Source organism: Eulemur rufifrons, chromosome 7, assembly GCF_041146395.1.
Source record: "Eulemur rufifrons isolate Redbay chromosome 7, OSU_ERuf_1, whole genome shotgun sequence".
In the NCBI taxonomy this organism is placed as follows: domain Eukaryota; kingdom Metazoa; phylum Chordata; class Mammalia; order Primates; family Lemuridae; genus Eulemur; species Eulemur rufifrons.
The window spans coordinates 255,942,069-256,191,015 of record NC_090989.1 but is presented as its reverse complement, the minus strand read 5'-3'; the positions used below and the strand labels follow the sequence as shown (position 1 = coordinate 256,191,015).

General features: G+C 48.4%; 2 protein-coding genes across 2 annotated transcripts; both read right to left on the bottom strand.

Annotated features, from left to right (window-relative positions):
• Positions 1-22,797: 22,797 nt before the first annotated feature.
• COL15A1 (collagen type XV alpha 1 chain) lies at positions 22,798-197,006 on the bottom strand. The gene is made up of 47 exons (XM_069472141.1): positions 196,988-197,006; positions 196,756-196,809; positions 196,125-196,218; positions 195,285-195,353; positions 127,830-128,015; positions 127,615-127,731; positions 127,448-127,533; positions 91,556-92,103; positions 90,297-90,371; positions 88,836-88,916; positions 82,939-83,086; positions 79,275-79,393; positions 76,759-76,893; positions 75,440-75,592; positions 73,304-73,453; positions 72,747-72,890; positions 68,940-68,993; positions 67,805-67,864; positions 66,557-66,649; positions 65,322-65,447; positions 64,083-64,145; positions 56,392-56,427; positions 55,834-55,974; positions 55,571-55,639; positions 55,001-55,036; positions 54,812-54,895; positions 53,867-53,932; positions 52,019-52,054; positions 50,024-50,086; positions 47,507-47,575; positions 47,364-47,399; positions 44,706-44,759; positions 44,549-44,608; positions 43,070-43,138; positions 42,920-42,961; positions 40,409-40,454; positions 38,147-38,227; positions 37,666-37,715; positions 37,448-37,549; positions 36,474-36,618; positions 32,605-32,669; positions 31,134-31,262; positions 30,930-30,989; positions 30,106-30,165; positions 25,835-26,020; positions 24,440-24,555; positions 22,798-23,530 (listed from the first exon to the last, which is right to left on the bottom strand). Exons 1-47 carry the CDS (start codon positions 197,004-197,006, stop codon positions 23,317-23,319), a joined length of 4,689 nt encoding a protein of 1,562 aa, XP_069328242.1. The 3' UTR covers positions 22,798-23,316.
• A 15,361-nt stretch (positions 197,007-212,367) lies between these two features.
• Positions 212,368-247,422, bottom strand: GALNT12 (polypeptide N-acetylgalactosaminyltransferase 12). Its single transcript, XM_069474474.1, has 10 exons — positions 247,058-247,422; positions 234,185-234,354; positions 230,748-230,937; positions 227,278-227,463; positions 224,190-224,307; positions 222,654-222,830; positions 219,670-219,801; positions 217,418-217,531; positions 215,495-215,641; positions 212,368-212,775 (listed from the first exon to the last, which is right to left on the bottom strand). Exons 1-10 carry the CDS (start codon positions 247,420-247,422, stop codon positions 212,638-212,640), a joined length of 1,737 nt encoding a protein of 578 aa, XP_069330575.1. The 3' UTR covers positions 212,368-212,637.
• Between the last annotated feature and the right edge of the window lie 1,525 nt (positions 247,423-248,947).

Genomic DNA, 248,947 nt, shown 5'->3' with positions numbered 1-248,947 from the left:
CGTTCTCAGCACCAGTTCTGCCCTCAGACACATGGACATCAAGTATTCTCAGCCTCCCTCACTTGGACACAGCCTCCACTAGGCTTCTGCTTGTGTTTACATCTAGGCTGCTGCTTTGGTCCCTTGTGTTGTCCACAATTCCTCCAAGTTTGGCCCAACCTCACTCTTACCGTTCCCACTTCCAAGACTGGAATCTCAGACCCAAACTGTGCCCCTTTGGTGAGTTTTTGCTCCATACAGACTGACCTCCCTAATTTAGTTGTCTCTACTTTTCAAGTTCCTGGTGCTGCTCTCTCTCTGTCTGTTGACACATCTTGCTTTCTGGTTGAAGTCTCCAGGGATGACTGCCTACATGTCATATGTTCCTCTGACTTTGTTTGCTGCCTGCCTGACCGGACACATTGCCTCACTATTGTCCTATATTCTTCCTCCCTGTTGGTCTGCCCTATCCAGTTGCATTGTCTCTGGGAGAGCCTGGCTTTTCCCCTGGTCAATCAGGAAGATTCCCTTGTGGTCAAGACAAATTGAGGGTTTTTAATAGGTTGTCACTACCCCTTCCTCTTGGCTCAAATTTCCTTTTAATCACATGTTTTGAAGAGGTACAAAGAAAGAAAGAAAGAAAGCTATAAGACATGTAGTGCATGACCACGTGGCCTCTTTGTAGGAGACCTGCACAAGTTTAATTTTACAAACATACACACACACAAATGTACTTGTACATTTAGAACTATACATCCAAACAACAGTGTTCCCAAGTGATGAGAGAATTCAACAGAAGCACAACAGTACTGCAGAGAGCTTAATGCAACTAGCTGGCAACTCAAGCAGTCAAAAAATAAACAAGGATAACTACCAAGGTTAAATAGGCACACACATACGCACACTCTCACACACAAATTCACATACACAAAAAGCAGAATCCCCTTCTGTTTTCTAGCATCCATGAGACACTTACAAAATTGATCATAAATTAAGAAACCTCAAGAAATCCCTCTGATGCAGAGACAGTAGAGAACAATCCTTTGTCCCCAGTGTATGTAAAGTTGGACATCCATAACAAAAGTTCAAGTGAAAACAAAACAAAATATTCAAAAACACTGAAAAATTTCCCACAGTAATCCAGCCATTTGGAGAAATCAACTTGAAAGAGGGAGGAGGAGAGAGAGCCTATGAGCATGTTCTCAAATTTCAAGAAGTGGAGATAACATCAGAAGCTGAATTTCTCTTGTACTGTATTGCCAAATAGCTTTTGTTTGAATACCTATAACGGTTCCTACTGTATTTGCTGCAACAAAAACCTGACAGCCTTACGGGGGGTGGGGTGGGGGGGGAACCTGACAGTGACTTCCCAGCAGTTCAGTATCAGGAGAGCACTTAGAAGTGAGCAGGTTCCCCACCTTCCCCAGTGCAGCCTCCACTATCTGAGTCAGGCAAGCACCAGGCTTGCATAAATCCTTCCTACCTAACTGTAAGGGAAGAGGATCCCATCTTCATCTAATTATAGCATCCACGAGGAGCCTCTGAGAACGCTCTGGGCCAAAGAGGGATGCCAACTGTCTCTTGATGTTCTTCCTCAGAGGAAACAGGAGATCCCAGAGAGCAGTTACCATGACTCACCTGGAAATCCCAGGATGAACCTCACCAAGCTTGAACTCTCCACCATGTAGTTTGTGTGCCCTGGGTTCCCAGTTCCATCTGAGTAGCCCACTTTTTACACCAAATCAACAGAATTTTTGCAGTGATGGGGGCCCCAGCCAGCTTGAAAGTTCTCAGTGGACATGGACAAAGTTCTTTGTGCATCTCAGCATTCCCCTGAGTGCCAAGTGGGGTATTAAGGACATAGTCGAACCCCACCCCAATGACAGGAGCTTAAATTTGATTTTATTAAACAAGAGTAAGCAGCTTGTTCCAAGCTCTGCAGCAAGAGACCTAACTTCTAGTGTGGTCTCTGCCACTAACTTGCTGTGTGACTATTCTCTGGACCTGTTTCCTATGTGTAGAAAGTATGCAGGGAGGTTTGGGGACAATAGAGAGAGTTAAAACTGCTTTCTAAAATCTGTATTTCCTACATCAGTCACCATGGAGGAGGAACTTTGCTTCCTGAATCCTCAGAATGCCTAGGATTCTTTGAGTTACAAGAGAAAGGAATCTGACTCAAAAGAGCGAAAGCGTAAAAAAAAAAAAAAAAAAAATAGATTTTGGCTGTGATAACAGACAAGAGCAAGGGCAGATGATGTCATGGCTCTCTCAGACTGTCACCTCCACCCCTCAGCTCAGCCCCTCTCTGTGCTGGCTTGCTCTCTCCTCCACACAGCTTCTTGCCTACTTTATGACAGGAAGAAATGGCCAAGGTGCTTCAGGCTTACCCCAGCTGGGGAATCCCAAGAAAGAGACCTTCTCTGGCCAGACATTCTTAGACAAAACCCCAGGGATGGACTCTGATTGGCCCAGCTGGGGAGCAGGTGCCCATCCTTTGGGCCAGGTTTTCTCAACAGAGAAGTTATTGACCTTTTGAGTAGGACCATTCTTTGTTATAGGGCACCCTCCGGGCATTGCTGATGTTTGGCACCCCTGGCCACTAGATGCCAGATGTGCTCCCCAATCATTGTGACAACAACAAAATTAAAACTGCCCCCACATTTCCAACCCCAGGAGTGTGGGGTGCAGGGCCACCTTAGGTTGAGAACCACTGCCTTGTATTGGTCTCTGAAGCCAGGGTCTCGGGGCACCGTGATTGGCCACACCTCGATCATCTGCCCTCTCCTGTGGGGAGATGTCAGGACTGACGTGACACTGTGTTTGGCAGCCCTGCCAGACCCATATGGCACAGGCGGTTGAGGAGAGTTATTTCCCAAAGCAACTATCATCACCAGGTTCCTATTCCCAAGAGGATGCTGCGCAGACAAGGACCAGCAGCTACTGACTGCCTCATCCTGAGGGGAAAGGATTCCCACCCTCCCCACCAGCCGTCCTCCTCTCCCCAGCCACTTGCATCCTAAATCCCAAGACTCCAGCTCAAACAGCCCGTACTGTGGCATTCGAGGCCTCCTGATCTCTTTGTTTTTGATCCCTCCACGTGTTCCCCGACTATCCTCTCCAAGAGGGCGGAGGCCCCCAGGGCCCTGGTGCTTGGTGCTCGGAGTCAGCTCAGAAATTGCCAGACTGGACAAGAGCCCAAAGGGAGGTTCTGCGGACTCATCCTATCCAGGGCAAACGCCGTTTCCACACGTGAGCCCATCAGAACGAGGCCACGTGGCATTTCCAGGAAAGTGCAGAGTCCCAGAGTCCCAGCCATCTTCAGATTCTGAGAAAAAGCTTAGGCGGGTTGTTTCTTGAAGAGCTCCAGCGTCTGTGAGGCGCTGCGGCTGAGCTGAGCTGGACTCTGGGAAGCATCTCACGTGAGCCAAAAGCAAAGGCCAGGACGCATTTTTAGGAGAGATCTCCGAGAGCCTGAGCGCTGACTGGCCAAGCACGGCTGGGCTGGACGGACCACACCAGCATCCCTGACTCTCCCTGAGTCATCACAGCCAGCCCCAGTGACAGCTCTTGACTCCTCCCCCAGGCCCCCGGAACGTAACCCAAACCCCTTCCTCATTTCCAGTGAGAAAGTTGAGATGATTCGGTACTTTCCAAAGAAATTTAACTATGAAGCTAAGGGAAATGAAAGAAGAAAATGCTAGAAACCCACCAACCTCATAGAACATGTGTCTGAGCTTCTGGAAAGTTCTGCAGCACACCCTATTTTAAAGTTCTGTTTACAAAGGACTCCATATTATTTCTGAGATGGGTTCCTTCCTCCCAATTCCAACAGAAAGCCAGTGTAGGGTCGGGCTCCCTGGCCCGCCTAGGGTTGGGCAGGGAAGGACAGGTGCCCCTGGAGGGAGCAGACTCCATAAAGCAAGAGATCCTTCCACTCACCCTTTCTTCCTTCCTCCCTCAAACATTCCTAGATCACCTGTTCTCGGGCCAACTCTTTTTTTCCCCCTAGGAGCTCACAGTTCATGAGGGAGATGGCTACAGACAATTAATTACTTGCCCTGGACTATTGAAACTCCAGGACGGCTGACCACCTCCTAGTCCTTTCATCACATTTCATCCAAAGAAACAACAATCTGACTCTTCGCTCACATCACCAAAAGAGTCATTTAAGTCTTTATTGAAAAGAAAAAGTTTAATGATGCTAGAGAGTTTACGTTTAAATCTTCTCTCAAAACGTCTATGCCACCCCATCCTCTTTCCTGGATGTCTTCTTCCCCTCAGAGAGGCCCTCGGCCCATTCTAAAGTGCATCCAGCCAGCCTTCTCCCTCTACTTCTCCGGGGGCCCAGAGCTCCTGTCACAGCAGCCTGGGAGTCTGGCCTGCAAATGTAGGCCAGGCCTTGGCAGACTGCCACGGGGAAGCAGAAGGGAAGAGTTGCTGTTTGTGTCCACCACGATGCAACAGGACAAGTGCAGTAGCATCTGCCTTCTCTCTGACCACTCTTTCTTCTGTCCATCGTAAGCACTGTTGCCCCCCAGGGTCTGCCCCAGGTCTTCTCCCCCTTGGCTTGTGCTTCTCCCTGGGTGGCCTCAAATGTACCCCTGGTTTCCCCTGGCACGGATGTGCTGGTGACTCCCAAATATGTTTCCCTAGAAATTCAGCCTCCTAAGTGCCCAAGTTTCTTCCATATGTAAACTACTCCTTGGGGGAACCCAGAGTTTGAGAGAGACCTGTGGTCACCTACAAAGCTCTCTTTAGGGCAGCAAAACCATGACTTTTATAAGTTGGTTATTGATGATGTCACTTAGAAATTATCGTGTGTCTTATTTGTTTGTTTGGTTGGTTTGGGGTTTTTTTTTTGGTCTCCTCTTCTCCCTCCCAGCAAGTTCTGGTCTGGGGTAGGGTCAGGATGGACAATGAATAGGCTTTTTGTGTTTCAGACCAGATTGGGCCTCTCCAAAGCATGTCTTTGTAAGATTTCCAGGCCCATCAAAGGATCTGGTTGGATTCCTGGAAAATGGATCCCTGAATTAATTGGGTCATGTGTCCCTTCCACTGTGGCCAGGGAATGATATGTCCTGGTTGGTCTGGGCCTAGGATTACTGCCCCTCCCTGAACCGATTATGGTAGCAACTGAGTTGAAATTATGGTATTAGTTTACGCCATTCATGGCCACTCCTAGGGCCTGTCCAAACCACAAGACTATCCTCCTGTAGGGGAGAGATGGAATAAGTGGAGGTGAGTAAGCAACTAATGTCCCTGGCAAGGTTCCTCTTGAGCAGTGGCTTGAAAACATTTTTTGAGCATGATTTATGGTTAATAAATACATTTTTTTTTTGTTTTTTGAGACAGAGTCTCACTCTGTCACCTTGGGTAGAGTGCAGTGGCATCATAGTCATGGTAGCTCACTACAACCTCAAACTCCTGGGCTTAAGTGATCCTCCTGCCTCAGCCTCCCGAGTAACTGGGACTACAGGTGTGCACCACCATGCCCGGCTAACTTTTTCTATTTTTGGTAGAGACGGGGTCTCACTCTAGCTCAGGCTGGTCTCGAACTCCTGAGCTCAAACAATCCTCCCGCCTTGGCCTCCCAGAGTGCCAGGATTACAGGCGCGAGCCACTGGCCTGGCAGTAAGAAATACATTTTACACTGTGGCCCAGGACAAACACACACACACACACACACCCCCCTAAGATTTTCACAAAATAACACTTACCCCTTGCTACATTGCTACTGGGAACACATTCCGATATTTTTGTAATCCTGGCTGCTTAATGAGGTAATGCCCAACTCTCTTTCATTTTTTAAAAACCCTGCTCTGAACCTACTAAATTGACTTTACAACTCATTAATGGGTCATGACCCATGGTTTTAAAAATGCCATTCTTATGGTTTCATAAACTGCTTGCACCGCTGAAATGGTTGTTAAGCTGTGGCATACATTCTCCAGGAATTTGAGAGGGAAGTGTGTAAGGAAATGAAAATTAGGTTAATGGAGGGTCACTAAGCCTATTGGGGGCAGGGGAGGGCATTGGGGAGGTAAGGGGCAGGGGCTGCTTGTCACTAGTGACTCAGAAGGAAGTCCTTGGGGGAAGAGAGTTTTGAGCTCCAAAATGGGACTCCAGGTACAAGCAAGGCAGTCACTAACACTTTCCCCGTGGATAGATCAGATCTGTGGCTACAGAGGACGCCACTGGAGTGGCAGCGTGGGCCTGGAGTCCAGTTGGGTGCCCCAAGATATCGTGTTTCCATGATTTTTGTTCCCTAGAACCCAACTGACCAGACTTCTTCAAGCCCTTGGCAATGATGGTGAGCAGGCAGATCCTTTTTGGTCATGCTAGAGCCGGGCTAGCCCAAGGACCTACTGTGTGTAGGACACTGTGTATGTTGCAGGTGGTGGTGAAGATAAGCCATTTACCCATTTATTTAAAGTAATAAGTAAATATTTTTTTAGAGAGACATTGCTATGATAAAGAGAAAATTCGAATAGTGGTCAGGGGTTTGAGTGAGAGAAAAACACAGGAAAGAGCCACAAAGGCACCTTGGACAGTAACGGTGACATTCTACTTTCTAATCTAAGTGGCAGACACAAAGCTGGTTGTTTAGTATTCATTACACATGAAAGATGCATTGTATACACACATTTACACATGTACACATCTATCGGTATGTAGGGCAAAAAATATAATAAGCCATGGACCATACGCTAATGAGCTCACAGACTCAAGCGGAAGGCAGATTTAATCACAACTAATATAGTGAGATCATAAGATATTTAAAGAGGCAATTCATTCTGACTTGTTATATGACCTTGATTAAGTCATTTTATTTCTTGAAGCCTTGTACTTCTGATACATTATATATAGAGATACAAATATAAAAATTGTATATATGCTATATAGGTATATTTTATAATATATAATATGCATGCACATGCATGTACATATATATAATAGTACGGTTATTGTGAGAACCAAATGATATGTAATCCATGAGAAAATGTCTGGCAAACTGTGAAACACTGCAAAAAATGTGAGATAATATTCTCACGTTGGGCATCTTTGCAACTGCCTATTTCTTTGGTGAAACTGCCATCCCACACAGTTTTGTGCTCAAGTGGCAGTCTGAAGCAAGCAGGTTGGAAGTGACTGTAAACTCTTCTTAATCTAACATATTTTGTGTCTAGCACAATGGGGGATAGAAAGAAAGAAGACACTGCCTATTATGGAATAGCTTGTGATTGTCAGAACAGGAGCGTGGAGCGTAAGAGCCCACGGGATAGCTAGGGGGTCTAGGAGTTTGCACCAGTGGGCTATGTGGGGAGGGTAGTGCTGAGAAGAGAGTCCTAGGCTTCTCCTCCCCCAGGGGCTCTTTCGGTCCAGTTAGCAGACCTGCACCACCACCTCCATGCAGGGCCCCGGCAGGCGCTGTTCCTTCTAGTGCTCTGGCCTAAGCCCAGACACAGATCTCTTCCCCTCTGGTTCTTGTCAGCCCAAGTGTAAGAAGCAGAGGAACATTCTGGTTTCCGACGCTGCCAGAGTAGGTTCTCTTTCAAGATCACCAGATCCTGTCCTTGCCCTTCTGCTACATGAGACACCTATGACAGCCCTGACAGCCAGCACAGCTTTGCAACCTCCTTGCTCAGGGTCCTGATTTCCTGGCTTCTGGCCGTCTGCACGTGAGAGGTTCTGCCTTAAGTTCTCAGAGGCTTGTTCTCAGGAATAAGATGAGAATTTGCTATTAAGACTTGGGAGTCCAGGTTCAAGGACCTTGCAGACACACTGGCTCCTGAGAGTGGGCTGCAAAGCTTCTCCCTCCTGGGACAGGGGTATGTTACAGTGACTGGTGGAGACTGAGGCTCAGGTTGGAGTCAGGTGGCTTACCAGTCGGAATCCCAGAGGAACAGGTGGCACACCTAAACAGGGTAATTCAAAGTGAGTTTAGTAAAAGGATTGTTTTCAAAAGGGATGGAGTGTATGGAGAAACCACAGAGGAGAATACAGAACCCCAAAGGGCTCATCAAAGCACCAGCAGCAGCAGGGCTGTTGCCTGCCCAGGCCTGGACAGAGGAGGGGAGGAAGCGCTACTGTACCTGTGGAGAGAGTCCTGTGAAGGGAGGAGCTGAGGTTTGTAGTGGCGGGATGCAGCCGGCCCTTGGAGACCCCAGGGAGAGGGAACTGGGTGATAGTACCCGACCTCACTCTCCTCCCTCCCACCTCGAGCCAGTTGGCTGAAGCCAGCTGGAAGCTGAGGGCAAGGGAATCCACCGTTACATTCCAGATGGGTCAGGTTACAGGGCACAGAGCAAGCGGGATGTGGGAACAAGTGACCCACACAGCCTTGCTGTGACGAGGGGGTCTACAGGGGCCACACTTGAGTGGCACAGTCCGACTGTCACATGGGGAACCCAGAGTATACCGGAGATGACAAGAACATCATCAAGCAGTCTCCTTGGTGAGACCAACTTCAGAGCACAGGAATTCAGAGGCCCGAGAAGGCCACAGGAAGGCAAGGGCATTATGGGATAGAATATGTTCCAGAGACCAGGGGAGGCGGAGTCCCAGTTTGGGGTCAGATCGTTTTATCGGTCAGAATCCCAGATGGCATTGACCTTGATGGCTGAATTCAAGTGCCCAGTGTTTAAACCAGGACGAAGTCACATCTTTGCGGAGATATTTTTGGCATGCAAGAATCGAATTCATTTAGCAATTTTACTTACAGCACCACGTTGAAATTTCCCATCAACTGTTTTCAAGGACATTGAGAAGCACATTTGTAGCAGACACTCCACTATTTACTTTATTAAGCATCCTTGTATGACTTAATGGAAAGATCCTTGTGCAGTGATTTAAAAGACCTCAGCGTTAGAATTCACTCTGCCTCTAACTCACTGGGTCCTTTAAGTCACTCCATTCTCCTCTCTGGGCCTCAGTTTCCTTCTCTGTAGTGTGAGAGGGTTGGCTGTGGTCTCAAGCTTCCCTCTGATTCTGGCATGCTAAGATGCTAATAAACACTATGGTCAGAACAAGTCATGACATTTTAGCACAGCCAACTTGGCGGTCACTATGTGATCTCATTTTGTAAACCACAATATTGTTTCTTTGAAATCTCTCTTTAAAGTTGCTCCATTTCTCTGATGCAGCAAAGAAGCAAGAGAAAATAATTGCTTTCCAGTGGACTCATGCCCGTGAAAACAAACCCAAGTGTACTGCTACTAAAAAGAATCCGTCTGCCACACTTCCTATTTGTTTGGCTTTGGAGGATTGGACAGAGCAGAACTGAGGAAGGCATGATACACCACACTGAGTCATCACCTGGAATGGCTTCCTTCTCCGAGAGCCTCCCAGGGCCCAGCGGGCAAAGGTGGGGCCTGCTCTCCTCACTTCCCCCTTAGTACACCTCTCCACGAAGGAAGACGTTCTGCTCACTTCCTCATTACAGTTCCTGCCCACCAAGTTCATTGCTTAAGTTAGGAAAGAAAACAAAAACAAGCCTCTGAATGCTCATTCTTTCCTTGGGCCCTGGCATTAAATCTGACTCACTGGAAGAGGATCTGTTGTCTTTGCCGGCTTGGCTTCTCTCTCCTTTCTTCTCAGGGACAATGCTCCTCACCTCCTTCCCTTAGAGATCTGCTCCTCCCCTGCTCGAACCACGTGGTTGATTCCGGTGGGGCTGCCAATCGCAGATCCTTGTCCCCTGGTCACAAAGATGATGCTGTGACCTAGGCCTGACCATCCCCCAGCTGCCGAGGTCCAATGAAGAAACTGATAAAAGCACGTTCGCTCAGCCGAGACTTATGTCCAGTAAAGCAGGGGAGGAGAGAAAAGACTTCTTGCTTTGGCAGAGCTGAGCTAAATAAGACAAGCCAGGAGCTTCTGGTGGCCATGCCTCCTGTGCCCTCCCTTGCCAGGATGCAGCCTTCTGAAGTCCAGCACACAGAACCAGTGATGGAGGGAAAGGGTTGGGAGGAGGGAGGAGAAAGACTTGACAATATTATTTGTTCTTCTGGACACAGTGATCCTGACGCCAGACCCACCCTTTGTGCAAGAGCCAATAACCCTCCTGTTTTAGTTATGCTCGTCTTACTTGGGCTTCTGTACCACAACTAAGGAAGCCTGAATGATACAGAAACTGATACCTGCAAATGGACCTTAAAATGTGGAACTGGCTGAAGCAAGGTAGGGGGATCTTCAGGGGATCTGAGGGGATCCGAGGTCAAAGGTGTCAGGAGGTTGGAATGGGTTGGCTATTTCTCATGCCCTTTAATGAGGCACTGCCAAAAAGGATGTTTCTGTCAAAACGGGGCTGCTTGAAAGCAGAAGGAAACAGCAGGCAGATAAAAGAGCGCCTCCTTCTCCTTGCAGCAGGGTTCCAAGAGTGCAGAGAGTTCAGTGGTCTCTTTCCCTAAAGAATTGCGGAAGCAAATTCTGTGACTGGGTAGGGGAGTCCTGGGGGAGCTGGAGTAAAGAGGGAGCCCCTCATCTTGAATCAACAGGCTCAGAGCCTGTGTAGACCTTCCCCATCACTCAGAGCTTCGAGGCAGTTGAGGCCAGGAAGCTGCACCCCTGGAGAATGGACACTCCTCTAGGCCTGGGGTGAAGAGCAGAGATCCTTCCAAAAAGGAGCCAGTTTACTGGTGCTCAGAGGAGCCCACTCAAGGCCCCCAAGGGGTAGAACCCACATGAGGACAGAAAGAACTTGCTCCTCTGCTGGCAAGGTGAGTCTTTGCTGTCCCTACCCAGAAGGATGGGGTATGCTTTCTTAGCTGATGACAACTGGAATTGCATCCCCTTTCTCCTTTTCTAGATAGAAATTTGGCAAGCATATACAGGTAGTCGTCATGATGGAGTCCTTTTCCAATAAAGCCATCATAAGATGAAAATATCTTAAGTTGCAAATGCATTTGATACACTTAACCTGCTGAACATCCTAGCTCAGCCTCGCCCACCTTAAACATGCTCAGAACACTTACATTAGCCTACAGTTTGGGCAAAGGCATCCAACACAAAGCCTATTTTATAATAAAGTGCTGAATATCTCCTGTAATTTATTCAACACAGTGCATCATAGAGTGTTGGGTGTGTGCCCTGGTGATGCACTGGTCACTGCCGCTGCCCAGCAGCATGAGAGAGTATCATATGACATATCGCCAGCCTGGGCAAAGACCAAAATTCAAAATACAATTTCTACTGAATGCGCATCACTTTCACACCATCATAAAGTCTAAAAATCTTAAGTTGAACCATGGTCCAGTGGGGGACTGTCTGCACAGTGTGGTTAAATGCGTCATTCAGTCCTAGGTGGCAGGAGCATGGTATGTCCCATAGGCTTCTCAACTATATCCTTGTCAAACTACTGCTTTTTGTTTGTTCAACACGTATTTATTGAGCACCTACAAAGTGGCAGATACTTTTCTAGGTCCCGGGGACACAGTAATGAAGAAAACAAACAAAACAACCATAAACAAATCTCACCCTTATGGAGTCATCCCCATTCCAGGAAGTAGCATCATCACCCAGGCAGTTGGCCAGGCCCAAATCCTAGAATCATTCTTTCATAACTGCAAGGCTCCCCCCCCAAATCCATCCCAAATCTGTGTACTTCTCACCACCTCCCCGGCTTCCACCAGAGCCCAGGCCACCATCCTCTCCCAGCTAAGTCACTGCAACAGTTTATTAACTGGTGCACTTGTCCCCACAGTCCACTCAGCACACAGTGGTCTTTCAAAAACAATAATCAGTTCGTATACTGTTAAACCTCATAGATCTGTGGACAGCAAAAATCTAAAGAGTTGCATCTACTTCAACAATAAATGAGTGCTAGCCATAGGAGATGAATATGTGTTTGTGAGACTCTCTTTGTGTAAATAGTATTGGTTTTGTTTTTTATGACAGTAGAAAGTGTCATAATGATACATTCAGTTATAGAATTTGTTGTCTCAAGAAAATAAAATCAGTTCAAATATATAAACTACATCCAGTAGCTTCTCAGAACAAGCAGACATAAAATCCAAACCCCTTACATTAGTTTGTAAGAACCTAGGTATCCGCAGCTGCCTACTTATCCTCCCTCATCGCCTTCTGTCTCCTCCCATGTGTGCTGTTGCTCAGCTCCTCCCAGCCTCCTTCTGCTCCTTAGACACACCATGCTGCTCTGCATCTCAAGACCCTCTTGTTGCTGTTCCTCCTTGGAACATTCTTCCCCCTGATCTTTGCAAGCCTGCCTCCTTTCCATTGTTCAAATGCAACAGGATGTTTGATGGGACTTTTCCTGTTGGGGAATTCCAGCTAAATCCCAGAGGTGAGGACAAAGGGGCTCTGAGCATGCCACCCTCTCAAAAGAGCTGCCACCATGGCACCAGAGTCCCCCTCCCAGGGCTTACTAAAAGATGTCGGATCTATCCCTACCAGGCTTCCCTCATCCCTCCTTCCCAATCTTCATGATGACCCGTGGGAGGGGGAGAGAGCAGGAGTCAGGGCCAGAATCATCTGCCCTGTGGGGAGTGCAGTGTTTGTGATGAGAGGTGACCCTCCCTGCTAAGCCAACTACTGGGGAGAGTCCAGAGAATCAGCTATCGGGGGTGGGAGGGGTCCTTAAAAAAGGGGAAATTGGCATGCTGAATATTGTTTTCTAATTTGAATATTGTTTTCTAATTTGCCTTGGACTTAGCCCAGTAAGGTGAGAGATAATTGGCATTATTTCAAGGTAAGAATAGGGGCAGAAGAGAAGTTGCCTGTACCCCTACAGTTGCCCTGGCAAGAACGGGAGAATTTCTGGCTGGGCTCAGTGGACATTGCAGAAGGAAATTGGGCTCGGGGCCATGGATCCTCCAGAGGACTGGTCAGAATTGAAATGCCACAGTGAGGGTATCAATGGCCAGCATTAGCCAGAGAAGGAGTGCCAGCCAACCCAGGAAGGACTGTAGCTGTGGCCAGTTGAGGAGAGACTCCTGTCCAGTTTCTTCTCCTCCTGCACCTCAAATACACAGGAAGAGCAGGGCCTCGAAGAAGAAAAGGGACGGATATCTCAGACCCCTCACACATTCCTTTCCTGTCTTCGTTTCTGGAAGTCAGGATCCCAGCTCAAGAGTGCTCTGTGTAAGGGCAAGGGAAGGGAGATGCGATTTAAATGGAGTCTGAGATTGAAGTCTTAAAGCAGACTGGAATTTCAATGACCAGGAAGTCATGGAATCCGTGCCAGTCCCCGGTCTGTTTGCCCTCATCCTTCTTCACCGACACCCTTTACTGGGGCTGGCACCTGATCCCTGCAGGCTGTGCTTCTCGAGCTGCTGGGTCAACTGACTCCTGGCTGTGTGGTCAAAGGCAGGCACCGGGCCTGGGAACCAGGAGGAAGGGAAGAATCAAGGTATTCATTGTCCACTCTCTGTCTCCAGTGAGGTTTCTGACTGTGGCTCTTCCTCCTTCATGACTCCAGGCCTTACATGGTCCAACTTTTGCTCTTTGATCCTAGCCTCTAGGCTCTGCTCACACATCCTCCTCTGTTTGTCTTTCTGATAATATCTGGATAGTCTTACTGTCTTCTGTTCAGTTGCTCTGCTTTTCCATAGCCCATGTAACTAATTATCTGCATCCAATTCCTTCTGTTTCAAATACTTCAAGTGCTGTTTGTCTTTTGGATGGACCTTAACTAATACATTTCCCCAGAGGCCTATTAGGGTCTATGTCATTAAGGACTGTGCTGCAGAGATGGCATAGGTGGGGGAGCGATTGCAAGAAATCAAATAGTTTCGTATATATACTTTCATCCAGACATCTTAATAAGCCAATGACAAACATCTCAACCCAAATGTCATCTCTCCAGAAGGGTCTCTCCACACCAGCGAAGGCAGCACACACCTCTCCCAGCCACATACAACCCCGTTACCTTTGTTTGTCTTCTTTTGGCAATTTTCAATACCTGAATTCATCTTATCTATTTATTTGTTTGCATGTTTATTATCTATCTTTCCCCACTGGAATATAAGATCCTTGAGGGCATTTTACTCTTTCTTTTTCTGTACTCCTACGTGCTCAGTAAATCATTAATAATTGACTGCCCAGCATCAGGACCTGATTGAGTGGAATGTGTATCCCCCAGAGACCCTTGACTTGCAGCTGGATGTGACAGCTGATGCCACTTTGGTTGCCAACATTTAAGGAGGAGGTGAGTGCATTTTTTGCGTGTGTAAGTGAGAACGTTCTCAGAATTGTATACATGGAAGAGTGTATGTTTAACACCCGAGGGGTGGGATGTGATGGGCATCTTTTGTTTTCACTTGCCTGTTATTTTTTTCTTTCTTGTGTAGCATCCTCCTTTCTTTGAGGAACTGCTCCTAATCCACCCATTAAACTGTCCATCTAAGAATGTAGAATTTGTGGAAGTAAGTCCTTTTTGATACTCTTTTAAATTTCACTTGTGATTAGTAGAATATTCAGATATTTTAATTTTTTTGCATCAGTTTAGATCATTAGATTTTCAAAGCACATTATCCATTACATCTATATTTTAAAATTCATATTGATAAATTGTATATAGAATCTTTTAATTTTTAAAATGGCTTCTGCATCAGTGGTTTATAGCTTTTTCATCATAGTTTTGCATATATGTGTTTTTCTTTCTTTTGCCAGTCTGCTTGTCAGACCTGCTTGTCAGACCTGTCTGCTTGTCAGACCTGTCAGAGGTGTCCTTATTTTTTGTTGGTTTTCAAATAATCAGCTCTTTTTTAAAAAAATGTATCAATTTTACCATGTTTTGTAAACTTTGGTTAATTCATTTTTGCTTTTTATCTTCATTAATATTTTTCCTGCTGATGGAAGATTAAAGATGTTAAGATATGTCATATTTACTGTTGCTGCTGTGATTGAAGCCAAAAGCAATATGGAACCACGTGGAGGATGGGGCCTGATTGGAAACTGACCATAAGGATGGGGAGAGGCTGGACGCCGAGGGGGAATGTAGTCCGTGCCTCTTGTGTCTGCTTCACACACGTTAGGCCATCTCTGATTTCAGCTGTGGCTGTGAGGGACAGTCTGACTCACTTCCTGCTGTTGGTGCTCCACCCCAAGACACCTCTTTTCTTTCTCCATTCTGTGCTAGGGCCTTCTCCCAGTGCCAGACAGCTTTCCGGGCTAGCCCAGCTCAGAACTGCCTCTGGGCAGCCCCAACCAATGCACAACGGTCGCCAATGAACAAATGCCCCCGCCTCCTGTCCATCAGGTAGACACTTTGGGTGAATATTCTACACACTTCTCAGGGGTCCTGGGAGAATTGAGCTCCCATTGCTGACAGCAGGGACCTCCATAATATGTCCATTGATGGGATTTTCTTCTTTCTACACTTTTCTCTCCCTATTTCCTACTCTGGTTTTTTGTAGTCACTCTGCATCAAGTCCTCGTCTCAGGCTCTGTTTTGTGCGACACCAGAACACCCATCACTGCAGCCTGGGAAATGTTTGAGGCGAATGCAGAGTAGGATAAATGGTAAAACTTCTAAGTCAGCTTCTCTCCTGTTTGTGGGGCTGCCTTGAAGAAAGCCGCAGTGCACGGATGAACAGAAACTGCCAAGCTATGCAAGAGCTGTGACACTGGAGGCCAGGCAGTTTTGCTGTAGGTGTCTTAATAAGCATAACGCTATGAGAAGAAGCAACCTTTCTTGAACTATGAGAAACTACTGTGTCATTGATTGGCAGAGACCTGATCAGTGGCAGCTGGGGTGGTCTGGGTGACAGGACCACCAGAACGTCTCTTCAAGATCACCCTGACTTCGGCAGAGCTCTCAGAAAAACCAGCTCGCCACTTACTGCCAATGGAGCACTGACACCAGGGAAGTAAATCTGGCCACAGTGGACATCCCTGAATTCCCTTCTCCCAAAAGGATCCCACAGATAAACAATGACTCAAACTAATTCCTGGGCAAATTTGAAGGAAGAATTGTTGAAGAATATTTGAGAAAGAAAAAGACAACTTTGTGATAATTTTATACCTAGGGAATCTGACTTGTAATTTAGGTTTTAAAAGAAACAGGAACCTGTTTTATCATCACAATTGGGTAAAGTCTGGAACATATTTTACAACCACATTATCAACAGTTATTCAGTTCAACATTTCCCAAAATTCAGTCATTTGCCTATCATCTTGACAATATACCATTTATACTATTAGTTACCTAATATTTTTCTTTCAACTAACACACTTTTTAAAACTCAAAATATCCACTTCATATTAAATAAAAATAAATGTGGAATTATGGATTTAGTGTCTACCTATATTTTTCTAATGCATATTAAAATAAATATATAACTATTAAAGTAAAAACCACCTCCATCTATATGTGGCACACATACTATACACATTGGGAAACATGGATTTGGACATAACTATAAATTATTTTGACTTTTCTTCTCATTAGATTTCTTATGTGTTATAATTTCCTTTACTTTGTGAGCTCTTAATTCTCCATTAATTTCCATTTGGTTATAATTCTTCCACAAAGTTTGTTTCTCAGAAAGGGTACCTGCATGCTATAATTTTGAGTCTTGACATTTCCGAAAGTGTCTTGCTTTTGTTCTCATACATGAAAATTTGGCTGGCTGTGGAATTTTAATATCCTAATTCTTAATCCACAGGATTATTTACACATTGTTCCATTGTCTTCTAATTTTTAATATTGCAAATGAGAAATCCAATGCCAGCCTGAATTTCTTTCTGTGTAGAAGTTTATAGGATTTTTTTTTTTAGGATTTTATAGGATTACCATTGAAATGCAGAAATCTTACCAGATATGTACTTGGGTGGATTTTTTTTTTTTTTGCAACAATTCTGCCCAGGACTCAGTGAACCATTTCAATCTGCAAATAAAGCTCCTTCTTCAGCTCAGAAAACTTTCTTTCATTATTTTGCTAATTGATACTTCTCTTCCATCCATTCTTCTTTCGTATTCTGACTCATATAAATATTGAAACATTATATCTATCTCCCTCTCCCTTATCTTTCATCTCACAAATTTATCTTTTAGTCTGTGTTCTGAGAGGATCATATTCATTATTTTGATTTTATCTAATAATTCACTAAATCAAGTTTCAGTAGTGTATATGCTATAGTTCTATCTTATTTTGGTGAGCATACAGTCATCATTTTATTTTCAAAGACTGTTTCATGTTCTTCTCGTATTCCATTTCATGCTTCTTTTGTTCTCTGAAATTTCACTAAAAATATACATTTGAAGTTTTTAAAGTTACTCTTGTTTTCTGTAATAATACTTTTTAAATAGAAGCCATTGGCTTTGATTGACCTGCTGGTTCCCTTTTTGAGGCCACTGAATCCCCACAGGTGACTAATTGGTGCCTGTTGTTACATACTGATGCTCATAAATAAGAAAAGTGTACACTGAAAAGGATGGAGAGCTCTTCTGGGTGCCGTCAGCAAGTGCACAGGTCTCTATGAGCAACCCCAGCTCTTCCCGCTCCCCTTTGCCTGCAGCCCCTGCTGGCACCATCCCTTGGGGTGGTGCCCAGACAGGTTGCGGGGTAGCCAATCATACCAGGCCCGTATCTTCCAGAAAGTCCTCAAGGTTTCGCCTGGTTGATGTAGTTCTTCCTTTTTTTAACAGTGGTGCTGCCGGTAGTTTTTTTCTTTTTCTTTTAATTGTTTTTATCATTTCAATAAGGTATAGGAAGTTACCGTGAGTTCAAATTGTTATCTTGAAATCAAATCTGAGTGGCTTCCTGCTAGATTAAACCTGATATGGCAGGCTGGGGCGCCCCGCCTGTGCATTTTCACATTCTGATTGCCAGGGTCCAGATCTCTTTGCTCGAGAACTTTCTCTGGCGACCTGCATGCACTCTGCCTGTGCCGCAGGCCAGAAGTACTGGGTTGCAAGGCAGCCGCCCTTCCTCCCCCACTTTTCAAGACCGATGATGGGGATTGGTGTTTAAATACCACAGCACCCTCGTCCCTTAGGTTGGAAACTTTGACGTGCCAGGCTGCACTGGCTCCCAGAGCTCCTAAGAGGAGAGGACAATCTAGATCTAGTCACCCACAGTGTCTAGATGTGCCCTTTTATATCCGCCTTATCTTCGCCATCTCATTTCCCTGTTCCCCTATTGGTGATTACTGGGACCGCCTTGCAAGTAAACTCTGCAAATGAGTGTTCATCTAAAGCGGAACCCAAATCGAAACCCTGAGTGTGGCAGGCTTTTTATAAAGTTCTCTCTTCTGGTGTGGCGAGTGAACTGGGGGAGGAGGCACCGTGGAGGGCGGGAGACCAGGATGGGGGTGTGAGTTGCAGGCCCTCGGAGGGGAGAGAGGGGCCAGCACCCCATACAACCCAAGATATTTTAAAAATATTTTGACATTTAAAAAATTGAAGTAGTCATCATAGAAATATCCTGACTTTGCTGAACTTCCTAGCACTTATGTTACGGCTTATTGTTGGTGGTGGTGTTACTATTACTGCTACTATGAAGGCACTCAGTCAATGTTTGTTGAATAAATGAGTAAATAAATGACTCCTGGGTTATTGTCTTGATGGTAGTGCCACTAACTGCGAGGAGGGCCAGAGGAAAAGGTGCAAGTGTGGAAGGAGAGGAGGGGTAGCAATTTGCTCCTACCCACATAGCAGATAACAGGGTATTCTGGATCCTTCTTGGAACTCAGGGTCTGGGACAGGCTCTACACAGGGGGATAATAAGTCTATTTAACGGTCAGCGAGGCACGTGTTCCTGTCAATAAGAAAGAATCCAGCCCTCATGTCAGGGCTGAGTCCTGGATCCCCTGCTGGGCTGGATGATAACATTTTAGTCGTCGGATTATGGAAAGCAGGAGCAGGGTAGCCAGGACACTTGGGGGCTTGGGACCATGGATACTCACCAACAGCAGACAGAGTTGTACCAGTGTATACGTGCTGAGTCACAGCCCTGGGCTTGGAGATGGCAGAGCAACTAGGCGCATTGGAAGACACCATCTAGCAAGGCTGGAGGAAGGACTCCCCCCCACTCCAGCCCAGGCCCTGCTGAGAGACACCTGGGGCAGACCAAGGATGGTGAACCCTGAAAGGATGGCCAGGATGCTGTTCTCAATGCTTCCAGTAAATGACCTCCATGGAGGGTAGCTTCCATTGCTATCCCTCTTTTAAAGACACAGAAACTGAGCTGCAGGGAAGGGTTGAGTGTACGGGATTACTTTCAGTCACTTGGTGATTTTCCGTAACGTGCCTACAATTACATGGCTAGTAGGTGGCAGAGCCAAAATTCAAACCTGTCTACACTCAACTGCCCTATAAATTGGAGTACAGGGTGGAAGGCAAAAGGGAGAAATCAGCCAGTGACTATCGAAGAGTTTCAAGGAGGCTCGGTGGTGTCTTGGTGGCCCAAGAGCTCAAGGGGTAACCAGAAAAGTACATCCCCAGCTGCCAGGTTAGGCAAAGATGACATACATATGCTTGTCCCAGCTGGTGGAGTTTCTCAGGAGTAGGGCGTAGAGGAGATATAAAAAGATTTGAAACAGTATGTGGTGTTAGAATGGGCTTGGTACATTTCAAAAGTGAGGACATTATGTATCTTTGTACCTCCAAATCCGAACATGATCCTGGGTACAAAATTATTACTCAAGAAATATTTGTGAATGGAAGAATGAATAAACAAAAATTCTGCTTGATCTTTCTCAAACGTAGATCTGACCCCCATCTCTACCTGCTTAAAATCTTCCCGAGGTGCTGCACAGTTGCAGGATAAGGTCGAAGAATTCAAGGTCAGCATCATCTCACCTCTGCCTATCATTCCCCCACAACATCCCCTACACTCAGCCTTCCCTGCTGCTGTATGCTGTGTAGGGTAGAGTCTATTTTCTTCGGTCCTACCAACCTGCTGTGCCCCCCTTTTCTGGGCATTAAAAACCCCCATTCATTTTGGATGACGGAATTTTTCCTTCTGCACAACTCATCTTTTGGGGGCAGGAGGCCGCCAATCACAGTCATGGGCACATGACACAAGTAGGACCAGTCAGAGTCCATTCCGGGAATTAATGCAATCCCAGAGGGAAAAGGAAGTACTTCTGTTTCCTCTGTGGCCACTCTCTGGGGTGATGGAATAATACAAGCCCAGAGCTGTCTGCAAATCCCCTGCCACATGAAGGAATCTTTTCCTTGGTTGGAGGAAGAAAAGCCACACACAGAGAAAAGGAGAAGCCGGCCGGCCACACACACACACACACACACACACACACGTGCATGTGCACACATGAAGAGAGAAGAGGCAGACTAAGTTTCCATGTTGCCATGTCCACATTGCTTGAGTTTCTACGTCCCCCGTGCTTCCCAGGTTCATGAGACAATACATTCCTTTCTTTTTTTTTTCTGGCTTGTTAATTTGAGTTGTGTTTCCTTTATTGACTAATGGTCAGCTGCACTGGATTGCTGACAGTTGTCTCCTACTTACACCCCTTACAGGCCCAAGTGACACAGTGCAAGCCATATGAAGTCCAAAGGACACAGGAAATTTGAGGGCAGCTCCTATGGTCCATTCTCCTGTTCCCTCAGTTTTTCTTCCAGCTACACTATGTGACCACATCCAGGTTGCTGGGGGGAATCTCCAGGACCTTCTCCTTCATGCTCTCTGTTCCTCCCTCCATCCCTTCTCGATCCTTTGCTCCTTTGCACCCTACAAAGTCTGCCTCCTCATGGGGTCTGGGTTGGCAGCTGTTTCTGACCCTCTGGTTCTGTTGTAGACAGGGGACTTTGGATGCTGTAGGCTTCAGACCTTGAGGGTCTGCAATATGGACTCAGACCGAGTCCCCAAAAGATCTCTAGCACTCTAAAGATTGCCCACTTGTGGCAAATCTTCCCTCCCTTATCATGCTGAGACTGTTAGTTGGCTTCCCAGCCTTCAGGTACATTAAAGACTTCCAGGCGTGGGGTAGAATGAAGGCTTGCAGACACTTCAGCATTTGTGTCTCAATTGTGTGCAAAGTTCAGACGTTAAACACATCAGGTGCTCAGAGGAGGAAGCGTGAGAAAGGGCAGGCAGGGCCAGGGGGATGGGGAGTGGCCACTGGCAGAAGGGCCAGGCCAGCCCTGGAGTGGTGAAGGCTTTCCCGTGGACTCGCCCACCCACCAAGGGTCTGCAACATGGACCTGCAAGATGGTGCAACGCACGGACAGCACAGCCTGGCAGAGTAGCCTGTGTGGCTTGCCTAAGTGACATGAGGACACCAGGCTGATGGTCTCTGGCATGTGACAGGAAAGCTCGGTGAAGGCTCTTGAACACCAGGCCCAAGATTCCGACGGTCACTCTCAGAGTCTGAAAGGAGCTAGGGGGTGGGAGATTCAGGGGCTCCTTTTGGGGCGGCCGGTCATACCTCCTCCAGTGCATGAGAGGCCTGGGCAGCCAGGCCTTTCCTGGGGTTAGTCTGCCCCCCAGGTCCCCATCCCAGGCTGCCCCTTCCATGGCCCTGGGCCGTTTGGGCTCTAACTGAACCGGGCAGCTGCACCACATGGCCTCAGGAGCCCTCTGTCCCCTTCCCCTGCAGCTCCGATCCATGCCAGTCACCCCCCACCCTGTCACTCAGTGGGTGGGCAAGTCCTCAACAACCCACCTCTGGAGCTTTCCAACCTATAACTGTCTTCATTCCATGACCCAGCAGAACAATTCTCACTGCTCTTCCATTTATGAAGCCCCTAAGTGGAGGTTCTGGGCTGCCTTTTTTTTTTTTGTCTCTCTTGGATTTCCTTCCTACTTCAAGGACTATGAGGGTGAATTCAGTTTGCTGAGTTTCTGGCCAGCCCAGCTGAATGGGAGGAAATATCCCAGCATGCCTCTTGCCTGGCGATTATGCTTCTCCTACAGGGTCAGAGCAGGAGCCAGAGAGACACAGGCGTGGAGCTGGGAGGGAGCAGAGGCAGCCTTGCACGGTGGCTCCTTGGGCAGATCTGGAGTGACACAGACCCTGAGCCTGAAGCCAGCCCCGCCACTCGCCAGCTGTGTGACCTGGGACAAGTAACTTCCTGAGCCTCAACTGTTGTTTTTTGTTTGTTTGTTTCTCATTTGTAAAGTGGGTAAAAATGCCTACCTTGCAGAGTTACTATGAAAACAAGATGGGGTATATAATAAGTCTGATGTTTCATAACCGGGAGCTGATATTATGCTTGTCTTATCTCAACCTCCATGAGAGAGAGAGGCAGACTTGCCCAGAGGCATGCACTGAGACGGTGGCAGACTCAAGTTCATCCTGTTTCCCAGTCTGGGGCTCCTCTGCCCGCCACACACTGTCCCCACCAGGTGGGAGACAATAGGCAAGAGCAGATGGGCATGATGGGAAAATCTTTCAGTTCTCTGCTCATCGCCTGAGGAGAAGCACAAGTGGCAGTGACAGGATTAGCAGCCCCACCCCAGGTCGGCTTCCACATCAGCGAGGGAGAATAAAGGAGTGAGGGGGACAAAGTCAAACAGAAGAAAGTGCCCGGAAAAGATGTTTTTATGTACACTTACATGGAAAAAAAATCAAAGTATACAGCATGAAGATATATGTTTCTCAGAAAATTCATCTCTGTGAACCTGTTTGTTTCGGTTGCAGTTCTGGTTCAAGACTTGCCAAATGGAAGGCGTAAAATCGCGGGGTGGGGGTGGGGAGGAGAGCCACCAAGGGAAAGTAGCAATTATGTGCTATTTCTTTTCTAGTTCCAGATAATTCGGAGTTTCAACTTTTCCGGCAAGTCAGAGTTATATAAACAGATGCCACACTAAAATATGATTGTGTAAAAATATAAAACTCCTAAAGCATGATCGCAATAATATTTTAGGGAAGAAAACACATTAAAGTCTGGTAATATCAGATAGTACAAACAGGATCATTTGAGCAGTTCTGTGTCTCTGTGAGAACACCAGTTGCAAATGATGGACGTGTGGGAAAGAAAGCATTCGGTCTGCACATAACTTAGAAAGGGGTAACATTTCTAAACACTGACTTTGTAAGAAAACATGAAGGACATCTTAACACTCAACAACAATGGTTAAAAGGAGGAAGTAACTTTCTGAAGGATGCAGTGGGCAGAATGCTACGGCCTTGGTTTTCAACTTGCTCTTAACCTGTGCTGGGGTGTGTTCACACTGCACGGCGTTTCCTGCGGAATCTAGCACCGAGAGATGGATCAGACTTTGTCTTTGATCTGAGTCCTTTATGTCTTCAGTTTTGAGTGTATTGAGGTATGTTTTCTTTGGTTGCCCTTATAACAAATGTGTAATAAAAAACTGTAATATTTACAACATTTAAACATTTTAGATTTCAGTGTCAGCTCTTCACATAAGAAAAATCTAAAACCTCTCTTTAAGAAGCATTGGAAGATTATTACTTCCTAGCATCTGTCATGAAACTGTTTTCGATGCACAGGACAATGAGCCTATTAGCACAGCTATATGTTTTCTGGTCCAGAATCTTCCCCGAGCTCAGCGGGGAGGCAAGTCCCGTGACAGCCATGTCCGCGGTTCGCCACGCTTCACAGTACTTATCCACGAGGCGGACCCCGTGGGGGCTGGAGCCATGCCAGATGACCTTCTGGGGCCTAGAAAGTAATTTTGTCGCGTTACTTTTTGAAATGACACTTCTCTGTGTTATATCTTGATAAGCAAAATTGGCGTAAGTCCAGTGAATCAAGTCAAACTCCTTAACCCTCCACGGTCTGATGCCAGATCACCTCTCTGTCCTCACTGCTCTTGCCAACTTTCTGAACACACGATATTCCAGCCATACCCAGCAGTAATTTTAAAATCATATCCTCTGCTTTTGTGAATCTAAACCTCTGCTTATGAGGTCCCATAGTCTGGAGTGGCCTCTCTTTCATTTTTAAACTAGTGAGTGACTCCTTTGCGTTTTTCAAAGGCCAATAAATGCCTCCTCTTGCAGGAAGCCTTCTCTGATTCTTGTCCCTAAATGAACATTTCCTCTACACTCCTATCATATCTGTTTCTGCACTTAATGACGATAACATTCTGTCTAGAATCATCGTTAGCCTGTGTCTCTGTAGACTGTGAGTCCTGGAAGGGTTGTTCTGAGTTGTTCTATTCTGAAAAGCACACATAATTTTCAAAGATTTAGAATGCAACTCACAGTAGAGAGTTACAGGATCACCACAAGTTGCAGAGCTTACCACTCATTAAGTGCCCACTGCATGCTGTACGTTTTCACACATATCATTTTATTCGTAGAACAATCCTATGGTATAGGTATGATTATCTTGCCCATTTGACAGGTAAGGCAGCTGAGGCTCAAAGAGTGGAAATGCCTTCCCCAAGGTCCCATATGGAGCTACTGGACCTGGGTCTCCTGGCTCCAAGGACAGGGCTTTCCCCATGGCCCTGTGGCTTTATGTTGGCAACATCCCAGAGGGGCAGCTGATAAAGGTATGCGATTATTAGGAAGCCTCCTAAAACTGTCCATCATATCACACCTGAGTATTTCCACCCTTACTTACCAAGAAGGATCTGTCATCACGTCTCGGCCATCAAAGGAGTAGATTGGAATGTGCATGTTGAACTGACCTCCATGGCCAGCAAAAATCGAGTCCCAATTATTAAAAAGTACTTGGCCCTATAGAGACAAAATGCCACATTAGAATCATTGTATCATCAGCCTACAAATGGACTATATATTTTTACCCATTCTGCAAAGCCCAGATGACACCTCATATTGAAGTCCCCAGCCTCAACCCCAGAGCCTGGACAGAGTGGAAACTCAAGCAATGTCTATGGTTTGATTTTATAATCCATCCTCGAACCCTTTCGATTTTACTGTCTTATTTCTTCACGCAATGCCTCTTATCATATGTGTATACAATGCTCCTCCCCATCAAAAGCATATTTTAGGTCTTTCTTTATTATCAATATTTTAAAATTTTTGTGTATATGTGCTGAGCTTCTAATTTGTGCCTGGTCTTGTGCCAATCTACACTCTGGGTGATAACGGAGATGAATCTCTTAGTCCTTTCCTGAAAGAGCCTGGTCTCTTGTGGAGAGATCCAAGAACAAAAACAATTCCAGCTGGGAGAGGGGACGGAAAGTGCTGGGGACAGGGTCAGGAGGGAACTTGCCAGCCTCAGGGTTCCAAATTGGAGCACTGGGGTTGCAGGACCGAAGGCGCTTCAAGTGCCCTTGAGAGCTAGTTAGTGATCAGGAGCCAGGATGTGTGTGAGTAGCAACAGAGCTCTCCCTCTGCAGCCTTGAAGGAGTTTGCTATTTCCACGGCATATCTGAGGGACCTAACAGGCCCTGGCTTACCAGAAGATGGGGCACAGAAATATTTGCCCGGCTTTGGAAGCTTACACGCTAAGAAAACACCAAACCGTGTTCAGGACAAAGTGCCTCTGCCCTGGGACAAGTGTCCCCCAGCTGTTCTGTGGTGCCACTCAGCTACCCCCCAGAAGACATCCTCAGGTGGGACCAAGAGCCCCAGACACAGGAGTCAAGGAAACTAATGCTCGTTTGCAGTGACTTTGAGCACACTGCTTTCTTCCTCTGAGCCTCAGTTTCCTTATCTGACAAACTAAGAAAAAAATAACTCCTGTTTTTATTGGAAGTATCTATTAGGAGTATAGATATAAAGTGCTTTGTAAACAAGCAAAAAGCCCTACATAAGCTAAAGAAGTTAATATTATTATTTCTTCTGTGTGCTCCAAGAGTCATAGACCATCCAAGCAGGAAGGGAACAGGCCCAGAGAGGGAAAATGACCTGCACAAAGTGGCACAATCAGTCAGGGGACAGCTGGCCCAGAGCCAGCAGTCTTCTGTTGACTTCATGGAACAGCAGCTGCCCCCAGGCCCTGCGGAGGCCTGTGCCTCCAGAAGGCTGTGGGCACCGTACTTGTTTTTACCTTGAGGTTCACTATTGGAAGGCTGTGTCTCTCTGCTTTCCGCACAACTGTGGAGAGATCTTGCAAATGGGAGGATAAGAACGCTCGGTAGGTGGACAAGAGTCCCGCAGCCCGGGCCTGCTGGAAGCACTGAAAATCAGCTCGAATGTCCCCAGAAAATGGCATGTTCAGAGCAACCAAGTGCAGCTGAAAAAAGTGAGAGAAAACAGAATGCAGTTAGACTCACAGGCAAACTCCAATCCCCGTAAACATCTCACGTCCCTAAGAAGATCCTAGACTTTGTAGGCTGGGAGCCACATGGAGGTCGTCTTATTCAACCTCTCCTTGACACTGGGATCGCAGTCTCTGCTTGACCACCTCCAGGGAGAGCTACGGTCTCCCAGAGCAGCTTGCTTCAGCTCTCCAAGCAGTTCTAAGTGGTAGAAATTTCTCCCTTAGTTGAGAAAAACAAAACAAAACACTGCTTGGACCAAGTAAAGCACTTCAGAGATCGGAACAGATCTGAATCCAGCCCGTAGGCTGTATGGTTGAGACTTCTGGGTCCCCCCAGCTCAGCTTCCAGCAGGGTCCTGGATCCCAGAGCTTCCCCGAGCCATCTGCCTGCTGCCCTTTCTTCCATCTCCTGCGTGGGTCTGTGGCTGGTCATGTGAGGGGCCCAGGGACAAGGCATCAAAAGGAGAAGGACGTGACACTTATGATGAAGACTACTGGGATAGACCCTTCTGGGAGCTAGGGCTCTAATAGTAATTCTAGCCTCACGTCCCTGCCATCTTGGTCAGCAGCCCAAACCAAAGCCATCCCATAGCCTGTTTCTCCGCATATGCTCTCCCCAGGCCCAGCTCCCTCGACTGCCCTCTCCCCCAGCGCTTTCTGCCACACCCTCGGGAACGCATTCTATAATCAAGGGACACGCATCCCCTCCTCTCCAGTCTTGTCTCAGGGGTAGTTTTTATCTCATCCACTTAGAGCTGGGGAGGGCTGCTGTGGGACCTCGGCCCATCCTGCCAAAAAAGGAAACTATTTTTAAATATTTTAAGCCAAAGGACATGAAAGGAGCCTTATGTGGTGAGACAGGAGGTGGCCAGACCCGAAGGAAGCGTCTGTGTGCTGGCGCAGGCCTGCCATGGTGGCCTTCTCCTTCTCAAGCTTCCAGCCGGATGGCCACAGCTGCCCATGCACTAGTGTCCAGGCTGCCCCACACAGTGCTTGCGTGTCTCTGGGCATTGTTCTCATGCACCACCCCTCTCCTTCCCTGTCTCCTGCACAGGACAGATGCCTAGCCTGCTGCCTTCCCCACTCTGTCTCTCTTTATTCATCCCAGGTTCTGCCTTGGTCACCGCCCAGACAGAGGTCCAGGTCAAGCAGCACCACCCCCACCCCCCACCTGCCCCATGCCTCCCCAGACTGAAGCCTCCCCAACAGGCCTTGCAGGGGCTGGCGTTTTAGGCTCCACATTCCCTCCATTAGGATGGGAGGGGGCTTCAGCATGCTGCCCACTCACCACCACCACCTGTAGGCCACCAGACTTCTACCTATACTAGATACACACACACAGCCTGGCCTTCTGATGCCCCTGCCATTGGCTACACTGCCCCTACCTGGTCTTCCTCCTTCTCATGCATCTGGAGACTCTGACACCTGAGGGAAGAAGCCTGTGGTCTCATCACCCTGCAATCAGTGCACTTCTGGGGCTACATCAAAGGGCATTCACCAGGGGCCTTCATAGAACGAGGCTTCCCCAATGTCAGTGGCCACCTAAGAAAGGTATGGGGCATGGCCAGGCGTGGTGGCTCACGCCTGTAATCCTAGGACTGGGGGGCTGAGGCAGGATGATCACTTGAGATCAGGAGTTTAAGACCAGCCGAGCAAGAGCGAGACCCTGTCTCTATAAAAAACAGAAGAATTAGCTGGGCATGGTGGCGTGCACCTGTAGTCCCAGCTACTCAGGAGGCTGAAGCAAGAGGATCACTTGAGCCCAGGAGTTTGAGGTCGCAGTGAGCTGTGATGACACTACAGCACTCTAGCCTGGGTGACAGAGAGAGACCCTGTCTCAAATAAATAAATAAATAAATAAAAGGTATGGAGCAAGTGCAGGGCGTCCCCGCCAAGCTTCTAATCCCACCCCGCTCCGCTGCTCCTTTAAGGAGATACAGAGAAATGTCTGGAATTATGGTTGTTTCTGAATGGAGAGAAACAACCGGGGGCTTTTGTGCTCTCACGTTTGTAGTTCTCTAATTGCTGGAGCATTTCTATAATGAATGAGTATCACTTTTAGGAAGACAATAATGTTTTAAGCATCAAAATGTTAAAATGAAAAAAAAAAATTTTAAAATGGCTGTTTTTGTGGGTGGTTGTAATTTTGGTAAAATTATAGGTAAGTGACTATTTTCTTCTCCATTCTTTTTATGCATTGTCAAACTTTTCTGTAATGAATATGTACTACTATTGAATTTACAAAATACTACAAAAAAATTCTTTACCTGCTGCTCTAACTTCTTTGGGGGCTTTTGAAGGGTTACCTGCACTCACTTCTCCCTTCCCTCACCTCCCATTTACTCCTCAACCAACTAGAATCTTCTTGGCGATTGAAATGTCGTGCTCTAGTTTCTAAATTTGAAGGATACCTTTTAGTTCTTTTTATGGATTTCCTGGCAGCCTTGGACACTGCTGGCTACTACCTTGCTTGGCACCTTTCTTCCTCTCTGGCTATGGCTTCCTTGTTTCCTTCTCATATTTCTCTATCAGTTCCTTTCTGTTTTTGCTCCATATAGTCCCATCCCCTTTCACTGCATAGATTCACTTTCAGGGTTCCTGCCACCCCTGTGGCAACTACATGGCTCATCTCCAGACCCGATCCCACTGAATTCTCACGCCTTCCTATCCTATCCCTTCCTGGTAGTCCCCACGCAGGTATCCTCCGGGCACCTCGGACTCATCATGCTCCAAATGAGTTCCCCCTTGGTGACCAGTGGCAGTGCAGGACACATGTTTCTGATGTCTGCCACGCCCATGTCTGGTTCTTTGAAAGTGCCCCCACAGTCCTTGCTACAAGGAGTGGCCTTAGGCCTTCAACCTCATTCTCCTGGCTACCCTCGATTGGACAGAGCGTGGGCAACTGACCCTAGAGATGCCAGATTAGACTATCTCTCCCAGGACTCTGAACTGAGCTGGGTAGTACTGGGCTCGGCAGCTGTCAGATCATAGAGCTGGGGCCAGAACCAGTGCCAGGGCAACCCAAAGCTGTGTGCAAGCTCGCACAAGCTATTATGTGTGTCGGGTGGGAAGAAAGACCCTTGCAAGAAGGTGGTCTGCAGAAATAGTAAAGCAGACTGATGGCATCTTTCTCGCCATTCAGCTGAGTTCCATGAGGTTCCTGCAATGATTTGAACAAGATCTTTACTTAAGCTAGCAAAGGAATAGAGTGAGAGTTTCTAATCTCTACAATGAGATGATCTCTGGAAAGGAAACTGTCACCACTCTATCACCACTGCAGAAGCCCAGGCATCCTTTCTGACCACTCTCATCCTCGCTGCCCTGTATCCAGCCAACGATCCAATTGGTCACTCCTGCCACCTTTGCGTCTCTCCAGTCTGCCTACTTTTCTACACGCTCACTGCTGTGAAAGCACAGGAGCCACCTCACTGGCCTTCGGACCTCTGCTCATGTCCCCTCTGATCCATTTGACACTATAAGGAAGGGAATTTCTGAAATGCCGATCTTATCATACCTTCTGCTGCTTTATATACAGTCTCCAGTAGCTCCCCAGTGCCCAGAGGAAAAGGTCAAAGTACTCAGCTTGGCTTGCAGGCTCTTGTTGACTGGCGCTTGCCCTTGCCCTTGCTGACTTCTGCAAACTAAACTTCTTCCTCTTCTGCCTTAAGCTTTACTCCTTTGGCCAGACTGAAACACTTGCAGTTATAGGACTGCACAGTGCTTCCCCTTGCCTGCTTCTGTTCCATCTTCCCTCTGCCTGGGATCTCACCCTCTTTCTCCAACCTGGCTCACTCCTGCACCCAACTATCCTTTAGGTCTTATTTAGAGGTCACCTCCTCCAGGTAGACTTCTTTGGCCTTCCTTGTACCCCCAGCACCCTGTGTTTGCCTCACCCAAACAACTCGGCACACAATGCATTCTAAGTCTCTATCTTTTGTTTGCCTCTCTTGCTAGCCCACAAGCACCTTGATGGTAGGGACTGTGTACTAAGCACGGGGCCCAGCACATAATAGACACACGCTCAGTATTTGCAGAGTCAATGCATAAACCATACTTACAGCAGGCTTCTCATAATTGGCACTTGAAATAGGGTTCAATGGAGGCTGAGGGTGATGTGGCTGTTATGTAAAAGAGGAAAAGAAAGAGTTCTGAATATGCATTCAATCTATTCCTCAAAGGATGCTGAGGTGCAAGTGCAAAGTTTCTTTCTTTCTGTTTTTTTTTTTTTCCTAGAACTGCTACATGGTGGGCAGCAAGTGCAATGTTTCTCAAAAAGATACTTCAAATAGTTTGTCATTGTCTCTGACTGTGACTCTGAACTGTGAAGAGATTCAGGCTCGAATGAAAAAGTCATCCTCAGAAAGGGAGGGGATGTCCTCAAGACTTTGCAAAAGAGCATTGAACCCAGAAAGCAGAAGACCCGTGTTTAAAAATCAACTCTCGCTTAACAGACATAGCCACCTCTTCAAAGCCTCAGTTTCATCATCTATAAAATGGGTACCTGCCTCAAAGGGCTGCCTGGAGGGCTAAAAGAGGGATGTCAGTTGGCCATGTTCTCATAAGGCCGAGAGTGTTAAAAATTAAAGGAATCTTGTCGATTGCTTACGCCAAACAATGATTTCACAGATGAATGAACTGAGGCCAAGAGAGGAGAAGCCACCTGCCCGGGAGGATTCAGCTACTATGGGAACAGCAGGTCACCAGCCACTGGATCCAGTTCTCCCTCCACTTCTGCTGGCACCTAGTAACGTCTGGGTTTCCACCAGACACTAAACCTTGCAGAGCTGGGTGTCCCATTGGAGAGCAGGTGCTGGAGACCAAGGGGGACTCTGGAAACCCTGATGAAGGAAGGAATGAGCCACGGAGCAGGGAAACTACTCACGTTGCTGGAAAGTGCTGGCGGTGGAAGGCTGTCGGCAGGAATGGGGATCAGTTCTCCCAGCTTTAAGGAAAACAGTACATGCAAATGAAACATCAACTAGAAACTTCGTCTATTTTCAAAGCAGAAAAATGGTATTTACAGGAGTAGACGATTATTTTTAGAGGGTCTTTGGAGGCAGTTTGTTAAAGGAAGTTTAGGAATTACCTGTAATTTTTTCCAGCCATCTCTCACACGAATGAAAAACTCAGTGCTGTCCCTAAGGTAGATGAATGTTCCTTCTATAACCAAATGTGCTTTCTGCAGCATGTCGTCCATGTCGCTGAAGGTCGTGACCTGTCAGATCATTCAAATCCCAAACACCGCTGTTATCCTCAGAGCAAGGGGACAATTTGACAAACTGGCCTCTTTGTACAGTCAACTATGAACCACCCCTCATGTTCGATGACAAGGCTTATGGTGCCATATAGAGATTTAGATATTCACCAATAAATAAAGGGTATCCTTTCTGATAAAACAAAAACATGTATTACTTCGAAACACAAATCTAAATTATAATAAATGAATTAAAACAAAAAAGCTAATATTCTGTGGGTACAAAAACATTTAAGAATCGTCAACAGAGTTGTGTTTGTCGGGTCTGGCATTAGCAAACTCCCTGGGAAGTGCTGCCTCTTCCAGTTTTTGAAGCTGCGTGTGGTCACGACATTGTTAAGTGGTGCCACTTTGTGCTACTCTTTGAGGAATTTCAAATTTATTTCCATTTGCAGTTAGAAATGCAAGCAAGGGAGCAACTATACTTAGGTACTAAATCTTTTTGTCTAGCTGGGTAGTAACAATATTAAATGAACGATAGAAAATGAGGGTCTGTGATTTCTCTGTCTAGAAAGCGGCCAAAGATTAGACAGTCACTTAGCATATCTACGAGCAGATACAGATGCTGCAAAAATCTATTGAGTAGCATCAAATCTCAAAGAAACATCAGCTAAGAGAGTTCTTATTTTTCATTTTCACTGAGAAAGATGATAAAAAATTAATTTTCACTTAGCCTTGAAGATAATGGCTTCGTGCATCAAAATGGCTTAGCAGTCCTCCCAAAGGACCAAATACCAAAATTCTATCACTGGCTGGACAGTTCTCTCTTTTGGCAGCCAAATTTTCTGACTAAAATCCAGCAAAGATTGAAGAGCATTCTACTCCTGACGTCCTTGTGAGGTATTTGTCTGTCTTTTGTGCATTCTAATGACCCTGGTGGGCCATACCTTGTTCCCAAGTGCTGCAGAGTAACAAATGTACAAGAGACATCCTTTGGCAGAAGAGAGAGGGCTGAACTACCCAGGGCCAATATGACCAGCACAAAGACCTGTTGTGATACTGTTTATACTCTTGGGCTTAAAGTTTTTGATATAATATTATGTGACTGGTTTTTGTTATAGCTTAGTCAGCTAAGGATTTGAAGGGTGGAACTTAAATAACAAATGATTTTGTTTCTCGTATAACAGGTGACACGTTTTAAGTCATCTGACATCTATAATAAATTCCCTCTACTCTTTGTGGAATTGCACCAATTCTACTGTCATGAAGGCTAATCCCAAAAAGGTGCCAGGTGCTATAGCCAGAGTTTTAAGTAAATCCATCCAAAATGGAATGATGAATACACATTGATAATGACACTGACCAAGTTTCTGGATCCGGGAAGCCCTGGCTGTCCTGGAGGGCCAGGTGGGCCTGGAAGAGCCACAGCTAAGACAAAGCAGAAAAGAAATGTTACAAAGAACTGCCCTCTCTGAAAAAATGCCTCAAGTGTCAGCTGGTCACCCCAGCAAAGTGTTTACAACCCCACTCACAGTGCCACAAAGCATCCCGACTTGCGGCTGCATCTCGGGGGGGTCTGGACCCAGCATGTGCCTTAGGCCACACTGACTGGTTTGAGGAAGAGCTGGGATTCTTTGATGGTCACCCTGCATCAAGCCATGCCTAAGACTTTTCAGCATTATAAGTGAATAATTCCTTTTGTTGTGGTGGTTTGTGAAAGCCAGTTTGAGTTTTTTGTCACTTACATCTAAAAATATCCTGACTCATACAACTTACTTCACCCAAGAGACAAGCATGTGACTACCAAACAGAGGAAGCAAGCCCAGAAAGAGGAAGGGAAGGCGCTAGGCAGTGGGAGGGGGCCAGAGTGGTGCAGGGACAGCAGCCCTGGCCCTGGGGCCAGAGACATGGACTCAAGGCCCCGGCTTGTCAATTATGTGGTCTTGAGGAAACAGCAGGCCCTCTGAACCTGTTTCCTCATCTGCAAAATGCAAATAGGCATTCTTCCTCACTGGGCTGTGGTGAGAACTTACTGCTTTGTAAATTGTACAGCATTCGACCAGTAGCTCTTAACTTTTGAAGTGTCACAGTGCCCTTAAAAATCAGAAAAAGGCTATTGCCCTCTTCCCTTGACAAATGCACACACTCCATTCTATAAAAAATGTTAGTGGGCTGGCAGATCCCTGAGGTACATGCTTGCACCGTTTAGCGGTCTACGATTCCCTAATCGAAAAGCCCTTACTCTAGGCAAACATAAAGAAGGATATTACAACCATTCCTTTGTTCTTCTTCTATCTCTCTAATCCCTGGTCCCCTGCCCTCAAATCTGCAAAGCTCTTGGCAGAGTTAACGATGCTCTTACAAGTTCCAGTAAAATTATACAATTCTTTAGGTTGCAAGTCTTCAGTTCCAACATAGGACTTGACACATACGTGTCAAATAAACATCTAGTGGATAGAGGGTCGGAGGACTTGGACTTAGATCCCAACCATGCCTCCTATGAGCATCAGTGACCTTGGGAAAGTCTCTTAACCTCTGTGAGCTTCAGTGTCTTCATCCATGAGACAGATTTTATAATGATACCCATTTCCTCTCCCTCCCAGGGTTGCTGTGAAGATGACATGGGCTAACAGCTATGAACGTGTTTTGTGAACTGTGACTTGCTGCCATACATTATGCGAGGGACGATGCTTGTTCAATGCAGCAAGGCATCCTGGGCCCCCTCGTGCAGTGCTGCCATGGACGACAGATTCTCCGCATCCTGCGCTCACCCTGTATCGTGCCTCCACCTCCTGCCACCCTACTCCTCCCTCAAGGCCGCGGGGCCCCTCTGATTTTATCCACCCAGCCCCTTCTTCCTTTGCAGGACCAGTATCCTCCTCATCTTCTTCTCCTAGGATCTTCCCCTTCACCTCTGCAACCATTTGGTTCCAGAAAGATCTACCATGTTCTCATGTGATCCTACCTCCTGGCCACAAGTGATCCATCCAAGGCTGAGAACCTGGCCCAACACAGGCCAGTTAGAATCCTTCCCAGGGACTTGCCCCAACCCAGGACTTTTCAGACTACAACTGAGAAAGAACTTCAAGATTTTGAGCTGACAGTAGAAACTATAAGTTTTCACTAACCATATTTCCCACCATGCAGAAGATGTGGTCTGTGGTGAGGAAGCATGAAACTGGCATATAGAGAGAAGCTGAGAAAGAGATGGCCAGGGAGTCTTGGCAGGGGTGAGTCCTTAGTTCTGGCTGTTCCTGAGGTCCAGCTGCATGTCCCTCCTTCCCGTGAGTTGACTGTCCACTCCCTCCTTCACGTCCAGTGAATTTCCCTTTGAGCTACTTTGAGTTATGTTCTTGTCACTTGCAGCCAAAGATTCAAGGCTAAGCCAGGTGCTGTGGCTCATGCCTGTCATCCCAGCACTTTGGGACGCCAAGGTGGCAAGATCACTTGAGGCCAAGAGTTAGAGACCAGCGTGGGCAACAAGGTGAGACCCCATCTCCACAATAAATTTTAAAAATTATCCAGGCGTGGCTAACAGCTTTAGCTGTAGTCCTAGCTACCTGGGAGGCTGAGGCACAAGGATCGCTTGAGCCCAGGAGATCAAGGCTACAGTGAGCTATGATTGTGTCACTGTGCTCCAGCCTGGGTGAAGAGCGAGACTCAATTTCTTAAAAAAAAAAAAAAAAAAAAAAAAAAGAGAGAGAGAGAAAAGAAAAGAAAGAGGTCCAAGCCTAAGTTAAAGCCCCAGTCCCAAAGTCACTTCCCTTGTAAAGCTCTCCCTGAGCCCCAGAGACTGTAGGTCTCTTCCCAGGTGTGCTTCCACCATACCTGGCTCATGCCAATCCGAACAGCAAAAAAGCACACAGTTACGCCATCATTGCTACTATCACTATTACTGTCTTCCACCATCGGCATAGTGGAAATAACGCAGGCTTTGGAGCTATACTGATCTAGGTCCTAATCTTGTTGGTGTCACTCATTAGCTGTGTGAGCTTGGAAAGGTTCCTAATGTGTCTGGGTCTCACTTTCTTCGCCTGTAAAACGGAGATGCTGATACTTTTCTTGAAGGGTTGTTGTGAGAATTCAATAAAATACTGTAGTAAAATAATTAGCAAAATGCCTGGCACTTGATAAATGCTCAATAAATGAAGGTTTTTAAAATTTCAGCCATTTTGCATTTGAGGAAGTGAGGCTCCAAGGGGTGAACAGATTTTTGCATAGAGAGTTATAATCAATGTTGGTCCTTAAAAGAGGTTCTTAAGTCCCTAAGGCACTGACAAAGCAGCAAGGAAGTTTCCACCCACACAAGAAAAGATGCACAGCACCATTAGTCATCAGGGAAATGCAAACCCAAACCACAATGAGATACCACTTCACATGAACCCATTAGGATGGCTAAAAAAAAAGATATAATAAAGATAATAATCTTGGTGAAGATGAAGAGAAACTGGAACCCTCATACACCACTGGTAGGAATGCACAATTCTTTGGCTCCTTTGGAAAACAGTTTGTCAGTTCCTCAAAAAGTTAAACACAGAGTTACCATACGAGGTAACTGTATGTTTCGCTCCCAAGTATATACCCAAGAGAGCTAAAAACATACGTTCATGAGAAAACTTGAACACGAATGTTCATAACAGTATTATTCATATAGTCAAAAAGTAGAAACAACCCAATGTTCATGAACAGATTAATGCATAGACAAAATGTACATCCGTACAATGAAACATTATTCGGCCATAAATAAAAAGAAGTACATGCTATGACATGATGCACCTTGGAAACGCTATGCCAAGTGACAGAGGCCAGCAACAAAGGGCCAGATATTATATGATTTCATTTACATGAAACGTCCAGAATAGGCAAATCCAGGGGCAGAAAGTAGATTAGCGGTTGCTAAGATCTGGGGGAGGACTGGGGAAGAGTGGAAAGGGGGTGACTGCTAATGGGACAAAATTTTTGGTGTGATGAAAATGTTCTAGAATTAGACAGTGGTGATGGCTGCATGACCTTGTGAATATACTAAAAACTACTGAATTGTATACTTTAAATGGGTGAATTTTATGATGCATAAATTATATCTCAATTAAAAAAAAAAAGAAAAGAAATAAAGCTCCATCCCGGCAGCAGCCCTCTGTTAGACAGCGTGGCTGTGACGCATCGCCCAGATGCGGTGACCCCGGGTGTACTAGTAGGGGCAGTGGGAATGAGGGCACTGCTCACAGAACTCACCTGCTCCCAGGATAGCTGGAGGTCCTGGTGGCCCTGGGGGTCCTGGTGGCCCAGGGGCACCAGGTCTTCCAAAGCCAGGTGGCCCAGGCAGGCCAGGTGCACCTGGGGGTCCTTGGGGCCCAATGACAGTCTCCCCTTTCTGGCCCTGTCAAGGCAAGCACGCAGTAAGAGTAGAGAAAGCACCATTCATCACCAGAAGTCCCATCTATTCTTTTCATGGGGACATCTGTAAGAAGGCAATAAATGCCAGCTATTGGTATTACTATCCTCAATCTTGGCACAATTCAAGGGGGAGTAAGGCCTCAAGGGCAGCAGTCCCATCATTACATTGAATGATGCTACAGAGAACCCCAGCGAGCCCTGGAGTCAGGAGGGACCTTGAGGATCATCTAGTCTAGACTTTGTACTTTACAGATGAAGAAACTAAGGCCTAGAGAGGGAAAGGACCTGCCCAAGATGACAAAGCAAAAGAGAGGCCCAGCGAGAAGTAGAGCCCTGATCCTGCCTTTGCTGGTTCTACCTTCGTGGTGAGCTCAGGAACCAAAGGTCAATGATCCAGCCATATTCTCATTGGGTCTCATCCTGGGAAGACCAAGCCTATTTAGGGGTGTCTTCTTTGGTAAAATTTCAGAAGAATCAAATAGCTCCTCTAAAAATATCTCCCTCACCTTCCATTCTGCCTCCATTATCTGATGTGCTTACCATTAATGACACTCTGTGCTGAGCGAATTTTCCACCATTTACGTGAATAAGGCACTGTGCTTAGTGGCCAGGAAGCTACCTAACTGCATGTAGCCTTGTCCACCTCACTCCCTCCCCGTCGATCATGGGGAGAGCTAGCCAATCCTCAAGTTCTGCCTCCAGCTCAGAGTACAATGACTAACCTTCAGCTCCTCAACTGCCTAGTCCTTCTGGGGGCTTCAGGGACAGCCACAAGCCCGCAGGGAAGATGGCTTGGAGGGGCTACTACTCACGGCCAGGCCTGGGTTTCCGGGCAGGCCTGGAGGCCCAGACACAAAGAAGTTGTCGTTAGCGTCTCCTTTTTCTCCTTTGAAGCCCCTGTCTCCATTCTCCCCCTGGAAGCAGAGAACGTGGGAATATTTCAGTAGGAGTGGGATGAACTTGGTCTCTGACATAAAGCCAAGGCATTGGAAACACAGGCCACATGTTTAGTAGAGAAATAAATACTCACCTTCAAGCTATTCAGAAAATGTCTCAGGTAAGCTGGATCAACTGGAGGACCTGAAAAAGAAATACTTCTTAAAATTCACGATCATAGTTTCAGAAATTTAAAAACACAAGTCTCCAAGTTGGCAACCATGGTTATTTCCTAGTGGACATGACCTTGCCCTGGGTTAGCTCACGGGGTCAGCACTGGGCTCAGAGGCAGAAACCGGTCCTGGTCTGGGCCCAGCAACCCAGACTCTGTGGTGTCCTGGGTGAGTCCCCAGCCCTCTTTGGGCCTCGTTTTGCACATGAAATAAGAATGATTGGAAGCTCCGGTCGCTCTTGCCAATGCTCCATCTTGGACACGCCGGGCGTGTGACTGGGTCTCGCCAGACCTCGGTGGAGCCTCGCTCAGGGTGGTAATGTGATTAGTCTCACTCTCTGCCTCAGCTGCGCTTCTCAGGAGCAAAAGTCAAAGTCGAGATCTAGCACAAGGGCTGGCGTACCTGGTGGTCCCTGGGCCCCCTGATCGCCTTTTTCTCCTTTTGTGCCGGGAAGACCCCAGGATCCTTTTTCTCCTTTAACACCTGCCACCAAATACATACATTAAACAAAAACAAACAAACAACAACAACAACAAAAAAAAAAAACCCAGTGAAAAATGACCTTCATTTTACATAAAACCTTTCTGAGACAAGTTTTCAAACTGACCTCCTTTAGCAAAGTCTACTCAAACAAACAAAGGTTTATTGAGAATTCAGCGGGTATAATAAAATCCTTTGCTAAATGATGAAGAGGGCAGAGGCAGATGCATTAGATACATTCCCGACCTTGAAAAGCTCGGTTTGTCGGGGAGACAGACAGCTCACAGCACGCAAGGAATGAAATACGTGCTGTCGTTGAGGTGCTGGCAGAGCACCAGGGGGGCCCAGCAGGGGCTACGACGGACTTTCACTCGGGCGTTGCCACGCATGCGGACTGAGGCTCCGCACCAGCTCAATCTCCCTGTCTCATCTCTCCGAGGCCTGTGCAGCACGGTGGCATGTGGGGAGGAGAGGGACCTCCCAGGAGTGCCTGCACAGACAGGACAACTGAGGGTGCTAAGTGCCCCACCTGCAACGTGGGGAGAACGCCCACTGTGGGGTGACGCACCTCCCCGCAGGACTGGTGGGATCACCGTCTTGTCTCTGCGGGACTGGCCTCCAGCCAGTCTTTATACAGCAGGCGGCCCGGAAGGGAGCGCTTTAGGAGATCAGTGTTTGGGAAGGGAAGCGGTTCCCTTTCCCCACCTCCATGGTTGGGATGGACACGAGGCCTTTGAGTTCCTGGTTCCTGAGAGGTGTGGCAGATCAACCCACCAATGACCTCGAGCCCAGAGTCAGTTCACAAAGTGCAGATGAGGTTTGGGGGCTCCGGCTTCCCCAGTGTGGGGGAAGGACTGTGAGCATCCGAGGTGTGATGGCGCCAGCTGGGGGTCAGCAGGGAGATGCAGCCACATCTCACCAGTGTTGGGGGAGCGGCTTGGGACCGAGGACCTGGGGAGTGGACCCACACCAAGACCACAGGCAGCGGTGCTCAGAGAGGAAGATGATGAGCTCCCCACCACCGGCGAGAGCGGTAGTGACGACCCACAAGCAAGTAGGAGGAAGATCAGCTCACCAACAGCCGGCAATTCCGAAAGGTCTGTTCTCTCCCCCTCCTTCCAGAGGAGCCCCTCAGGGCAGGGGAGCAAGTGGGACACTTAGCAATCAAATCCTCCCCTCGGGCCACCTTGCACTGGGATAAGGAGAGTCTTGAACTGAATCTGAGCACGGGGTGTAGAAACAGCCTGGACTTGGTAACCAGAAGTGACGGAAAAACCACAGGGCCAGACACCATCAGGGAGACCATCCCCTGGCAGGTGGGGTGGCACAGTGAGCTGGAGGTGAGTATAGGGAGAAGAAGCCCTGCCCCCATGTAAGCCCCAAGTGTCTGGACTCCTCGATCGAAAGGGGGATACGTGGTGTGGCACAGGGTGTGGGGACGGAGGGACCAGAGGGCCTGCTCACCTGCAGGCCCCTGTCTCCTGGCCTGTCGCTCTCTCATGTGCCTAGAAAAGCTCCTGCATGTGGCCATGAACATGCTGGTGTTTCCTAATCAAACACTCGGAGCCAGCGCTTCTCACACTTACTGTGCACACAGCTCACCTGCAAGACTGTTAAAATGCAGGTTCTGATGCAGCAGGACTAGGGAGGAGGGTGGGGCCCGAAGTTCTGCATTTCTAATGGGATCCCAGGAGAGGCTGATGCTGACTGGTCCAGGGACACTTTGAGGCAAGAGTCTTTTAAGCTCCCACAGCCCTTCCCTGGATTAGCTCTTGGCATACTACACTATTATTGTTTTTTAAATAGTTAGTTTCACTTAACAGATTCCAAGGGCTGGGAGGCAGGAACTGCAGGATTCAACCGCCTCAGCCCAGTGCATGGGATCATATCAGGCAAGGCATAGGCATCAGCGAATGTTTTTTGAACAAATAAACACATGAATGAACAAGAGGCGTGCTTCCTGCTACCCGGAGGCTCAGCCCAGATGGGCAGGACAGACAGACGTGTGCTGCCCCAACCAAAGAGGTGCCCAGCCCCACAGCCACGTCTCCCACCACACACAGTCAAACCTTCCTGACCACCTAGTCTGTGCCCAGCACTGGGCAAATGAAAAACACCTTCCTCAGAGCTACTAGGGTGAGGCGACGTCCCAGAGAAACACCCAGAGGAGGAGGGAGTGTGTACCGTGAAAGGTGATGAGCTCTGGATTCCCGGGATGGGTGGTGCCAACCTGGAAAGAGAGGAAGGCGTGTCAGACACTGCCAACCCTGCCCTGGCGTTTGTAGGCACAGACAGCCACTGTGTCTCGGGCATGTGGCAGAAGAGGTGGTGCCACGGGGTCAGGCCTTCCTTTGGCTCTGCAACCCCCAAAACCCTGAGCCCCCTAGTAGCCCCGATGGCACAGACATCCCAGGCGTTCAACTGGGAGGCCCATCACATAGCGGGGCGGGGGGAGACAGAACTGAGACCTACAGGCCGACATACTCAGCAGAGGGGAAGCCCAAAGTTTTAAGACAACAAATCATGGCAGTGTTGGTTTGGCCAAGTATGAGCATTCCTGGCATTCTTTCTTATCTCTGAGGACGGATTCATGCGAGAGGTCAGGCATCCCAGCCAGCGGCGTGCCCAGCCACGGAGTTGGCCCCGCCGTCAGCTTTGCTGTGTCCAAAGGTGAGTGTAATGAACAGGAACTAACAGCAGGGGTAATCAGTAAAGGGGGCTGTCATTAGGTTTGGGGGGGGGCTATTCCAGACTCCCCATTAAGTGCCAGGGGTCTGGAGGTCCAAGCTATTGTATATAATATTCCTTCCAAGTTCTTTCCCAGATAGCTGCACTTCCTTATCTATTAAGACAAAGCCACCTGCAACCCGGCTTTTTCCCAGTTGATAGGTGGAATCCGAGTGGTCCACCTGGCGCTAGGATCCTTCCATGCTTACAGTGGAGGGTTGCAAGCTGCTCAGGGGTCACTAAGAGGAGATGGGAGGTGGGGTGGGAATCTTCCAGGAAAAACACTTCTAAGTTAAGGATGAAGGCTGCAGCGCCAAGCCGCCATCTTTTAGTTATGCTGATAAAGTTCCCCCATGGCAGGCTCGAGCTGTAAATTGTTTGGGTGCTGGGAAGGGCTGAAACTAGAGGAGGCTTATGGAATGCTGGATGTGAGAGGAAGGATTTCTGTTTCAAAATGTCCATTTTGAGAGCAAGTCAGGAAATGCCCAAGGCCCAGCTCCCACGGTGTCCAGCCAGGCAACACGAAGTCATAACTCACCAAAAATGCTCTGAGCCCACCTTTGGCTTCTTTTATGCAACTCCATGGCCCCCACAGGCCCTGGTTACTGCAAGGGTCCTAGCACGGGTCATAGTAACTGCACTAGCATTTTTACAGCCCTTTAAAGCCCTTGAGTGCTGTCCCATGGTTGGCCCATTTGAAGCCTGAAATCATGTTAGTTGGGGGAGACTTCTGGCACTAGCCCACGGTGGCACCTGGAGCCAGCCCTTTCCCTGTCTGGGCTGTGGTCTCTCCTGCGCCATAAGGAGGAGGGATGCAGCAACCACTCAGGAGGGCCCTCCAGCCAGCTCTGGCAGTCCATGTTTCTCTCCAGGCCACATCCAGCAGGCTCCTTAGTGACCTTACAGAGTTGGGTCCTGCCCTCTGCCTTCCAGGCCGGAGCTCCCAGGCTCTGGGCTGCAGGCTTGGATGCCTCAGAGTTTAGACATGGACAGATGTCTGGGAAAACACGCAGCCAAACTGCATCACTTTGAAGCCTCTGACCCAAGCCTCATCATCACCTCCAACAGCCATCAATTACGGACCCACTTCAGGGAAGATTTCTAAATTGTAATGTACGAGCTCCCGAGAGCAGAGACCACGCCTGTCTAGCTCACCCCTGTGTCTCCGGGGCCCAGCAGAGAGTTGGCACTCGGAGAGTGTTCAGTAAATATTTGTTGAAGGAATGAGGCAATGATTATGCACGGTTTTGTGACTAACGCCTGTGCACGGGGCTCACCCTCCTCGGGTTTCCCGACAGAAACAAGAGTCTTGTAACATGGGTGAAACCCCAGGGACGGTGCTGCTGACTGGCGGGAGGACCAGGCCAGTGCCTGACCCCTCGGAATCGCAGTCTGCCCTGCTGCCTAGTGGTCAGGAGACGTGAGCTATGGTTCTAGTTCGGGCATGTCCCGCGACCTTGGACAAGCAAGTGAGCTTCCCTGAGTCACAGTTTGTTTCCCTATTATAAAGTGGCAGAGAGAATCCCTGCCTGTCAGAGTTGCGTGCTGTGCAGTAATATTATCATTGGGAAAGGACAGAACATAGCTACAGATTTTAGCCCAAAGTTCCCGATGCAAAGACCACGGGTTGGCATTGCTTTTGTTCCATCTATATTTTTTAAGGAGTCTATTTTTGCTAATTTTTTTCTGCTCCAAACATGAAGCTCATATGGTCACAAAAGACAGTGATTTTTTATTATCTTAAAAGAAGAACCCTGCCAGTGTGAGCACCCTTACAAGATCCAGTATATTTCATTGCCATGATCTGTTATCTAGAAGCTTCTAGTCACTTAAGGGTCTAGATGCAGGTGACAGAGACAAGAGAGAGGACATTCACTGATAGAAGTGGCCCAAGACAGAGGCTGATCTTTTTCTCTGAGGTGCTATCGATGCCAAAGCCTGCTCTTTAAGGCAGTGACTGCTACTTACTGGAGTTTTGCAGTGTGGCCGGACAGGAATTGGGAAAACGGCCTGTGGGCGGTGAAAAGAAGAGAGGTGAGGCCATCAGGACCCCAACTCCAGCTTAGGCCAGCCCCTGCCTGACCCCCCACGCAGGTCTCCCCACCCATCCCAGCTTACTCCTTTGATGTTAATCACTGCCCCAGGTGGTCCAGGGGGGCCTGGAGGACCAGGTAAGCCAGGTGGGCCCTGAAGAGAGAAAAGAAAGGCCATGCCTGAGTTCAGGTTGTCGTGAGTGCAGGGGCAGCTGCAGGACACTTTCCCCGGGGTCTGGGAACACAGCAAGGAAGGGAGGGTCCTCTGAAGCCACTTCTCCTTCGGGTGGGCCCGGCCCTTCCACAGGGCACGTCTACATTCCTGACCTCACTGCATCTTCACAACAAACCACAGAGGAGACAGCAGAGCAACAGGTATTGTGTCTGGTCAACACATACAGATAACGAGGCCCAGAGAGAGGAATTGACTTGCTCAAGGCCACACAGCAACTTAGGGCAGAACTGAGATTGTAACCCAGATTCAGACTCCCAGAGCAGTGCTTAGTTGATATGGAGCCTACAGCCTGTCTATCAGCAAATCTCTAGTGCAAAGGCGGTTTAGGTGGGGGACGTCCCCCCACTCATGATAGGGTGCCCAGGGGAGTGCCACAGAAATGCAAAATTAAATGCAAAACTCTTGTTAGATAGCAGAGTCATTTTCAAAACCAAGTCAGCCTGGCCTTAACACCATGCACCATTCTCTCTTTCAAGCCCAGAGGCCTCACAGCAGGAGACAGGAGGCTCTGAGGGGCAGGCGTGAGGCGTTGAGCCTGTGCAGAAGCCGTGCTGACCACTCTCAATGACAGCATCGGTGTCTGGCTTACCTACCAGGTGCAGTGGGCTTGGTGAGTGGGAGACCCCTAATGCTTCGGTAAAATTGTATTTCTGGATTTCTGGGCACACAAAGCAGAGACAGGGTGGCACAAACAGAAGCAGCAATGGGCTTAGAACTGTGTTTGCATCTTGCTTTGGTGATTATTAGCTAGGGGACCTTCAGTGGGTGTCTTGACTTCAACAGGCACCAGTTTCCTCTTATGTCTCGTGTGACAGTTATCACAAAGACTAAGTGAAATATTGTCCTTAAAAGCACTTTGCGTAGTGTCTAGTATGCAGCAATTGCTCAATAAACACGGGCTTCCTTCTCCTGGACCTGCTGATGCTCCAGTGTTTGCCACCTTGTGAGGGCCTACTTAAGCAGCTGAGCTGCCCTTGATATTGACTCACAGCACGGACTGAGACTGAGCCCCTAGTGATGTGAGCAATCTCTGGGACTTCATAAAGGAGGGGAGAGTCAGAAGCCCTGGGATATGGAAGCACATTTTGTGAGCACGCCCAGGACACTTTCTCCCTGTCTCCCCTGGGATCCGCATGAGGAAGCCTATGCTCCACTAAGGTGCTATAGGTGACAGGGACCCTCCTGAGAGTGAGCCAGAGGACAGGGCTGGGTGGGAGGACCAGTAGAGGAAGAACAACATTCCCGAGCAGTCTGCAAGTTCACCGGACCTGGCACTCTCTCACCCACCACCTGAACACCAGCCTCCAGCTGCATCCCCGGGAGACTCACCGGCATCATGACCCCTCGATCTCCTTTGGCACCTTTGGGGCCATTCAGTCCTGGTCGACCCTGGAACCCACAGGAGACACCTTAGTAAACCCACCACCCACAAGGCAGCCTGGCCCACATGTCCTCTCCTTCCATCCTAAGGAACACTGATACCTACAGGTCGTCCGGGGAGACCAAGTTCTCCTTTGTGTCCCGGTGGTCCTTTGGGTCCCTAGAGGCAAAACAAACACCAGATCAGAAACTCTGGGTTCAGGGAGATGGTGGGTGTCAGCCTGCTTCTGTGGGCACTGGTGACAGTGAACTACCAACAGAAGGAAGGGGGCAAGGAGCAATGACAGTACTCACCTACCTGGCTCCTTGTCTCCAGCCTCTGTGCTCTCAGTCAGAAGCACCTGCTCAGCCCCGCACCACGCCCTGCTTTCCTGCAGGCTCCAGCCCACCCCGGACTCTGGACCCAGCCCCTCAAAGTCAGGGCTCACCAAGGAGCAAGAGATCAGAAGCCCAGGGCCTCGGCTCCCCGGTAGCTGGGTGCTGGCTGGCCCAGAACGTGGACCTCTGCCCTAGGTGCCAGGTCTCAGGGCTCACGACACCCTGCATTGTAAATAATGCAGCCCTGGCTCACCCTTCAGGCGAGCCCTTCCTACCTTGCTCTAATCTGTCCCTAGGGACCCTATCTCAGTGCTGGCTTTCTGGCTTCACATGCTTCTAGAGCCACTGTTCTGTTCCAACCTCCTTCAGCAACCCTCCTGCCCTCCAGCTCTGGGATGCAGACCACTTGGCTGACAATGCCACGGACGATGTATCTCTTCCTAGAACATGTGCTGCTCCTGGCCTGCACCCTCCCACTCCTGTAGCTAGTCTGCCCTGTCTCCTGGAGGAATGAATAGTTTAAGCCTGGGGCCCTCCAAGGTGCTTCTTCCAGTTACCATTATTTGCCCTGAAAGATGGCAAATAAAAACTGAGCTGAAACAGGTTTGGTGTGTAAAGCACCCAGTCCATATTGCTCTTAGGGAAAGAGAAGCAAAGGTAGAAGGAGCTAACAGGGCATAAGCCACTTGGTCATTATGTTCCAGTGCAACACGTCCCAAACGTCAATGCGTGACAATCACCTGGATCTTGTTCAAATGGAGACCCAGTGTGTCTGAGGTGGGGCCGGAGGTTCTGCATTTCTAAGAAGCTCCCAAGTGAGGTCAGTGATGCTGGTCCATGGACCATACTTTGAGTAACAAGACTCCAGTGCATCTGAAAAGGAGTTGTAATCTACACTAGTCACCAGGGCCACAGGTAGCCCATATGGCACCTGTATGCAAATTAGAAGAAGGTGCCCCTCACTGCCTGTGTTTGACAAGCTGTGCACAAGCTGGGCCTCGCTGGGAACAACCACTATGGCATCTGCAGCAGCCTGCCGGCCACCACTGCTAGCTACTTGCATTTTCCTCAGTATTGGAAGTTAGTAAGTAGTTAACCAGCAGTTAACACAAGACTCTCCCAATCTGTCTTAGACCCCAGCTACCCCACTCCAGGTGTCCGTTCTGTGGTCCCTTAAATCCATCCTGACTTAAGGTACCCTAAGTCCATCCTGACTTAAAGGACCAAAGGCCTCAGAAGGTCTTCTGAAGGACACACATTGGCAGTTATGGGCCATTCATCAAGTACGCGTGTCTGTTACAGAAACGTGAGGTCCTTTCTCCCCAGGCCTGAGATCCGGTGTACCCACACAAACCCCATGTACAATTCTATCAAGGGCATTTCGTCCACTGGAGGCAGCGGGGTGTGGGGGAAAGAGCCCAGACCTAGAGTCTGACAGGCTGGCCTCAAGTCCCCAGTCTGCCACTTAAGCTGTGTGACAGCAGGCAGGCTATTTAACCTGTTTGAGCCTTGGTTTCCTCATCTGCAAAACAGGGGTTCTGATATTTACCTCTTAGGATTGTGAGGATGAAATGAGATGAAATCTGTGAAGTTTCAGAAGTGTCTGATCCTTAGTAGAGCTTCTACCCCTGAATTTGCTTTGTTCTTCGAGGGCAGTGGGGGGAAATATACGACAGGGAAGTTTAGAGTTTGCCCTTGAGAGAAATGGGCTATTCAAAAGCCCAAGTTGGTTATAGATTACTAGAACTATAAGGCCAGAAGGGCCATGTTACCATCTAGTACTAATCCAGTCCCTTCAATGCACAGATGGGAACACTGAAGCCCAGAGAGAGAAGAGAGCTTGCTCAAGGTCTCATAGCCAATGAGTGGCAGATTCAGGACTAGAATCCAAAAGGTCTAGAGAGATTTTGTGGGGTTCCTCTGAGGGGCTCCCTGGGCAGCTGGCAATCTTTAGCTGACAAGGACTGCAGGGTAACTGTGAGTGCTCACCGCCACCCGGCTCTCCCCTCCTTCCTGGACACACAGAGTAACTACATTCTGGGGCCCCAGGCATCTGAGTTCTGGCCAATGGAAGGTGCCAGAAGTGATGTTCATCATCTTCCACAAGTCTCTTTCCCCTCCCCAACCTCAGCCTGCCATCTGGAAGACCCCAGCATGACCTTGAATCCACAAGACGGCAGAGTCTTGGAAGCGTCCTGAGTCCCTGAGGCACTGCTTGCAGGAGATGCCCAGTGGGAACAACCACGGTGGCCTTTGCAAGGGTGAGAAATAAGCTGCTATTGTGTTAAACCATGAGATCTTAACTTAATTACAGCTAGCCTACCCTAATACATTTTGCCACATCCTTTGAATTTTCACAACTGGGATAACTAAATGTAACGGAACCAAAGTATGGTAAATACTTCAAACCCCAGGCCAGACCCAGCTGAGACATGTCCCGGCTTACCATTGGTCCGGGGGCACCGTGCACTCCAGGTTCACCCTGAAACAGGAAGACACGTACTTGTCACTCAGAGGAACACGGTGTAAGGCAGAAACCGTGGGAAGCCCAAGCAGATATATACCTCCAGGGTCTGGGGACATAATTACCTTTTTCCCCATCAGCCTTTCCAGAGGAACGTCCCCCGTCAGGATGGCACCCGGTTCTCCTTTCTCGCCCTACAATTCAGAGGAGCTTTCAGTGAAGTTGGGCCTCCTCCTTGCCACCTTGTCCAGAGGTTCACAAAGACCCCTCAGTCCTACCACCATGATTTATTTCTCTTGCCTCCATCCCATCCCTGACCCCACCGCTACCACGTTACCTCACTACAGTATTGCGACAGCCCCTGAATGAATGAATGCTCCCTGAGCCAGCCCAGCCCCTACGTGCGCCGCCAGAGTTACCGTCCTAGCGCACAGGCTGTGGTCTTCCGTGCCCCTGCAGGGCTCCCCCTGATGGCAGCTCTCCATCCTCGCCCTCAGCCCCCCAGGATCCAGCCCCAGCACGGTCCTGTCTACCTCTCCCCGCGTGGTGCCCTCAAGGCACCGCTGGCTCCTAATACACGTGGTAGCTTGTTTCCTAGCAACTTGACTCGAGATCTGTTCCCACCAAGAATATTTATTCTTGTCAAAACACCTGAAATTAGGAAAGAGACGAAGGTATAAACATTAGAGGCCTCTCTCAACACAGAGGCATGATGTCTCCATGTGCAACTTTGTCTCCAAACTCCAAGCTCCTGTGCAAACACTTACATGGTTGGGCAAACCTACCCTAGATGTTGGGAAATAGGAGATGGGTAGACCGGTGGCAAGGACACAGGATCTTGCTCCCAATCATGTCCTCCCAATCAGAGCCATCTATGATTTCAGGAGGCTTCTGAGAAGATACATGTCCAGAGAACAAAGCCAAGTAGAGAAACCTTCTATATGACTCTGAGGCTTTGGCCCCAAACTTCAGTGCTGGCCCCTGGGGACTGGGCTGAGTGGCACAGAAGCCTCCTTTCTACAGGGCTGGAAGTGGCCAGGGCAGTGAGACCAAAGCAAGCAGAGAAGCCTCTTCCCTCCATCCCCCTAAGTCCACACCTGGTATTTGGGTCTTACCACTCCGCTGGTGAGGAAAGGCAGGCCCGAGCACGCCAGCAGCGAGAAGAAGCAAGCACAAGAGCATCAGAGGCACATAGAGAGAAAGCGAGTTTGCTGCGATGACCGGAGCAGAGCTGCTGGGCGCCCATCCCAGTCATTCAGGGTGGCAGGGGCTGGGGATAGGGTGTCATGTTGGTCCTTCTAGATCCACCTGACCTCACTACACAGGAAACAGAGTCTTTAAAGCAAGAGCTGCTCTTGCTTGACCGGGCCTCCTACCAAGCCACAGCTGCCCCAGCCCCATTCCATCTCTGCAGGAGATGTGGCAGCAAAAGCATCCCAAGACGTCACCTCCTTACGGTGCCAAACCTTTGCCCACACACTGAGCCCTCCACACCCTAGAACAATAGTCCCTGGAACAGTGGTCCACTGGATATTGGAACCTTTCTTCTCCTCCTTGCAGGCCATTGTAGAACGGTGGGGAGAGGGAGGAAGGAGAGACGCCTAAGCTCCCTCCTCCCCCAGAGCACACTCAGCCTCCTGACTCCCCAGGCAGGCTCAGGGGGTGGCACAGTTTTCCCACTGGCTCTGTACCGACCTCCCTTCCAGCAGTGAGCATGCGCTGTCAGCTCTGTGCACGTCTTCCTCACATCTATGTCTGTACCCCGAGTGCCTAGTACTGGCTGGCACACCTTAAGGCATCTGTGGCTGAAAGATGGATGAATACACAAAGGGATGGGGGATAAATGAATCCCTTCTAGAGTCTTTGCAACCTGTTTATGGATGTCACTCTCCCCTTACCTATAAAAACCAGCTTGGAAGTTAACTCTAAGAGGCAAACACAGAAGGGCACAAGGATCAGTTTGATAGCCTGGGAGTTCTCAAAAAGTTCTGTGGATGCTAAATATTGACTCCAAAGATTTTGGACCAAGACTGTCATCCAACTGAAGAATGCCCCAACTTATAATTTACAAATATTAACATCCATTCTATTCATTAATTATACATTCTTTCATCCAATGAGCATTTTGAGTACTATTTGCCTACCCTGTGCTAGTAGGGGAGCTGTGGAAAAGAAGCTGGCACGATGCTTGTCCTCAGGGAGTGCACACTCCAATGGGGACACCCGACAGGAGGTTGGACAAAGCACACAACACGTGCTAACAGCATTCAAGGGAGTGTCAAGTTGAGTTCTCTTCCTCAATTATGGTGAAAATCAATTTCACCACCTATGGTACACCTTTTCATCTCATGGAGGAACCTTGACATTGTGTTAATAAAAGTTGACAGCTGGAGAATGTCTGCTAATAGGTATGGTGCTTCTTTTCGGCATGATGAAAATGTCCTAGAATTAGATAGTGGTGATGGTTGCACAACCTTGTGAATCTACTAAAAATCACTGCATTGTACAATTTAAAGGGGTGAGTTTACAGTATGTGGATTGTATCTCAAAGAAGAAAACTGTTAACAGCTACTTTCAGCCAATTTGAAATGGTTAGCAAATTCCAGACCCCAGTCCCACCCACACACCTGGGCCCGTCTCACCTGTTCTCCTTTCAGTCCTGGAAATCCAGGCACGCCAGTGTCACCTTTTGGTCCTCTAGGGCCCTGGAAGGAATAGTTGTAGGGTATTTTGTTGTTTAGGATTAAAATGCTTTAACTAATTGGAAAAAAAAATTGTTTTCAAAAAGTAGAATAGAGTGCACCATTCCCCAGGCAGGTGGAAATCATGATGAGCCATGCTGTTGTTTTAACTTTAAGTGGCCCAGAAATCGCGGTCTGGTGGAAGGGAGACAGCGCTGAGTGTGCGGAGGCCCGGAGGCCCCACGCCTCTTTGAACTTGGTTTCCTCCAAGTGGGTACTACTGACACAGCCTGTTATCTGGTCCTGCTGCCTCCGCCTACCTCACAGCTCCCCCAGCCCACCCTGCAGCCTGCCCCCCGCACCATTCCCTGTCCAGGACTCCTACCCCTTGCTGGTCCCCCTTGCCTACGAGATGGGACCCAGGCACCCTTGTCTGACACCCCAGCCCGCCCCAGCCAGGCCTCACACCTCATCTTCTGCACCACCACGGCTGCCTCCTTCCCCTCGGCCTCTCTGCACTGCCCCCCTCTGCCCCAGAGCAATGCCCGGCAGGAAAGCCCATCCACCCCTCTGCAGAGCTGGCCAGAGGCAACCTCTTCTCAACTCCAACACAGACATGAAAGTCTGTGACAATGACTCACACGGCCACAGCGTCTGTCCCAAAAAAACATTTCAACACTTTGTTGCTATTTAACTTTCCACAAGTCCCTGTCTTGTCTTCTGGGTAAAAGGGTGAGTTACCCATTATAGCAGTGGCTTTCAAATATTTGTTATAATTATTTTATTATGAAACTCTTGTCTTTCCTTTCCCCCCCCCTCCTCAAATAAAGTCTTAAATGAAAGCCTGATATATAAAACATGGCAAACGGAGCTCCCCGATTGGAGGTCGGTGGCCTGGATCCTGCCTATGTGGCCCCCTCCTTACTCTCTGCAGTGGTCCTGGAGGGTCCCTGTGGAGCCTGGGACTCCCTCAGGAACACAGAACCACTCATTTAAAGGAGAATGTGTTCTAGAACATGTCCCAGGGCTTGGAGCAGCCAAGCCAGGGCTGGATCTCAGAGGTCTTGCCCTTTCTGCTAACCAACATGTCTTCTCACCGCCACATTCTTCTGTTTTTTAATGTCTTGTTAACATGTACTTGTAGTGTCATCATAGGATACGCTCCTTTAGAAAATGTAAAAAGTTCAGCAAATTATAAAGAAATAGAAAAAGAGACCACTCAGAATTTTCCGCCATCAAGAACAAATGTTTCTTACATTTTTGACAAGTTTCCTTCACTTATCCGGAAGCAGTGCATCGTGGCACCATCTGGCATTTCAGAGGTGCAGTGGCTTGGAGAAATTGTGCAGGTCCCACCCTGAAGGCAGGCCCTAGGCTTCAGCACAGGCCCAAAGTTTTAGCCAAAATGAATCACTTTCTACGCAGAAACGCGTTTTCACTTTCCAAGGCGAAAGCCCCATCAAGGTGCACACAGGCTATTAATTATCAACTTCTGTTCCACGGTGCCCCTCCCTTCCCACTCTCCATTGCCACCATCCTATCTCTTTAGGCACTTTATCCACTGGGACTTTATGTACTTGAAATGCTTGACTCATGCGCTCGAATTCAGAGCAAGCCGACTGCTGGCTCAGGCTTTGGTTAGTCTGGGTGAGGAGATGTGAGTGAGACCCAATTCTCCACCATTGTTCATAGAACAGGTGAGGGGAAAAAAAAGATAAGGCCAGAAACTACTATTATTTAAGGCAGAAAAGAGCTACAGGAATGGTGACAATAAAGGTCTACAGGACCCAAAGAAGGGGTCACTTCCAGGAATCCCCCAGAAGCAATGAGAAAGCTGATCAACAAGATGATGCTAGAGCATGGTCACAGAGACAGAGAAAACACCGTTCCAGGTGGAAGGAACAGAATGAGCGCAGCCACAGGGCACAGATGCAAGACGGCTACGGTGGTACTTACTGGAAATCCTGGCAGCCCAGGCATACCATCTGGCCCCTGTGACACACCAAACAAAGCAGGCGGGATTAGGGTCAGCATTTCCCAAGTCAGCAAGAAACTGTGGCTGGGGGCCCACCCCCTCCCAGCACCTTCCAAAGGCCTGAGCAGTTCCCACGTGGCAGCGCTCCAGGGCTCAGAGAGGATGTGAGGCCTGGGAGGGGGAGGAGCCCTGCAGGATCACACAGCTAGTTAGTGCCAGAGGTAGAAGCTGCGCCCAGGTACCGGGAGCCACCCCACCTCCCTGGAGCCAGAACTCAGTGCTTTGTCACAGCCTCTTCCCCCAGGAAACTGCTCAAGGTTTGAAATCTCTGGGGGTGACGAATACAGCCTCAGGCCCCTGATAAATAAACTCGGAGGAGGAGGGTGGGGGTGGGCTGGGATATTTGGGGTGGAAGAAAAGAACTACAGGAGCAGTTCTTTTAGTTTAGGCTATGTTGGAGGGACTCAGTTCTTTTCCCCTACTAGGAGTGAGAATTTTAAAGGACCAGCCAGTTTAAAGTACCCAGGACACAGAGAGTCTGTGCTTCACGCCACAGGGGCCAGGACCCTGCTTCCTGACAACCCAAGACAATTGCAGCTATTAAGGCATAAAAGTTTGGCAGAATCCATCTATCTATATCTATATCTATCTATATCTATATCTATATAGAGAGAGAACACTAGACAGCGACAAGTCTCTCCACGCACTGTACACATCACGGGCTGGAAAAGCATAAAGGTGACGTCCAGGACTTGAGTCCTCTCGGAGACGGAGCTGCCACTGAGTAGGATAAAGCTTGATCCAGTTGTGTTTTCAAGGGGCACCCTGAGAGTCTGACTTGCCCAGGGGGAGGACAGCGATGGGAAGGAGGTGAGGAAGACAGCAGGGTGTGGTAATGCAGGGACTATTACAACAGACACCCCATCTCTGGTTTTACGCTATCAGCATGTTGCGTTAGTACCAACCCACCTAATACCCTAAACCTCCCATAGTTTGGGGAAAACAAAGACCCTCTGTGAACAGACTTTTGTTTGTTAGTGGGTTTGCTCTAGGCTTTGATTATGGGGGTGCTTTGGATTATCTGTTTCAGTAGAAATCAAGGAAAGGGAGCCCTCCAACCCCTTTGGCACCCTTGAAGCCACGCCATCCTGGGCGACCCTGGCACCCACAGGAGACTCCTTAGTAAGCCCACCGCCCACAGGCCAGCCTGGCCCGCGTGTCCTTCCCTCACAGCTAGTCCGAGGAACACTGTGTCCCCTGCTGGCCAGCAGGTGCCGGGAGACGCAACGGGGATCTACACATAGGCTGCAGTGGGAAGCTCCCTTCCTCTTAGCTTCTGTTGTGCCGTGGACCCACTCTATGGACTTGCAGAAATAATGCCACTTCTTTGTGTGTTACTTTCCTGATCTTAAAATGGGGCTAGAAAAACTGAAACAAGTCACATTCCCTCCTCATGCTCCAGTTTCCCAAGAGCACAATGGTAGGTCTTTCTGGGCTCTTTCTGTTCTGTGAAATAATATAATGTGCATAAAAGTAGGCAAAAGTATTGCACAGGTATCAGTTTGTTTTTTACCAAGGACCCTCTGATTCCCATTGCACATAATTCTGATGTATAGGACCAAAAGCTTCCACTGCATTGGACAAGACTCTTTGCATGATCAAATTAAAGTGATAGCAGCTTTTCAAAAATACAAAGTTCTCTTTCCATTCTCCTTTGATATACTCTAGTTCTATGCTTCAGGAGCTACAGGATTCCAAACCAGCCCAACTTTGCTGAAACAGGGACATCTGGGTAGAAACTTCACTCTAGGGCAGCTATGGATACAAACCGGAGGCCCCACAAGCTCAGGAATGCCCGAGAAATTCATGGATCCGTGGGTGATATTGATGAAAGACTGAAAAGAGAAAAATCAGACAATGAGGACTAAAGATGGCATGTGTCCCGCCTTGTTCCTGGCAGCGAGGCTTTAATTGAAGTCGCCCAGCACGGCAGAACACGGCAGGCACTCAGAACACTCCCAGCCCACTGCCAAACACACCCTCCCTCCCACTTCCTAGAAAACAGCCCCGAGCTGCCTTAGCACTTGCCTCTTTTAATTCATTCTAAAATTACACAATACATGAACGTCTTCTCTCATTTAAGATTTAAAATATATATATATATATATATGTATATGTATAGCCATAGAAAGCACGTAGTGTTGGGATGTGTGTGTGTGTGTGTTTGTCCATGTGGTTATTTTACATAAATGGCACCAGGCTGTATGTATTATTCTTCAACTTGTGTTTTTCACTCAACCATATTGTGTAGAGATCGTTCCATGTGGAGTTTCAGAGTATGGATATTTTTAGCGTTAAGAGCCTGCCAAGGAGCCGTCCAAAGGGGCCATACAGCTTACACTTCCACCAGAAGCACACGAGATTACATTTTCCCCACACCCTTACCCACACTCGATATTTTTTAATCATACTTTTTTTCCTCTTTAACTTTAGCCATCCTTCTTCCAGTTATTTGGAGCTTTTTTTCTTTCTGTTGTCTATCAGCATAATGCGATTTCTCCAGAAGGGCCACCGTTTTTCACAAATGTGATGTCTCAGTACTGGGTGGACCATACTGATCTGGTCCCAACCCACATTCCAGCCCTCTCAGCAGCGGACGCTGGCTGGGTGCCCCTTGCGTAAGCAGAAGCCCTGATGTTCGTTCGGACAGCCTTTTTGCCCCTTTAGCAAAGGCAGGGAAGGTGCAGGCAAGCTCCGGCCTGGACAGTACTCACACTCGACAAGAACTCGACGCGCCCAGGTGGCCCCCTGGGCCCGGGGGGTCCCACAATGCTGGCTCCATCCATCCCCCTGTCACCCTGGTTACAGCAGCAAGAAGTGAAAACAAAAATCACTGAATATGGACGATGTACCTAGAACCAGGCTGGAAAGTCCTCCCACCCCCACCTCAGGGGTGACCTCACCTTGGGTCCCCGCTCTCCTTTCTCCCCTTTGGGACCCTGGCAAAACAAACAGATACATCATGATTCTTCCAACGGCTTTTCTCACTCTCCATCTCTCCTCTCTCTTGCCATCTCACTCTCATGCTGATTCCCCCCCAGGCAACGGGAAGAAAGGATGAGGGGCAAATTCCCTGCCCAGAGTCAGAGAGCGACAGGGTCAGAGCTATTAACAGATGTGGCCAGGAGCAGCGTCTGCCAGGAGCATTGGGTGTTGAAATGGGGCAACAGGAGGGAGGCAATGAAGAGATCCTTGGTGGTAAGGGACTGGGGAGGGAGAGGGGGACAGAGAAAAACAGATGAAGAAGGACAAGGTGAGTTTCAAGTTTTCTTCCCACATGATGCTTTGTGCAAAACTCCTGGGCTGCTTCTCAGAGAAACAAGCTGCAAATGGCACCTAGTTTCCCTGCTGCACAGCTGCCCGCTGCAGGCACTGAGAAGGTGAGTAATTGAAAGAGGTAGAGCCAGGATGCACCCACAGTCCCCTGCTCTAGTGTGACAATCCTCATACTGAAGGTTCCAAAGTCAACCTACACTTGGAGCCACGGGTCCGGAGATTCTGGGTTCATGCAGCAGACTGATACTTCCAGAGCCTTCGGTATCCTGGGGAAGGAGGAAGAATGAGAATTTCAGATCCAATTCCTGAGTGCCCACTTGTGCCAGGTGTGCTGTTGGGAGCTGGGGACTCCGAGGGGAGCTGGCACAGCTTCTGCCCTCGGGCCAGCGTTCAGCCAGCTGGTCTTGCCAGCAGCCCTTAGTGCACACCGTTCTTTAACCACAGAAGGGGAGGAAAGTACCTCAAATCCAAGTCCCATTGCACATCCAGGGCCTGGGGGGCCAGGGGGACCAGGAGGCCCTGGGGGCCCCATGACCCCAGGAGTGCCAACTTGTCCGTTTTTCCCTGGGGGCCCTGGTAAGCCTCTGTTGCCGGGGTCACCCTGTAAGGAAGAGGACAGGCTGATTACCCAGCCCTGGGTTCACTCATGGAAGGAACAACATCAGGAAATCACTCTTGGAAGTTAATTAGGTTGATGAATTCTCTGATCGCTACTGCTTAATGGTACAGAAACAGCTGTCTTGCTAATTGACATTTACTTAGAGATGGGCTGATGCGCTCGTCTGAATGCATTTGTAGGGAGGGGTGGGGAAGGAGGAAACGGCGAAGGGCGTTTAATCCCCACCATCCCAGCTGTTCTGCCTTCCCGAGCCATTCCTTTGAGACGTGCTTCTGCTCCGTGACATTTATACATTCAATACTCCAGCCCAACAGTCCAATTAGAGTAAACCCAAAGAAAGGGGAGTCAGGAGGGAGGAGAAAGCTTATTTCTTCTTTTTTTTTTTTTTTTTTTTTTTACCTTTTCACCAACTGAACCATTAGGCCCTCTTGCTCCCTGAAAAAAATAAAAACAAGGGCCAATTAATGTATATCTCATTAGGTAGGTTTAGAAGAAAATGCAGAATTATGGACTCTTAAGTAATAGGATATTAAAATGGGACTCTTTCTGTCTCGGTTTTGGCCTATGTCTCCAAGCTGAGCACATTACAACAGAGGCCAGTCTGCTAGGCAAGTCCTGCTGGAAGCTTGTGAAACCCACTTTTCAGCCATCAGCTCGTCACCTTCCTCAAGAGTAAAGGAGAGGAGCTGAAGATTAACCAGAAAGAGGTCACAGAATCCCCTTGCAGAGTCGTCAGTGCACCGGGGCGGTCCCCGCCCGCATCCCTCCGTGACACAAGTAAAGGGATGTTTTCTGGCTCTAAACCAAGGGAGGGGCTTCAAGAACCGCGATGTATCCCCCAGACTTTGGGAGATGTGGGGGATGATGACGACTCTCTTCTGGAAAGATCTAAAGACCAAACGTTGGCTAGAGTAGCCCCCAGGGGACAGAATAGGGGAGGAGTTACGTGTCCACCCCCAGTGGGGACCACACTAAAGTCTCCTGGGGGTTAGATGTGGATCCCACAGAAAGGAGCCAGCTGTGAGCTCCAAGCAGAGGGGAGGAGCAACAGGGGCGGGAGGGGTCAGCTGCAGGTCACTGCCCTACATCAGAGGACTGCATGGGGTCCCTAGATGGAGACTCTCTGAGGAAACCACAGACGCACCTGCGAGAGAAGAAGCCAGCAGTCGACGGCCACACAGAAGGTCCTGACACTATGATGTACCAGCCATCTGAGACTGCGCCCTTCCCCCAGTCCCTGTTGTCCCTGGGCTAGAGTTCCCTCCCCGCATCAAATCCATAGGAATGACAGAATGGGTGGTTCTAAAACAGCCACGCTCAAAAATAAGACGGGGATTCACGCTGGACCTGAAACAGGAATGCCAACGGGAAACAGACGGGAAGCTGAAGACAGAGGCTAGGCCACAGAGAAAAAGCGCAGGAAGAAAGAACCCTGCACAGCAGTGGTGGGAGCCAGGCGCAGGGTGTGGCCATGGGCCTCAGGAAGGGGGACAGCCTGAAATTCTGCAGCATTAGCCAGCAGGGTGGCGCATACTTGTAGTCCATGCTACTCAGGAGGCTGAGGTGGGACGATCACTAGAGGCCAGGAGTTGGATATTACAGTGAGCTATGATCTCACCACTGCACTCCAGCCTGGGCAACAGAGCAAGACACGGTCTCTTAAAAAAAAAAAAAAAACTATAGAAATTCCGCAGTAGGCCAACCATCCAGCCTGCCTTCTCCTCTCCTCTCCCACCCGCTCCTGCTAAGGGGCAACTATGGGTGCCTTAATTTTAGAAGAACAATAAGAGTTGTTTGTTGGGGCAAAGAGATAGGGCAGAGCCCCAGGTGACTCTGGGAAGTCCAGGGGCACCCCAAACTCAGAAGATCAGCTGCCAAGGTGCCTGGCTGATGGCACAGCCCACTCCTCCCACTCCCTTCCTGAAATTGCAAGTCTCAGAAATAGCCACTCTCCACCTCCCCAAAGTCTGCACAGAGGCAGAAAACAGACTAAAGCAGACCCCGGTTTTAAAAGCAAACACAAGCAAGAAACACCAAAGATCCAAGGAAAAGCAACAGTATGAGAGACAACAAAGTCAACCACAGAATACACACCTGAGGAAATAGAGTTAACAAAACAATGCAGTCAGGACTTTAAGTAAACAATGTGTGCTCTCAGAGAGAAAAGGGAGGATATTACACCCGTGAAACAAGTATAAGCTATTATGAAATAAGAACAGTGGTTATGAAAGAGAACCAGTTAGAAATCTTGGAAATAAAAACATAAAACTGTAGAAGAACTCCATAGAAGGACTGAATAACAACAGACACACTTGAGGGGAGAATTAACACAGAGACCAGGCAACAGAACTCTCTCAGAAAGCAACACAAGAAGATAAAGCCCTAGAAAAAATGACTAAATAGTTAAGAGACACAGAGGACAGAACCAGAAGTTCCAACATCTGTTCAATTTCAGTGGCAGAAGGAATGAATATAGAGGACAAAGAGAAAGCAATATTTTAAGAAAAAATAGTTTAAAATTTCTGAAAAAAACGCACAGAAATCTCCAGATTAAAGAGAACCCTCTCTCCCTACCCCTAAAAAGGCCCATAGAGTACCAAGAAGGATAAATGGAAGATAAATTTTGAAAAGAATCCACATATAGTTACCATGCAGGAGAATTTCACAATACCAAGAATAAACAAAAATAAATCTCCAAATCTGCCAAAGAAAAAAGTCCGATGACCTTCAACACACAGGGTGAGAATCAGAGCAAAATCTGACTTGCGTTTGGCAACACTGGGTGCTAGAAGACGATGGAAATCATCTCCAAATCACCAAGGGAAAATGACTCGAAACATAGAGTGTTATAACCAGGCAAATGAGAACAAAATAAAGACATTTAAAAATTTTTAAATATCCAAGGTCTCAGAAAGATCTATGCCATCTATAGACCTCTGAAAATATGACTAGAGGATCTACTCCCACAAGAATAATTAAAGAGGAAACGGGCACAGGAGGCCTATTTCCTCTATAAAAATGTATTCATATATTATATTTATAATTAAAATTTAATTAGAAAAAATGCCTAGAATTGCTCTGTCCTGCAATCTAATAGCCCCAAAGCACCTCCCCAGAGTCCCAAGCTTCTGCCAGGACACAGCCAGGGAACAGAGGGCTAACTCGGCTTGCAGGTGCCTTCCAGCTCTGACCCTCTGGAACCCCAGCTGAGGATGAGCCTAAACCCAGCCCTTAGGGTAAAGGAGAAAAGAGAAAGATGAGGCCATGGCTGCCCAGCAAAAAGACCTACACACAATGGGCAATTGACACACAACAATCTCCCTGGCTCCTTCGCAGACTGGGAGCCCATGCTCTTTGCTTGGAGGCTGTGATACCCTTCCTCAGGGACCTGGCTGCCCTCCTGGGTGAGGTTCGTGGATCTTCCAGGTGAGGGCTGCCGCATGATGCTGGAAGAAGACAAATGCCTCACATATGGAGGCCTGCATGGGACGTGGGAAAGGTTCTGTCTCTTGCAATGACAACTCCTTTGTTTTCCTGTTGGGAGACCCTACCCAATCCTTGGCCTTAGGAGTGGGGACAGCAGGAGATGAGGGTGGGGTAGGCCCTGGGCCTCTAGGAGGAGGCACCTGGCTCTGCAGGCAGGAAGGGTGATGCTGGAGTGGTGTGGAATTTCTGCAATCAAAGCCCTCTGTAGGGGCCCCTGAGGCAGCCTCATGGCGCCTTGGCAACTCCCTGGAACAGGAGCCATGGGGGACACCTGGCCATTCTGAGATGGGAGGTGGGAGGAGCCGAAGTGCTCAGTGAAGGAAGTAGCAGCCCCTGGTCCCTGTCACCTTCCTGCCCCGCCAGGGAGAAATTAAGCATGACCTTTCCACTTGGGGTGAAAACATGACTCAAATAATTGGGTTTTGAGTCATGTTTTCATGTTATTGCCCATGTTATTGCCTAAACCGGAGGCTACAGTTTCTGTGTCTGCTTCTCTTGGGTGTGACTGGCCACACTGTCGCCTGCTGCCTATTGCAATCTGCCCTTGATGGAAGTGCCAACCTTATGCGTCTTTCCAGTAACAAGTGAAACCACCATCGGGGCTATTGTGAAATAGAATCTAAAGTAGCCTCATCTCTGAAAACCTTATTGTTGTGTTGCCAGTTGACCCTGTTAAAGAAAATTATGTCTATAAAGTAAAAAAACTGTATTTTTTCACTTGCCTTCTCTGTTCCTTTCAAATCAAGAGTGCATCTGTAGGAGTCTCAAAAGAAATTCTGGAAGATACTTTGGACTTTGATTTATCAGTCTTAGATGATTTTCTCCAGCTTGTACATGGTAAAAATGATAGTATTTGGATCTATTCTGTTGGCTCACATATACAGTGGCCATCAGTTTGTAACATGAGCAGATCAGCTTGGGGGTAGAAGAGCCCACCCACCTTACTAGAATTCCTGTGAACAGGCAGGGTAGAAAATGGGAGCTCCAATGGACAGACTCAGACTCCCCAAAGGATGGTGGGGGAGTTGTGCATCTTTTCTTAATGAGAGAATTTTTGTGCAGTGAGGCCATGCACTTTCTTGGAATTCCAACTAGTAGAGCTGCAGGTGTGGTTGTAAGTGGTAAAATATGGGGAGACCAGTTCCACAATGGAAACATTGCAATAAATGAGGTATAGTAGTGCTGCATGTTGCAAAATCATGGTTTAGAACTCATTAAATGTTGGCTCATTATGGTGAATTGGATTTTCTAAGGACATTACCAGGTTTCAGCATAGAAGAACATCAAAGAACCTAATGGACACATGGATTTTTTTTTCCTATTGTGGCATTTGAGATAGCACCACTTACTGCCTTGTGGATGTCTGCTGGTTTCACACCTGGTGTTTGTAATACTGATAACAGTCTGTTATCCATTACAATTGACTATAGTCTATTTGATTTTATGGAGGCCTATTATCCAGATGTTGTACCGAACACTTCTGATGATGAAAAAGATATAAAGTAGGAACATGTTTCATTTAAACATGTCGTTACAAGCTCTAAACCCATTACTGAATCCCAGGCAAAAGCTGCTTGCGGCTCTGTTCTTTATTATACAAGATTTAAAGAATTGTGCACAGACAAATTGGGACTACTTGGAGAAAGGGAAGATGATAGCAATATAATCGCACTCCTCATACATCTTATGGGAAAGACAGAAGCTGATTTGACAATGACATTTCGGGAGCTCAGTGAAATTACTCAAAGGTAGTTACCGGGAACTCAATGTTCCTCGGCAAATCTGGGCACTGAAGAAAATTTCCAAACATAAATTCTTTCCTGCCCGAGTGTCCTAGTACCTTTTGAAACTGCAGAATAACATGGATGGTTTAGATCCTGAAAGAAGAACAACAGTGACCGCTGTCACTCCTAGATATGTTCTGAAGAACTGCGGGCAGAATCTGCAGTGCAGGAAGCAGAAAGGAATGGTTTCTGCCATCTTCTCTAACAAATCCTTCAGCATTCTTTCCAGAACCATTCTCCAGCTGAGAAAGCAGGTGACTCCTCACCTATTCCTTCTCGGGCTAAAGGCGTTAGCGTTAGCTGCTACTCTTAATTTTGGAAAAATAAACTAAGGAATACTTCTATCGCTCAACTCAGCATAGAATAATCTATTTGATAAATTCTTAATGACCATCTACATTTTGATCATAATCCAACATTTGATAATAATGATTATATATAAATTAAAAATTTTTCCACCCAAATAAGCTAAGCCTTATTCTTAGGAGCCAGTAACTCACATTAGATAACTGCCTAGACTGGTCTCTGTGCCCTGCTCATGAGAAGGGAGGCTGACTTCATGGAAGCGTGAGGAAAGACTTCCCTCCAAGTGTCTCTATCCAACCATGGAAGGCACTGCCTAGACAGGGAGTGAGTTCCTTGTCACTGGAGGTGTGCAAGCTGAAGGGCAGATATTATGGTGGGGAATTAAGGGTCAAACAGATCATTGGATCTTACATTCTGTTACATCCCCGAGATTGTTCATTTTCTTTAGCACATTTTTGTTATTTTACATCTAGAATATGCTCCTTGTTTGATTTCTTTTTTTTTTTTTTTTTGAGACAGAGTCTCGCTCTGTTGCCCAGGCTAGAGTGAGTGCCGTGGCGTTAGCCTAGCTCACAGCAACCTCAAACTCCTGGGCTTAAGCAATCCTTCTGCTTTAGCCTCCCAAGTAGCTGGGACTACAGGCATGCGCCACCATGCCCAGCTAATTTTTTTTTCTATATATATTTTTAGTTGGCCAGATAATTTCTTTCTATTTTTAGTAGAGACAGGGTCTCGCTCTTGCTCAGGCTGGTCTCAAACTCCTGATCTCAAGCGATCCACCTGCCTTGGCCTCCCAAAGTGCTAGGATTACAGGCGTGAGCCACCGCGCCCGGCCTGATTTCTTTTCTTTTTTTTTTTTTTTTTACGGTAATGTCATGTGCAAGGTTTCCCTTTAGCAGATGCAAATTTCTAAGTCCTTCTACAGTCAGCTTTTACTTGGCCAGAAAGCATCATATACACACAGTTCAACAAACTGAGACTTGGTAAATTTCAGGAAAAAACAGGTAAGCAAACAAGTGAGGGATGCCAGCACCCATCCTGGACAAGCTTGCGGCTCTGTGCACGGCCGGTTCTGGGAGCAGCCGCAGAGTGCGCCTGCGCGGAGGTCCTGCGCAGCTGAGGGGATCTTTCCGTGCAAGACCGAGTGTGGGGGGAGGGCCTGGGGGCGGAGGGAGGGAGGCTGTAAGAAATCAGGTAAGATGAGTGCAGGTCTGCGGTGTTTCCTGCAAAACCTAATTTCTCATGAAGCAGTTGGTACATGTAAAATGAGTTTTTCAAAGCTCGGCAATTGTTTCTTTTTCTGAGAAATAAGCTTTCCACGAAAATTGAGTTACTGCTTCAACTAAAATAAACACACTCGAGAGCCGATGGAAACTACAAATGCAGTTCCGTGACGGGGGTGTCTAGTCAGTCAGCATTTTCCATGCCTTCATCCGTGAGGGGGCCACGGAGGGTCCCCACACCCCATCCCAGCTGGGCGGGCCGCTGCCTCCTCTGACACCGGGAAAACCCACTGACCGCGTCCCTGGCACGAGGCTCACCTTGTCTGCACTGTCTCCCTTTGCCAGACACGGTCTGTCTCACCCAGCAGGCTGGGGGCACTGCAGGGGCGGGACTCACCGTCCCCTGTCCCCAGCAGCACCAGCTCGGGCCGACAGATGGGGAAGGAAGGGGATGAAGGCAGGCCAGACTCTGGGAACAGCAGAGGAATGGTGTCTGAGCAAGTTTCATTCATTCATCAAATGCTCAGAGGCCGGGTGGAGGCTCTAAGAGTACAGAGCAGTTCTGCGGCTCTGTGTCAGGGTGAGGGTGAGGAGCAGACTGGTAAGCGAAGGCCTGTGGTGTCATTGGCTAAGAAGGCTCTTGGCAGCATGAATACTGTGCTGATAGAAAGTGGAGGAAGGAGACTTTCTGCTCACAAAGCACTGGGGACAGCTTCCCAGAAGATGTATCTGAACTGGACCTTGGGGGACAAGGAAAAGGACGCCCCAGACAGAGAGACGACCATGTGCAAAGGCCAAGAGGCTGGCGGGAAAGAGAGACAGCCAGTGTGGGATGGGAAGGGAGGTCTGCACAGAGTGAGGGTGTGTCCTGCAGCAGCGCAGCCCTCGGCGTTTTCTCAGTGGCCAGGGCAGTGACCAACGAAAGCTGCTACAGGAGGTGGGCGGGGCAGGAGGCCGAGGGTGGAATGTGGGTGGACAGAACTGGGCAGCGATGAGGCCAGCTCCGGGGGAGAGAAAGGTGAGAGATGTGGACAGCAGCTGGGCAGCGCCGGCAACTAAGCCATCGCGGCAGGAAGGGAGAGGAGGGAGGGGCCAGAGAAGACTGTTCGCTGAAGCTGGGGACACACAGGAGTGGGTGGAATGAGTCCCGTGACAGGGACATCCAGCAGAGATGCCCAGTAGGGACTTCAGGGAGTCAGGCACATGAGAGGCAAGGTCTGGCAGAGGGGTCACAGAGAGAGGAGGGGGCCTGGTGGCTCCCATGTGCTGGAACCTCCCGTGTGCCCCATACCTTCTCCCCTTTCATCCCGGGAAGGCCGGTGACTCCATCAACTCCAGGCTGTCCTTTGGGGCCCTGGGGAACAATAGTGACAATCAATACACAACATCTCTGCTAAGAATCACCTACAAACCCTTCCTAGGAAAGGAGGACAAGCTTGGGAGTGGGTGAGGCTGGTGGGCCCAGGGCCTGGCGTCAGTCTCTATCCCCAGCTGGGCCACTGCTGACTGTGCACCTGTGGCCAGGTGTCCTTTGCTCTCTGGGTCACATTTCCTCCTCTGTGGGCAGGGTTGGACTAGATGGTCTCCAAGGGTCTCCCACTCCAAGCCCAGCTCCGATGTCTTATGATTCCTGCATTTCCTTACACAGACACTCTGCAACTTAGGATGGGGTTACCTTCAATAAAGCCGTAGAAGTCTAAAAATATCTTAAGTTGAAAATGCATTTTTTTGTTTTTGGAGACAGTGTCTCACTCTGTCACCCAGGCTGGAGTGTCATGGCATGATCATAAGTCACTGAAGCCTTTCATTCCCAGGCTCAGGTGATCCTCCTGCCTCAGCCTCCCCAGTAGCTAGGACTACAGGTGTGCACTGCCATGCCCAGATAATTTTTAAATTTTTTGTAGAGATGGGGGTCTCACTATGTTTCCCAGGCTGGTCTCAAACTCCTGGCCTCAAGTGATCCTCCTACCTTGGCCTCCCAAAGTGCTGGAATTACAGGTGTGAACCAACGTGCCTGGCCAAAAATACATTTAATACATCTAACCTACTGAACATCATAGCTTAGCCTAGCCTGCCTTAAACACACTCAGAACACTCCAAAGTCATCTAACACAAAGCTTATTTTATAATAAAGTGTTAAATATATTATGTAATTTATTGAATGCTCTACTGAAAGTGAAAACAGAATGGATGCTCGGGCACTCAAAGCATGGTTTCTACTGAATGCATATGGCTTTCCCACCGTCATAAAGTTGGAAAATCATTAAGTGGAACCCCCATAAGTCGGGGATCGCCTGTACCGACCATGATGAAGCAGCAAAGCGGTGTGTAGGGGGAGGTTATTCTTGGCTGCTGCTCCTTACAAGTCTTGGCAGTGACTCAGATGAGGAGGATTTTTGTTTACAAACTGTTAGCTGCTCCCTGCCCACCGTGAGCCTTAGACAGCGCTGGGGTCTGCAATCTGCACGCCCTTTCGTGGCTAACACAAGCCCTACAGCCACAGAGAGGGGAGGGGACTTCAGTTGCTCACCGGGGGCCCGGGTTCACCAGCCGCTCCATCCTCGCCAGGAGATCCAGGGGGTCCCGTGAAAACATCAGTTCCTGGTTTTCCTGGAATCCCAGGTGAGCCAGGTGGGCCCGGGGGACCTGGAGGACCCTGAAACACAGACACTCTGTTAGAGAGGGTGAGCAAGGGTAAGTACACACTGAGCATATGTGTTCCATACATTCTCTCCATTTCTTACAACAGCCCTACATGTAGGGATTGCTGTTCCCACTTAGCAAATGGGGAAACTGAGGCTCAGCGAGATGATGTGACCCAAGGCTCATACGTACCCAGTTAATTAGCAGCAGAGGCAGGATTTGAATCTAGGTATTTCTGGGCCCATTATATCATGTTTTCTCCCAAACGGGTATATACAGTAAAGATCCAATTAGTGGGAATCCTCAGATGCGCTCTGGGAAATTTAGTTTTCTGGTTAGCTATGAGGTCAAACACTGCCTGTTGTGCAGCCTGGTTATTAAAGTCCCCCTGGAGTGTCCTGGTCTCTTTAGCCTCTGAGCTGCCTGATCCCACCAGCCTGGGAGGTCCACGCGCTCCATCCACCAAGTCAGACCTTTCCAGGCCCGGCCACCAGGGGTGGGCAGAGGAACAGCCCAGTGGAGCTTCTAACTGGGGCTTCAGCGCAGGGGTACCCATGGGAGGGGGGAAGGTGAGGTTGGGGTCCCTGGGACAGACACACCAGATACAGCTGGAGGGGGGCTCCCCAGGGACAATTTAGAAAGGGACTGGGGGAGCTCCAGCGGTGGGAAGGCGGCCAGGGGAGCAAGAGGCCCCAAGGAGGGAGAAAGAGGAGTCTGGAGACATCAGGGAGGGGATTGCCTAAGGGTAGGGAGGATTTTGAGACGGTTCTGGAAGCCAAAGTATGAAATGCTACCCAGAGAAGCCAGAAGGTCTCTGTCATGAATAGGGTGAGAGTAGGGAGGTGAGGACTTGCAGCAGCTTGCTGTGGAGCAGCCCACTCCAGGCTGCCGGGGGAGGCAGCAACGTGGAGAAAGGAGGGCCTGAGTGTAAACGTAGGCTCACACCCACGTGAAACAACATGAAACTCATCAAAGGGGAAAAGTTCGAACATATACAAAAGTCAAGGGAAAATGAACCCATGGACTTGCCACCAACAGTCCATCGCCCACCCCCGTGTCCCTCCCTCCCAGGTGATTCCAGAGCAGCCCCGGACACCAGGCCATGTCATCCTTCACACTCACCCTCAACAGCTCCTCGCTGCCCGGCTGGTCACCGGAGCCAGAGCCGACATCCAACCCCCAGACCGGGCCAGAACCCTCCGGCTCCGCTCCCACCTGAGAGAGAAGAAATCCCCCAAATTTTCATGCAACTGCCAGTCTCCAAGGACAGCCATGTCACCAAAAATCTTCCCATATTCTGCAGCCTTATAACTTCTGCTCCCGACTTTCCTTCTGGCCTTTTCTCCCACTCCCACTACAGCTACCTTCCTCTCTTGCAACTCCCAGCTGTGCAGCCAACATGTGGCCAGTCCTCAGCCTCCTTTCTGCCTTCCAAGTCCCTACTCATCCTTCAAGACCCAGTTCCGCAGTCACCTCCTCCGTGAAGCCCTCCCACCCCATTTTCAGGCAGAATTCCTCTCTCCCTCCTGAGTGCTCCCCCAGTCTCTGTCAAGGTCCCAATGTGGTGCTGGGACCACCTGACCTGAAGCTTAGTCGTGTGTGTGTGTGTGTGTGTGTGTGTCTGTCTGTCTGTCTGTCTGTCTGTCGGCCCCTCCAGACTAGAGCTGAGACACGCTGGGCATGCAGACTCCAGCAGGAGGCCTGGCACCCGGAGTGTCCTCAGGCATACTTGTTGAAGGGCACCAAAAGCATCCAAAGAACAAAAAGGAATTTTCCATAACACCTTTCTGGTACTTAATTACTCAGGGCAGGAACCAGTGAGGCCTGATTCAGTCATTGAATAAATGTGTACTTGAGCACCCCTGAGGGGACCCAAGGGGCAGCTGGGTTGAGGGCTGAGAGCTGGGTTCAGGAAGGTCACGGTGGTGGCCGTGTTGGGTGGGAGAAGGGAGGTGGCCACACGGAGGCAGGAGGACCAGTTTGGAGGCTGTCACTATCATCTGAGAGAAGAGGAAGCCCTGCGTGGCTGGACTCAGGAGAACTTGGGGATGGGAGGAAGAGGAGCACTGGAGGACGTTTCCTGGTGACCAGGTAGACAGGATGCCATCCCAGGGGCTCTGGGTGACAAGTCCAATTTGGGGTGTGTCGAGTCTGAGGAACCTCTGGGCCATTCGGGGTGTGGAACATAAAGTGGATATGAATAAACCGCCCTGAGCACGCTGCAGAGTTCTAGCAGAAGCGGAAAGCCCTGAGGTCTCGCTGCAAGGTACTCCGGGGGCCAATAAGAAGAACCCCCAGCCTGTGGCTATTTGGGCTACATGCCTGGTCCCTGCATACTATGCATGTGACGAGCCCCGGTGGGAATCTCACCGTGGGTCCGGCAGGCCCGGAAGGTTCAGGGGAGCCAGGAAGCTCCTCCCCAGCATCACCCTAAAGAGAACAAAATGGTCAGTGAAGCGCTGGTGCCCTCTGCCATGCCCTCCCCTTTCTGTAGAAATCGTGCTCATCTCTAAGACCAGGATTATGCAGGAGTGAAGAAAGGCATTGTCCTTTACAGAGACAGCCCAAGGGGGTACCGTGTCCCCCCGTTTGTTTCTGTACCACAGGGCGGGGAGATGGTGGTGGGAAGAGCTGACCAGTGTGGACACGCACTGCACACACATAACCCCCTTGTCACCCAGGATTCCCCCACCCTGGTCTCAACCCTGCTGAAGCACCGGTGTCCAGCCTCGACCCAGCCTCCCTCCGAAGCCTGTCCTGCCCACCCGCTCCTCCCGCCAGCCCCCCGTAACCTTCCCAGGACCTTTACTGCTCACAGGTCTGCCTCCCCCGGGACCATGGAGGGCAGGCCCGTGCCTGTATCACCTCCAGGTCCCAGCGCCCGGCACAGGGCTGGTGCCCAGGAAATGCTTTCAGAATGACAGAAGCACCCATTGGGAAAGGAGAGACAAAAGCAAAGGAGACACAGTGGCCTCCAGGAGGTTCTGGCTGTCCAAAAGGGTCCAGAGATATGGCTGCCCTGACAAATAAGGTGACAGAATGGCCTGAGCCACCAAAAGGAGAGTGGAAATGTTGACGACAAAATCCCAAAATATGTGTATTGTGATGCCCCCTCCCAGAGCCTCTTGCTGCACCCCGGAGCCCTGCTGGCATCTGAAGTCCACTGAGGTGGCCAGAGGCAGAGCGAAGTGAGGACACTGCCCTCCCCAGCCCAGCCCTCCCTTCCCAGCACCCCCTGGGCAGACGCAGGAGGACCTCCTGCCTCAGGGGACTGCCTCCCTGCAGCCCAGGGAGGTCAGGAGAGGCAGGGGACCAGGGGACCAGGGCCAGAGTGAGGGGTGAAGAGTCCCTGCTGTTCTCATGACTCTCCCAGGCCCTCGAGTCAGTCTCTCCTGGGCTCCGCCCTCTCGCTGCTTCTACTACCACCTTGACCAGAATTGATTAAATTAACCCCAAATAACAGGCTTAGGACACTTGTGTTCTCTAGAATGGTCACAGCACGTACCTTTTCTCCTTTGGGCACAGCCTGTCCTTTCATTCCCACATGTAGTGTTTGAGCCTAAAACAAGAAGATTTGGTTAAAACATGGTCACAATGTCTTTGGGACATGGAGCTGCTGAGCTCTGAGGACATTCGCTGGTCCTGGCCAGTGAGCCGGGGCTTGGCCTGGGCCGGAATCGGCGAGCCCCGTGACGAGAGAGGCCACCTGGTCACTGCAGTGTCCCCTGCAGCACCAGATGGCAGGCTCCATGGAGACCCAGGCATTTGGAGTCACCCGGACCTGACATTCAGTCTTACCCCTCACTAGTGCTCCACAACACAGATTTTTAAAATACATTACTTCATTTTAAGATCAATGTTCTCCCTATAGTCTCTACAAGACTCTAACAGATGAATCAGTCCTGAGAAATGTAATGATTTCATTTCAGCCACTGTGGGCTTTCCTAACCAACTTCTGGCTCACATCTGAAGATGGTGGTTGTGAGCAGTACAAAAAACCAAAGCAGAAAGTCCAGAGACCAAAGCTCTCAGCCCTACTTGATCCCTGAGGGCTGTGTGACCTTGAGCAAAGCCCTAACCCTCTCTGAGCCTCATGTGCAAAATAATTCTCTATAACTAATTTATCGAGCATGTACTATGTGCTAGGCAGAGTTTTCCATGTATTAATTGCTTTAATCCTCACAACAAATCAAGAGGTAGGTGCTATGATTACGATACCCACCTTATGTATGAGTAAACTGAGACAGAGGGAGGTGAAGAAATCGGTCACAGATATGTGGCAGAGCCAGGCTTGATGCGGCCTCTAACCCACTAAGTTACACTGCAGTGGGTGACTCTGAGATTCAAACTGGCCCTGAAGATATTCCAGAGTGGGTGCTCTCTTGACAGTCCCTACTGTGCTTTTAAACTACCTGCTCAGACTCGGGGCGTGTGTTCCAGTCCGCCGCAGGTCCCTGCACAGGCACGTAGTGGCAGTCTATGCTCACCAGCATGTGCCAGTAAGAAACACACGTCCATGTCTCCTCTCTCTCGCTCTCCCCACCTTCTTAGATTTTTTAAAAAACCTATTGTAAAAATCATAAGCCCCTATAGCAGAAATCACCAAAATGTATTAAGAAGCTAACAACATCCCAGAGTTCCACCACTTTGAGGCAACAACTGCTAACACTTATGGAGGGCATTTCCGTCCAATGTTTCAGCATGTGTATAATTTTAACTAGTCAAGACCACACGATACACTCAAGTTTATAACCAGCTTCTTTCACTTAACATTACCTGGTAAGCATTTCCTTCATCATTACATACTCCTAATAAGTATAATTTCAATAGCTGCATAATGTTCCATTATTTGAATATACTTTATTCAATTAATCCCCTATTGTTGGCTAACTAAATCATGCCCAATTTTTCTCTATTATGGACAACACTGAGACTAACATCCTTGTTCCTTGTTAACAGATCTTTGCTTTTTTATTTATTTATTTTTTTTATCTCTGTTACGATCAATTCCTAGAACAGAAGTTTCTGGGTCAACCAGAAGCAGCGTTACGGTTGTTAATACATGTGGACAAAGAGTCTCCCGGCAGCAGTAAACCCTCAGCACTTGCACCAGCAGCGCTGGCCTCACCAGCAGAAAACACAAAGGGTCTAAGGAAGAAACTGACCCAGTTTCTGCAACAAATCAATTGCAAAAGAAAAAAAAAAAAAAAAGGTGGGAAACAATCAAAACTTAAAAGAAACTTAAGAGACATGTCAACCAGATGCAATGTGTAGACCTTGTTTGGGTTCAAATTCAAACAAACTGTAAAGAGGCATTTTTTAAAAAAACAACCAGGGTATTAGATAATATGACAGAATCATTTTTGACTTTGTTACATAGATAATGACATAATAGCTATGATCAAAAGGAAAAAGAAAAAGGTCCCAGATCAATCTATTAACAATACTCATCGAATTAGTTACAAGTGAAATGTCAGGATGTTTGGGATTTGTTTTGAAATATTCTAGCCTTCCCCTTCCCTCCAAACTAGATGGTGACAGGAGGTGGAACAGATGAAGCAAGATTGGCGAAGTGCTGATAACTGTTCAAACCAAGTGATGGGTATGTGGGGGGTTAATTGCACTATTCTAAGCCCTTCTGTACATTTTTTAGATTTTCAGTAATAAAAAGGTTAAAAAAAGAACAAAAAAGGAGAACTGGCTCTATCTGCACCTGAGGCGGCATCGCTCGGGAGAGCTGGCCTTGGTGTTTTGCATGTACCTCGGGGTGAGGCGCAGAAGGGCAGGGACTTTGTTTAGGAAGCCCCAGGGCCACATAGCCAGCTGGCTGATCCCAGAGCCGGCCACCCTCTGGGATGCCCCGGAGCCCAAAGCCCAGCCCTCGTGTCTGTCTGTCTTAGTCCAGCACTGGACTCGCTGTTTTAAGCTTCCCAGGTGTCTCTAATGTGCAACTAGGATTAAATCCCAGAGTTCTGATCATCTTCCTCCTTTTATAGATGATGACAGGACACACCACGAGTTGGCAGCACCCCCGGGAGTGGAACTTCGGCTTCCTGGCTTCCCGCCCAGGGTCTTCCCCCTACACCACACTCTCTCAGATGAGAACCACCATAGGGTGAAGCTCAGGAGCGTGAGCTCTGCAGGCCAGCATGCCCAGGTTCAAATCCCCGCTCTGCCTCCTGGAGGCATGCAGCAACGGGCTGGTGACCGCACCTCTCCAAGTCTCACTACCCTCACCTGAAATGGAGATCATTCGCCTCACACCAGAGTGCTGGGTGACAGGAATCAGACACGCTTGGAACACAAGGTGCTTCATCAGTGTCAGTTCAGACGGCTTACTTCCTGCCCCTTGACTGCAAGTCTCTTGGGGACAGGAGCGAGGGCATATTCATGCCTATCTGCAAGTGTCTGGACTGAGGGTCCAGCGCTGCTGTGTGTCCGGTCCCTGAGTGAACCCACGATTGCATGGAGGACAGCTCCCCATAGAGAGACGGCAGGCAGAGTGACGGCCGCTGGAAGAGGCCTCGGAGCAGGGGGCATTCTGGACTCCCCGGGGGCTCCCCTGGCCACCTGGCCCACAGCCCCTGGCCTCACAGGTCAGTCCTGCAGCACCCTGGCCGACGGACCACCCTGTGGCTTGAGTGACGGCTTTCCAAGTGCGCATGACTGAGTGTTGCTCGGGGAACTGACGAGCCCTGCTGGTCACCAGTGGGGTGTCTGGCTGCACAAACATGTTTCCATTCGAAGAGCACTTTCATTCCTTGCTTCACGCAAGCCCAAGCTGAGGGCCGGCTCTGGGTTTCCTATTTCTAAACGACAAAGTGACAGCCCTGAAGTGGTGCCAACCCCAAGTGTGTGTACCTTCTCTGACCAGACCTCACAGCTGCCCTCTCCTACAGACGAGGAAACTGAGGCCCAGAGAAATTCAAGGATTTGCTTAAGGTCACACAGTCGCAGCCCAGAATCACAGAAAACGGGCATTGGCAGGGACGTCCACCCCTTTTCCTGCAAGACTCTGCCACACCTTAAATCCAGCTTTTACGCCTTGGAACAGCACTGCCTGTTAGAAAGGTCTCGCTTCAATCCACAGGGCAGTTTGGGACACAAAGCTCCATTTTTACCTTTTTCCTCTATGAACCTCACTTTCCTCCATCATTGCCCAGGTTGGAGGCCCTCAAATGCCCAAATTTACAAACCAAAATGCAAACCCACCTCTGAGAAACCCAGGGTCGGCCCCTCCCACAACTCCAGCCTTTGTTTCTCTCCCCTGTGAGATCTGCCCAGCCAAATCTTCGTGCCTCCACCCTCTCACCAGAGTGACCACTCTTTCGGGAGCCGCCGTGGGGACGGGGAGTGGTGGCCCGTCGGGGAGAGCGCTGCTGGACTCCTCGGCCCCCACCATGGTAAGGGGCTCCTCTGTTGTGGCTGCGGCCAAGCCATCTTCATCGCCAGGGGCCTGAACACAAACCAACAGGAGGAATCACCCCACCTTGCCCGAGACTTGTGGTAGCTCCCATTTCTGTGATGCTGGCCAAGCTCAAAGCACGTTCTAGCCACAACCGCTGTCCCTACAACCGCCATCCCCCCGCAGAAGCAGACTCGCACCTCCCCTTCTGAAGTGCACGTCTCCTCTGAGGCCTCAGCTCCTCCCAGCTCTGAGAAAGTCCCTCTTGGACAAAGCTAGGACGGAGCCAGGCTGGGACAAAACCCAATGCCTGCCCCGGCATACCCCTGCCTCCGCATCCTGCCCTGCCGTTGGCGCCCACGCAGACTGAGTGTGTACCCGCCTCCGCGAAGGCCAGAGATGGCTTCGGTCTCCCCGACCTGCCTCTGCCCTGTGACCCAGGGAGGATGCCAGACGACACTTACAGAAGTGACCGCTTGCCCAGGGGCCGCTGTGGGTGTGAGGGGGCCCAGGCCATCTGTGGGGACCCCGCTGGCTTCCTCGTCCTCAGAAGTGCTGAGGAGAACTTCCGTCACAGCTGCCGCTGTTGTTAAATTTTCTTCACCGTTTGGACCCTGAAAAAAAACTGGCATGAGGTATTGTGCCCCTTCACCCACGTCCCTGGCTTGTTGGAGGTATGTGGCCACAGGCAGGAAGCCACCGGGCCCTCAGGTGACGGGTGACTCCATTGACTTTGCTCATCAGGACCAGACCTCAGCCCACAGACCCCTGAGCTCCAGGCTTAGAGTGCACCTCTCAAGGCGTCCCCCCAGCTCAGCTCTGCCAAGCTTCTCTGGCCTTAACTTACATTACCCACCTCCAGTAACTGGGGGCTCACCACCTCTACAGGTAGTCTTTCTCTTTCCAGACAGTCCTGCTGGGCAAGTTCTAGTTTCTACTGAGCTAAGACTTGGTAGAACTGGAACCTGATCCCTGGCCTTCCCACCCTGTGATAAGTGCTTTGCCTTTAAAGAAAGGGGAAGAGAGGGAGGGAGAAGGAGAGAAGGGGGGAGGGATGGAGAAGGGAGAAAGATGGGGAAGAGGAGGAGGAAGAGGGGGAGGAATGGAGAGGAGAGAGGGAGGGGGAGGAGAAGGAAGAGAAGGAGGAGAAGAAGGAGAAAAAGAAAGGGAAGAGGAAGGAGAAGGAGAAGCCCACTCCATTCACTGACAGAAGCCATACTAATGCCCAGCAGCCAGTGCATGTCCTCCCCGCTGTGACATTTCCCTGCACGGAAGCTAGACCGGAGCCAGAGGCTGCCTGACCAGCCAGACAGACTGGGGGAACAGTGTGTGCAGTGACCTCGAAGGCCAGGGTTGTTGATCTGTGACATGATGTCCCCGGCCACGCACTCCCTCAGCAGCTACTCGTTCAGTGCCTACCACTTGTCAGGAATGACGTCCGTCAGTGAACAAGATACCGTGTGTGTAATCCCTGTCCTCGCAGAGCTCACGTGCTGGTAGGGAGGCAGACATGAACTATTTACCAAGCTCATTATCAATTACAGTTATGACGAGGCCCACCAAGGACGAGGGCGGAGAAACCTCGCAATCTGGGGCAGCATCTTCCAAGGAAGTGGTGTTTGTGCTGAACTCTGAAGGATGAGCGGGGATGAAAAGCAGGAGAGGGTATCGTGGGTGAGGGGGAGGGACATGACGGAGAAGCTGGAAGGACGGCAGTGAGGCTGCAGCACCAGGAGCCGGGGAGGAAGGGGCCCGGCCAGGAGCTGGGTCTGCAGGCGGGGCCGGTGGGAAGCTTCCAAGCACGGGGCTGACCACCGCAGAGGAGTCATGAGAGAGGGTGGAGGGGCCAAGCAAGGCCCTCAGCAATGGCTGGGGCTGGGGACGCCAGGGCTGGGGACGCTGGGGCTGGGCACGCGGTGGCTCAGTGCAGGGGCCAGCGCTGGATAAGGACAGAGCAGGCGGCTCACGACATGTTTAGGCAGAAAAATCAACAGGAAGACACTTGATGGGATGTGAGACTTAAGGAAGAGGGAAGAGAATTCTGGATTAGGCAACTGGGGGGATAATGGCCCCATTCATGGGAAATGGGAACACAGGAGAAGAGGGAATGAGGCGTTCAGGCTTGACACTGTTGAGGTGGAAGGACTCAAGGGTGTCCATAATAGGGACACCAAAGGGACAGACTTGCCAAGTGCCTTGGAATGCTGGTGTCCCCTGCAGGAGCTGGGTGCAGGGTCTCTGCACCACTTGAGGAGAGGGCTGGGAAGGCCTGGCCATGCCCTCTGACCCCTGCTGGGGCCTCCCTGCCCGCACCCTGACCCCGCCACCTGCTGACAGCCCACCACAGCCTCCAGCCCCTCTTCTACCCACAGCCAGCCCCTGCAGGAGCTCTGACTCCCCCAGCCCCCTGGGCCCAGCTCCCCACTGGCCTTGGGGGCTTCTTCACACCCCACCCAGGCCTGGGCACACTCCACCCACCCCCGAGTGAGCTTTTGGTCACAGAGGTCCCCGCCGGCTGCTCTGGGTTTGCAGAGCAGAATGGAGCCCACACTCTGAGAAAGCCAGTAGCTGATCCCGCCCATGATCTTGACGCCACTTACCAGAGTGACCTCTTCCCTGGGGGGCTGGGTGGCCGTGGAGAGGGCCAGGCCCCCAGTGGGCACACCGCTGGCCTCTGCTTCCCCAGCAGTGCTGGTGGGCACCTCGGCCTCCTCTGTTGCTGTTGCTGCGGATCCTTCTACATCATCCAGGCCCTGGATAGAAAGATGGCAGAGACGACATCAGGGGACAGGACCCTGATCCACTGCACCACGGCTGGAGGAGCAGACGACCAGGGCCCTCCCACACTGGATCCTGCTGTCCCTTACCTTCAAACACCGGCACATCCAGGACCTGACTTCAGGTCGCAGCCCTCAGAGGGGCACCCTGCGAGCCCAAGCCAGCACCCCCCACCCTTGGGGTGGCTGCACCCAGCTCCCCCCACCAGCCTCTGTCCACCACTGCAGAGAGTGCAGCTTCTACTGTGCTTAAGTCGCTGTGTTGGGACAGAAACCCAGGTCCTCAGACTGCATAGCTCTCCTGTTGAAGGAGCTTTCTACATTCATTGGCCACTTCTTGGTCACTCACGGTCATGTTTACAAATTCAGTGGATGCTTTGCAGTCCCTTGCTCACCAGGACTTTGGGCAGGATCCGACACTGCTGAGCACACCCCAGAGCAGGCTACCGCCACCACTCAGCTGCGCCCCCACGCGGCCCCCAACACATCCACTCATCAGTCAGAGGGGTCGTTCTGGAATTCTCATCTGACTACATCATGTCCTCAATCCAGACCCTTCAGTGACCCCCCACACCTGCTGAGCCACCTCTCAAGCCCTCCATGTCCTGAGAAGCCTCTCCAGTCACATGTCCCCTCCCCTGCACACACCTAGACGCAGGAGACTGCACGTCCACAGGCTCCAGGCCTTTGCTCCTGCCAGCCCACCTCGCAGGGACACCTGTGTCCCTCCCATCTGCTGGGCTAGTCCTGCCCATCCTCCTGGGCTCACCTTGGCCTCCTTTCCCCAGGGGGGCTTCCTTGAACCCCCAGTCTGGGTTCTAGGCCCCTTTTCTGTGCTGCCAGAGCACCCGTGCTTCACCACCACTTACCGCTGAGCCTCCTAGCACCCTGGCCCCAGGAACTGGGTCATTCCTATTCACCATCCATCCCTGCAGCTAGGCCTAGTGCCCAGCACCACGCCATGCTCTGCAAACAACCGCCGACTGGGTCAGTATGTGCCTTGGCCTGCTCAGACTCGGCCCCACAAGACTGTCACTCTGCATTTTGCAGACAGATGAGGAAGGTCAGCGACTGCTCCCACCCAAGCTGACCCCCGTGCCCTGGACACAGGTGAAGGGGAGCATGCACTCTGAGCTCCTTACTGGAGTGACCCCTTCCCTGGGGTGCTGGGTGGCCATGGAGACGGTCGGTCCCCCGGTGGGCACACTGTCAGCCTCTGCTTCCCCGGCAGTGCTGATGGGCACCTCAGCTGGCCCTGCTGCTGTTGTTGCTAAACCCTGCGAACAAAGACATCATGAGAGACTGTGTCACTGGGCCCTCGGCCTGATCCATGTGCCCGTGGCTGGAGAGAACAGACTGCTTGGGCTCTTCCAGCAACCTGCATTTCTGTAGCTTCTCTACCCAAGGACTTTCATGTCTACAACTTCATGAATGCAGGGACAGGAGAGACTGCCCAGGCACCCATGCCTTGTGCTTGATTCCAGGCATCTGTTTGCACCTCCAGTGGCAGGGAGATCAATGCTCCTAAGTCAGCCTGCTCCAGCTCCAGATACTTCTACTGAGACCCATCACCCCCTGCGACCTCCCCACGTGCCCATTCCAAAGCCATCAGAGCAGTGTCTTTGCCCATGGCGATGCTTCCAGGATAGGCAGGCAGCCTCTCCATCCTCCTCAGCCTTCTGCAGACCAGACCCTCTGCGTCCCCTCTTTCCCTGCAACTCAGTTTCCTCTGGGAAATGCACAGGCAGATTCTCTGACAGTTACACAGCAAACGGGAAAAATGGAAAGAAACAGCGGCTTTGTCTGTTGCTGTCACCAAACTATGTTTTATCTCCATTTTCCAAAATTTGGGGGATTTGGTTTTGTTTTCGCAAAAAAGTAGTTCTTTTTGTACACTGAAATAACTAGGCTGATCAAAATTAGACAGATTTCCTTGTAGGATTTTTCAGAGCCTACAAAAAGGGGACTGTAGGGTGGAGCATTTCCCAAACTTATTTGACCACAGAGCCCTTTTTCCATAAAACATATGAAGTCCTTGCAGAATTATTGTCTCAAAAACAGTTGGAAGGAAGAGGGTGTCACAGGATGTTAAAATGAGACTTTCTGATTTAACATTATTAGCTAAAGCCCCAAAGTCAAGTACAATTTCACAGGTAACCTCCACATGCTAAAAGACAATTAAATGATACCAGTTCTACCTGCATCAGCCCATCCCCTACCTCCAGGCTGCACAAGAAAAGGTACAGGATTCATTGTGGAGTTGAGTGCTTGAAGAGTAAGAATGCCCATGGAGAGAATTTTTAGCATGTGATGGCTCTTCCCCTCCCCTCTCCCTACTCGAAACCATTTGGTGAGCTAGATATGTACTCCTTGGAATTTGGGAGACATGGGGACTGTGTCTGATTTTCTCCGGGGAAAGACAAAAAGTGAGAATAGGGAGCCATCTAGACCCAGAGTGGGAAGGGAGGGAGAGGGAGAGAGAGGAGGAAAGGGGGAGGGAGAGAGGGAGAGGAAGAGGGGAGGAGGAGGCAGAGAGAGGAGAGGAGGGGAGGAGTGGGGAGGAGGAAGGGGAGAGGATCTGTCTCGCAGTTTTACTAGAGATAGACAAGACATAATCCCTCCAAAGGGAGCTGGCTAAAGCCTTCTTGAAATGGACTGTACCCTAAGCACCATCCAAGGGTCAGGGCACCCAACAGGGGTGGAAGCCCAGGCAGAAGTTACAAGGCCAACCATGGAACGTCAGTCCTAGATCCCCTGCAGGGGGACCTCTGAGGAATCACAAAAGCCCTGTGAGGGAAACATCCAGCAATCAGGCATCTTCCACACGGAAAGCCTGGATCACAATTTAACTAGCCATGTACAACTGTGCCCTTTTCTCCAGGTGGGCCAGCCCCTGCCAATGCTACAAACAGCTCTAGGGGAGGGGAGGTCATGGGGAGTGGGGAGGAGAAAGAAGAAAAGAGAGAGGAAACCCCTAGCCATGCTTCTCTTTCCCTGCAGTTCCTGGTCTACAGCAGGCCTGCATATGGAAGGAGAGAAACCGTATTTTTTGTTGAATTTTTGATATTCTGCTGGGCTGAACTTTTAAAGTATTGGGAAAATAGACTCTCACCAGCTAGTGACTGAGAGAATTATGAGAACTGTCTGAGTTTTCATCCCAGGGTAGGGGAAGGAATGAGCTGGCATTGTGGGTTTTCAGCAGGGGCCTTTGTGAGAAAACTACTTATGCTTTAATTTTGCATCCAGCATTTCAAAAACTGGCTTTGCGGGTGTAAAAGCCAATCACCAAACAATAGTGTGGACACACCTGCAGTTAATCCGATCCTGTCTTGAAGGGGGCTCTAAGGGCCGGTGAAGCTGTGCACCTTCACAACTGAGCAGGGGGGAGGGGGGACCGTGGGGAGGGGGGCACTCATCACTGGGCAGGTGTGAGCACAAGCTTGCACTGCATCTCACCCGCTGGTCCTGGAGCACCCCTGGAGAGCCCTGGAGCCCTGGGACTCTTGCCTTCTCTGCACCACGAGGACCATGGCAGTCTTGACACTCAACTAAAACCCTCGCGGTTCTCTACAGCGCTTAGTAAGAGTCACCACCAAGTTTGAAATAAGAGAACAAGTTTACAACTGTCTTAACAAAATGAAATTTACCATTCACTCACCTTTTCTTCAATGACGTCAAGGGAGGCTCCATCCCCTGAGCCTGAGCCAGTGTCAGTAATGGGGGCACCATCCACAGCATGAACCCTCTCCAGTGTGTCATTCAGCATCTGGCCAGACCCTACAGGAAGCAGGAATTCTGTAATCAATAACTACATTTTGCAGTCTTGGAAAATAACGAGGTATTTCTTCACCTATTAACTGGCAGGGATGTGCATAACACGGTAACGCAGGATTAGAGGAAAGGCGCTAGCACGCAGGACAATAGTGTACGGTGGTTTCCACTGGAGGCTCTGGCGCCCCCTGCTGGCCTGGAATCCCGCTTAGCCTGTGCCTCAAATTCCTCATCTATAAATGGGGGATTGTAATAATTCCTACCTCCTAGGGTTGTTTTGAGGATGATGTGTCACAAGGATTAAATAAATTAATGCAAGAAAAGCAGCGAAGGAAGCCCCTGGCATATAGTAAACAACAGATAAATGTTCGTTGTCCATGTGGTTCTATATTTGTAAAGCAGAAAAAAAACTAAGAGTTTACATGCTTTATCATTGTTATATATAATTATTATATAACATATTCATGTTATGTAATGATTATATAACATACATAATATATACATACGTATACATGGATATGTGTGTCTATGTATTCATATTTACATACATACTTTGCTAAACCACATTGCTTAGTGTTGGTTTCTTCCAGAGGACATGAGTGGAAGAAAAGAAAACTACTATTTTTCTGGTTCATATAACTGTGCATTAATTGACTTATTACTACATGTACATATTTCTTTTGCAATTTAAAAAGCAAGTGGAGTCCTGAGCAAAGAAAAAGAAGTTATACTCCCATGCATGTATGTCTCCCAGGGGCTAGGCCGACGTCCTCCCTCAGGTAACCCTCCTGCTGGCCCACCTGGCCAGCCCTCCGGGACCCATCCCACCCCCTCACTGCCCCTGGGCAGAGCCTGGGTGGGGATCCAACGTTTTGAGTCCCCACTATCACCACAAGGCATGTGTGTCCTGCCTGATCCGCACATTAACAGGTTATTATTAACCCCACTGTGCAGAGGAGGAACAAGGTCCCAAAGAGAGCAAGTGGCTAGGAAGGGCCGGGAAGACAGGTCGGCCTGTCCCAGGGCCAGGCCCTTCCCGCACGCACATGCCGCCGCCTTGCTCTCGCTGGTCCCGTGGTCCCAACAATGCTGGGAGACGTGCTGACTCTCCAAAGGCCACCGACCCGCTGAACGCCCGGGGAGCGCCCCACCCCGCCCCGCACCTGTCGCAGGCTCGCGTCCTCCCTGCTCTGACCACCAGGGGGTGCTGTGGGAGCAGCCGGCGGGCCCTGGGCCTTTGAGGCCTGACCCCGTGGGGGGCGGAGAGGAGGAGGCCCCTTGCACGGGCTGTCCGGGAAGCGTGGGATACAAATATCTGGGGTGTTCCCTAGCCAGGGGTGCAGGCTCCTGTCTCCCACCATCTGGGCTGTGTGCCCCCCGCCCCCAGGAAGAAAAGGAACCTTTCAGCCAGCTCCGTTGTTTCCCTGTGGCCTTTTGTCCGCCAGATGAGGAGTGTGGCTAACCCCGGAGCAGGCCGAGCTGCGCTCAGATCTCAGTCCCGGCCCCCACGTGGATCTGACCTCCTCAGTCTAGGAAAGCCCCAGCCCCTCCGCCTCTGCCCGCCCCTCGCCCGCGCTCAGAGATCCTGAGTCCACCCGTGCGAACCGCATTCGCCACCATAAACCACTGCCACAACCGCAGCCAGATTCAGCCCTCGCATCCACCAGGGAGGCAGGGATTTTAACACTCTCAGAGGACAGTTGAGGAATCTGAAGCTGGGACACGTTCAGCAAAGAGGTGGCTGAGCAGGGCTTCCAGCCAGACCGTCTGACTCTTCCCGGAGGCAGCCTGTCCCGGCCGCACCCTGCCCTTCTATCACGCCTTTACTAAATCATCCTACGGTCTTTTCTCTCTAGTGCTCTAAACCTTCTCTTACCCACAGACTTCCCAAGTTTAGTTGTTAAAGTAACATTCATTAACTGATGGCAGAAGCAAAAAGAACAAGGATAAATATTATTGTAGAATACTTGTAAAATACAGAAGTACAATAAAAAAATTAAAAACACCCATAATCCTACCACCCAGAGATAACAGCTCATATCATTTTGATGTCTATTATATCTAATATGTAATATATCTAATACACACATTGCTCTACTTAGCTATATGCAAATAGCTAAAAATAACATATATTCAAAATTAGGGTCATAGCACACATAGTTTTTTTTTTTTTGAGACAGAGTCTCACTTTGTTGCCCAGGCTAGAGTGAGTGCCGTGGCATCAGCCTAGCTCACAGCAACCTCAAACTCCTGGGCTCAAGCGATCCTCCTGTCTCAGCCTCCCGAGTAGTTGGGACTACAGGCATGCGCCACTATGCCCGGCTAATTTTTTTGTATATATATATATTTTAGTTGTCCATATAATTTCTTTCTATTTTTAGTAGAGACGGGGTCTCACTCTTGCTCAGGCTGGTCTCGAACTCCTGACCTCGAGCGATCCACCCGCCTCGGCCTCCCAGAGTGCTAGGATTACAGGCGTGAGCCACCGCGCCCGGCCATCACACATAGTTTTGAAGTCTGCTTTCTTGGTGGGATATACCATGAGCATGTCCCTGGGTCATTAAATCTTCCTCATCAGCAATGTCAAGGCCGTACACATGGATGAAGTAGAATTTGCCCAGCCAATCCCTACTTTGGGCAGTTTGGGTTGTTTTTGCTACTAAGAACGGTGCTGGTAGGAATGATCTTGTACGATAGGTGCTCTGGCCTTGGCTGTAACTTTGGTCTGAAATGACTGCCCCTCTGAGAAAGGACAGAAAACGCTGGGGATCTCAGACCCTGGGCACACGTCAAGCTGCTGCCTGGGGGATCTCATCGATGTTTGGGCTTTTGCTGGTCTCTCTGCACGGGCAGAGGAACAACAGGCAGGGGCCACAGCCCGGACGGGGAGCCAGGCGGCCAGCTCTCCCCCCAGGGCCTGGCACTGACCTTCTGGGTGACCAGAGCGGTCCCTGCCCCTCGATGGCCATCAGTTTCTCACGTGTGCCACACAGGAGTTTAGCTGACCCAATCATCTGAGTGTCAGGGGTTTGTGGCAAATGTCAGAAAGGGTGGGGATGCTGGAGTCAGGCCTGGGCTCTGGGCTGTGTGACTGTGGGCACGTCCACCAGTTAGCTGTTCCAAGTGTCAGTTTTTCCACCTACGAAGTTGTGGCTAGTGGCAGTAATATTGACTAGGAGGTATGTTGTCAGGATTGTAGACGAGGAGTGTAAACACTTGGCACACAGTAGGTGTTCAATCAACGGTAATGATTATTACAAGCTTTTCTGTTAAACCCCAGAAGGGGTAGAGTCTGGGTGTTAAAAGCTCAGGCATCTGAGATCAAATGCCAGCTCTGCCATTCGTAAGCCACACAGTCCTGGCTGGGTTACTTAACTTGTCTGTGACTCAATTTCCTCATCTTGTCTATAAAATGAGGATGATATCATCCAGCCCTTTAGGGCTGAGGGGAAAGTTAAATGAGATGCTGTATGTCACATACACGGCCCAGCTGGACACATAGTAATCACTCCGTAAAAGGTCACTGTGCACGAACGTGCATCAGGACTTGCCTTGTTCGGGGCTGCCGTGCTGGACGACACTCACGTTGGTGGCTTCCGGGGTCCCCTCAGGTATAGGCTCACCAGAAAGCTCCGTGTCCTCAGAGGGGGAGGGCAGAGTTGGAGGTGTGTTTATGGGTTCAACTTTTACTTCCTGAGGCTAAAGGGAGAAAAAAATGAGACATAAAATGATTTACTTAGCAATAAAGCCGAAAAATGACAATGAGTATCACTGGCGAAAATAATGTATCTACAAAGTGCTAAATAAACCCAGAAGAAAGCCTAGACCTGCTTGTTGTGTACCTGGGCAATCACTACACCTCCTGGGGTCTGAAGGAGGTGCAAGTAGAGGTCATTAAATTCTGTTCAGTTTACAGTGAGGCTCTGCTCGTCTCAGCCAAGCTCTTTGAGCGTGGGGACCATATTTCTGCAACCCCTGAATCACAGGCCAGCACAGAGAAGGTGCTCAGTAAAGACCTGTTAGATGAGGGAAGGATCGAACAAATGAATGAACTAGGTCGCCCTCGGTAAACACCACATAACTTTGATCCCCAATGTGCACGGTCATGAACACCTATGACAAGGAAAATTGGGTAGGGATTCCTTCCAAGGAAACTTCAGCATCTGTATAGCTTTTCCAAAGCCAGTCAGTGTCTTAACCAACTTTACCAACTAGGGAAAAACAAACAAATGAAAACCCAACAGTTGGAAACACAGAGCAGTTGAGAGTTCCAGGCAGAAATCCTGATGTGGGCCCCCCCCCAAAGTCATGACATTGGTCCCCAGACCCAGGTAGCAGCTCACAAGACCCAGGGCTTGCCAGCGTTCAAATGGTCTCATCGCTCCATAAGCTCGAGGGGCCAGGGGGGGTAAATGGAAAAGTCCTACTGACCAGTGTTGGGTTTACGATGTGAACAGAAACAAATCTGTGTTTTGATGCTAAGATTTCAGGGTTTATTTGTTACCATAGCATCACTTCCCCGTCCTGACTAATAACAGAAGGTTATTTCCTTAATGTCAGAATCTAGTGCATCAACAATGACTCTCTGGTCCACCAGGACAAGGAGGGTTTGTAGGAGCCCCATAAGGTAGGGTTTAATGGTTCGGTTTCTACAGTCAGGCTCGGATCAAACCGCAGCTCTCCACTTACTAAGTTATGTTAGGCGAGTCATGTAACCCCACTGAGCCGCAGCGTCCCCCTCTGTAAAAATGGGGACAATAATGACTTCTCAAAGGTAGAAAATGCACAGAAAGGCTAAGCTCACCTTTATTTTTCATATACAAATATTCCATATTCATTACTGAAAAAACTCCAAATGGAAATGAGAAGAAAGAGAAAACAATCACCTTGAATATCAACACCTAGAGAAAAATCACTATCGATTTTATTGTGTTGTAAAGTCTTCAGGGTGGAGGTGGGAAGAGAGGTTTCAAGGAGTTGGGCCTTGAAGAATGCGCAGAGTTACAGAAAATAGGGGTGGAGGGTGGGGTTGGTGGAGGTCAAGGCCCAACGGCTTGAGCTTCGAAAGATCCCAGGGCTGGAGGAAAAAAGCCGCAGAACAGAGCCCAGGAGGCAGGGCAGGGAGGGCTTGTCCTTTGGTGGGAAGGATGGGCTTGGACACAAGGGCAAGGACAGCCACTGTGGGGTATTAGGTGAGGGAGTGGCGGGGGCAGCTGTGGCCTTTGCAGAGTCCACCCTGGTAGCAGTGTGAGCATGGATTACGGGGTCGAGGTTAGGACTGGGAGACAGGGGTGGCACTAAGGAAGCCCCAGGAGGCAGGAGCTGAGGCGGCGATGGGAGCAGAGAGCAGGCAGCTCCCCAGGAGAGGGTGAGCAGACCAGGCTGGATGTTCGTCTAGCAGGTGAGTAAGGACCCCTGCCCCAGGAGGTGCCTCCCCTCTCCCTGTGAGGTGTCCAGGCAGGAGCCACTTTGCTATGGTTTCCTGATGGTGCCAAGAAAAGGCCCCTGAGAGCTCATCTTTAGCCTGGAGTGAGGCTGCTGGTGGCTAAAGCAACGTTGCTTTTTAAGGCATCTGGGCTTTGCGATAAGGCTGGCAGGGCAGGCGAGGGTTCAGGAAACACAGGAGGAAACGGCATCATCGGTGGGCTGAGCTGGTAACCCAAGGGGGCCAAAGTGGGGTCTGTGTGAGATCACTGGCCCCAGTCCCTTGGTCAAGCACTTCCTTTGGCAAAGTCCCCACAAGGCAGCCACAGCCTCAGGGCAGAACAGGACTCTGGTGAGTTGACCCTCGGTAGTGAGGGTGAGGTGTCCTGCCTCAAACAGGGGGTTGTTTATTTTGGGGGGGTCAACGTGGATGGGGAACCAGTGTGGCCTGTGACAAAATAGGAATCTCAAGTCTTCATAAGAGTTCTGTTGTTGAGAGTGCTGCAATTTGCTGAGCCCACACTCACGTGCACACAAGCAGATTTACTCATTCAACACATATTTTCTGAGGCCCTAGTGTGTGCCAGGTCTTTGGCTGAACCCTGGGGACACAGAAATGAATAAATAGGATGGTGTGTCTGCCCTCAAACCGTCAGACTTTGGAGGAGGCACAGACCCAGACCCAGACCAGACACAACTAACTGTGATTTGTTATGACACACAGGGTAGTGGAAGTGACAGCCAAGTGTGGGGAGGGGGTTGGCAACGATGGCCTCCCAGGAGGGGACGTGGACAGACCTGAAGCCTAAGTAGGAACCTACCAGGCAGAAAGGGCGGTGGGGAAGGGCCCCCCAGGCAAACAGAAGCATGAACTAAGGCAGGGTCGGGGGAGAAAGTGCTCAGCGTGTGGGGACTGAGCACTTGGGAGCGGTTGGAAGGGAGGCCCCGGCTGTGGACCGAGTCACCTGCAGGGCTCTTTGTCAGTGCAGATTCTTGGACCTCACTTCCCACCTACGAATCTGAATGTGCAGGTACGTAGCCCGGGCAAGGATCTTTCTCTAAAGACCTCCCCACAACTGCCCCCACCCTACCCTGACACACAGGTGGCTTTGATGTGCAGCCAGCGCTGAGAGCCGCAGGGATGTTAACTGTAACTCAGCATAAGACAGACCTTTCCGGAAATGCAAAGAATTGGACAGCAAGGCCCCTGACCCTGTGGCGAAGAGGGCGAGGAGGGGCAGACTTTGTAGTCCCTGACCATCAGACAGTCCGAGATTCAGGCCGCTGGCGACAGCTCGGCTCGTGTCTCAGAGGGTGGCAGGCTGGAAAGGCTGAGCGCGGGGAAGTGAGAGTCATTCCAAGAACGAAGCCAGACAGAGAAGGGAGGGGACTGTCTGAGCCGAAGAGGGAAATTCCCCGTCCTGGAGGGTGGCTGCAAAGAGAGCCATGGGCCCTTCCAGGAGCTGATAAAAGTGGGGAGTCCCCAGCTCAGAGGTGGCATGACTGGAAGCCACCCGGGCCCAGAGCCAAAAACCTGGCTCTGCCACCTTCAGGCTGGACCACTCGGGCAACGCTGTCTACTGCTGCACGCCTTGGTGCCCTCTGGGCAGAACAGATCCACAAGGCATCCCTGCAGTGGAGACTGAAGGGAAGGTGACCACCTGGAAGAGCATGACTCATGGCCCAGACGGAAGGGCGCACGCAGAAGGGATTCTGATGGCCGCCAGCCCCAGAGCCACAGCCGGGCAGTGCTCTCAAGGACTGAGGGCAGCCTCAGGGGTTTGGCACACTGACCAGCCCCAGCCACCAGCCACCAGGAGGCAGCTGGCAGAGAGGGGACCCCAAGAGGAAGGAGGTGTCTACACTGTGCCCGGCACAGGGTCACCCCTGAACTGGGCACTCTAACACATCTCCTCCCTTCATCCCCGCAACAAACCCATCGGTCAGTAGTAAGAAGCACCCACCAGGCCCTGCCGCGGGCCAAGCCCCATCCGGGGTTTCACACGGGGCATTTGGTCTAATTCTCACACTAACCCTATTGTAACAGAAGGAACCTGAGCCTTGGAGAGGTTAAGTTCCTTGTTCGAAGTCAACAGCTAGGAAGTGGCAGGGCTGGGACTCACACCAGGTGGGACACCAGTCTGCACCAGTTCTCTTAAACCACTGGGAAAAGTGGGGCTGGAGAATCCGGGAAAGAAAATGCTTGGGTGCCCCAGATGCCCCCGCGTCAAATCACAAACAGCTTTTTCTTTTTCACTTCTCCAGATACTCCTGTTCGTAGCCCCCCTCGGCCGGTGCGCGTTCCACACCTGCCCCTCACCCGCGGTGCCGTGGCCCTGGGCAGAGGCCCAGGAGGGGAGCCAGTCGGGCCCAGCCTGAGTCCTGACTCCGCCATTGTGTGACGCCGGCAAAGCCACCCCTGAACTCCTGAGTGTCCATTTCCGCATCTGCACAAGGAGCTGATGCCACCCCCCTTGTGGGGTGGTGGCAAGGAATAAATAAAATCTCGGACACAAAAGCACCAGGCACACGGTGGGCATCTGGAAAAGCCAGTTCTCTTCCCTCCCATCCTGCTTCCTTACCCCTGGTCCAAAGCTGCCTGGCTCCAGTGCCCCCCACCAAGCTTCCCCGCCCCACTGGGGCCATGTGATCATCTCAGGCTCTCAAACCCCACTCTCCTCTCCTGTCCCTCTCTCAGGGCCACTTTGGGCTACTGTCACCTCTGCCTGAGTTGGCCTCATGGTGAGTTGTGAACTGGTGCATGGGAGGCAGCCTCGGGGTCAAGGGCTCAAGGGACCCCCACTCTGTGCCTTGTGCCTCGTGCCCTGGACATGCCCCTGGGCTGGCCAAGGGCTGATGGGCACACAGGATTGCAGCACTGCCCAGAGCAGGCGCCCTCCCCACTCAGCAGGTGGGTGGGCACCTTGGACTTGACTTCTGCCGTGCCAGCTGCCCAAGAGTTGGCTGCGGTTCTGAGGATGGGCTTCTGCAGCACCACTCGGGCCATGACCCCACAGATGGGCATCAGGAGACTCATGCTCTAGCCCCAGCTCTGCCCACGCACCCTTGGGCCAATCTCTTCCCCTTTCCGGGCCTCAGTCTGCCCATCTTTACAAAGGGCAGTTTTCTGTACCCCCCTGTACAGAAAGAGATGACCTTTAAGTCCTTCCAGTGCTGAAAGACTGTGGTCCCACTCTGCTGCACCCACACCCCTGTCGCCCGAGGTCTACCATTTCTGGCCTCCACCTGATTTCTATCTCCTGCTTTCTTCCAGCCGCGACGAGTTTGCAGAGTGAGCCAGACCAGTCAAGGAGATTGCCGAAGCTTTTCTGTGTTCGGTGACTCAGACGCTGCTTGCCATTTTCATTAAAAATGGGCTCCTTGGTGTCCCCACAGTCTGACTCAGTGCTTTCGAAACCACTTCCGCGTCTCGGCCACAGGGTACATTACCAGGAGGGAGGAGGCCCGAGCCCCTGGCTGCCTCTCCCGTGGGCTCAGCAGTGAGCTCCCAGGAGGACCGTGTCACCTGAAGGAGTGGGGGCCCAACTTTGCTTTCACAGCCGGAGCCCTGAGCAAGTGTAGCAACAGCATCATTCCGGGCCATTTCCCTTGTGCCAGCCACGGGGCTGTGACTTGTCCCTGCACTGCCTCATCTAACCCTCGCAACAACCCTGTGGGATGGGACCATTACTGTCACCATTCCGTGGAAGAGGCGTTGAGGTTCAGAGAGGCTGAGTAAGCTGCCCAAGGCCACAGAGCTGGGAAGCAATGGAGCACAAATTTTGCCCTTGGACTGCCCTCTCGTGGCCACAGCCCAGGGTGACACCTAGGTGTCCCAGTTCACCTAAGGATTTTGCAAAATGCCCACTGGCCAGCACTTTCCTGACTTCCCTAGATGAGTCAACAATTAAACTCACAGATCTAAAAACAGAGGCGTCAGACCCGGGGCTCTGGGCACTCTCCGGTAATTTTCAGCCCCCTAAAAGCTGACCAAGACCACATGGCACAGCACCCCAGTACTCACCGGGGCTTGAGTGTAGGTGACGGCTTCGACGGTCTCAGCTACTCCAGCTGTCTCCTGAAGCCCACTGGTCTCTCCTGAGGCCTGTGTAGAGACAAACCACGCTGCACACCGGGCAGAGGGGCGGCAGGTTCCACAAGAGCCCAGCAAGGGGGAAATCAGAGAAGCCAGCAAGCCCGCTCCTGCCGGGGAACCGTGTGTGTGACAGAGCCAGAGCGGGCCAAGGGGACAGCAGGTGTGCAGTGTGCATGGCTGATTACTCTTTTGTCCAGGTTCCCTTCACTCTCCCAATCATTGTGAGGTTGTCACTGGAATCTTACACTGGGAACCATGACAGCTGAGGGATGACTTCCTATTGTCCCCTCATCATCATTAGCCTCCTAACGGCAGCCAATGAGCCCACACGCCATGATTTTGTTACCAGTCCCTCGTCCTGGACTCCTGGGCTGTTTCTACTTTTTCAATATTAATGGCGATGCAGAGATGGACGAATAATGACACATCAGGTGTCCCTATTCTTCGCTTCATGTGAATGTCAGGCCAGGACCACGTGCTCAAGGAGGACAAATGTTCTTACAGAGCCAAATTGCACCTCCGAAGGGCTTTCCAACTGAATGGACAGCATTCTGGTTTTTACTACGTCAGTGGAATCAACGTTGTTTAATAGTGGGCTGACACCGTGCAAAGAGCAACAGGAATTCTAGCAATATGTCCCCTTCTGCCTGCCTCTGACTTTCCGTGTCATGTCCTCCCTTCTCTCGGGAAGGCCTTTTCTTCCTCATCTGCCGAACACCTGCTTGTCACTGGTCAGGCAGCGACTTCGCCCTCACCTGCTCCGAGCTCCTCCTCCTCCTGCTCCCACCTGACCCGCTGAGTTTGGGTTTGAGGACCTCCCTGTGTTTCCGTCACACTCAGCTCTGTCACTGCCTTTGGGTGTGCAGCTGGAGGGCGGGGGCCGCGCCCTGTTCATCCCTTCACCTCCAGCCTCTGCCCAGGGCTGTCACCTTGCAGGTGCTCAGCAAATCCAGGAGGAAAGGGAGGGAGGGAAGGAGAAGGAGCCAGCTTTATCTCCCCACCCGCCACCCCATCCCCAGCTTCGGAGCTGAGTCACTTGCCAAGCACAAAAGCTAAATTTAGGTTACTTTTCATAGGAATTTATACCCAAAATATCTTAGAGTTTTAATTTTGATTTTAGAATCCTGACACCGTTTCTTGGCGAGAAGGCTGGAAACCAGGCCACTGACTGCCGCAGCCGTGGACGAATCCAACACCCTGTGAGGAACACAGCCCCCCGCAGCAAAGAGATGGCTGAAGCTCTTTAAAGGTGAAATAAAGCCAAAAGCCTAGAATAGGACTCAAGGCAGCACTTGCCAGGATGAGAGGTTTCAGAGCCTCTCTGCCGTTGGGGAGGGAGAGCCACCCGGCTGTGGGGCTGCGGGGCCCGCCGGGGTGCGAGGGGCTCACCGAGAACTCTTCGGCTTCACACAGCTCCTCGGGCTTCCTGGGGTCAGGGTGGACGGTGAGCTGCTGTATGGAGCCCTGGGGAAAGAAAGGGGTCAGAACCACGGTTTGCATGTCCACAGCGTGGCTGCCAGTGAAAACATGATTGTTTTTGTAACGGAGAAGAACAAGAGAAAGCACGAGTGTGAGAATGTGCTGCCTGTGGCCGTGACCAGGAAGCCAAGTCACCTCTTGGCCCACTCTCCGCTGGTGGGGAGGGACTGTCCCTGGGCCAATATAGCACTGAGCCCCTGAGCCAGAGAGGTCCTCGGGGAGCAGTGAGTTTCAAGTGTGGACCCCACGGCAGCCTCCTGTCTCCGAGCCCCCAGGTTGGCAGCTGTGGGCCCTGATGCATGTCTCCCTGTCCCAGGAAGTGTCCTTCCCCCGGGGCTCAGAGCTTCTGGGCTCCAAGGCCTTGTCCCAGGAAAGGCTACCCAGGCAGCCTCCCTGCCTCTGCTCTCACCGGTTCTCCCATACCTGTCAGCGCCTTCTCCACGAGGCCCTCAAAGTGGGCATTTTAAAAATTATCCATCACACTTGAACTTCTTAGCATTCTCCACCGTCTTCCACTGTACTATCAAATAAACCCCAACTCCACCCCACAGGGCTCTTGTTCACCAATGAGGTAGGAGTAAACGCACGTGCTGATTAGATGAATAACTACAATAATTTAGCAATTTTCTTTAGAATGGCCTATTCGTAAAAGCCCATTTCTACAGCAAAGTTAGCTTTCCGATTTTTTTTTTTAGTGCACATTGTCCAAAAGGAGAGAGAGAAGCTACCTCACTGTGGTATTCTAGTGTATTCCACCGTTGTGGAAATAATACTCAAGTGTAGCTGCTGCCTGTATGCAAAGATAAAATCATTTGAAGATGTAACAAACCTTAATCTTTTTTTATAATGCCTTAAAATGTGCACAGTGCTTTCACACAGGTTATCTCATTTGACTGCACAGGACTTCTGGTAGGTTTTCTTATCTCCTCTTCCGGATAAGAAAACCGAAAGGATCAGGGAACCCAGGGACTGTCTAACATCAGCAGACTAAGTTGAAAACTGAAGACTGGAATCTTGGTTTTTGGGTCCCTAGTGTTCTTCCCACCATAGCTCGCATGCCTCTTCGAGGACATAAGAATAGAATAATGACAATAGCTGCTTGTAGTTACTGCATGGTGGGTGTCTGTCCATTGGCCTCCCTGATCTGCCGGGAGCGGGATTTGACTCACGGTGAATCTCTCCAGCCCCGTGGCTCCCGCGTTGCCCACGAAGATTCCTGCGCTGGGCTCGAAAGCCAAAGCCCGGGGGGACCGCTGGAAGGCGATGTGGCTGTGCTCCTCGCAGTCCACGAGGAGGGTCACTTCCTCGTCCTGGACGATCACGGCAAAGCGGTTCCACCTGTTGGTCATCACGGGCACCGAGAAGGCAGCAGCCTCGTGGGACACGTGGGAGCCAGGCTCCGTGTAGTAGAGAATGACCCGCTGGTGGCCGTCCTCCACACCCGAGAGCCGCAGGCCCAGGTAGATGACCTTCTGGAAGGCATCAGTGATAGCAAACAGCACGCCGCCGTGGGCACTGCTGGGCTTCACCGTGACACTGATGGCGAAGTCCCTGAAGAAGGTGGACGGGATGAGGGTCCTGACCGGCCGGCCGACGTTGGCACCAGGCCCGAAGCTGTAGGCTGGGGAGCCACGATAGCCCGTGACAAAGGACACGGACGAGGGCAGCGGCACACCGATGAGCGCTGTGAGGTCCAGGGGGCCCTGGGAAGCGGGCTCTGCAGGGAGGGAGAGAGAGGCCGTGTTCACAGGCATATTCCACTGTGCTCGGAAGCCAGGAAGAAACATGGTCACGAATGAATCAGGACCCCTCAGCTACCCCCTGAAACTGCAGTTTCTAAATTGTTTTTCAAACCTTTTTGACAACGACCCACAATAAGAAATGCATTTACATTGCAACCTGATATGCACATGTGTAGATAAATATTTATCTGTAACACTGAAACAAACATTTCATAAAACATTATCGGCTTTTAATACTCACCAGGCACTCGAATATTTTCCTTTCCATTTAATTATTCTTTTTCTCTTTTATGAAAAACATGCTGGAAATGACCTCCAAAATTGATTCCATTACCCATTAATGGGTTATAGACTTTCCGGTTCAGAAAGGAGTCTCAGAGGTCGCCTGATACAACTCTCTAAGATGCGTTAGCCCCGCCCCGTGCAGTATGGTAGCCGCCTGCTGCGTGTGGCCACTGAGCACTTGAAGTGTGTCGTAAGTGTAAAATGCAAACCGAATTCCAAAGACTTAGTTTGGAAAAAGGAATGTAAAATATCTCATTAAGAATTTTTATATTACTTGGCCGGGCGCGGTGGCTCACGCCTGTAATCCTAGCACTCTGGGAGGCCGAGGCGGGTGGATCGCTCAAGGTCAGGAGTTCGAGACCAGCCTGAGTGAGACCCCGTCTCTACTAAAAATAGAAAGACATTATATGGACAACTAAAAATCTATATAGAAAAAATTAGCCGGGCATGGTGGCGCATGCCTGTAGTCCCAGCTACTCGGGAGGCTGAGACAGGAGGATCGCTTGAGCCCAGGAGTTTGAGGTTGCTGTGAGCTAGGCTGACGCCATGGCACTCACTCTAGCCCGGGCAACAGAGTGAGACTCTGTCTCAAAAAAAAAAAAAAAAAAAAAAAAAGAATTTTTATATTACTATATACTGCAATAACAATTTTGGAAAATATTAGATTAGAATGTATTATTAAACATTTTTAAAAGAATAGTATGAGGAATAAGTATGTGTCCACTACTCCACTTAAGAAAGAAAATATCAATTAAGCTGAAGCTCTCATGAACTCTCTCCAATCCTGTCCTTCTGCCCATGCACCCGAGGCAGCCACGCTTGTGGATCTGGTGCTTATCACTGCCGTGCGTTTGTTTGTATGTTTGCCCCACGAGTATGTGTCTCTAACAGAATGCAGAATCGCTGTCCGTATTCTAAACCTCAGATAAATGCTGGCGTGCTGCATGTGGTCTTCTGGCACTTGCTTTTCTATTTTTCACTCAACATTGCATTTTTGAGATTTATCCTTGTTGATACCTGTGGCTCTGGTCTTAAACTTTCATGACAGTACTCTAGAGCGTAAATAATCTGCAATGGATTTATTCACTTTATTCACTGCTGCTGGAAAGTGACGTTTCCATCACTATTCAAACAATACTGCTAGGGACTCCCTTATGCACGTCTCCTCGCGCCCACCTGTGCAGGTAATTCCACCACCTGGGGATAGAATTATTGGATGATCTGGGTATGTGCACCTGCAACGTTACTGAATGTTGCTACACTGTTCTCTGAAGCAACTGTGCCATTTTGCACGCTCCCCAGCAACGTGTTCTTGCCAACATTTAGGGGAGGCAGAGAGAGGCGATTTGGGAGAGGCCCATGGGGCTTTTCACCTATAGTGGTAATACTTATTGTTTACACTAAGTGATACTGAATGGAAGTATTCATTGTATTATCCTTTATAACCAATTTCTCGGAAAACATTTCCCAACAAGTTTTATGAAAATGATCACCCTCTTCTCCACAAAAGAGCAAATCTGCTGGTGGCCTGCTTAGAAGCCTCCTAGGGCTATCCAAGGCCTCAGGGCAGGGCTGACCAGGCTGCTGCCACCTGGCTTGAGAGGCCCTTTGTGGTCTGGACCCAGCTGTGCTCCCTACTCCCCAACAAGCCCTGGCACAGTCCCCCTCCCCAGGAATGCATTCTTTTCTGCCATCCACCCCACCCCACCCCAGGGATTCTGCCTGAATAACTCCTGCTCACCATTCAAGACTCAGCCCAGGCCTCGCCTCCCTGAAATCCCTTGTTTCACCTCCCACACCCACACCCTCCCCTCCTGGGGCTGCATTAGAAGCCCCCTCCCCACGGACTGGGGCCCTCTGTCATAGCCCCCCACACACTGGATGTCATCGTAGGGTCACTTTTCTCTCTCCCCATTGGGCCATGAAAGCGAGGGCCACACCATTCATCTGTGTTCCCAGTAACCAGCCAGTGCTGATGAATGAATAAATGAATGAAGGTGTGAACGAACACAGTTCAATCCTGTCGTTTTACAGAAGACTAAACTAAGGTTAGTAGAGGGAAAGCGCTCACTGGCCATGAACTCAGATTTGATTCTCAGTTGAAGGCTTGTCCTCTCCAGTTTGCAACTTGCTTTAAAACAGAAATTCGTTTTAAGTCATTTGGGTTTAAGAGTCAAACCCCAGAAGGCATAAGCTAAAAGATTGACAAATTTGGTTACATTTGTCTACATAGAAACAAAAAAGTTCTTCATAGCAAAAAATAATAATAATGATAATCCTTGCAAAGTCAAATAAAACTCCCAAACTGGGAAACAATATTCGCAATTATCTATCACAGACAACAAACTCATTTCCCTAATATGCAAAGCAAATCAATACTCCAAAGAAAAATAGGAAAAGAATAGAAAATTCTATCCACAGTTAAAGAAATAAAAATGGATCTTAAACACATGAAAAATATTCAGCTTCATTCATAATGAAAGAAATACGAGTCAAGATTCAAAGAGATATCATTTTCCGTATCAGATTGGCAAAGATCGGGATGTTGGATGACATGCTCTGTTGGCAAGGGTGTGAGGCAGCAGGCCCTGTCCCGCACTGCTGGCGGGAGCATGACCTGGCACACCGCATGGGAGGCAGCTGGATGACATTCATCAGAATTGCAAACACACGTAGGTGCCCTTTGACCCGGCAGTTATACTTCCATGAATTTTCTAACAGATAAAGTTACATATGTGAAATGTAAAGCATGTACAAGAATATCCACTGTAGTATTGTTTAAAATTTACTTGAATGTCTATCTTTGGGGATGTTAAGTAAATAATAAATTATGATAAATCCATGCAATGAAATACAAGGCAGCTTTTCAAAAGACGTGATTCCTTAGGTACTAGGATGAAAGAATCAACAAGATATAGTAAGTAAAAATAAACAGACCAAAAAATGACAAGGTGCAGAATCGAAATGCTATCATTTAGAAATATATATTAATACATTTTAAATATATAAAACACATATATATATATATATATATATACACACACACACACACAGGATTACAGTACCTCTAGAAGGATACATAAGAAACTAGGGCCAGAGGTTATCCCCAGGGAAGGAAGTTGCTGGCTGGGGCATAGGAGACTTTGTTTTCACTGGACACCCTTTCATACTGTCTCAATTTTACACCATGTACATGGTATGAAAAGTAAAAATATTTACATATTTTTAAAGAGATTAACTCCTTGCATCCACTTTTAGAAATTATAAAACCTATTCTTGCTTTTCTTCACTCAGATACAGCTTATATATGCACAGAGAGAAAGAAAAAAAGAGGGGAAAGAAACAGAAAGAAAACATTCCACTGACATTTCTTTTCTCCCCTCGGCAGTTTAAAGATCAGAACAAAACAAAACTAGGAGCACCCTCCTGATAGCTCCACTGTCCTCCTCATCCACCTAACCCGGCAAAAAGCTCTTCCCCCAGTTCCTCTCTCTCTCCTACCGAGAACAGGAGGTGGCAGCCTCTTTCTGCTGGGACACTCCAGGTTTGGGAGAATTACTGGTTTCACAGGGAGTAACGGGCCTGAGTTCTCCATCCAGTGGCATGTTTCCACGCGGTGACCCTGGGGGTCCCAGGGTCAGGCGGGGGTTCAGGGAACACAGGAGGAAGGGGCTGGGAAGTTCCCACTCAGAAGGCTGCTTACACTAGCCCAGTGCTTCCCGTAGCTGGTACATCCAGGCTTGCATGTGGCAACGCTGGGAATTCCTATGCCCAGGAGTCTGCTTACAAAAACATTCATGAATCTATCCAACTTTGTTGTTTCATGGACAGGGAAACTGATGGTCAGGGAGAGAGCATGACCAGGAGACACAGCCAGGAAGCGGCAGATGCAGCAGCAAAGCGGGGGTGAACAGACTTGAAATCACAGGTCCCCAAAGCTGGAGTCCTCCCACGACCCCCGACCCTTCCAGGCCCTGGCTGTCGGTTGGTCAGCTGGAGAGTGGGCAAAGGAGGCAGCCTGCAAGGAGAACTCCCTCAGCTTTGGACAGAGCGGGTTTCCGATCCAGCCTTTGCCCTTTACCAAATGTGCAGCCTTTGGGTGGATGACTTACTGGTGAAGTGGGGAGGTTTCTGCCACTTCCCACGTGGGGTTCCAATGAGATGACAGATGAGAGCGCAAGTGCTTAATGAATTTTAGTGATTAGCTTTCAGTTCTTCATAAAGGCTGCAGCAAAAAGTCTGCAAAGAGAGCCCTTCCTAACCCTCCTGCCCCCCTGCTGCCCAGGCCTCAGCCGTTGCAGGAGGACACGTGTGCAGGCGCTGGCCCACAGGCCTTGTTTCCACTGGGTCGGTCCCAGAGGGAGCCAAGCCCCAAAACTAGAGCAAGCCCAAGTCAGTCCAGCCCTGCTCTCAGCACCCCCCACCCTCCCCATGCACTATCCCACAGCGTGGCGTGGTGGGGGACGACCCCTGGCCTGGAGTGACCCGTGCTCAGGGCTGCGCCTGAGCCTGCTGGCTCATTTCCCCTTGGCCTCCAGCAGGAGGGCCACCTGCTCAGGCAGCCACCAGGGAGGGGAGGAGAAGCCAAGAGCCAAGACAAACAGGCCCAGCAGCTTGGTCCATGGGCTTGTCCTGGGATGGCTCTGTGCTGGGCAGGAAGGGAGGAGGGTGGAGAGCACAGCTGGTGGGAAGACATCCCACCATCCCAGAGGGGCAAAACCTGGGGGTTGGGGGGGTGCTGCTGATGGGGCCAACATGGAACTCTCCAGCCTCAGCATCCTCAGAGATAATAACACCTGTCTTGTAAGACAGTTGCGTGACTTGAGTATAGTAATATACCTGAAATGTTTAGCACACTGCTTAGCACACAGAGCATTTAATAAATGGTAGCCACCATTTCCATCCCTATGATTATCCTGGTAGCCCATGAAATTGTCATACTGGGAAACTCAAAGTCTCCTGAATGGGTCCTATCATTTCACACCTGCAAGCCGTTGTATATGCTGTTCCCTCCACCTGGGGAACTGTTCCACACTTCTCAAGGCCAGCTTCGATGTCATCACCTCCTCCATGAATTCTTCCTGGATTCCCCCACCAGGTGGTCTGGGCATCCCCACGCCTACACGTGGCCCTGATTCTATGTAGCACGCATCACATCATATCATAGAGGACCCTGCCATCTTGGGAACTCCTTTGGTGTAGGAAATACATTCCACCCCTCCCTGCCTCCCCCACACCCAGACTCTGGCCCTGAGCAGGTGCTCAGGAAGTGTTTGCTGGCTGCACTGGATTCTATGCATTCCAGAATCGGAAGTGCCAGGCTCCGAGTCTGAGGCCCTGGTGAGGGCTGTTGAGGTCAGTCTCCAGTCCCTAATCCAACAATGACCTCACTGCAAGCTCATTCGTCACCTGGAAGTCCATTCCCCCTCCTATCTCCATGATGCTGGGTCCACTGGCCCAGGGGGCCCATCTGGGAGCCACACGGCCACGGGGCAATGAGAGAGGCCCAGGCAGGGGAGGCGGGGCTCAGGTTCAAGTCCTGGCTCTGCCACTGACTCTGTCTGTGCTCCAGGGCCAGCTGCTCCCCTTCCCTGAGCTCCCCATGTGCACGTCAGGGAGTTAGACAAGACGGTCTCTCAGAGCCATATCCACTGTGACTTATTCCAAGTATCTTCACTGCCTTCAAACCTCAGTCTTACTCTCTTACTTCATTAATGCTTAGGGACAGCTTCATTTCCAATGAAGGATTTTCAACTTACTTTTCCAGTTCATGAATTTGATAATATTTATAAAACTCCCCCTCATTGTGCCTTGTGTAGTGCTGGAAATGTGGAGCTACACCTCGAATGTGTGCTCTCCAGAAGCTCACTATCCAGGTCACTGTAAGCAGTCATCTGCTCATGTTACTTACAAGCTCCAAAGCCTTCAATGGCTCCCCAGTGCCTTCAGCATCAAGTCAAAATTCCACTCAAGACACCCTCTGCTGCTTCTCCTCATTCTCCCTCTTTTTCTACCTTTGTCTTCACTGTGCCGTTCCTTCCATTGCTATCACTTTCCCCATCTTCTCGCAGCTTCTTTCCAGGCTCTCTCAGCTGCACCCCAACACACGGGAGCCCCACTCCCACCCTACAAACAGAGCAGCAGGCAGCACCCCTCCTCTAAACACCCACATAAGGGCTCGGCACAGAGCAGACACGCAGCAGCGTGGACCCAGGGAAAGGCAACAGACAGACACAGCCTGGGCCTCACTCCCCTCAAATCTTTGGTTCAGACTCCAGAGCCCAGTTCCCTGGGCGGCCCCTCTCCAGGGCACAGGGAGGAGAAATCAGACGGCTTTAGAGATGGCCCAGGCAGAGGAAAATCTGAGCAGTCACCACAGGGTGCAACTTTCCTCCCAAGGGTCCAAAGCCAGTTTCCATGGAAACCAGGGTAGAATCCTAGCGGTGAAGAAACAAACAGGACAGGGTTCAAGTTTTCCTTCCATAGAGATGACTGTGACCTGGCTGGAGGTGGAGAACAGGAATCCTCACCCCTCCTCCTCCTCTCTGCCACAGTCTCAGGGACATCTGGTGCCTTCCCTGCCCCGCTGGGCCTCGGTTTCCCCTTCTGTGCAATGGGCTGGGTCTCGAGGCAGTGCCGGGCTAGCCTGGGCTTTGGAGCCCGCCTCCCTCTTGAGCTGTATCTGGTTTTGCAAAGCTCCATCTCACAGATGATCATCTGGGAACTGAGCCCAGCGCTGGCCCTTGTCAGCATTTAAGGCCTGAAGAGGCTAAGGAGCGTTCCTCTGGCTCTGGGTCAAGGACGGCTGCAGAGATGTCCCAACCGAGGCACGAGGGAGGCTGAGGACGCCCCCGCCCGAGCGCGGCAGCGGCCCCTAGCGGCCTCTCACGGAACTGCGCCTCCACCCACCAGTCACAGCCGGAGCTCTGGAAGGGGCCCAGGGGAGCAGGTCTCAGGTTGGGCAGCAAATGCAGCCAGACCAGGCCTAGAACCCACACGCCTCGCTGCCATCCTCTGCTCTTTCCCTACACTGGCTGCCTGGGATGGCCCACGTGCCCCTCCAGCATCTCTTCCACTGCCACCCGTGTTTCTGAACACCAACGGAACACTCACTCAGTTTCAATAGGGACACAGCGACTCCTTCAAGCTGGTCAGTGTATTCCCACTGGGGCCCAGGGCTCCAGGGGTCCAGACGACCCCATGGTGGCTCTGCCTGGGACTGGAGCCAGCAAGCTGAGGATGTGCAGGGTAAGGTGGGGGCACTGCCCTGGGGACGCTAGCAGGGCTCCTCTGGCATGAATTTCCTGGCACTCAGCCCCTGGGGAGGGAGGAGGTCCCCAGTACATCTCCTCTGCTGCCTGCAGCGTGAGCAGGGAGCCTCAGAGAAGTAAAGTGTGCCTCCTCCGAGCCCCATGCCAGGTTGCCCTGCCCGGGAGGGGGAAATTCCTGCATCTTCTCAGAATTGCTCTTGCCCTTCCCTTTGGACACCCCTACAGAGAGGTGGCCCATGAGGACTCTGGGTATGTCTAAGCCAGACCACAGGGCATGTGGCGTCCTCTCTTCTCACATCCCTGAAGAGATAGGGAGCTCAGCAAGCCACAGACTGTGCAGAAAGAACGCAGCTCACCATCGGGGAAGGTGTCCTCCCAGGCACAGCCCCCTGAGGGCCATGTGGTCTCTGCTTGCACATCTCCACTACTGGGGAGCTCACTGCCCCCAATCCCCACAGCAACCCTGGTCATTGCGGGACAATTCTAAGTCTTCAGAAGTTCTTTCTCATGTTGAATCTCCCTGTAGCTTACACCCACCTGGCTGGGCCTAGCTCTGCCCTCTGGGACCACACACAGTTGACCCTGATTTCCACAGCACGACCTCTCAGATGCTGCATGGGGTGGTGGAATTTGCCCCAGCCTGCAAGGCAGACTCTGCCACCAACTTGGCACGTGACCTTGAGCTGTCCCTTCTCTTCTCTGAGCCTTAGATTCAATATCTGCAAAACTAGAGCTTGGACTTAATGTTTTCCAAAGGCCCCTGCCAGGTCTGAGAGCCTCAAATTCTGCCTCCTCCTTGTCTCCCGCCTGTGTTCCAGTTTTTCTAACCACCCTTAACTGCCGGTTCCTTCAGCCCACAGCCTTCAGGCCTGGAAGGAATGACTCCAGCATGGATCAGAACAAACCCAGCCCTCCCCACAGACTTCCTCGTCTTTGGGCAGCACGGCCTGCCTGGCCAGAGGCAAGGAGCACTGTGCCCAGGAAAATGTCACAGCTCTCTGCCTGTGAGAAAACTCAGCCCCACCCAGGCTGGAGTCTCCAGGGGCTCCTGGCTCTACCTGACTCCCTTTCGGAGGAAAATGAACACAACACAGTCCTGCTGCACAGGAATCCGTCTGCACCCAGCAGAGATGCAAGAGGTTCTTAGAAAAACCTACCACCCAATGCATTTCTTAGAAGAAGAACTGTTTCCCTGCCAGGGGAAAAAATCCTGGAGCAACTTAGAAAGGAGACCTGGCTTGGCCACAATCAAAGACCCCATTTTTCTGAATTACAGAAGAGCATTTTTCTACATGTAAACTTAGAACGCCTCCTTCCCTTTTCCGGTTTTCATATATAGCATAGGAATTTTCCTGCTCAATGAACTTACTGTGTGAGCATGCTCTCTCTCTCTCTCTCTCTCTCTCTGTCTTTCTCGCCTCTGTCCTAAACCAAGCAGAGGACAGTTTTGACGAGGCCTGGAGTTGGGTCCAGGGATGCAGCTTGGTTTCCCTGGCCAGCAGCAGGAAGACACTCTGCCCAGTTGAGAGCTCCAAGTGGTCCTCACCTGTCCAGCACCCTCTACTGTTTCCCAAGCATCATCCTCTTATCTAGTCCCTCTTCCAGGAGGGAGGCAGGCAGGCAGAGGAGGGATCCAAGCCCCAGAGAGGGGAAGTAACTCACTCACAGCTCCCAATGCCAGAGCCAGCACCAAAGACCCCAAGCTGGGCCTTGCCTGTTCCCGCCCACTGCCTCCCGAGCTCTGCTTGTGGCTCTCCCAGGCACAGCTGCACATGTCTGTGTCCCCATAGTCCCTGCCCATCCCTCCTCCTGGACACCCTCATCCATCTGCTCTCTAGAGGTCAGTCCCCTGTCCTCTCGTATGGTTAGACATGGGCCCCTGCGCATGGACCACGCCAACTCCTCTCTCGTTCCTCAGCACCAGCACAGGGCCTGGCCAATGGGAACCTGTGAATGAGCTGAATGACAAGAAATCATAGCATCAGCAGCTAACATCTGCTGTGGGCTTGCTTCATCCCAACACTGTTCAAGGAGTTTTCCAGAGATCAGCTCATCTTCACACTTGATTCTCTATAAGGAAGATGATATTATTATTCCATTTTACAGGTTAGAAAACAGGCCTGGAGAAGTTAAATTACTGTTCCAAGGCCATGAGGTTAATAAGTGATTGCAGTTGAGATTCCAATGGGCATAGGTAGGATAGCATGGTGTGAAGGCTCCAGACCTAGCCTGGCCCTATGGAATCAGTCTTCTAGGGTCTGGCCTGCGTCAGTCTGGTGCCCACACCCATGTGACAGCCAGAGGTTAGGGCTAACTACCTGGCTTTGGCATCAGACAGATCTAGACTTGAGTCCTGGGTCTGCCACTAGCTGGCTGTGTGGCACTGGGCGAGCCCCCTCACTCCTCTGCGCAGACTCCTGATCTGGGCAGGGGATCAAACCCCCTCTCTCCTCTGCGCAGACTCCTGATCTGGGCAGGGTATCAAGCCCCCTCTCTCCTCTGCGCAGACTCCTGATCTGGGCAGGGGATCAAGCCCCCTCTCTCCTCTGCGCAGACTCGGAGCCGGCTCGCGGAGCCATTGTGAGAACAGACAGCACGGGCAGGACCCTGCTTAGCACAGGGCCCAGCACACAGTGAGCACTCGGCAAGCACTGGGAGTCCCAGCCAGCCTGATGGTGCTGACCAGGGCCGGGCACTCTCAAGCTCTCACCCTGTCATCTCCGTTCAACCTCACAACCACCCTCCGCCTGTTAGCCATTAAAGTGGTAGTATCAGTACTAAGTAAAGTATATAACAAAGGCTCTTTGAGTGCGTTATGGATAAACAGGCCTGTGACTAATGAACTGAGGAGAGTAGCCTAGAGAGAGCGTGGTGTGACTCCCCTGTTCGACCACCTGGGTCTGGTCACCATGTCCCCTCACACACGCGTATGCACACACACACACTCACACACAAGCACACATCTCAGTCCTGGCAGCAGCCAGCCCCAGTGCAAGAGCCACATCCGACCTCGGGAAGCAGGAGTGGGTCCTGCTGTCTCGCTGTGGTAAAGGCCTTTAGATCCCGTCCTTCACCCCCTCCCCAGACCTCTGTTCTGGGAATCTGGGTAAGAGCCACTCCAAGGGCCATGGGGACCAGGTGGCACGGTGATGGTCAGCAGGTGTGGGCAGGTGTGAGCGGCCATGGGCATCTGGGAAGAGTTTGCAGTCAACTTCTCCCAGCTCATGGACTTTCCTTTTCCATTTGGGGAACAAAGAGTCTTTGAGTGCCTTGGGGGCCTTGCGGCCGAGGATGACATCAACCGCAATGAGTCATCGCCCCCACCCGGCAGGCAGCCCTGAGGACCCGGCTCTGGGCTCTGGAGGAGAAGGGGCCTGTCGGGGGAGTGTGAGGGGCACCAGATGGGAACACATGGGGACCTGCTGCAAGTGGTCACCCTACAGCCCTGGGCTCCTGAAAACCTCAGGCTCCGCATTCCAAAGGGACACAGAACCACTGGCTTGCAGGGCAGGCAGGGCCAGTGTAGACCTTGGGACCACAGGGTTTCAAGGAGCATTTCCCAGGGCTGGGGATGGGGGAGGGAGGGGCACAGAGAAGGCCCCCAGCAGGAGAAGCCCTGCCCCTCGGCTCCCCAACACACACATTCACATGTGCACCCTCTCACACATACTCACACAGATTCACACTCATACTCTCAAATGTTCACACCACACCCACTAACACACACATTCACACACAGATACATACACTCATGCACACGTTCACACACTCCACATGCACACAGACTCACGTGCCTCACCCACACTCATCCCATACTCAGACATGCCCCCACACACTGACACACATTTGCACACTCACCTACACTCATATACACACTCACACCCAAGCAACTCAGACTTAATTTGTTTAACACATTGGGTTATATTACAGTCTCGCTTGAAGACAGGGTTCCGCAGCTAGAAACACAGAAGCAAACCAGTCACTGAAAACCCTTCCACCTTACAGATGGGAATTCGGGGCATTGCAAGGGCAGATATGTTTGGAGGGGCCCGCAGAAAGTCTGCAGCCCACCCTGTCCTCTCTTGTGACCTCCTCAAGGGCCTGGAGATCTTTGATCGCCCCTCCCACACACAGGGCTTTGGTCTCTCCGACATGAGTGCATGTCTGTATTCTCCTCCTTTCCCCCTTGTCAGCAAAACCATCTCGCCCCAATATCAGACTTGGGATCACGTCTTCACAAAGCATTGAACCCCATTAACCCGTTCTATCAGAAGCAATGCTAGAAATAGTACATAAATAAATCCAAACAGCTGCCACCTGGCACTTGGTCCAGTGCCTGGCACAGGTAGGTGCTGTGCTCAGTGAATGTTTCATGCAGGTACGAGTGATGTGCAACAATGGCTCGTGTGTGCTGAGCCCTGTATCCTGAGCGCCAAGTGCTTTACCTGCATCGCAGCGTTCTCAACCCTGCCTCTATGATAGAATGATCTGGGGAGATTTTTTTCAACACCAACACCTGGGCCCTACTCCCAGCGATGTTGATTCAGTTGGTTCAGGTGTGGCCTGGGCACAGGGGAGTTGGGCAAGCTCTCCAGGTGATGCAAATCACAGCCCCCAAATTCTGCACAACCACCCCACTCTTATTATTCCCAGTGTACAGATGAGAGAACTGAAGCACAGAGAAGTTAATTTGCCCCAGGTCACACAACTATCAAGTCCCAGAACTGGAGATTTTAAACCCTCACCTGTCTGACGCAAGATGTTGAGTCTCCCTCTGCTCCTCTCTGGGGATGTCACTTCAACCTGAGGCCGACCCACTCCAGGAAGCATGGTCCTAGCCCTCCGTGACTGTGGAGCCCTGTGCCTCTCTCTTCCCGTTACCCTGACATCCCTCCCCACTGCTCTTAGCATCAACACTCAGCACCTCCCTCCCAGCTACCAGGAGCCAGGCTCTGCTGACAGTGAGAGACAGTCTCTCCTGGGCTTCGTCTTCTGACTGGTTCTGCGAAGGCAGGAGGCTCTAGACTTGCTGGCCACTGGGCAGCTGCCGTTCTCAGCTTGGCTGACCTGGCATTTTTTCAGAGCTGGGAGAAGGATCTCTGAGCAACCTAGTACTAGGGAGACTCAGCCAGCTCTGACTTCAAACCCCGGCTCTGCATTTAAATGTGTGCAACTTTGGACAATACACGGCACCCCTCAGAGCCCCAGTTTCTACATCTGTAACAGAGGGATAATGCCACTAGCTTCAGGGGGGAGTTTTGAGAGTTATCTGAGATAACAGACAGAAAGCACTGAGCAGAGGGCCTAGCAAAGGCATATGTTTAATAAAGCACAGTGGTTGTTGCTATTGCTATTATTAATATCATCAGTGATAATAGCCTGCTTTTCTCTCCCGTGAATTATTGTCTCGAATTGCCATGAAAGGTAGCTTTGTGAAATTTTCCTTCTGGGCCTCAGTTTTCTCATCTGCAAAATGCAGTGATACAACCTCCCTCACTAGATTGTAGTGAGGGTCAAATATGGTTGTGAATGTGAAAATGCAGTTTGCTTGGGTATAAGGAACAATTAACACGGACCAAGGGCTCCAGACAAGGCTCTGGGGGCTGGGAATGGTGTTTTTCTCAGAATTTTTTTTGAGACAGAGTCTCACTCTGTTGCCCAGGCTAGAGTGCCATGGCGTCAGCCTAGCTCACAGCAACCTCAAACTCCTGGGCTCGAGCAATCCTCCTGCCTCAGCTTCCCAAGTAGCTGGGACTACAGGTGGGTGCCACCACTCCCAGCTAATTTTTTCTATTTTTAGTAGAGATGGAGTCCCACTCTTGCTCAGGCTGGTCTTGAACTCCTGAGCTCAAGTGACCCTCCTGCCTCGACCTCCCAGTGTGCTAGGATTACAGGCGTGAGCCACTGTACCTAGCCTTTCTCAGATTAGTGAAATCTGAATGTGCTGACATGCTATAACGTGGCCAGTGGAGCTTAGTAAGTAGAATGTTCCACCCCAGCCTGAAAATGGGTTGTCTTGAGTAAGATGGAGCTGGAACCTGGGAATCAACTCTCTCCTCCTCCCCACAGCAGAGGAAGCTCTGAGCCAGGCCCCACTGACCCTGCTGGGAGAAACAACAACTCAATGATGATAATAATAGCCCGTGTTCCCTACAATGGGCTGAATGGTGAACTCCTCCTCAAAAAAAGATATGTCCATGTCCTACTCCTGGGAACCTATAAGTGTTCATCATATTTAGAGTCTTTGAGATGTAATAAAGTTAAGGATCTTGATTGAGATAAGGAGATCATCCTTGATTATCTGGCTGGGCCCTAGATCCAATGACAAGTGTCCTTATAAGACACACACAGGGGGATTTGACAGACAGAAGAGGAAGAAGCAATGTGGTCACAGAGGCACAAGTTAAAGTGACGCAGCCACGAGTCAAGGATTGCTGGCAGCCACCGGAAGCTGGAGGTGGTGAGGAATGGATTCTCTCCTAGAGCCTTTGGAGGGGGTGTGACCCTGCTGACATTTGGATTTCAGACTTCTGGCCCCCAGAACTGGACACAGATAAATCACTATTGTTTTAAGCCACCCAGTTTATGGTGATTTGTTCCAGTAGCCCCAGGAAACTAATGTTAATACATCCACTGAATGTTTACTGTGTGCTGTGCCAAGCGCTACCTGTTAGTAAGTTACCTGGATTGGGTCATTCAGCACCCTCAATGACCCAAGGAGGAAGGTGTCCTTAATTCCTGCATGTAATAGGTGAGAAGGCTGAGGTGCAGAGGGGTCAGGCCATACAGCTGGTAAGTGGCAGAGCCAGGACCTGGACCCAGACAAACTAGGTTCAAACTCTGCTCAACCATGACAACAGTGGTTCTCAAAGTGTGGGGCCTGGACCAAGCAGCAGCAGCAGCATCTGGGAACTTATCAGAGCCACAGGTTCCTGGGATCTACTCCAGTCCTACGAAATCAGAGACTCTGGGGTGGTGCTCAGCATGCTGTTTTTTCACCAGCCTCCCAGGTGTCTCTGCTGCACACTCAGCCCGAGGCTCGCTATACTGCTGAGGCTAAGGTGGCATCCTCCTACCTGCATGGGGCATCATGGGGCAGGAGAAAGCGCAGGAAGCCAGCAGCAGAGAAGGCACCAGAGACCCAGAGACAGGGCTCAGGGGCAGGACTCTAGCTGCTACCACCAGCGGACAGACCCAGTCAGGCTTCCTTCTGATATTAGCATGGCAATCGAGCACCCTCCCAGCAAGGCTGATGGGATGCTGAGTCCCCTGGTAAATAGATCCCACTGAGGGAAAACAGGAATGTCTTGGGGCCTGGGGCAAGACAGCCAAGTGGCCCAAGCTGAGGGGGAAAGAGGCTGGCCGGCAGGAAGCCTGCCCAAGGCAGTCCCTGGAGGCAAGTGGAGGTAAGTGGACATGGAGAGCTCCAGCCTGCTGGGACTGTGTGTCTCAGGAGGAAGCTGGTGGTCTCCAACAGAGCTGATCCCCAGGGAAAGTCTGTCTAGAGCATGGTGGGCTCACACCTGCCAGGAGGGGCCTGTGGCGGCCACTTCCCTGGCCTCACCCCAACTTCCCTTTGCCCCACATTGTGTTCAGGGGTCTGAAAACATCCAGAGAAGGCCACTCTGGCTACACTGAGAAGCTGGGCCTGGTGGACTCCCCTTCTCCACGGGACTCCTTCTACATGCCTACAAATGAGTCACACCATCTCCCCAGGAACCCAGCTCCCACCCCTGGGTGAGTTTCCCAGAAAGCTCCAATTTCTCACAACTTTGTTATTATCTATTCATTTGCCTGTGTTCCCCACCAGCCTGTGAACCCTTCATTATATCTGTATATTTCCCAGCTTCACCCCCTCCTCCCTACCACGTGGCCTTGCCTGGGTAGGCAAACACATTGAGCATTCGATGAAGGCATGCATGCACGAACCAGTAATACACACGTGAGTGAATGAATGAGCTTAGTGCATTCTGGACAAGAGTGATGTTTGCCCACCTTAATCCAATGCATTTATTACCATTAATCACAAAGAACTCTAATGAATGCCAATAGTTGCCCTAGTAATCCCACCAGCACCATTTAGCTTAATATGCACTTACTAGCCTAGCTCTCATCTGATCCCCACTGTTGAGATGTAATATAACATTAATAGCCACAAATTCTTGATCTTAATTTTTCCGAGGGCTGGAATCTTCCATCCTTTGGGCTGACCCTTAAGCAGGAGGGCTTTGAATGACCTGCTCTCTGCAAAATGGCGGTCTGTGGCTGTCACTCGCCAACTGAGTTGGGAGTGCCTCTCTTAAGCACACTGACTTCTCAGATTTGAGACTAAATTCCAGCCACCTCCATCTTCCCCCTCCCTGAAACACGGGTCTGGGTGGGGAATGTGAACAACAGATGCTTCCCCTCTTTGTTATACACTGCTAGGGTCCTTGAGGTTTGGCTGGAGGCCCCAGGGAGGCTGCCTAGAGCCTATGTGGGTGTCAGAGCATGAGCTGGGGCCACTGGGCAAGGTGGGACAAGATAGGCCAGCCCTCCAGGTCCCAGGAGCAGAGCAGTAAGATTCCTGGTCCTCCTGCATGGAGGAGGCCCCACCTCCCTGGAAGGGCAGCATTGGGTTGGGAGGGGCATGGAGTGGTGGGAGGAGCCTGAAAGAGTATTTTAATTCTGAACTTTCCAAGTCTCTCTCTAAGTGAAGCATGTCCTGGGTGTTTCTTGAATTCTTAGACATGGTTGATCCTATGCAGTCAATAAAATCTCTTAAGAGTTGCTATCCACAGGCCTCAAGGCAGTCATAAATTATATCACCCAGCCTCAAGGGACACAGCCACAAGTGGAGGATGGATCCCAAAAGAGGAGGCAGGAGGGACGTCCTTATCATTCACTCTATCTTGCTATGACCAGCATCCACTGCCCAACCTTGTCCGGACTTGGCCCTGGGCTGGGCTCTGGGGGTTGAGAGGATGAGGAATTTGGTCCCCAACTAGTTCTCAGCCTGGTAGACCAGACACCAACACCCAGATCGCTGATACAGGTGGCCTGAGCTTGGGGCCACCAACAAAGGACAGACAAAGGTCTAAAGGGGCCGTTAGGGAGAGCTCCCTGCCTGCTGGAGGGTCTGGGAAGGGGACCTGCAGGAGGGGGCATTCGAGATAGGCCTGGAAGGATTTGCACAGGTGAACGCAAGGGAGTGAGCAGAGCACAAGCAAACCCACAGAATCAGGAAAACTAAGGGTATGTAAGCAATTCTGGAGACAGGACAATTGGGACCCCGAGATAAGCTCCAGGATTAAAGCAGAAAGGAGAGAATTATGGATACAGATAGATACAGACTTAGAAATGTTAATCTAACAACAGGCCAAGCTCTAAGCTAAGTTTTGATGCATTAGTTCATTCAATCTCGGGGCAGTCTGGTAAGTTGGGGCTGTGGCTATCCCATTCTGCAGATGAGTGGACTGAGGCTGAGAGATCAAGGCCATGTGTTGGTAACTGGGATGGCTGTTACCTTCTATGCTTCCCAGTTCCTTCTACTCTTAATCTCCTCTTCTCTCAGGTGATTGGAGTCAGATAGTCAACAGCCTCGAATATCAAGCCAAGGAGACTAAAATTTATGCAACAGGCAGTGGGGCACCTTGGTGGCTTTCTGGGGAAGGCTCCAGCTGACCATTTTAGGAGGAATCCCCACTTCACCCCGAGCTGCTGCCCTGGGCAGTCAGCCCCCTTCCTTTTCCTTGCCAAGGAGAGGGTGGAATTGGTGATCTGGAATGTGGCGCGAAGGCGGTAGTTTGGCACCAGCAGGAGACATACTTTCCTGCAGTCTTTCAGCACTTGGCATTTATGCCCTGGGCAAAATCGAGCTGCCCTGGGAATGGCCTGGGGCGTCCCAACAGATGAGCTTGTGTGAATTCAGCCAGGGCAGACTGGCCGGTCAGAATGAGCTCATGGCTTCAGCAGGCAGCAGGAAATCCTGTCTATGCTGACCAGGGCTGATGAAGAATCAAGGGAACCTGCAGGGCTGGAAAGGATCTCAGAAAAAACCCAGTCCAGTATCCCCAAGATGAGGAAACTGAGATCCAGACCAATGACGTGACTGGCCCAAGCACCTATGGCATGTTGTATTCCCACTGCTATATATTCTCGCCCATGACCCTGAAAAAGGCCAGGGATGGGAAAGCCCAAGCTTGGTACACACTAGGTGCCTAATATAGGGATGAATGCATTTGCATCTGTAGGGGATCTGTGGTACACACGTAAGGACTTTGATGCTGTTGATTAGGAAGAAAGAAACAACCTAAGAAATTTATCCTGCAGTTGTTACCAAACACACCGTATCTACAGCCTTTGCTACTCAATCGTGCAAAGAGCCACTCTCTGCAGGATGCTGGAACCCCATTTGGCTCTGAAATGGGATTTGAGTTTGAGGGAACAGCCAGAACAGATGGTGACCCTGAAGTCATATTTTGAAACTGACTGACTCTTGTTTAATTTAGATGAAAGTACAGCTTGACCATCTCCAAATGTTTGCTGGAGGAAGAGCCTGTGGACCTCCAGGGTAATGTGAGAGGGAGTCAGTCCTTCCAAGATGAGAACCAGGAGACGCCTCCTAACTGGAGCCCAGAAACTGATGGGGGTGGGAGGTGTGACCTCAGGGGGACCCGAGGAGGACCGGGCTCACCCAGCATGGTGCAGGGGAAAAGACACAGAATTCAGAGACAGAGAGACCAGCATTAAGTTCCTGCTCAACTACTTACTAGCCAGGTGACCGTGGGCACATTCTTTTTCTCTGAGCCTTAGTTTCCTTGTCCGGATGTAGAGACAGCAATAGCTAGTTCTCGGGGTGGTGTACAGGGTGAATGTCAGGTGCTGAGCACGTCCTGTTCATTTGCTCATTCATCCCTTCGTTTATTCACAAGTGATTATCAAGCACCAACCACCACATGCCTGGGACTCACTGCGAGTGCTGGAGATTTGGGGTGAATGGCATGGATGCTCTATACTCAGCTCTTCATCCCTATATGGACAGCAGTGTCACCTGGGGGCTTTAGGATACTGGGGCCTGGCCCCAGCCAATCAGAATCCCTGGGGATGAGGCCCAGGCCTCAGTACGTTTTACAGGCTCCCCGGTGATGCTGTTGTGCAGTAGGGTGAGGTCCACAGTCCAGGGACAATGCTCGCTGACTGAACACGGCCACCCCAGGCTCTGCCCCAAGCCCTCCTCAGCACTGCCCGGGGAGTAGCTCACACAGCCTGACTACCTCTGTCCACGTGAGGAGACCAAGGCTCTTCCTGAGCACTGTGCCCAAGCACATAGCGAATAAGGGGCAGAACTGGGGTTTGAATTGCATCTGATGATTCCAAAGCTCAGCTGTAGCCACGCACAGCCGGGCACGTCCTTGTGAATGGTACAGATATGGTCAAACAGAGCTTGGGAATTTCCAGGTGGTGTGACGCTACCCACCTGGAGTTTGGCAGACCCAGTTCTAGATCCAGACCCACACAGCTTAGCTATGTGACTCCCAACAAGTTCCTTTTCTCTCTGAACCTCCATCTTCCCATCTGTAGTTTGAAAAAGCAAAAATAGATGATCCCCAAAGTCCAGCATTTCCTGGGCCCTCAGGAAAGAACTCGTGAGTTCTGACGGAAGCAAGGTATTGGCGAGCAGGGGGGGGGCGGGGAACACGGGACTTGTGGGCCCTGTGAGAAGCGAGGCCTGGGGGCCCCAGCTGCCCAAGGTGCACGAATGGTGAACTCCGCTTTCTCCACAAGGAGCCACTGTGCAGCGGGACCACGCTGGGTAGGAGGCTGCCTCCAAAGGGTGATTCTTAGAAATCCTGAACCTCAGCAGGACTGGCCAGCGTCCCGCATGCATATGCATGAGCCGCATTTTTCACATTCCACCCAAGCTTCCCATGCTAGGGCAGCCCCACACTCTGATTCCTGGAAAGGTACATGCAGATTGAGAAATGATAGATTCTCGCAGGCATCAACACACACAATTCCATTCATCTGACAGGCATGTATTGAGCACCTGCTTTATAGCAGGAGCTGTTCTAGCTGCTGGGATCCAGCAGCTACAGGGACAAGTTCTTTCCCTCTTGGAGTCGACAGTTCCAGTACAAGAGCTTTGCAGAACAGTGATCTCCATCTTGTCAATGTCAAAACATGAATATCCCCTCTACACACAAATGTGTTAGGTATCTGTTAACGGAGAAAATATTTATGCCAGAATGGGTTTTAACACCCTTTGAAATAATTCTAAGCCTCCCCCACAAGTTGGGGACCTCAAATAGATATATGACATCATCTCCACTATCCCATCCTATCAGAGAGAGGAGACCCCACACCTGAGGGCCTGAGTCTAGCCAAAGAGCCCCGCAGGAGCTTGGAAATTTAATTAAGTCTCCCACTTTATCTTTAAAGCACTAAAGTTTTGCACTCCACTCCGTAATGTATGTGTGTTTGTTTCTTTTAATAATATAAAAATGTTCCAAATTATTCCCCAGTTGTTACTGGCCTCCTTACCACGACTGAGCAACCACTGAGTACAATAATGCCCCAGGAAATAAACAAGGTGGCTCTGTGCAGGCCATTGCCACACAGCCAAGGACGGTGAGACACCTCAGTTTGAGAAGCAGGCCTCTAGAGGAATGGCTTGGGCAGGAGAGGGTAACGCGCCCCCACATCCCACAGGTGCAACCGTTTCCGAAGGAATTGCTGCCCTAAGTAAAAAAACTTCCCACCCAAGACCTTGTTTCTCTTCCCTAGCAAGAGAATTCTGCCTTGTGTTCATGGACACACATTCTCAATACAGAGATACAGAGGAAGATAAGACATAAAAAGAAATCATGTCAGACCTGGGGGAGCCTTAGCGCCAGCCCGACCCCTTTACTGCACAGATGGGAAGAAGCTTCTCAAAGCCAGGACCGACTAGAGTCTGACCTCAGAGGGCAAACCTATCCTCACTTGCCCCTCCCCACCTGTTGGCCAGGCAGCTTCTAAGGCCTGCGAGGCCCCAGGGGCTGAGATATGACCAGGACTAGGAGCGATCTGCACTAATCCAGGGCTTTCAGTTAGGCCCTGCTTGTCTAACATTGTGCTGCAAATCTCTTAAAGTCTCTACAACTCTTGTTTTATGTAAAGGCGGAAACCTTTTGCCCCACCCTGAAGCAATTCACTGTCTGGTGAGCAGAGGCAGGAGCAGGGCAGGTGGTAGAATCCAGAGCCCAACTCTGTACTCTGCCCAGACCACAGGCTTCAGCCCTGGGCTGCGTGTGCTGTGGGGCCCCGGGGACCACGGGAAGCCAAGATGCTCCCTCCGGGCCAGGCTGGGGAAGTCGGCTACTGGGCTGAAGTTCTGCTGTCATCCCAGCGACTCCCATCTGCCTCCCTCCCTCACCATGCTCTGTCTCGCGCACGCTGCCTCTCCTTGTTCTGTTTCCCTCTATCTGGAACATTCCACTCCTCTTTCAACCTACTAGCCCCACTCCCTCTCCTGGCTAAATCTGTTCACCCCAGATCACATCTCAAATCTCACTCCTTATAGAAACAGTCAGTGTGTTCTTTCTTAGTTCTCATACTTCTTCGTAACACTTTCTACCTTTTATAAATATTAGAAGCCTTTTTGCACAATCTTTTACTCAGTGTCGATGTCCCCCATTGGATTGTAGACTCAGCATCTTCTGCCCAGTACATCACACATTGCCTTGTACCCTGTAGGCAGTCAATAAATAGTAAGTAAAAGTGAGTGAACAAATGGATGAATGAAAAACCCACCAGGCTAGGACAGGCAGAATCACCGTTTCTCCCAAGACCAGAAACTTTGGAATCGATCCTATCGCACCCATCCACACTTGTAAAGTCCTTGGTTAGCTATGCGTCACCTTTCCCACCCAAGTTATGGTTGTTTATCTCCCTCCACTGGAAGGTCAATGATTCTAACCTCCAAAGATGAATGACATTGTCCTGGCCCTCCCTGTCCTCGGTGAGATGGACTCACAAATGAATTCTGACCCTTGATGGAATGAACTGGGTATAAGCAACGCTAAGAGAGGCCATAGGAGGGTTTAGGGAGGACATCAGTTAGCACTGACATGGAACCTTGTGACTGGCCACCACTCGTTATTGAAGGCTTACCATGCACCAGGCACTGTGCCAAGAACTTGAGGGCATTCTCTCATTTACTCATCACAAGAAGTCTGAGATAGGTACCATTATTATTCCCACTCTACAGATGAGAAAACAGAGGTTTCAAGAGGAGTATTACAGTAAATAGTCCAAAGTCACCAGTGAGTATGTGCAGAGCCTGGAACCAGACCAGCTCCACCTGACTCCACAGCCCCAGCACTGCCCCACCAGGCTACAGTGCACTTCAGCGCCACGCACATCACTGGGGCCTGGTGAAAGTGCAGATTCTGCTGCTGCAAGTCTGGGGCGGAACCTGGGACCTTGCATTTCTGATGGTGAAACATGCATGCTGCCAGCCCAGGGAGCACAGTGGCAAGGGTGAGGGGCAAGTTTACAAAGGAGGAAGGGGAAGGGGGATTTCACTAGGGCAGGGAGAGCATTTCAATAGACAGCACAAGCAGAGGTGGAGATGGGAACATGCATCATAAACTCAGAGACCAGCGAGCAGTTCGGCATAGTGGAGCCGGGGCACAGGCATAGCTATGAGAGGAGAAGAGGCCTTGAACTCCAGCCCAAGGAGTGTGGAATTTAATGGGAAGCATGGGGGGATGTGCCATGATGTGACCTGTGTTTTAGATGAGCCACTTGATTGCAGTGAGAAGCTGTGCTAGGGGACAGGGAGATGGCCAGGGAGCTGCTGCAGCAGTCCATCAGAGAGACATGACACAGGCCTGAACGCAGTGGGGCAAGGGGACAGAGGGAGACATTGCACACAACAGACATTACAGGGTCAGAATTAATTGCCTTAAAACAAAGCTACAGTACTCTTTCCAGGTGCTAAAAAATTCTCAGCCATCCCAACTAGAGCAACAGTGCAGGGATTACAAAAGCCAATGGCAGATATAAACTTAGATGCATATGATTCCAACACCATCACAAACAGAACCACTCTTAGAAATGAACCCCAGCAGCCACTTCTTCCAATCCAGCCACATCGTCTCCGTGGTGAGCCAGCCTTTTCCTCACTTTGCAGATTAACTGTCTGAGTCCGGAGAATGGGAGTGACTTGGCCAAGCTCCCATGGCCAGGCCTGGAACCGAGACATCCTAACCACGAAACCAATGTTGTGCATCTTAGAGAACTTCCCCAGCAGAGAAAATGAAGACATTCAGATGCAATCTGATATCAGCCTGCACTTGCAAATATTAAACAAACAAAACCATTCCATTCCTTAAACTGGAAGCTCATATCCTAAAAGGGGAGGGGAAAGCTCTGAAATGGAGCCATCTACTGTAGACAGTTAAACCTGAAATAAAATTAGAAAATGTGTCACATGGAAAAACTCTGCAGTGAGAAATGGTTTCTTCCCTCCGCCTTCCCTTTCTCCTTCTGTGGGAGAGTGAGTAATTTGGCATTTTAACCAGACAGGGGAAGCAAGCAGCTGTAGTCCCTGTTTTGTACCAAATACACACAGTTGTTGGGTAGTTTTGTGTCCCGACTCATGAATGGGATGTCAGTGAAGAATGTGCTCAGCCGTGAGATGAACAGGGCTGAGTTGAATCACTGCCCTCAACTGCCACAAAGTTTGGCCAAACTGAACTCAAATATCCTGGAATGTTCATACTAACAGTGCTTTTAGGGTTTGCCTGGTCCAACCCCTTCATTTCCAAGATGGGGAAACTGAGGCCCAGAGAGGTACAGAGATTTTCCCAGGATGGAAGAAAAGCAAGAGCTTGTCAAATCTGAGCTCTGGGGGAGGCTCCACCGTGCCCCTCTCTGCCGCCACAGTTGCCTCCAGCATATTGGGGACCCCTCTGTGGCTGGTGGTGACCTGAATGCAGCAGGGTTCCACTGGGTTATTTCTTCAGCAGGCATTGCCCAAGTACATGCCAGGGGCCAGGCACAGGGCTGGGTGCTGGCGGTACAGGGAATGGCCCCAGTCTGGGCCCTCAGAGTGTCCCCCCACACTCCAGCCACTCTGGAGGCTCTGTTAGTCTGAGATCAGGGTGTGGGGCGCGATATTCTGGGAGATAAGGCCAAGACAGCACTTGGTGGGACTTCAGAGGGCCTCAAATGCCACACTAAGGAGCAGAGTGCTGTATTCGTCTTCTATTGCTGCTGCAACAAATCACCACAAACTCAGTGGCTCACATCAACACAAATTTACTACCTTACAGTTCTGGAGGTTAAAAGGCCAACACAGCTCTTACTGGGATAAAAAATAGCATATCAATAGACTGCATTATTTTTCTGGAAGCTTTAAGGGAAATTTTCCAGCTTCCAGAGGTTGCCTGCATTCCCTGGCTTGTGGCCCCTTCCTCCATCCTCAAAGCCAGCAGAGAAGGCTGGCCAAGTCCTTCTCATGTCGCATCACCCTGACCTCTTCTGCCTCCCTCTGTCACTTTTAAGGATCCTTGTGATTACATTGGGGCCAAGCAGATAATCTGGAATACTCTCCCTCTTTTAAGGTCAGCTGATTATCATCCTTAATTCATCTTCAACTTCATTAACTTCCCTTTGCCATGTAACCTATTGGAGTCACAGAAACAAGGGCTAGAATGTGGGCTCTTTGGAGGGCCCTTACTCTGCCTACCACAGATGGTTATCGTGGGAAGACAAGAAAGGGTTCCAAGCAGGTTCCAAGCGACCCAATCAGAGGTGGTTTTAGAATGCTGCTCAAATGTTCCTGTACATGCAAATCACCAGGGACCTTGTTAAAATGCAGATTCTGATTTACTGGGTCTGGGGGTGAGGCCAGACATTCTGCATTTCTACGAAGTTCCTGGGAGATGCTGATGCTGCTGGCCCATGGACCACGTCTGAGTAGCAAGAAGCTAGAAGATTACTATGGTTGCAATGTGGGGAATGGGTTGTAGGGTGGAGAGGATGGGAGCCAGAGACAGACCTGTGTGCTGCTTTCAAATTGTATTTGGACTTCTTCATTTCACAGGGCTGTTGTGAGAATTTAATATATTAAATACACACACATATATAAACATATAAAATTTACATATAGAAAACTTATACGTGTGTATATGTGTGCGTGTATATATACATATATTAAGAAAACTTAAAACCATGTCTGGCACATAGAAAGCACTGTATAATTAGCACAGGTCATATTCTTGGTGTTTTCTCGGGTCCATGTGAAGCACCAGGGCACTGGCCGGGGAATCAGGATACCTGGCTGTAGACCTGGCTCTCCTGCCAACTTGCACTGTGACCTTGGGTCAGTCACTTTCCCTCTCTGAGCTGAAAAATAAAGTGAGGACCAGCCAGCCCCTCAGCCTGTGTGGCTGGAGGGGAGATGCAGCTGGATGAGCCAATTTCAGAAGTTCTGTATGTGACACTGGCGAAACTGCATGAACTTAGGTTCAGTTTGTCATCAGCTGGGCTCTCTCACCTCTGTTCTACTGGATGGAATGGTTATAACTTTCCAGCGCCAGAAAAACATACGTTAATTTTTCTTTCACGAAACATATTCTATCCTCGACGTATCTGCTATAGGCAGCGCCCGCTCTCACCCCTGCTCCGGCCCCACCACCCTGTGCGGTGGGTGGTTGCAGGGTGGTCTTCCCGGGGGCTAGAGGCACACATAGACTTTGCTCTGGTCGAGTGTTCATAATGCTGGGTTTTCACTAAGATCCCCACAGTCCCAGGCTTTGAATGATTCATTCATTAACGTATTCAAATGCTCATTGTGTCCGTTTGGTGCCATGTCAGACGCTGGGGAAACATGGATAAATAAAGCAGGGTTCCTGCCCTCAAGGAACCCACAGTGATGTGGGAGCGGGGAAGTAATGAGACTCTGAACTGGTCACCAGTGACAGGCCCAATGTTGATCTCATGAATCCGTACAGAAGGCATTATTTTCCCAATTCACAGACAAGGAGGACAAGGATAAGAGAGGTAACTACCCAGGTCGCTCAGGGGGAAGCAGCAGAGCTGAGATCTGAACCAGGGCCCCGGGTCCCAGAGGTCACAGGTGTACCTCCTAAACCTCTCTCTGGGGTGCCAGCCCTGCCGCCTGTGTTTCCACCGTGGACAGGCTCTTTCCCTCCTTGGGACTCAGGATCACCACCTTTGAGAGGGGGGCGTTGGATTGCACTGGTTGCTCTCAGTCCTGGCTGCACTTAGAATCCAGCCAGGAGCGTTTAAAACCCACTGTTGCCTCAGGTGAATGAAGAATCCCTGAAGAGCCAGAGGACTGCGCATCGGGCTGCCCTGGAGTCCCCAGCGTGATTCTAAGGTGCCCCAGGGCTGAGAACCACCAAGGCCCTGTGACCTGAACTCTCACATTCTAATCTCCTGAAAAACCCTCTTCTCTTCTCGCCCTTACCACAGGCACGTGGGAAACAGATGGATGGAGGAGAGGGAGGGATGCAGGAACCCCCAGCTCATTCGACTGAGGCCACAACATGGAGAAGGAATGCGGGCACTGTCCCTTTACCTGTTGCTGTTTTCTCCTTTCGGATTAGAGACACAGCAGCAGTGGACAAAGGCAGGGTGAGCTTGGCATTCTCACACACTGTGGGGAGTATACATGACTACTGCCTTTCTGAAGAACGCAATAAAGCCTTAAAAATGGGTATGCACTAGGCCCAACAATTGGTTTTAGGAAATTGTTTTGTGCTGGGAAACAATTGCAGAAATAGTCAAATACAGAGCTCAAGACTATGGTCATCACAATAGTGTTTATAACAGTGAACACTCAGAAACAGCCTAAAGGCCTAGAAGGGGACTGGGTTAATTATGGGACAGCCATATCATGAAATACTATTGGAATTACAAAGAGTATTAGAGAAGAATAATTAGTGGTCCACAGAAAGAATCTAGATGATTATTAAGAGGGAAAAAAAGCAATCAACAAAATACAATGTACAGAATGATCTATTCACAGGTCATTGTGCACATTTAGGGTGGAAAATCAACTTGAAACATACCCGCTCAAATGTTAGCAGGCTTTATCTCTGAGTCATGAGACAATATGCAATCCTTCTAAAATTTTTTGCCCTAGATTTTTATTAATATGCATTATTTTTATTACCAAAATTTTTAAATGTTATTAAAAAAATAAATCTCTTTCCAAGTCTGCTTATATCCCTCTGCCTCCCCCATCTCCTGGTGGAAATGGATGTCCCTGCTTTGGTAGCACAGATGCTTGCTTGCACCATGTCAGGACACTCAAGACAAGCTCCTGAGCACTCAAGCCAGCTGCTGCATTCCCGTCTCTCCTACTAGACTATGGGTCCCTCTAGGGAGGGCACTGTGTCCAGCGCAGCTCTTTAGCTACCCTGCCACCCACTCCAGAGAGCCTCAGAGAGAGCAGGCAGCCAGGAAATGTGGGAGGAAGGCAGACATCTGTAAGAGTAGCCCTAACACAGAACAGGCAGACTGTTCTGGAGACTTCAACAGAAGTTCTCTTTGGAAGAAAGCTAGTCACAAAACACCTCCTAGGTGGGGGGAGGTGACTTTTAAGCTGGGCCCCATATGAGTCCTACAGTAATGGGAAGGGCAACTCCTACAGAGGCCTAAGGTCAGGCTGCTCCCTGCAAGCCGGACGTCAGCCAAGCTCCCCAAACCCAGGAAGGGGCTTCCTAATACCTGATGTTAGGGGTTCTGGTTGCTTGAAAGAGACACCAAGGCCCTCAGAACAGTTTTCTGCCATGTCCAATCCTTTAAGTCACCGATGACATATAATAAATGTGAACTGGATTGGATTGGATTAGGTTGGTTTGGGTTGGGTTGGGTTAAATTGTGTTGGATTGGATTAGGTTGGGTGGAGTTGAATGGGGTTGGGTTGGGTTGAATTGAGTTGAGTTGAGTTGAGTTGAGCTGAGTTGAGTTGAGTTCTGATGGCCATGAGGAGTGGACACTGATTAGGTGACCTGGGTCCCATGTCTCCCTCATTAAGTGTTGCCCAGGAAGAGGTCTGATCCTCTCCCGGGTTCTTCTTTTTCTCTTTGTAGTTGGGGTGGAGCAGAGGAAGCTGATCAGTCAGCAAACCTGGTTCCTTCCAACCCCTCTGACACCATGTCAGCTCCCCTGGCTGTGTTGGTGGCAGAAACTCAGGCCACACAATCTGATGCTCTGAGTTTAAAACGTGAATTGCATATCCATTCTCCTCACTGGACATTGATGGCTTAAACTGAGTCTTATGGTAACATTATCTCCTTTTCATAACCCTCACCTACCCACCACCACTAGTATTCTCCTAATATCCAGTCATCTGAATTTGTGGCTTCATGAAGGAGGCAGAGGCGACTTATCTCACCAGACTTCAAAACATATCACGAAGCAACAATCACCAAAACTATGTAGATTTAAAACAACACACACACACACACAAGCACAAGAAAGTGACCAGCGGTATAGAGATTTCATAAATAAATTTATATCATTAAAAGAAAAAATTATATGTGATAACATATCATATAACAATGATGGGCAACACGACAACAGAGCAATAGCTCACATTTTATTAGTTCTTTGGGCAATCCTGGGTGCCATTTTGGGAAAGAACTGACTGTAGATTATACCTTAATCTATGGCCCATTTTAAATGGAACAAGCTATAGACATTAAAAGAAAACTGGAAAATAAATTCATATATTTAGCTAGAAGAGAAAAGATAAATGCACAGCTTTTGACAAAATGAGGCTATCAGAAATTAGTAGAGATAGGCTAGAAGATAAATTGTTTATATAGTTATGTAATAAAAAAGACAAAGAGTAAAGTAACATTAGTATAAATTCCAGCCTAGTTATTAAGTTATTAAAGAAAACTGAAAGCCCCATAATGTTCCCTAGTTACTCAGTCACGGTCACCTACAGTTGGCAGAGCCGTGGAAGAATCCGGATGACTTACACACCACAGAGGACATGGTAAATTGGCGCATTAGACCACAGGCTACACCAAACCATTCATTACTTCTTTGATTCATTGAAAAAGTTTGCTGAGTGCCCGCTTTGTGCCAGGCCCCATGCCTGGGATCCCTGTTCTGGGATTCAGAGTTGGACATCCCTGCCTCACAGAACGTCCCCCATAGAGTAGGGGAGGCAGCTGAGTAATCAGTGGTCACGGCACAGTCTTAGAAACTCTGTGGCTGAGAGACACCCAGTGTACCTGGGAGGGGAGAGATTCCCAGAGCAGAATCTTAAAGGATGAATGGGGGGTTGCCCGGGAGACTAGGGGAAAGGCATTTTTAAAATAGGACTGATCTGTGCAAAGACACAGATGTGGGACATTACATGTCTCATTCAGAAACCTTCCAGGGGTTCAGTGTAAGCCCAAGTCAACATGGACTCAGTGTAGCTGAAGGGGAGGCAGGGTCCTCCACAACAAGGAGGGTAACTCCATCCCAGGTACACTAGGAACCCAGCTAGGGCAATTAAACTAGGAAGTATCATGATTCAATCTGTTGCTAAGAAAGATCCATCTAAATACATAAGAACTATCTGACTAGTTCTGTTCTTTGGCAGATGAGTCCATTTAGGAGAATAAAGCCAAAGGAAATAATAAAAATTAAAAAAACCCACAAAAAACAAAGGGCATTTGTCTAAAGATGTTCCCAGAAGCATTGCTTATAACAATGACAAAATTTAGCCAAAGTTCAAGTGGCCAACTCCAGACAATTGTCCTTTGGGAAATGGAGACCAAAGGCCAATGGTGCAAAACCTCAGGTGTGACCCTTACCCACGTCTCTCTCACTCAGAAAAGCATGTTAGACAGCCAGGGAGCAGGAGTGACATGACTGGAGGAAAATCCTGAACTTCTCTGATTTATATGTTTTCAATTAATCAGGATTTCTTCAAAGATGATATGCAAGTGGCCAACTAGCACTTGAAAAGGTGCTCAATGTCATTAGTCATTAGAGAAATGCAAATCAAAACCACAATGAGATACCACTTCATACTCATTAAGATGGCTATAATCAAAAAGACTGAAAATAACAAGTGTTGGCAATGATGTGGAAAAATTAGAACCCTCATACATTGCTGGTGGGGATGTAAAATGGGGCAGCCACTGTGGAAAACAGGTTAGGGCTTCCTCATAACTAAAACATAGAATTACCATATGACCCAGAAATTGTACTCTTAGGTATACATATATCCAAAAGAAGCGAAAACAAGTACCCAAACTTGTACACCACTGTTCATAGCAGCGTTATTCACAATAACCAAAAGGTACAAACAACTCAAATGTCCATCAACAGATGACTGGAAAAACACAATGTGGTATACATGTACAATGGAATCTTATTCAGTCATAAAAAGGAATGAAGTGCTAATTCATAATATAACATGGAAGAACCTTAAAAACTTTAAGCTAAGTGAAAGAAGACAGACACAAGAGGTCACATATTGTGTGATTCCATTTACATGAAATATCCAGAATAGGCAAGTCTGTAGAGACAGAGGTAGTTTAGTGGTTGTCTGGGGCTGGGAAAAGGGGGACACAGGGAGTGACTGTCTAATGAGTATGGAGTTTTCTTTTGGGGTAATGAAAATGTTTTGGAACTTGATAGAGGTGTTGATTGCATTTAGTATATTGTGAATATACTAAATGCCACTGAATTATACACTTTAAAATGGCTAATGTTATGTGAATTTCACCTCAACAAAAAGTAAATACAGATATCTAAATGGTCAATAAACATATAAAAAGGTGATTAACTTAATTAATAATCAGAAAAATGTAAATTAGGGCTACAGTATGATTCTAATATATACCCATTAGAAATGCTGAAATTAAGCTCAGTGACAAGACCAAGTGCTTATGAGGAAGTGAAGAAACAGGGACTCTCTTTTCATGGTGGCCATGTGTATCCCGACAACCCTTTGGAAGACATGCTGGCATTGTCTACTTAATTGGCGGGTATGCACACTCTGTGATTCAGCACTCCACACCCAGGTAGAGAACCAGTAGAAATTCATGCACATGGGCATTGAGAGGCATGTACAAGAATGTTCAAAGCCATGTTATTATAATAACCAAAAATGGAAATGACCCAAATGTTGTCAGGAAAAAAATGGATAAATAATACATGGTATAGTAACACAATGGAACATTATACAGCAATGGAAATGAACTACAACCACATACAACGGCATGAATAAATCTCAAAAATGTAATATTCAGTGAAAAAAATCCGACACCAAAGAATGTTTGCTGCATGTAAAAAATTCAAAATAAAGTAAAACAGAACTTCAGAACTTGGGGACATACCCTGAGAAAGAAGAGATATTTTTAAAAAGCAAGAAAGTGATGACTATTAATGTCAAGGTAATGGCTACCTCTGAGAGGAAGAAGAGAAAATCACAGCCAAAGGGCACAGGAGAGCTTCTATCCAATTTTCTTACCTTAATGACCTTACATGGATGTTTATTCTGTGATAAATCTTTGGGCTGTCACTTTAGAATGTACTTTTCTGAATGGATGTTATATTTCACAATAAAACAGTATAAAGAAAAGTAAATAATTTGCACCTATCAGCACTGTATTAGCAAGAACAAATTACTTGTGACACCACCATCCGTGCCCTGACAATAGCCCCCTTACCTTCTAAAGTGTTGGGTATCCAATGACACGGGAACTTTACAGGGAAAGGAAGAGTTGATCCTGTCCTCCCGCTCAGCCCTGACCCATTAGGGGCACAAGAAGCCACGTGGGTGACAACCTACTGACAATGATCTCTTTAAACAGGACAGTGTAGGAGGATGGGGTTGGCTACACACGAGACATGCTGGACGTTAGATGAGAAGAGCTCCAGGAAAAACTGCGTTACATTTGTCTCTGACGCTGTCTTTCTGCCTGTGGACTACGAGCCCCTCAGGGCAGGCCTATGCCCAAACCCTTCCTGCACCCTGCCAGCATGAGGGCCGGTACAGAGTCAGTACTCAGCCTGTATCTGTTGCACTAAACTATGTAGAACAATTAAAACTCAAACTAGATAAATGATGTTTTGTTTCCCAGCATTTTAAATTAGAAGGACTTAGAGAGATGAGTGTATCTTACCACCACCCCATTTTAAGATGGGGATAAATGAGACTCAGAGTGGGAAAAGTAGCTCATCTAAGTTCACAGAGGAAGTCAGTGATGGAACCCAGGTTTCCCAGGGCTTGAAATTTTTTTTTTTTTTTTTTTTTTTGGTGGCGGGAGTAGGATACCAGAAAGCTTACAAAGATGCACTTTTTAACAGATCCACTATCTGCAAACTACCATACACCTATGTTCTTCCCATGCCTGGGGAGCCTCACCCTGGGCCCACAATGGCATTCAGGGGTGGTAGGGAGAATAGAGCTGGAGGCCTGGAGGTGGAGGTGGAACTCAGGACCTATTTTCCCAGAGAAACAGTGCACTATGAGGCCAGCAGCTTGTGAGTCATGAGCTGTGTGTCAGCTCTATACCTGGTTGGCTGGGAACCCCACCTGGAAGCCTCACCAGACCTGGAGCCTAGACGCTCTGGGAAAAATGCATTTTTGTGTTTTTATAAACAGCTTTATTGAGGTATAGTTTGCATTCTGTAAAATTCACCCATTCTAAATGTACAGTTACATGAGTTTCAGTAAATTTATAGAGCTGTACAACCACCACCACAATCCAGTTTTAGGACATTCTCCAGAAAGTTCCCTCATGCGTATTTGCAGTCAATCCCTGCTTCTATTCCTGGCCCAGGCAACTCCCAATCTGTTTTGTCTCTGTTGTTTTGCCTTTTTAGAAATTTAATATAAATGGACTCTTACAATATGTGGTTTTTATGTCTGGCTTCTTTCACTTAGTTTAATAGTTTTAAGGTTTATTCATGTTGTTGTAGCATTTATCAGCAGTTCATTCCTTTTCATGGCTGAGTAGTATTCCATTGAATGGATATACCACATTTTCTTTGTCTATTCATCAGCTGATGGACCAGTTTGTTACCATTTGGGGCCATTATGGAATAATGCTGCTATGAACATTCGTATATGAATTTGGGGGTGGACATATGCTTTCCTTTTGCTTAAGTAGACATCTGGGAATTGCTAGGTTGTAGGGTAAGTGTATGTTTCACTTTTTAAGAAACTGCCAAACTGTTGAAAAAATGCATTTTAAGCTCATAATATTCCACTTGCATACATGCTTTCAGAAGCCACCCTAACTGAACATATAGCATCGCGGTTAAGAGCACAGATTCTGGAGTCAGACCCTCTGTGTTCATATTTTGCTTCTGTCACTGAAAGCTGCACACCCTTGGGCAAATGACTACACCTCAGTATCCTCATCTGTAAAAGGGAGTAAAAAATGGGTTTGCCGTGAAGATTGAATGAGTTCCTTCACACAAAGCACTTAGAACACTGCTGGTTCATATTAGTGCTATAAAGTTTTGGCAATTGTTTTTGACAGCCAGTTGAGCAGTGGCCGCATAGGAGAAACTGTGCCAGTCTTGGGGTTCACAGACGTGGGAGGGCTATCTTAGATCTATCCAGTTGCAACTGTGTGGCCTTGAGAAAGAATCTTTCCTTCTGTAAGATGGAGCCCAACTTACTTTCTAGCACTGCTGGTTGGTGGATCCAGTGACTTGGTGGAGAGTAAGTACTTTGTAGACTGCACAATGGACTCATGATTGTGACATTCAGATTATGGGGCTCATTGGAGACTGGGGCCCATAAAGCCTCCTCTACCTTTGAAGCTCCTCTAACTGCATACTAGAGTGGCTAAGAGTAAGGACTCTGGAGTCAGACTATCTGGTTCAAATCCTACCCTAGCCACTTAGAAGGCTTATGACTTCTGTTTCCTCATCTGAAAAACAGAGACAGTAACAGTCCTCAGTCCCCACCTCCTAGAGTGATTGTAAGGACTGGATGAATGAAAGTGAACACATTCACACTCCACCTAAACATATGGAACGTTTTATAAGTACTAGCCATATTAAACTGCACTAAAAATTTGGTTTGCAGAAGAATAGTTCACATTTCTAAGAATTCTCTTCCTATTCCCAAAGGGGCACCGAATACCCATCAGGTGCAAACGACCCTCCCTGGGCCCTTCTCAGCTCCTCAGGGCCTCCTGGCCCTCCCTTTTCATGTTATGGACGACAACAGGACTTCCCCTGTGTGAGAACACAGCCCTGACCTGACATCGAGGGATCCAGGCTACATATGCATGAGGAGAAAGAAAACCAGTTTCTTTCCCCAGACCTCCTTTCTTTTTAGGAAATTGGAAGTTTCAGCAAAGTTCACAAAAGGCCACGGAACCCAAAGCTGCCCTCTGCGGCTGAGTTAGCAGTGTCCTATATCACATGCAAAATTGCAATGTTCTGACATGGGCCATGGTGCTGAGAGGCCAAAACTATGCTCCAGCTGCCCTTTGATCTGCAAGAAATGTCAGGCCGGACACTCTGGCAGGAAAAACTATCATGACATTTGGGTCTTGCTCCCAAGGATACAATGGTCTGGGTGGTTCTGGGCTTCTTCAGGCAAACAAAGAGTTAACCAAGGCCACCTTCTGAATCCCTGCTTAGGGGTAGGAATACCAAAGGGTATTTCCTAGTCCTCCCACTCCCTTATTAAATTGAAGCCATGTACTGATCCCCTAAATCCAAAACGGGTCAGAAGCTACTGTCTGGAAAGCACAGTTCTGCAAAGCTGCTTGAGAAAAGAAGCTGAGCAGGGACGGGAACCTAGAGGCTTGGGTTCAAGTCCTGGCTTTTGCACTGGCCACTCCCTAAGCCTCTCTCAACCTCAGTGTTCTAAAAATGCCTGCATTCCTTTCCAACACAGTTATTATTGCAAGAATCGAGCAGTAACTTCTATCACTTACTTTGTGCCTAATATGTGCCAGGAGTGTGGGAAGCACATTATTTCTAATCTCTTCTTTCATCTTCACAGCATCCCTAGGAGGGAAGTTGGTCTAATTATTCCCCTTTTCAGGTAAGGAAACTGAGGCACGGAGAGCTGAAATTCATCACCCAGCCAAGCCGCAATTCAAACCCAGACAGCCTGACCTTAACAGAGACCTGTTTTAACTCAGACTTCACTATTCATCCAATCTCCTGAGTCCTGCTGGAGAAACTGAGGTCCAGGGAACAGAAAGGACCAGATCCCCTGGCTCCCAGCCCACAGCTCTTTCCATCGCCCATGAGCCAGTGCCCATGATAGAAGCGGTAACTCAGAGCTAAGTTACGCATCAGAGCAATTCTGTTCCGTTATTTCGTGCGCGGCAAGAGCGCCAGGTGTGACTGCTGGTGGTCATGCTTCGCACCTGTGTGCGGAGAGGGTTCCAGATCTGCCTTTAACAGAAGCTAGCCAGCGCGCACGACCTGAGCGCGGACCCAAGGTGCGCTGAGGCAGTTGTCGCTGGCGCTGTCACTGTGCTTCCAAAGTCCCTCTCTGCCCAAGTTTGGAGGGACCGAGCCCAGTTCAAACACCTCCGGTGCCTAGACAGCGCTCCACCCGCCCCGGCTGCCCAGGGATCCCATTCACGGCTATAGCCTCTGCACTGCCCGGAGGAAGCTGCCAGCAGGACCGCCAGTGCGCACGAAGTGGCGAGGACTCCCTTTTATGTCCAGGAATGAGGCGCGCACCGCAGTCGCGCCCGGAGCCAAAACCAACTTCCCCAAGGCGCGGAGGGAGCCGGTGCCACTCTCCGGACCGGTCTCTTACCTGTCGCGGCGCGAATCTGGGTGACGACGGAGAAGATCGCGGAGACCGAGAGCAGCAACATCAGGCACCAGTGCTGCCCGTTCGTCCTGCAAGAAGTGGCCGAGGGAGAGAAGGTGAGGCGGGCGGGAGGGTCGGAGGGGCCCGGGGCGCGGGGAAGAGGGTCCTACCTTGGCGCCATCTCGCGGGTCTGCGGAGCCCCAGAAGGCGCGCGGCGAGCGCAGCAGAGCGGTCGAGCTCCGCAGAGGACGAGGGGTGCGGATCGCTGGCCGCCGCGCTCGCCCTTCCTGCAGGGAACAAAGGCGGCCCTCGACAGCGGAGAGGGCAGGCAGGATCCCGGCTCCTGGCTCCCGGCTCCCGGCTCCCAGCCGGCGCCCTGAGTCACCGGCGCTCTGAAACCCGACTCCGCCGCGCCCTGCGCTCCCCCGCGCGCTGCGCCCCACCTCGGGCAGCGGCGGCGCACTCACGCCCCGGGAATCCCGGCCGCGCCGGCGGCGTCCCCACGCCCCTTTCTCCCTCGACGGACGTGCGCTCGCCGCAGCTGCCTCCACCCAGGCCGGCCTTATATAACCTGCGAAGAAAGCCCCGCGCCCGTGCCGGCCTGGGCAAGCGGGACACGGCTCCCTCCCGCCCTCAAAGTCTGTCCCTGTCGGGGCTGCCCTGCAGACAAAGCACTCTCCTTTCACAGGCGGCCGATGGAATCCTCGCCACAGCCCAGCGAGGCTGGAGTCGCTGTGATTTCCTTATATGACAGACGAGGAGACCGAGGCTCAGAGAGGTGGAGCGGTCACACAGCGGGACTGAGCGGTGCTGTGCACCACCCAGCACGCCTGACACACAAACCCACTTGAATGCCCAGGAGCGGCCCTGGTTGGGGGCGTATGTGATACATGCAGCAAAGATGGTCCTAATAAATTTTTTGTGTGTGTATCTGGTATTTCAGCGCTTTCCTCTCTTCACCTCGTCTGCTCCCTTCACCAGAAGGTAAGCTCCAGGGTGTAACAGTTTATCTTCCTGTTGTTCTCTGCCTAAAACAGCTTAGGTAGTAGGAGATGCCAGTAAACATTGAGTGAGACACCACACCAGGCCCTGTGATGAGATGTGGGGGACATGACCCAGTCTCAGCCTCCAGAAGCCCTCAGTGGGGGTGATGGGGTGCAGGGCAGACTGTCCCACCTGTACAGAGCTTAGCACAGGGCACTGGTAGACGCTCAAATGGTAACTTTTTGTTATTGAGATTACCACCATGCACAATAGCTGAGATCTGTGGGTGAGAGGAGGCACCACCAAAGCTGGCTGAGACCTGGACAGCTCTGAAGCCCGGACAATGCCAGGTGCCTCTCTGCCTGACACACCAAGTAGCCCATGGCCCCTTGTCAGTGCCAGGGTTTCATTCCGTACCACTCTCTAGAGCTGCGGTTACCAAATCCCGCCCCACCCCACAGCCAGTACCAGTCTGTGGCCTGTTAGGAAACCGCTGCGCCTCACTGCCTGAGCTCCAAACCATCCCCTCAACCCACAACCCCCCACCCTTGGTCCGTGGAAAAATTGTCTTCCATGAAACCGGTCCCTAGTGCCAAAAAGTTTGGAGAATGCTGCTCTAGAGGACAGGTCACCCCCTGACAAGCGAGTTAGCCTTGTAGAGGAGGTGGCATGGGGATGGAGATGGCAGCTAACATTTACTGGATGTAGATTAGGTCCCAGGTCCTGTGCTAAATGCTTTACCTATGTTATCTCATTTAATCCCATAACAGCCCTGGAAAGTTGGTACTGCCGTGATCCCCATTTCATAGATGAGGAAACTGAAGTTCAAAATGTACTCGAGGCTAGTGCATGGCAGCTGCCAATACCCATGCTCTTCACCATTCAGCCATGCTGCCTGATGGTGAACAAGAGGGTTAGACCTGCTCCCTACCCCTAAGAGCAAAATTACACTGGAGATACAGAGCACTTGGGCATGAAAGGGTTAATGCCAGCCTGAGCGGAGCAGAGGGTTCAGAGGAGGGGCCATTGGCCTGTCAATCAGGAGCCTGGGTTCCAGTCCAGTTCTGGCCCTGACTGAAGAGTGAGATGGGGCAACTCCTGCCCTTGGTCTGGTTTTTTCTTTCTTCATCTGTGTTATGGACACAATGATACTGGGATAACTTGCACACACTGTCCTCTGTAAGACGCTGTACAGATGCAAGAGATCGTGTGTGGCAGCGGTTCCTAACCTTTTTGGCACCAGGGACTGATTTCGATTTCGTGGAAGGCAATTTTTCCCAGGGTGGTGGTTGGGTGGGGAGGAGGGGGGCGGAGCTCTGCAGCCTGGTCCCTACAAACCTGGACAATAGTGGTCCCGGCCAGGGGATCGGGGACCACAGTGTATGGGATTAATGCAAATAGCTTTCAGAAAAAGGAGAAATCAATGCATGGCCCAGAGAAGATGGGAGAGGCTTCAAGATGGGAGTGACGTTTGACACAGGCTCTGGGGTCTGCTGAGAGTTTCAAGGGCAAACAGGATGGCGGGGAAGACAGTGCTCAGAGAGACACATGCCCAAGCAGTAAATGGCTAAGAACCTACTCTGTCTGGAGAGGGGACCAGCAGACAGGGTGGTGCTGGAGTGCTGATACCTTCAATGGCAGGCCAATTGGTGTGTATCACATGACCTTGAAGGCCACGGAAGCCACTGGTGTTCCCTGAGCATTTTGGAATTGCAGAACATTTATTATGGACAGAGCCCTGAGAACCCTGATCCACCCATCTCCCTCTTGTCCCTGTTTTATTGACGGAGAAACTGAGGCCCCGAGACAGCATGCAATTTACACAGTCACCTACTCAGTGAGTGACAGATTGCCCAAGAGGGAGACATTAGAAGAGGAGGGAATGGGTAAGGTCTTCAAATGTTAGAGAGTTCATGAAGAATCAGAAGATCCTCATAGGGCAGTGAGTTCCCTGTCACTGGAGGAGACAGACCCCTTAAGAAACAAGTAGCAGAGAAAGTAGGAATTATGAGCTTGGGCTCTGGGGTCATACTGCCTGGACAGACTGCCCGGCTCTGTTACTTTCGAGCCATATGAATCATGGGCAAATCTGTAAAATGGGTATGAGAAAGCTTTCTTCCTTCCTCCTAGGTTGTTGGGAAGATTCAAGGTGTTGCTGAAATATAAAGCTGTTATCAGAGTGCCTGGCACAGGGCAATGCTCATTGGATACTGGCTTCTATTATCGGTGGTGGTGGATGTTCCTATCCTCAGGGCTGCAGCCCGGCGAGGGGGGCAACTGGCAAGAGGGAGGCAGGACCCTAGAGGAAGCTCTTAAGGCACTGAGGCTCTCAAAGCCAAAGCAGCTCGGGGGCGAGGATGGCCCCACGCGGAGCTAACACATAAGACAAAGCACATTCTAACAAAATTGTCCACTTGAGGCCGCTTTCCTAGCCTGCTCACATTCTCTGGGACTGTGAATTCTTTCCCACTCGCAGCCACTCTGTGAAGGGCATAACCTTATTTTATTATAAATCACTAACCATAGGGAATTAGCTTTCTTAATTCTATGTTTATTGCGTGTAAAGTACCACATCAACTAGAAATGTAATTGACTTTCTTAGAACTATATTCCTGTAGTGCTGAGTGAAGCCACATCAACAATGACTACATAGTAGTTCCATTGTTCTTTTTGACAGTTAAAACTAGAGATTGTGAATGGGTGGCCACAGGCACAATTTGGCCCACAGACATGTTTTATTCGGCCTGCTAGGTGCTAACCTCCAAATTCAATTAGTTAGTAATATTTGATTATTAGCAAATTGCACATTAAAATCCAGATTTCTGGCTTCTTTTTAAAATTTTGAAGAACCTGGCAACAGGGGACCTGCATATCCTGTGCCAACAATCAGTTGGCATTGGATAGGAACTGTTGCCTTCCGCTAAGGCAGCGCCATCCAGTTTGCCATAGTCCCCACCACTCCCTATTGTCCCCAACACCAAGGCTAAGAATCAATTGCCACTTACCATCACATTTGCACTCTACCTTTGCTTATAAAAAAGAAAAAAGTAGAATAGATTGAATGCTCATGTTCCTGTTAAAAATGGGTAAACAAAAGATATATAGAAAAGGCCATGTTTGAAGAAAGATACAAAGTAATATACAAATAAAATATGTCTGTGTTGAAAACAGTGAAAACTAAGATGCCATTATGAAACAAATCTGGCCTGCCTTGGTTATGTATGTTACCTGAAGGATGAAGGCTTGACTGTGGTCCAATTTATCAGTCCAAGATACATACACATAAGGCAGCAGATTCCTTTACTACTCTTGCAGGGAAGTCTTGTGTGCACATTTTATCTTTTGTTGGTTCTGTGTCAGTATCTGATAATACCCAATTCACTGAAATCTAAAAATGGAAGTCCCCAAAACACATTTTTCCTCTACAAGTGACTGGAATTATGAACTCAGCCGGATGGAGGACGGGGGCGTCTCAGGCCTGGGAGCTGGCGTGGGGGCCAAACGGTCCCAGCTGTGGGTGTGGGAGGGATGGGGCAGGAAGCCAAGCAGGCATTTTACCTCCTGCCAGACAGTGTTTTGAGGGCTTAAGTGATTTCCTTCCATTCAATGTGCAGTTGTAGAAATAGCCAAGAGGAAGCTTCATGTCATACCCAAGCTGGTCCAAATTGTTTACCACTGTTCAGCATAATCTATGAGACTGGGACATATGGAACCTGGGGATTCTATGTCCCAGCTCTTCCAGGACTCGAGTAAATTATTGGGCTGTTTTGTTTTCCTATCATCTACCAAATGCTCCAGAAAACTCAGTATCCAAAAGCATTCTCCACCCTGTCTCAAACAGCTAGAAGGGGCACAAAAATCTATTGGAAGCCTCTCAAACTTTGGTTTGGGAAGAAATTACCAAGAATACAGTGCAAGCTATTCTGAGCCTGTTTCTTCAACACACAGGCATTATACTTCCCTCGTGGAGTTGTGGTGGGGACGTTAACAGTAGGTACTCAAAGCTTGCATGTCATCTGATTTAATGAGCAGAAAAAGCAGAATAGACTGAACTAGCTGGCTAGAAAAAAATTTACTAGAATAACCAGGAAGATGGCTGTCTTTTAGATTATCCAGAGAAAACAATGATAGTTTAAACCCAAAATAAACATGGGAGTGCAGATATCTTTTTGATAGACTGAATTCCCATCCTTTGGATATATACCCAGCAATGGGATTTCTGGGTCATACAGTAGCTCTATTTTTAGTTTTTTGAGGAACCTCTCTACTGTTTTCCACACCGGTTGCACTAATTTACATTCCCACAGTGTACGAGGGTTCCCCTTTCTCCACATCCTCACCAGCAATTATTATTGCCTGTCTTTTTGATAGAAGCCATTTTAACTGGGGTGAAACGATATCTCATTGCAGTTTTGATTTGCATTTCTCTGGTGATTAATGATGTTGTACATTTTTTCATATACCTATTGGCCATTTGTATGTCTTCTTTTGAGAAATGTCTATTCAGATCCTTTGCCTATTTTTAATTGAATTATTTGATGTTTTTCATTGAGTTATTGGAGCTGCTCATATATTCTAATTATTAATCCCTGGTAAAATGGATAGTTTGCAAATATTTTCTTCCGTGTGTTGCCTCTTCACTTTGTTGATTGTTTCCTTTGCTGTGCAGAAGCTTTTTAGCTTCATGTGATCCCACTTGTCCAATTACTTTGGTTGCCTATTCGCAATAGCCAAAATATGGAATCAACCTAAGTGTCCATCAATGGATGAATGGATAAAGAATTTGTGGTACATATACACAATGGAATATTATATAGCCACAAAAAAAGAAAAGAATCCTGCCATTTGCAACAACGTGGATAGAACTGGAGAACATTAGGTTATGTGAAATAAGCCAAGCACAGAAAGACAAATCTCACATGTTCTTACTCATATGCGGAAGGTAAATATTAAAAACAATCGATCTTATGGAGACAGACATAGAATGACGGTTACCAGAGGCTAAGAAGGGTAGTGGGGATGGGGAGATAAAGTGGGGATGGTTAATGGGTGCAAAAATATAGTTAGATAGAATGAACTATATTTGATAGCATAATAAAGTGACTATAATCAACAATAAGTTACAGTATTCTTTAAAATAACTAAAAGAGTGGAATTGGAATGTTCCTAACATAAAGAAATGACAAATGCTTGATGTTTTGTACACCCCACATACCCTGATTTGATTAATTTACATTGTATGCCTGTATCAGAACATCACATGTACCATATAAAGATATACAAATATTTACATACCCATAATAAATAAAAATAAAAATTTTTTTTAAAAAACCATAACTGCCTTCCAAGGAGGACCTTTTTTTTTTTTTTCTGATGAGCACCTTGATGTGTTTGGACATGCAAATTGGGCCATGGGCTGAGAAGAGTATTTTGTTCGGCATAATAAAGAATGATGGGTTTCAAAATCTGACAATCCAAGAGGGAAGAGGACAAGAAGAAAGGGAGGGAGAGTGTGTCAGACACCTTTCCTGTGCCGCTGCAGCACCCTGCCCATATCCCCTCTGTCTGTATCCTTTATGTGCATGGTGGTGGTCTTCCAACTGCCAGCACCTGAGTGCTTTCTCTGGCCCCTGGAGCCTGCTCTGCCCCCTCCGCCCAAGCAGCTCTCAATCAATGACTGGAAAGAGCTGGTGGATAAGAAACTCAGCTCCTTCATCCAGCTAGGATGGGAGCTGGGAACAGCTAGGCACACCCACTTCTATGCTTCTATGCAGAGTTTCCCTGCAGGATTAAACTCCAGTTTCCCACAGGGTATTGAGCACTCAGTCTTTATTGGCTGCCCCATCTCCCTACTCCGCTTCCAGCGTTTCTTGAGCAAACTGACCAAGTGAACTCCTGGCAGGGGAATCCCTCCCTCAGAGTCTACTTATGGGGGAATCCAAATGAAGAAAGCCATTTCAGATTCTTTTTTAAAAAAATATTATTTTTTTTCTTAGCAATGGGATCTCACTCTGCAATCCTCCCAGCTAAGCCTCCTGAGTAGCTGGGACTACAGGTACACACCACCATGTCTGGCTAACTTTTTTTTTTTTTTTTTTTTTAGAGACAGGGTCTTGCTATACTGCCCAGGCTGGTCTAGAGCTCCTGGCCTCAAGTGATCCTCACACCTCAGCCTCCCAAAGCACTGAAATTACAGGCATGAGCCACTGCACCCAGCTCACTTCAGATTCTTTTCGTCTCACCTGTCTCCAGGGTCTTTGGTCATTTATTCTAGCACCAGTCTCCTTCGTGGCAACCAATTCTAACTGGACTCTCACCAACTTCAAGCAGGTGGGACTCGCAGCCCTTGTCCACACTGAGCGCTTTCCACTTCCGCTCCAGAGGTTCCCTGTTGGTGCTAGGGTATGACATCCTCATAGTCTGCTCAGTGCCCGAGACAATCTGGAGGTGCAATGCAGATAACACCCTAGGGGGCAAAATTTTAGCCAATGGAAGCCAGCAAATATATATGTTTTCCCTCCCTCTTCCAGATGCACTGTCCCAAGAAGGTAATTTATAGGGCATCTCAGAAGATGGTCCCACAATGCTGAGTAATTGGCTCTTCCTCCTTCCCTGCCTCCCTCCCCTTCCCATGTCTGCTCCCTAGGGTCGGTCTCCCTCCAACAGCACAGGCACATAGACATTGTCACAGATGGTACTGCCTGAGCAGCCCAGGCTGTGATGGGGGTGGAGTTTATCTCCCACCTTGACACACTCACACATCTTAACAGAGTATCTGCGGTAGTTGTCACTCTCTGCTCACTGGTTCCAATTAGCCTGATGTCACCAGTATAAGAGACCAGCAGTATAATGGCATGTCAGAATGACAAGGTCCCTATGGCCTATATTATAACAGAAAACTGTTATTTAATATAATAGCCCTGAGGCAAAACACTGAGTATGTCCTGGTGGCTTCAACATGTGAAAGTGAATTTTTAAAAATTTTCCCTGTGATTCCACTTGCCAGATCCTGTTGCACCCCACGTGCCAAAGGCTATGTTGATTATTTCCAGTAAGATACCACATCTGGCACGGCAGCTGCAACTGATGTTACCACCTGGCCGTGTTTATGGAAATCCACCATCATCTGACACAATTCATTTTGTTTTTGCAGGGGCCAATATAAGTGAATTCATGGAAATATAATGGGACCCACCACACTGGCACCATTTAAGTCATGATAGTGGCTGTAATCCCTGAAATGCCTCCTGGGAGGTGATAGTGCTTCTGATCCACTACCTTGAGGTGGGAGGAAAGGAGGTAGTTTCAAGGACTTCCACTTGGCTTTTCCTACCAGACCCCACAAGTCAAGTTGCTAATGTAAATGTTCTGCCAGAAGGCAAGTGTATTTATCCCGGTTATATATTTGAGATCAGGCCTAAACAGGCCTAGAAAGCACAAGTAAGTTATGTGAACAGGTAGCCCAGACTCCCATGTCATCTACTGCTTTGCACCCACACCCCTTCTTCAACTCACTCTTACAGCTTCATGGGTAGTTTCCTACAACCAGTAAACAGAGCAGGAAAGAACTCGGGCTGATTTGCAGATGAGTCAGTATGGTATGTTGATACTCCTTGAAAATGGGCTGTTGCAGCCGGCACAAGAGTGGCCCTAAAGAACAATGGTGAAGAGAATTCCTCCCAGTGGGTAGAACTATGAGTGGTGCACTTGGTCAACCTCTTTGAAGGAGGGAGAAGTGGTATAGTATTAATATCTAGATATATGTAGATGCCTGAGCAGTGAGCACATGTCTTGGATGTTGGCCAGAGGCCTGAAAGGCAAGACTGGATGATCTAGAGAAGAGGAATATGTTGGTCTTTGTATCTCACAAGACTCACTGGAGACCATCCAACCAGGGGGACAGGATAACTCATGCTGTGTCAGCTAGTCTTTTCCTTGGCTATGCCAGGGCCGACGCAGTGGAGCCTTAACCAGTGACAGTGGTGGCAGGGGTAAATGCTAAGCAAAGCTCCAACAGCATGGACCCAGTCCCTCTAAAGCAGATCTAGCTGCTGACATTGCTGAATCCTAGCCTGCCAGCTGCAGAGATTGACACAGAGCCCTTGATATGGCACCATTCCTCAGAAGGATCAGCCCACCACTTGGTGACGAGTGGATCCCCTCAGACCCCTTCCTGAGCAAGTCTTCCTCCCCAGCATCGATACCTGTCTGGAAATGGGTTTTCCTTCCCTGACCAAGTGCCTTTGCCAGAGACAGTATCCGAAGACGTACAGAATGCTTGATTTATCAATATGGCATCCATACAACACTGCCATTTTATGGCAAAAGGGGTGCAACAATGGAATGAGCAAGGAATCCATTGGTTCGATCATGTACCACAACACCCAGAAACAGCTGGTGTAATACAAAGGTGGAAACACCTAGTATAGGCTTAGCTGTGGTCCCAGCCTAGGGATGACCCAGAGCAGAGTTCTGACACTCTCCTCCCGAATGTGGTGGGTATGGTCACTGAACTAATGGCTAATACATGTTGCTGTGTCTCTAATAACTAGAATATTTGGGTCTGGAAACCAAAGGTAAGGGTGGGATTAATCTCTTTTCTTCTTGCAGTGATCACTGAAGACTTAGGCTCCAGCTGGGTAGAGGCTCTGGTGTCCGGCAGAAGAACTCTGCCAAAGGATACAGTAAGGTCACTAAACTCAAAGCTGTGATCACTGCCTGGTCACTTTGAGCTCCTCATGCCCATGGGCAAGCAGGCAAAAGAAGGAGTGACTGCATAAGTTGGGATAATGAGCCCTGGTGCCACCAGACCACAGTAGCAGCTACTTTATGGGGGCAGAGAGGATACATCTAGAATCCAGAGAATGTCCTGGGACATTTCTTGGTCTTTCCATATCCCCTGGTGATATCAAATAGGCACATGAGGCAACTCAGACCCTTAAAGGTTAAAGCTCCATGTCATCTCGCTAGGCAAGCAAGCCAGGCCAGCTGACCTGTAAGCTGAGAATAAAGGAAATAGAACAGCTGGGGGAGGAGGGAGATGGGATGAGCCATAGCTATGGGGACGGTAGCTCGTTTCACTCTCTTGCCTAAAATCTTTTCAGAGATTTCAGTTGGCTATGATCTTGAAAGGGACTCTGTGACTGATCGGACTTGCACCTCTCCTCTTAGAAAATAAGTGAGAACATTGTGTCCTTACAAAATTGAAGACCCCGTATGATACTATAGAAGCTGGGTCTGTTGGGAGGGCGTCAGCAAACCTCAGCAGTGCAAAGGGGAGACTGTGTCAGACATCTCTGCTGCACCACTTCAAATCCTCTCGGCACTTCCTGCCTCCACATGGCCGCTCGTTCCAGCCACAGCCATTGCTACAGAGATCAACTCAGTACGGACTCCAGCCAACCACAGGGAAACCTGGCAGTGCCTGAATTTGCACCCACAGTGTATAACTATCTCCTGCTTTGGGACTTCTCCGTTGATCTTGAGACATGAGATGCTGCAAGGTCCATTTTGTGCCCACACATAAGCAACTTGGAAATGCAAAGGAAATAACATGTGGCCAACTTTTGAACAATGAAAGATGGAAACCAGTGAACAAATATTTCTCTGTTCCTATCCCAGATCAGCCACCCTGAGAAGCAGCTTCTCCAGAGAAAGTCCCACAAGAATGAAAGCTCATTTATATTTAATACCTCTCATTTGCTTTTCCTTCTTCCCTCCTCCCTTCCCCCATCCCCTGTTCCTGGGGCTGCACTCCGTAATAAAGTAGCACAAAAGGCTTTGCCCCAGGCTCTACTTTTTGGGAAATCCAAGTCAAGACAGAGGAGTAAGAGCTGACAAACACCACCAATATTGTGTAAGGCCAGAAGTTGTGTATAATCAAGCAGCCAGTGAAACATTTCCAGCATGGGAGTTGCCCCAGAATGTTCAAGAAATCATGAGTCTAATGCTTAGTTTGGAGTTTGCATTTTAGCAATGGAAATCTCTCCTGCAATGCCCCTTCCCTGGCAAAAACAGCAACAGAAGCCTTCACTCAAGTTTACCAAATACACAAATGCCTGATGAAGACGGAGTTTTGTGGATATCCACTGGGAGATGAATTCCATGTCTTGGTCAGCAGAACAGAACAACGGCTACCCACATGGAACGCTGTGGTGAGCTATAACCGGAACTTAGAAACCAGAGCCCAGTGTCAGAGGTAAGCATAAGAACATTAGCTTTCTGAGAATTTGCTTAATTATTGAAGATGGCTTTGGGCTTCCAAAAATCCATAATGGGGGAGACAGAGGTCATTTGTAAGGGACAGAGAGGACCCAGTCTAACATCTGATGTACGAGCAGTATAGAAAATTCAAAATCGGACTGTAAGGGTTTAAATAGAGAACCCTTACTGGTTCTATGACCTCAGGCAAATTACTAAGCCTCTCTGTGCCTCAAGTTTCAAGAGTTAAAAAATAGTCATAATGATATAAAGTTGTTCAATGCATGAAATTAAATAGTTTGGACACATAGCATGTCACCAAGCATTTTTCTGTTCTATTATTATTATCTAATGCTTCTATATGTCTCATAGAAATAAAAGGCCCAGACATATATAGTCATAGATTATCAGATCTAGAAGAGTGCTCAGGGATTTTCAAGTCCTGCCTCCACTCATGCCCAGAGCAAGGAAGGGAATCGCCCCGGGCCACAGTTAGTCCAGGGCAAAGCCAGAGCCAAGTGTCCTGACTCCTCTCCAGGGCTCTTTTCTCTGCCTTTGGGGGCTCCTGCCCAGTTTCCCCACACATCCAGAGTCAAGACCAGTACAAATCAGGAGAACTGGAAATGAATGTTCTGTGCTTATAATGGGTCCCAAAAGTCTCTGCATGCTCTGCTAAGCACTGCCCTAGAGAATATCACTCTACCAAATAGCACGACTGGTTCTCTAACAGCCAAGAACGTTAATAGTACAGATTCCCACTCTCTATGAACACCTACCAAATCAGAACATTTGCAGGGGCCCCTGGGAATTGGAATTTTTAAGAAGCTCCTTGATCCTTCTTATGCCCACTGCAGTCTCACTGCCATTGGCCTGAAGTTTCATCTCTGTATTTCTCATGGCACCTGGTTCCTGAACTCTATCTTGAAATTTCCTGCATTAGGATACTTTTGTGTTCTAAATACTATTCCCACAATGATACATTTGCAGCTTCCAGCTCAGACAAACTGCCAAGACCTCTCTCGGATGAATTTTCCCATTCACCACACCCTTGGAAGAACAAGAAAAAATGTGTTCTATTCCATTAAGGCCTTTAGGATCCAAGATTCTAGAGAGAAAGCAGCCCAGAGCTAGAAGGGACCTTGCACCTAATCCCAAGCCCCATCCAATCAGAGGCTGTGCTGTGCAAATTCATTTAATTTAAAGAAATAAGACAACTAAGGAATCCCCTAGGTACCATTTCACTAGACAAGGAGGATTGTCAAAGAGAAGGTGGGCGAAACCCCACACTGTGGGCCACCTGCCTTCCATTCTCCCCCAGGTCCCTCATCAGTGCACCAGACAATGGCAGTCACTTCCCAGTATCTGTAGAGAAGGGTGTGGCAAATATGGAGGCACTAAATTTAAGGGCTATTTTTGTCTCAAGGAGGATGAGAGTTGACAAATGTGTCCATGAATAAGTCAGAGAGGACAGGACGTGAAATCTATCCGAAGCGATAAGGGTTTTATCATGATCAAGCCTGGACGTCCCCACGTGGCAGGGTCACACCTTGCTCTCGGACAGCGGTACAGCTGACAGAAAACACAGCCCCGCTCTGTGCCCCCTTCTCTGCCACACCAGGGGCTGGAAGCCGGCTCTGCTGCACTTGACCGTGAAGCAGCAGGCGTGGTCACGTGGACCAGCCACAGGTGTCGCTTCCTCTTCCCTCCACCCTATAGGTTCAAGGGGTCACAACGGTCAGCAGCTCTCCTGGGGGCATTTGGAAACGTGAGGGTAAGGGCAGTTTCTTGTGTCACAGTGAACGGGGATGGCACTGGCATTTGGCAGGCTAAGGATGCCATATTGTGCAGTGTAAGAGACAGTCAACCCAAAAAAGGAATATCCCGACCAAAAGGCCGATTGTGCCCCACTGAGAAATGCTCACAGATGTGGCCTTCAATCTATTTTGACCAAGACCCTTGGGCTCATCATCCCATAAACAAAAGTTTCATGTAGCAGTATTTGCCCTTACTACCTATAATACACTCAGATATTTTCTACACTGTTCTGGTCCGTTTTATTTTTTAAAAAAGACAAGCTGATCAAAACCCATTAAATAGACTTTATGACCCACAAATGGGCCCCAGCCCACATTAGGGTGTGATTGTTTCAAAACTCTTCATCAGCCCCAGGGGTGGGGCTGCAGAGTGAATCTCACCCTGGGAACCATTCGTCTGCTCTCACGCACGCTACTTGACCTAAAAAAGTCTCGGGACTAAAGTGAAAGCCCCAGTGACTTCTGATGAGCCAAACCTGTCTTGCTCTGTCTCCCACTACCAGATGGCCAGAGACAACTGTGCGTTGCTGAGGTGCTGGTTTTCACGGGGCCCTGCTCGGAAGCAGGCGGCCCATGTGTTTTGCCTTTCCCCGCAGTGGGAACGGATGGATCCGACTCATTCAAAGGTTCTTGCAACACAGGGGACGAGGAAACTAGCCACAGCCGGAGCTGGTGGAGGGGGAAGGGTGACTGAGGACCCTGAATTAAGCTGGAAGGCCTTAAATGAGTATTTTTCAGCTTCCTTGAACCACAGCCCGGCACCTTATGCCAGATGGGCAGCCTGGTTCCCCAAACCGACTCCAAACCTCGCTGCCACCTGCCGGGTGCAAGCGCCCAGGTTCTAACACGGTGGGAGCAGCGCAGGAACAGGTGCCGCCCTGGGCTGTGGTCTGGGCCAGGCCCAAGGGGTGGGGCCCGTGACACCGGCTGGTGGGAGAACCAGCCGCCCTTTGCCGGTGTCTGGCCACGAAGGCTTCAGTCCCAAGTTAAATCATCTGATCCTGTCTTCCAGCTGATCCTCCTATTATTTTTACCACACTCTTAACAACCATCCTATCAACATAGTACTGTTAAATGGTTAAAAAGACACCACTTTCCAAAACTGTGGCCCCACCCCCTCCACGGACACCTCTCCCTATCTTGGCTTGTGCTTTTCCCGCAGCCTGTGACTCAGTGTTCCCATGGGTAGAGCCCTCATGGGAGGCACCACGCGTCCCCTACACCCGGAGCCTGGTGCCACCAGGGATCCAGACCCCACCCCCACCCCAAACTCCACCCCCCACCGTTCTGGGTCCCGGGGGGCCCGGTCCTAGCAGGGCTCCTCGTTCTTAATGACTCATGAGATTTCCTGGGTTTCCGCACCAAAAAGTTGGCAAAATAAAACTCTGTAATGCACTGGCCTTTACCCCTACAATCTAAACTGGATGGTGCAGACCCATATATTAACTTCATATTAATAGTTTCCTCACCATTTATCCCATGGGATCATCGCATCAACCCTGGAGGTGGCAGGGCAGGGGGTTCTTATCCCCATTTCAGAGATGAGGAAACTGAGACTCAGAGGGGTCGAGCAGAGCAACTCTCCCAAGGTCAGTTGATTGATCAAGGGCAGAACTGGGAGCTGAACTTGGGTCTTCCGGCCTTGCTTTCCACCTCACCCACCACCTCAGGAAAGTACACAGGCTTTCTTCAGAACTCGGGTCACCTGCCTCGCTACCTGAGCCATACGTGAAAGGACAGCTGAGAGTTTTTCCACATTCCCATGAGAAGGTGCAGGGGTACCGTGGGACTTCTGTGAGAGTGGCGAGTTTTGAGTAGCAGGCCAAGTCCAGGGAATCCCAACACCCCACTACTGATGTGGGTGCCTGGCAGTCGGGTGGGGTCAGCTCCTCAGACCCCCCTCCCAGTAGTTGCCTGGGGTCTGCAAATGAAGAGGAGGGATCAGAGCTGGCTTTGTGGATTGTTCTTGAAGAGCGCAGAAGTGTAAAGCATCTCAGAAAAGACTCTCATCAAAAACAAATAAAATCAAAAGTAACTTTTTATATCTGTTTAATCTAAAAGGGCAAGCTTTAACTACTCAGAAAACTATCAGAACAGCTCTTTGACCAAATTTTAATGTACATGTGTTACAAGGGATTTTTTGAAGCCAAATATCCTCTTTTATGTTTGTGGACCTCATGAAATGGAACACCTACCTTCTTCAAAAGATACTTTGAAGCCATAAAAATGTTCATATGCTTTGATTCAATAATCCCCTTCTGGGAAGCTAGCCTAAGAAAATACCCTGAAATATGGAAAAGGCCATATGCAGAAAAATATTCATCAAAGAGCTGCTTAGAGAAGAACTGGACTCAACCCAAATATTCAAAAAGGATAAGAAGGGTAGTTAAGCAAATTATGGTATCAACTTTGAAGAAATATTCTATAGCCCTTAAAAATGATGGGTATGAAGTTTATGAAGGATCATAGAAAATGCTTACGATAAAATATGAGGTGAAAAAGTCTGAGAAAATATTTAAATACACACAAGTTGTAAAAACAGCAAGGGAACATAAAAATAAAGTTGTCACTGTGTCAAAGTGGTAGGCTTATGGATTTTTACCTTGTTTTCAAATTTCTCTAGCATTATATCTCTACTTTTTATAAAAAATCAAATCCCTCAAAAATACAGCAATAGATCCTATTAATGCTTTTTTTTTTTTTTGGAATAAATTTCTTGCTCTGTTGTCCAGGCTGGACTTGAACTCTTGGGCTCTGGCAATCCTCCCGCCTCAGCCTTCTAAGTAGCTGGCTATCAATGCTTTCAGCAGGAAGAAATACCATTAGTAGAGGTGAGAGGACCAAGTTAAAAATGAGAAACTTCCCATCAAACTATTTAGTGTCTTTAGAATGTTTTCATGTTTTATGAAATAAATCAAAATATATGCAAAAAATAAACATAAAGTATAGTTTTGTTCAAGCACAAAAACCCAAATTATATTACTGCAAAAACCATTCAGGGTTTAAGGATGCCCTTATTTCTGTGCTTTCTGGTTGCTGTGGATGCACTTACAAGGCTCTTTCTGCCAAGCAGCATTGAAATGATTCTTAGTATGTTTCTACTTTTGTGTTTCATTTGCAGCATTCAATGTGCTGTGATTAGATGTGGGTTTTGGATTTAGAAGACAAATCTCATTTCTCACTCCACCGTCCAGGACACCTGGAGTCATGGATGAATTGGAAGGAAACTCCAAGGTCATTTGGGTAGAAATATCCTTGGCAGGAGCACGTGTTCCCGTGATGTGGGTGGGAGTTAGATGTGCAGGGTCCCAGACATGCTATGTAAATGTGAATCGGAGTCAGAGTCCTACCCCAGGACAAAACAAGGCCAATTTACAAAAGTGATTGATTGGAAAAAAATCACAAATGCAAATCCAAATACCCAGGAAAATGTAAACTGGAAATATAAGGAACATTATTCTTACCACAATTTGAAAAAGAGGGACATAGGGGCACCTGTTCCAGCTATCTATGGCTGCACAAAGTATCCTAAAATTTAGCAGCTTAAAACAACCACCATTTTATCGTATTTCACAATTTTCAGGGTCAGGAATTTTGGCAGAGCTCGGCTGAGTGATTCTTGTGCTCTCTATGGCATCTGAGGGCACTCCACAGCTCTCAGCTGGTGCATGAATTGAGAGACTGCAAGGACTCGCTCACGTGCCTGGAGCCTGGGAAGGCTGGCCGGCTGGGGTTGGCTGGGACTATGCACCCCAGCTCCTACACTGGCCTCTCTCACACGCAGTCTCCTCAGGTGGCTGGGTCCCTTAAGTGGCAGCTGGCACACCCCACAGCAAGCATTCTGAGAGACCTAAGCGGAAGCTGCATCAGAAGTCTCGGAGCATCACTTTTGCCACATACAATTGGATGAGCAAGGCACTAAGGCCAGCCCAAGTTCAAGGGGAGGGGAATTAGACTCCACTTCTCGGTGGGAGAGGTAGCAAAGAATTTGTGATCATCTTGGATCTACCACAGCATCATTTTATATTCACTGAATTGGGGGAAAAAATTGCAGGGAGGGATCAGTGTAGATACAAGATCCAATCAACGCAGACAAAGGCATGGACCTAGAGTTCATGCATAAGGAAATAATTATGCCAGAGACATAAAGATTTACTGTTATCTATCATAGTGACAAAATGAGACCAAACCTAAACATTCAGTAGTAGGAGAATGATTAAATTCAACATCACTCTGGCTACTACGAATGTAAACAATGAAAGTTTTGTGTAGAAACATGGAAAATATTTACAGTGTAGTGTTAAACCAAAAAAAAAAATAAGACAGGTTATGTGCATATAACAGGGATCAGAAGGGAATGAGCAGTAATAAAAACAGTTTTACTAGGATAATGACTTTAGAGCATTATTTTTCCTTTTTGATTTTTTTTCTTTGCAATATAAGGAACAGAGAAACATGTTGAACAATACCACAAGGGATGCAAACAGCAAAATCCAGATTGTGGGACATGAACTCTATTGTCCAAATGTCCAGTTTCTTTTTTTTTTTTCTTTTGTATTTTTTATTGATATGTTATAAGTGTAAATATTTGGGGGGGTACATGTATACAATTTGTAATGATAAAAATCAGGGTAATTGGGATATCCGTCACCTCAAACATAAATTACAAGGAAAAAAAAAAGGAGAAGACAATCTAGAGGTTAAAAGAAACTTAAGAGTCGTATCAACAACTGGAATATGTGGACATTATTTCAATCCTGATCCAAAGTAGTAAATTCTAATGACAACGTTTAAGAGATATTAGGGGAAATTTGAACTCTGGGCTTTTATTCATGTTAAGGAGTTGTTTATCTTGTTAAAGGTGATAATGGTATTATGGTTATTTTTCAAGTCCTCATCTTTTAGAGATAAATACAGAACTGTTTACAGATGGCGTGGTCTCATAGCTGGGACTTGCTTCAAACAACACGGACGGCCGGAGCAGGTGCGGGAAGAGGGAATGAGAGAAGGAGGTGGTTGTTGAAGCTGTTGGGGGAATGACACTGTTACACTGTTCTCTCCTGTATTTATGTGAAAGTTTCCATAATAAACAGGTGGTTTTGTTGGCTTTTCAATGTCCTTTAAGTGTATTTAGTGAAGGGACAAGCCAGGCAGTGTCGTGCAGTGATGACATTGATGGTGGCATGGGAAGGGTGGGTGAGGAGCCTGGGAACAAGGCCTGAGTGGTGGGGTCTTAGGGACCGAGGCAGGTTCTTCCAGATGGCAGCCCTGGTCCTGGTCCCAGATGGGCTGCCCCAGGCCCACATGCCTCTCAGAGCCTCAGTGTTCTCAGCCATTAACTGGGGATAAAGACCGTCCCCTTCCACCATGGTGTGGGACTCCACTGAGAAGCCCCCAGGAAGCCGTTTGACGTCTGCTGTAGGCAGGGGGGCTGTTGGGTGCTGCGCACACCTGAGGGGCAGCAATAAGGCAGCTCCACCCTGAGCTGCACGTGGTTCCCCGCTCCGGGCCAGGCCTGTGAGTGGGAATACGGAGACCGTGGCTGCTGCTGTCCAAGGAGCCATGGAGGGGATGTCCTGGTGCCAGAGTCCTGGGGGGAGCCTGGCAGGCCCCTGTCATGTACCTCCTGACAACATGTCCAGGGAGCAGGGGAGAGAGAGCCATCCTGTCCCTGACCTTTAGCTAAAGAAGCAAGGGGCCTCAGAACTGGAGAAAGTCATGAACTGTCTACAAGGCCAGGCACAGGGTCCAGGGTGGGGCAGACAGAGCGGAGCCAACCTCAAGGACCTCAGCAAGGCGCAGAGAGAGGCTGGGCCTCCAGACGACTCTGCCCTCTGCGTCTCAGCTCTCTGGGACAGGAACGACAGTTAAGGCCACAGCTGACTGCTGTCTCTGCTCCTGTTGTTAGGTGCCAGAGGCCAAGCATGCCACGGCCTGAAAAGATGACAGCTGTTAGGGTGACCACCATCCTGGTTTGCCGGGGACTAAGACGTTTCCTGGGACACAGGACTTCCAGTGCTCAAACGGGCAAACCAGGAGGACTGGTCACCCTAACTGCTGTGGCTACTAAAGGAGCACAATTCTCATAGCTCAAAAAAAATCTCCTGGGTCCACTGCTTTGTTTTACATATACGGTAACTGTGGTCTAGAGAGATTGTGACCTGCAACATCAGTTAATGGCAAGGTTGGGACAGAAACCCAGGGTCCCATTTTCTTGTCCAGGATTGTTGATTTCTACAGAATCGGGGCTGCCTCTGGTCCCTCTCCTGATGCTCTACCTGAGAAGTGGGACTTAAGAGACTGTAGCGGCTCCTCCCTCCCCTCTTCCCAACAGTGGGTTATCGCAGGAGCAGCAAGACCACCAAGCACAGAATGGCAAAGGCACGGTGCATTGGTGTCCAGTGGTCCCAAAAGTTAAGGGGGCTCCCCAGGTTTCCCCGCACCCCAGACAGGTAGCTTGGATGACCCCTTTCCCCGAGAGGACGTTTCTTCATCAGGAAAAAAGGCAGACACAAGAAGTACAGCCATAAAAACTGTTCAATGCCCCAGGCACAGTGCGCAGAACTTTCTTCCCCACAGACTGCAGGAGAGAGCTGTGGCAGAATCTGGGGCAGAGCTGGGGACACACTGGGGCTGGAGACAGGGATGGGTGGGAGGGGCCAGATGAGGACTCCTGGATGTCCGAAAGAGGACCCAGCTGCCTTGAGAAGGGGGGCTCCCTGTGACTGGAGGGGCTGTCCTGTCTCCTGTTCCCCAAGGAGGAAGGAGACAAGCCTGGTTTTAAATTCCAGCTGTGACGCCTGACAGCTGGGTGCCCTTGGGCAAGTCACTTCATCTCCCTGAACATCAGTTGTGCCCTCCACAAAGTGAAGACAGTAATAGCTGTCTCCTCTGTGTTACTAAGCAAGTGAAACTAAGCTGGCACCCAGAAGACCTATAACAAGTAGGACTTCCCTTTCCATTCAAGTCGGAGCCCCAGGCAGTGCTGTCTCCCCGTGGTAAGGGAAGTTCTCACTCCAGGAAGGGATACTCAGGATGCTGAAGCATCTGTATCAGGTGCAGCCCCTGGAGAAAGAGCAAGGAAGGGGAAGGCTGAGCCCATTCACCAGGAATTCACTCTCTAAAGCAAAGATGCTCAGCTCTGGCTGGCACTGTTGTCACCACCTGGGAGCCTTGGAAAACATGCATGCCTCGTGCCACCCCAGCCATTCTGCTGTGCTTGGTCTGGGGTGTGGCCTGGGTGAGATTTTAGAAGCTCCCCAAGTGAGTCCAATGCATGGCCAGGGCTGAGAATTCCTGTCACGGGGGCTTTGTATACTCCTGATAAAGATCAAATGAATGAGTAAATCAGCTTGCTCCTTATTGCACTGTAGGGCAATGCGCAGCTGGATGGGGGCTCTTCTTAGAGACCGAAGATTTGGGAGAGTAAAGAAAAATGTAGCCCCTTGGACACTAGGGTCAACTCTGGAAATGTCACATGTTTAAAACTTGGCAATTTCACTAAGCCTGGTTTAAGTCTGCATTTTCTTATAATATGTTAACAAATAGCTCTGTTGGTTTTCCCCCTCCCTCTGTTATTTTGCAATGGCCTTTGTCCAAAGACTTTAAAAATCTGATGTACCGTGTCCCTCTGATACAGATGTCTTAGAACAAATTAGAAAACATTTGAAATATATTTAGGAAAAAAAGCTATTTAGCACTACCAGGATTGAGAGTCTATAGAAAGACGCCTTTCAGAATAAATGTCAGGCGTTCTTTTCAGATGAGTAAGTCCCCACAGAGGGCCTCGCTGGTCAGCTCATCCCCCAGCTCAGCTCATGGCTCTCACTGATTCTGCGTGAGGCGTTCTGGAATGAAGCTGGGGCTTCCGCACACGCAGGGGTGACGCTGGAAATTCTTGGTCCAGTCCTGGGAAATTGATGCTGTCATTCCTTTCATAAGCCGGAGGGATCTGACAGTATCTTTGACTCTTAGAATCTGCATGTCCCTGAGCTCTGAAGAACCGGGGAACAAGGCATAGGGTAGCGGTTCTCAAAGTATGGTCCCTGGACCAGCAGCGTCAGCACCCCAGGGAACTTGCTAGAAATGCAAATTCTCCTGCCTACACGGCAGACCTACTGTCAGAAATTCTGGGATGGGGCCAAGCCATCAACATTTTAACCAACATTCCAGGTGATTCTTATTCATTAGCGTTGAGAACCACTGGTTAAGAACACAGCCCAAATGTGAACAGACTGTGTTTCGAACGCCAGCTCTGCCCCTGATTACTTGGCCAGGTCACTTCACCTCTCTGAGCCTCAGTTTCCTCACCTGTAAAATAAGAATGACAATAGCACCTATCGTCAAAAGGTTGTTTTGAGGAATAAGGGAGTGAATGCAGGTCAGGTGTTTATTAATAGCACCACTCTCTCAGGGTGGGATGAGCTAAGGCCAGGGAGGCACGCAGGGTCATGGGGGTGCCTGCTTGGATTTTGCACGCCGAGATGGCCCACTCACCCCAGTCCCAGCCCTGGCTCTTGGTATTCCAAAAGTGCTCAGTAAATGGCTGCTGCTATTTTACATTATTGAGGAATCAGAAGTTTTATTCATCTTAGGGGCCTTGGCCAGGCAGAATTCTGGAGGCCGAGTCTTTAGACAGCTTAATGTAGAGGAAAGAGCACTGGCTTTGGAGTCCACAGGCCAAGGTCTGAACCCCAGGAATGCCAGCCAAGGGGAGAGGCACAGAGCAGAGGCGCCCCCCCCCCAACCCAGCTTCCTAAGAAAGGCTCCTCTGGCTGGGCAGGGTATTTTCTTCCCCTTTTTCTTCTTTCTAAGAGAAAATAGAGGCTACTCCTGAGTTTGGACTCTCTCATCTGAGATCACTGTATTTTCTGTATCAGTAGATACCCAAAAAGCATTTGACAAATCCAACATTCTTTCTTGATTAAAAGCCTCAGCAAACTAAGAATAGAAGGGGGCTTCCTCCATCCATCAAAGAGCATCTACAAAACCCACAGCCAGCATCATACCCAATGGTAAAAGGCTGGCTGCTCTCCCCACAAGATCAGGAACAAGACACAGTTATCTGCTCTCACTGCTGGTCTATGTTGTATCAGAGGTTCTAGTTAATTCATTAAGACAAAAAAATTGAAAGGCATCCAGACTGGAAAGAAAGAAGTAAAACTGCCTTTATTCACAGGTGACATGATCATCAACGGGGAAAATGTGATGGAATCTACAGTAAAGCTTCTAGAGCTAATAAATGAGTTTAGTTAAGTTGCAGGATACCAAATCAACATACAGAAATCTATTTTATTTCTATACACTAGCAAAAAACATTGGAAACCAAAATTTAGAAAACAATACCACTTACTTAGCATAAAAAAGTGAAATGCTTAGGTATAAATCTGGCAAAAGATGTGAAAGATCTATACTGAAAACCACAAACATCGCCGAGAGAAGTTAAAGACCTAAATAAATGGGGAGTGATCCCATTGCCTATTTCAAAGTCATAAAAATTTATACCTATGTTTTCTTCTCAGAGTTTTATTGTTTTAGCTCTTACATTTGGGTCTTTGGTTCATTCTGAATTCATTTTTTTATATATAAGTCAGGGGTCCAATTTCATTCTTTTGCATGTGGGTATCGGTTGTCCTGATACCATTTGTTGAAGACCTGTTCCCCACCCCCTTGAATGGTCTTGGCACCACTGAATCATTGATTATAAATGTGAGGTGGCTGGGCAAGGTGGCTCACACCTGTGTTCTCAGCATATTGGGAGGCCGAGATGGGAGGATTGCTTAAGCCAAGGAGATCAAGGTGACAGTGAGCTATGATCACACCACTGCACTCCAGCCGGGGCAACCAAGCGAGACCCTATCTCTAAAATAAATAAATAAATAAAATAAATGTGAGGTTTTATTTCCAGACTCTCAAATTCCATTTTATTGGTATATGTGCATCTTTATGCCAATATCACACAGTATTGATTGCCATTAATTTGTAGTAAATTTTGAAATTGTGAATTGTGAGTCCTCCAACTTTGCCCTTTTTCAAGATTCTCTTGGCTACTCTAGGTTTGGACAACAGATTTTTGACAAAGATATAAAGGCAGTTTAGCGGAGACGGCATAGTATTTTCCGCAGACACAGTTCGGGAACAATTGGACTGTCCTATGCCCTTGATTTTTTACTCTCTTTGTGACCACTGCTTTTGGCTCAGCTCCTGTTTTCTGAAATGGTTCTGTTCTTCTCGAAGTTGTTTTCTTGTTTCTTTTCAAAAACACAAATTTAATGAAGTTTAATTAAATTGAAATACTCTTGGTCTGTGCTTTCTGTTTTTGAAGGCTGTGCCTCATCTCTCTGTTCGTGGACTATTTCCTGAAATCTGGGAGTGTGAGAAGCTTAAGGGGAAGCGTTGACCGACTAGCCAGGGACACATCCTGTGAACTGCTCTCTGTGCCCGCCCCAGACAAGTGGCCTTCCCTCCCTGGCCGGTTCTGGGGAAGGGCCCGAGCAGCGACAGCCACAGGACTCAGGCACCTGCAGGACCCCCAAACACAGGCGGATGCATGGAGTAGCTTCTCTCACTTGGTTTCGGAAGGAGAAAGGGCCTCCTCAGCACTGCCGTCCACGTCCTCTCCTCTCCACCGGCGGGACATACAAGTCATGCGTCCACCTGACATCCGTCAAGCATCCAGTGCACACAGGTGGCCGACTAACCTGTGTCAACAGCCCTCAGAGGGCATGGATTTGGCCATGGGTGGGGCGGGAGAGCTCTAGGTGGCACAGCGGTTCTCCAAGTGTGGTCCCTGATCCGGCAGCATCAGCATCACCTGGGAACTTGGCCGAAATCAAATTCTCAGGCCCCACTCCCAACTTATTGAATCAGAAACTCTGGGGTAGGACCCAGCAATTCATGTTTTAACCAGCCCTTCAGGTGATTCTGATACACCGGGATTGTTAAAGAGCTTACCTGCTGGTGCTAACTTACCCAGATTCCATATCCTGCTTCTGCCACTTGCTGTTACTTAAAAATCTCTGCGTTTCAGTTTCCTCATCCATAAAATGGGGATGATAACAGTATCATCCTCCACAAGGCTCTTGTTAAAATTAATAGAAGGAACCATGTAAATTACATAGGCAGCACTTACTCATTAGCATATAAATGTGAATTTCCCTTGCCTTAGCTCTTTGTGAAGATTCATCATCATGTGTAACAGTTGTATGACAGTTCTTAAAATTTTACAAAGAAACTTGTATATGATGGTCACACTCATTTTCATAACAAGCAAGGTAGGTATTATTTTCTTATTGTACACATGTAAAACAGAGGCCCAGAGGGTGAAGGATCTTTCCGGGGTCACAGTGGGAAAGTTATGGGTCTGGGCCATATACCGCTTCTGACTTGAACATTTGTGTCTTTTCATCACCGCATGACTTCTCAGAGTGCAGGCCTGCAATCTTAATATGACATTAATTTAGTTACCTATATTTGTCCACTATGGGGAAAAAAATGTGGCTAATGGCAATGCTGTTAGTTAATATAAAGTTCTTTGCAGGCCCCAGCTTAGCACCTGACCCATCAGGGCTCTCCGCAATTCCTCAGGAGCTGTTTGGTGAGGTGGAACAGGCAGTGGTGGAACGTAACAGCTCCAACTTCTGACTCCGACACTTCTTATTTGTGTACGTGACCTTGAACAAGGTACCTTGCCTCTTAGAACTTTTTCTTCCTCTTCTGTAAAATGGGGTACTACCCCATCCAGCCCCCCAGAACAACCTAGGGTCTCAAGTTAAATGATGTGAAGGTGTGGAAGCACTTTGCAAACTGTAAAGTGGATGCACCAGTGTAGGATTGGAAGGAACAGTTTGCTGAAGATGAATACGGCTGGCCTCCGCCAGCTCTGAACGGCTCTGTGGTCTGGCAAGGCCAAGGCACTGTGCAGCTGGTGGGAGGTAGGTGGGGACTGGTGGAAAATTAGTCAGGATGTGTGGTCTGACCCTTGTCAGGGAGAGCCTGCCGGGGCAGGGGGAGTCAGAGACCCTGCCAGGCAGCCCACAGTCATATGCCATCAGCTTGGGACAAGACAGGGCTACCCCGCCTCCTGGCCAACCAAAGGCCTAAAGAGTCTACCTGAAGTGAAACATGTTCTTGCCCCAGCTGCCAGTTCCAAGATGACTCTGGGTGAGACCCTCACTTCTCTAGGCCTTAGTCCTATAAAGCAAGGCTGGCCCTCAACTATTCCAGCGCCCCTTTCATTATTCCTCCTGCAGGTAGTACTTGGATCCCCAAATTTCCCTACCAAATTCCTTCCATGAATAATGGTGAAAGTGTTTGCCCCTTTTCGAAGTATTCAAAGATATATAAGAATAGCTTTCAGAAGATGATTTGCTAGTGCTTGAGGGTGGGAGCTGGGGAGTCAGACTGCTGGGGGTGTGGCCTTGGCCATGGTGCTTAACCCCTTGGACCCTTAGCTTCTCCATCTGCAAAATCGGGATCTTAAAACAGAGATCAGTCTTCCAGGGCTGAAGGCTGTGTGATGATGCACGGAAAGGGCTCCGCCTCGCTCCTAGATCAGCTCAGTGCGAAGCTGCTATTGTCACTAGCAACACCAGGGTACAGAGGGACCTCCCTGAGCTGATTTCAGGGAAAGTAGAGACTCTTGATATTTCTAGGGGCCTGTGAGCCCTCACACAGGGGCTATGCACTGTTCTTTTAGGCTTTTGAAGGAACTGGAAATAGTCTACGGACCCACCAAGCCTGGGTCCCCAGCCTGGGACCCACTGGCCCAGAGAATCCGAAGCTGCTTCCGGCTCTGACACTCCAGGTCTCGGAGCATCTCAGCTGTGCTGAGGGGCAGCCAGGCCTCTTCATAGAAATCCATGTGGTCAGCGGCAGCTGGGCCTGCGGTGAGTCCAAAGTAGACCACAAGAGGAGCTGCCACAGCCCAGAGTCCTGTCTCCCAGGGCCGGGCCCCCGAGGAAGAGTCACACATCAGAGGACAGCTTGCGGCCTCCTGCTCAGTGAGTCTCCACGCCCCCTCCCACCTCTCTGATCTGGAAAGGCCAGGAGGGAAGGAAACAGTGATTTCAAAGGCTGGGCCAGTCCCCTTTGCAGAGGGGGTCAGAGAGTCTCGCGTTCTCCAAGGACCTGCTGATAGCAAGAAGTCTACCTGGTTCCTTCATTTCCCCTTCCTTTCTTTGCAGGCCTGTTCAAAATGTAGATTTTGGAGGTCGAGATACAGACTGTCAAGGAACAGAAACGTAGCCACCAAAGGCAGAGAAAACACTCTGGGTCTGGCAGGGGCGGGGTGGGAGTGGTGTGGGGCATAAGCCATGCCAGTGGGGTCTCCCGCAGCACAAGCCAGTGTCCACAGGAACAAAGCAGACCCCTCCCCTCTGTGGATGCTCTCCCTGGCTCCTCACACAAAGCCCCCGAGACACCCAAGGCAAGGGGTTCTTAGTCCCATTACACACAGAAAGAAACTGAGAGCCAGAAAGGAGATAATATTAATAATGCTAAAAATCAGACTTAACATTCATGGAGCACTTATTAATTTGCCAAGTAAAGTTCTAAGAACTTTGCGTGCATTATCTCATTTAATCCTCACAAGAGCCCTGTGAGGTAGGCACTGTTACTATCCCCATTTTACAGATAAGGAAACTGAGGCACAGACACAGAGATGTTAAGTGGCTTCAGTTCTGCTGGACGTCAGAGCCCACACTAATAATCACTGGCTACACCTGCCCCTGCCCAAGGACCACGTGACAAGTCGGCAGCAGGGCTTGGAGCCCAGTCTTCTGACTCCAGGTTTAATGCTCTTTCTCCCCCACCCTTCTGCTTCTGTGTGGTCAGTGTAAGGACAGCTGTTCTGACCATCAGAGCAGTATAAAAAGAAACCAGCTGTGTGTAAGGGAGTGAGCACCCCATCACTGAGGGGCATCCCAGCCACAACCAGATGATCACTTGGTGGAAGTTTGTGGAGGTGACGGCAATTGGGCTGAAAGATCCTTCCAGATACAAGCATCGCAGTTCCCGGATGGAAGGAGGCAACGAAACCCTTTGCAGCTGCTAAGCAACCCTCTGGAAAGGTTTCTAGGCCCTATCCCTTCTCATGTCCTTCATTTATTCTCTTAATCAACAACTGACTAAGAGCCTACTCTGCCAGACGCTGTGCCACATAACCAGGGACAAGACAGATGTGGATCACTCCTTCTGCTGGGCTGCTGGGACCCCTGCAGTCTGCTTCCCTACCTCATAGACGGTTGTGGGGGTTCATCTGCTCTGTATTTCGGGCAGGTGCTGGGGAGACAGAGGTGGTATAAGGGTAGGGAGCTCTCCTGCCACTCCTAGCATCATCTCGTGGACGGCAGGGACTGTGTCCAATTCTGGCGTCCCAATGCCAGGCATCTTGGCACAGACAAGATGCTCATTCATCCATTCATTTGTTCAACAAATAGGTATTGAGCAGCTACAATGTGGCGGGCACTGTTCTGCCGCGGGGTTTACAACAGTGAACAAAACAGGCTGACAGCCCTGCCCTGGTTCGCATTCCAGTGGGAACTGCTAGGTGAGCAAATCAATGACGGAACGAATATGCGTTGAATCCCGAAAACGTTTCTGAGACCCTACACCTAGAAAAAAGTGCATTTTAGGACTGTTTGTATATCCACAGGCCAAATATTTATCTAAACTAAGTGAGCTCTTGAAGGAAGCCTACCTTCCTCTGCGGTATGAGTGTTTAAAAATCACCGGAAAGAGATTGTGTTGGAATTAGTCTTCCCTGCTTTGGGCATCTAGAGCTATTGAGGTGTTAGCCTGAGACTTGGATAAAATCAAATAAACTAAGCTTTAGAGTCAGAGAAATGATTCAATTTCAGGAAACACCAGGCCTGGGGAGAGTAATAACAAAAATAATCACAGCAAACATTTACACAGCACATACTATGTGCCAGACCCGGGAGAAGTCCTGGGCTCCCGACAGATGACAAGGCACGTCGGAAGGAAGGGGCGGCTGTGAGAGGGGTGACCCTGACTAGAGCCACCCCCTGGATCGGGCCATTGTTCACTTGGGCTCCCGACTGTCCCGTGATCCACGGCAAACTTTCAGGCCCAGTGCCTTTGAAATTCCTGGAAATTCAACAGCAGAAAAGACAGGTCTTCCCAATCAAAAGGAAATTTGACTCCCTAAAATAGAAAAATTGTGCTTAGGGAAGGAAATTCCTTGGAACTACAGAGGCATCTTTACTTACTGAGAGGAAGGTTGGAAGGCACATTTATTGAGCATCTATTGTATGACAGGAACGGTGCGAGGATTTGATTTACACTGTCATTTACTCACTGCTGGGTACTAATTTAATGTGGACCTGTAGCCAGGAATGAAGTAGACACTGTTAGTCCCCAGGACTGACAGGCAGCCAGGATGTCCCCTCCCCCTCCTCCTCCTCCTCCTCCTCCTCATCCTCCTCTTGCTTCTCCTACTTCTGTGCTCCCCATTCTTCTCATTCATACATGCATGTATTCACACCATGAACACCCACAGAGCACTGTGACATGCCAGGCACTGTGCCTGACACTGAGGATGAGGAAGGGAGCAGGAAAACTTCAAGGAGCCTACGTTTCATCAGCGCAGTTCCCCAAGCTGGAAACCTGGGCACCACCTTCCACTCCTTACTCCCTCGCCCTGTGTGAATTTAAACAAGCCCCGCAGTGGGCCCTTCCCTCCATCTCCACCGCCAACGCCCGAGCCCAGATCAGCACCCTCCCTTACCAGGGTAACTGTCCAGCCCGCTCAGCCTCCCCCGGCTGTTGCTCTCTCTAGTCATTTTTCTACGATGCAGCCAGAGGCTTCTCTAGCACACACCTAAATCTGTCCACTCCCCAGCTCAGAGCCTTCCGTGGCTCCTCACTGCCCTCAAGACAAAGTCCAAGCTCCCTGGCTTGGCATTCAAGGCCCATCCAGACCGAGATTGCCCTAGCAGGGTTGGCCTGGCAAGAGATGAGCTGTAGGGGGTGAAGTTGGTTCCCAATCACCTGCTGACTCCTTATTAGCCAGGCACGTGTGCACACAGATCCCTGCTGACATGCAGAAACACGTGGGCACAAGCATATGCACAGGCAGGTGCACCCTGAGACATAAACAACCGAGCCGTTTATACTGACATGCCTGCATACAGATACAGCAGCCACAGTTAGCAAACACAAACACATGACGGCCAGTTACATTTGAATTTCAGATGAATAACATTTTTGCCTAAATGTTGCATGAGACATACTTCTACTAAAAAATAATTTTTTGTTCATCTGAAATTCAAATTTAATGGGGCATCCTGTATTTTAAATGGTGACCCTACAAATAGAAAAAAACTAACACAAACATCGACCCTACACAGACATATTACATGGCTTACACACTTATACATATTACGTATTTAACACACGTAATTCGCCTCACACTGTCATGTATCCTAGACTAATGGGTATGTCACTGCCTGAGACCAAACCGGGGCAGGGCCGTGACATTGGCCAGCTGCTGAGAGCTCTTCAGGGAAACGTTTATTCCGTGAATAAATGCCTAATTAACCAGGAATTCCTGGACATCCACTTCTAGAATATTGTGTGCCCAAAGTAACCCCTGTGGAACCTGGGCTTCCACTGGACATAGTGCCCTGAGGGTGGGCACTGTGGGCAGTGGGGAGACGGGTCCATGGGGCCTGAGCCTCTGGTCCTCTCTGTGCTCGCCACAGATTTCCAGAGCATAGTTCAGTGCCTATAAACTCCCTTTGCAAGCAGGACCTCCTTGCCCCAGTTGGAAGCCTGCCTGGGATAGTGGGAAAGCCACGGAATTTGAAGCCAGACAGAAACAGGTTCAAAAACATGACTTCCACGTATCTGCTCTGTGTCCTTGGGCACATCGCTTAGCCTCTCTGTATAATGGAGATGTGCCGTTAATAAACCAACTCCTTAGAGTTATGGTGAGAATTACTAAAAAAAGACAATGTGTGTGGAAGCCTTTTTTTAGAGTTCTGGATAAAAACTAGTTACTGTAAACTCTTACTGTCAATGATCATTGTATCAGTAATTGTCAGTACGTTCATTGCAATTGGATTCAGAGACGGGGTGGCCCCTAAGGTTGTAAGTGAAGCTCAGAGGAGAAGCTGGTAAGGCTATGGGACAATTAAAGTCAGGCATTAGCATCAATTAAATACTGTTGAGTCAGTCACCTCCTAAGTAGATTAGCTTCTAAATTCAGCACATACAGGGAAAACTTCTTATGTTCAAAACACTTTGAAAACTCTTTAGGATTGCGTACACAATGTCATACAATGCCAAACAGTGTGCCAAGGCACCCTGGTAATTGAGGGCCACTGAAATAGACTAAAGGGAGGAACAAAAGGAAACTTCTCTGTGCAAATGTCTGGATACATTCTGCTTTTAAAATGACTAGCAAATCCCTAGTGGTAAATGGTAAGGGTGGAGAATTCTGGAGTCTCTGCTTGCCTGCAGGGATTCCTCCATTCTTTTAAAAACATCGAGGCTCTATGTGGTGGATATTAGTGCTTGTTCCTCAATGTTTCTGGTATTTTCCACCTGAGCACACAATAGGATTGTATGTCCCTGCTTCGGCCAACAAAAGAGGAAGTGGTGTGTGTTACCACTAGGCAAGAACATTCAAGTGCTGCTGAGAAATTCTTCATCTCCTTCTCCTGATGCAGTGACCAACGACATTCCAGATAGGTCATTGAGTAGCTGAGAAAGGTCACTGTGGATGGAGGCCCCACCAACCCACAGAGGACATGGAGCATGAATGAGAAGTGAGCTTTGCTGTTTTAAGCCATTCATATTTAGGAGTTGTTACTGCAGCAAAACCCAGCCTATCCTGACTAATACAGTTTAACATCTTAATACATATTATTAGGTTTGTTTGTGGTTGTCAAGATTTTTTTAAATGGCATTCCATCTAATAGGGGGAGAAAAGTTCTACAGTGAGCTTGTAAGTTAGATGAGTCTGATGCAACTTCACTGTGATTATGCCCCGCCTCGCCTACTTCCAAGCACAGTCCATGGTAGCTTAGTAAATCAAAACACATACTGGCAAACAGAGTCACTACAATAACGACGGAGGAAACATGGGAATCCATTTAGGGGAAAATGGGAGAGAATTAAACCTGGAGGTTTTGCCAACAGCCAAGAATGAAAGATTGGATCACGGATCAGTGAAAGTATTTGGGAGTGGGTAATTAGAAGAAATTCTTGGTACCAAAAGGCCCTGGACCAGAAGGCTGGGAGGGAGGAAACCTGTGTTTGTTGAGTGTCTGCTATTTGCCAGATACTATGCTACATGCACTGAAAATAGAATCTCTTTATTATGTTCATCAGAGCTCAGGGAATTAGAAACTGAAGCTCAGAGAAGTCTAATAAGCTGTCCAAGGTCCCACAGTGGCAGAGGGAGGATTCAAACCCTCATTGGCCTTGCTCTTACATCAGTGCTCTTGTTGGAGGCTGAGTTTGGCAGGACGCACTCACCACCACTTGCTCCAGACATGGTTACAGTTCAACGTGGCCATAAGCTAGCATTCTGTTCCCAACAGCGGGGACACGAAGGTCTGCTGGAGAGGACTGTGGTGTCTAGAGGGTTTGCTCCATGCAGGGCAGCCCTGCTTATGACTTCCTGCTCTGTACCCACAGGGTCCCGGACATCTTGGGAGTGTCCTACAAGGAGAAGGCCACATTCCAGGCCCAGATGCAGACAGCTGTGTGCTTCCTCCAGCCTGTGGTGACTCATGCTGGGACAAGAAAGCTGCTTCTTTGCCTGGATTCCCTGTCCCCAAATCCTAATCTGGGGAAAGCTGCCTTAAGCTCCCTGAACACAAGACCCTGTCTGGGTGGCTGGCGCTGGAGAGGGTGGGTGTGCATCGATGATGTCCACAGAGAGCAGGGTCCAGAACAAAGAGGAAATTCAGGGTAGGAGATTTTTTTTCTCCCTGGAGAGGTTCCTGGGGCCATCTGGCTGAGGGGGCTGTTATTCAAACCTCTGGATCGCAGTCTGTTTGTGTTTTAGGAGTTTGCAGCTGATTATTTTCGTCAAATTCCCAACAACCAACTTCACTGGCTCCTTTAGCAGGCAAACCTGTGCAGCCAACGCGTCCTCTCAGCTGGGTTCACGGTTCCCCTCACAGGGAACCAGCAGCATCGCTCTTCTCTCATCAGCAAGGGCCCCAAGGCCAGGACAGGGCCTGCACCTCTGGATACCAGGGTTCTAGGCGACGTCACCCAGAGACACCAGGGCGAACGAGGGGCATTTGGGAGATGAGAAAGCTCCTGGTGGCCAGCCCGGCAGCAGTGGCCTTCGGTGTGATCATCGCAGCTCTGAAAAGGCAGTGCCAACCCTTTCTGGGTATCTTCTCTGTGCAGAAAGGTGGATTGTAAAGATCTCAGAGAGGACTGAGCTGGGATTCAGATCCAACCTCCATTACTTTTGTTACATGGCATCTGAGTCTCTGTTTATTCCTTTGGAGATTAGGGATCGATATGTCCCTGGGCTGTCGTATGTATGTAAATACATGCACACGCAATCATACATACAAAAGGCCTAAGACCATGCTGTGGGGAGCAGGTTCTCAACCACTATTATGAGTTTCCTTTTTTCATTTCTACAAGCAAAAGATGAATTGGCCTTTCCTTCCCCCGGCTTGAAGAACAGGCGAGTGGCTGGTGTTCCTTGCTGAGGCACACAGGGTGCAGGGACTGGGAGCTTTCCTTCCAGAGGCAATGCGAGTGAGCCCTGTCTTCAGAGTAACTGCAGTGGCCATGGACCGGTAGCTTTTTACCCAGACAGTAAAATCCAAATGATTTGGTAAGATGTGAGCTCAGTTGCTCAATATGCCTTCTGGACGTCAGCCTGTCTTTGGGTCAGAGTGATGAACTGGGGCAGCTCGCAGGGACAGAAATGGTGTCCCCTCCACCACAGCAATCACAGAAAGCTCTGAATGAAAGTCAGGCACCCCTTTACCTAAAAGTCTAGGCTACGGAAATTTCTAAACCAAGCATTATTTTTTGTTCTTTATATTTTAGCTACTCAGTTCTTCCGCCTTTTGGAAATGAAGAAAGTGGGGCTTCTTAAAATGCCCTGCCTGGTTCCCCGCTGCCATCCCCCCTCCCCTACGGCTGAGATGGCCCCAGATCCTCAGCCGTTCCTTCCCTCAGGGTGGGCAGAGGATCGGCCAGGTGGGCCTGGCAGCTGGGCCTCCAGGGTGAGGCTTTTGACTCATTCCTGATACCACTCCTGGCCTTGCGGCCTCTTTCTTCCAAGAGCATTCTAAGACCCTGAGCCCTAACCCCCAAGACTTGAATCCTGAGCCCAAACCTCAGGCCTATGGCCACAGCCCTGGCTTGTAGAAAGTCCTCAAAACTGTCCACTGGTCTAGAACCTCCCATATTGCCCTTTCATCAGCTCCTGTTCACCTATCTACCTGCTCCAGGGCCCTCCCTGGACCCCCAGATGCCACCGCTTCAAGTCCACTTGGGACCCGTTGCTGTCCCTTGAGCTGGGCCACACCAGTTCACTCACGGCATCATTTCACTGCCTATGGCTACTGTGCCTGGGCAGGCCCCTACCTGAGGAAGCCACTACACACAAGACAAGAGAGTTCCGTGAACAAGCAAATGACAATAGACTACAAAAATTACAGTAGGGACTCAGAGCATGGAAAAGTTGTCCCAGAGGAGAAATAATCCCCTACACCCGAGGGGCTGGGAAAGGGTCCAGAAATGCTTTGGGGAGGAAATGTTGTCTAACTTGGAGTTTAAAGATGGAACAGGGAGGCCAAAGGGGACAGCCAATTTTTCATTGATCCAATTGTCACTTTTATCTTGACCATAATTTATCCCTCTTGTGTCCATTTCCAATTCACTTAATTTTACCTCTGAACTGAAAATTCAAGGTAGGACCTTGTTCTAAGTTAAAAACTCTGGATTTTCTTCCAGTGGAACAGTTAGTAAAAGGAGCCCTAGATGTGGAATCAGAAACTCTTGGGTGAAGCCTTGGATCTGCTGGTCTTCAGGAGCAACTCTTTGACCTCTCTGAGCTTCACTTTCCTCATCAGAAAAGCAGGGAAAATGATTCTGCACAGCTCACCCCACAGGGCAGTCGTACATTTCAGATGAAACAACAAATGTGAACCTGCTTCATGAATAGGAGATTCCTTATGGCAGCAAGACCTCCCCATGGGTCACCCCAACAGCTTATCCAGAAATCAGGGTGACTACAAGAAAAACCTAAGGCTTCCTTTTCTCCCATTTTGCATGCCTATAATTCCTGGGGTTGTTGGTCAAGATATACCTTATAAGGCCTGGCATTTTGTATCTGTTTTCTCCTACAACTATTTTTCAATAAACAAATTATACTTGTGCAACAAGGATGTACACTCGAGATCACTCAGAATGAGCTGTGTGTACCAGATAGGTGATTTCAACACAGCAAGGTGTGTGGGGAGGGAAGGAAGGAAGGGAGGAAGGGAGGGAGGGAGAGAGGGAGGGAGGGAAGGAAGGGAGGGAGGGAAGGAAGGAAGAGGGGATGCTCACTCTTGCCCAACCATGACAAGCCCCAGTGGAGGGAGCAGGTATGCACACACTGCTAACTTGCTCAGACCTCTCCCAGACAGGCCCAGGGAGGGAGAGTTCCGGGGGGACACCACAGGTGGAAGGGCTTTCAATAGCTTTCCTCCTCCTTCTATGGAGGAACAGAAAGAAAGAATCAAAGCGGGGAGCTCTCAGAGGCTGAGGTTCTCAGAGCGGGCGGGCGAGAGCCCTGTTGACATCTGAGGTAGGGGACAACTGCAGGAAGAAACGCCAACCACTGAGACCTGGCCTAAAGAGTCACGTCCTGAACTGGGCTGACAAGACAGCAGGAGGAGCCTTGGGTACGAGTCTGGGAAGTGGGGTATGTGACGCTGTCTTGTGTGCAGCCCTGGACAAGTCACTTCCCTGCTGTGGGCCTCAGTTTCCCCTTGTGTGAAGCTGGGGGGTGGGGTTGTGTGGGCTCTCTTTCCAGGGCTGACTTGCGCGGTCTCTGATGCAGACGTCAGATGCAGAGGCTGCTCCTTCGATTCCGCACCCCCTTCCGCGCCCACCGGATTTTCCACTGTTGTCCACACTTGTTAGTTGCGCTCCTACCAGGTGACAGTGGCTCCCCATCACTTACCCAGTCCTCTAGGGTCCGTCCTCCATGCCGTCCTGCTCACTCCTCCCCACCACCCCGTGAGCAAGTAACAATAACTACGGTCGATTCTGGGATATTATGTGCCAAGCACTATTTGTTTTTTATTTACTAAATCCTCACCGTAATTACATGAGGTATTATTGTTCCCATTTTCCTAATGTCCCCTTGCCCTGCCACACGGGAGCGGGTGCACACAAAGCTTCCTTGACATGCCGATGACCCCTGACCTCTATTCTCTCCAGCTCTTTTCGCTGTAGGACCTGAGCTCCAGCCCCTGGGCCAGCTCCCGCCCACTTACATTAGGCCCTGACTTCTTCCCAGCCGTCCTTGGCTCTGGGCTCCCTCCTACCAAAGGGGGTCTTCAGAAATCATTCTTCCGATGTCAGCAGGGAGCGCCCACTCGGGTGGGCTGGTTGCTGAGGGAGAGGCTGTGTTTCTCCTTGCAGGTCTGCTCCCCCAGCCCCCCAGAAGGGCTGGCCCACCCCAGGCTCCCTGGGCAGCCTGGGCGAGTGTCTGTTCTAGGAGCCCAGCCCAGTGTTTCTTCCTTCCTCGTCTCTCGGAGGACCCAGGGTCATGTCTGCAGGGCCCAGCCCTCCACCTGCGTCCCAGATCCCCAGTCCTCCCTCTCTGGCACGTCCTTCCCGCCCCGGAAAGTCTCTCTCTCCTGGCTCCTTCCCAGCGACTGCAGCTGAAGTAGAGCAGAGAGTGGCCCAACCTAGGGCCAGGAGACCGCAGAGCAAAGCAGGCTTGTCACTGACTGGATGTGTGACACTAGACAGAGGCAGTCACCTTGCTGAGCCTCAGTTTCCCTGCCTTGGAATTGGGGTTCCAAGGGTGATGGGACAGCACTTTCTCTCCAGTGTGATTTCCAGCAGGTCCCCATCTTGCTGCCTGTGCTGCACCCGACCTGTCCCCGGCCTGTATGTTATTTAAGAAATTCATTCAGTAAATAGGCTGAGCAGACAGGCCCTGCTATCAGGGAGCCTACAGTTTACTGGGGCAGGGAGCTGACAAACAGGCAACTACACGACAGCGTCCTCAGAGCTGTGAGGCCCAAAGTGAAGGGCACTGGGGCAACTGAAGAAGGTGTCTCACTCAGGTGTGGGGGCCCCCCAGGGACGAGACATCAAGCTGAGAGCTGAGGGCTGGCAGGGATCAGCCCTCTGAGAAGAGGGGGAGAGAATTCCAGGCAGAGGGAACAGCTCATTCCAAGACCCAAAGACAAGGCGAGGCGGGCAGATGAGGGGACATGAGCACAGTTTGGTTTGGTTGGACGATATGGTGCAAGTGTGCATGTTTACATGTGCACGTGTGTGTGCACATGCATGTCTGTGTGCCTGGGCATGTTGGGGCAGGAGAGGTGGGCAGTGACTGGCTCACGCAGAGCTTGTAGGCCACACAGAGCCTTGTGTTGGACAGAGAGCTTTGAGGGCCACTGGAGAGGGTTTAAGTAGGGAAGGGACATGATCAGGCGTACATTTTAGAAAGATCCCCCTGTCTGCCATGGGGAGAGAATTTGATTTTTAAGAAAAGAAAAAAAGAAATAGATCTACAATCCCAAGCATCTGCGAGGATCTGAGGCCACCGGAACTCCCATTTCACGTACACTGAGGCACGTACACGTCACCTGGCACTACCATTTTAAAGAACCTTGGGCCATATCTAGTGAAGTTGAAGGTTTGTGCACTTTTCACCCAGTGTCTTAGTCCATTCAGACTACTCTAACAAATTCCACAAACTGGGTAGCTTGTGAAAATTTATTTCTCACAGTTCAAGGAGGCTGCTGAGTTCAAGATCAAGGTGCCAGCAGATTCAATGTCTGGTGAGGGCCCCTTCCCGGCTCATAGATGGTGCCTTCTCACTGCATCCTCACATGGCAAAAGGGGCAAATGAGCTTTCTTCAGCCTGTTTAAAAGGGTCCTAATCCCATCCATGAGGACAGAGCTCTCATGACCTAATCATCTCCCAAATGGCCCACTTCCCAATACCATCACCTTGGAGGTTAGGTTTCAACATATGAATTTGGGGGGATATAAATATTCAGACTATAGCACCCAGCAATTCCATTTCTTGGTTTCTACCCTAGAGAAAACCCCACACAAATGTGCCCAAAGCGACATATGTGAGGATATGCACTGCAGTACCATGCGTAAGTGAAAAAGTAGAAACAGCCTAACCAGGCATCTTTGGGACACAGAAATATAAACTGTGATTTGTTTATATGATGGAAAACTATACAGCAATTAAATGGATGAACTAGATCTCCATGTATCAAAGATAAATCTGAAAAATATAATAGTGGGGGAAAAAGAGGCAATTTGCAAAAGGCTATGAATCTTATGTATATGTATGATACCAATGAAAACACACAAATACCATATATGGTTTGTAGATATAGCAGCAGTAGAAAGTTTTAAAAAATGAAAATAAATCACATCAACTTTAGGATAATGTTCACTCTGGGGAAGGAGGGTTAAGGGATAGCATGGGAATTTGGCTGAAATTAAGTTATATTTCTGTAAAAGAGAGAGAGAGAGAATTGGAACAAATGTGGTGAAATGTTAGTATCTGTTGAATCAAAATGGTGGGTATCTTGGTGGCTCTTGGCACTGTTTGCTATATTTTTTGACATGTTTGATGTATGTATTTTACAATTTAAAAAAAAAGATTGACAATGCCAATCCATTGGTGGGGAACAAGGTAAGGGGGAGGTAGATCTGTTGGGGAGGCTTAGGTTGTGTCCAGGTGAGGGATGCCGGTGACTGGCCCTGTTGAGTACCCAGTGGGGACAGAGAGAAGTAGACATAAATGAACGATGTTCACAAGGTAGAACCAATGTAACTCTCCACCTGTTGCAATGTTCTTCCTTCCTTCTCCCTTCTATCCTCGGGCACCTAAAAGGAGTCTGCCTTCTCCAGGAGACTTCCCCAATTGCACTAGTGCTCAGAGATGGCTCCACTCTTACGTCCTACAGCATCTGTAGTATCAGCCACATCTAGGGTCCTTTCATGCAACAATGCCTGAACCTGTGGCATCCATATGCCTCCTCTCCCCAGGAAAACCATATGGTTTTGCAGGGAAGGAGCCCTCCCTTATGGTCTTGCTGGGTCTCAGGCATGTCCATGTGACCAATTACTGTATCCCAGGGCCTTACATAATGCCACGCCCATGGTCGGTGCTGGAGAAATTCTAGTGAATGATTAAATAAGTGGGTGAATAAATGAGCTCCAGAAAGACATAAGGAAATGCCTAGAAACAATGTGGCAGCCTGAAATTGAAGCCACAACTTCACCATTAACAAGTAGTAACACTGGAAAAGTCACTTCACCTCTCTGAATCTGTTTCCCTAGCTATAAAATGGAGATAACTCCCATATGTCAGGATTATTGCATATGGATATTATATATTGCTTGTGTAGGCCTATGTATGTTATATATTATGGATGTGCTATCCAGAATACTGTCCATAATATATCTAAAATGCCTATCTTTTTCTCCCCAATCACACTCACATTTTATAGAACCTTCCTTGTTTTTAGCCCAGAAAGTGTGGCCTTTTATACCAGGTGACCCTGCCCTTTCTGTCAACAGCTAATTGCAACAGGGGTGGACCTCTGAACCAGGCTGGGCCAATCAGACTCTCTCTTCCAGGAATTTGGAAGTGGAATACAGAGCCTAGTCAATGACATGCATTCATCAAATATTTGATTAGCAGCCCGCTCTACCTGTGCTCTGAACTTGCACAGATGTATATTTAAGCCAATGTGCTGCAATGTGATACAAGAGCCTGGGAATTGGACGGGGAGGGGATAGGACACTGTCCCTCTCTCCTGTCACATATCACAACCAGCCTTGTATAGGTGGCCTTGGTGGACAAACCCTCTCTCTCTTACCAGGCCAAGCCTGACTTGCTCCTGTCTTCCCCACAGCACTTAGCCTAGCGCCTGACCCTGAGAAGTTGCTCAGAGAACATGAGTTCAGAGGAATTGTGTTGGATTGGAATGGAAATGGACCAAGACTCCTGTGGGTGAAAGAAGGCAAGCTGGTGGCTGCAAATAAATCCAAACCATAGGAGGCATGTTTTAAGCAATTAGAGATATTTCGCTTGTTGCAGAAAAGGCTTGTGGACAGAAAACAGGAAAAGGCATCTGACTTTCTCTGGAGCTAAGAGTACCAGGGACGCAGGCTGCGGCTCCATGCTAGGAAGAGCTTTCAATCAGAACTGCTCGGAGATGTACTGGGCTGTCTTACGAGGCACTCTGTTTTCAGAGGTGTGCAAGAAACTGGGTAGCACTTAGCAGCTAATTCAGGCACTCTATGAAGAAGTTGGATGACCTGCAAAATTCCTTTTAATTGGGAGGGTCTAATTTTATGTGTTTATTTATTAGTGCACCCTAGATGAGATTGTTAGAGTCAAAGTTTTAATCATTAATAAGACCTCTGTAAACCTTGGCCCATGTGTTCTGAAATAAATATCAGACACAGAGCATCCATGGAATAACTATTATGACTTATCATTTTCGTTTTTATTATGTAGTTTTATTAATGCTGGATTAAGTTTTAAGAAAAGCTTTTTTTGCCCTAAAAATGTTACTGGGTTGCCTGTCAACTTCAAAAGAGGAATATTGCTAACAAGAAAATTGTGTAGAGTGTTAACCTAGAAGTGGAAAGAAGAAATAAAATTCCCAGCAGAGTGTGTGGCATGTGCTCAGCACATGGATGTGTCCTGCTCGCTGTCTTTTTACAGAGTCACCAAGAAGACAAAACAGGACTAAGACCAGGCAAGCCTGCAGAATCCAATGGAACTTCCTACTGAAGAGGAATAGACAATTTTCTAAAATTGTATATGGAATAAGAATTCCACCTGCTCATAACAATACCTCTTCTGGTCCCCTTCTAATTTGGTTTTCCTGTCATCATAGCAATCCACTCCCTGAAAAAGCAGGGCCATTCTCAGAAGCAGCAGAAAGAGAAGAGCAGGAGGGGCTCTTTGGGGGCTTCATCCTGCTCCTACCTTCTTCTTGGGCCTTTGGCATGTTGGCGCTGGCCCACTAGCCATCCTGGGGGACCAGCCATCAGCGAGGCATATAAAGCCTCCAGGATGCACACATCCAAGTCAGAGAAACATCCACATGGCAAAGAAGAATGAAAAAGGAGCTGATCACCAGACAAGTATCTATAACAGTTGTTTTTAACCCTGGCTATGGGAGCTCTTAAAAATCCCAAAGCCTACATCTGCAATCATTAAAATTAGAATCCCAGCCATCAGCATTTTAACCTTCTCTTTAAAAATTGAGGTATACTTCGTGTAACTTTGAACACATCTTGATGTATTTTGACAAATGCATCCACCCATGTAACCCACACCCTTATCAAGATATAGACACTTCCACCACCTCAGAAAGTTCCCTCCTGCCCCTTTCTAATCACCCTAATCCTCAGACCTCAGGGCTCAAGATTCAACTGTTGTTCTGATTTTTTCCCATAGATTAGCTTTCCTTGTTCTAGAATTGCATACAAATAGAATAACACAGTATGAACTCTTTTGTGCCTTGCTCCTTTTACTTACTATAACGTTTTTGAGATTCATCCATGTTTTGCATGATGTAGTTCATCCATTTTTTATTGCTTGGTTGTATTCCATTGTATGGATATACACAATTTATTCATCCATTCAGCAGTCGATGGACTTCCCTAATTGTGAAGAAGCTGGGGGAAACATGCCCCGATATCAAAGAAAATTCAGAACCCTTTAGATGGGCGGTTGCTGAACAAAGTCCTGAAGAAAATTGATAAAGAAGCTCTGTGCTAAAATGGCTCTACCTGGAGACACAAAGAAATAGAATCTAAGATAAGTCCATGAGACAAGTTTAGTGTAACTCCTGTCCTTTAAAATGACTGCCTGTGATAACTCACTCCTACCTTGTTTGAATATCCTCCTTTAAGACTTTCCTATCACCTAAACTGCAGAAACTAGAGTGATATCTCGTCAAAAAATGTTCCTCATGCACTAACGCCAGGAGGAAATTAGATCAACCCTTAGCGATTCCTGTCAGTAGTCAGATTCAAAGCTTAGGGGATAGAAAAAGGAAAAAGATGTCCTTCCTGCCCCAAAGGAGCTCCCAATCTAGTCGAAATTTCCAGTATATAGGTAGCTGCATGAAATACATTTGGGGCTGTGATAGGTCCATGGTATGACAGAGACACATTGAAAGTGCTTTTAGGAACACAGGTGCTTCTCACTTGAGGTCTGAAAGGCTTCTCAGAAGAACAGCTTTTGAGCTGGGTCCCTACAAGGATAGGAAGGGTGAAGGAGGTGAGGCGTATTCTAGGGAAAGAGAACATATGCAAGGGCATCAAGTGGGGAGAATAAATGGAACATTAGGAGAAACTTGGAATGTTCCGTGTGGAAAGATAAGGAGTAGAAGCATAATTTACAGAACAGCAGAAATAAGGTGGTTTCACCCTCCCCATAAGGTGAGATGAATCAAGTTTAGAAAACAAAAAGTAACTTATGAATAGTTCCTTCTGTTTTATAATGAATCGTGCCTTATTTGGGGTGGAGCACATCTTTAGCTGAAGTTTAACAAAAGTGCATAATAAGTAGGAGAAGATTTACACAGACGGTGTACAGGGAACTGGAGATGCCTGACCATCTGAATGTGATCTGAAGAATGCAACCTAGCTAAGAGACACATTGCATTGTAGCATAAACCTTTGGAGAGTGATCTTTCCACGTGGACTGTGATCCTTCTCATTGATTTGTATATACACAGGCACTACAGAAAGGCAAAATAATTGGACTAGGAAGTTTAAAGATCAAAGACACTTGGCACAATGTGGCTTGGAAATCTCCTCTCCAGCTAGAAAACACAGGTCCGAGCCCTGTAGCTGCCATTTACGGCACATTGCGCCCTTGAGAAAGTCCTTTAAATCCTCTGAGCCTCAGTTTCGTTGTTTATGAAATGGGCACATTAATGCCTGCCTGCCATGTTCTGTCTCACAGGATTTTCAGGAAAGACCAAAGATCTATTTTGTGTGGAAAAGCTTTGTAAGGTTTAGAGCACAATAGTGATGCAAAGGGTTAGTATTGCTAATAATAAACAAGAAGAATGTGTAACAATGACCAGAATTTCCTGTTGAGACAACAACTTCATGAGACCATTCAGAAAGGTAGGATGTTTTTCAATTCCATAATGAGGGTTAAGCACTGGTATTGTTTCAACATTCTCCAGGGAATAGTTTCATGGCAATAAATAATAAGCCAATTTGTCCTAAAGATCTTTTTTCTCTTTATAATTATTTCAACAGCTTTTTGTGCCTTCCTAAGATTTTTCCCGCCAATCCTGCCATGACTGATGAGAATTGGGTATCAATTTGGTGTTTTCCTTAAAAGAGTGTTTCCTTCCAATTACAAATACTCATAATTCAGGTCTGGGAACACCCCATCTCTCCACCCAGGCAGCCCTCAGGCACCACGCTGGGGCACAGAAGGACATCTTTTCTTCAATAGTCTCAGAAGTTGCTTCCTCTTATCCCTTCGTGCCTCTCTATCGGCTCAGGACAAGAGAGCTTCGTGTAGATACCAGTTGACATTTGTAAATTTGTTAAAGAAAAGAATGTGGGCGAGACCCTCTGGGGGAGGCACACTGCCCTTCGGAAATGTAACACAACGATTCTTTCTTGTTGGACTAATGTTGTCCAGTGGTGACTTTGATGACCTCTGGGCTGGCAATTTCATTTCATGTCATCACACCCAGCAGCCAACTGCCCTTCCTCGTATCCTGTAAGAACCCGTGGGTTCTGGTCCCATATGGTGATCCCAAACCTTGCGTTGAACTTCCCCTTCTAAATTTCCACTAAAATAATTAAACTACTATAATAAAGGGAAAAATCTGCATTGCAGATGGACACTTGGAAAGGGTTCCCTCTTTTGCCAGAATTTTACAGCATTTCTCAAATTTTAATGTATACATGAATCCCCTGGATCTGGGTATAATGCAGATTCTGCTGCAGTAGGTCTGTGGCGGGTCCAAGAATTTTCATTTCTAGCAAACTGTCTTAGCCAATGCTGATACTGCTGGTCCCCGGACCACACTTTGAGGAGCAAGAAATCAGAAGACAGATTTGAACAATTTTCCCAGAACTCAGAAGAAATAGGTAAAGAGATAAAAATAATGAAAGGAAAGTTGAGGAGAGAGCAAAAAGCAACAATGGAGCTTCTATGTAAAGAAGAAAACAGGAGACAGAGCGGAAAAAATGAAATTGCAGTATGTTTCAATTTTAGAAAAACTTATTAGCATAATTCATCTTATCAGTATATCCAAGCAGAAATACCATATAATTATTTTGGTAGATGACAAAAATCATTTGATAAAATTCAACATTCCATCATCATCGAGCAAAGAGCATTTCCTTAAAGTGACAAATGTACTCTATGTAAAACGAAGTCCAGCAGAAAGCTTAACGGTAAGATACCAGAGGCATTCTGGTTGGTGTCGGTAGCCAGAAGGGTGTCCACTATCATCAGTGTTATTAACACCATTCTGCAAATCCTAATGCAGACAACCAAATATAAAAATGAAATTAGGGGTGATATTAGTTAGGATTACGTTCAGCTTCATGTAAACACAGCTTACACAAAGTAGAAGTGTCTTCTACTCTCACCTAAATTGGAGGGAGCAAGGCAGGCTTCTGTAGCAGTTCCTCAAAGACACCAGAGACCAAAGGCTTTTCTGGTTCTCCGTTCAGTCACCCCAGATGTGGCCCTTGTCCTCAGGATCACAGGTGGCAGCTGGAGCTGCTCTAAGGACACCACAGCTATCACAAATATTCGATGTCTCAGGCCTCACGAGTATTTAGCGCTTCCTTAGTCCTCCCGTTCCTCCTCTCTCTGTCCGTTCCACACACGCTCTGCCGACTTCATCTACAACACGTCACAAGCTACAGGCTTCTATTGTTTGCAAAGACAGAATTTAAAATTCTTATATAATACAGCAATACGTGTTGCACACAAGAAGCATATTACACTAATGAAGCTAAACAAGGATAACAAGCACATGACAGTAACTAGGGACTTTTAAAATGAGTGATAATATGAACTTATCCCAATAAATATTAAATTACATCATAAAGAGGCAAGAAATTTACCAGTATGTTAGCAGCTGAAGAAAAGACAGACAGATCAGTGCAGAAAAGAAAGTGCAGCAATAGTACCAAAGATGGCCGGGCGCGGTGGCTCACGCCTGTAATCCTAGCACTCTGGGAGGCTGAGGTGGGCGGATCGTTTGAGCTCAGGAGTTCGAGACCAGCCTGAGCAAGAGCGAGACCCCGTCTCTACTAAAAATAGAAAGAAATTATATGGACAGCTAAAAATATATATAGAAAAAATTAGCCGGGCATGGTGGTGCATGCCTGTAGTCCCAGCTACTCGGGAGGCTGAGACAGGAGGATCGCTTGAGTTCAGGAGTTTGAGGTTGCTGTGAGCTAGGCTGACGCCATGGCACTCACTCTAGCCTGAGCAACAGAGTGAGACTCTGTCTCAAAAAAAAAAAAAAAAAAAAAAAAATAGTACCAAAGATATATAAAAAGTAGTATATGCTAATGCTGTTGTCTCCAAATTAACGAGGAAAAGACGTATGGTGATGCCACTTGCTAACCATATGAGAAAAAAAGATAGGTGCCTGCCTCACACCATTCACACATTCCAGATGCATTGAAGCTATAAATGTAAAAATGAAACCATGAAAGTATGACAAGAAAATACATGTATGTATTTAAATAATCTTGGGTAGGGAAAAGACTTTTTAACCTGCCAGCAAAGATAGAACAAAAAATGAAAATATCAATAGATTTGATTCTTAATTTTAAAGGTCTGTATAATTCTTAAAAGGCCAAAATTGAACTGGATTAATGAAGTAAAAAAGATTTGGAACAGACCTACCTAGACTAGCCTAGTCCTTCACCTGTTCTAAGGGGGAGTTCGTAAGATCACACCAGGCTCACACTACAGTTTTGCCTGTATGCTATTTGAAGGTGGATATGCTTATATAATTGTTAATTGTTAAAAAAAAGTATACAGTCAACATGGATGACCCTTGAAAACATTATGCTAAATCAAAGAAGCCAGACGCAACAGGCCACATGTTGTATGACTCCATTTATACGAAAAGTCCAAAATAAGCAAATCCATAGAGGCAGAAAGTAGATTAGCTGTCGCCAAGGGCTGAGGGAGGGGGAATGGGAAGTGACTGCTAATGTATATGGAATTTCTCTTGGGATGATGAAAATATTCAAGAATTAGACAATGGTAATGGCTGCAAAACTTTGTGAATATACTAAAAACCCTTAAATTATATTTGAAAAGGGCAAATTTATGGTAGGTGAATTTTATCTCAATTTTTTTCAACAAAAGTATATGCTGCAAGTCACTTCTGAGAGTGGATTTCAGTTCTTCTCAACAGACCCTGCCGTGCTATAAAACAGTGAGTTAAAAGAACCCCCTTAGAGTTCCTAAGGCACAGTACCTGAGCAAGACCCATGCAAGGGATCTTTGCCTCCTGGTGGCTGGGTAGGCCAGCCAGGCACATGCCTCCCACTCTAGGATGCGGGTCCCAGATGGCAGACAGGGACTCTACCATTTGGAGGTGCCTCCCTGTTACACCCACCAAGGAGGATACAAGCCTAGGTTAGATCTAGCCTTTGCAGCTCAAAAAGTCTGCTTTTAGTTAACAATTTTGAGCAAGTATGTGCTGAATCTCCAGTGGGTGGATTTGATCATCTGTGGTTTCAGAACATTTCTGGTTCTGGTTCCTAAACCATGAACTTGACCTCACAAGGATTGGGATACTCTCCCAGGACTCCATCCACATCACTTTCCAGCCACTCTGTCAGTCAGCCTTTCATCAATCTGATATCGCGGAAGTTACAGACACAGCGTATCAGAGCCGGAAGGAACCTCGGAGATTAATCAATCCAACCTCCCCAACTCCTGCCTCCTACAATCACCACTTAATGGATGAGGTCCAGAGAGGGCAAGGAGCCACCCTGGATCACCCAACAAATCAGTGAGGAAACTAAAATTAAATTTCTGTGTCCCAGTCCCAAAGCACTTAGGGTTTTACATCTAATTATTTCTGTTGCAATGTTGGCCTTAGTAACTCCACTTCCAATTAAATACTCTCCCACACTGTGAAAAGCAAATGCACTGGCACAAGACCAGCTCTAGGACGAGGGTCTTAACTGGCTCAGGGCGCTCCTGACAATGTTACCATTGGAAAGCCATGCTCAGGACAGGTCCCTCAGGCCTGTGACCTTCCTACAACCAAGCAGACTGTTCATGGCTGCAGATGGAATTGGTAGGAGGGACCCAACTATCTGCAGAGTAAATGTTATGGTCTCATAAAATATTACGGTGGAAAGGGAGCGGCCTCCTCCAGATCTCCCCTCACTGCCAGAGCAACAGTTTCTTCTATGATGTCAGGTGCCCTTTTCATTCATTCATTCATTCATTCATTCTTCCATTCAACCAGTGAACACTTCCTACACATCTACAAAGTGCCCGGCCCTGTGCTGGACACTGGGACGTGGCAATGAGTAACGCATAAAACCTGCCTTCCAGGGTCTCCCAGTCTGGTGGGAGATGCTCTATAATGACTAGTGAAGAAGGTGACAGTCAGGGAGCTTATGCAGGCACCATGGAGACACAGGAGAGGTCACGATCCTGGTCTGAAGGTCAGAGAAGACATCACAGTGTTGATGACATTCAAGCTAGATCTTGAAAGTTTTCAAGGGCTGAGGAGGGAAAGCTTTTTAGACAGAAGGAACAAAGGCACCGAACATGAAGGTTCATGGTACGTTTGGGAAAGGGGAGGAAACCAGGGTTTCTGGAACGTGGTGCCTGGAGCTGTGTTACGTTGGTCTGTCCCCACTTGAGTCTCCATCTCTAAAATATGGGTTTCTTGGGAACAGACTGTGAATTACCCCCTTCTGAACTTCTAGAGCCTGGCACAGTGCCCAGCACCTAGTCAGAGCCCAGCGAAGTTGTTCTAAATGAATCGAAAATACTTGGGGGGAAAAATGGATGGTTGAGTCTGTAACTGAACATATGCATATTTGTTTTCTTGTCATTATTCCCTAAACAATACAGTATAAGAGTTATTTACATTGCATTTACATTGTATTAGGCATTATAAGTAATCTAGAGATGAGTTAAAGTACACGGGAGGACAGGTTACATACAAATACTACACAATTTTATATAAGGGGCTTACGCATCCTCAGACTGGTCCTGGAACCAACCCCCATGGATACTGAGGGACAACTGTATACGGCAGACATTTTACTGAGTGCTTTACATACAGCAAGTAATGCAGAGCTCACATACACCTTAGGAATTTGGTATTAGTATTAATAGTAATATTACCCCCTTTAACAGGGGAGATAACTTGTCCAAATAACTTGTCCAAGATCACACAGCTAGTAAGAAGCCCATCTGGTCTTCAAACCCAGCTCTCCGCCAGGTTGTGCATGTACTCTCCTCCGTGTGTGTGCTTCATTTCTGTCTCCCCGCTGTCCTATACTCTCCCTGAGGACAGGGACCATGTCTGTTCCTAGTCTCCAGAGTTTGCTCTTGTAAACGCTTATCTCTCGCTGTGGTTGGAATGAACGGCAAGAGAGCAGCTGGATGGTGAAGGGCCTTGCCAACCAGCCTCGGGATCCTGGACTCGATCTTAGAGGCGATGGAAGCTTTAACATAACCGAACAGATGTGTCAGGAGGTATGTGTCCAGGGTCCTTTCAATACTTAGCAGGGAAATGAGCCTCTCTGTGGACTTTGAAGCCAGGACAGATTTCCTGGGAAGGGGAAAATGGAACCCGAATGTCCCTTTGCTCTACATCAAGGTGGGCACAGGGAGATATCAGAGATGTGACGAGCAGAGCAAAAGCCCCCATGGGTTAAGTCTTTCTCTGTGGGATGATCTCAAACATCTGGCTCCTTCCTATGCTCTAAATTTGGAACAACTAGATAGCCACTTCCTTCTAATCAAGATAAGCCCAGCCCAGGACCCATGCAATTGTGCGAGGTCATTTAATTGCCTTCCTCTTGGAAACCTTGAGCCAGCCATAGGGAAATTCTCCAGCCCAGGCAAAGAATAAAGGTCAATGCCTTGTCGCATCCTGATGCCTTTTACAGAGCCAGGAGCCACAGGAGAAATCAATTCCAGTCAAAGGAGTTGTGAAATTTTTTTTTAAGTGGAGCCAATATTTTAAGATTTTCCAGGTCACGGAAAAATATATACTAAGAACATGAAAACAACACAAAATGTCTCCAGTGGCACAACATTTATTCTCATTGTTGTCTAAACAAAGCTGGCAAATTTAATAAGAGAGTATGTTCTTTAACCCACCATAAAATGATCTATTATGAAGCATTAGTGGGAAAAATACTATTACAAGTTATTCGCATTTTTCTTGGCTGCTCACAATTTTGTTATTAACCATGCTTTCTTGATTGTCCTTCAGATACCATAACTCGGAGACCAAAGATGGCGGAGTGGTGGTGACGGCCTGAATCTGCGCTCCCGGGAAGGAAGGCTTCGATCCGGACCTGCCACAACGCTAGAAGACCGCTCCCACACAGGAACAGCGGTGTGAATCCACGGAGAATCAGCGTGGGACAAACAGAGCGAGTGAGGTCTGAGGTGAACGAAAATTGGGAACGCGGGACAGACACTAGCCAGCGGAGCGCGGGTCGGATACACCCGCCCCCAGCCGGGGCGGGTGCAGCCTCTCGGGAAAGCGGCTTGTCCTCCTCATTGACCGCCGCTCCCAATTGAATAGAGCCCTGACCCAGGCCAGCGCAGAATCACTGAGGGATACGTGGCGCATTGCAGACAGGAGGCTTTTTTGAGAAATTACCTTAGAACCTGGGGGATCTCAGCTGAGACAGCGCTTGGCGAGGAGGGACGGATCTGCCCCAGGGCAGAAAAACACAAAAGACTCCCGGACAGCAAATAGCGTTGTACCCCGTGCTGCCTTTTTCGGCAGTTCTCCAGCCGGTCACCCCCGGTGCGTGTCCTCGCTGGCCAGCCCCTGGGCAGTGGCGGTCTCTGCCTGCCGGGGAGCCGGTCCCCTCCAGCCCCGGAGCTTGGCAGGCGCCATCTTGAAAGCGAGAGCGAAACGGCTCGGGAGCCAAAAAGTGCCCAGCGGCTCTTTCTGCCGGTGCTGCCTTTTTCGGCGGTTCTCCAGCCGGTCACCCCCGGTGCGTGTCCTTGCTGGCCAGCCCCTGGGCAGTGGCGGTCTCTGCCTGCCGGGGAGCCGGTCCCCTCCAGCCCCGGAGCTTGGCAGGCGCCATCTTGAAAGCGAGAGCGAAACGGCTCGGGAGCCAAAAAGTGCCCAGCGGCTCTTTCTGCCGGTGCTGCCTTTTTCGGCGGTTCTCCAGCCGGTCACCCCCGGTGCGTGTCCTTGCTGGCCAGCCCCTGGGCAGTGGCGGTCTCTGCCTGCCGGGGAGCCGGTCCCCTCCAGCCCCGGAGCTTGGCAGGCGCCATCTTGAAAGCGAGAGCGAAACGGCTCGGGAGCCAAAAAGTGCCCAGCGGCTCTTTCTGCCGGTGCTGCCTTTTTCGGCGGTTCTCCAGCCGGTCACCCCCGGTGCGTGTCCTTGCTGGCCAGCCCCTGGGCAGTGGCGGTCTCTGCCTGCCGGGGAGCCGGTCCCCTCCAGCCCCGGAGCTCGGCAGGTGCCATCTTGAAAGCGAAGGCAAAACCGCTCGGGAGCCAAAAAGTGACCAGCGGCTCTTTCTGCCCGTGCTGCCTTTTCCGGCGGTTCTCCAGCCGGTGACCCCCCGGTGCGCGTCCTTGCTCGCCAGCCCCTGGGCAGTGGCGGTCTCCGCCTGCCGGGGAGCCGGCCCCCTCCGGCCCCGGAGCTCTGCAGGCGCCATCTTGAAAGCGAGGGCGAAACCGCTCAGGAGCCATAAAGAGCCGAGCGGCTCTCTCTGCCCGGCGCCCTCCGCTGGTCTCTGAACCAACGCCAGGAGTACGGGATATGCCGGGGCCGCGCTCGGGGTGAAGGGGCAGAGCTGCGCTAAGGCAAAAAAAAAAAAAAAAAAAAAAAAAACACGAACAAGAAGAATAGGCTCGCCGAACTGTATATTTTATTCTTGGTAAATTTCTTCTGGGTTTTGTTTGTTTGTGTTTGTGTTTGTTTTTGTTTTTTTGGGGTTTTTTCTTTTTTTTTTCTTTCCTTTTCTTTTCTTTTTCTTTTTTTTTCCGGTGGCGGACAGCCTCAGCGGGCACCTTTGCCCTCTGGGCCTCTGGCTGCCGCGCCTTTTTGAGCGCGGAGGTTGGATCCCCACCACCCTCGGAGGTGTGCGGGCGCGCAGACGTCATCTTGAAATCCACTGCGAAACCGCCCGGGACCCAGCCGGGCGGGCGTGAAGGGGCGGAGCTGTGCTAAGGCGTAAAACAAACAAACAAACAAACAAAAAAACATTGAGTCGCTGAATTATATACTTCAGATTTGTGTATCTTTCTGCCTTGCGGTGTGGTGAAGTGCTATGTAGTTTGTTTTTGTTCATTTTTGTTGGCGTTTTTGGTGTTTTTTGGTTTGGCTTTTTTTTTTTTTTCTTTTTCTTTCTTTCTTTTTCTTCTTTTTTTTCTTTTCTCTTTCGTTTTCTCCTCTTTCTTTGCTTTCTTTCCTTTTCTTTTTTCTTTCTTTTTTTTTTTTTTTCTTTTCTCTTCTCTTTCTCCTCTCTTCTCGCCTTCAAACTGGGGACCCACGGTGAGCTTCGGAACGGGCCAGGTCCCTGGCTCTGGTACATACCGGATCCTGAGTAGTCACCCCTAGGGCCGGAGATCTGCGGGCACGCAATTGCCACTATAGAGCCCACAGCCAAGTCACTGCGGAGCAATAGGGTACCAAGAGGCCCCCTGGACGGCCCTCTCCCCTGGTCCACGGACCTTATATAGGATCCCTGCCCAAGTGTAAACACTGAATACTTCTCCAGAAGCGAGAGTGTGGAACCTGATCCCTGGGGACATTGGGCCAAGACAGACTTTTGCCCGTGGGAGCTACAGCAACTCCCCCTCTTGCCAAAAGAAGCAACATACCTAGACTGTTTCACAGCCTAAGAACAGAGCACAAAGAGTCCTGTTAACCAGACTAAACCTATAAGTAAAGATCCAACGACAAATCTAGATGGGAAGGGCCCAGCGAAAAAACACGGAGAGCAAAAAGAATCAAATGGAAAGCTCATCCCCAAAGAGAAATACCAGCTCCCAACCATTTGACACAAACCAGACTCAAAACACCAACATGTCACAGGAAGAATTCCAATTATGGATTATAAACAAGCTGAATAATATACAAGAATCAATGGAAAAACAACACAAGGAAAACACACAAAAAATACAGGATTTGGAGGAAAAATTCACTAAAGAAATTGAAATATTGAAGAAAAACCAAACTGAACTCCTAGAAGTGAAGAATTCACTCAGAGAGCTACAAAACACTGTGGAAAGTCTCAAGAGCAGGGTAGATCAAACAGAGGAAAGAATCTCAGAAATTGAAGATAACTCCTTCCAACTAAATAAGTCAGTCACAGAGATAGATCGAAAAAGTAAGAGAAATGATCTGAGTCTTCAAGAAATGTGGGATTATGTGAAGAAACCTAACTTGAGAGTTATTGGCATTCCTGAGGGTGAAGAAGATAACAAGCAAGGGTTGGACAAGCTATTTGAAGACATAATCGAGGAAAATTTTCCAGGCCTTGCCAATACTCTAGACATACAGATTCAAGAAGCTCAAAGGACCCCTGGGAGATTCATAGCAAATAGGAAAACACCACGCCACGTAGTCATCAGGCTGACCAAAATATCCACTAAAGAGTCACTTCTCCGAGCTGTAAGGAGAAAGAAACAAGTAACTTACAAAGGAAAACCCATCAGAATTACGCCAGATTTCTCAGCTGAAACCTTACAAGCAAGAAGAGGTTGGGGCCCCATTTTCACGCTTCTGAAACAGAATAATGCCCAGCCTAGAATCTTGTACCCAGCTAAGCTAAGTTTTCTATACGAAGGAGAAATCAAGACATTCTCAGATAAACAAAGGTTGAGGGAATTCACCAAGACAAGACCAGCCCTCCAAGAAGTACTCAAAAGAGAATTATACACGGATCAGCACAAGAAAGATCCACGAATGTAAAACTACTCAAGAGCTAAAGATGAAATTCCAGATACCACAATGGCCCAGGAGAGAAAACATCACAATGAAGTTCTACCCAACAAGCTGAACAAAAAACTGTCTCACTTATCAGTTTTCTCAATAAATGTGAATGGCTTGAACTCCCCGCTCAAGAGACATAGACTGGCCCAATGGATAAAAAAATACAATCCAAGTATCTGCTGTCTTCAAGAAACTCACCTAACCTGCAAAGATGCATTTAGACTGAAAATAAAAGGATGGAAATCGATATTTCAAGCAAATGGTAACCAAAAGAAAGCTGGTGTGGCAATCTTAATCTCCAATAACTTAGCTTTCAAACCAACAAAAATAATAAAAGACAAAGATGGCTACTACATACTGATTAAAGGCACAATTCATCAAGAAGCCATGACTATACTCAATATATATGCACCCAACCTAGGTGCACCTAGATTCATAAAGCAAACCCTACTAGATCTCAACCAAATGATAGATAACAATACTGTAATAGCTGGAGACTTTAACACCCCACTGACAGTACAGGACAGATCCTCTAAACAGAAAATAAACAAAGACATAATGGACCTCAATAGAATGCTAGAACAAATGGGCATGGCTGACATCTATAGGACATTCTACCCAAAGTCCACAGAATATACATTCTTCTCATCAGCTCACGGGACATTCTCTAAGATTGACCATGTCCTAGGACATAAATCATGCCTTCAAAAATTCAAAAAAATAGAAATTATACCATGCATCTTCTCAGATCACAGCGGAATAAAAGTAACAATGATCACAAACAGAAACCCTCAGCCTTACTCAAAGTCATGGAAGCTAAATAACCTTCTCCTGAATAATTATTCTATAAAAGAAGAAATCAAGATGGAAATCAAAAATTTCTTTGAATTAAATGACAATGGAGATACAACTTATCAAAATCTATGGGATGCAGCTAAAGCAGTCCTGAGAGGAAAATTCATATCCATAAATGCCTATATCAAAAAGACAGAAAACATGCAAATAGACAACCTAACGAATAGACTCAAAGAACTGGAGAAAGAAGAACAGAACGATCCCAAACCCAGCAGAAGGCGAGAAATTACTAAGATCAAATCAGAACTAAATGAAAAGGACAACAAAGAAACTATAAGGGAAATTAATAAAACAAAAAGTTGGTTCTTTGAAAAGATAAACAAAATAGACACACCTCTGGCTAGACTAACCAAGAGCACAAAAGTAAAATCTCTAATAACCTCCATTAGGAACATGAAAGGAGAAATCACAACCGATGCTACAGAGATACAAGATATCACCTATGAATTCTACAAAAATCTTTATGCACACAAACTGGAGAATGTGGAGGAAATGGACAGATTTTTAGAAACACATAGTCTTCCCAGGCTCAACCAGGAAGAAATAGAGTACCTGAACAGACCAATATCAAGAACTGAAATCGAAACAGCAATAAAAAACCTTCCCAAAAAGAAAAGCCCTGGTCCAGATGGGTTCACACCTGAATTTTACCATACATACAAAGAAGAACTGGTGCCCATCCTACATAAACTATTCTCCAATATTGAGAAGGATGGAGTTCTCCCTAACACGTTCTACCAAGCCAATATAACATTAATACCAAAACCTGGAAAGGACACAACAAAAATAGAGAACTACAGACCAATTTCCCTCATGAATATAGATGCAAAAATTTTCAATAAAATACTAGCAAATCGAATCCAAGTACTTATCAAAAAAATAATCCACCACGACCAAGTGGGCTTCATCCCCGAGATGCAGGGGTGGTTCAACATACGTAAATCTATAAATGTAATTCACCACATAAATAGAAGCAAAAACAAAAACCATATGATACTCTCATTAGATGCAGAAAAAGCATTTGACAAAATTCAACACCCTTTTATGATAAAAACGCTTAACAAAATAGGCATTGATGGAACCTACCTAAAAATGATACAAGCCATATATGACAAACCCACAGCCAACATCATACTGAATGGGGAAAAACTGAAAGCACTCCCACTTAGAACTGGAACCAGACAGGGCTGCCCATTGTCTCCATTACTTTTCAACATAGTATTGGAAGTCCTTGCGAGAGCTATCAGGCAAGAGAGCAGAATCAAGGGAGTCCAAATAGGGAAGGAAGAGATCAAACTCTCACTTTTTGCTGATGATATGATGTTATATCTGGAAAACCCCCAGGATTCAACCAAGAGACTCCTGGAATTGATTAACGAATACAGCAAAGTCTCAGGCTACAAAATTAATATACACAAATCAGAGGCATTTATATATGCCAATAACAGTCAATCGGAAAACCAAATTAAAGACTCAATACCCTTCAAAATAGCAACAAAGAAAATAAAATATCTAGGTATATATCTAACTAAAGAGGTAAAGGACCTCTATAAGGAAAACTATGAAACACTGAGAAAAGAAATAGCAGAACTTGCAAATAGATGGAAAAATATACCATGCTCGTGGATCGGAAGAATCAACATTGTTAAAATGTCTATACTACTCAAAGTGATCTACAGATTCAATGCAATCCCTATTAAATTACCAACATCATTCTTTACAGACATAGAGAAAATAATTATACACTTTGTATGGAACCAAAGAAGACCCCGTATAGCAAAAGCAATTTTAAGCAACAAAAACAAAATGGGAGGTATTAATTTGCCAGACCTCAAACTATACTACAAGGCCGTGGTTCTTAAAACAGCCTGGTATTGGCACAAGTGCAGGGACACAGACCAGTGGAACACAACAGAAAATCCAAATATAGAACCATCCTCATATAGTCACCTAATTTTCGACAAAGCGGGAAAGAATATACTCTGGGGACAAGAATCCCTATTCAACAAATGGTGCTGGGAGAATTGGTTAGCCACTTGTAGAAGACTGAAACAGGACCCACAGCTTTCACCTCTCACAAAAATCAAATCACGGTGGATAACAGACTTAAACCTTAGGCGTGATACAATCAGAATCCTAGAAGAAAATGTAGGAAAGACTCTTACAGACATTGGCCTAGGCAAAGAATTTATGAAGAAGACCCCCAAGGCAATCACAGCAGCAACAAAAATAAATGAATGGGACATGATTAAATTAAAAAGCTTCTGCACAGCCAAAGAAACAGTCCAGAGAATAAACAGACCACCTACAGAATGGGAAAAAATTTTTGCATACTACACATCAGATAAAGGACTGATAACAAGAATCTATTTAGAACTCAGGAAAATCAGCAAGAAAAAATCAAGCAACCCTATCAAAAAGTGGGCAAAGGACATGAATAGAAATTTTTCAAAAGAAGATATAAAAATGGCTAACAAACATATGAAAAAGTGTTCAACATCTCTAATCATCAGGGAAATGCAAATCAAAACCACAATGAGATATCACTTAACCCCAGTGAGAATGGCCTTTATCAAAAAAACCCAAAACAACACATGTTGGCGTGGGTGTGGAGAGACAGGAACACTAATACACTGCTGGTGGGACTGCAAACTAGTGCAACCTCTGTGGAAAGCATTATGGAGGTATCTTAAACAGATTCAAGTAGACCTGCCATTTGACCCAGCAATCCCATTACTGGGCATATACCCAAAGGAAAAAAGGTCATTCTGTAACAAAGGCACGTGTACCCAAATGTTTATAGCAGCACAATTCACAATAGCAAAGATGTGGAAACAACCCAAATGCCCATCAATACATGATTGGATTAGTAAACTGTGGTATATGTATACCATGGAATACTACTCAGCTATAAGGAATGATGAAGATACAACATCTCTATGGTTCTCCTGGAGAGAGTTGGAACCCATTATATTAAGTGAAGTATCCCAAGAATGGAAAAACAAGCATCACATGTACTCACCAGAAAATTGGTTTCCTTGATCATCACCTAAATACAAACCTGGGAACGACACCAATTGGACATCAGACTGAGGTGGGGGGTGGGGGAGGGGATGGGGGTATGCCTACACAATGAGTGCATTGCGCACCGTTTGGGGAGTGGTAACACTTGAAGGTGCTGACTCGGGAAAGGGGGGGTGGGGGAAAAAAATATGAAACTATTGTTTTTAACTTGCACTGTTCACTTAATAATTTACCATGAATATTTCCCATATTATTTCATATCATTGTACAAGAAATAATGTATACATTATGAGGACATACTGTATCTAACAAGATATACTGTTAGACTCTTTGATTCTGTAAAATAAAAAAAAAAAAAAAAAAAACAAAAAAAAACAGATACCATAATAAAAAAAAAAAAAAAAAAAAAAAAAAAATAAACCATGCTTTCTTTTTCAAAGGTTTATTTTTCCTGACTACAAAAGTAATACATATCCATTGTTGAAATTTTGGAAAAGAAAAAGAAATAAATATAAATCACCATAACCCACTGTTAATAAGTGTGTTTTTTCTCCCCAAAACTTGAGATTATACTGTATATAGAGTCTTAAGTTCTTTTCACTTAGTATTTATCAATAGCATAATCCTATATGCCCAAATATATCAATTTTATCAATCAGGGGACATGCCATATTAAACTAGTCACCAGCCTGTGGACACTTAGGTTGCTTCCAGTTTTCTGAATTCATAAATGAAAGTGAGGAATGTCCTTATACAAGTATCTTTGTCCTAATTTCTAAGAGTTTCCTTAGGAAGTAGAATTACTAAACAAAGGAATATAAAAACTTAAGGTTCATGATGTACATTGCCAAATTGCTTTGCATTTGTTCAACAAATGTTAATTGAGTGCCTGAGTGCCAGGCATGGTTCTGGGTGCTGAGGATTTAGGGAGAACAAAAAGACAAACTCTGTGTTCTGAACAGCCATATTCTAATGGTGGGACCAACTTCCCTTCCTGCCAGCAGTGTACGAGAATGTCTGGCTCCTTGCTGCCTCACCAGCATCATGATCTTTTTATGAAAATAAATATTTGGTAATCCAATAGTCAAAAAATGTTCTTTCACTATTGTTTTAATTTGCTATTCTTCAATGAACATACTTTCCATAGATTTGAGGATCATCTCCATTTGTGTGTGTGTGTGTGTGTGTGTGAGAGAGAGAGAGAGAGAGAGAGATTCCCTGCTCACATTCTTTTTTTTGTAATAAGATGTTTGCATCTTCTTATTTGCAAAAGCTTTTAAAATATTCTAGATATTAACTTGCTGCCTGCCATATTCTACAAGTATTTTCCATTTGCACTCTGGATATCCATGGTGCTCTCTAACTTTCATTCGTATGGTACATCTTGAGCACCTACCAGGCATGCATGGTGATTGCAGCAATGAATGGAAATACAGACAGGGTTCCTCGTAGACTTGGCAGGCCTCACTCAGTCACTCAAGTGGGGGTACACCCATAGACAGAGCTCGGTGCTGTCATGACAGGACCTGCTTTGCCAGAGTATAAGACAAAGGAGTCTGACACCATGAGTGAGAGACAGCGCGTGGGCATCCCTCCGGCGGCTAGCAGTGTGGCATGGTCTTAGGCAGCGTTTCTGAGAAGCAGAGGCTTAGACGGGGAAGTATTGAGGGAATACCCTTCAGGAAAACCACACAGGGACCAGGGAGGGAGAGGAGGAAGGGGGAGAGCTGAGCAAGGATGTGGTCTTCGGTAAAGTCTGTCTCTGTCCCAATCCACAGCTGGTACGGGAGCATAAATTGCACAGCATAGTTTCTCTCCTTGAAGCAAGAGTAGGGTGGCCTTTTAGAACCCCACCCACCAAGTCAGACACTGGTTATGAGATGCTTCTGGGGCTTGCGGGAATGTGGCCTCCTGGAAAGGCAACTTCCCAGAAAAGGCAGCTGTGAGCATCAGCAGCCAACCCTGTGGCAGCTGTGCCGGGTGCCCCAGGCTGGCAAAGGGGACCTGGGCGGGGCGCCACTGGAAAGGATGAAAGGCCAGCCTGCAGGAGGGGCTTGGGGGGGTGGGGTAAGGAGGACAGAGAGAAACTGCAGGGGTCCAGGGATGAGCAAGTTTGGGGCACGCCAAGTACACAACCCCCCACCTTAGCAAGTCACCGTGACTATTATTAGCAGGTAAAAGGCTCTGAGAAATCCTACAATACAGAAACGTGTTTAACTGTGTTCAAATCCACTTTTCCCAAGAAATCACAGAGGAAGAGAGGAACAGAAGGGACATCATGGCAATATAACAGGCCAACTCCAGGTGCAATAAGAAAGGCCTGGACTCTGGTGGTCCAGAATTGCAGAGAAGGGGAGCACTGAGAACATGTTTAGGACTTAAAAATGACAGTGCTTACCTGAAGACTGGATAGGAAACTGGAGTGAAGGAAATGTCAAGGATGGCTCTGGGGTTTCTAATTTGAGTGTTTGGATGGTGACACATCAGTGTGGAAGGAGGATTCGGTCTGAGGTCAAGTGGGAGGTGGGGGGAGAGAACTTGCACTTGCAAATAAACGTTACCCTTGATATTTCAACTGAATAAATGCCAGAAAAACGTGGAGCCGTGGAAAGAGCCCTGGACTAAAGACTTGGGTCCTTGATCCAGTGCTACCCACAGGTGATTCCATAACCCCGAGCAGGTCCCTTCTGCCCACTGAACCTGTTTCCTCACTTGAAAAATGAAGATGGTAAGTCCTATTCTGGTTACCGCACACTGTTGTCATTTTGACCAAATAAAATAATAGAAGTAGAAGAGCATCCTAAATTGCAGAAGACAACCCACATACAAGAGTATAATTATGATTATCACCAGCAGCCCTTACAGGGCACCCCAGTCATAATTCCCCAAGGAATCGAGTCAGAGCAAGCCATGAGGTCAGCAGACCCAGAGCCATAAATTTTGGAGGTGGCTGTGTTATAAAACTAATTGCCGTCCCATGAACATACTTATAATGATCCCAGCAACATTTTTTTCAGGCAGGATATATTTTTTTTTCCTCTGTCATTAATGTCGCTCCCTCTTCCTGCCCTTGACCAATCAAGGCTTTCAACCAGGGTCACCCCCAGCCCAATGAAACCTGCTCTTGCGAAATCATCCACCGATTGGCGTTCAAGAGAAAGTACCAATAAAGCTTGAAGTGCTTTCTTCCCGGGGGTGCCTGCCCCTCTTCAGCAGAGACTCCTGTGCCAAAGGCGGGGATTCCTAACCAGGGGGCGGGGGCAGCCTGGGCAGCAAACTGAAAGAGATACGACAGTGAACAAGCCAGTCACGCAAGGACAAATACCGTGTGGTTCCACTCACAGGAGGCATCTAGAGTAGTCGGATTCGCAGAGACACAGAGCAGAGGGGTGCTTGCCAGGGGCCGGGGGGAGGCGGGCGTGGGGAGCTGCTGTTTCATGGGTACAGAGTTTCAGTTTTGCAAGAAGGAATGAGTTCTGGAGACGGATGGCAGTGATGGTTGCACAACAATGGGAATGTACTTAACACTGCTGAACTGTACGCTTAAAAATGATTAAGATGGTAAATTTTATATTATATGTTTCTTACCACAATTAATAGTAATAAGCAATATTGAGGAGGTCCAGGTTCCAGGTGCTTGTCCTGGTGCTCTGAGAATCACTCCACGGAGGGAACCTGCTATATACACACGTGTGCTCACACACACACACACACGCACACCCTGCGCAGCCTTCCCTGTCAGCTAGGCGAGGACAGCTGAGTGCAGGCATTTGAGCCAATTTGGGGTTCACTGTGGGATTTTAATATTCAAAGGAATCTTTGTTCTCGCTGTGGAGCCATTTCTCATCCCAGTTAGCTCTTACATAAGACACATTTTGGATCTGATATATGGGAAGAAAAAAGCCCATTGCCCATTTACTCATTTTGAATAAACTAAAAATAACCATCCTTCCCATTTTGTGGAGCCAATAAAGCCCACTAAGAAAGGGCAGAGGAAAGAAAGGCCTGGAATATGGTGAAAGAGCCCTGGGCGGGGCAAACAGGAGCCTGGGTTCAAAACCTGACTCCGCCCCTCATCTGCTGTGTGACCTTGGGCAAGTCCCTCCACCTCTCTGGGCCTCAGGTACCTCATCTGTCCAATCAGAGGGTTGTGTTGGAATCCTCTGGCTTTTGAGGCCCCTTCAACTCTGACATCCTACTTTTTGGTGAGAAGACAAGGAGTTGAGTCATCTTATTTTGTTAGCCATCTAGTAGATGAATCATTTTTATTAGTCAAAACATTTTCCATATTAATTTTGACACGATCCTGCTTGGTAAGAAACAGCTAATGTCATCTCTCCTCCCATTCCTGGTCTAGTGTCTAGAAATAGTCACTTCTGCTCACACCCCCCACTTCCTCCACTCCTGCTCACTCCCCTGCAGTCCGGTTTCCGATTCCCCAACCCTTTAAAACTACTCTTGTCAAGGTCACCACAACCTCCTGTGGCCGAGTCCAGTAGACACGTCTCAGCCCTTTTATGCCTTGGCCTTTCAACGTCCCTCTTTCTTGAGACAGTCTCCCCCCTGGGACCCAGAGGGGAAACAGCTTGCCCTCCCCATGTCCCAAGTGTCAGCACACCAGGATTCGTACCCATGATGTTGGCCCCAAAGTCTGTGTGTAGCACAACATGATTTGCGGTGACTCGCCTTCCTATTGTGATCATTTTACCACCAAATTCTAGATTCGCTGGGTGATTCACTTATTCACTCATTCAACAAGTACTTGTCAGGAGCCAACTAGGTACCAAGCACTGCTTTAGACAACAGGAATATGGTGAGGCCAGTGGCCTCTGCCTTCCCGGCATCTACAATTCATTGCAAGAGTCAGGCCGTCACATGGGAGGGGACAGGATCCATAGGTACAAATGTGATGAGTTCGCTGAGAGATGAGATGGGGACCCACAGGGCGTCAGCAAGTGAGAGTGACACTGACACCCAGGCAGAGATCTGAAAGAGCGGAAGGAGCCAACAGAAGTGGTGGAAGGGGGCGCGCTCCAGGCAGACGGCTGCCTCCCTGGGGACCTGGTGGGGGCAGCATCTCGAAAGGGGGACCTGGGGGCTGACATGATCATGCACCAACAGCACGCTGCTTTACCTAGGTGGGGGCTTGGGGGAAGCAAATCCTCCGTGTAGGGAAGGCAGGGTGCGCTCTAGAGAGGCTAAACCCTACCCCCGCCTCACCCCCAGCCAACCCCTGCACTGTCTCTGGGGCCAGCTCCGGGGGAGGCCCTAGCTCCTAGCTTGGACTGTGTAAGGGTCTGACAGGGGCCAGGGAGAGGGACAGGGCAGAGCACTGGAGGGGATGGGGGTGCGGTCAGGCGGGGGCCAGGTCCCACGAGGCCTGGGTGGTTGCTCTAAGAAGTCATCTGGTTATGCTTTAGAAAAAACAGTCTGCTGACCTGTGAAGACAGGGGCAGAGGGTGGGCAGAGGGGTAAATTGTGGAGGCCAAGTCTTTTGTGCTGACCCTGCTTAGTTCCAAAAGGTGTGGAAGTAGAAATATTTTGCCACAGGGGAGGAAATAAAACCCTTGTCCTCAGCACTCTTGTGGAGAGTGGGCACTCCCCTCCTCATCACTAAGCCACGAGGTCCTCCGAGGCGACCTGGCCCCACATTATCCACGCACAGAGGAGGACGCTGTGGCTGACGTGGTTAAGGACCTTCCCAGGACCACAGGGCCACCAAGTGGCACAGGTAGGACTCAAGCCTGCCTGACTCCACAGCCCACGTCACGTCCACACATGGCCTTAGATGCGACTTGAAGCAGCCCGCTTTGTTTCAGAGGTAAGGAAACTGAGCCTCAGAGACAAGGAGCCACTCTCCCTGGGACTGGAGCCCAGAGGCTCAGCTCTGTCTGTTTTCTCTCCCGCACCAAGCGGCCTCCTTGTGGGTGGCAGAAGAGAAAGTGTCCCCTAAACAAATGCCATTAGCATACAGCTGCAAGCAAAACAATGTCCCCATGGCTTGGGGGCCAACTTCCCCAGGCCACGTGAGGAACAGCTGCTGTGGCGTTGGAGCATGTGCTCTGCCGCCCCCTCTCCCAGGAACATAAAACTCAGGAACGAAGGTTGGGCAGGAGCCCGTGGGAACGAGGCCTGCGCTCCCCTCTCCAGGGGCCGCCCCGGCAGCAGATTGTGCTCCCAGTGGAATTCCTGCTGAACATCTGGATTGCGCAGGGACTGGTGCCTGGACTCCGCCGCCACAGGGGCCGGCGTGAGCCCACCAATTCTGGGGCTGTCACCCCTGACCCCACAGAGACCCTGCCTCTCGGGGCCACATTCTGACCCTGGAAATCTGGAGCGAGTTAGGGGGAATTTAGACAGATGTTGCTCTTTCCAGCTTCCTGTGGAAATTAAATGAAACCAGGAGGCATCTCATTCAGGGAAGAAGATGAGAGATGTGAGGAAAACAGAGGAAATAAATACACGAGGTGTTTGTTTGCAAAGCGGTTGTTTCTTCCTTGCTCAGTGCTCCTCAGAAGGACGCTGGCCTCTGGCAGGGCACGCCACAGCACAACACGCCCTCGGCTTCCATCCTCACCCCCACCGAGGGCAACCACCAAATGAACCTACAGGCCCTCACGCTCCTCGCTCCTGCGCACTTCTGAGCCTTTGCACAAGCTACTTCCTCTGCCTGGAATGCCCTTCCTTACCTTCCGTCTCTGGAGAACCTCTACTCAATCCTCATGGACCAACTCAGGCAGTAACCCTCGGACTCCCTCCCTCCCGCTTTCCCGAGCAAAAGGGGTGGCTGCTTCTCTGGGTTCACGCGTGACCCCATAAAGATCTCCATAGTGACCTTGCCGTATAGACTTGGAGAGCAGTTGGTTATTCTATCTGTCTCCTTTGCTAGCCCATGGCAGATGCTGCTCCTTAATCATCTCTGTGTCCACAGCGCCAAGCAGAGGGCCTGGTACAGAAGATGAACCCAATAAATATTTAAGGACTGGGTGGGAGGAGAGGAAAGAAATGGAAGTGGAAATAGAGCGGGGTGTGGTGGCATGTGCCTGCAGTCCCAGCTACCAGGGAGGCTGAGGTGGGAGGATCACTTGAGTCCAGGAATTCAAAACCAGTCTGGGCAATATAGTGAGACCCCATCTCAAAAAACAAAAAAAAAAAAAAAAAAGAAAAGAAAAAAAAAGAAAGAAAGAAAGAAGCAGAAATAAAGAAAAGAAAAAAAAATATTGGTTTCTTCAGGCTATTTGCAAGTCCCTCTATTCTTCCCTATTGATTCGAGTCTCTAGCTGCCTCTTTGAATTAAAATGCCTCAACAAAATTCATTGATTAGGCTGTAATAAGGCTGAGTGGAGCAACACCAATAATGAATAACAGATAAATAAAAGCTGCTTAAACTAGATAAGAGTGCATTTCTCGCTGCCATAAAGTCATACTGAGTAGGGTGAGGCTGCTCTTCACAGTCATCGGGGCCCTGGCCACTTCTGTCTTGTTGCTCCACCATCCTGGGGGGTCGTACTCACTTAGGTGGTCCAAGATAGCGGCCACCATGTCTGCACTCCAGCCAGGGGAGGGGCAGCAGGCCAGGGAGGCACACTCCTCCCTTCAAAGGCACCCTGGAATTTGAGTACAGTAGTCCCCCCGATCCGCGGGGGATACGCTTCAAGACCCCCAGTGGATGCCTGAAACCGCGGATACTACTGAACCCTACATACACTGTTTGTCCCTAAACATACATACCTACGATCAAGTTTAATTTATAAATTAGGTATAGTAAGAGATTAACAACAACTCTAGGAATAAAACAGAACATTTATAACACACAGTGTAATCAAAGTTATATGAATGTGATATCTCTCTCTCTCACACAAAATATACACCGTACCGTACCGCAGGTAACTGAAACCGCAGGACGCGCACGTGCCGACAGGAGGGACCCCTGCACACGGCTTGTCTGCACCTCCCCCGTCCACGCCTTGTGCAAGACAGGCTGGGCATTACGGTCCTGTGCCGAGCATCTGCATGCCATGGTGAAAGTTCTATTTCTACATAAAAGGGGGAAACAATGGATTTGGAAACAAAAAGAAATCTTTTCCAAAATAATAACAAACAGAAATAGTCTTAGGGGCTGGGTGTGGCGTCTCATGCCTGTAATCCCAGCACTTTGGGAGGACGAGGCGGGAGGGTCTCTTGAGGCCAGGGAGTAGAGACCAGACTGGGCAACATAGCGAGACTCCATCTCTGCAAAAAGTAAAAAATAAAAATAAACCATTTTTTACACATTCAGAGCCCTAACATGTTCATTATATGTTTGACCATCCCAACAAACTTGTGAGGGAACTGTGGCTGGGGGTGGAAATGCCTTAGGCTGAGGGCACTATGAGCAATGAAGGAACATAGAAACTCAAATACTAATATTTGGTGTAACCTGGAACTTCAGATTAAAACCTCACAAATACTAGAAAGAGGAAGAGGGATGGCTGTGCAGCTATTTATAGGAAGAAGATCCGGGGGTCTGGTTTGATGCCTTGCTCAGTGTGTTTGCTGTGTTCTGTGTCTGTCTGCAGAGCTACATTAACGGAAGCTAACATCCAGAACAAAAGGGGTGAGTGACCTCCTTTCCTGGGCTGATCAGACTGCACCTGGAACGCCGTGTCCTGGGGGCCAGCCCTTAATGGGAACACTGAGAAATACAAGCATGTCCAGGGTGAGACAGGCTGGGAAGTGTCTGGACGCCTGTCCTGTGAGGAAAGAGCCACAGCTGAACCCCACAGAGGAGGATGAACTCTGGGGGATACAAGCCCTTATCTTCCCATCTGTGTCACAGTGAGGACACAGTGACCTCATTCTGGATGGCTCTGAGGAGCAGGACAAGGAGGAGGGGAAGAGTCACCGGGGCGCAAAGCCGGCTCAAAGAGAGGTAAGGAGAGTCAGGTGTGGCAAGTAGTGAGGCCTCGTCCCTGAGGGCTCACACCAAGGTCGGTGATGCACCGAGAGGGGCCCTCTCAGGCAGGAGCCTTTCCTTGGAGGCCCGTGCAGCTGAGTGCAGGCAGGTGTGTCTGTGTGCACCTGGGACAGGGCCCATAGCTTCCCTGAGATCTCCGAGGGGTCTGGAACCCAACAAGGGTCAGTGGACTGGCCTGCTGGGTATTCTCAAGGCAGCTGCCCCCTCTAAGATCCCATGTCCCCCGGTGTAGGTGCACAGATGATCTGGTGAGGAGAGCTCGGCATGGCAGAGAGAAGCTGGGGGCTCAACAGGACTGAAGATGGCCGTGAGCCCCCCTCCCCAGGGCAGTGTGAACCACCCATGTGGCAAGCTTGGAGCTCACACTCCTCCCCTTGCTGAGGCAGGACTGTCTCCAGCACCCCAGTCCCCAAATGTGGGTCCCGGGGTCCCACATTCATCACACACCAGCCCTGGTGCCATGGATGGGTGCTGGCCTTTCTCTGGGACACCCCACCAGCCAGCAGATGTCTTTTTGTTTCCCACCACTGTTTTTTGTTTTCCACAATTAGAGACCCTCACGTTTACAAAGCCAGTGTAGAGTGACACGTAAACTGGCCGTTCCTGGGTAGCAGTGTGGGGGGTGGCTGGGGAGGGAGGAATGAAACGCTGCAGACACCTGAGTCCTGGTCACAGCCCTAGTGACCTTGAGCACCTCCTCTCTCGTCTCTGGGCCTCGGGCTCCATGTCTGTGAGTGTGGGGAGGAGACTGGGGATGCAGAGAGATGACGGACACACGTGCCTGGCTCAGTGCCTGACAGGCAGAAGGACCTCGACAGTGTTGGTGGCTCACCTTGCACCTCTCAGGGCTGTCTGGGGAGTAAGTGAGCACCTGGCTCCAAGCCCAGCACACAGAAGGAGCTTGATGGCTCCTGCTCCCTGCCTCTCCTGTGCACACCCTGCGTTAGGGACTGAATCATGTCCCCCCAAAATTCACATATTGATGTCCTAACCCCCAAGACCTCAGAATGTGACTGTATTTGGAGATACAGGCTTTAAAGAGGTCATTAATGTTAAGTGAGTTCATTGGGGTAGACTGTGATCCAGTCTGTGGCGTCCTCACAAGAAGAGGAGGTTAGGATACAGAGCAGCCGAGTGAAGACCACGCGAACGCAGAGACACAAGGTGGCCATCGACAAGCCACGGACAGAGGCCTCAGAAGAAACCACCCCAGCCCACACCTCAATCTTGGAACTCTAGCCCCTAGAATTGTGAGAAAATCAATTTCTGTTGTTTAAGCCACTCAGTCTGGGGTACTTTGTCATGGCAGCCGGAGCGAATGTATACACCCTGCATTTCTCCAGCTTTGTGCCTTTGTCCCCACCTCGGTGCTGTTCTGCCCCTGTCCTGGGACCCAGGGATGACCTGGGGGAGCCTTAGCAAACCTTCATTACACGTTTTCAGAACTAAATGTGCCCAAGAGTCACCCAGGAGCTTTGCTAAAATGCAGACTCTGGGTGAGTAAGCCTGGACGGGCCTGGGAGTCTGCATTTCTAGTACAGCTGTGCCACAACCCACACTTTGCAGGACAATGGCCGGGTGGTAAAGCCAGGTGGATGAGTGACGAGGGACAGTACAGTGTCCCTGAGTCCTGGGTGCTGGTTGCAGCTCTAGCTCCCCCCGACACCGCACCCAGAGGAGGACAGGAGCTGCTTTGGCTGGGGGAGGAGAAGGGAGGTGGCAACGCTGGGCAGCTTCAGGTGACCTTACAAGGGGAAATAACCGCATGTAGGCCTCAGGACAGCACCTCTGGAGGATCACCTGCTTCTGCCATCAGCAGGAAGTCACCTCCAAGCTCCTCTGGTCCCTTAGTCCATCACCTTCTTGACATAGACTGGGAGACTGAGACCAAGACCAGCTGCATAATTTGTGGGGTTTGGTACAAAATTAAAATCAGAAGCCCCTTGTTCAAAACATACTAAGAATTTCAAGAGAGTGCCAGTAAAGCATGACATAGGGCCCAGGCACAGGGCCCTTCTAAGCCTGGAGCCTTGTGCACAGGAGGTAACTGTACGAGGCCAGCATAAGTCAGAGACACTCACAGTGAACCAGAGCTCAGTTCAGCCTGACCCTCAGGCTTCCTGAGTCCCCACCAGCTGCTCTTTCTATCGCACCACACCACCTCGCCCTTGCCCTCCGAGCTTGCCTGCCTCAGGAGACCTAGCTACAGCCAGGCAGTGGGCGCCAGGGGCAGGGAGGGAGTCCAGGGCCCCACAGCCTCCTTCCACCTGAAGGTCCCTGGTTGCACAGTGCTGGGGCCAAGGGAGGCCTGAACTCCCTGCTGCCTTCCCAGTCCTACAGGTTCCTCTAATTCTGTGGGCCTGGCCCATTGGAGCAGTTCTATCCACCCTTAGCTGATGGCACAGTGGTGGGAGACAACACCAAGAAAGATTGTGTAAGAATGTTCCAGGAAGAAAGGGTAGGGAGATGGTCCCCTCCAGTGGAGGTGAGAGGTAGCCCAGTCCATTCAAGAAAGTGCTGTGGGGCAGGCATCGATTTCCAGGGGGTGGCCGGTGGCAGGGGGCAAGACCACAGCCTCCCTAGGGGGACCTACCGATGGAGCATGGGGAGTGACAGCACTGTGTCATGGTCAGGCTTGCTTTTAGAAAGGCCATACTGCCAGCTGGGGAGAAGAAGAGGTTAAAACAGCAAGTCTGAGAGGAGGACCCTTGGTGGTCATCAGCCATGGCACAGGCAGTAGCCCTGGGGGTGGCAGGGAGGGGCTGGCCAAAGAGACTGTTGGCAGAAGTGACAGTTTGCCGGTTCTCCTTGGGTATGGGGAATGGGTCAAAAAGTGCACCCCAGGTTTCTGGCTTAACTGGCTGAATAAATTGTGCTGCCTGCCGTCCAGCGAGATGGGTGCAGCAGAACACTTTCCACTGAAAGTGCTGGAAACCTAATCAAACCGGCCTTTAAGGAAAGGAAAAGGGGAGTGCGCGGACTCACAGAACCGAACGGTGTGAGGGTAGAGTCCTCACTTCAGGCACACCTGGAGCCAGGGTCTCAACGACGTCATCGGCATATTCTCTCTCTTTCCTGGCTCAGGCGCTTTGTGCTGACTCCATTCTTGACGGCTCCTCCACATGGTCTCAGGACGGCGGCAGCACCTCTCCCAGCTACGTCCTTCCGGGTTTAAATCCACTGAAGGCAAACAAGAGCTTGTGTCTTATCAACGCTCTGAGATTTGCTCTGATTGGACTAGCTCAGGTCACATGCTCATCCCTGAGCCAATCGCTGTGGTTGAGCTAATTGACTTAGCCCTTATCCGTGATTGGCCCCTCCAGTGGTGGTGGAGCTGTAGAGACCACAGCGTCTAAGAGGGGAACAGGTGGATCCCAAAGAAACACCGGGGCTCTTACCAGGACAAAGGGAAAGACTAGGGAAAAAACCACACCTTTCCAGCTCTGTGGGCAGCATGGAGGAAGAAGAGCAGGTGGGACGAGGACAAGGTGATGAGTGCAGATCAGAAGATGCTGGGTTTGCAGGGTCTGTGGGACAAGCAGAGGGAGATGTTCAGCCGGGAGCAGGGTAGAGAGAGCGGCTGGAGAGGGATCTGGAATTGCCAGTGTGGAGACGGTGAGAGCAAGACTGAAGAAGGAAGATAACGACATGGAATTTGGGAGCCATTCTGGACTCTACCTGAGGAATGGCAAGTCAGATCTAGGGGCAGTCTCTTCCTCCGTTTGCTCTTTAGGATCAGACAGTGGAACAGCCCCCGCAATCCTGGAGTGAGCATCGCTCCAGCCTCCTTCGTACAACACCAGCTCTCTCTTCTTGTCTTGGATAATCTCACACTTTCCTTTCCCTTCATTGATATCAGGACCTGAATATATCTGAGGGCGATTGGAGCCACAGATGCTGCAGATGGAAGAGATCCATGCCAGGCCTTGGTACCAGGACATGGGACGTGCCAAGGTCCCTTGGGGCTGATGGGCATATTCTGGAAATGACACAAGCCAGCACCTCCCTAGGAAACAGAAGGACGAGCAGCTCCAAAAGGGGATGACACTGATGACTCCTCCCACCTCTCCCAGTAGCCTCCTCCCCATGCCCATCATACAGCGGGACCTCTGGCGGGGCTGTGAGGACACCAGAATGGGGAAGATTCGTGAAGTGTGGCACTGGAGAAGGAGACCTGGTGGCCCACGTAAGTCTTGGATATGCTTGAGATATGGTATCACCTGGCTTCACCAGGATAACAAAACATCTCCAGTGTTACTGTAAGCCAGCGTGGTCTCTGCCGTCATTGCTTCTTACCTGGCAACTCCTGGCCCATGACTACTGAAAAAAGTCCTGGCAAAGTGTGCCCACCCCATGTCCACTCTCCCCTTCTTGCTTACTGTCTGAACCTTGAGTTTTATTTAGGATGGCAATGTACCAGCTAGAAAAATTACACCCCTCAACATCCTTAACAGTTAAGGGGCAACATGACACATGACTGGACACTGAGATTGTGTTCACGTGGATTATTACTCAACAAATATGCATTCTCCTCCACTCCCACTGTGAGTGGAGTGTAGGTACTTACCCGCCAATGTTGGGCTTGGCCACAAGGCTTACTTTGGAATGTTAGTGGAAGGAATAGCAGAGACCTTAGATTTGCTTGTATAGTTTGGCTGCTTCTTGCACTGATGATTCACCATGAGAAGAGCCTGCCTAGGTATTCACTGCTTGCTCAGCCTGGGTCACAGAACTAGTACCCTCAGAGCCAAGACCAGCTGATCCAAGTTGGTGTACTGCTCAGATGAGCCTAACCTGAATTTGGGGATGGTTGTTACAGAGCATTACCCTGGTAATAACTGACCAATGCAGAGACATAAATAGACATAGCTGGTGGAGCTGCTGGGAAAGCTCTTTAACAGGGACAGACTCAGCTGACAAGTCGTCTCCTTCTCTTTGAATGAGGACAGACTCAGTGCTTGGAGGGGTGGGGAGAGGCAGGCCACCTTATCCCCACAGGTGACGGAAACATGCTAAGCGTGGCTGCATGGGAAGACGGAATGAACCTCTATCCCTGACAGCACCATGATACCATCATGTCAGCCTTGCAATGCCTCACTCTGGACTTCCCCTTACCTAAGAAAAATCAAACTGCTGATTTGATGAAGTCACTGTTTTTCAGGTTTCTGATACTTGCAGTCAGATGCAACTCCTAACTGACAGACACAGGTAACTGTTGGTATGAAAGCCACACTTGTGTTTGAGATCACCCAGGGAGAACATGAAGGGTCTCCAGCAGAATCCTAGGAAATGTAGCTCAAGAATGTTGGAGAGGAAGCCCACAGCAGCAATTGAGAAGGAAGGGTCTTGGGGCACCAAGAGATGTGGTGCCAGAGGCCACAACAGGAGACAGGGATAGACCAGGCTAAATGCAGCAGTGGGATGCAGGAACATGAGGCAGAAAACTTTGCAAGAGATTTAGCAAATGAGAAGGCCCTTGACCTTGGCAGGGGAGGTTTGGTTCAGGGTTGGGGACAGAAGCCAAACCACACAGTGTGATAGAATCCCAGCCCTCTGCGGCTCCCTCCATGGGGGAAGGACACTCGAGGAAGGATGATGCAATGGGAGGAAACCGCTCCTTGGCCAGCTGCAGCCCTGTCCTCACTGCAAAGACCATTTCTCCTTGCCTCCAAGATGAAATCTAAACCCAGTTTGGCATCCAACCCTCCAAGCTATGGATGCAGCCAAGATGTGGCCCTGCCTGCCCAGCCTCCCTTCCCCACATGCCTGTCTTCCTTTGGACTTCCTTCCCCTGCCTACCCACAGCCTACTTGGCCTTCGAGATGGCACGAATGTCACCCCCTCTTATGACAGAGATGAGATCACTCCTTTCTCCAGGCTCCTTCTACCTCTCTGTGAATGTCTTGAATCATATTGGCTGGGTCCCAGTGGGTCTTGCTCCTCAGGGTGGGGACAGTGTCTCTATTGTCTGCTTCCCTCACGGCAGAGCACACTGGCCTGGCACACGTAGGGGTCAGTGGCCTTAGTGAGTTGTCATGGGCTGGTGACAGTGTGCCCTATATGAAGTCCCCAAGCCAGGGAGAGCGAGTGGTATGTGCAGAGCCACGTCTGTCCCCTTCCACTCCTACAGAGCTGCTTTGGGAGAGCTCAGGAAGGAAGCGGAACAATCGGCAGAGAAGCGCGAGGGTTTCTGCCCTGCTCCTCTCTGGAGGCTTCCCAGAGGGCAGCTGCTTCCTTTCTCTCATTTTAGCACAAGAAGACATGATTGTGACCAAATTTAGAAAACAACCAAAATTTAAGATGCAACCCATATTTTAAAATCCATTTCAACAGCTCCACCCCACTAAAAGGAATGTCTCTTCTGAGCAACGTGGGTGAGGAATCTGCAGCAGTGATGTCCTGGGTTTGGAGCCTGGGTGGGGAAGGAAAGGGGTCTTCACACCACAGACAGACAGACCTACCCCACCGGCAAATGGGTGGGATGGTGAGGCCCTGGGGGAGAACAGGGCCAGACACGGGAGCAGATGGGCCCAAGTTTAAGGAAGCATCTTCTTGGCTTCATGTTTCTGCCAATAGCTGGGGAGGATGGATGCTTCTGGAAGCCACCTCAGAGACCAACCACAGAGGATGGGCCCCTCCTTAGTGCGATGCTACTTTTAGCACATTGTTCTGCTGTGTTTGTGGGGAACAGAGGGAAACCCAGGGAACCAAACAGAGTCTCCCACCTTATGTAATAATAGCAACCAGGTATCAGATGTATGCTCCGTGCCAGGTGCTGTACTAGGAGGGTTTTTCATTTAATGTTGTTGCCAGGAATTCTATATGAGTCATGTTGCCTCAGAGATTTTCATAAGGGGAGAAAAAAGGTCTTTGAGTGCCAGAATGAAGGAGATGCATTTGTCAGGAACAAATGTAAAGGCTTGCTTTGCAAGGATGGCATTCAAGAGGCGGTTTCGATAAGGCTGTCAGGGAAGCTACTGTGTCCTCTGGCCATCTTAATAGAGATAAAGAGGCCAGATTAAAGGAGGCTATAAACTCGCTGAACTCAGTTGCCATTTGCCTAAATGGGGCCCATTCTCTCCAAGTCTCAGTTTCTTCACCTAAAAATTAGAGCTAGAAAATACCTCCTCCATGAGGTTGTTGTGAAGGTTAAACAAGGAATGTGTGAAAATCAGCACCGTGCCTTACAGGTGCACACTTAGTAAATGGTAATAATCATCATTGTTGGTATAAACCTTGGCATTTATAATGGAGTTGAGGTTTTCTCTCAGGGGTTGGAAGAATCTGGGGATGCATGTTGACCTTGTGCGCCTGAACCCCTACTATGACGGAGACTAATTCTGCATCTCCCCAAGGGACAGAATGATACTTACAGGGCAAAAGCTATTATGGAGCCAATTCCAGCCAAATAAAAGGAATTGTAATAATGAAAGAAAGACTGCTGCCTTTGGGGAGTGAGAACTTAAATGGTTTCTTTATATTCTTGTGTATTTTCCAAAATTTCGGCAGTGAGCTTATATTTTTTAATAATCTTGGAAAAAATAAAGCGTTAAAGTAAAATAAAAAAAATAAATAAAAAAACACCACACACATCAGGAATGCTCCCATTCAGGAGAGCAGACTTGATGTGAGATTCTACCAAATGTGAATCTACTTTCCAAGTCTCAAAAAAGACTGAAATCCATTCCCAACAGAGGTGATGCCGCAGGAGAGCGTCCTGTTCCCTTCTCGGGCCACCCACGCCCTCACCCTCAGAGCACAGAGAGCAGACACCCTGACAAAGTCCCACTGAGTCCGGTTCTGGGAGAGCAAGGGCCAGGTGCTCCGACGGCAGGTGTCACCAAGGGTCTGGGAAGCCCATGAGACGCTGCCTGCAAGGTCTCACTTTCCAGGCAACAGAAAAGGGCCTGGCCTCCTGCCTCAGAGTATGGCCAATGTCACCATCAGAGGGTGGCAGAGTTAGGCCTTCCCTTGATGTTTCACTAAGAAAGACTTCAGCTGGATTCCAAAAGGCAGGCCCTCAGAGGGAGAGCCCAGGGCCAGTGATGGGACAGACATGGGACTGGCAGCAAAAGATGTCAGTTCTGGTCCCAGCCTCGGCTCCCCTTGCTGTGTGACGCCAGATCAGCCCCTTCCTTCTCTGGGCCTCTAGGTTCCCCATGTGTAGCTTCTGGAGTTGGACAGAGCTTTCCAGCTTGGAGGCAGCTTGGAGGCAGCAGTTTGATGCCCCAGGCCCTTGGCCACACTTTCTCCCTAGACTCAAAGTCTCTGTGGCCCAAGAAGTCTTTCAGCCCCATTGTTCCAGCCCTGCTTCTAATGAAGCCACATCTGGAGCGTATCTCCTCTGATCCCTGTTTTGTACAGCTCCTCACAGCTGGGTCCCCATAAATCAATTTGTTCTGCAGACAAGTTCCCAGAATTGTCCAGAATCTTACGCAGAAAGGGCAGTTTTATTTCCCTTCGGCTGCTGGTTCCAGAGGTTGTGCGCTGAGCCCAGTCCACTTCAGGACAAGCTCCCCGAGTCTTCCAAACCCTGTGGCTGGCTGGGGCCTCCCAGAGTGGCCGAGGTCCATGCTCCTATCTCCAGCCACAAGGCCGAGCCAGCCTCTGGGGCCCCCTTCCCATCCCCTCTCGGGAAGCTGTGCCCTCAATTCCACACCAAAAAGATTGGACTAAAATGAACCCCAAACTCCCTGCAGCTCTTGGATTCAAAGTTTTCCCAGAGACATGAACTAATTAAGAGAGGAGAGGAGTTGAAAAGTTAATATCTCTGCAGATGGGGAGGGAAGGAGGAGTGGGAACCTCCAGGGACTTCTGTTTTGCCACAGGCAGCAAACAGCACAGAACCCGGGAATTCTGTCAGGGGCAACCGTTCCGGGGTCGGGGGCCCCCATACGCCTTGCTGTTTCTGACAGTGCTGTGGTCCCCAGGATGTCTCTGGGATTGAGCCACTTGGGATCTTTGTCTGGTCACCATCTGCTGCCCCTTGGGAAGTGGTCCCCGAGCACTGAGTCTAGCAGGTGCCCTGAGCACCCCCCATCCCATTCAGCCCACGCACCTCCCACAGAGGTGGGTACTAGCACAGCCCCTATTGTACAGAACAGGAAAGTGTGGCTCAGAGGGGTTAAGTCACTTGCCCAAAATCCATGTGACCAACAGAAGTCAGGTCTGCCCCACAGCAAATCCCGACCTCTCTCCAATCTATGGTGCCAAATACAGTCAAACCCGGGACCTTGGTTGTTCCCCTACAAACAAGAGCTTGAACTCATACTCCCATTGGGAGGAATTTCTTAAAATAATTTTTATCAAAGGAATACATGTACTTGGCTTGAAAATCCTGATAGTTCGCAAGGTTTATAATGAAATCAGCAGCCACTGTCCCACCTCTGCTCACCCCTCCTCATCCTCAGACCTGGCTTCTGAGAGACCCCCTACTTGCAACTTCCCCGGCTGGTTTTTCCTATGTTAGCCTCTGAATGTCAAATAACATAATGGCCCTGCTTTCTGGTGATTTTTTCAATTTTAGACTATTATTGGCTTCCTGTTATGGAAAATGAAGGTTTTTGTTTGGTTACACCATTTCTTTTGTTCTTGTATCTCTCTCTCTCTCTCTCTCTCTCTCACACACACACACACACACACACACACACACACACGCTCTGCCTCTCACCATCCCACAGCCTACCAATGTCATTTTATTACCCTCACAGGATCTAGGGTCAGCCTGAGCTGGCCTGGACCTCTCTGCAGAGATGCACAATTGAGTCGTGACCTTTGGTTAAATGCAGCAGATTTCATGTAAGCCTCTGTCTTCACTCCCTCCCCGAACCCCAGTGAAAACCACATCCCACAAGGGCAGTTTAAAGAAACAAGGGCCGGTTAGCCTGCAGCAGGGAAGATTCAGGGACATGTCCTCTCCCCTTGACTCTCGGAGGGGAAGTCCTGGGGCAGAGAGAGCAAACACTCTGGGTGGCCTCAGAGGGGATCCAAAACATAAGGGAAGCCACAGAGACAGTGCTTCCAGAAAATGTTGGGCTGTCCTGTCCAGTAGGAGCTCCCCCTGCCTGAGAGCAGACAAGCTAGGGTCGGCTGACCGTGTCCAAGACGTGGAGGAGGGATTCCTGCAAGAGGAGGGAATTGAGCACGTGACTTCTAACGTCCCTTCAAAGTCTGTAACCCAGCAATTTGCTTCCTTTTATAACAGTTGGCAACTAGAACCCAGTGGTGCTTTGCAATCACTCCTGAGTTATAACTAGAGCTGCCCAACAGACTCACCCATCTGGCAATTTCTTTAGAGGGTGCTGAAATAACTGTCTTAACAGCTTTGTGAGCAATCTATTCCACTGACCCTTGCCTCATAAAAGAAGGTTCAGGATGATTCACAGAGGAATCAGGACATGGCAGTTGGGACAGAACTCTCCGTCCCACGGGCATTAAGCACTGCCGAAGATGGAACAGGGCTGGATGGAGTAATTGCCCATGGGCCTCCCTGGCTGCACAGCAAGAACCTCAAAGCGGGAAACTGAAGAAATACCTCCCACCCTGCCCCATTTGGCAGAGAAAGAGGGCAGAGCGTGGGAGTGGGCAAAGACGGAATCCCACCTGGACAACCATGCACTGGAGAAACAGGTGTGGTCCCTAGGTGGCTTTGCACTTGAGCACCGCCCCTGTGTCTCCTCCCTGACTTGACACTTCTGAAAGAAACGTGTTTGCCCAGGGCTTAAATCAGCTGTAGACTGCTGCACTCTCCGAGCAGGACAGACGCTCATTGTCATGCTGTAACTGGCGTGCTGTGTAAGTGAACTAGGAATGGTCAGGGCGTACGAGCTGCCCGGCTTGGGCGAGCTGCCTGCCTTCTGCTCCCCGGAGGCAGGAGGAGTAGCTCTGAGCTCTGGAGTACAACTAAGTGCAAATCCCAGCACTGCCACTTGTTACCTGTGTGACCTTGGACAAGTTCCGGACCCTTCCTGAGCCCCCAGTGTCTCCACCTTTAAGATGGAGCGGGGGAGGGAGAGAGAGGGTGTGGACTAGCACCTACTTCACTGGGTGTTTTTGAGAATTAAATTAGCTCAATTATATGAAGTACTCAGAATAGTGCCCAACTTATGGTATTATTATTATTATCAGCAACTGCAAACAGAAGGCAGCAATCCTCACCTAACTGACCTCATAAGATCGAACAAAATACTACTTGTAAAAACAAAAAAAGCTCTAAAGTTGTGACTACATGTAAGAAATTTGGTGTATAGTGCATTAAATCTCACAAACATTAGGAGACTGTAAGAGGCCAGTATTTCCAACTCCACTCATTGAATAAACACTGTAGCTATGACACACGAAGACGTGTGGCAAAGTCTTCAGGACTTTTTAACAAGATAGAAAACTCATTTGACTTTTTAATTTAATATAATAATACAATATAAAGCCAGTTTTTTAGAGTACCACTTTAACACTCTAAGAAAAACAACACATCCAGGCCAAATTGAGAACTCTGACTACTAAATGGAATGACAGGGACTGACAAAGAAAATGCTGTCCCTAGTTTGCTGTGTGATCTCAGACAAACCCCTTCCCTCTCTGGCCACAGTTCCCGGTCAGCCACATTTGGCACCAGATGATCTCTGGGGGCCTTCCAGGTCTGCCATCCCGGGGATCTCTGATTTGGGGGATTTTCAGACCAACACACTTGTCCTCAGTGAAAGCACTGACATGTTTCCTGAGCCGACACCACCATCTAGTGTGTGTGTGCGAGGAAGACACAACCGCCCAGCCAATCAGGAGCTTCCTCCTCTTCCTGTAAGTCTCACTTGAATTAATCTCGCTGCTCAAAATATGGTGCACAAACCAGCAGTAATGGCATCCCCTAAGAGCTTGGGGGACATGTGAACTCTCAGGACCCATCCCAGACCCACTGAACCCGAATCTGCCAGAGGATTCCCACCACGCACAGTAAAGTGTGAAAAGCACTCTTTTAACGGCAGGAGAAAACAGAAGCTGTTTAGCACAGGACATTTAAGTTTAGCAGATATTCAATCCATAAAGAAATCCAGAATTGGCCTGTATAAATAAAACAAATCCTTCCCAACTGACATATAAGAAGCCTGTCATACTGATGTCACTTTCTTGGGAGAAGTTGGTTAAGGGGGCACAAGAATACAGTTAGATAGAAAAAATACTTTCTAGTATTCAACAATACAGTACGGAAATTAGAGTTAATAATTTATTGTATGTTACAAAATAGCCAGAAGATTTGTTATGTTCCCAACACAAAGAAAAGATAAATGTTTGAGTGATAGCCCAATTACCCTGATTTGATCATTACACATTGTGTACACGTATCACAATATCATGTGTACCCCCAAAATATGTACAACTGTTCTATATCAATAAAAAATTTAAAAAAAATAAATTAATTAAAAAAATGTTTAAACTGTCTCCCACAGTTCTTTGGAAAGCAGAGCGTACAAGGGATGAATGAGCCTTGTTAGGTAGTGCAGATTTCCACGCAATGTCGAAGACGCTGCTCGGTTTCTCCTTGCTGCTTCAAGTAAAATGTGAGAGAAAAGAGATAAACAGAGTGGAAAAATGTTACACAAAAATGAACTAGAACTGAAGCTTTTAGAAAATTCTCATACTCTCCAGATGGCCAAAGATGCTACAAATCCGAATGGCTGCTGAGAGCCTGGTACGGAGAAAAGGCTGAGTGCGTGACTGTACGACCTTTTGCTAAAGCCTCAGAAAGATCAAAAGGTCGGAGTATTCCGTCAACAAAGGCCCTTTCAAGAGATTAAGGGTGTGTGTGTACCTTACAGACCTTCTCAGCTGACTCAGGGACAGCTAGAGAGCTCAGGGCCATTGTTCCTCTGCCGTCTTCGCAGGAAGCCAACACGGAAAAGGACTTAGCCTGGAAAGACACGTGGATGAGGCTTCTGTCTAGTAGAGGGAAGATCAGTGACGTCCATGCAAGACCCACAAAGGTCTTGAGACAAGTGCTGAAGCAGAAGCACGGCCAGCTTAGACTGACCGGGACACGAGCAGGCTGCTAAAACTCAGCTGCAAACACGTGCTACCTTTCATAAACAGGAGCTATGATAGGAGGGTGGAACCGAGTGCCCAGAGGAAAGAGCCAAGAGCCCCTGAAATTACACCCCGGTCTTGTGGCCTAATCAAGAAAAGTCAAACATTGGCTTGGCTGGATTTCAAAACTGTTAGACTCATGAATACTTTTGGCCTTGTAGTCCCCCCTTTTTGCACCAGAATGTCTACCATTGTTATCCTTTGCCTGTCCCACCACTGTATGTTGGGGGTGTTGGGGCAGATGACTTGTCTAGTTTCCCAGGTCCACAGATGGAGAGGAATTGTGTCCCAGAGGCTGTACTTAACAGTATTACACCCAGGAACTGCATCTGTACCTGGACCTGATTTAGATTTTGAACTTTTAGCTGCTGAGGTTTAGATTTAGAGGATGAGATTTTAGACTCTGAGCTCATGCTGTGATGAGATGGGAACCCCTGGGATCCTTGGAGGGAGTAAATGCATGTTGCACGTGGAAGGGATGTGCATTGTGGGGGGCCAGAGGGTGGGCTATGGTAGGTGGCATTCCATGATGACCCCCTGTTGTGCACGCCCTGCATGATCAGCTCCCCCTGAGTATGCACAGGACCTGTGAATACAATGGGACAGTACTCCAGTGAAGGAACTGTGTGGATCTATTAAGGTCCCCAATCAGTTGAATTCTGAGTTAATAGAAGGGAAATTATACTGGGCGGGCCTGACCTACTCTGTGGCCCCTTAAAAGAGGTAAGAAGCAGTAACAATCCACTGCTGGCCTCGAAGAAGCAGCTGTCATGCCATGGAGAAGGACACATGGAGGGAACATGAAGTGGTCTTTTGGAGCTGAGGTCCTGGGTCCTATGATCCCAAGGAACTGACTTCTGCCAATACCAGTGAGCCTGCAAGAGGACCCCGAGTCTCAGGTGAGACCACAGCCCTTGCTGACAACTGGACTGCAGCCAGTGGAGCCCCAAGCAGAGACTCCAGCAAAGCCACCTCATGCTTCTGACCTCCAGGAACTGTGAGATAACAGATTTGTTTTCATCCATTAGGTTGGTGCAAAAGTAATTGCAGTTTTAGCATTGAAATTTGCCATTTGATATTCTTAAATAAATGTGGTTATGTTATACATCATTTTAATGCATATTTCTTGCTTTGTGTTTTTTTGCTAATGACTTATTACTTGCTATTTATTTTATGTTTATTTTAGACTATGGAAATGATGTTAGACAAAAAACAAATTCAAGCGATTTTCTTATTGGAGTTCAGAATGGGTTGTAAAACAGCAGAGACAGCTTGCAACATCAACAACGCATTTGGCTCAGGAACTGCTAACGAACATACAGTGCAGTGGTGGTTCAAGAGGTTTTGCAAAGAAGACAAGAGCCCTGAAGATGAGGAGCGCAGTGGCTGGCCGTGGAAAGTTGACAAACGACCAATTGACAGCTATCATCGAAGCTGATCCTCTTACAACTACACTGAGAAGTTGCCGAATAACCAACGTTGACCATTTTATGGTTGTTCACCATTTGAAGCAAACTGGAAAGGTGAAAAAGCTTGGTAAGTGGGTGCCTCATAAGCTGACCGAAAATCAAAAAATTATGGTTTCGAAGTGTCTTCTCTTCTTGTACGCAACGATGAACCATTTCTCGATCGGATTGTGACATGTGAGGGAAAGTGGATTTTATATGACAACTGGTGACGACCAGCTCAGTGGTTGGACTGAGAAGAAGCTCCAAAGCACTTCCCGAAGCCAAATTTGCACCAAAAAAGGTCCTGGTCACTGTTGGGTGGTCTGCTGCCCGTCTGATCCACTGCAGCTTTCTGAATCCCAGCAAAACCATTACATCTGAGAAGTACGCTCAGCAAAGCGATGAGATGCCCCCAAAACTGCAACGCCTGCAGCTGGCATTGGTCAACAGAAAGGGCCCAATTCTTCTCCACAACGCCCGACTGAATATCGCACAATCGATGCTGCAAAAGTTGAACGAATTGGGCTACGAAGTTTCGCCCCATCCTCCCTGTTCACCTGACCTCTCACCAACCATCTACCAGTTCCTCAAGCATCTCGACAACTTTCTGCAGGGAAATCGCTTCCACAACTAGCAGGATGCAGAAAATGCTTTCCAAGACTTCACTGAGTCCTGAAGCACGGATTTTTATGCTACAGGAATAAACAGACTTATTTCTCATTGGCAAAAATGTGTTGATTGTAATGGTTCCTATTTTGATTAATAAAGATGTGTCTGAACCTAGTTATAATGATTTAAAATTCACGGTGGAAACCGCAATTACTTTTGCACCAACCTAATACAAAGTTACAAAGGCTTCATTCAAATGAGCTATTACAAACATAGTCAAAGCATTAAACAAAACTGTATTCAAAGAATTAAAGGAAATTGTGCTAACAATGAGTCAATATCTAGGGAACCTCAACAGAGAAACAAACATGACAATAAAGAACCAAATGGACATTTAAAGTTGAAAAGTACAATAACTGAATGAAAGAAATGATAAGAGAGGGCTGGCGCGGTGGCTCACACCTGTATTCCTAGCACTCTGGGAGGCTGAGGTGGGTGAATCACTCAAGGTCAGGAGTTGGAGACCAGCCTGAGCAAGAGCGAGACCCTGTCTCTACTAAAAATAGAAAGAAATTATCTGGACAACTAAAAATATATACAGAAAAAATTAGTCGGGCATGGTGGTGCATGCCTGTAGTCCCAGCTACTCGGGAGGCTGAGGCAGAAGGATTGCTTGAGCCCAGGAGTTTGAGGTTGCTGTGAGGTAGGCTGACGCCGAGGCACTCTAGCCCGGGCAACAGAGTGAGTCTCTGTTTCAAAAAAAAAAAAGAAATGACGAGAGGCCTAACTGCACGTTTGAGATAGCAGAAGAAATCAGTGAACTTAGATCAACAGAAATCCAAATTGAAGAACTAAGAAAGAGGCAGAAAAAGTATATAATTTTTGCAAATAATGGCTAAAACCTTCCCAAATTAATGAAAAACATTAAATTACATTCCAAAATTTCAATCACCCCCAAGTCTGATAAACACAAGCAGACCACACTTATACACATCATAAGCAAACTGCTGAAAGATAGAAAATCTTAAAAGGAAGCAAGAGAAAAATGACTGATCACAAAGAGGTAACAATGTTAATGGATTCTCATTCAAAACAATGGAGACCCTCAGGTAGTGCAATCAGAAATTCAGTGTTGAAAGAAAAAAACCCTGTTAATTAGAATTCTATAGCCAGCTAAACTCTTTCAAAAATCGAAGGCAGAAGAAAAACACTCCCAAATAAAAACTGAATTTGTAGCAAACTGACCTACCACAGATGAACTACTAAACAGTCCTTATGTTGAAAAAAAAAAAAAAAAAAAACCAGCAAACTGTTACTCACAGGAAGTAATGCCGAGAGTGGGAAACGGCACATATGTCGGTAAATATAAGAGACTGTGTGTATACGCATATTTTTATCTTCTTTTCCTGCTTAAAGCGACAATTTTACCATTCCATTATTGAGTTTATAACATATATGGTTATAGGAAGTGGAGCTACAGTGGTGCAAATTTGCTAAATTTTACTAGAATTAACTGCACCGCAAGCTGATGAAGATCGTGATAAATTCAGGAAGCACACTGTACTCCCTAAGGCAACTGCCAAAAAAGTAATGAAAAATAGAGCTAAGAAATCAACACAGGACATATTTATCCTCATTATGCAGATGAGGAAATGAGTCTGTAGTGAATTCGTATGACTTTATGTTGCCTCGGCATCCACTGTGAATGTCGGTTTGACTCTCATACCGAGAAGCAGGGCTCAGTCCCTCGTGACACAATTTCCAGTTCTCTGCCTCCTCCCAGTTCCTTAATGTGGCCATACGACTGCCTCCTGGTGACCACCTTCCTAGGGGACAGCTGGATGCAACGTACTTGACTTGCCCACTGTCCCCCACACCCCACATGGACCGAGCAGATGGGCCACACTGCCCGCCTCGGTCACAGCGTGCCTCCCTGGAACGGCACCTGCTTGCTCCAAACCCTCCAGTTAGAACTCCCCTTGGGAAACCTGCTTGGGAAATGCCCTGGGACCCCAATAAAGGCCTCAGCCCACAGGCTCCTCTCTCTGCGGGTTGAGTGCGTGTCCCGGATGGCCCCCCACTTCCTGTTGGCCCTGCTTCTGTTTATGTGTTTTGTTGAGTTGCCTCCTCTGGGTCTCACCTGACCAACACACCCAAACGTAACTTCTTTCCAGGTCAGGGCTCTCCTAGAAAGGGGCTGCCTTGGTGGGAATAAACTGGACACAGGTCAGACGAGAGCCACAAGGGCATCTGCCAGCATAAGCAAGTTTCCTATGAGAGGGAGACCTGCTGATGGGTCAGGCGCTTAGGCATTAGCTGTCTGCCAGGATAAAGAAATGTCCCCATGAAAGGCACACTGTACACATCCACAACCAAATCCCTGGAGCCCCAGCAGGGCAGGGCTAGAGTTTACACCCACTCTTCTGAGAATGACCCCAAGACCAAATCAGAGGAAAATACAACAGAGTCCTAGAAGGTGACCCGACCTGCCACAGCGAGGGCAGCCCCCCAGGACTCCCACCTGCACCCACCAGGATTTGATTCACACCTCCCAGTGGGCCAGGTGCAGGCAGGTGGGAAAACCACTCAGGCAAAAATGCATGTGAGAATTTTCTCACGTCCACCTGGGCTTTTCTCAGACTCTTCACCCATCAGGGAAGGGAAAGGTTTCTCAACATATTATAAATTGCCTCCCAGTCTGTGAAAATATTTCCCTTGCCACTTTCATATCGATTCTTTTCTTCAAGCCTAAGAATGACTGCATATAAGCTGATACAGGAGGAAGGGGGTGACTTTTCAAGCAAAGCTATTAATAATTAGCTGCAGTGCCCAGCGATTGCACAAGAAAATGCATGGGTGGCCTCCCCGCGCCCATGATGGGTTTCATCAGCGTTAATTTTATGTCTGTCTGCACTGTCTTCCTGCATCTGGGAGGGCTGACACCCCTTCATCAAGCTCATACTGACACTGCAGAAACGGTGGGCAGGGCGGCGGGGCAGAACTTCCTAACTCGTTACGGGTTCAGCGGGCACCTTCCCTGCGCTCACAGTCCCCACAGTGGTACCAGGGCAGCTTGGCCCACGCTGCCTTATGTTCATCAGAGAACTGAGCTGTGTCGGAAGATATTCCTCCCTACTAAGACGCCGTTTCATCTCATACAGATTAAAAAAGATGAACAATTTAATATTTATTTTTGAATAAACATCTATTGATGTTTGTTGTGCTTTACATTTTATAAAGTGCAATATGAAAATAGAAGCTGACATTTAATGAACCCATACTGTGTGCCAGGGACTAAGCTAAGTTCTCACCTGCTGTTTTTCATCATCGCCATTTTTCAGAAGAAGAAACTGAAGTATAGAGTAGTTAAGGTGTATCAGGTGGGCCGGGCTCGGTGGCTCACACCTGTAGTCCTAGCACTCTGGGAGGCTGACGTGGGAGGATCACCTGAGGTCAGGAGTTCAAGACCAGCCTGAGCAATGAGCCAGACTCCATCTCTACTAAAAAAAGAAAAATTAGCCAAGCATGGTGGTGTAAGCCTGTAGTCCCAACTACTCAGGAGGCTGAGGTAGGAGGATCGCTTGAGCCCAGGAGTTGGAGGTTGCTGTGAACTAGGCTTACGCCACGGCACTCTAGCCGGGGGCAACAGAGTGAGACTCTGTATCAAAAAAAAAAAAAAAAAAAAAAAAAATTTATGAGGTGGCTCCAAGTCAGGCCCCAGGCGTTTCTGGGTAATTGTTAAACTGGTCCTCCTGGCCAGGATCTCTCAGAGAGTGTCAAAAAGAGCCTGAGACACAAATTGATACTTTTTAAACAATTACACTTGTGTCTCCATTGCTCACATCTGATTGGTACAAAAACAAATCTGCAGTGAGTGTTCTCACATTTTTTAAATCATTCATATTGACTTTATCAGGTTGACAAGTTCTCAGAGTTGATTTGGGATCATTCACAAACCAGAGTTACTGAGAGAAACTTTCACAGTAGCTGCTGCAGGACAAATTCTAACATTGATTAAAATGCCCAAATATTAATATTGAACAAATTTGAAAAAATGAATTTCACACAGAACATTAAATTTCTCCCTGCCACTATTGCATGATAAAAATTAAAAATGATATATAAATGTGTTTTAAAGTCATAGTGGTGATTAGAAAAAGCAACTGGCCACACTACAGGTAGGTTTTGTCAGAAGTTCACTCTCAAGTTTATATCAGCTTGGTAGAGCAAATTGTTTCTTCACGATTTCAGCTTCGGTTAGTCCTCTTTGGCTAACATGAACATCATGGAGTGTTAACTGTGGTAACAACGCATACCCAAAACGCATTCTTTATTAAATAAATCTAGATATCTCAATGATCTGAAGGAATCAATACAATGTTCCTAGTATCCATCTCTCTATAGAAAAAACTGTAACCCAACATTTGAGGTATTATCAGTTTATGCAAAATACATTGCAAGAGTCTTGATACCTGGGAATCACTGTAAATACCAAAATAAAATATTTACTTTTTTTTTGCTAGTGAGACTAAAAGGCACAGATGTAAAATATACATCTTCATAGAAAAATATTACAAGGGTTTAATTCTCCAAATACCAAGAGTTAACATTTTATGATTACCCTTTAAAAATAGAGTATTTTGGAACATTTTTAAGGTTTTCAAAATCAGTACCAAGATTATTTATATTTTTACTAAATCCAACACTTTCCAAATGGCAAAATGATCGCTGTGCTTAGCTAAGTCTTTGCTGGGCACAGAGTCCGGGGCCCGCGATCTCCTTTGACGGTCTTCTTGGTGCGGTGACACTTTATTACATGTGTTCCTTGAAGAACCATTTCTGATGATCCGAGTTGGTGCAGTCTCGTAAGAGTGGCACGAAACTGTCGCTAAACTCCTTCCTTGAAGCCTGGACACATTTCTTGGACTGTTTGTGAAATAAAGTACCATCCTACAAAAGATAACAGACGGTGGATGTTCAAGATGATTACAGGTGGTTCCTCAGAAAAGTCTCCTTTCCCTTAAAACATGTTCTGAAGAGCTCGGAGTGTGATTTTTATCATTTCAGAGATCTTTATTGCAGGGTAACAGTCTTCGGTGTAAAATGGCAACTCAGGACCGAGCCGTGCTTGGGCAGCACCAGGCGTGGACAGGCTGCATCACGCCCGCCTCTCGCGGGACCAGTGGTGCCACCTGCTGGCTGCTCTGGGGGTCTGTCAGACCCTCCGTCTGCCTACTGCAATTCCTTTCCTTCAGGGAAATCAGGAAAAAAGATTTTTTTGCTTAACTCTTTCCTCTTAGATCAACTCATTCCATTCCCAGTGAGCTCTTTCTCTTATGTATTTAAGCAGAGAGTGTGGAAACTTGGCTGTAGTCCCAGCTCACCCACAGGGAAAGTCACTTGGCCACCTCGCCTGAGTTCCTCACCTGTGAAACCTCAGGGTGAAGCAGCGCGTTCACACCGCGCCAGTTCTGAAAGCCTCAAAGACATCGATTGTCTTTATCAACCTCCCCCTTCTCTCCTTCCTCCCGGCCTTTGCTGAGTTATCTCCGCAAGTCTCTCCCCAAAGCCTGGTGCTTATCTCTTCCCTCCACCTCTCTGTTAGAAGCTGCACGAACTTAATCACACTAAGCAGCAAACAGGCAGAACGAATGACACACCTGTTCCAAGGGAAGAGAAGCCTTGGAAATAAAATTAGATGCAATCGAATCCCAACACTATCAACCTTGAAAACCCTTCAAAGTGCTCCTAAGTTGCCTTTAGAGTAACTTGAAAGTAAATAATCAAATTAAGTATCTTTCCCATCCTTCTAAACAAACTTACTTTTCCTTAAATGGTCACTGAAATTTAAGAAAAAAAATTTAATGATATATCAAACCAATTTTATTTTATTTACTATTTTTTTTAGTATCTTTTTTTTTTTTTTTTTTTGAGAGAGAGAGTCTTGTTGTGTTGCCTGGGCTAGAGTGCCATGGAGTCAGCTCAGCTCACAGCATCCTCAAACTCCTGGGCTCAAGGGATCCTCCTGCCTCAGCCTCCCGGGTAGCTGGGACTATAGGCATGTGCCACCACAACTGGCTAATTTTTTTTTTTTCCCTATTTTTAGTTGTCCGGCTAATTTCTTTCTATTTTTAGTAGAGACGGGGTCTGGCTCTTGCTCAGGCTGGTCTCGAATTCCTGACCTCAAGCGATCCTCCCGCCTCGGCCTCCCAGAGTGCTAGGATTATAGGTGTGAGCCACCGCACCTGGCCTCAAACCAATTTTATTATTTCTATTAATAGCTTGCATTACTATTTCTTGAGGGGTTACAATGGCTTACAGGTGAGAGAAAGATGAGACGAAGGCATTGAAAAGGGTCACAGGCTTCTGGGTGTGCAAAAGCGTTTTTCCTTCTTATGTTCTTATATCAAATGAATAGCATTATGGTGCTTGGCTTTTCCGGGCAGCCTGCAAATTTCATTGCTAATTATAACATTTTTCTACAGGAAAACATATTCCAACTTTTAATCAGACTTAGAATTAACCCATTTATAAACAGTACAGAAGACTCTTTCCATATCAGAGGCCAGGCTGGGAATGGAAGCTTCCCAAGGAGATAAAAGAGAACTAACTTTTTTTTTAAATTATTTTCTTTTTTTTTTTTTTTTGTTGAGACAGAGTCTCTCTTTGTTGCCCAGGCTAGAGTGACTGCCATGGCGTCAGCCTAGCTCACAGCAACCTCAAACTTCCTGGGCTCAGGCGATCCTACTGCCTCAGCCTCCCGAGTAGCTGGGACTACAGGCACGCGCCACCATGCCCGGCTAATTTTTTCTATATATATTTTAGTTGTCCATATAATTTCTTTCTATTTTTAGTAGAGATGGGGTCTCGCTCTTGCTCAGGCTGGTCTCGAACTCCTGACTTTGAGCGATCCACCCGCCTCGGCCTCCCAGAGTGCTAGGATTACAGGCGTGAGCCACCGCGCCCGGCCTTAAATTATTTTCTTTGGATTTATTACCTCTAGTGCTTTTTAGGGATTCAAAGGATAGGATTGATTTACAAGTCCTGTCACAGGCTGACTGCAAAAGTGGCAGGGCCAGTCCCTTCCGGGCCTGAAGGAATGCCCAGTTCCAGACCAACGGAGACTATTTGGAGAGCCAACTCCAACAAAGAGGTGTTCTTGGTTATAATATCCCAGGTAACAACTTATCTCCATCAAGCTTTACAGTTTCCAAAGGATATTTCTGGCTACACATCTAACCCTCACCAGAGTTAGGCGACGCTACTATTATTGTGTCCATTTATTTCAGAGCTGTGAAAAATGAGGCTTAGAGAGGTGGAGTAGCTTATACCTGGCTCCAGCCTCATATCCTTACACTCCGGCTACTTGTGTCACTCGTTTATGGCCCATTTCACCTCCAAATGCATTTCCAAGAGCCCTCTTTCCATTCCAGCCCCCTGAAGGGTACCAGAAAAGGCAGAAAGGGACTAGACGGTGAGAGAGAGAGGAAGCGATTCTGATCCTCATGCCATGGGACCCTCCTGCCATCACCACTCCCTCGGCTCACGATGACAGTGTGGCTGCATCCCTGAGCCTCGCCAGGACTAAGTCAGAGAGAGTGCTGGACTCTCCCTGTCCCACTGACAGCCCAGGGACCGCCAGCAAGGAAGGAGTGAGGGGCTCGCCTACCTCCTGCAGGATGAACTTCTGATTCTCTGGGGCCGTTTCTTCGCAGAGATGCATGATGAGAATGTCCTTTCCTGCTTCCACTGCCACGCAGGCCTCCGGCTGGCGGGTATTGTAGCGTAACTCATTCTGGGACGTGTACTCGAAAAACTAAAAGTGGGGCAGGCAACATGCATCAGTTACCCTCTGACGTGGAAAGAGAGGAAACCGCTGGATGAGAACCTGGGGTCACGGGAGCGTGGGTGGGGTCCCGCACTCCCCTCACCACCGACAGGAGCCTGTCTGACGGGCGCCTGCTGCGTGGACCGCAAATGCACTGCTTCGCAAGCGTGGGTGAAGTGGCCCTTTCTCATGCCTGACTCGCTCGCTGGACAGTGAGGACAGGGCTGCCTTGTGCTGAGCCCCATGCTGGTGTGGGACAGCGGGAACAGAGTGGGCCGCCCCAACGCTAGCACTTGAGGGCTCTCTGCTACCTTGACCCTTGACCGGACACTTCCTCTCCTCCTCAGCATTTCCTCCAACCCCCAAACATAATGGCTATGACAGTGCCTGCAAACTATAAAGTGCTGCGCCCAGGCAGCAAACGACTGCTAGTGGGAAGACTTGGTTCTTCCAGGGCGATGGTTTTCCTACTCAAGTGTGCCTAGCAACTGCCTACAGTGTCTGCTAAAAATACCGATTCCTTGCCCCACCCCAGGGGAATAAGGATTCCTTCTGCCTGAAATGGGGCCTAAATTGCAAAAGCAATTTTTCACATTTTTGACAAGACACCCACCCAGCCTACCACCTCCCTTCCAGGAGATTCTGACATGGGCGGCTGTTCCTAAGGCACGTAGAGCAGCGCTTCTCAAATCATTCTCCCGAGAAGCTGGTTAAAACAAGAGTCTGGGATTCGCTGGGGTTGGGAAGAGTCTGAGGATCTATATTTCTCAGCTCCCGGTGACGCTGATGGTACCAGTCAGGCACGACCAGCTTTGAGGAACACTTTTCTAAAAAGTGTTGGAGAACCTGAATACTTTAAAGTTGCAGGGGTCTAAATTATGAAAGTTTACTGTTGACCATATAAGGAAGCTTAATATTCTAATAGAATCGAGGTGAATCCAGATTGGAAGGAAACTTCTGAATCTCCATCCTTCCATCTCCAGAGGTCTGGTAACTCCTCAGACAGGAAAGCTGTGAAGGTCCAGGACCAGCACTTCTCTCGTCTCCTGCATCCTGTGAGGGCCCTGCCCTGATGGGTCCATCTGCTTTCCTGGGGGTCCTGCTCTGGTCCTCAGACCCTCCACACCTGAGCTTCTCCTGCCCGGCCTAAAGTACAGCACTTAACCCAGAAAGATCCACCTGGGCCCCAGCTCAGGCCATTTCCCTAACCACCACCTTGCAGTACAGCGCTGTGCATCAAAGCCTGTCTCCATCCAAGACTCAATGCCAGGGAAATCATCTGAAACGCAGATCTGTTATTTTTTTCCTTCTTTCTTTCTGACCAGAGATGTCAGTGGCAGGGTTATTTATAATTGCAAAAGCAATGACAAGGCAGGGACCCGTTAACTAAGCAGTAATATAGGCACACAGTGAAATATCAAGAGCCCATTAGGAATGGTATTCTCAGAGCATGTCTAATAAGAAAAGTTATGATGAAGTCAATGGAAATAATAGAATATAAAACAGACAGACACTATGATAACAACTATTTAAAACACAAAATCTAAAGCCCATGTGTAAAAAAAGATGGGGAAGAAAAACATGTCTTAAATTTAACAGTGTATCTCTGGGCCCTGCCATTCACCCGACTTCTACCTTTTCTATTTCCCAAATGTTCCATAATGAGTAGGGATTACTTTTACAATAAAAAAAAAATCAAATATTTGATGTTTTAAAAAACACATAGCTTTCCCCTCATTTCCCTCTCGAGAGGCCCACACCTACCTGGTTCTGGCCCATCCCGTGACAGAGGTACAAAAGGACCTGGTGTCCCGCGACTTGGTTTTCATCGGGAGGGTTGTAGTCAAAGCAGTATTTTTCCAGCCCTTGGTTCTGGAGCTAAACGAAACATAAAGGTGGCCTTTTGGTCCAGATCTACACACCCTAACAGCTTCCACCCAAGGCTCTGGGGCTGAGAGCCAGCCTGCCTCAAGAACTCAAAGGTGAAAGCCCCTCCTGTACCGCACTTTGTAGTGTTAAAAGCACTTGCCCGTTCTGAACCACAGGCAGGAATCTTTGCCTCCGCTTGAAAATGAGAAACCCGAGGATCAGAGAGACTAACCTCTTATGGCCTGAAAGCTCTTATCTCTTCATTGCTCTTTAGTGGCAGCCTTATTGTCGCACTAGTCCAAATATATCTGGGTTGTCCCTTGAACTGAGATTAATTAAGCGAACTAAATCAACCCAGTGATGGACACAGAGAAAGAATTATTTTAAATGACTTTAGAGCATGATATTTTTGACGCTACAACCTTAGTGAAGTATATTCTACAAACAAATAGAGCTGCAAAGAAATTGTAAACCTCAGAGTACCACTGTCAGTTGGAATACTGTATTATTGTTTGAAACTATTTTAAATATATTTTAGGATAAAGAAAATAAGTAATTATGTTAATATTGTTAAAAACCAAGATTTTCAGTGTAAGAAGAAATATGAGCATACGATCAAAGGAAAAAAATCTTATAGTATTACATTTGCATTTGAGATATCAATATGAGCTCATGATTTGTTTCTCAAAAATATGCATTTCCTTTCTGTGCCCACTGAAAAAGTTTAGAACTGTGCTATTCCATGGCACAGCCACTGGCTACATTGTGACTACTGGACACTTGAAATATGACTAATCCAAACTGAAATGTGCTAGAAGGGTAAAATATACACCAGACTTCAAGACCTAGTATGAAAAAAAGAATGCAAACTATCTCAATATAGTGTAGGTGAGGGACACTCCGTGAACCCACTGATGAATCTTATCACTAATAGCAAGATGACCAGACACCATGTGCTCCTGAGATGGTGCAACATGAACACAAAATGCCACCCACAGAGTCTGCTCACCAAAAAGGTACAGCCCGACTCTAATCAAACCTTTAGACCTCACTTCTATTTTAAAGACAGACAGGGGAGAGAGGCATGACTTAAATACATCACAAAGAAACAAACAGTAATTCCAAAAGTGAGACATTCCACAGACGACTGTCTTATTTGATCAACAAGTTAAAGGTATTAGCCAAAAAAAAAAAAAAACCCAAAAAACAAAAAAGGAAGAAGACTGCCTTAGATTACAAGAGACTTAGGAGAGAAGACACAACAAACAAACACAAATTTGAAAAGTTGGGGGAATGTGAATTAGAACTGGATAGTAAATGATACCACGAAATTGTTCATTTAATTAAGTGTGATAATGGTCTGCAATTTTATAAGCTAATATCTATAGTTTATAAAGATGCATACTAAATATATGTACATAGGAGTGAAATGACGCAACAATGTCTGAGGTTTGCTTAAAAAGAGAAAAATGTGGAGGATGAAATAGAGGGGAGAGAAAGCAAGAGAAGCAGAATCTTGAACATTCTAGAACCTCAGGGACAGGATTTATTGTACCATTCTCTCCGCACTTCTGTATGCTTGAACATTTTCATAATGAAAATAGAATGTAATAGTACTATCCTACTTTGTATGTATCAAAGACTTCCAGAATGGAACACCAGCACTTCGCATCAACAGGACACAGCAGAGGAGACCTCACCGAGTTGGTAAAAGCAAAAGACATTGGACATTTTAGTTGGCCTATCCCAGAAACATCTCTTTTAGGTTTTCTCAAATACTAGAAGTAACTCTCCTATCCCCACTATTGTCTTTATAGACTCCTAAGTTGGGAATTATTAACCGGTCCAGCCATTGAGACTAGAAGTAACATGATAAGGGGTTAGTAAAAACCAGGACATGGAAACACCAAATAAGCCTCAGTTTCCTCATTTATAAAATGGGGGGGCTTATAGCTGTCAATTTCAAGATGGCTTCCAGCTCTGACATTCTGGACCCAGGGCCCAGACACTCATGGGGAGAAGGAAGGACAGTGGATGAAAAGGGGGCATGGGAATGTCCCCATGAAGGGGTCTTTCTTGCCCAGAATTTGTCGATCAGACCCAGAGGCCAGGGAACCCCTTGCTCACCACGGGCCTGCCTTACTCACCATCCCGAAGAAGCCAGGCCTGTCTTCAGGCACATGCAGCTCTGGATACACAGTCTCCAGGAACCACTTGAAGTCCTTACACTGGAGCTTGGTCCTGAGCTGCCTCCTCTCTGTCACATCCCCAAAGGGTTCCTGAGGCAACAACAAAACAGTGAGTCCCTGCAGGTCCCAGTGCTTCCGTCACAGCCCTTCTCATTGATGCTCACTCATTAACAACCAACCAGCTTTTACTGAGCATCTATTATGTGCCAAGCCCTGTGCAGGACACAGAGGATAAAAACAGCCTCACTCCTGGTCCCAGCATCCAGTAGGAGAGACTGTGGCACAGACAATTCCATTCCCAGGTGTTCTTGCTACAGGGAGGTGCCACCAGGTGCATGAGGGTAGGAGATGACCCACCTGCTGACGGAGTCAGGGGCCAAACCCTGGGGGACCTGTGTATCATCAGTGAGCCTGTGATCACAGAGATCATCCTGACACCCGACCAGCAAAACAGCAGTTTCACCATGACATATGCCGTAACATTCTGATTTACTATTAAATATGAATATTCACTTCCAAACACAGGTAAGTATTCTAGATATAATCATGTTCTTACTATATTGAAGTATTAATATATACTTATGATGGGAAGAGCAAAATGCTGCAATAAAAAATACTCGTGGAAGTTTGGTTTTATGGACAAAACCAATGATTGAGAACTTTCCAATAATTAAACAAAGTAAGCCTCTATTCAGTATGGCAAATGTGCAGCTGTAAGAAAAATGCTGAGTGCTGAGATATTACTGTCCCTGTACTGTAATGTTAAACTATTAAAAATTGAGAAGTTAAATATTTAACAAAATGGTAGTAAGAAGTAATTGTTTTAATAAAATTTCAAATTTCTGCTATTTTCCAGAAGTTCTTTCATTGATGAGAGTCACTGTGCCCTCAGCTTCAACCAAATATCCATTTTAACACTCAGCCCTCGGTCATTCAGCTGAAAGGAATATTCAGTGCTACTCTAACATATCCTCTGGGAACCCTTAGGAACAGGGAACTATAAGTTCCAGACAGGTCCCCTGGGAAGAGCAGGTACTTCTACTCTACAGCGCTGGGCAAGACAAACGAAGCAGAGGAAAAGGACCGAGGGGCCCCACAGGCAGAGGGGCCTGGGTGGGAGGTCAGGTGGGGAGTCCCTGGGGCACTGCAGAGCAGAGCTAGAGGTGCGCTGGAGTATCCAGGCCCCAGGCCCAATTCTACCCCACATCAGCCACGAGGCCTTGGACAAGTTCCTTCAATCTCCCTCTCTCTGAGCTTCAGTTTTCTCATCTGTAAAATGAGAACTGTATAGTTGCTACCCTGCAGGGAGGCTGTAAGGAGTCAGAAGAGACTTCCATCAAGTGGCCTGGCAAGAAGTGTTAGAGCAAGGCCTTCCTGTGTTGCCGAGCAGCCCTCTCGTTTATGCAAATGCAGGACAAGTGGGTGTCCTGTCCTGGGGGTGCAGAGCTGACTCAGGCAAAGGCAATGGGCTGTGTTGCATCTGAAGCCCAAGATCTTCTAAGAAAGAAGGGGCAGATCCTTCACCCACAGAAGTCCCGAGGCAGGGGCAGAACAGGCTCTGGGGCAGATAACAGCAAGCCCCTGAGATAAGTTGCTTTGAGGAAAGACAGTCTGGGCTGAGACCCAGACTCCCAAAGGGCCTCAGTGCCAGGGCTTGCACTTGTCAGTACAGCATGTGCCGGGTCCACGGGGAGCACGCCAACAGAGCTGAAACCTCGGTGACTGCAAGGACACCTTTGCCATCGCTCACACAGGGGGCCAGCAAGACCTCTGAGAGGGGAGGTGGAGGGCACCTGCCAGGCTGTGGGTCCCATCATCAATAGCCATGACACATGGCGAGAAAGAGTGGCAGTAAGGGCCTGGGCCACTCTCTAGCTCTCTTTCCATCTGGAAATGGAAGCAGAAAGGACTCCCTGTTTTGGAAGAGAAAGCTTCCAGGGATCTTGGGCAATTTAAGGGGACTAGGAAGAAGCCTCTAGAGAAAGATAACAGACCCCTAGCAAATAAGGCAGGTGTGCCCCTGAGCACAACTTTAAGGTAAAGAACTGTGCCTTAAAGGGCCACAAACTTGCCCCTTGAGTTTGTGGACTCAATCCTACTGGCTACAAGGAGGAAGCCATAACACATGCATGATGGCAGACACGTGACACCAGGTGCCCCAGACCATCTATGTTGGTACAGTCAATCCTTATCATTCGCGGGTTCTATATTTGCGAATTTGGCAACATGCTAAAATTTATAACCCCCAAATCAATACTTGCGGTGTTTTCAAATTTTCACGGACATCATGGGCAAAATATTTGAGTTACCCAACAGCCATGTTCCCAGGTGAGGTTGAACGTCAACTGTCCTTTTCACAGCCTATTAAATACCATGTTTTTCACATTTTTCTGCTTTGTGCTGGTGATTTTACCAGCCATTCTAAAATGGCCTTCGATCATAGTGCTGAAGTGCTGTCCGGTGTTCCTAGATGCAAGAAGGCTGTGATGTGTCTTAGAAAATACGAGTTAAGGAAGCTTCGTTCAGGCATGAGTTAGAGTGTTGTTGGTCATGAGCGCAATGTTAATGATGCAACAATATATGCTAAATAAGGTGTCTTTGAACAGAAACACACATAAAACAAGGTTCTGTATTGATCAGCTGACAAAACTGTTATGACCTGAGCCTCCTAGGAACCTAACCCTATATTTCGCCAAGGAGCGATGGCTCAGTTTTCACCAATTCAGTGTTTGTGGTGGCTTTATGGAACACAAGCACTGTGAATTACAAGAACTGACTGTATGTTATTCTTGTAAATGGAGGAATAAAGTTTTCCGATACTTATGTCATGAATGCCCAATTTATCCTCTATTTCTGGAATCAGACCCACTGATTTGGGCAAGCTGGAATCAGCGGCTTCTGTTCAGATGAAGCAGAGGGAGTGCAGGTGCGCAGGAACTCACCAAGCGCGCGCGGGGGTTGCGGTGGTAGTACAGCTCTTTATAGTCATCCATCCACACTTCGGCTGCGCGGACGCTGTTGGCCAGAGCCTTGCTGCGGGAGTAGGGAGCTTGCTTGGGGAAAACGTGGCCAACGTGGGAACACGGGTGTATTTCCAGAGTCCCACCACACTGCCAGATCTGCACACAGAGCAGAGGAGAGGCCATGGTGGTGAGCAGGAGATAAGCGGCCAGCCCTCAGTGTCTGTAGCAGGGAGGCCAGGCACAAAGTAGTCACAACGGACACTGCCAAGACGCTCAGCCTCTGTGGGGCAGGAGGCCACTTACCCAACACACTAATGACACAGAATGCAGGCAGAGAGCAAGAAAGCAGCCCCCATGACAAATACACCACTGGAACCAAGACCTCAAAGTCCATGCACTAAAGCTCATGCACTTGACTCACAGGAGCTCCCCAGAGGCCTCACTGGCAATCAATCCGTTTACTCATCACATAAAACGCAGGCTCCATTACCTGATCTCCTAGCCACAGAAGATAGGAAAGCAGCAGGGAAGAAGAGAGGTTTGGAAGGGGAAAAGGAAGAGCTTCTAGAAATAGGCAGAGCAGCCTGACACCTAGGGAAGAGGCAGAGAGACCATTAAAAGCACACCCAAAGACTCAACAGGCAGAGTCATCTGGGGCCATTTCACGCGGGGACAAATAGCCGTGAACATCTCATTTTACCAAGGACGGTACAACCAAGTATAGCATCTGGTACTGATTATGGAGGGCGTGAGTCCTTGGTGGAAGGCCAAATTCTTGTTTATTAACTCTTTTTATCAGGGTGGAGCACCATACAAAATATTACTAAATCTTAATTTTCCATTGAAAAGCATGAACATTTACATAAAGTTTTGATGCTTAAAATGTGGGATTCAGAAAATCTACTGCAATGCTAGGAGTCTTCCCAAGAGGTTTCCATGGGCCATGGAAAACAGAATCAGTAGGTAGCTTGTTACAAAAGCCAAAATCCTGGCCCTACCCTAAATCTATCAAATCTGACTTTCTAGACAGTGCCTATACCTGTGCCCTTTTAACAAGTTTCCCCAACAATTCTTATATGTATCAAAGTGTGAAAGCCACTGTACTAAATAAACAAGCTATTTCATAAGGAGTTAATCAAATGAAGGTTCTCGAAGACGGGGTCAGGAAGCAGAGGTCTGAATTTCAGTCCAGTCTGTGCCACTAACTCTTTGAGTGACCTCAAACAAGTCGCTTCTCCTCTCCTGGCCTCACTCTTTGGAGTGAGAGAAAGAACTAAGTGACTTGCAAGGCCCTTTCCAAGCCCAAATCTATTCAAAGTACATTTTTTGAAAAGTTCAAACAAGAAGGCAAGCATGTTTATAGGATGTGGGTGTCATTATCATCTTTCAGGATCATTGGATAAACTTCCAATGAGGGAAGAAAAGTCCACCAGGCTGTCATAGGAAATCCCATCATTCCCAAAGAGAGAGAGGACAGGTTAAGAGTGAGTCCAAGGAGAACATTGGAATACTTACCCTAAAGGAGAATTCGAGGTTTTCTCCTCCCCAAACTTCCATTCCTGTATCATAAGACCCCAGATATTCAAAATATTTCTTACTCACAGCAAACAGCCCACCAGCCATTGTTGGAGACCTAGAAAGGTGTGATATCCATATTTCACTGTAAGCAGCAGAAACCAGCACGGTTGGTCTAACCACCTTCCCACCACGAGCCCTTTCATCTGTTCACGCATCTCTAAGCATAAGCCGCTGTGTTCGTGCTCTGTGCCGCTGAGCCGGGCCTGCAGGCACAGACGTATCCCACGGCCCTTGCCCTGAGGAGGCTCACGGGTGTCTGAACAGGCAAGTACTCATGTTCACCAAGTCAGTCAGCCCTGGGGACACAGAGGACAGCAGGGGCAGGGAGAGGAGGGCTAAGTTTCCTGGAGGAGGCAAGGTCCGCAAGACGAAAGAGAGTCAGCATGGAAGAACGGACTGGTGCTCCAGCAGGAGCAGGTGCCAGACGGCGAGAGAAACCCTCCTACTTTTAGAAGCACAGAGATGCAAAAAGCCAGAGGGCACTTGCCCAGGGAGGATGGCCGCTGCCAGGCCACGGTGGCCTGTGGTCACACAGCTGCGCTCTCCCAGGCCAGGCACTCACAGACGCCACTCAGAGGCCAGTAAGCAGGAGACCACAGAAGTCACTCTGGCATCTTAAAGTGCCCAGTGTAAACTGCCCAGGAGGGCCAGTTCCGCTCCCGCTTGAGTGGTTTCCCCTCCAGGTCCCAGCCGGCCAGCGTCAGCCTGCTTCTCTGGCTGGTCTTGTTCTCTCCCTACCGGGTTCATCTAGAAGCCAGCACTGACTTCCGAAATGGCCCGAGGCTTCCATCCTACTACAGTGTAAGGTCCACTGCACAGAGACGCAGAGGTAAAAGAGTAGGCTCAGAAATGGGGGCAAGGAGACCATTAAGAGCACAACAACAATTTAAAATGCCAAGAGCCTCCAGCATCACGGCTTTCCCTGGACTTTGAGCTTGGGGCTAGGTGGGAAAAGGACAGCAGTAGTCCCTGTGGAAGGGAAGGTTCTAGACTACAAAGCACTTTCAGGTGTGCTTATCCTAAAAATCTGGGAAATAGGCGGGGTGGATACACTTGTACCTATTTCACAGGTGAGGAAACAGAGGTGCAGGTATATTATGGGATGGGGTGGACAGCTGTCCCTGAGCATGACTGAGGAAGGGACAATCAGAGTTTATACCAGCATGGCAGGCTGGATAGGAGCCTCCCTACTCTGTGCCTCAGTTTCCAAATGCTGAGTGAGGGACTCAGCAGCACGCTGTCCTAAGGGCCCCTACAGAAGCCTGGTGTTCCCCTCAATTCCTCCCTTCCCCGGTTCCTACTCAATTTCTCCCAGTTCTTCTACCTCAACATCTCTGGAATCTACCAGTTTCTGCCTTTGTCTCCTGACCCATCATTTCTGACCTGGGAGACTGCAAAGCCTCCTCGTGGTGTCCCTGTCCACACCCTGTCCCCTCCAGGCCCTTCCCACTTGGTACGCAGCACAGTCTTTAAAGAACGCAACAAGCTCAGGTCACTTCCTGCTCAGATCCCTTCAGTGGCTTCTGCCCTCTCAGGGCAAAGTCCAACCCCTCCCCTTGCAGGAACTGGCCCCCACAATCTCTCCAGCCTTATCTCTGGACATGTTCTCCTCGCTCGCTCCACTCCAGCCAACAGCGGGTCACCTCGAGGTCAGGACTCAGGTGGAAGGACTCAGAGCCCAACTGCCAAATGTGGACACAGACCTAAGACATCCTTCCCAGTTCAAAATAGCAGCCATAAAGCTGGAGTCCTCCTCCTGCCTGGCTCCTACATCTGTCTCCCAGGCGGTTCTGAACTTGGAAGGGGAGGAAGGAGCCAGACCACGACTTCAACACCTGGTCCTCCTGTGGGCCTGCTCTGCTCAGAACTAGACTGGCCACTGGCTGGAGCCGGCTCTTGCACCCCCAGGTCCACGCACCCCCAGGTCGAAGGGGCTTGATGGTGCTTTCTTGAGAACGACCATATGATCCAGCAATCCCACTCCTAGGGGTGCACCCAAAATAACTGAAAACAGGGACTCAAGCAGATAACAGCACACCAGCGTTCACAGCAGCATTATTTACAATATCCAAAAGACAGCCCAAGTGTCCGTCAACACGTGAACAGACAAACAAAATGTGGCTACATGTACAAAGGAATACTATTCAGCCATAAAATGGAATAAATTTCTGAAGGAAACTTGAAAACATTTTGTTAAGTGAAAGAAGCCAAACACAAAAGGATAAATATTGTGTGATTCTACTTACATGAGGTACCTAAGAGAGGGAAATTCATAGAGACAGAAAGTAGAACAGAGGTTCCCAGGGGCTGGGAAGGGGAGAAAGGGGAGTTATTGCTTAATGGTATAGTTTCTGTGTGGGACGATGAAAAAGCCCTGGAAACGAGCAGAGGTGATGGTCGCACAACACTGTGAATGTGCATGATGCTGCTAAAATTGTACACTTAAAAATCGTTAAAATGGTAAATTCTCTATTATGCATATTTTACCACAATTTAAAAATTAAATTAATTAATTGAAATATACCAGCCAGGCATGGTAGCTCACACCTGTAATCCCAGCACTTTGGGAGGCTGAGGTGGGAGGATAACTTGAGCCCAGGAGTTCAAGACCAGCCTAGGCAATATATTGAGATCCCCATTACTATAAAAAATAAGAAAAATCAGCCAGGTGTGATGGCACGCGCCTGTAGTCCCAGCTACTCAGGAGGCTGAGGCTGGAGGATCGCTTGAGCCCAAGAGTTTGAGGTTGAAGTGAGCTATGATGACACCACTGCACTCCAGCCTGGGTGACAGAGCAAGATCCTGTTTCTTAAAAAATAAAGAATTAAAATATACCAATATATAATATATGTGTGTAGAGAAGATATTTAATAAAAACAAACAAATGTTCTGGGGAAAAAGGTGGGAGGAAGGGAGGTAGGGATGCTGACAGCTAACCATCCCTCCCGAGGGCCTTCCTTGACAGGTCAGCCAGACTCAACCAGGCACACTCAAAAACTCAGTCACCCAGAGGTCGACCCCTGACCTGATGACGTCGACGGGGGACCGCATCCGCATCCTCTCCTTCTCGGGAACCACGTGCCACGTGAACACCAGCCTCCAGTCGAAACCTCCGATCTGGGGCTCCCCAGCGTTCCCCAGGTACTCGAAGGTGTTCCAGTCGATCACGTCAATCACTGGGCACACCACTGCCGACTCCTCTTCATGGATCCTGCAAACACCCAAGACATCCCGTCTCTCCTATGTGGATGGGCAGCAGGAGAACAATTAGGAAATTCTAGAATGAACTCACACCCGAGAAAGGCCTCCTTGTCTCATTCCAGGTATCTGTAGCCATGTCAGAGCCCTGGCAGGTGAACACCATGGAGGATGCTGGGGTTGGGGGGTTAATGTGAAAAGTCCCACGGCTTGAATATTCTCTGATTCAAGCTATGGACACTCTGACCAAACCCTCTATGAATGTCAAGGCATGTAAAAAGCAAAGGTAACAGCCGGGCGAAGTGGCTCACGCCTGTAATCCTAGCATACTGGGAGGCCGAGGAGGGAGGATTGCTTGAGGTCCAGAGTTTGAGACCAACCTGAGCAAGAGGGAGACCCCGCCTCTACTAAAAATAGAAAAAATTAGCCAGGCATGGTGGTGTGTGCCTGTAGTCCCAGCCACTCGGGAGGCTGAGGCAGGAGGATCACTTGAGCCCAGGAATTTGAGGTTGCTGTGAGCCAGGCTAACGCCACTGCACTCTAGCCCAGGCAACAGAGCAAGACTCTGTCTCCAAACAAAAAAACAAAAAAAAAAAAAAGGTAACTTTTTGAGAAACAGCAGATTTCCAATTTCTCAGGAGTACAATAGGTTTAATCACAATGAAACATCTTAATGGCAAGAAATAATTATCTCCCTCAAAACAAAGAGGGACCCAGAACAAAGGGTCAGCTCTGGAGTTAGAACATAAACTCTGATCCTACTCCCTAATCGCTGTGTGACATTAGCCGGGTCACCTAACCTCTCAGAGCCCTTGTCTCAATGGTAACACTGGAATAATAATACCTATTTATAGGGTTAACATGAGGCTTTCCCATGAAAATGTTTGTAAGATGGCTGGCAGAGAACCTGGAGCTACTGCTGTTTTTTTCTTTTAATTTTTGTTATTGTAAAATATTACACATAATGAAAAACGCTGTAATTTCCCTTTGCCTGTGTGTGGGTTTAGCTGTTCCCTCCACAAACATTATTACAAGCCCAGCCATCCTTCCACGTGCTCCCAGACTGTGTTTCTTTGTGTTCGACACCACACCAGGAAAGACAAGCTGAGACAGGACCACACGTGAACACTAGATTTCTTTGGTTTGCATTTTAGGGGCTGTTACCTGAAATTTGAGGACTAAAAATCCTAACAGTCACACCACACAGGGCAATGAAGCAGAGATCAACTGGACTTGGGCTACAGTGTCCTTAGAGGGGATATCATAAATACCACTCTGAGGTCAGAATTACAATTTTAGGGGAAGTGCACCATTCAAGATAGGTTGTGTGAGGCAGAGACTCAAATCTCTAGTTCCCCAAACTGAGGACATTACAGACTGGGTATCCACCAACACCTACTCTTTAAAGAAACTGAGGGCATTATTAAAAGGATTGAGAGGTCTAATGGTCAGACCTGCTGGGCAAGTCCCAAGACACTGCCTGGCAAAGACCAGGTCGTCCAGGAATCGATGACATGCGATCAGGCTGGCTGGAACCACCCATAACCTAATTTTTACAGAAGGGGGACAAGGAGGGAGTGCAGTGCCAGTGCTGGGGTACAGGACTGCAAATCCCAGGTAGAGAGGGTACAGGCCTCACGGGGATGCTATTGGCATCCGTTCTTTGCTGCGCAGGGCTGAACTGCATACAAAATGCCAGGAGCCCTACCTGATTGACATGGCAACCAAGAACACCCTCCCACATTTCCAAAAGCGCCTGGAGGCAAAGTGTTGCTGCTCCTGGCTGGAAGCACCTGAGAGACAGTCTACAATCCAATGTGTTCCAACTCTGGTGCACACTCAAGTCCCGTGGGAAGCTTTTGAAACATCCAAAAGCCCAAGCCCCAGCCCCAGAGAATCAGATCCAAACAGTCTGCCCTAAGACCAAGCATTGGTATGTTTAAAAAGTTCCCCAAGTATTTCTAATGGACAGCCCAGGTGAAAAGCCCCCTCATCTACAGGCACAGAGCAAGGATGTGGTTACAGGAAGGCAGGCCAGTCTCCAAAGGGTGGGCTGAAGTGGAATTCTAGGCGGCATGAGTGCATCAGCTGAAGAGGAAAAATGTCCCCTCCCTGTGACTTCAGACCAGCCTTGAGATGGCCATTTACATGCACTGTGAGGGAAGAGGAACCCACAGGTCCAGCCCAGAGTGGGCACTCGATTATCGCTAAGTTCTAAATGATCTCAGACTCTGTCACAGGCTTGAGCAATGCTGAGTCTTTGCTGCTGGTGAAGCTGGTCAGATCTGAGAAGGAAAAAGAGGCAGCTATAGCACCCGTCCAGGTCAGAGCCGGTACACCAGGAAGGGGCAGAGCAGGGGGCAGCTTGGTCATATCCAGGAAGGGAGGTAAGCGGGTCCCTAGCTCTTCCAGATGACCCTAGCAACCCAAGCCTTGAAGGCCATGGGGAAGCAGGTTCCCAGCTGCAGAGACACTGACCCCCCGGGCTTTGCCCGCCCCACACAGGGGAGACCCTTCTATCTTCCTCTCCCACCTGGGGAGCTCCTGGTTTGCCTGCCCAGCTCCTGACTTCCGTGATACAGAAACAGGAGAATGGGTGGAAAGAGACAGAAGGGATGAAAGTCGGGGCCCAGCAGATGGTGGCTTCCTGGAGGGGCAGGTAGGAGGGTGAGTGAACAGCAGGGACAATGGCCTTGAGAACTGAGCTGCATTGTGGCCTTCATGGGCCCCTTCTTCCACAAAAAGAATAGACATATTAAAAAGTATATTTTATGACTATAGTGGTATATAATCCAAGCTAGATTTGTTATTATATACTCATTATTATGATATTCATTTCTTCCCCTTCTGATTTAAAAGAAATTAACATAAACACATTTTTGTGGGTCCCTTCCAGGTTCATGGGCCCTGGGCACTGTGCCTCCTGGGTGTAACAGATAAGTCAGCTTGAAAGAAATACAGCCAAAGGTATATTCTCTAGCAATGTGATTCAATTTGATTGACAATTTGTTTTAAATTTTCTTGGTTGAGGACACTTCCTAAATTTTCTACAATAAACTTGGATAAGAAACAATAATAAAAGCAAACAGTGACACAGGACCTCCTCCATGCTGGCATGTTCTAAACACTTTTTTCTATGTGTTAAATCACTTGAGGGCCTCAACAGCCCGATGAAGTGGGACTGTCATCATGCCTAGTGACAGAGGATCTGCCCGGGGAGTAGCTGGGCCCAGGCGCCCACTGCCCCTCCAGCAACGTGATGCATTTGTTCCCTCTCCAGGTGGGTGGCTCACGCACCTCTGCAGCAGTGGCTCCAGCCACCCCTCGTGGCACTCACAGTGACAGTCCAAGAAGGTTAGCACGTCACCTTTCGCTGCGGATGCCCCCAGCAGCCGCGCTCGCACCAGGCCCTCTCTCTTGCCCGCGCGGATCAGGCGCACCTTGGGCAGGCCCGACAGCTCATTGGCCAAGCGCTCCTTCAAGTGCTCTGGGGAGGCAAGCAGAGTGACAAGGGTCACCGTGACACTCCTGGCAGAGTGCCTCATCCCAAGCTGGGCCTTCCCCGTACCTCCCCGTTCCAAAAAGAAGATGAAACAGACACAAGCCTCCTTTGCTCTGCTGCCTGCGACATCCTGACCTCACCCAGGACCAAGGTTAGAAGTGCTCTGAAGGCCAGGGGTGTCTGGGCTGGAGGGATTCCAGAACCACCATTTGCTCCCCGTCAAAACACAGGCACACTGAATTGTACACTTTAAATGGGTGAACTGTACAGTGTGTGACTGTATCTCAATAAAGCTGCTATCAAAGAAATACTTTATAGCTTAACTTGTGAACATTTAAAAATAAAAAACACATGAACCACCTAACCACCATTTTTCTAAAAATAGTAATTATGCTAACCGAAATCTTCTCAGGAGTACTTTACAGTTTATAGTAGTAGTAACAATAACAACGGCAGCTAACATTATAGAGGAACTGCTGTGCCAAGTACTAAGTGATTTATAGACAAACCCATCTGATCACAACTATCCTATGGGGCAGGTGTTAGTATTATCCCCATTTCACAGATGAGGATGCTGAGGCCAGAGAGGCTAAGAAACCTGCCCAAGGTCACAGAGCAAGTAAGCTTCGGAGCCATGATTTGAACCCAGGGAATCTGGCTCTAGACTCCACAGGCTTAACACTAGCCCAGAGTCTTCTCCTGCAATTTCTCATCCTTACTAAACAAATCAAAAACGTGTCCGAGTTTATCCCATTTTGCAGAAAGGAAATGAATGAAAAGGTGTGCCTACAGTGAGCCTTGGCCACTAGGCCTCCCAACTCCACAGACGGGACTCTGGGACTGGAGGTCGAGTCACACACCTCAACGGGTCGGGTGGAGGCAGGTGGGAACCCACTCAGGCAAAATAAAAATGAGAGCATTTCCCCACATCAATATGGGCTTTGGGCTCAAAGTCCTCAACCACTAGTGAAGGGGAAAATTTTATGAAATGTTTCAGGTTGCTTCATAGTTTATGAAAATGTTTCTCTAATTATCCTTGACACTTAAAAACATTCATTGGTTGATTTTTTAAAAAATCCTAATTATAACTGCAAATAAGCTGACAGCAGGAATAAGGGAGGTAATTGCAAGCAAAGCTAATTAGCCAGTGCCCAGCAAACACACAAGAATATGCCTGTGTAGCCTCCCTGCACCCACGATGGGATCTGTCAGCATTAATTTTATGTCTGTCTGCGCTGTCTTCCTGCATCTGGGAGGGCCGACACCCCTTCATCAAGCTCACACTGACACTGCAGAAACGGCGGGGAGGGCGGCGGGGCACCTGCTCTGCTTTCAAAAGTTCCCACAGTGGTACCAGGGGAAGCCTGGCCCACGCTACCTAACGTTTCTGGGAGAACTGAGCCAGGTCAGAAGGCATGCCTGACTGCTACAGAGCAGTTTACTTTCATCAAGATAAAACAAATAATGTGACATTTGCTTTTAGATGAATATATTTGTGAAATGGTGTTTTTTCCACTTTATCATGATGTTTTAAACTATTTCATAAACATGGAAGTTATCATCTAACAAGAGCTAACTATATGCCAGGCATCAACCTAGCACATGATCTACCTTATCTCATTTAATCCTCACCATGATCCTATAAGGTAGAAACTATTATTATTCCCATTTTACAGGGGCTGAAGCCAAGGTTGAAACTGGATAAAGTCATTGCTCAAAGTTGCATAGTCGCTAGGTGTTGGACAGGCGATTCCAACCCAGGCAGTGAAATTGAAGGCAACCGAGAGGAAAGGACAATAGGAAACAGACGAGCACCTACTATGTGCTGGCTGACACATGGGTTCTGTCCTATATGTGACCTCATTTAATCCTCACTACAACTCTCTGAGACAGGTGTGGACAGACCCATTTGCAAGGGAGAAACTGAGGCTCAGACAAGACAAGCAACTCATCCAAAGGGCCATGATCGGATCGTGGTGAAGCCTGCCTCAGACCCCTGTGCCCTGACCCCAGAACTCAGTGCCCACTAGGCCACGCTCAGCATCACACCCCAGCCTGGCTTGCACGCTGCCATGGAGACCACTGCTTGTGCCCAAAACCCACTCTGCCCATGACCCACAGCTGGGCACACACCACCAGGATAAAGGCCACATCTCCCAGCCTCCCAGGCAGCCATGCTCTGCTCAGTGGGAGGGAAGGGGAACTTCCAGGTGTGCCCCCAGAGAAAGGGTATCACTCCCCTTCCCCTTTAAGCCCTCTGGCTGACCAGGGTGCACAGGAGGAGAAAAACCAGCCTGGACCACGTGGACCAAGGCAGCACGGCATCCTGGAGAAGGTGGAACCACGGCACAGGAGTCGAGTCCCCTACCACGTGGAGCCGCCACGCCCATCCTGGACTAGCGCAGCAGATCTGTGATGTGGGAGATCTGTTTCTACCTCGTGTGATCACTGTTATTTTGAGTCTCTGTAAGAATAGCCCAACTCACACACCAATTAGAACACGCACAGGCCAGCGCTGAAGTCAGACAGAGCAGGCACAGTAAGCAGTGGCTGTTTCCCTGGGGTGGCCCAGGGATGGTCATTTGGTTTGAGACGGGCTCTAGCAACTAAGCCCACAGTGCTACCTGTGGGCTTAGTTGCTACAGCCTTGACACTTGCCCTCAGTTAAGCTTAGCTGCCTCACTTCAGCTAGTCCCAAACAGTCACGGCTGATGCCACTCCAGCGACACCGCCAACACCAGCCAAGCCAGGGCTCCGTTGCGCATGGGCACCACAGAAGCCCCCACCCTCCCCGCTTGCATCCTCACCACTGCCCACTTCTGCCATCAGCCATTCTCCACACTGCAGGCCCAGTGACCTCGTCAGATAGACCTGGTCCTTCTTGTCCCCCTCAGGCCTTCTGACAGCTCCCTGTCAGGCTCACATTTAAGCCTCAACCCCTTCTGGTGGCCTCCAAGCTTCTGCCAGATCTGGCCCTGCACACTCTGCAGCTCCACTCCCATATCACCTCTCCTCGTTGATGATCGGCCCCAGAGAATGCCCCGCTCATTCCTGCTCCGCACTTGCTGTTCCTGGGCCCGGGCTGCTGTCCCAGAGAGCTTCATCGGGCACAGGGGGACACAGGAAGCCTGTCCTTACCGGGCCTATCCCACCGCTGCTGCATCGCACTCTCACCTCCCAGACACTGCCACGGAAGAACAGGCTCCTCCAAGAGCCCGGGCTGGGGGCTCACCTCTATCACTGTAGTCATCCACCAGGATAACTTCTTCCAGCAGGATGTCCGGGGAGGTCTCGAGGACGCTGTAAACTGTCCGAAGGAGAGTTGACCAGGCTTCATTATAAAACGCTATGACAACAGATGTTGTGGGCAAATTATCATAATCATATTTCTTCTCTTTGCACCTGCAAAGACAACACAACTTCAGGAATTGAGAACCCAACCCAAGTGAGTGCTGGGGACACAGCAAAGAAGGGGACAAGGTCCCCTGGGGAACGAGAAATAATCTGCCCGAGGATCTTCCAGAGCCCTGCCGTGTGCCACTAGGAGACCAAGCAGATTCTAAGAAAGGTTTCAATCATGATGCCCAACACGCTTTTACTGTGGGATATTGTTTTAAGCTGTAAAGCAATTTTTAGACTTGAGCAACATACAAACCAGGCAGAATCAGAAGAGGGAAACTGCTACTTCTCCCTCCCCAGCAGCTGTCTCTCTGTCCCCTCCACTCCAATCCCACTGCCTGGAATGGCCTTTCCTCCCTTCTCTACTTGGCAAATGCCCTGTCCTCTCTCAAGAGCAGCTCAACCCTATTCTCCCCTGGGAAGCCCCAGGGACCACCTACCTCGGGCAGCTACTGGCTCCTCAATGCTCCCCGGCGCACGGCCCGCTCCATCTCAGCTCGTGCCGCCACAGTACTCTGGTTACTCGTGTGCCCCTGGCCTCTCCCTACCTGCCCCCAGCACCCAGCAGTGTCTAGGCCTGACAAAGGTGGTGTGCCACACGCACAAACTACAACTGTGGCTAGAACCTATCAACATTCCAGGCAGGACTCTGTGGAGGACACTGACGCCTGGTGCTCCTGCCGCCCTGCTTCACGATGTGGCAGCTGCACAGTGGGGTGGGCCCTGACTGGCAGTGACAGGGGCCAGTAAGCTCCCTCTTTGTTCGGTGGAATTTGCTGTCACTTTGCACTGAGGGTTCCCTGTTTGACACAGAATTCTATTCTGGGTGACCTGTGAAAACCTCCCAGTGTCACGGGACTGACTGGAAAACCATCAGTGGGAAGTGGTTGATGGGAAGATGGGAGAGGAACAAAACCCCAAGAGGTACCATGGGGACACCAGAAGCACCAGAGTTTGAGTGCTGGGGGCTGGCTGAAGGCTGGATGTGTCCAAGAAGGGGGTAAAATGCTGAGGACCAGCCGGGCTCCCTGGGCAGCTAAGGCAAGGCCTTCGGGGACAAGCTCAGAGAGCAGATCAGAGAGCACAGGAGGGAGATGCAGGAGGCGGCGGGGGGTGGGGGGGGGCGGCACTGACACCTGCTGCCTGTCTACCACGTGCCACCCTGTGCCAGTGGGCCCTTTGTCAGCCAGTCACCAAACACTTCCTGGTCACATACTGTGTACCACATAGGCCACGGGAGCTCACATTTGGAGGGGACAAGAATCAAGTAAACAAATCAGTAATTACAGAAAGTGATCCATGCTGTGAAGAACATAAAGGTGGGTGATGAGAGAGCAACTGTGGAGAAGAGTGGGAAGGGGGAGGGGAAACTACAGGACAGGTGATCCCGGGGGGGGGGGCCTCCCTGAAAAGGTGACATTCAGGATGAGACATGCAGGACAAGGGACACAGCCCCATGAAAAGCCAGTGTTTTTTTCCCTTTTATTTTACTATGAAAAATTCCAAACATACAAAGAGTAGAGCGAATAAAAACCGCTGGGTACCCTTTGCTCAGTGTCAATGATTCTTAATGCACTGTCAGTCTCGATTCATCCACGTCAACACCCACTCCCCCATCCCAGATTAGTTTTAAAGAAAATCCAGCAGAGCGTAGCATCTGTAAATATTTCAGTATGAGTCTCTAACAGATAAGGATTCTTTTTTATAATAAGCACAATTTCCTTGTCATATCTCTAGAAATTACAATTCCTTAGTGCTATCATAGCTTCAGTCTATAACCTTTCATCAAATTAAGCAGCTGTGGGTTGGAAGACACAACATTCTTTAATGAACCAATAAGAGGGACAAATGCTGCCAATCATAACAGTAGGATGTTGTGATTTTTAAGACATATTCTGATTTTAGAAATGTTGAAATGTGGAAAAAAATGTGTCTTAAGATCAATGAAATGTAGTACTTCATTGTATTAATACCTCAAAACCACTCCCTATGTTAGCATTTATTTTTCCGATTTTAAAGGCGAAGCTCAGAGAGGTGGAGTAACTTGGTCAGTTCACAGAGCACTTGCTAGTGTGTACTGGGCTGAGATCTCTGTGTCCAGAAGTCTTGTTACAAGGTTCCTTCCACCCAAGAGAAGGCTCAGATGAGCCATCTGACTCCAAATAAAGATCCCTTTATCACATCTTCCCATCCGGCCCTCCCCCTACCAAGATATGGACAATTTCTCTTCTCCTCTTTCTCAGGGTCTTCCAAGGGGTTCCAGCTCCCTCTTCCTAATGCCAGGACAGCTTCTGCAGCAAGCTCTCGGGCTCCCTGGCAGCAGCCTAGCTCTGCTGTCACTTATCCGAGAGTCTCTAACAGGGCTGGCTCTTCTCAGCCACCTTTATATTCTCATCCCTGATGAATCTGGAGGTCCTGCTCTGGGCACTCAAAGAAAAATCAGCCCAGGCTGGAAGCACGAAAGCTCTGGCACCATGAAGCCACAGAGAATCCCCACTAGCACCTAACTAGCTGGGAGCTGAATCCTCAGACGCCATGGGCTTTCAATTTGTGGAAGTAGTTAATGTAGCACTGACCCTGAGAAAGGTTTTTATGCTCCACAGGGGGGAGCCTGGTCCACACTCAGGACGAGAATTCAGCTCTGTTTCTTGGAGGGAAGGATATCAAAGAATTTGTAGATATATTTTAAAACCACAACAACAGGAGAGATAGTATGTGACTTCCAACACTAGGTCATAAGACATCGAGGCTTCCTCTTTGTTTCCTCAATGGAATGGATCATCCATTCTGGGAAAGCCAGCTGCCATGTTGTGAGGAGACTCAAGCAGCCCTGTGGAGGCATCAATGCTGCAAGGAACTGAGGCTTCCAGCCAAAAGCCAGCACAAACTTTCCAAGCATGCGAATGAGCCGAACTCCAGCCCCAGTCAAACCTTCCTAGAACGAAAGCCCCAGGCAACATTTTGGCTGTGATCTCAAGTGAGACTCCAAGCCAGAACCACCCAGCTAAGCTACTCCTGAATTCCTGTCTCACAGAAACTATGTAAAATAATCAGTGTTTATCATTGTTGTAAGCCACTAAGTTTTGTGGTAGTACATACCTTGAAATAAATCACAAGAAAACTATCTGACAAACCCAAACTGCGAGACATTTTATAAACCTATAAATGTGCCTATACTCTTAAAAAATGTCAATGCCGTGCCAGACCACAGAAGGCTGTGGGACTGTTCAGAGTGATGGAGCCTAAAGAGACATGGCAACCACATGGCACAGCTGATTCTTCCTTGGACACCTCAGTAGGAAGGAAAAAAAGTTGCTCTAAAAGTTGGGACTGCTGGAGAAATCCAAGATTGTATCAATTTCCTCAGTTTGATAATTTATCTTGGTATCCTGAGAGAATGTCCTTGTTCTTGGGAAATACATGCGAAGTAAGGACGGATAAAGAACTGTTATCTCCATGATTGGATTAGTAAACTGTGGTATATGTATACCATGGAATATTACTCAGCTATAAGGAATGATGAAGATACGACATCTCTATGGTTCTCCTGGAGAGAGTTGGAACCCATTATATTAAGTGAAGTATCCCAAGAATGGAAAAACAAGCATCACATGTACTCACCAGAAAATTGGTTTCCCTGATCAACACCTAAATACAAATCTGGGAACGACACCAATTGGACATCAGACTGAGGTGGGGGGTGGGGGAGGGGATGGGGGTATGCCTACACAATGAGTGCATTGCGCACCATTTGGGGAGTGGTAACACTTGAAGGTGCTGACTCGGGAAAGGGGGGGTGGGGAAAAAAAATATGAAACTGTTGTTTTAAAAAAAAAAAAAAAGAACTGTTATCTCTGTAACTTGCTCTCAAATGGGTATAATATTATAGTAGACATATAGAAAGAGAAACATTAAGTAAATGGGGCAAAATATTAATGGGTGGATTTAGGTGGAGGATTTACAACAGTTTGCTGTGCTATTGCAAATTTTCCACAGGTTTGAATTTTTCAAAGTTAAAAGTTTAATACAAAAAGAAGAAAGAAAGTTTAATATTGCAAACATATGTGTGTATGTATGTATCGAAATACTTATTAGTATGTCTGGATTATTTAACTCCTGCATACTAGACAGGATGCATAGAAAAGCTATATAGTGCTAAGCTGTAGCCCACTAGGAGCCACAGAAAGAATGAATTATTTATACTACATGAAAAAAAGTGAAACCTAAAATAAAGATTTTTTTTAACCTTTAAAAAAAGATGCAGGCCAGGCATGGTAGCTCACGCCTGTAATCCCAGCACTTTGTGAGGCCAAAGCAGAAGAATTGCTTGAGGCCAGGAATTAGAGACCAGCCTGGGCAGCATAGCAAGATCCCGTCTCTACAAAAAATTAGATTAAATTAAATTAAATTAAAAATTAGTTGAGTGTGGTGGTGCATGACTATAGTCCTAGCTACTCAGGAGGCTGAGGCAGGAAGATCACTTGACCCCAGGAGTTTGAGGTTGCAGTGAGCTATGATGACGCCACTGCACTCAAACCACAGTAACAAAGCATGACCCTGTCTCCAAAACACATAAACAAAAAAAGATGCTGCTAAAACTTAGTTTCAAATATGCATAGATTTAAAGAGAAATGAGAGAAAATGAGGATGGTAAAGTTTTCAAAGTGAAGTTTATTCAATGTAAAGAATTGTCCTTACATATGAAATCACATCCTTACTGTATTAGATTAAAATTTATTTCTTCTCTGCTTGACCAAACAGAGTTGGAACCATATATCAGCCCGTCTTCAGTTTTTTTTGTTTATGTGTTCTCACTGCTCGGTGAAAACCAAAGGCCTAAGGGCCACTGTCCTAGAATGTCGGGGTGGGTTCTTTATTTGTGTCACCTAAATCACAGGAAAGCTGGATGCCAATTGGCAATTCATATCCAGAGCTTTAAAATGTTCCTCTTCTTTTTGATCTCATATCAATATATCTAAGAATTTCTTGCCTAAGTAATAATCAGATACCCTTAAGGAGGCTTGTTAAAAAATTTTTTGTTAACATTATTTATAATAGCAAAAAGCTGCACACAATTTGTCCAGCAAGAAAGAAACAGTTACAGTACGGCTGCATGAAGAAATGCTACATGGCCATCAAAAACACATTTTTAAAGACTATTTAATGATAAAGAAGAATGGTCACAGTATAATGTTAAATCAAAAAAGCAGTGTAGAGGCCAGGCGTGGTGGCTCACGCCTGTAATCCTAGCACTCTGGGAGGCTGAAGCGGGCAGATCATTTGAGCTCAGGAGTTCGAGACCAGCCTGAGCAAGAGCGAGACCCCGTTTCTACTAAAAATAGAAAGAAATTATCTGGCCAACTAAAATATATATAGAAAAAATTAGCCGGGCATGGTGGCACATGCCTGTAGTCCCAGCTACTCGGGAGGCTGAGGCAGTAGGATCGCTTAAGCCCAGGAGTTTGAGGTTGCTGTGAGCTAGGCTGATGCCACGGCACTCACTCTAGCCAGGGCAACAAAGCGACACTCTGTCTCAAAAAAAAAAAAAAAAAAAAAGCAGAGTAGAAATCTATAAGTAGCCAATTCTAGAAACAACAATATGTATGTGAGTACGCTCCCCCATAAACAATAAACAGTAGAAAGAAATATGCCAAAAATGTTATCAATGGTGATCTCTAACAAGTGGGATTATCACTGATTCCTATTTAATGCTTTATATTTTTCTGCATTCTAAAATTGTCCAACAATGAACATGCATAATTTGTATAATCATAAAAAAATATTATTTTTAAAAGGCTCGATCGTATTTCTTTAGCTCCCCATTGCAAATGCTCTCATTGAGCAATAATTTAATATTCTTCCATTTCCTTTTCTCTTGGCCTAGCTTGTTTCTTAAAACATCTCGCAAAGGCTCTCTCCTTTATGAACTTCAATACAGATGCTCCTCAAGTTATGATGGGGTTATGCCCCTATAAACCCAGCATAAGCCGAAAACATCCTAAGTTGAAAATGCATTTAGTTCACCTAACCTATCGAACATCATCGCTTAGCCTGGCCTACCTTAAACATGCTCGGAACATTTCCATTAGCCTACAGTTGGGCAAAATCACCTAACAGAAAGCCTATTTTATAATAAAGTGCAGAATATCACATATAATTTATTGGATACTGCACTGACAGTGAAAACCAGAATGGTTGCCTGGTACCATTATAAAACTGAAAAATCTTAAGTTGAATCATCTTAAGTCAGGGACCATCTGTACATCCTTTTGAAATGTCTGACTCTGCATCCAGGAAAAATACTCTCTTCCTTTTCCTGACTGGTATAATAACAACCTGTGCATCCTTCGATTAGACAAGGACAACTATGCATCACCTAGGGCTCCACTTTTGCCTTACGGACAAAAACTCAGAGCTGAATTTAATGTCAAATCATAGGAAACCATCATTTCCCTAAATTTCTGGTATATCGCATGTGCTTTGTAAGGGCAGGGGCAGAGTGGTGTTTGTCTCTGTATTTTCAGCACGCCTTGTACCTTACCTGGTAATAGCAGTAACACCTGCTGAATGCTTACTACATAAGAGGCACTGTGCTAAGCATTTTACATGCCATTATTTCATCTAACCTTCATGATCTCTGGGTAGGGACTACAGTAATCTCTACTAGTAGAGTACATGTCTATGTATTATATGGATATGGATAAATGGATGCAGTAAATGCCTCCTCCTCTTCTTTTGTCTTTATATTAAGGTTATCACATAGTGTCTTTAAAAAAAAAAAAAAAAACCTCATATCCTTTGCTAGAACAGGCTAGGGAGATGGTAATGTACATTTGTATGTGTAACCTGCCCAGATCCTTCCTCCTTTCTCCTTGATTTCTCTCACATGAACCACGCCTCCCCAGCTCTCAGTCTATGTGGTCTGTGTAAAGATAAACACACACACACACACACACCCTACCTCTGAGAAGGCTACATGCCTCAGGCCTGACCAATCACGATATCCTAATGCCATCATTTGAGTCACTGAATCCAGGGCCCAGAATAACCTGAACACTGTTCTAATCCCAAACTTTTCTGTGACAGAAGCCAATATATTTTCTTGTACATATATGTCAGTTTGCATGGGATTTTCAGTCACTTTCAACCAAAAGAATTTTGACTAATACAGAAAATAAGTATTTTTAAAAAAGTGAATATAGGCCTTCTACTTCTGGCACTATGGAAGACTAAAATGTCTGGAGAATATACATTCCAAAAAATCTCTTGGTATAGAAACCCAAAAAAGCCTTGATAAAATACTTTTAAAAAATCTTTTAAATGCATGGCTCAGCTGACAGGAAAGTAAAAGAAGTCCTCAGCACGCACGAACAATAAGAAAACACCAATCTAGATATTAGTGTTAGCCACAGAGCATAAAATAAATATGCTTAATATACTTAAATAAAAGAAAACTTCAAATGAAGGCAAAGAAACAAGAATGACAGACAGGTTTGAGTCACTGTAGGTATCTCATAGCAATGGTACAAACCAGCTGACAATGCAATAATATCTTCAAATGTCAAACTATCAACCTAGACTTACATACTCAGCAAAACTATCTTTCAAGAACAAGAGCAGGCCAGGTGGGTGCAGTGGCTCGCGCCTGTAATCCTAGCACTCTGGGAGGCAGAGGCAGGAGGATCGCTCAAGGTCAGGAGTTTGAGACCAGCCTGAGCAAGAGCGAGACCCCGTTTCTACTAAAAAATTGAAAGAAATTAACCAAATAACTCAAAACATATAGAAAAAATTAGCTGGGCATGGTGGTGCATGCCTGTAGTCTCAGCTACTCAGGAGGCTGAGGCAGAAGAATTGCTTGAGCCCAGGAGTTTGAGGTTGCTGTGAGCTACGCTGATGCCACGGCACTCTAGCCTGGGCAACAGAACAAGACTCTTTCTCAAAAAAAAAAAAAAAAAGCAAGACAGAACTAAAATACTGGAGTAAAATGAGAGGGAAGGTGATCAATGCTAAAAACATGTAAGGGCCACAGTTAATAATTACCTTTAGTGTTCACTGAGTTAAAATACATATTTTAAAATTTACCACTAGAGATGAGAAATAGATAATACAGGCCAAGCGAGTTGGCTCATGCCTGTAATCCCAGCACTCTGGGAGACCAAGGCAGGAGTATCACTTGAGGCCAGGAGTCTGAGACCAGCCTGAGCAACATAGTGAGACCCCATCTCCACAAAAAAATTAAAAATTAGCTAGGAGTGTTGGTGAGTGCCTACAGTCCTTGCTACTTGGGACGATCACTTGAGCCCAGGAGTTCAAGGCTACAGTGAGCTATGGTCACACCACTGCACTCCAGACTGGGTAACAGAGCGAGACCCCGTTTCTAAAAAAAAGAAAAAAGAAATAGATAATAAAACTGCTAAATTAGTAAAGAGAGAAAAATGGAATAAGAAATGGGTGAAAGCCTCTATCAACTCAAGAAGCAATAGGAAAAAATATGGGAAAAACACATTTTGAAAAGCATAACAAATAGCATAAAATAAGATGATGCAATCAAATCCAAAAGTATCTGTGAGCACAATAAATATAAATGGATATAACTATCTAGTTGAAAGTCAGTGATTGTCAGTCTGGATTTTTTTTTTTTAATGACAGCACAAGATGGAACAATATACTATTCCGAGACACACCAAAAACATATGGACACAGAATGAGTAAAAGAAAAAGGATGGAAAAAGGTATCATGAAAATACTCATCAAAATTGAACATGTTCTATGGATTTGAAGTACTAACTCAAAGAAAGAACACCACTCTGACTACCACAAGATGGGTCTAATAAGAATTAGTAAAACACTGCAGTTTTCAACCTCGTTGGGGAAGCGAAAGAAACATCAGTCTAACACCCACACCATGTGTGATGTTTTTCCAAAGATAATGTCCTTATGAGAACAGACAGACTACTTTTCTGCAAAAGAGGAAATCCTGACCAACTCCCTCCTGCCAACCCTAGCAAGACACATTAACTATTGCTGACTTACCTGTTTAGAACTTTGAAACTCTTTGCCACCCCAGTACCCAAATCCTGTTCCCTGAACTCAGACACACATCTGCAATTATAGTATTAACAAGGCTAAAACCAGAGCAAGCAATCAAGAAATGCAAACACTACTGCATTAACTCCAGGCTTTCCCGACCAGGAATTCACAGCTCTTCTGCCAAGGCAGAGAGTGGCTGATGTCCGTAGATGTGCCTGGGGAAATGCACAGCCCCGAGGGCCCTGGCACTTCACTTTTTCTCTCCTACTAAATAGGCCAGAATGCAAATGAGAATGATGCTTCAATGATCATCTTAAGATCCCTGCTTCTATGAAAACGAAAACTTTTTTGCAAATTTTGGTGCAACATTATTAGCAACCATTTCTTTGTGACACACCTCTCAACTGACTGTGATGTCATCACTGGTTTCAACAGCATATGACCTGTTATTAATCCTTACTTTGTCTAATTCTGGTATTCTCCCACACCCTCAAAAGCACTTGCCCTAAATTTTCTGAGTCAGAAATCCACAGGTTCTAGGCCAGCAGCTTTATGGCAGACTCAGCCTAAGGTCCTATCCACAGAAATTCTGATTTAACTGTTCTGGGAAAGGTCCCTGGCATCAGTTTTTTTTTAAAGTTCCCCAGGGCCACAACCCAGCTATCTGACTCCCCACTTTGGCTTGCTATGAACTTGAGTGAAAGTTCCTCCTCCTTGCTAGGATCAAACGAGATGCTACTTATGAAAGTGCTGCAGACCCTAAGTATACTTGCTGTACCATGCACGGATGCCTTGTCATTATCCTCCCTCCCCTCAACTCAGTACTGTAACTTATAGAAATAAAGCTGTGCTCTAATCCACTAGCATGTGAATTATCAGATTTACAGAAGGGCAGGGTCTACAGTGCATCTCACAGAATTAGAGTCAACCCTCTGAAATGTCTCTTTATTGGTCTGGCCCTGTCCAAGGGGGCAGTCACAGTGCCAAGCCTTGCAGACACCAGGAAGAGCCAAACCAAATGGTACCCTGGTCATCTCCAACTCCTTGCCTCTGGCAATAGGTTTATGCACTGCAGTGCAAAGACACATTTAAAATGAGTATGGGTCTACATACACATTCAGGTTTGAGTATGTTCTACCCATACGCCTACATGCATATTTTTCAAAACCTATTTCTCTACCTAGAAAAGATTAGAAGGATACACAGCTAAATGTTAACAATGGTTCTCCCCTGGGTAATAGGTTTATTGGTAATTTTGGGATTTTTCTTTTCTGCTTTTCTGTACATGCTAAGATTTTTAGAGTGAACATGTATTGTTTTTATAATTAAAATAAACAGACAAATAACTGTGGCCACCCAGGAAGGGAGGAACAGATAAAAGATCAGCTCTGTGGCCCAGGGGCATGGCTTTTCCTCTCTGGTTAGACTGGATGCTCCCTCAGGGCCCTCCCTGCAACATTCAAGGATCCTAACTACCCCTAGACTCCCAAGGGACCACCCCCCCTTGTACTGTGAACTCATAATCTGCCATTCTGATTTCTCAGGCTAAGTCTCCAGACCCTGATCTGTTCCTCACCCCATGTGGTATGAACTGTAATAAAAAGTGAGACTCCACACTAGGCCCTGGCCCTACTGACCACAGTGAAGTTGTGCGGCAAAGCCTGGCCCGGCTGAGACCCGCATGGCTCAAGCTCACCTTTCTCTTGCGCTGGGCAAGAATAAGCCAACAACAAGCCTTGCTACAGAATTAGAGGCAGGAAGCAGTCACACTCCTTAGCATGCTGGGTTTGGATTAACTTCCCCGGGTCAATGCAACAGCAGGATCTATGAGCAAATTCTGACAGGACACGGAGGCAGCTGTGTCACCATGGAAACGGGATACCATAAGCCCCACAGCTCCTCCACAGTGTTTCAAAGAGATATTCACAACCTGGGACAATAAAGGAAGTTGGATCCAGGAAAAAAAAAAAACAACAACTTTACAACCAATCCCCAATGACTCTCAAAAGCAACATCCGATATATTCTTGGCAACAAGGAAATGGGGAAAAAACTAATAAGAACTGAGTACACAGTATGCTCCCAGGTGTTAGTGTTGTAGGAATTAATTCCTACAGTGTATTCTTTCTACTCCCATCTAGAATGCACGGAGATTCACTTTTTTGAGTCTGCCTTCCTCCACTCAAAGCCCAGGAACCCAACACCCAGAAAGAGGGCCAAGAGCTCTCTGCCTCACACTGGGCCTTCCAGTCACCTTTCATCTCACCTGCCGCCACTGCCTCCATCCCTGTTTTGCAGAAGGGGAAGCTGGGGCTCTGAGAAGCTGAACAGTTTGCCCAAGATCACAGAGCTGATGAGCAAAAGAGCCAGGATTTTATCTCACGTGGGCTGGGTTTGAACCCTGGGTCGGACCTGAAAGCCTCCCCTAGACCTTGCCTCAGTGCAAGGGTTTCGAGGAGCTAAGCAGGCATCAAGCCAACTGGCTGAGTGGGAGAACTGCTACCAATTCCAACGTTTTCGTTAAGTGAAAAATACCTCAGGCAGAAGCATGACTAGGCATGAGGAGATCCCCCAAAATGGGGACAACAATGAAGTCCAAGTTCACCCAAACTTTGGAGCAGAGGTGGGGCCTCCTCATTCTGGAGCAGGCCCCTAAAATCCTGAGATTAGCAGGGTGCCAGGGGGACCAGGAAGGCCACATTCCCCCAATGCCAGTTCCACCACTTTCCAGCTGAGTGGCCTTGGGTGAGTCATCTGTCCTCTCTGAACCTACATGCACACCTGTAAAGCAGGAATGCCACGGAGGGACAAGGGGTGGCAAGTGCCTGGTGCACACAGCAGGCTGCTCCCACAGGCTCCAGCAGGGGCCTGCTCTCTGACCCCCTTTTCCTCAAAGTCTGGAAGGAGGGGGCTCATGTGGGGCCCAGGGAGATCCCCCTTACCTCAGAGGAAAGGAGAGACAAGGCCAAGAGACCTGGCAGCAGAGGTGGCGGCAGCCACCTCGCCTTCCTCCTGCTGCTAGCTTGTGCCCTTGCTGTTCACCTAGGCAGGGGGCACCGCCCGCCCAGCGGCAGTTCCAACAGGAACTAGCCCTCTGACCTGGCTCCAGTCCTGCACCACCCAGGGGAGTCCAGGAGTCCTTCCCACCCTTCCTCCATCACACCTTCCTCCACCCAAAGCCCAGAAACCCAACACCCAAGAACAGGACAAGAAGGCTCTCTGCCTCACACCCGCCTTCCAGCCACCTTTCACTTCACCTGTGGCACTCCCTCCCATCCTGTTGGTTCCTGGGGCCCTGGCACACACGGATGAAAGAACTGAGCCCGTCCCCGCCCCAAGGAGTCATTCCCTACTGCAGACAGAGCACAGCTGTCCTGTGGGTGCTGTGGGGTCCTCGCCTTAAAACTATCTGCTTAGCCCCCATCCCCACCCTTTTCATGGCAGAATGACAACTTCTCAAGGAGGAGGCAGCTGAGACCACCTAGTAAACAGACTGGTCAATTTCTGGGATTTTTTTCTATTCTCGTTTTTTTTAACTTCCTTGCCTCCCCGCCCCCTTTCTGAACCCTTACACTGCCTTCTTCCGAGAAAGATCCAATAAGACGCGAGACCCTCTCGTATGCCCCTGTCACTTGTGTGATGGAGACACGGAGGCCCGGGGCCACCTGTGGACTCACAGCGGGTTCCAGCGCTCGGGCAGGCGGCGGTGCAGCGAGATGCGGTCGCTAAGGTAGATGTTGATCTGATGCAGCCGCACGCTCTCCTCCTGCAGCCGCAGCTCCTCGTCCTGCAGCTGCAGCCGCACCGCCTCGCCCCGCGCTCCCAGCGCGTCCGCGGGCACCGGCGGCCGCTGCAGGACCGGCTCCCGCCGCCCAGAGCGCGGGGTGCGCAGGGGTCCCGGCTCGGCGGCCCTGGCCCCGCGCCGCGCGCGCAGCACCGAGCCCAGCCCGGCCAGCGCCAGCAGCGCCAGCAGCACCAGCAGCGCCTCCCGGCCGCGCCGCAGCCCCCGCGGGCAGCGCCTCCGCGCCGCGCGCCCCAACATGCGCCCGCCAGCTGCGGCCAGCGGTCGGCGCCCGGAGGCCGCGGCGGAGACCCGGACCCGGATCCCGGAACCGCGGCGCCGCCCCGCCCCCGGCCCGCCCCACCTGCGCGCCGCCCCCGGCCCGCCCCGCCGCCGGCCCGCGCGGGCACAGCACCCCCGTGCGGCAGGGTGGCTGGTTCCACGGGGACCCACGCGCGCTGCCTGAGACTCGCACCTTCCCTCTGGGGCTGCTGCGCATTATTAAGGAGGTAACGGCCCGTAAACCCTTAGCCCAGCGCCTGGCACGTCGTAAGCACTCTAGAAAAGTTGGCTTGGGTGCACCCTGCAGGATGCTAGGAATTTAACTGCCATTATCTCATCTGATCTTTACGCAGTCCAACAGAAGGATGACCAACTCCATTTTACCGATAGGAGACCGCAGTGCAATGAGGCCAATAGACACCAGGCTGTCTCAGACTCCGGCAGGCCCACCCTCTGCCATACTGTTTGGGGCCCTTGAGTAGCAGAGCCTCGCCTGGCTCCCTATTTGTCCTTAGCTGTGTTTCCTATTCCTCACTTTACAGATGCCTCCAAGAAACTGATCAAAGGAATGAACTGTCTGTCCCCTCAGAAAAACACAGGCACACACAGATCATATGATCACACACCTCAGGCCATCCATTCGTGTTAAATACCCAAGGCCTTCAGGGAATGAGGGAGCCACTAGGGTGCTGGAAATATTTAACAGGGCCAAGACTAGGGGTGAGGCTCTTTCCTCAGGGCAAAATATAAGGGGAGGACAAAAATCTCAGGGACCAGGATAAACTCTGTCACTCCTGTGAACTAAAATAAAATTTTAAGGCTCATCGCCCCCCTCCCCGCCGGACCAACGGCAGACTGAATGGACCCCTGGTGGCCAAAGGAATATCCTAAAACGAAATTGCCTTCCAGGAGGAGGGAGGTCAGACATGCCTCATCATGCCCCCCTCCCTTCTTGGGGACACCCTTTGTAACCCCTTAACAGGCCTAAGGATATGCAAGACAAACCTGCAGGTCCTCAATTTACATAACAAATCTATGTCCAGTGGTTTATCTCTGATAAGCTCCTTACGGTTAAAACATTCCAAGCCTTTAGACAAAGCTTCATGTATTTAACCAATTACAAGTCAAAGAATCTTTAAACCCACCTATAACCTGTAAACTTCCTCCCACCCAGATGGCCCACCTTTTCAGGCCAAACCAATGTATGCCTCCCACATATTGATTTGTGACTTTACCTGTAACCCCTGTCTCCCTGAAATGTATAAAACCAAACTGTAACCCAGCCACACCGAGTCCACTTGCTCAAGACTTCTTGAGCGTGGCTCTGGGTCATGGTCCTCAAATTTGGCTCAGAGTAAATCTCTTTAAAATTATTTTACAGAGTTTGGCTTTTTTTTTTTTTTTTCATTGACACTCCTATCTCTAGCCACTCCGGGAGGAGGGAGGAAAGGCTTCACTACTCCATGCCTTTGCACATGCTGTTCCCTCTGCTTGAAATGCCCTT

What these genes read in the sequence shown, in the direction of transcription:
- COL15A1 (XM_069472141.1), bottom strand. An exon ending in GTGAAGCCGAAGAGTTCTCG is followed by an intron (nt 88,917 to 90,296) that starts GTGAGCCCCTCG and finishes GTCTCTACACAG; the next exon opens with GCCTCAGGAGAGACCAGTGG. An exon ending in ATCGAGGGGTCATGATGCCG is followed by an intron (nt 43,139 to 44,548) that starts GTGAGTCTCCCG and finishes TTCTCTCTTCAG; the next exon opens with GGCCCACCTGGCTTACCTGG.
- GALNT12 (XM_069474474.1), bottom strand. Translation starts at nt 247,422, where the DNA reads ATGTTGGGGCGCGCGGCGCGGAGGCGCTGCCCGCGGGGGCTGCGGCGC. An exon ending in CCCGAGCGCTGGAACCCGCT is followed by an intron (nt 234,355 to 247,057) that starts GTGAGTCCACAG and finishes TTGTCTTTGCAG; the next exon opens with GTGCAAAGAGAAGAAATATG. An exon ending in GGATGACTACAGTGATAGAG is followed by an intron (nt 230,938 to 234,184) that starts GTGAGCCCCCAG and finishes TTGCCTCCCCAG; the next exon opens with AGCACTTGAAGGAGCGCTTG.